Source organism: Aythya marila, assembly GCF_965140915.1.
Source record: "Aythya marila genome assembly, chromosome: 2".
Lineage (NCBI taxonomy): Eukaryota > Metazoa > Chordata > Aves > Anseriformes > Anatidae > Aythya > Aythya marila.
Genome location: NC_139043.1, coordinates 28,568,849 through 28,812,641, shown reverse-complemented (window position 1 = coordinate 28,812,641; position 243,793 = coordinate 28,568,849). Strand labels below are relative to the sequence as shown.

General features: G+C 35.4%; 2 protein-coding genes across 8 annotated transcripts; one reads left to right on the top strand and one right to left on the bottom strand.

Annotated features, from left to right (window-relative positions):
* Nucleotides 1-3,169: 3,169 nt before the first annotated feature.
* Nucleotides 3,170-167,717, bottom strand: PHF14 (PHD finger protein 14). Of its 7 annotated transcripts, XM_082752177.1 has the most exons (20): nt 167,625-167,717; nt 167,276-167,386; nt 156,782-157,431; nt 151,956-152,100; nt 143,679-143,838; nt 138,117-138,228; nt 135,655-135,792; nt 133,841-133,987; nt 130,259-130,529; nt 129,570-129,676; nt 128,252-128,347; nt 126,609-126,712; nt 125,080-125,211; nt 115,347-115,515; nt 101,203-101,253; nt 100,910-101,031; nt 61,591-61,708; nt 39,752-39,865; nt 38,146-38,228; nt 3,170-3,989 (listed from the first exon to the last, which is right to left on the bottom strand). In XM_082752177.1, coding segments are annotated over exons 1-19 (2,820 nt in total). In that variant the 5' UTR covers nt 167,626-167,717; the 3' UTR covers nt 3,170-3,989; nt 38,146-38,156. The 7 variants fall into 7 exon arrangements, with proteins under 7 accessions (XP_082608303.1, XP_082608302.1, XP_082608304.1 ...); XM_082752176.1 differs by lacking the exon at nt 38,146-38,228; XM_082752180.1 differs by lacking the exons at nt 3,170-3,989; nt 38,146-38,228; nt 39,752-39,865 and adding exons at nt 55,861-55,877; nt 57,006-57,066.
* A 26,312-nt stretch (nt 167,718-194,029) lies between these two features.
* NDUFA4 (NDUFA4 mitochondrial complex associated) lies at nt 194,030-197,560 on the top strand. The gene is made up of 4 exons (XM_082754785.1): nt 194,030-194,188; nt 194,820-194,908; nt 195,248-195,308; nt 197,345-197,560. The coding sequence occupies exons 1-4, from the start codon at nt 194,147-194,149 to the stop codon at nt 197,399-197,401; spliced, it is 249 nt and encodes an 82-aa protein (XP_082610911.1). The 5' UTR covers nt 194,030-194,146; the 3' UTR covers nt 197,402-197,560.
* The last annotated feature ends 46,233 nt before the right edge of the window (nt 197,561-243,793 follow it).

Genomic DNA, 243,793 nt, shown 5'->3' with positions numbered 1-243,793 from the left:
ATTTTCTATGAACAAAAATTACATTGATAGAGAAATTTGCTCTTATCTGAGGATGAAGTGATTGTGTGTAACAGGAAATCAAAAGAAAAACAAAACAAAAACAAACAAACAAAAAAACAACAAACAATCAGTGTTGGAGTCCACAAAATCCTGGATAGACCACTGTTCCACAGAGGAGAATGAGCAAACATGGAGCACTGAACAAAAACCAACAGCAATCCATCACGAACTGTACAAAAACTGGTAAATTTGCTTTAATATGAGGAAAAGGACAGTTTCTTTTCAAGCATGGAAAACATGATTATGCTCTAAGCCACCCTAAAATACCTATTACTGGAGTAAATGAGGAAACTGCTGTTCCCAACTGGAGACCACCATCACTGTCATACTTGACAGGGATGGAGTGGGAAACAAATAGCTCTTGATCTAGACTTTCAGCATGTGACTTTCATTATTCAAGGACTGCATGGGAGAGGGTGAATAAAATAAAAAGGACATTAAAATTGGCTGGTCTGGCACACATATATATATGTCTGTGTACATTTACATTCAAGGAACATGTTGCTCCATAAATATGGCTTTAGCCAGCTGAATTAAAGCTGTGTAAACTTTTGCTCATCCCATCTCTCTAAGCCTTTGAACATATTCAGATATTATTTAAGCTTCACCCTACAGGAGCTAGACTGCTTTTGGTACCCAAGCTGGCTTCTGTTTGAGTACAGCATAGACATACCTTTGATAAAAGCCACAGTATTCTGTATCAGGTTTTCAACTTAATTCTGCTGAGGCATAGCACTGAGCAACATCACGTGAAAGCTTTGTAGGCCATTTGCACCCATCTGCTTTTCGCAGTGCATTGTGTCCAAAACATTTTTAGACACTGAGAAAAAAATATATGATGAAATTCACATCGTTAGTCTGAACACTCAAGAATAATAATTAAAAAAAAAAAAAGTCTGTTCAGCAGCAAATTTTAATTTGATCAGAATCAAGATAATGGAAATGAAGTCACCTATTTTGTATAGTCTTTATGTGACCTTTATAAGAAAAAAAAAAAAAAAATCTTTCTTTAGTACAATTAGCTATACTCAAGGCAACAAACAGGTTTCCTTCATTTTTGTGAAAGGGATGAATTTAGATTGGTATTTTTGATTCAGTAAAATTTGTTTCACTTCATTCTCAGATTCAGCTGGTTATGATAACAGTGATCATTTTTATTATTTTGCAGATGAAAACTCTAATTTCTGTCATGCTACAACTTTTTGAATTAAATAAATTAACCTAGGGACAGATTTATATTTATCAGCTCTGACTGTGGACTTCTGGTGACATATGTTATGTGGCTGTTCTTTCTTTATGAAGTTGATATTTTAAGAATTTAAGATACAGGTGTAGTCATTTTAAGCTCATAGGCATTATGAATCAAATGGAACCTTCTGCATCTTTCAACATCTGTACTGTCTTTCTAACTGAGGTGTTTGAATGCCAAGTAATATATTTTCATACAAATACCGAACACCAAATATCTACCCTTCTCATCTTATGCACCTTTACAGTCCCAGTCTGCCACAGAGTTTAGACTCATGGCAAAAGAACAAACTTGGTGCCATGAACTGAAAAGCAATAGATCATTCGGTATGACAGGAAACATATCTGCTAATTTTGGAAAGATAGTTTGGGTGGAGAACCCCAAACATTGACTGCCTTATAGGTGGGGACAGGCAGAGAGTCCAGGACACAGTCATAATCCATCCCAGTCAATAACTTGCCCCCATGCTATGCTACCTTTGTCTAAGCCTTTTGCCATAATTTCTACATAAACCCCACCCTCTCACCTTTTCTTAGAAGTTACTTGTTACATCCTTTAAAATCTTGAAGCCTTGCAGCTCCTTCCAGTGGCAATGTTTCCCATTTTTTAAATCGTGATGATTACTAAGCTCTGAGAACCAACTTTGGTTTTCTGGGTTAGCCTAAAAGAAACAGAAACTACATTCACTGTACTCTCTCCTCACTTGTGATCTTCCACAGTATTGTGCAGAATACATATATATATAAAATATATATATAATAAAATTATATAATATATAAAATATATTATAATGATCTAATATGCTATATACTATGTAATATATATAGTATAGTATATATATATATACTACATATGTATATATATATGTATATATGTATATATATATGTACTATATGTATATATATAGCAGTATATATATACTACTATATGTATATATACTATATATATATACTGCTATATATATATATATAGTATATATATAGTATTATAGTATATTATAGTATATATATAGTATATTATAGTACATATATATAATATATATATAGTATATTACAGTATATATAATACTGTATTATATATATAATATATATTGTGCAGGCCCATAAGGTCCTGTGGGGTAAATCCCTGTTTCTGTCTTTTCTAATTCTTTCTCTTCCACTACGATGAAATAAAAATTATATTCCCCCCTTTTATTCTGAGATGGCTACAATGGTTGATCTACACTAAAAGGACCAATGCTGAATTTATTTTCTATTCTAATTTACATGATAACTGCATTTGTTAAAATGAGGTCTAGTGTTATTAAACTGCTGTAGAGTAATTGTGATTGAAATTTGTTGAAGAGCCACGCATATTTGAACCTCGTGAACCAGAAAATTCATAAGATACTACTTAATCATAGGTGTTTTGTTTTTGAAATACCTGAAACTATAATTTATACTGATGGGATAAATTGAGGATGGATATTATTTACAATCTGATTTAACAGTTTATATTTTAATATACACTGTATATTTTAATATGCAGAATAACAGAAAAAATATGGAACAGTAGGAAAAGAGGTCAATTTTTTCAATCGGAGAAAACACATTTCTCCTACTGCAAAGGAAAACTCTCCTCAAGGGACTTCAGCAAGTATTGCTCTAATTATGAAACAGAATTAGTAAGATTATTTTTTTCTTTATTGCATGTGAACAATTATCAGGCTACAAAGCTACATCTGAATTTCTTGTACTAACTTTCCCACATACTGACCTGCACAGACTTAAAAGCAGAGGTAATGAGAAAGGTTTTTCTGTCAGGATGAAGGTGTTTTTTATTTTTATTTTTATTTTTATTTTTAAGATTTCCATACTCACTTAAGGACTGATGACACAGGGAGAAGTCATTTTATGATTTTACTATGCAAAGAATTTTATGAAGGAATTAGAGCTGGGTGGGATGGCCTAATCAAGAACATCATTTGGCAATTTTTGTGACATTCATTACAAGATGATCACATAAAGACAAATAAGGCTTGCATGGAAGAAAATGATAATACATCATGAAATAAACTAGAAATCACAAGGTATACACATGAAAAATTAATTATTTATGAAAACACACTGAAAACACCACAAAATCTTTGCCTTCACCCAGTCTCCAGCAACATTTATTTTAATCAGAAGAAATTCCAGAACTTCTTTAAGAGAACATACATTTATCTAGAACACACATTTATCTAATTTTTAAGTATCAAAGCTCTTACTCAGAAATACAAAAATGTGTCTGAGCTATAACTATCCTTTAAGGATAACATCACTCATCAGGAAAAGAAAAAAAAAAGTCCTGTTTGCTTAGTAAGTGTTTTTAGTTATGAATAACTCATCAGCTTTCCACCCATGTTCAAGAAGCATTTATACATTTATTGGTATGGTGCTCAGTTCTGATAACTCAGCTTGCAATATAATCACAGATATCACCAGGAGCTACGTAATTAATTCCCCAGTGCAGAATGAATTTAATTTTCAATGACTTTATTGAGAATTTTGTTGTTATTTTTACAATGAGAAACTATAATCACTGTTACACAACTTCCAAATATTTCAAACAAGACAGCAATCTCCTATTTTGGGGATTTTTTCTGTTCCATGTTCAGCTCCCGAGATAGACTTCCTGCCTCAGTTTCATTTTCATCTTCCTGTAAAAGAAAATAAAAACATGAGCATTAACCAATCTATTGAAGAAGTACACTTTTTGTACTTAAACATATGCACAGAATTCTGTTCATACTTTTGTCATCTTTTGATAAGCATAAAAATAAGCAAAAAAATAATCATTAATAGATGAAATAAAAATAAAATTTAATCAAGTCTCATCATCGGCATTCATAGTAGAAGAATAATTTAATAAGTAAATGTTTCAGTTGTAGCCCTGACCAATCTACTTGTTTGTTATATAAAAAAAAAAAAAAAAAAAAAAAAAATTCTAAACCATACGCAGATGGCAAGATATTCAAACATTTTCAGCAGACAGTATGTCACACTTTTCTTTTGTTCTTGACCAGAGGTTTCCACTAAATTATTTTCAAATGCAAGAACTTTCATCATTGTTCTAAAAATTACTTTTGAAAAGCATCTGCCATTGAAAAATGTTTCATTTTTTTTTTGAGACCAGATATGTTTACTTCACCATTTGATACAAGACAATAAATTTAAGTTCAGAGACACTTTATGTGCTGCAGCATCGTATTTTTGTCCCATCTAGCATATTTTCTTGACAGGTCTGCCAATTTTCCAATTACTTGTACCACCATATGTTATCTGAAGATCAGTCAGGTCTAAAATAGGAAACATGAGCATGTCAGGCAGCGGCATGCTTACAATATTCTACAGCTTCAACTCCAAGAGTTGGGCTCATAATTCAAGATGAATTTTGCTGGATCACACTGAAAACAATGAAGTGACATCATAATGCCGGTCTTCATAGGAATGGATACTATTTTGTGTCCAGTACAAAATCATGACCTCTAAAGTATAAATTGCAGAAGTCTGAGAAAACTGTTTCATAAGGCAACTTGCAAGCTATCACATCACCAACAGGCCTTATCACGCGTTCAAAGTACAGCCAGTTTTCCTGCCTGCATTTTAATTCACAATACAGAGAATCTTCCTTGCTCTAGAAACAAAAAGGAGAGCAAATGAATAGACATTTGGGAGCAAAGAAGCATTCTGGCTGCTGTAACATCACTCATCAACATCTAAGAGAGAGAAATGTCAAGGACATTAGGTGGGACCCAGAAAATCACAATGTGGCTTCCCACTTTAACACAGCACCTTCATTCTTCTAGGCAAATGAGTTTATCTTTTTGCATCCTAGTCTTCCCTTTTCTACACAAAATACACAAAATAGAACAGCAACAGAAAATCTCATTAAAAACTTATAGTCTCAGATTATGTCACAAAACATTGAAAAAAATGAAAAGCTAGTTGCTCTACTAAATAAGTGTATACTCCAAAGCATCCTGTTTCCAAATTCTCTCACCTTCTGGAAGTAAGGTAGACATGAGAAATACGAGTTTCATAACTGGCCACTCAAGACTAAATGCATTTTTCTAACTTCCTGGATAGTCATCTCTTCAATTATGTTTTAAACATGTAGTGAGTACTGTGATTCTTCTAGTTCAGGTGAGGAAACACATCTATGCATGTGTGCTAAACCAAAGATTATTGATTTGTTTAAATTACAAGTGTAGTACATATTGAAGAGTGTATTGTATAGTACACACATAAAGGTCAAACTTCTAATGCAAATAAAGGCTAGGCAGACTGGGAAACAACAAAGGAGCAGTGTGTAACTGAGCTTATATGTACTGCTTACAGGAGACAAAGAATATCGCTGAATAAAAAAGCTATCCACAGAAACTGTTGTCTCGTATAGAAAAGCAGCAAGGTTCTTTCAGGATGGGCTTGAAGAAAGCAAATCTGCATGTTTCTGTAGATCCTTACCTTCATAAGTCATATTTTGGTGACCTCAATGCCAGATTTCCCATCTTTCCGGTATATAACCTGCTGTTATTCCAATGTCCTTTGTCGTCCTCCTTCCCAAGGGGAATGTAAACCCTACACAGCCATTCTTTCCCAACACACTTGACTTAGGCTTTCCTCTTTTAGCAGAAGAAGCATGCAGAAATTTCAGAGACTACAGGAAAAGGACCTGGGTCTTACCTTCAGTGAGGACTATAGGAGGGTGAAGAAATATTAGGCTGAACATTAGCTTTCTGAGCCTGTTTTTTAGGACAAAAGGCTTTATCCAGTGAAAGACAATTCAGAAAAGAATCTTCTGTTTTTTTTGTAGACTTGACATGTTTTAATTTTGTGCTCATAAGGTTATGCTTGCTGTCTGGCAGATTTCCTAGTTTACAGCAGCAGCTGCAGTGCTCAGTGTTTTCTGAGAAGCAGAAATGATGGCTGACTGGTTAAGAGAAGTCTAGGATTTGCTCTGCGTGAATACTAAAGATGGAAGCACCTGTTTTGGGATATTTTGCAGTATCAATGGTCTTTCTTTTGTTCATCTGCTGCTGCTTCAATGCAGTAAAACATATCCAAACTGGTAAAATCTACTAGGTGAGTATAAATTGGATTTATGCGGCTGACTTCCACATGCAAGTCATCCAAGTTCCTGGTTGTTATTTTGTTATTTTTTGTTATTTTGATATTTTCAAGCACAAAAGCTTTCTAAATTGTGTTGTATTAAATCATACTCCACATGGGACATCTTAGTTTTGCAGAGGCACTTTTATTTCATTTCCATTTTCCAAGAACAGAAAGTGTCACATATCATTTTGAAATGAAAATCTAATAGGTGACTTGTTGGAAAGGCATGATGGTTCATCTTTCTTAGGATATGGATTAACAAGAGGAGAAAATGTTTTCTTTGTTACATATATTATCAGCCAGATCAGTTCACTGAGCTGTGCATTACCACATGAACAACAGTGCCAGGGCAAGAGATGCCAGAAATAACTGGCAGGGGACACTGGAAAGTATGAACTAACTATTCTGACAACCATGCAGCTTTCCAAAAGGGAAAAAAAAAAAAAAAAAAAAAAAAAAAGTGACAGCAGTGTCCTGAAAATGACAAATTTGCTAATTACTGAAAATTATCATAAAATTTTGACACAAACTCCTATTATAAAAAGGGTAATGTCACTGCAAGTATAATTGGGAAGGATTTTAAATGCCAATTTAGAGTGCAATTTTTGACCATACGCTAAGGTGTGAAGGCTTGCTATTCCTTCAGTTTGTTGACAATGCAAAATTTCTATAAAATTTTAAATATTTTCTCTAATAACACAAGAGGAATCCCAATGATTGCATATACAGTACTGAATTTGTTGGAGTTTCTAATGCCATTAATAATGTTTGAATGTTCAGTTAAATACCCTGTGTAACCTAATTATGAAGTAATGATGCCAGACTGAAAATTAAACATATTTAATATATTTGTTTTACTAATTACCACCTACCATTATAAAGCTTTTAATTCTGAAGGGTAGCAAAGGAAAACCTTTTATTTGTTTTCATTATCAGTTAAAAACAGTCTATGATAGCAACGTGTAAAGTTGCTATTACTGGTTTACATATTTCTGGTTATAAATACTGGATGAAATATGGAATTCTAGTTTCTGCTTTGCAAAATTCAGTTTGCATTATTTCTATTAGTACCTCACATCTCTATTTTTCATTATTATTTATTTTGCCTGGTGCATTCTGCCCTAAGAATTCTGAAACAGAACAGTCCTTTCAGTGTTAAAATGTTAAACCATCAAAGTAGGTCTTCCTAGTAGATGTCACAAATCAAACTCGTTTCAGTATCTTTTCTAACTACAGCCAACTGTAGACTCAAACATTAAGTGAATTTTGAATGCAGTCACATAAAATATGCCCTAACACAGATCTGATGACTTGTAGGAGTAGCAAAGGGAAGTGAATCCCTCAAGACCGTATTTACTGAGACTATTACTACTCTTACTGAAAAGTTGCATTTAGCAGCCCAAAGGTTATTTTCATGTTGAAATTAATTAAGTTTACTAGTCTGGAATTGTTCTTATAGATTTACAAAAACAAAACAAAACAAAACAAACAAAAAAAAACAGTGGTGAGGAAAACAACAAAGGGCTTTAAAAATTGCCATTAAACCTAATACTTTACATGAAACATGAGCTTCTTAAGCCACAGAACAGCTGGACATCCCAAGGGGGAAGACCTTCTACACCATCCTGTTTCTTACACCCTTTCCCCAGGCATTCTTCCACTTCCTGATGGAATCAAGGAACTGGATTAAAGGGTCCTTTGGCTGATCTACACATGACTTAAAAAACCCTGAGGACATTTGAACCTCTTGGTTCAAGCTACTTAGTCTACACCTGGTAGTTGAGCATTAGTGGGTGACAGTAACAGAGTAGGGCCCAGAAGTTAAAACCAAGAGACTTCAGTCTGCCTCCTAATTAAGCATTGTGAATTATTATGAAAGTATTGAGCATTTAGTAGCTCTGCTAAAGTGAACAGGAATACTTTGAAATTTAGATGCCTTTAGGTGGCAAAAACTAGATGTAAGAGGTTGACGTATAAGTTCCTATTTCTGAAAATTTTGATCTGACAGTTGAGAGACGGTGTGAGTTTCTGTCATATAACTTCATCTCCTTTGAAAGCATGTTTAAGGTTAACTGCAAATGTTACTCTGAGCATAGAATAAGCGGCCCCATGTGGAAAATTTATTTTGTAGTAATTATTGCAGAATACTCCCCTATAGATAAATTCTGACATGAGAAAAAAAAAATATATATATATATATATATTTATATATATAAAAGTATATATGTATATATATCTTAGAACTAGGGTTCTGAATGTCCCTTTCTCTTTTTCCCCCTTCAACAACCTTCATTTGAAATGTCTGAGAATTTCTTTTTATTCAATTATATGAAATCTCAAAGATAACAGTGGATTAGACAATTCTTAACTATGCATGGAAATTGACACTGCACTGTACATAGAACAGATCACACATCAGTTAACTGCATTTCACAGATTTGTGCATTACACGACACCTGTAATTTCTAAAGTTTTATTACAAAAATATTTTTAATAAAGTTAAATTTCTGGTTTTGACCTATATGAAGTTCAAGATGTGTTATATGAACTTAATAAAAATATATATATCATAGTATGATGAACATCTGAATAAATGAGCTAAAATAAAATTTGTACTACTAAGAAATGACTGAAGGGTTTTCCATGCTATCACATAATCTAGAAATACCACCTCAAAAACACTCAGGACCAAATTCCAATATTATTACTTTTTGTACTTCCTTAACGCAAAAGAGGTGTAATATGACTAATATACTAGGCTTCATTGAGGGTGTCCAGCTGGTCATACGAAACACCAAGTGTTCCAAACTATAAAAAATAAAAGTCTTTAAACCTCTATAAGGAAATAAAGACAAAACAAGAGAAAGATTATGTTTTGTATTCAAGTATAATGAATGTAACTATGATGTAGACTCCAGAACAAGGATTGTTCTTCCATGGAAGCACATGGTAAAAGAACCTGTGAGACTCTCTATATGGATGTTTCCTCCAAACTGCAGAATCTGAACTTCTCATTTGGTTGAACCACAAACCTCACACAACTACTAAATGGCCTCAGTGCTGGAGGTGCGGCCAGGCAGGTCACTGCTGCCAGCAGGAAGAACACAACCGGACTCTTCTGACGGCAGCAGTTTTACACAGTCAAGTAGATGGAAAGCAATATTTGCTAACTCGGTGTGGTACTTATAAATACAAGTCACTACATACAATCAAGATGTTATAGTTCATGGACATTGCAGTTTATATCTCATTGGGAGGATGTTTGCATACTAGCATTTTTAAAACCCCAACCTAGACAGCAGGTTCAGGACAGCAGACATCATCTATCTCACAGATTCTAGACTACAAAACATCAGCTGGAAGCAGGTAAAAATACTAACTATATAAACTATAACTATAACTATATAAAATATAACTATATAACTATAACTATATAAAAATACAAGAGGACAAAGGGACTTTAGAAACTATGAGAGCTAAATTCTTCCTTTCCAATTGAATATGCCAAATTTGGAGGAAAAGGAGTTTGCAGGGTTATAAATTGAGAATTAAGCCAGTCTTTCTGTTAAATCAGCAAAAGGTGAGCATCCAACACTAAAATTCAGAAGTTATTTTTCTTCCAAAGCCCATGCTATCTGCTTCAAATGTATTGCTGACAACCCTTATAACGAAGAGTGGTGCAAAAATACAGAGTACAACTGGAACAGTTCTTTACCAATGGATATTAGAAGCAAATATAAATTTCTCATGATAGATGACAGTTTTCTGTCACTGCAGCACTTCAGTGATAAGGCAGCTGTTTGTTTCCCAGGAAAAGGAGACCCTTGCTACATGGATCATTTTCATAGTGACAGCCTTGACAAGTTTGACATTTGCTTCATGAAGTATTCTGAAGCAGACATCAAGAAAATGCACCCTCTGGGACCACTGGCAAGCTGACAGTCGTACCTTTTAACGTGCATCTCCATTAATTCTTACTGTCAGACCCCACCGAATTCCTACAACAAAATCTCAGCTGATCTGGTAACATTCAAAAAATGGGGGCTATGAATGAGCTAAGCATTGTGATGTAAATAAACATGCCATCGATTAGTTGGAAGCAGCTCCCCGCCCCGTTTTTTTCAGTGCAGAGCGACGTTGAACTGCTCGGTGGTTCCACGGGAGCCCTTCACCGCTGCAGTGCAGGGCATGGTACTCTAGGTGGCAATGCAAGACTGGGAGAAATGTTTTGACACTCCCGCGCCTCTTAAGAAGCTACAGACAGCTGCTTGTTTATCACAAACTCTTTCCTTTAACTTGTACTGGTACAAGAACTTGAAGGCTTTTTGAAATGGTTGTCGGTGTTTTGTATTTTCTATTTCCTTTTTTTCTAATTCTGATCGTATAGAAAAATGTACAATTGCAAGAGTCCTTACAGCCAAATTTCATGTCACGCTTAGTACAGAAGTGGAATTTTATGCCAGATTTCCAATCCTCCATCTGTTTATCTCATTTTTAGAAGGCAACCATTCCACTGAGTGGTCCTTTTGGCTGACTGCCACTACAGTTGGGATGCTCTTCAGGGCAGGTGGTGCTTGAAACCAAACCATTGTTTTAAAAGTTCAGCTGGTTCTCCTTGAAGAAAGTACAGGAAAATGTTTCCTCTTTAACAACTCAAGTCTTTAAAGGTTTATGAACTTTACACAGTATCTATGAATGCTTAACTATTAAAAGCCTGAAATATCAAATATGAAATAGATGAAAAGCCACTTCAAAAGAATTTTACCGTGTCTGTACCTATAGGGACAAGCTTTCTTAATCTCCTCTTCAGACTCAGAATGCAAGCTTGTCTTTCATTCATGTCTTTCAAGTCTGACCCTATCCCTAAGAACCTTTCTAAAGCAAATTTGTCACTCAGTTATACCACTTATATCTGTGTATATGTAAATATATATATATATGGAAACCACAATAATATTTTCTACTTATATGACAGTATAATCATTATTGTTATGAATTATAAATTAAAGTTAAAAGTTCCACTATATATATACTCACAATACTACTAAAGAATAGTATTTTGTACCCTAGAAATGCATACTCTAATCAAAAAACAATGATTTTAAATATCTATGCCTATACTCCTTCCAAATTTACAGTACACATTTACCAAATTATAAGAATGAAAACTTCTTGATTCTAAGAAATAAAATGTCATTTTCTTACAACAGCTACATGAAAACAAAAGGTTCTCAGGCCAACAATGAGGAATTAAAGGCTCTTTTAAACATTTGTATTTCTTAGTAGGTTACATAATAAATATACAAATAAAAGGCTGTTCTTTTGACTGATCAGTTGTTGGGGCTCTATGTGTATCTTGGGAGCTACTAAATTATATTTGAGGAGTTTTTTTCATACTTAACTATTTTCACAAATAAGTTCATTTATTCACACTTCTATCAAAAGGCCTGAATGTTGTTTGTTCCCAAAGTGACCAACATTAATAAACAAAGTATGCACAAATGAGTTACAGAGAAATGCTCCTGCGAACTACGGTTTAGAAATGCTAAACTGTATTTAGAAATACAGTTGAAAGCAGCTGAAAGATACTGCACTAAACATCAATGAAGTACACTTTTTTAACAGAAAGAGATAGTAGTATTGTATGAAAGGAATAAATTTCTCTCTATAACAGAGAAAATCTAGACCCTAATGAAAATGTTTTAGGAAAAATGAGTACATTGCATGCTTCTGATCAAAATTAATTAGAGTTTTAATATTTTACATTTTCTCCATAATTCTTTAAATGGTGCATTTATTTCATAGTAATAAACATTCGGTTCATTAAGTAAAGTTCAAAATCTGTGTTACTCGCTACATTTAACAACCTTTGGCCTTCTTCTTCAGTATTTCTTGATTTAGGTTTCCAAAGCATTGAATAAGCAATTGACGAACACAATTAAATTTCATGACTCGGCATATTTAGGATTCTTATTTCATCTAAGACAAAGGGCAATTAATCTACCATTCTATACTGAATCTAACTTTAGTGAGCCATGATAGATACTGAAATGAACTTGGAGGCAATGCTTAATTAAATTACTGTAAAAAGCACAACCAAAGTTTTTTTTCTTTATGACAAAAGAAAATTAATATTCAATTTTTAAAAACTCTACTGCAATTTAATAACTTGGGAATTAATGAAAACATTGCTATAATATGACAGCTAACAATTCAGAAACCTTTCTTTCTCCATTTTTTATATTTCATCAGAGCATTTCACCTGAATAAAGCCATGAAATTTTGTTCAGGCTCAAGGCAGAAAAGATGGAGTACTCAATGGATTTAATATGATAACATAGCAGTCTGAACAACAATGGAAATGCCTTTATTTTAGTAATCTAATTTCCAAAAAGTGATATAAGCAAATGCTGTGAAAATGCCTTCATATTTGTTATAATTATCACTTTCAATGATAATCCATGAAGTTGCAAATGATAAATCAAGGAAATGAAAAAAAGTTGGGGAAGTAGATGGAGGGATTAGCTTCAATAACAAATAAAACCTGTGCTACAGACAAAGAAATCAGAGATGGAAAAGGCTTTTACTTTACATTTTTAAACACAATTCCTTTTTTTAGGTCTCCCAAAACACGAAGTGACATTCAAACTTCTAGTTACATGAACACATTATTCCAGTTATTTTCTTTATTTGCAGTGTTATGAAACACTCAGTGGATTTCTAATATTATTATATTATTTTTGAAAGCACCGTCTTTACACAACAGTATTTAGATTTATAAAACAATTACTTGATAGGACCAATTCTGCATGGCAAAAGCAGAAAAATTGTTTCCTATTACTGTTCTTTTGGCTCCTATACATACGGTGTGTACTAACAAGGAACTGCACAGTTTAGCACAGTATCAAGCAAAAGGATTAAAATCAGAATTCAACAAAAACAACTTGACTGACTTCGCAATGACTTCAACATGCATTAAGTAAAATCCCCAAAAGAGCATCCTAGTCCAGAAATAGATCCACATCTTTACACTATCAACCCAGGTACAATCCTTTGTGGAAGACCTACACCTTCCCTATCATTCATTTAATCTAAATAAACACTAGCACTGCAGACCTACCCTAAAGTCAAAATCATTCCCTTATGAGATGTACAAGCATACCTCTATTTACACAGCGAGACCCAGACTTTAAGGCTATTGACCTTAACTTGGTTTTAACTTTGAGGCTATGGACCTTACATCAAGTTGGACAAGAAGTTTATGGCTTTGGAAATCAGGATTCAGTTGATTTGAAGGCAAAGGCAGACTTATAGATTTGTTTGTTGCTACATTTTTAACTTTATTTCTTTACTTAAGGGAGCACTTACTGTTCTTATCCTGTAAGAATGCCTGTACAGTCGTGTTTCATACAGTGGAGCATTTCAACTCCATGAAGCATCAAGGGTATGTTGGTAACAAAAACACACTAAATTTTGAGCCATAACTGTAACACATAATATACTGATGTTTTAATAGTTTTAAGTTGATTGGCTTCTAAGTGAAAAAAAAAAAATGTGAAATAAATTCTCTTCAAATTCCTCTCTAAACTTTGAATTTCCAAGCAAGGTTCTGTACTGAGTCTGGATGGAATGGAGTTAGTTTTCCCCACAGCAACCCATTTAGTGCTGTGCTCTCCACCTTTAGGTAGAACAGGATTGGTATTGCATCAGTGTTTTGGCTATAGATGAGCAGTGCTGTCACAGCATCAAGGCTGTTTCTCCAACCCCTCCCTCAAAGGCCAGTAGACTGGATGTGAGCAAGAGTTAGGGATGGAACATCACCAGGGTATCTGACCTAAACCAACCAGAACCAACCAGAAGGATACTGTATGAAGTCATGCTCAGCAATAAAAGCTGAAGTAAGGGAAGGAGAAAGGGAGGCTCTCATTGTGAAAATATTGGTCTAGAGAATATTTGTTGTCCCCTTTCACTTTCATCAGCCTTTTTTTTTTTTTTTTTTTTTTTTTTTTTACTTAAACTGCCTTTATTTCAACCCATGAGGTTTTCTTTTTTCATTGTATTTTCTTCCTTCTTTCTTCTGAGTAGGGAGAATGAGAAAGTGGCATGGTGGGGTTGAACTGCCCTTCAGCTATTAAACCATGCAGGTTCTAAAAACAAATGTTATATAATTCACTGGATATACTGAGAGATTTTTTGGTGATTTGTCAGAAGAGTGATGATGTTTCACTGCAGTTTTGTGAAGTCATAATCTGATGAAACTCTTTCAACTGGAAGTAATGCAATGACCAACCACTTAAGGTAATACCATAATCTGGAAGTCACCATCCCTGGAAGTCTTCAAAAGACGCTTAGATGTAGAGCTTAGGGATATGGTTTAGTGGAGGGCTGTTAGCGTTAGGTTGGAGGTTGGACTCGATGACCTTGAGGTCTCTTCCAACCTAGAAAATTCTGTGAAAATTCTGTGATTCTGTAATCGAAATGAACCTTGAAAAATCTGCTCTGTGAGAGAACCTACCTCCAAACATGCTCTGAAATCGTTACAAAAGTTTTTCGCTAGTGGTGTTTATATATACACATAGATATATATATATATATATATATATATATATATATATATACACATATATATATTTATATAAGTTTATATATATATGTTTATATATTTATATATGTTTATATATACATATAGATATAGATATATAGATATAGATATATACATATACATATAGATATAGATATATAAGTTTAATTGCTTTTCTGAAATTTAGAATCAAGTTAATTGACAAAGCTTACCTTGATCTAGGCAGTCACCATAAACAGGATCCCTTACAGGTTCATGGTGCATTTCCTTCTGATAAATCTTGAAGTTATTATTTTAGTATACGACATCAAAGCCAACTTGAGGCTTGACAACAGCTTGCTTCCTATCTCTCCCTGCCCTCCATCACATCACACATAACTTTGTCAGAAGACTGGGAGGAAAAAATACTTTGATGTGATTCAATTACTGAAAAACTATATTCTAAAAGATTCCCAAAGATAGAGAAATTTGCCTATAAATAATTAGTGTTCTGAATATTTATGGTAGAAGAGCTCATTACAGAGCTTACATTATAAATCATTATCTATCTCCTTTTCCTTAAAATGTTGAAGTCACAATATCATTTGTTGAACCCCCTGAAATATATTAAACTTCATTCCTCAGAAGACTATTCACTCAGTTGTTTTTTTGTTTGTTTGTTTCCCATTCTGCCATTAGGTTATATCACGGTGCTTCCAAGACATAATATGCTTCACAACCATTAAGGTCCACAACATGCAAACACGTATACACACATCATTACATTCAACTCATCTGATCACTGAAATGAACAATACTATTTACTGTAGTTATGTATGAAATATACTGTAGAACAAGGCCCCTCTGGAATGGAATACTGAATTTAAATAGACCAAGCATGGCATTTAAATTATGGGTATTTAAGAAGAAGTTGAGGCGATTTTCAGAAGGCTATTTTTTCCTAAAATGCTCTTGCTTCCAGTCAGCTGCAACTGAAGGGTTCCAGCCAACACTTTACTTAAGGTCAGCAATATTCAGCAGTTACTGATCTATTCTTTATCTGTGTTAATTGTTCATATTACTTAGTTGTAACCTCAAAATAGGTTGTAAAAAATAAAAAAAAATGAAAACTCCAAAAGTGTGTAGCACTGCCATTCAAAGGAACATTTAAATTTAGAAACAAACATGCAACCATAGTACCTCAAATTCCAATGCAATTTAAAGATATGATTATAAAGAATATGACGACTATGAAGAAAATAAGCAAATGTTGTCTATTTTGATAGACAACAAATCAAGGACCTTGTTCTTCCTCTATGAATTGAAGTTTCCCTTTGTCTTTCAGTAATCTCCTTAACATAACATTAATTAATTGCAGCTGAAACTGCACCAAAGTATTTTTAATTCATTTAATTTCAGTGAAGCTTTCAAGATGTAAGTTCTCTAAAAACAAAGCTTGAAAAATTTTATTAGCTGTTGTTTCCCCTGTCATTCAAAACACTTAAATTGATGCCATTTAAGACGTGGATGTAGAAAGCTCCCTAGCTCCTCCCAAGATTTTGCTGTTCAATTTGATAAACTGTATTACCTTGATTTAATAATTATTTAACCATAACATCCATTAATAATCCAAATCTTGTCTAAGTCATGCCACATATTGTACAAACACATCTGGAGAGTCTGATCTTGTAGAGTCTAAAATCAGCTATGAAATAAATGAAAGAAGGGAAGGATAAGAAGTAAAACATCATAAAAGCCAAGTTAATCAGGATAATGGGCATGTATCTCATGTTTTTTGTGCCAAGAACAGCTGATATATTAAGATTTATTAAAAAGTATATAATGTATACAAAATTTATATAAGCTATTACATATAGAAATATTTTATTTTTTTATAAAATAAATATACTGACTACAAGTAACATACACACAAAATCTGTCAATTATTGCACGTATTTTAGCAAAACAGTACTGAGCCTAGAGGAATCAGTCTGTAAAGTGCTTTTCTGGGGGAAACAGTTCAGACCAAGGCAAGACCAACTCCCTGTATGAAGCATGGTGTGTGGAAAAAAAGCTGAGATAACTTCTGTACTCTGTGGTGGAAAATGCCAAAGGAGGAGAGAAAGAAATGGAGGAATGCTTTGTAATAGGATTTATAATTTAAAGGAGGATCACTAACAGAAACCAGGATAAAGTTAATGCATGTGTCTATACTAAAGCAAGGTCCAAGATTCAGTAGAAGATCTCCTCAGCAAAAAACTCAACTCTGATGTTTGTCCCCCTGATATAAAATCTATTTGGCCTGGCAGAAAAAGGGTCGTGGAAACTGAACTCGCTGCTATGTTAGAGAACTTATTGGTAAAATATGAATACTAATTCTTGCAATGGCAGGATGGAGGTCTATGCATGAAAAGATTTATATAAGTGCTAAGTGCTGTTATTGTTATTACATTCAGAAAGTACAGAAGGCTTTAAAAGCACTAACTTTTCTAGTACAGAACATCACCTGTTCTTTCTGCAGCCAGCAAAGAAGACATAAAATGAATGTAGTTATTACAAGAAACTGTCTGGTTCTAAATTCTGATGCATATTTTTTGTCTCTAGGAAAAGTAAACAACCGTTAATAGCAGGAATTTTATGATACAAAACACAGTAAAATATGCAGCAAGCTATAAAGTATGTGAAAAGCTGTTCTACTTTACATAAACTTGTTTTTCATAAGGAAGTTATTTAATTGGAAAGATGCTTTGAGAGCAATCAGAAGGCAATGCATTAAAAAGGTGTCCAGTTTGGAATGATGAAAAGAGAATGGAGCCAATTTTTAAAACATAATGAATAAGGAAGTAAGTACATAGTGGGTGCTAGAAAATCAGCCAATGAGATTGATATGTCTATTCCTCTTTTTTCAGAAGGACAAGTACCTGCTCTCCAAGGAGGACCATATTCTAGTATCATTTAAGTGGCAGTCAGTATCCTCCCTGTGAAAGATGCAGTGGTCAGCTTGAGTTATGTCATTTGACAATGACGTAACTCAATATCCTTTGACAATACCCTTTTATGTTTAGGTTGTCTTGTATAGGGTGATAATTTTTAAGGCTGTAGCCCAGGATTGCATCTTTGGGTACACCAAATTTTGGATATTTAGTTTCTGATTTAGGATTTTTAAAATACATCATTTATTTTCTGTCTTCTGCTTACATTTCAAACTGTGCTGTTTACTCAATGGGCAGCAGAATTTTCACATTCAACGCTCCCTTCATCCAAGACCAGCAGTAATTCATTTGCCCTCTCAACATATCATTTTCATAAAATGTGAGTATTGCCTCTGTATATAACCAATTTTTCCTTTCTCCTTATTTCACTGAGAAAAATAAAAAGGAAAATTTTTCTTTCATATACTTAAAACATTAATTACAGGAAGAGAGTAATTGGTACTGCCTAAGAGGTTAAAGTACTTGCTCTGAACAGAGCTGTCACTAGTACAGTATTTATATTTATAAAGTGATTTCTGCATGAATAGGATTGTTCCAGGATGAAACAACATTTTTAATACTGTAAACAAACAAGAGATGAATGCATAAAATGAACTGTTTAACAGGGCTTTAGGTACCCCTTGTGCATTGTATTTGGAAATGAAGTCCTTAAACTCAGAAGCAGAGTGATTCTCTGTGGATTAGAAGGGAGCCTCACAGCCCTTTCAGTAACATCTTTTCATACAAAATTTGGCACTAACCCTCCATTTGCCTCAGCAAATGACTTCATGCTTTGTCCTTTTAATCCAATTTCCACCTTAATATAGTTTACAATGTAGTGAAAATACTGAAAGAAGATGCCTGAAAATGTATTGTGTTGGAAATCTAACCGAGGCAGTAATCCGATCAGTCAGTTCTTCATTAACTGAGAAGTTTAACCCACAGATAATCCACACAAACTACATTTCAAAACTAGCTATGACCAGATACAGTTATCACACAGAAATGACTCAAAAAGGCAGGTAATAGACTAAGTCTGACAAAAAGAAAAGGAACAGGTACAACTGAAAGCCACAATAAGGACTGTAATCCTTATCACAGCTTGAACAGCTCAGGTCTGTACATTATTACAGCATTAGTTACTTCGCTGGTGCAGCCATTAAGTGTATAGGCTACCCTATTTAGGAATAACTTCCTTATTAACAGGTATTATCTCCTTTTTTTTTTTTTTTTTTTTTTTTTTTTTTTTGTAGGCCAAAACATCCATGCATGTCTTAAGCAGACACCCCACAGCATCCAGAATCCCATTCAGGAAAGCCTTATTCATACTTTACTGTTGTGGAAAACAGTAATTTTCTTGTAAGTAAACATTGCTACTTTTGCTTCATCTTTCTTAGACCAATTAACCATACGATATCCTGAAAATGACAGACAGATGTGGACTCCAACAGCTTACCACCTATCTGTGCTGGCAAAGAAGGGCTCCAAACCAGTATCACAGTGTCTCTCTTGCAGAAGCTCCATAGATCCACTGATGAATTAAAGGCAATATATCATCACTGTCAACACAGTGAGATTCAACACAGGTTAAATTAAAAATAAAACGCCAACAATCTTCAAGCAACTTAAATATGATGAAAACATACCACTAAGATATTACCATCCAAATATTCAGTTTCATGTATCTTTTAATCCTATTCAAACTAGTATCTCTTCATACATGTCTTTAATTCATGCTTTCAGTAGAAGCAGGAGACTGAAAACTGTACCTACCCAAAGCAAAAGCATATTCAATAGTTTAATGGATTACAGTCCTGCAAATCAGAATCTGCAGAAAGCACAAAGCAAGTGAATTGAGTGCTGGAGCTTACCAGAGTTCATTGCAACAATCTTAACTGTAGCACTCCTACTTCCCTTCACAGTGGGAAAACATGACAAATAAAAGCCAAGAGTAGATAATTCATATTAATTCTAGCGTATGGGGGTGCATGCTAAATTCTCAATGGCTATGACTGGCAAAAAAGAATTGTGGAGTATTTTGTACCATTTGTGAAGTGTTTTCTGAGTGTATCTTCTTTTGCATAGCCAAACTTGTCAGTTTTACACACTTCTCCATAGAAAGCTAAATTGTTTCTTAATAATTTACACAATTTCTCACAAGATATAAGGGTTTTGTTTATATAGAATATTTCAAAGTTAAGGTGTGAGAAGCACAAAGTGTGCAGGAAGGAGGAGGAAAGAAAATGGAAAATACATTTCCTGGCATTATTTGCCCACACTGGCTCTCAACAATAAACTATCACTGTTGCTTAGTGAAAAGGATTTGCATTCTCGGTCTATGTAAAAATACAGGATATGTCTGTGGTTCTCATTTTCTTCTTGTTTCTCTGAGTGATTGAAGTAAGGGCTAAGACTTTTTCTTTCTTTTTTTTTTTTTTCTTTTTTTTTTTCTGTACAGTTTAATTAAATGCAACACAGCCCTCTCCTACGCCTTGGTTAAAGTCCCAAATATATATATATATATATATATATATATATATAATTTTCAAGGTCTTATCCATTCATTCAAAGAGTAAAAGAGAGTTCTCTCCATGCTTGTTTGGTTGTTTTGAGCTGATAGCTTTAGACAAAAGCAGGTGACTATAATATGTCTGAAGGCTTCAGTACCACCCCCTCACAAGCCATTTTTTTACTGCCTTTGCAACATGTGCAGAGCTTTGGAAAATGCTGCACCATTTTCAGGCTTGTTTCCTTCCAGCTTTCACAGTTTACTTCAAAAAAATCTAATCTTTTTAAATAGAAAAGTTTCTGAAGATCCTTAAGATAACTCTGAAAATCTTGACCTTTCCTGTAGGCACAGTTCTTCTTTCTTTGCTGCTGTCCCGCTTCCTTTCTTAAAAGAACGTCTCTTGGTACAAGGACAAGGTAGAACTAATGGCTTACCATGTATAGATAAATCCAGGTGGACAACTAAGGAGATTTTTCCAGAGAGGAAATATCTGGCAGATGGTTTTCTTTTTAAAAAACAAACAAGTTTTTTTGTTTGTTTGTTTGTTTTCTTCATTGAATCTGATATTTAAGAGATTTGGAAAGCAAAATAGCACTGAAATCAGGGAGCAAAACTGAAGTAGGTATCATTCACATTCTCTGAAGAAATGAAAAATATGTTTGGGGACTATTGCAATGTGTTCTAACGAGAAAAAGAGCACCTTTGGTGTCCAAATGTAATGGTTGACATAGGCATTGAATATTTCAATGATTAATGCTATTTTAAACTGATTCATCCACTATAAAAGCCTTTTAAACCAGGAGTCTTCTTTTTTGTTAGGGAATGTATGAAGTGATATTTATCCTCAGATTTATTTTGTTCAGCAACGTACTTTATCCACCTCACCGGGAATGAATGAGAGTCTGAAAATTAAACATTTCAGATGAAAGGATACAACACAGAAATTAATTTTCCAACTATGCTTTCAGCTTTTTTGTTTGCTTTAAAACACAGTCCACCTCTCTATTCTGTAGCCTATAACAGCAGTTGCCAGCTTTCAGTCCTTATTCTCTCCTTTGGGAAGAAAATTTATCCATGACTAAATCACTAATCCTTGCTTAGCAGCATCTAATCACTGCTCATCTTAGTTGTTTTGTTTTTATTCTTATTTTTATTCTGTACCTTGAAAATTAAGCTTCAAGTCTTTTCACGCAAAAGGGATTGCTGAAAACTGAAAAATTTTAGTGGGGTTGGGATGAGGTGGAGCAGAGAACTCAAGTTTCATTGTACTGGTCCACTTGCTGGTAAGCTGTTATGCCAACTGTTGCCCCTAAATCCCTTTTGGACACAGAGAGAGATTCTTAACATCACTTTCATAAGACAAATTTCTCATTATTTTAGAACTCCCATAATAATATTTCATCACTCTGAAAAAAAAAAAAAAAAAGAAAAAAAAAAAGTTTAGATTCTAACCTGTGGCAACAGAAGCCTTTGTTCAACTGTTACAGATTTTCTGAGGCATACAGCAGGTTTTGATCATACTTAAAACAACTGAGATAACTTTCGTAACTAACTTCTACAGATAAACCCACCCTGCTTTCACCACACTAGCTATGTATCCCCCACTATTCCAAAAATGTTAAATGCATAACTGAATTTCCTTTTTTCGAGGTGTATGATTTCATAACCCATGGCAGGAAAGGATAAGAAGAGTCAATTGACAACAATATGTTACGCCTGTCCAAACATTTGAAATGCCATATCTCTTCAGTAGCTTGGCTTATACATCATTCTTTTGCTTTCTACATTAGTGTTTATGAACCAGTCATCTATCAAACCCTGCAAAATCAAAGAGTAGGTATTCTGGAGGCAACACTTTTTTTTTCATACTTTCAGAAAGGCACACTCAAACATATGTGGTCTAACAGCAATTAACACTTCAGAGAGCACATTGTTTCTTTGGGCTTGAAATACCACTTTCAAACACAAGATTGGCGGACTTGCTGAAATTGCTAAGCCACACATTTCAGCTTTCTAGAACACATGAAAAGACTGCATTTCTTTCCAATGGTAGGCTTTCTTAATGAAGTTTTTTGGTGTGAGAAGATGTGAAGCAAGCTCCTTACAGAGCATTGTAAGATGTGAATTCTAATATAAAAACTATCATTAATTCTCTAATGCTAAACTAGCATCAATTTTCTAATAAATAAGCTACCATTAATGCAGTAAATATAAATCAGGAACTTCTAAAGTTACAATACTCTGGAAAAAAATGGCTACGCCATCTTGTCAATGTGCTACATTTGTATTAAAAAGTGAACTATAACCACAATTCATATATGTTAACTGCAGAAACAGAAAAGAAGAAAAAAGAAAAGAAAAAAAAAAAAAAACAGAGACCACACTGTGTATGGAATAGTGCATCTGAAAAGCATTTGTTTTTGACACTATTGCTTGGCTTCACCTCTCCTTGGCTTCACCTCTCCATCCTAACATTAGCAGGTTAAATTTTGCCATAAAGGAATAAGGGAACTGCATGGAGGAACAATTATTTTCTTTTGCCTCCAATGAAATTTTTTAGTGCTGGATGATGTGAAGCAAGCTCCTCAGAGGTCAGCACCAGTCATTCAGAATCTACAGGATTATACGATCCTAGAGTTTTCTCGCTTCAGAAGTGTAATGGTTTGTTTGAAAAGTATTAAGAGAGCAGCAGTCAGTGTGCCTGATTAACCTGCCATGAAGGCATCATACTTGTTGTACAACATAAGTTGGGCCCCATGGTTCAGAAGGGGATGAAGACAAACAAGTATTTCTTCATACCTCCATTTGAAAGCTCAAATAATTGACATGTAATGAAATCAATTCATCTAATGTACCCATATTCTTGGAACAGAGCATACCGACTCTTTACCAGAGCAAGAAAAGCCTCTGCTATATGAATCCATACACACTGGTAGGCCAATACTATTTTTTGTCTGATAAACTTGCCTCACATTATAACAGCAGACAATCCTTTGTAAAGATGAATTGTGGATAATAATACATTAGAATGCATCTTCATAGTGAAATACACATAGTAGCCTAAAGTGAAGAGACACAAGTGCCTGACTTCCAGCAGGTATGAGCTCATGGTTCAGTTTAGACATCCTCATATAGTATCTTCCTAATACTAAACCAGAAATTGATATTTTAAAGGAAAGAATGATGAGCTAATGTGAAAAAAAGGTGTTAGAATGCATTTAATTGTATGCAAGTGACTAAAAGCTCTAAGTAGTTCTTCAGAAGCATAACCATATAGATGCAGACAGATTTATTTTTTATTTTTTGGTAATTAAAGGCTGAGTTTTATTATTCTGAAGTGTTTGTAGTGTATCTAGTTAAGATGTATTTTCAACATCTGATTTCTTCTTTTAGACTAGAGCAAAACTGAGAGGGAAAAAAAAAATTACTCTAAAAAAAAGTTTACATTCTCACTTAGAATAGTTGGTGGAAAACAGACCAATTCATCTGACTTCCTGCCTTTATTACTATTAATTTACTCAGATTCTTCAAAAGAAAAGAGGACCTGGTGAATTTGCAAGACAACGCCAAGTATCAGTGGTTGTGTGCTGTCCAGACAATGGCAATCTCTCCATTGTTATGCTATTTATAAATGAAATGTGTAGAATCTATAGAGACAAATGCTGTTGATACTATTACTTTTCTCTGATAACCAGTAAAAGCTACGAGTTATAGAAGGTTCTCAGCCTGCCTGTAGGTAGCTTTTTGGGTTGAACTATGGCATTATTTAGGAGGCTGCTTGAGAAGACTGACAAAAATCCAGTGTACATAAACAACATGATCTTGAAAAAAGATGCCTAAAAATCTGAATGAAATGTGAAAAGTGCTAACCAATTCATTTCTTTGTTTAACACAGAAAAGCCATCAATTTAAACTGCCATGACTTGGAATCATCTTACCTGTTTGAGCTCTCATAGTGAGATGATTTACTTACACAAGGTGCACTCAGTGGACAGCCCTATCTTGCATGTTGATTTTAGGGTGGGATGGTGCAACATTAAAACAAGGACAAGACGGTAAACAAATGGAGTCACCCATAGCACTTTGTTACTACAGAGTGGCCACCTAAGAGTAAATTCCACTTGGTCTGTAAATAATCACAAATTCAGAGCTGGTAGGAACTGAAAATATTTACAGAAGGACTTAAAATTGAAATTACAAGTATCTTTCAAGCTACTGATCATGCACTATTAAACAAGTTTTATTGCTTTATCATAGCAATTAATTTTTGTTTCACATTAATGACATTCTTATCATGCCTAAGTTGCTAATGGAATTTGACAACAGCAAATACCGTAAGATCATTTAGCTTATTCATGTCACTGGCAGGGATGAATACATATCTTTACATTATTGATTTTCCTAATATACTAATCGCTTCTAAAATGAATGACTGTCTCTATGTGTTTTAGTCATTGCAAAGAAGGGTTCATTTGCACATTGTCTTTTTAATATCTGATTTTTTTAAAGAAGCCAATAATCAAATTTCTAAACAGCAGTTCTAAACATAAACTTTAGGTATACACCATACATCTTAATATATGCTTCTTTATAAATATATGACCTTACTAAACCTTCTAGCTTGTTTCATCACCAGTCTGATCTGATATTAATGAGTGATTAAATTTATTGTAGGGAAAAAGGTACAGTTCAAAGTAAAATTCTCATGTTCATCAGAAACACCAAGACTTCATTTTGGCTTTCCACTTATTTGAGAAAAGCTGTTCCAGCCTGTTGCCTTAGGTCTTCTGAGTACTTTTTCTGGACTGTCTTCAGAAAAAGAAGTGTTTCTTCTGTCCAACTGCCTATGAGAGCAGCTCTCTCAGCAGACCTGCACTCTCCAGCTGCAGCTGCAACTACCAAGCATGTGGAAGCTGCAGGGCTGGCTGTAAATGTGGGAGGTGCTGGTGCTGCAGCCCAGGGCTTCAGGAAGGAGAACTGACACAGAAAGTAAGAGACTTAAGGACACTGCATCGCCCATGGAAATGGGTACATTTCTCCCTTTGTCAAAGAAAGGCTGTATATGGCCCTTAAACTACTTCAGATCATATATATATACACACATATATATATATTTAATAATAAAAGGACAATTATGAATTCTACAAAACAAATGTAAAGTTTCATCACCTACACCTTTTCTCTTGTGTTATTACTTCATTACAAGCAGTACTAACACTTCCTTCTATTTTTCTCATTAAAGAAACTGGATGCAGAGCTGAAAAAGTTGAAAGATACTGAACAATAGTATTTGTGTAATTACAAACATATTTTCAGTTCTAATTATGTTTTTATTATCCTAATTACTTTGCTACTTACATATTTAAGCACAATTATATCCTGTGATATGCACCTCTATTACATTTACTATTAAGGCCAATTTTATTCAAATATACTAATTGCAGGGTGTTTTTTTTTTTTTCAAATTGTATTATTATTGTACAAAATGACTAAGTGCTACTAATCACATAGAATGTGTACCTTTAGACTGATACTAAATAAGCATCAATTTTATTGTTATTCCAAGTAAAGTATTTGCGCAATTAGTATGAAGTTCAGTGCAAGATTGTTTTAAGTTTCACTTGACCTTCACTTTTTAAAAAAAAAAAAAAATTTTTGTATTCATACAAACATTCCTGCTGAAGATGGGGTTAAAACTGTCACAAGCATTTTAATAAAATACCGAAGACCTTCTTTAATTTATGGCAGATATATTTTCAAGAAGGAAAATGCTGATATTATCTTGGTTATAAGCTTACTGCTGAAATGATTTAGATATTCTTTTCCTTTCACACAGTATCAGTATAAAGTCTTTCTTTGCAGGCAATGAATTATAGTTGACACTTCAAACCTATTCTATCAGTATCTCCTAGTTCAGAAAAATGAGAAAACATAAATATTTATTCTATATATACGGAAGAGACACAAGACTCTGATAAAAATGATCCATTATGGAATGATGAATAATTGTTACATGTGTCACACTTAGAACAGGAAAAGGCAAAAAAAAAATTGCCACTTTTTAATATGAGGATTTGAGGTTATTGTGTAAATAAAAACGCAGTCCTTTTATCACATTGAGCTGATAAGCCCTGTGATTTCTGATGGAATGCACTTCATAACTACATGGAAGATGAAGCTTCCTGTTGCAGACTCTTGGTCCAATTTGTCTATTAATAACATGCTTTAACAGTGTAAAAATATTTATGCAAACAGCTTTCCATTTCCCCAGCTTATATGTGCAATACTTCCCTAGCTTAAGTTCAGCAATTAATATGACTAGGAATTCATTTGTTCCATGAAACTATCTGTTCAGTGTCTTTAATCTTGTTCCTATTACTAATATAAGCTGTTATATTATGCAAAGAAGTAAAGACTATTATAAACTGCTAAATAGCAGTATATTTAGTCATAGATAGTCTATGAAAACTATCCAAGTGTTACTATAAATTTTCCTGTTGGATGGGATGGGGTCAGTATGGAAAAAAATATAATATTTCCAAATTTTTGAAATAATATTATCAGTCTTACTATCAGTCTTTCCTTCTGAAAAGGCAGCAAACAAGCAAGCAAACAAAAACATTATGCGCAAGCCAGTAATCAGAATTAAAACAACTTGTTTTTGTTTTGTTTTGTTTTTTAATTATTATTCACAAAGTCTGTTTTTACGCTAGAAATTGAAGATCTCTGAGACAAAGAACATTCTTTTTTGATTGAGTGTTTTTAACTGTACAGCCTTTAATATAAAACCTAAATACATTCATAATATAAATCATGAAGTTAAAAAAAAATAAAAATAAAAATGACCAGCTTAAGGTATCATATGTAAATGCACAGAATTATTTACTAATTAGTGTTATGGGAGCATCACAGAATGCAATGTGATTTCTTGATGGCTTTCTCTTTATTAAATTAAAATTAAAATACATATAGATTAAGTGAAAATAAGGTAGAGTTAGTTCAGTAAATAAAAATCAGGAACTTCTAAATTTACAATACTCTGGAAAAAATGGCTAAGCCATCTTGTGAATGTGCTACACTTATATTGAAAGCCACAATTCATATATGCTAACTTAGCAGAAAAGAAAAAGACAGAGAACACACCAGATATGCAATAGTACATGTGAAAAGTATTAATTTTTGACATTATTGCTTGGCTTCATTTCTCCATCATTGACAGGTTAACTTTTGGCATAAAGAAATAAGGAGCTACACTGAAAAAAACAACCGTTTTCTAGCCCAGTTTCTTGTCTCGTTCAGTGGCCACAGGCAGACATAGAGAAAACTGCAAGATGAAGGCAAGAACAAATTAAATCTATCCCTACTAATTTCCTAAATTAAATGTTATTTCTAACTACAATAATCTTTATCTCAATAATTTTGAGATAAAGCAATTTCACTCAACTTACTTAGTATTATAGAAGGAATTTAGAAAATGTAGACTTTAGGAATAATTCTATTATTTTAACACTACAGATTCTTCCACTTTTCCATCACAGATGAAATAAATCAAATAAAAGTTTGTTTTAAAATTTTGTCTTTGTGTTCAGTGTTTCTACATGACATTTTGAAGGAGGAATGGAGGGATAAAACGAATTTCTCTCTATGGTATACAGAGAGATTTTTCAGCACTTCATATTAGTGGTGAAGAAAAGTTCCCTCTACTCAACCTTTCTTATAGAAACTAGGATTGGGTTTGTTTTTTGCAGTTTTGCATGCTTCCTCTTTTCGAATAACTTGGTGCCTCTGCAGATACTGAAAGGTTTCTCAAATAATATGAGTTTAAAATTGGGTTATTTTTACTCTGCTGCTTATCTGGCTAAAATATGAACAATAGTGACTTCTGGATTATCTACAGGTTCTGAATGACACTGCATCTTTTTTTCCTCTATTGCCACTTCAAATGCCACTCTTTCAAACTGAAAGAAACTGCTAAAAAAAAAAAAAAAAAAAAAAAAAAAAAAACCAACATTTTGCAGAAACCAACATCTAAAATTCTGCACAACATTCAAACACAAAAAATTATATTTTATGTGTGACTCCATTTTTAAATTCTGACTTACTGAGATCTTTTTTCCAGAGCTACTTAAAAAAATAAAGACTGTCAGGAAATGACAGTAAAAATAAATATCTAAAATGCAGAAAAAAATCTCTGCTCCTTTTTTTACACTTCTTACTTTTTCATATCTTGTTGCTTTATTTGGGTATCATACCTCCCAGACTTAAAGCTACATTAGAACAAAGAAGCTCTTATTCTTGACGTTATGTTTAATTTTCTACACTTCTCTAAGAAGTTACTTTCTAAAGGCCTATCTTTATCCTCCTAAATTATGGATATTTATCTTCATAATGTCTACCCCGTGTGAGCAATATCAGATTAATTGAGTTTACCTACATGCAAAAAGTCTACTGAAAATTTAGAGAAAACCGAAGTACAGTTGAAGGTTTGGAAAACATACATTAAGGTAGAAGACAACTAAGTCACAGTCTGTAAATACTTCTACAGGAAAATGAAAATCCCAAACAAATGAGCCTTTGATTTAGCTGACAAAGGTTTACAACTGATAGAGGCTTAATTTAGACTAGAAATCAAACTAATATTTATCACTGCAAGTCTCTCTGTTTCATTTGAAATATTTTAAATTAATATGATTTTTTTTTTCCCCCAAAATCTGTTCTTATTCACACCAAATTTAGAAAAGAAGCATTCTGGCACATGCTACATAATAAATTAGACTGGCTGGTGGTAATGACCTCTCCTGGCCTTCTATTCTATGAATCTTAGAAGACAAACCCTGGCTACTGACTAACAAAATTGACATTACTATTAAACACATTTAAGATGACAACAACAACTAAACAATACAGGAAACATTTCTATTATCATTCACATGTACAAATTAAATTAACACTGATTGCTCAATTTGGAATTTCTGATGTAAACCACTCTCAGGGGTGAATCATTAATTAGAACACACTACTTAAATTGACTCTTTTCAGAGGTGATGCTCCATTTAAGGTCCTAGAACACAGTATCTTACACCTTGTTGAGCTCAACCCAACAGTGAAAATGTGAAAATCTTACAAGCAGCAATTGATCCTGACTTACAGAAATAAGAGAAAGTCTTTCTCACTAAATACATCATGAAGCAGTAACTCTTAATTTTATTCAGTCTCCCAAACAACCCATATATGAAAAGCCTACTGTTGTGGGGTAAACTGAAAGAAAAGCTCTAAAACAGCCTTTGAATGGATAAATACAAAAGAACTATAAATAAAATAAAGCCAGAAACAGTAACTGATACTTCGTGTTATTTCATTAGTTCTTCTAGAGTACATAAACTACAACCCAACTTCCCTTTCAGCGCCAGTGTGGGTTTGCACTGGTGTACATGGATGGAAGACTTGCTCTGCTGGCCACTGAACTGGAGATCATCTCCAGACCCCCATCTTAGCCCTCAACAAAATGCATTTCCTGGGTAAAAACCCAATTTGGGTGCTCTGAAATCCCTTCTGCCAGCATTTTTCTCAGTGGACACTGGCATGCTCTACAGAGTTTTAGGAAAGTAATTTTAGCCAACTGAGTTGTGCAGTAGGCATACCTCCAATTCTTTTGTGTATATGGAGATTGCAGAATATTACAAAAACAATGCCCTATGGGAGTAAACAGAGGTATCTTTATTGGAAGAATTTTTGTGCTGACTTCTGCTGCCCACTATCTTCTTTTCTGTGCTGACTACAATCAATTTAAACAACAATCTTACCAGAGTTAAAAAAAAAATAATAATAATCAGGACTGGATAATGGAAAACTAATTTCTCAAAGATACTACTCATATTCAAAGTCTCTCTGAATTTAACTGTATTTTCACTAACATTTTCACTGTTTTTAAATAAAACAAAGACCATAAGTACAGCATAGAATATGTAGTTCTGTGTATTCCAGGTGATCCAGAGGTTTATGGAAACTAAGATGGCTGAGTATTCACTTAAAAAATATAAAAGATTAACTGTAGGAAAACTGTTCAAATAAGAAGGATTCAGTAGGTCAATGAGGGCCATGAAAGATAATGGCGTGTGCTAATCCACTTCAGAATCTTCAGAAAATAGTCATGTGTTGTTAAAATAACATACATTTAGCTTTAATTTGCTGTTAATTAGGGTAGATAAATTAAAGTATATATGGGTATCACAAAAATACATATTAATAGCAAAAAGAACTATTCTAATAGATAACACACATCACTGATTCTGGTGTCCTAAAATATGTAGGTAATATGAACTCTTAAGTGTCTGCTAAAAATTCTTCTTAACAGTGAGAGTAATTTAAAGAAACAACACTTTGATGAAGCACCATTGCAACACAATTGGGACTGTACTGCAGTTCAGAGATAACCCTGAAACAACTGGGTAGGGAAAAATCTATATAACGTACGTTATTAATGACTTCTGAGTGACCTCTGCTTATCTTCACTACCATAAAGAAGACATTGAAATTTTCAACTGTGCTCAAGCTTCATTATTCAAAATCTCGACTATAATAACTTGAGTATTCTAATGATATTTTCAACCTGTCATATTAAAATAAAGAAGAAAATTTCTGAGATTATATATGATCTAGAAAAATGATCACTGCTTTGTTTATATAGCGCTATGTGAAATCTTATGTTTACACTGCATACAATGATCAGAGAATGTATTTGTTTAATTTTTCATTCAAATATTACAGATAAGAGAGAAGATAGCAAATCATTCAGAAAAGAAAGAAAGAAAAAGAGAGAGAGAGAAAGAAAAACGAAAAAGGGAAGAAAGAAGGGAAGGAGGGAGGGAGGGAGGGCAGGCTAAGGATGTGTACACTAGATATTGAAAAAGGAGTTATAAATTTACTTCCCTCCAGGAAGGAATTTCAATTGTACATCACACATACCACTCAGCAAATGACAACAGTAACTTACGTGACCAGGTATCATGCCATTCCATGAACATCTCAAAACATCCAGTCACAGCTGGACAGATAGCACACATAGGTACACTCAAGCCCACTGACACCAGTACAGCTAGCAAAATATACAGCCTCTGGGTACAGACCTTCATCTTGTACAACTTGCTGCTATTTTCTAGTTAAAATTTCTTAGTTGAACATTTCTTAGTTAAAATCTTACTTGGAGTTTGCTTAATTTTAATTTTTCATTACATTTCCCACTATCTTCCCCTAGCCAAAAATATATATTTTATGATTTATGCAGTTTAAGCTGAAATTAAAACTGTTCTTCCTTCCTTCCTTTCTTCCTTCTTTCCTTCCTTTTCCTTTCTTTTTTTTTTTTTTTTTTTTTTTTATTTCTTCTTAAAATATAGCCGATTGATTAACATAATACAACACTTTTACAGTGACAAAATATAACATGTAAACTTCAAACTTAATTTACAAAAAATGAAACAATTTTTTGTGGACAATGTGTTAAGTAAAAACAATGTTTTAAATATACAATGGCTGTAATTTGTTTGTTTGTTTCCTATCCATTTTAAAGAGTATTTCAGGTAGTTTCTCAAATAAAAAAGAAGCTAGTATAATTCAATGAAAGTTAGTGGGTGTTTTTTTTGTTTGTTTGTTTGTTTTGTCTTTTTTTTTTTTCTCTCTTTGAAGGAATCTACTTCCAACTCATCTGTATTCAGAATATGAATATAAATTTGTACACAAGTAATTCTAAATGCCATTGGCTTTCCACTTTTAATGCTGTTATTTTTCCAAAGAATGTATCCACAGATCAATGACCCTTTCATACTATCTGAAAATGCCAAAGAATAACACTTCAGGGATAATACTGTTTTCACTTGACTTAAATAGTCATTTTTAAAACAGAAAGTAAGCATGACATCCTAAAATTACTAAGGATGCCATCCAGAGTATTTATATATCAGGGGAAACGATGACATGGAAATAGAATTAGATAACTAATAATTATTCACACACTAATTTCAAACTAAAGACATGTTAAAATGAATGAATCTCACAGATTATCGAACTGCTTATTTAGCAGTATATATTGTTACATTTTTTGCATATTTCATCATTTTTCTGTTACTTTTTATTAATTACGGCTACTCTGAATTGATGATCTCCAATGTACACATCAGTATGTATCAAGACTGATGAATGCATCCTGGATGTTCAAGTCACGTGGAGGGTCTGCCCATATGCAAGACTCTTGCTGTACCCCTGCATGTTTTCCTGAAGCAAACTTGCAGACACACTTTACAAAACAAGTAGAGCTGACAGAAAATTCCAGGAGTCTTTCTCCTTTACCTCATCACCATCAGAAAGACTTTCTTATGGTGACCTGCAGATATGCACTTTTGCCTAGGTACTGCTTGCTGCTATGTGGTTTCTTTCAGTCCTTCCCCCTTTTCCCTCCCCCAGAGGAAAGTCTGATAGCGGATTATCTAATTTATCTAACTTCTATAGTGCGCTTTTCTCTATAGCCCATATGTAGAGAGTGCTGTAAGTTTCTGAATTCAATTATTTTGGTACTGGAAAAAAAAAAAAAAGTTATTTTTTAAATTTCTAGCATGGATTCTTTATTGCTTTTAGAAATATGTCTGACTGTCAGGCAATAAAAGAGAATACTGCAGGGATTCTTAGCTTTTGACATTTTTAATTGCTTCTGCTTTGGTTATTACACAATAGATAGTTTCATCATATAAATATAATGTATCTTTGCAAAATCCTTTAAAATATTATTTTAAACCAATGAATGCCATTTTCTATTTGCCTTTAATTTCCTCTCAATAGTAAGTTCATCAGAGTGTAACAATTAATTAACTTAATTAAGCTAACTTAATTATGTTCTTTCATAGGTCAATATGTAGAGCTACTCAGATTAACAGCAGAGCTTGTAAAGTTAATCTTCTTGTATAATGCAAATGATGCCAAGTCATGTATTAAATACCTTCCTGAGTAACAGATGATACAGGACTAAATGTACTTTAAAGAAGGGCAGAGACTGTGAAAAGGTTAAATAAAGAAAAATATCTTGGATTTGTGGAAATTTTAAACAGACCTAATTCATTTTTTAAGTTAATAATCTTTTTTCCAAGAGGAGGCCTCATTCTATAAAGACATTTACAGCTTAAATATACATACATAAAAAATTGACTTCAAAAGCAGAACTGTGTGACAACATTTTCCAGCCATCTTGCAACCTTTATGTTTCCTTATTAAGAAGATTACATAAAACAGTCCTGTGAAAAGATTGGATGGAAAATGTGAATTCTTAACTTCAGAGCATTTGCATGCCTACTGTATTTCCCAGTTTATTTTACAGAGGAATCACTTCAGTAGCCAAAGGTATTATGCTCTCATATCTGCTTATTATTAATTCACTTTTAACACAGTTAGACTCTAAGGCTTTCTTAGTCATGTGGCTTAGCAATTTTGCTATAAAATATTAATGAGAACTACAGTAATAATAATAATTACTTGTAGAAGCATAAAAAGTAAAATCAAACAAACCAAATGATCTGAACAGGTGACTGATCTCTTCTGTTAAACAAATGAGTCTGATGGTTGAAAACCATTGTCTGACATCAGGACCATATGTCAAATAGCCAAATTTCAGCCAACTAATCAAATTTCAGTCTTCTCTGTAATTAACCTGATTTAGGTCCAGAAAATATTCTAAATGCATAGGAATTCTAGGTCTGTAATCCATTGCAACTCTTTGTTGCAACACAAAGAAAACAAAGAAGGTGGGGGCACTTCTGTAAGATGATTTGAACACAAGTGTAAAGGAAAAGGCTCTGCAAGTGTGGAAACTACTCAGAACTTTTAAAACCAGAATAAAGTACTAAGAAATACACCAACAGGACCAATCCTATGTCTGCTAGGGGATTACACAGATGCTATGTGTTCTTCTCTTTCTTAAACTATGCCATGTAGAATTTATGAAGTTGCACAAAATGATGTTGCATGTCCTGACCTCAGGATGATGAAAAGGCCCAGAGCATAAATCAGCTTGTGTTCCAAAATCACAGGCCTATGACTTCTAATATAATGGAGAATAGTCTATGATATAGAATAATTAGTATATTAGCATGTGTGATTTTTCTTCAGAAAGCATCTGCTAGGTCCATACAGCATGGAAGTTTCCAATTACTTTTCTGAGCACTTTAAAAGTTAAACAAAAAAATTAGGGTTCAAGAGTAAATCTGTAGTCCAACCCATTCTGTGTGTGTAACTTTTTTTTTTTTTTTTTCCAATTAACAGTGTGTCAAGAACAACATATTTATAGCAAAAACTGTCTGACAATTCTTTTGTTGAATAAGTTCAAGTTATCAGCTACTTGGAACAGAGGGAAATTATGGTTATATCTATGAAGTTTAGAAAAGCATTTTTTTTTTTTTCATAAGTGCAAGCATAACAGATTTGTATTTACACAGATAGATAATATATAAATATATTTCTCTAATATTTTCTTGTGTTCTCTACAAATCATCTTCCAGGTTCTTGCCAATGTGTATTCTACAAGATGATTGAGTTATTTCCTCAAAGGAGAAATGAAAGATGGAAATCCAGTTATTTAACAGTCTTCTAGTAACTTCAGATAGAGAAAATATCACATGAGCACTACTACAGTCTTTACCATGTAAAGACTTTACCTGTCTTTACACTTTTATTCAGTTCTTTCAGAATATGTCACATCTTACTTTGCTTAAAAAGAAAACACCTTAGTATATATATATTAAAAAAAAAAAAAAAAAAAGCATAAAGATGGACTGGATGCTTTGCTGAATAAGTTTATGGTTTGGGGTTATTAAAAAATAATCTGTTTTAGTACTAACTTGAAGTGTCAATAGGACTTGTTGGACAAATGTTTTATCCAGACATCAAGGAAAGAATTAAAAAAAAAAAAAAAAAAAAAACAGATGCAAATTGTGTTCATAAAAATTAAGAAATGCTCCCTTTGCATCTGGTTCACCCAGAATTTCTGAGAATAATGTAATGATTTCACGTTGAACTTGTAAACTGCTTGAACTATCGTTACAACTAATGTCAGATGTCCTAAGTGTGGCACACATCTTTTCCTGTAGAACAAAACACAGCTGTTCACTAGTAATAGAAAAAAAAGTCTGTGCACTCTCCAGATATAGGGCAAGCACTAAAAGCTTAATAATAGTACCTATCTATTAGGTACTTAGTAATATATAGTACTATAAGATAGTACCTGTCTTAATCCTTCTTTAATTCAGACTCCCAAAATATTGCACTATTGTAGCACTTACTGTACTGTAAGTACTGTAGTACAGCACTTAGATAGCAACACAGATACATGGGCTATTCATGTTCATACAATACAGTGATGTCATTCATATTTTACCCTAAAGTGTTCCATATGATTTGGGGAGGAAGGGGAGAGGGTGGAGAAAAGAAGGTTGGCTGGTTGTTTTATTCTTATTTATTTATTTTCTAACAGAACTAAATCTCTTACAAAGAATCACACAGCATTTCATCTGTATCCATACTGCTCTAGTAACACAGCCATTCCAAAAGACTAGCTCTGTTAGCCTCTAGGCTTACACAATTAAAACATGATTAATTGATTTGCCAGTGGATCAGCAAAGGAAATTAATACACATAACTCACGCATTTCTATTTTACCTCTAATTAAAGATGAAGATATGCCTTTTATGAGACTCAGGTTTAAGGGAACTGTCAAAACTAGTCTCTTCTTAGTTAGATAACCAACTCCTGATTCTCACTCCCAGTAGAATAAAGTGTTGCTTATAAGAAATGGTATCAAAATACTAGAGTAATACCCATCAGTCTTGCTCTTTAACCACTATAAAACTATATATATATACATATATATATAAATAAAAAAAAAGTAAAATTACTTTAACAACAAACCTTCACTTTTTTTCAGTGTGATTGCATATTCATCTAAAAAATGTATATATTTACTAAATATACTGCAACTGCTAGATGAACAATGCAAGTGACCCCACCAAATGGGGGGGGTGTAAGGGTCATGAAATGTAATTTCTTCGCCTTTGAATTTTATTGAACAATTACATTGTTATTTAAGCAAGTGCATTTGTGTATTTTAAAAACTCTGAATCTTAACATTTGCAGAGATATTTCTTTCATTAGTTAATGGTAAAGAATGTGTGGTATCAGAGATATAATTCAATGTATTGACTCAGGGTATACTAACAATAGTGAGGTACTGAATATTGAAATGGTTGTGGAGACAAAATTCCTATGTAATTTAAAAATTATAAATTTGAAAACTATGTAGTTGAGTATAACATTTTATGAAAAGCAGAGTTTTTCTACAGTTCCCTAAGAAACTGGAAAGAAGGTCTAATTAAGTGACACTGAAATTCAGATAGCACACATCTGTCCCCTTTCAAATGCGCTGAATTTTTCTTTCAATTTCACTGTTGGATGCTAGTTATTAAAAATTACAATAAAAACATACAACATTGACTCATCAATCACACAGGTAACTTTCTTACTTTAGTATGGATAGTAATTCAAATCATCCAAGCATTCAAATCTATAAAAATTAAATTCTGATTATGGGGGATTGCACAGGTTTTGAAAACACAGGGTAAGGTATCTTTCTAACTTTAAATATGGTTTGGTTATTTTATAAGCCAAAGTGTTACCACATCTGAAGGACACTAATGAATACACTCACTTTCCTGAATCCTTCACAGGTACAAAACTTTCACAGGTGTAAAACGTAAACACCCAACATGCTAATTATTGATGCACTGACTTTTGTTATATGCCACGTTGTATGTCCATCTGGACACTGTCCCTTTCTCCCCCAGTTACACGTGATTTCAGAGCATGAGAAGAGGCTGGGAAGAAGGGGAGCAGTAACAGGAGCAGGATCCATCCTGCCCTCCTGCTGAGTAACAGCAGCTGTGGAGAAACAGCTCAAAATTCAACCTTTCAACCACTAGCAGAGACAACTGGAGAAGCAAAGCAAAGCCTCATCTGAGTGACCACAAGGCATCACACAAAGTTAAAACTGATGACACAAGTAACTGTGTGTAAGATTCGGACTGCGAATCTTAAGAAAAAGAAACTGTAAGCAAGAAAATGGCATGGATTATACAAACGAATGCAGCGACTTATGGGATTTTCCTGATTTCCTGCTACTATAAATTGTTCTCATGTTTGCAAATCTGAAATACTTTTTTGAATGTCACTTTACATATCCTTCTTTCAAAATTCCCATCCACTCCACTTTCCTGAAATCCTTAGTCTGATAGCTATTTTACTTTTAAACTTCTTTCCTGCTTCCCTTTTCCATGTCTGTACTTGAACATTCCCTTAACTGCCTTCTCACCAGTACTGATGGGTCAAATTCAGATGAGAAAAAAATTATTACACTAATAATGCATCAGCTAACAGCTACAGTTAATTCTGAATATTAAGTAATTAAGCAAACACTAAAAGAATACAAGGGACTGGTGTACCAAGAGACTTCAGATAAAAAGAAGATTTAAAAAGGAATTTGTTGAGTAAAGCTCTGCAAACACTTTTGTTGTTGTTAGAGGCAGGTTTTTTAAAGTGTAATTCACACGCATTTGTTTACCATGCTGACTTACCCCCATGTAACTTAGGCGGGCTGTTTCCTGGTGGATTCTGAATTTGGAAATTCAACATACTGGTGCTCCCCTCTCAAGGTTCCCTGCAAATCCAACCACAAAACTCTTTCTAACTCACCTCTGTTTTGATATAAACTGCGGTAACTTTTTTTTTTTTTTTTTTTTTTTTTTTTTTGATAAAGTCTCATTCTGTTATAAAACACATATAATAAATACTTTATGACCCCATGTTCAGCTAAACAGCTTCACCATAAACTGAGATATCTACTCAAATTCAAGAGCTGCATTCCCATCTTTCAGTTCTCCGATATTTCCTCAGGATCTCTCCCCCACAGTTTAGTTGTTTGTATTCCACACAGGCCAAAATTGAGGTAAGTTGGAAAAGCTGAAAACTAGGAGCCAGAACCCATGGACTAAGCTCCCTTTGCAACTCAGGAAAATATACAAAGGCATTACTAAAAATTTATATCACTCTATCATCAGGACTGCTTACATGTGATAACTTGAGTATGCGGTGATACTCCAAAATAACGTGAAACACCTTAAGTGAAGTACCAGAATATACTCTTAAGAATTCTCCCAGCCTTGTACTAAGAATTTGTCTCTTCTTCAAACAAAGTGACAAGACTCAGAGGAAAGGAGAAATTCATAAAAGAATTTGATAATTATCTTAAGGCTGCACTAGAGAAACAATGAATGGCACTGTAAGAGAGTTGTGTTTCCTATTGGTAATATTTCATTTTCTCCTTTATTGGGAAAAATATAGTGAAAGAAAATCTGAGAAAAACAACAGTATTTACATTACCTGGTACTTGGCATGTCTTTAAAAACAACAGTAACCGAGGAAGCCAAGACCAAGAATATTAAGGCTACTCCATGTGAAAGACTTCTCTCAGAAAGGGTTGATTTAAAGATAACAATGGTTCCCTGAAAGGATGATTCTCATCATAAAGTGAAGCTGGAAGTCTGCTGACAACCTCTTCTCCAGCTATGGTGTACTCTGACAAGTATGAATTGCAAGGACCAAAAAAGTCAGTCATTAGCTGTGTTGTAGAACTACCTTACAAGTCAGCACCTTTTCTTATAACAACAGGGAATATGGCCTTATGCCACACTACATCATTAGCATCTAGTATAATTTTTTTCAGAAAAAAAGGTCACAATGATAGGCACAATAATATTACCAAGGGCCTTTCATTTGTCCAACCCAGCAGTTAGCTGCATTTAATTTAGGATGACAAAAGCTTTATATCTACTTATAATTAATTACAGATTCTGTTTCTTTAGTCTTGTAAAGCTTAATTTGCTCAAATCAACAGAATTCCCCTCAATGTTATGGATGTGTGAAAGATTGGAACAAAAAAGATATAGTTTTCCAATCACTGATAATAAGAAACATCATTTAAAATGCAGTAGATGGAATATACTTGGCTTATATAATCAAGGTCCTAAAATTTACCTTGGCCTGATGTGTCAGTGGTGTGAGAGGATAAGATTGAGCTTTAGCTTTAGAAAGTTGCTAGTATGAAGAAAGCATGAAAAACAGAGGCAAATGAGTATCCCCAAACAGTTAATCTTGGAATAGAATAGACACAGATGGTCCTACCTCTTCTGGATGTTTCTGTGCCACCGATACCAGCTCTTCAGAGCTACTTCTTGAGGTAGAGGGTACCACATTACCTGGGGCCTCTGAGACCACCTCATTTGACGGCTCGGAGTCCTGAGGGCAACAGAGACAAATAGACCCCTCAGCAGCGTGTTGATGTGGTACTCCAGGATAGAGAGAGTTCTCAGAGGAGCTGTGCTCTGAGCACAGGAAAACAGAGAATACTTGAAGTCTAAAAACTCATTTTTACACTGGGCAACTAGTTTAACCCCAGAGGCAAAAACATCTGCCATATGCTTTCTCTTAAAATTGTAATACTTTCTTCATAAGAACATTTTAAGCCTTAGTAAATAGCTATATAGCATTTCAGAATTGTAAAGTTCTGAATAAGCATGCTTGTTTTGCCCATACCTACCCCTGCTCCTAAACTGCATGGAAGGGAAACCTACATTTCATCCCCTTATTGAAGATAAGAGATTTCTGCAAAACAACCTTGACCATGCTAGAACAACCCCACACAAATGTATTTTATCGATTGCTGTAAACTGATATAGCAGAGAAAACTGGTAAAGCTAGAGAAGGTAGTAGATGACTGTCAACTTCAACACTACAGTCAAATAAGTAAAATAAAACCACTTAACCACATTCTTCTTTCTAAATTACCTTTACATTGAATTTACAATGTAATGTGACTAGAATAGATTAGTCAAAATAAAAATCACTTTAATACCTCCACTGCTTCACACAGTGGTTTTGATAACTGCATAGATTGAGATATTTTACTATGGAGAAAAAAAATCCATTAATCGGTACTATCTCTACTATGCTTGTAATGCTCATTACAGAAGATATTTTAGTTGTCATTGCTTAGCAAGCAGAATATGTGCTTTTGATGTATCACTTTCTCTCTACAGTCATTAATTGCAAGGAAATCGAGATTATACTTTCGGAAACTGCAAGCTGCAAAGCTCATTATTAAGTTTTTGACATGACAACTTCTATAATGTAAATTCAAATTTTGTACTAATAATATTCAGCACTTGCATTTTAGCCCAATGTCTATGTTTGGACTATTGGAAGGGACAAAGCTGTGGCCCAACACCCACTACTGAGAATCACAGGACAGACCAGACATTGCAAAAGAATACATGGAGGGGGTTGCTAGAGGCTAGAAAGTTGGAAAAAAGTCTATGGGTCTCGGGGGTATTCTCTAGTATCTCTATTTCATATAACTTTTCAGGTGAATTCCTGTAAAATAAAAACAACAACAGCAACCACAACACAAACCTACTAAGCTTAACTATTTCAAATAAAGCTCTTTATGACTTTCTTTTAGCACCACCTCTCTGTGACTTAGATTATTCTGGCCCATCCTGTGGCCCATCACTTTAAGTTTAAAGTTCAGTGTCACGATAACTACAAGGAAAAGACTCTCTCTTCATGTTGGCCCAATTAGCCACAAACTGACTCAAAGTACTGAACCGTGCTATTTTGTTTTCTCCTTGAGGACTAGAAAGTTAAATCATTGCCACGCAATTTATCAGCTCAGTATGTTTCCAGAAGCTCTCCTGTGCTGCTTGCAAAAACAAAAGTAACAACCACATCTGCTGGAAGAAAATGATGTACTTGTCTAAATTCTTTGGTTCAGTGATTTCTCTCCTTGAATTCTGCCTGTCTTTTGTGCCTAAGAAAACTTTTATTATGTTGCTATCACCCGTTGCCAGATAATGGTGGCAACGTTGTTTTTTGTTACTTATGTTTTTTTGAAACAATGGGTTTCAAAAATGGTCAGAGCAGCAGTAATTTGGTAAACATATATTCTTGTTTCATTTATTTTGTTTCAACAAGAGCAGCACATCACAGATGCTCTCCTCCTCCCTCCTCCTCCTCCCCCCCCCCCCCATAATCAAGTCCTGAATATCTTCTTCCCGACCAGCTTGTCCATCCTTCTCAATAGTTCTCTTAAGAAACTAATATAGGGCTAATACAATACATCAATTTTTAAGGAGATGGATGGAAACCTGATTTACTTTGTTATTCAAAAACAGATCAAATAAATCACTTCTGTTCCAGTTACAATGGTTTCACTATCTCTTTTCACACTGCTGTGTCACTTAGGAAAACTGTGCAGAGCCTGAGCATTTGTATGAAAAGCAATCTATGTTCTAGACTAGTTCAGCAACACGTGAAGTACAGCTTTTGGAAATAAACATTTCAGTAAGTGGAATGTGACCCATTCATGTAAGGTACAATGACAAAAATGTTGCAAGGTGCAAGTGAGAACTTTCATAAAGCTTCTTCTTGGTGTCTTCTGAGTGCATGGTCAAATGAACTAGTATGAATTATGTTCATACTAGTTCAAAATGAACTAGTAATGAATTATGGTAACTTGCACTCAGACAAATAAAATCACCTTAAAAGTTATTAGCATTGTTTACTTCTGTAAATGGAAGGCATACAATCTGTATCACTGACACAAAACAGCTATTTTACTGAAGAAGTGGTACATGAAAAAAAAATGTACTTCAATTTTTATTTTTTTTGTCTTCCCCCCTTATTATTTATATCATAATACACTGGGTCAACTTTGCAAAAATATTTGCACTTGTTGATCTGTAAGCCTCAACTGTAGCAGTGAAAGACTGTTCATGGATGTGTAAATGACACAATAAATGATTTGGTACACAACCTTTCTGGTGCCTAAGCCCTTCCCATTTCATTAAAATATTATAATATTTCCACCCTATATAACTTAACTGCATTTTCAAGTCAGGTCAACACGTAGCTTTCTAACAAATCACAATGTTTAACTATATTAATCAATAACTAATGGGGAAAAACACTATTAAGTGGTACTTCCAGTTTCCTGAAAATATAGACATTCTTTATGAAAATGTAAGTACACCATAAACAAATAAACTCAGAATGCTAATGTAGTAATTATATTTTTTCCTGCAAAATTCTGATTTTGAACAAAGCTCCTCAGAACATAATTTTCTTGAATTTATGAAACTTTAAAGAGGAAACATGAAATGTGTCGACATTCTTCTACGTTTATGCAAGAAAGACAGCTCTGCTTTGAACTATGTCTATTTTCATATCACCTAAATATTCATGCAATTTAAGATACCACAGCAGCATTAGCTTGATTCAAAGAGATCTAGAAAAAAAAAAAAAAAAAAAAAGCATTTGAATTACATGTTCATACAAACACATAACAAATTGGATCTTCTGGTCCTGGGATGGAACATGCATGCTAGAGTCATGACATTAGAGTAAACCCTCCTTAGCAGCAGACACAAAATGGTGGTGGCTTCAGTGGAATGGCTGGTGGCTGGCTCAATTTGGAGTCTTGGACCTTCAGCATTTATCATTATTATTATTATTATATTAATTTAATTAAGGCTATAAGAGATCAAAAGTGATAATGAATGGTGAGAGGTGAGAAATCAAAAATGTATCCAAGTGTAATGCAATTCCTTCAAAATACCCAGTCTTTTTCTCCCTTTCAAGCTGTTAGGCACACTTGTTATTTGCATCTACTGTAATAGAAGTAAACATTCTTCTTTTAGTTTTTGTCCTTTGCTGTGCAGAAGTATCACTGAAACAACACAATGAAAAATCAATAGTGTATACAGACCAGATGGGGATTTCATGTGTGAGCTACAAAAAAGTGATAGATTTCAGAGGAAAATATTTACATTTTATGCTATGCTTAATTTTATTTGTTTTTGAAGTCCTAATATGAGGACTTCAGTATTTTTACTTCATTATTATTATTTATTTTTAGAACAGAGCATTACATTTCACTTTAAATATATATATACATATATATTTTTTATATATATACATACATATACATATATATACATATACATATACACACACATATATATACATAAAGATATGTGTTTTATATGTATATTGCAGATAATATATTCAAACATGTACACTGCCAGTGTGTGTTGGGTCTGTCTTAGCTGGAGTCACCTTTTCCCTACAGCAGCCTACACAGTGCTGTACTCTGCACTCGTAGCTGGAACAGCACTGATATCACTCCAGTGTTGTGTCTATTGCTGCATAGTGCTGGCACAGCATCAGGACTCCTTCCAAGCCCCCAAGAGCCAGCAGGCTGGGGGTGGGCAAGTGATGGGGAGGGGACATTGCTGGGGCAGCTGACCTAAACCAACCAAAGGGATATTCCATAACACCTGATGTCACACTCAGCAATAAAAGGGGGGGCTCTCGTGGGGGAGGGGGCTGTTCCTCCTGAACAACCACTACGCGTTTGGGGCCCTGCTTCCCAGGACGTGGCCGAACACCGCTCGCTGATGGGAAGTAGAGAATAATTTTTCCTCTCTCTGTGCTTCCGCGCGGACTGATTGCTTCTTTTGTCTCTGTTTTTTTTTCCTCCCATTCCCTTTCCCTTTAATTAAACCTTTCTTATCTCAAACCTCGAGTTCTCTGTGTTGTATTTTCTCCCCCTTCCTCTTTGAGGAGAGGGGGAGTGAGAGAGCGGTTGTGGTGGAGCTCGGCTGCCCACCTGAGTAAAACCACCACATATAACACTGTTATATTCAAAATGAATACTACAGAAACAAAATAATGTCATAGTGTTTACCCATATATGTTAAAGTCACAACAGATGTAACTCATAAAATGGAAGCTCTACACAGCCTTTGATTTCAAAGAAAATTGAAAACTATATAAACTTCATAAAAAAAAATACTTAAAATACTTTGCTAGAAAATGTAAGAAGATCCATTTGAAACAAGATGGAAAAACAGTGTCATACAATGGTATTCATATCAGCTGAGCATCAGTTACTTTGTCTGCCATTGTTACTTTAAAACAAAACAAAACAAAACAAAAGAACCCAAACACATCAACTCACATCACCCAAACCCTTTATAGATAATTTCAAGCTGTCAGGTTTGAATATATTATGTTAACTCTGCATCAGTTTTCATGTCATCCTGTACCTTGGTCCAGTTGAAAATTACACAAGCCATAAATTAGCTTTAAACAAGCTTTGAATCACCCTGGAACTAGTTTTCAAATTAAAGAGCCGTCAGTATATTACATGGTACTGTCATTTTATTACTCCAATCAATTCTGTGTGGCCTGAGGTAGAAAGAAAATGGATGCTGTCTTCATTTGCAAAGGGTTTATCTCTTAAACCAGGCTCTGAAAACATGACTGCAGTAATGAATTGGAAGCCAAAGTTACTAACAAAGACTTTTAACAGTAGCAAAGTAGAAATATTTGTCCCTCTTTAGACTTACAAAAGGAAAGGAGAAAGAAGAAAAAAAAAAAAAAAAAAGCCTCTTCTAAAACATGAAGGCAGCTTCTTAAGGCTGAAGGACTATGGGAAGAAATTAGTCTATTTTTGTTGAAGTGCCAAAGTGCTTTTAGCCTCTGCAAACATCACTTTAGTACTGCACTTAGTAGCCTTCCTGGCCTTCCTGGGTCAGAGCAAGGTCCCTCTGCAGCCCAGGAGGCAGAAGATGCCCTCCTAGCAGCCAGCTGCACTTGCCCTCCCTTGTTCTCCCAGGTGCTTACTTGGGAAGTCTTAGTCAGAATATGGTAAAATCTAGTAAATACAAGGTATCTGTAGTTCTTCACAGTTCCCAGGAAGACAAAGTAAAGCCCCAGGAGGAATGTACTCTTTATCTCAATCTACTTACTTTGTCTTTCATAGGATTTTACTCTGCGCTGGTTAATGAGGAAAGAATACAGGCTTTAAAAGCCCCTTTCCATATTTGTAAAATTTCATTTCCCTTTTCTGTTCCTATTTTGATACTTTCCTCATGTTAATTTTCTTTCATATTTTACAATCTCCTCTCTTCCTCTGTCCTCTCCAAAGACACAAAATTACAAACATAGCCTTTAAGGTGCTAACCTCCTGCACTGCCAGTCACAGAAGCAACACTCTTGTGTTATCCTTGGCTATGTTTTATTTCTCTTGGGAAGGGATGAAGATTTCTGTGTGCATACACTGTCAACACAACAGCCTCTCCTTCTCAGCTGACTCTGAAACTCATTCAGTTCATGCAACACACCTGAACCTGGATCTAAACCCTCTGCCCTCTTTTAAAGGCAGAAACCAAAGGAAAACCTTTTATAATTCTCTATTTTCCAAGTACAGAATCTTAATTACATTCTTTAGCCTCACACCTTTTCTTTGTTTGTTTTAATTAAACTCTGTGCAATACAGAGGAACCAGTAAAGTTACACAAAGTTTCCAATAAATACCAATCTGTTTCAATTTCTTATCCTTCTAAACTTTCTAAAAACTACAGCCCTGATAAAGCAAGCTTGCATCTTTGAAATCTGCCTACATTTCCACGTGTAAAAGCACAATTTCCCTTTACAACTGTATAAAAATAAAGATGCTACTATTGCTTAGCTTTCATTAAAACTGTTTGAACAAAGTATTAAAAGAAATAAGGTCATATGTTTGGAAAAAAAACCAACCCCCAAACCAAACATTAATCTACACATTCTTAAAGCTAGAAAGAGCACTCCCAAAATAATGTTTTTCATGTTTATTCTTCCAACTTTATCATATGCAAATAGAAACAGCAAACAGCAGAACATTTTACTATTTCAAAATGTCATCACTCACCAACCTCTGGAATCTGAATTAGTTTCCCCTTTCTAATTTTCCACATTTCCATTAGCCAGTATACTATTCCTACCTCTCTGTGTACTGAAACCTCTACTTATAAAATCAAACTCTCCTAGATTATTACTTTCCTTTTACTCTCCCATCATTCAAAAGCTCTCTTTCAGTACCCACTTTTATGACCTCAAAAGTCTCTGAATTCAATAACCGAATGTTAAAGCACTGTAATTAATAAAAATACATAAAAATAAACAACTAGAATTAACCGTGAAAATATAGGTTGTTGACAGTACTCTCATCTCCTATACATAATGCAAAGGAGTACCCCTTTCCTGTTACTGTCACAAACTACGACCATTGATCACAGATACACTGTGGTGCAAACTATTGGCAAAAAAGAAAAAAAAAAAAAAAGAAAAAAAGTATAATGATATAAGCATCTATTTGTATCACCAGAAATTTTTAGACTTTCTTCAATAAAGGGAAAAAGCCAATATCTATTTTTCTTGTGCTATATCTCCCATGTTTCGGATAACTTTGTAATTATGTGGTGTACCAGAGCAAAAGATTTTACTTGACTATCCTTTTGCAGGATATTAATATACTGGCAATACTGCTATACTACACTATTATCATTGCATATAACAGTAACTCAATACCTTTTCCTTTTTTGCTGATACCACTTTCTTCCTAAGTATTGTTCTGATATATATTATTTATTATGATTTAGGATAGAAGTATATACTATAGCCCCCAAAATTATTTTTATCCTAATTTTAAAAGAGTTTTAAAAGCTCTTTAAGACAATACACAATTTATTACTGTTAGATCAGGATATTTAATCTTCCCCATGTCCATTCAGTACGGCTCACATGTCTCCCATCCTTTTTTTTTTTTTCTCTAAAAGAGATAAGACCAAAAGTTGCATAATAAATTCTCAAACATATCACAAGCACCTACAGTATGCGTGCCTCTCATTGTGCTACACGTGTCATACAACTTGCAACAGCAGACTTCAGTGTACTCACAGAAAGACACTTGTATTTTGCACCTAAGCTTTAAAATACATTTTCAGATCAACAAATGTCCAGAGACACCTGCTATTAGCTGTGGAAGGAGCTGCTGCAACTACAATTGCTCCATGTGTAAGACAACATTCGGGTTTGCAGTCCTCTGTTTCCATGAGTGGTATTTCTTTCCTTCAGAATGGTCTTCCCAATGGTCTGGGACTGACCACAGCAGTATATTTATACAGTGTCTCCAAAAGATAGCTTTACTCCACTTGTATTTGTTTTCAAGTCATGTTTAAGCCACCCCAAACTTTTCAAGCTCTTGGAGCACAAATTGACCACATTCAGGAATCCAGCACCATTCATTTTGCAGTATGGCACAGCAGCAAACTTACTTCCACCCTTCAGGCCAAGCTGCCCATTCACACAATTTCTGGTCCAAGCAGTTTGCTTCTCCCTTCTTCCACCGCTTGAAAGAAAGCGTACACAACATTTGCTCACAATACTTCGCTAACACTTTGCCTGAAAAGATTGGGCACTTGAGAAGATCTTTGCTCAAAAACCAGCTGCTTTATTCTAACAAAAATAGAACGTAGCTTTTTTTCAAGCACACAATCTTCAGATATTATGCATCAGCATGCAGAGTGCGTCTGTCAGATGTTGGAACAAAGCTTTAAATTGTATCATCTAACTTAATTCTCAAGACAGGGTCAGCACATTCACTGAGCTTTTTTTTCTTTTTCCTTTGAGATGTCCTTTAAGTAATATTTATTTAGCTTCTTACATCTTCATCAGTACTGATTCTTGCTTTTCAGCTCCTTTAAGTTCAGATTTTCCCAACATAACGCAAAACAGAGATGTTAAAATGTGTGATCACCAAAAGCATCACAAAATTTTCAGACTACTTATTAAATCAAAATTAGTTTTCATCTCTCCCCACTTCCAGATTTTTTCTCCAGTAACAAGAGAAAATAAAGGGATTACACAATACATCATTCTTGCAGTCTGAGTTTATTACACAAGTTTTATAGCTCCCTAAACTTCCCTCTTATGGCATCCTTATCTGCCTGCGCTTCAGAGGTTTTCCATAACCACTGTGTCCTGCTCTGGGGAAAGGCTCTCTGTGTGCCCTCCGCATCCTTCTTTCAACCTTACCACAGCCCTAAGCTTAAATTCATTCTATTCTCTCCTGAGTCAGTTTTTGTGTATTCCTCCGTGTAGAATTTTCTCATTCATAACAATGTATGTGTGCTCACATTTTCCCTTCTGTGCCAAGGGCTTCTCTTGCAGTCCCATTAATTTTCCCCATCCTGTTTCTCTCTCTCTAGGTCCTCATCCCCAAAAGGTACTGTATTTTACTTTCAACTGGTAAAGCATGGAAATAAAACATTAATTCAATACTATGAAATATTTTAAACAAAATCAATCCATCTATATAAGAGCATTCATATAAAAATATTTCTTATATCCTCTTTTTCAGATCTCGTTGTAACATCTTAATGTGCCAAATTAAAAGATAAAACCTCACAGATATCCTTTAACAATCCTCAAACAAGTATGTTAGGAACTCTATTTTGTGGGTGCCCCTGATTTATTCATTCACACTGGTCAGCAGACTGCAGTAATTAAAGAAAATTTCCATGTAAGTTTAAACTACTCATAGAGAGGCATACTCTTATTAATGCAAAGTAGCCAGCTAAAACAAGGATGTTTTGTTCTGTCAGACTGAGCCACACTGACAAGGGACTATTTGCTAAAAAGGGAAGGAGCAGCCCAGTTGATGTGACATTAATCAGCCATCTTTTGCTGAGCCTGCAGGAACTAAAAGGTCAAACCCAGTGCTGCTGCTTTAAAGCATCCTCAAAAAGGCCTAGAAATTCCTCATTCTTACCTAATTAAAAACACTGAAAATGATATATAGAATGATGAGGGTACATTAACTCAAAATGTTGACCTTAGTCCTTTGTTCTAGGAGGCATACATTTTTATTTATTTATTTATTCATTCATTTTTTAAGACAGAAATCCTTTTTGTTTCTCATCTATATTTAAAAACAAAACAAAACACCAAGCCCCTTAGTTTTCAGTATAATTGCTTAAATAACATTGTGGCCCAGATTCTTTCAGTTAAAAACATTTTGCATGAAGTGCTTATACAAATACACAAATTACTAAAATTAATAATCTAATAGCATATATCTGTGTATTAAATTTTAGGCTTTCTACCTTGAGACTCTACTGATACATAATTCCACAAAATCTGTTATTGAAAAGGGAATGAAATAGCTTTTGTAGTCAATAAAACTAAAGCAGAAATCCCTTTGATACAGCAAACGTAAGAGTGATTTTAATAGTCACTTCGTGCCTAAGCAACTCTCTTTTGATGTTGCTTCTTCATACCTCCATTAAACGTATATATCAACCTTAAAAGTATTTCTCCTTTCTCCAATGTGTGGAATACCAGATAGATCCTTGTGTTGGGTCTGTCTGGGATGGAGTCACCTTTCCCTGCAGCAGCCCACACCACCACAATCCCAAGCATTGTGTGAGAGAGCAGAGAACATTTTCCAAAATGCAAAGAGCTTCCGAAGCACTGGCAAGGCCTCTCCTGAAACAACCAGGACTACCATGACTGGCTCTAGAAAGATCTGTGGAAGGTAGCACGCACCTTCCATGTGAATAGCACATGTGAACAAGACTCCAGAAAGCACATGTTGGAAGAAATTAAATAGTCCAGATTTAGAACATTATGGGCAGGATGAGTTAAAGTATTTTGAAGTTTAGATATTTACGAGCCTCATCAAAAGACCAAAAAAGAGCAAAGGTCAATAATCAACTACAAGTCCCAGCAGAACACACAGGGAGAGTCAGGACATACCAGCACCAGCACTACTGTGGTGCAACAGAAGAGTTGTGGTGTTGGGGATCAGTCAGACAAGCTACTGCATAGAGACTGCATGTCCACCTCCAGCTCTGGTGTCTGCTGAAAGAACCCCAGAGCTTGCATTCTCTTGAGACCTCTCCATAACACGAACCAAAGCCCAGTCAGTAATTGGTAGCAACTGGGTGGTTTGCTTCAAAAATGAATGCCTGACCTTAACCAAAACGCTAAGATAAATACACACTAAAATACCTCAGATTAAGATCCATGAAAATGAGCACACTAGCATGCAGAACCATTTCAGTTAGTCAATAAGTTAATAAATGTTCAGAGTAATAGAGTGTCTTAATGCCACCTTTAGTCAGAGTTCAGCAACATTACACTGGACTATCAAGAGTTTCAACTTAAGATTCACTGCACTGAAAGCTCTCTGGGGTCTAAATGCCCCACTGTGGTTGTTTTGCTTTGTGTTTTGTTGTTGTTTGCTTTTCCCTCCAAATAATAAAAAGAAAGACATAAACACATTTAAACCTTTCCTACCGTACTTCTAGCAGATGGTTTGGTTGCTGCCCTAAATTCACTGGTCAGTCATTCAACCATCATAATGCAAATCCTGGTTGACTTCCTTCTTCTGCTTAAGAGGGTTAAAAATTGTATTTTTCAAGAGATTGCCTAACCCATCTCACTGTTCTTTAGCTGAAGCAGGTAGCTTTGCATGTAAGAACAGTTCACTGGGTAAAATGCTCCACTGTAGATTAACCAGGATACTTCAGAAAGGATTTATATTCCAAATACTTTACTATTTTGTACCAAGGAGCTTGTTACAGGATCTGTCTATGCTGTACCCAGGAAGAACATAAAGAACTACAGCTCTATAAGTCATTCCAGTGAGATATTAATGACAGATTAGTAAATCACATCTCCCACATTTCAGACTTTTTTTTTTTTTTTCATAATTAGCTTTTAAATGTGGGTGATAGTGACGACTCTTGAAGCTGTCCTTACATGAATATAGACATAATAACCTTGAAAAAGTTCTTTACCACGACAATAAATGTATTTAGAATCATTTCAAATTCATTTTGCTCTGAAGTTGCTTTGCCTTTTGCAAAACTTTCATCCTAAACAAGCAGTGGAGATACTGATATGATGTCCTAGAAGAAAACAGTAGGGCAAATTGAATATTCACTCAAAACATAATATACTTGCAAATATGAGTATCTGATATGTATCCTTATTTATTGCAAAGGATTGGTTACATATTTAATATTCATTATGTCAATGACTGTATCAATCTGCTGACGCCCTTCTACTTCCAAAATTAAACATATAATGTGATTAACCCACTCTAAGTACACTTCTGTGTCTTCCATAAATACTTGAGTTATGTTGCTATTTCCTTTTTGACACTTCTTTTCTTTGGATATTTATATCGCATGTGAAAGGATACCATCTGCCCTTCAGTATTCACGAGATTAGTAGCTAGAAGAAATCTTGCTATCTACAGATTTCCATATAAATACATATATATAGAGAGAGAAAAGGTACTGTTTGATGCTGTTGAAATACAATTAAGACTTTCTAAACATGCTCAAAGGTGTTTCAAACCACTGAACCAGATAATCATTTTCAACCATTACCAAAGACACATTTACTAAAAATCTGAGATAAACTTAATTGCTACCAGAATTTAACAATGCAATATGCATTTTAAAGGTTTTGTGAAAATCTTTTGAAAAGCCACTTTAAAATTCCACACAATATTTGTGCACTTTCTTGGTAGAGCTAATTATAATGCTCTTACAGTTATATTCCCACACAAGCTATTTGCTGAGCCAATTTTAAGGAGAGGGAACTTTTCTGCTACAGAATGCTAAAATTCAAGTGGTGAGGCACTCCTTTGCTCAGAAAGTGGCTGACACAGCACAAATCAGCAATGCCCAGCTGTCTTCTGCAAAATGTCATTAAATGTGGCTGGCACTAAGAGAATCTCTGTTTGAGAATGGCGACTAAACCTCACGACCACTATCTAACACTACCACAAAAAGCAAGCCTCGACTATGAAAAATTCATTACTTGCTTAGCACATCATAAAATGGCAATTTCCCTCCCCCACTTCCTCATCTCCTTTCTCTCTCCCAGTTCAGTATGAATGGATTTTGTCTACTTAGCATTAGTAATTTATACTGATGAGTGACACAATACTTTAAATGGCATAGATGGCAACATTTCTTTGAAAGCCTTTAAAATAAAATCAGCCTTGAGAGTAAACATGCGGAGGTAATTAGGCAACTACGATTATGTGTTCAGATCCTATCCAGAGACTAACAATTAAAGATCTACCTCTTCCTTTATTATACAAAATATGATTATAGGTGATGTGCTAAGATAATTTGCAAGGTAATAAAGTTGGACTAGTTGTGAGGAATTAAGATATATAATTATTCTTTAATTACATATATTCTAGTTCTATATAAGACATAATGCAAGAAATATATATAACAGGTGAAGAAATTTATTTCAGGCTTTCAGTAGCAACCGTAAACTACTATGCAAAATTAGAGTGGATAGGGATGTCACCAGAATCCAGACATACCCCTGCACTTTTCAGGATTCCTTTTGCTTGTAATTGCAAAGTATACACCTCTTGCTACTTTCTGTTGACAGTCTTCAATTCTTTCTGAATATTCAAATAAGAAAAGAGTGCACTTTTTACTACTGCCCTCCTGGCAGCTTGTATCATGAAAACCAAAAATTTAATCAAGACTCAACCAGGTGAAAAAAAAAAGGTCACTCACAAAACTTTTCATTCACATTTTTTGTAGATGCTTTCAGAATCAATATGTGTTCTACTAATTAAGTAAATAACAACCAACATTTGCAACTAGCTTGTTAATAGAAAGTAGCAATGGTCAATTACAATTTATTGGCAAATTTGTTTATGATTCTACTGCCAGCATGATGCCCCTAATTATCAATACTCTAGGTTAAAGGCTCATTATTTTAGGAACTCTACAGCAGGGAGATGACTGGATTGATGAAGTGAATGAATCTGTGATGTTTTGGCAGCTACAATTTGGTGACCTTCAAATGCTAATATTTTCCTTTTGTGACTTCATTTAGAAAGGAATGTAAAACTGATAGAACCTGGGTTAAAACTGTTATCTATGCATCTTTTATATTTCTATTCATCATCTTCAAAATGTAAAATACATTGTCACAATGTTACTCTACAGCTGTAAATATCTAGAGATTAATTTTGAAAAGCAAGAAAGAGAACACATCCAGATAGATCTTTTATAAGGCATTCCTCTTGTCCTTCCCAGACACTACTCTTCCATTGGTCTTCTCACATACTTTCTAAGTATGCACACCAAAGAGGAGTTATAAAATGATCTTCCTGTTGTGGGGTGCTGAAAATGTGCTGTCATTTTTTATTCTCTCATGCTGTTTTAGCATAAAACTAGGTTTAGCGACTTTATAGACATGATGCTTGCTGCTTTTTGGATTTTTTTCCAATTGCAGACAGGTCCCAGCAGAGACTCCTCAGCACTGCACTAGTGGGCAACTAAGACTGTAAATTCATTTTGTCATGGCTTAGGAAGCATAAGTCATAATTCAGTAGAAGGGCAATTTCTCAGATACAGCGTAATTGCAAGCAGACTTTGTTAGAAGCATAACCTAAAGAAGGTAAGAGGGAGCAGTGGCATTTCTAACAGCTGCCCAGTGAAGAGATTTTGCTTCCTTAATCATTACTTTAGGAGAGGTAATAGTTAGTCTATCAAAACTAAGCCGCATCTAAACTAGAGCTTTAGATACTTAAACATTAGATTTTTATTCAGATCAGATGCATTAAAAATGTGAAGCCACTATGCTGTGTAATTTAAATTATTTTTAAGTCTGGCACTTTACTAGCACCAGCTGCCTCTTAAATGTTCCATTGGAAATTGGACATAGGTGGGTGTATTAACAAGAGTGAAAATTAATGACCGAGCTTGTTTCTAATTTCAGCCATCCTTGCTTGTTTTTACTTCATTAACTATTTTTAGTTGCAATAAAGCAAACTGTCAAGACAACTTAGGAAAAGCAGGACTACCTCAGTAATAATTTGATTCATGAGACATTCACAAAGCCTCTTGAAAAAATAATCTGCTTCATTTTAAAGATAGTATGAGGTGTGTGTATAGTAACACTGAAATGAATCACCCTCTTCAGTAGTATTTGATATATGTGTTCTTCCTGCTTGAAACATTCAGCATTATAGAAGGCATTGGATGACACCACTCATCTCCCACTAAGGAAAAGAACTTAAAACAGTGTGCAAAGTTTCAGCTTTGGAAAAAATGTTGAATTGTTAGGTTATGAAAGAGAATGAATGAAGTTAAGTAGCAAGGGATTTCTTCAGTCTACTAGATAAGAAAACAGGAAAAAAGAAAATGAATCTTGGAAATAAAATAAATTTGGGATCAAGTACCATTAAAGTGGGATTTTACTGACAAAAATACCTATTTAAAACTGCTGTGCACACAGTTTCTAGTATAACAGGATCTGATCAGATTTCTTATAGCTTTTTCTTTTTTTTGGGGGGGGAGAAGGCAAAGTTTAATAAAGAACAAGTTATGTATTTCACTTTGCATTCCTAATCAGTACTTTAATCTATCCCATTGTTATGCTTCAAAATAAGAAACCTGTTTTTGCATTTGGTACAACTATAAATCATGAGGAGTAAGATCCCTGTATTTCAATTTCTTTAAACTTCTGGTTGGCATTAGATCTATTGTCCTCTGTGGAATCAATCAAACAAAGACTTGTTCAGAAAAGGTTGTGGAAAAGAGAATGTTGTAGTGTATTGCCCATTTTTCACTATACTTTTTGATACAGTTAAACTGCACGTAGTAAGAAGTAACAGGCACTAGAAGTCTAAGGCTTTGGCTGTCAGTAACATGGTGTGTTTGGAATAGGTAGAATTGATTTTGATGCAAAGAAGAATTCAAATATTTAAAATAAACATCCATTCAAAAATATTTTTCAGTGCTTAGCTTCTCTTTCATTAAAACCTAAGCTTCCTACTTACACTACGGGAATCTTCTTCTGGCAACTGAGTGTATCTGATTATTTGGATTAATTTGTGGATGTAATACCAACTAACTTTATGCTGAGCTTATCCTCTACACATAAATCAAGTCCCATCTTAACTTAATTTCAAGGCTGATTATTTTTGGAGTATTTTATGATATAAATTATTTTCATTACATGGATTTTTTTTTATACCTGTTTGCCAGAAAATAACACAGGCCGTGCCAACTCATTTTTCTAAATACGATACCTGGGGAGCAAATACTAGAACACACTTGGCAATATTTCAGCCAACTGATAAGAACTACCCCACACGACAATTTCACCCTTTTATTTATTTATTTTTCACTATCTTGATAGTCAAACTCCTTCCTATGCCAAGGTCTGGCATTACTGAAGTTCTTAAAACAGCATGTAAGTGGTAAAGAACTTCTTTTAAGTTTTGTCACAGCCTTACACATTTGGATTCTTTTATCTTGTCCGATTTCAAAGAAATCATTTCAGGGCCAAGGTTTGACAGTTCGTCACAAACCTAGGAAGACAACAATGACTTCAATGTAACCACATATTTTCTAGTTGCTATATATAAAAAAATCTTTTATTACATGGCACAAAACATGTCCCACTGATAGCATTATTCAACTCTAATAGCTTTAAATAAAGGAACAAATACGATAAAGTTTAACTGTATTGTTCACAATTACCATATAATAAAATAGGTCAAAATATCCATGCCTAGTAAAAGTGAAAACAGATTCTACCTTTACAAATGTAGTCACTTACACTATGCAATTTGTTATTCGGTAAACCACTTTGAAATACTAACTTAAACCTGAAGACAGTAGCATAAACATTGAGTTTTTTCCATTATATTCTGTTCTGCATGTATCAGTCAGCAGATCTGTTAGCAGTATTCATGCGTCATTTTTCAGGTGCAATGCTGTTCACCATGGTGGCAGAACATTTGCTTGTATGTTGTGTCCTCGAATGTGCACTGACTAAATTAGGCTCACAGCATCTTTATAAGCATTGCAGTCACTCTGTCAGAATATGTAACTGAAACAAGTTTGAATTAATACAAAGGAACTTTAAGAATAAATGTTTTTTGATTTATTTTTGTAAAGATGTATTTTAAATATAACTTCTTAAAATCACATTGCACTGAATGATATCTACAGAAGTGCTATAAAACATATTTACAACACGATTAAGCATGCATATAATGGTATCAGCCTGTGCCAAACTCATATATTATATTCAAATAGGGTTTTCTTGTATATATAAAATGTTAAAGACTTTGGCTTTATCAGAAATGTTTTGTTCTGAACGCTAGTAAATACCCAAATAAAGTCTGTCCATGCAGCGCTCATTCAATCATCTTCTACATGTACTCAAGCAAGCAGAATCCCTAAACTGTAACCCTTGCTAACCAGAACTGTCTAGCCTCCTTTCTAGTCCCTGGACAGTAAAAAGCAGCTCCAAGGACAATTCATCCAAATTTAAAGAAAATGTCTAAAATAAAGGTGCAGTATCAGCATTTTACAAACAGGAAGCCAAGACCTAGGGAGAGTAACAATTAAAAGTTTTATTAAATTTGTTACTCAGTTTTCAATAGTCTAGACCATGTTATTGTGGAGACTACTTTCAAAACACAACTTACATTATCACCTCTGCAGCTCTGAGAATTCAGCACTTTTGCATGTCAGGCCAAAGGATCCAAGCTGGGCAGCACCAAATGAGAAAAAGATCCACACTAAACGTCTGAAAATTGTAACTTGTCTAGCATTCACAGGAGCTTAGGGGTGAGACAAGAATAAAATTCAATCTTCCAGTCACAACTCAACTACTTCAAACAGAAGGGTAATCCTTTTTTTCTCTTCCTGAAACTAACGCCTTTTTTTTTTTCAGATCTTGTAAAACCTAAAGACAGTGTTTTCTTCTAATACTCAACCCAAATTCATCTCTTTCAATGACCCCTAACAGCTAAATCAGAGAAGGCAGGGGTCCTATAGAAAATTAATAAATAAATAAAAATCACAGCATGAACTAATTAAAGGCTATAAATTCGTGCATAGTCACAAAAAGAATAAAGTGCTGCATGCAACCTTAATTTTGATATTTCCTACATTCTGAGAGCATGACATCGTGATTTTTTGGTTATCCTGTTACATATACATATATTTTTTTAAACACAGTTGTATGAAAGCATGCAAGTGTGCAAAAATACTCTCCAAATTTGAGATAAAGGAATAATGAAAAAAAAAAACTAAATTCCATAACCCATGAGATTCACATATGTACAACTCAAGAACAGACAAGGATCTTCTACACTCCTCATAGACCTTCTTAACCACCCACTTCATGTTAGCATAAAATTCCACAGACTAAAGTAATTAAATTGAATTCCTTTTCTTTTGACGAAATCAAGAGATTTGCAATAAATTTTACATGGTGATGTTTCAATTATTCATTTTAATGATTTTTAATTTAAAAAAACTATTTTGAATATTATATTCAATGTTTTAATACAATAGCATCCAATTATATTTGCTTATTCACTATGTGGAAGCAAGATATACCAAAAGAAATGCTGCTGCTTTGCTAATAAGCAAAATTATCCATGATTGCTTTCCAACAAAAAAAGGCGTACAAAAAATACTATTTGCCAGGGCTGGTGTGTTATGGCTTTGTCATTCCAGGAAATATTTCCTGAGGGGTTTAGATGAGAATTCTACACGTATACACTGACAATTTATTTCCACTGAAAAAATGCAATATAGTAAAAGGATGAAATAAAAGCAAACTAAACAGAAGTCTACAGGCAAGGCAGCTGATCTTGCAGCATTCAAATAATGACCTGACATGTACACTCTGCAGCTTTTTGCAAAATAGATTGTATACAAAGATGAACAGATCGAAACTAAAGTAGCACGGTCACTGTAACTAGCATGATATATGTTTAAAGTCTTTGCTGCCTTGGTACTTTGGAAAAATTTGAAATTGGAAGAGATACTTCAAACAGTACTTTTTAAAAGGAAGGCAATAGAAAGGAATCCTGTACAGCCATATCTTATGACAATGGAACTTGACAATGAGGCCCTTATTGCACATAATGAACACATGGTCAGGCCACATTTGCTCCTACTAAATATTACCACATCATAATAGTAAATAATTTGGTTTATTTTATTTATTTTTATTAATATCAACTTAAATAAGGTCCTATATTCCTTCTGAATATCATTACTTGAAAGTATCGGGAAATTTATGATTTATAGTGCTGTTTGGCAATACTGAAAACACACCATAGCCCTTTCACTGGGTGGATGGATAATGTTACAGAAATGGAGAGCTTATAGCTTCACTTCAGCTTTCATGTGGCGTAACAAAATCTACAATGTTTTTTAGATGAGAGAGCTTGTCAGACCTTAGTAGTGAGCATCACCCATTCCATGAAAGTGACAGCAAGAATTACCAGCAGAGAAGCTGTTGCCCTCATGCCCTACAGCAAAGTCTCTCCCTGTCTGTTATTTGACAGGCAGGGTAATATGGGAATATGCTATGTTGGTGGAAAAACTGACACAATTGCTAGTCTCGTGACTAGTGTGAGCAAAATGGAAGCAGCATGTCCAACACTTGTGGTAGATAGCTATTTAAAGCATATGTTTCTTATTGCTACATTAAATCTCTTATACCACTGATACCTGCAAGTGTTTAGTAAAATCTGAAAATAAAAACACATTATTCACTGTTGGCAGTATGCAACTCTTCCCAAACATGTCAAATTTAAAGTCATAATTAGAAATTAAAAAGCAACTAAACCATTACATGCTATGCACTATAATCTCCTCATTGAAATAGTGTAATTTACTTACCGACTGTTTTTAAGGGCCAACACTGCTACAGAAGATATTGTTGCATAATTTTAAAATGTAAACTCTAGCAGTGATTTAAATTGGATCATAACAGATGAAAAATGTTGAAGGAAAGAAAACTAAACAATGGTCTCCTTGGCAAAAGCTGGAAATTCAATCCTATTTTGCTGCTATAATCTGTACTAGAAACTTCACAGTGACATACCAAAAATTGGATTTAGTGAGTGACTGAGAGATTGAAATTGCTGGGAGCTCAGGCTTGCAATTCATCCATAGGTCAGGCAGAGTGCAGCAAACCAGGCAACCTTCTCTACAGTTTTCCTCTTCCTAGCTTTAAGTACACATTTGAGGGAGTAGGCCCTCTAGCGAGGGGCAGAAAAAGCCTTATCACATCAGTTCCTGCTGTCTGTGAAAGGCTGTGCAAAATCATAGATATAGAATATACAATTCTAAAGCCAAAGAAAATTGAATGTGAAAATGATTAAGAACATACACAGAGCCCTACAACTTTTACAACCATGTTCACATTAAGGAAAGTTCACAAGGAGTGTAACTCAATGCTAAGTTGTTTGAATTTGTTTGAATTTGTAATGAGTAAAACAATAACAAATGCTACATTAAAAAAAAAAAAGACTTTAAAACATACAGAGCAATACAGCTTTTCAGAGAAATTTTTCTGCTTAGTTTTGTGAAAAAGCTATGTGAACACGACTACACAAAACCACAAGGAGTCCCCACAAGACAATTTTTCAGTATCTTTCATATACATTTTCACTCAAATACAATTCAAACTTCCTGAATTTGAAAGTGCAAATGACTTTATTAAATATACTCATTTAGACGTCTCTGTGAATGAAAAAGAAAATCAGACACAATAACAAGCTTTTTTTTTTTTTAATTTGCAATAATCACTAACATAATACAAAATACATCATCATTCTAACAATAAACTTTGTTTACTCTTCAGAACACTGTGGTTTTCAACTTTAAACTAACAGACACCCTGCACTAAATGAAGTTAATCATACTTAATTTACACAGTAAAGTATTCTAAAATTTTTATCTGGTACATAGTGTGCTAATCTCCTGGAAAACACATTTAGAAAAACAAACCCTGCTTTTTTGATCTTGTTTACTCAGAAGAAGCCAAGAAAAATGGAGATGGAAATTTTAACTAACATTATCAAGAACACCTTTTAGTTTAAGCAGGTGACAGAAATTCAATAACAATTTTAATTCACTCTTGGAATGTCCATTGCATGTAAGTGGTATTCAAGAAAGATTGCTTGATGTCCAAACTGTAGTGGACAGCTAATTTCCGATGTCTGTCTTCATATCTCCTTACAGAAGAATTTGATTAACCCCCCTGCCACGTGAAACTGAGTACCATATCTTCCCAGTCGGAAAGGGACACTATCAAGTCAAAAAAATTATATCACTGTATGGACTTTTTGTACCTACTGTTCTTTATAGTAACATCCAAGTAGGAAAACACACAACTTATAGCAGCACCTCTGCAGAGCTGTGTCCCTGTGTATCCAAATAGTGATTCACTTCCTTCTTACTTAAAATATTCTGCCAAATACCAAGAAAGTAGCAGCATAGCCGGTCAAATTCTAGAGAATTTTAGAATGCTCTGATGTATGTTTTTTGTTTGTTGACTTTGATGTACAAGATGAATTTGTAAATCCAATTATAAAAATCAAGTGGAAAGTGTCTCTTCAGAGGTTATGGTAATGACAGAAAAGAATGGCAGTACTAAGAAAACTGCAGAAAAGCAAAGAATCAAATCTTTATTTTTTTCATAAGTCAGAACTACAGAAGCATACTATTTCTGTCTGTATTATGTGAGTTAATCTAGATCAGAAATTTTGTTCTGATTAAGTCTGTTAAAATGTACTTGATCAAGGCATACCAATCAACATAAAGTATTAACAATTTTCACAATTTTTACCAATGGGGAAAAGAAATACTGATTTATTCATGCAAATAATTTTCATTCTTTTTGAAAAAGATATATTTTTCATCTCTCTTAGAGGTTTTGTTCTGTACTAATCCAGAAATACTTCCACTTGTCAATAACATTATCAATCTCGATATAGTATCCTTACTCCTTTCTTACATAACACTATAATGTGAAGAGAAAACATTTAACTCAGATAATAAAATTCTCTTTATTGATTATTTTCATTTTGCATACATTCTGTTTTTTAACCTGTTTTACAGAGAATCTGAAATCATTACTTTAAGACCTTCTACTGTTTCTCAGTGCAGATCAACTTATGGCATTTCAACACAAACTTCAGATGCTCAGTAAGACTGCTAAACCAGCATACTCCAACTATTTTTTCACAGGATGAATTAACTTACTTTGGAAGATGTAGAGTCACATTCCTGACAAATCCATCCATAGCCAGTCTGCTTGGGAGACTTTTTCAAGGGAGGGTCTAGACAGCCAAAATGGTAGCAGAGCCTACATTCATCACACCTACAAAAGAAAAAAATAGATGTATGTATATATAAATTGTGTTTCTATTTTATTTAGAATTGTGCATCTTTGCAACTCTCAGCACAAGATTTCTTGATCTATTATCATGGTAGAGAAAATACATTTTCTATAAGTGGTATTTTCAAACACCAACATTTCAAGTAGGTTCTGCCTAAATTGGAATATTCCAATGCAGACGCTCATGCACCACCTTCGTCATTATCTTATGTAAAAGACATTATTTAGGAGACTTGCAAATTAAAGAAAAAATATATAACCAGCTCAATTTTTTAGGTACAATGACATTTTTTCAGAAGTTCCTTGTATTTTTTAAACAGCAACAACATTGACTTTTAGTAGTTTTAAAAGATTTATTTAACACATATTTTACTCATCCATTTTTTCAAAGCCAACTGTCATGTGCTCACGTATTCAATAACTCAAAGTGTAATTTACAGCTATAAATTTTATAGTTCTATCTGTGCAGGTGATAAGTAAAAGCACAAAATGTTTTCTGATTCTCTTTGAATACACGGGAAATGGATGCTCATTTAAAAGGATTTCACTGTGATCTTTCACTTAAAAGGGTCCTATGCATACAGAACAATGTTATATTTTTATTAATAAAGTTTTCATTAGTGTTTAGTAGTGAGTATAGTCCACACATGAAACTCAAAACATTTATCATAACTATTCCTTGCTCACCCATTCCTAATGTACCAAGAAGAAATGCTACAGTATGAGTCCTTTACAAAAGGATCTTTAAATTAGACAGTACAATAATATGCTCAAATGAAGAAAAACATTTTAAAAACAAGTATTTTCATACATCTTAAAGAACTTCACTTTATTTGCATATTCTCCTGTAAATCAAATATTACAGAGTGGCTCAAATTGGAAGGGACCTCAAAGATCACCTAGTGCCAACCCCCCATGGGGGTTGCCATAGGGGTGGCCACCCACTAGATCAGTTTGCCCAGGGCCTCATCTAACCTGGCCTTGAACACCTCCAGGGATGAGACATGCACAACCTCTCTGGGCAACCTGTTCCAGTGCCTCACCACCCTCTGAGTGATGAGTTTCCTCCTAATATCTAACCCAAATCTCCCCTCTTTTAGTTTAAAATCATTCCCCTTCGTCCTGTGAGTGTCTGAAATAATCTATATCCTATATTCTGTTGTATGAAAAATAAAGCTTTTTAAAAAATTACTTCACAATATTCTCTTCAAGAAATATCCCTGAACTCTGAACTAAACCAATACAAATGATCCAAAAATAAGAAGTAAAATTAAAAAAATAAAAATTTCTAAGAATTCTCCTACAACTTTCTCTGCTTCCCTTGATGCTCATTTTCTCCATTACAAAGCACGCAAACATCACCAGAACACACAGGGTACCACAGAAGGAAGAAGCAAATAACAGAACATCTTACTGTAATGACAGAAGAAAATATTCAGGTGGCTTTTCTCCAGGAATGAGTCTCCAAATAAAATGCAAGCATTTTAAGATTATGCTCACTTAACCTAATTAAACACTTCTGTCCTTGCTATCAAGGCCACACTTAACTAGGGAAGCTGCCTGTGTTTAGCAGGTATGTGTAAGACATGAGCACTGGTAAGGGCTCTGCTCAGATAAGGGCACTGCTGGTACATCTTCTGCTAGTAGGAATTCAAAACAATAATCTACCTGTCAACAGAGTGCAAGATTGGACTGATATCGTGGCATTTTCCTATTAAAAAAAAAAAAAAAAAAAAAAAGTACAGGACAAAGAACACACTGAAAAGTGGGAAAAATAATAATAATAATAATAATTCTGTTCAGTTTTTAAAGACACAAGAGTTCTGTTGTAGAAATATATTACTTAGAAATATAGGCAGTTTTATTTCTTGTGAAAGGCATATTAAAGTAACAAAAAGGTTGAGAGTGGGAGATGAGATAGGTTACACTCCTGCTTTTCAACAGTGTATGTGACCTTCAGCAAAAGATGAAACCTCCTTTGAGCCTCAATGTTCTCATCTGCAAAGAAATACATTTTTCCTAACCTATCTCTGTATCTAGAATCTTGTTCATGTAAGCGCTTGCATTTCAGCAGTGCTTACCAGAGCTCTGAAGTCTCCCTTCTTGTAAACTGGGACCCTCTAAGTAACACAAAATAAAGGATCACACTGTTGCATTTCAGAGCTTAATCCTAAAAATCTACATCTGACTTCTAACAGCATTAATTCAGGTTGCATTTTTTTCTGAAGCAACTGCCTATATATAGAAGTGTTTATATGTTATGTTCAACAGAAACTGTTTCCCCTTTGTTCCACTTTGCCATCTCTTACGTCTTTTTCATTTTATATCTACAACATAGTATTTCCTGAATTCACCTTCAGCCACGTTTCAGATATATGCTGAGGAAGTCACCAAAAGCTGAGCTGAAATAAACAGAACACTGTGAAAATAAATACAGAATCCCCATTCTAAAGCTGACTGGTTTTAATATACATTGTTATTATTTCAGAGCTGGTTTGGAACAATCAAAATTGCTTTTTCTTAAAATGAGTTAACATACCTGAAAATTTTCAGATACTAACAGCTTCTATCTGCATCTGAGCAGCTGAGAAAATAAAAAGTACAAAAGCATATTCTCACGTATCAACATTCAAAGAGCTGAATGACTAATAATGAGGTTAAACCAAGTATTTTTAAACAGTTCTTCATATTGTTTTATAATGGAATACAGATTTTGTATTGTGGAACACAACTCCACAGAATGTGAAGTTCCCAGCATGACACTGGGAAATTGGGATAAATACAGACTGGACCTTGGTTAAAGGCAATGCACTAGCTGACTGGCAATTCTGTTGTCTGCTGACACTGAATTGGGGCAAAAAGTAAAGCTTACACACATCTTCATACTGAAAACAGAATGCGTATTGATAATTCCTAACTGCAAAAGAAAACCTTATACCTAGGTTAAAATGGTAGTGGTAAAGTAAGAAGAAAATACATACTAGTACCTGTGTTCTTTTGTCTAGCAATTTAAAATGACACAAAATCCCCTGTCAGACTCAGAAAGTAAGAAACAGACACAAAATAAGGAGTACTATCAAACTAAATTAGAGAATGAAATTGTTGGGTCACAAAAGGTGTCACGCTGGCAGCCTCCCAGTCTTTCAGTAAATGCCCTCACAGAGCAATCACAACATGGACACTTACAGAGCAAAGGAGCTACACTACATTGTCGGTTACAAATACCATCCACTTCCATCTTAAGGATGGTTTAATAGTAAAAGTTAAGCTAGTGGGCTAGGAAAAAAAAAAAAAAAAAAAAGAAAAAGGAGAGAGAACACAAAACAAACCCTTTTGCTTCTTCCATTTTAAGTCAGTTAAGTCAGTTAAAATTGTTAGCCTTGCAGATTCAAGGTCATATTTTCAAAACTGTTCTAAAACTAGCAAATGTTTTAACTTACTATTATTTGTGGATAACCTTTGTCATGTTTAAGTACACGACCTATAACTGCAATTAAGTGCACAGCCATCTTCAGTGGTCTGGCTAGCAGTTGTACCTAAAACTTTGTGAAAATCAGAGGTCCATGCAAAGATAAGCTAAACTAACCTCCTAAATTACTTTTAATGGACAGGTCATTGCTTACTATCAACGTTTTAACAAGCTTGAAATCACTTTATGCATCAAAATTAGAAATTGCTGTGTTCCTCATCCCAGCAATTAATGAAGATAGATATATGAGCACTACATACTGAGAAATTGGGTGTGAAGAAGAAAGGTGAATTTGAAGATAATAAATTGAATAAAATAAAATAAAATAAAATAAAATAAAATAAAATAAATATTTTTCACTTAAAAGGATACAGAATGCAAGTCATCTACAACTTCACAGCAAGAAAGCTTCATTAGGCATTTCCATACCTGAAATATGTCTGCTTTGCTATTTAATAAAGCGATCTCCATCTGCTCGTGCCCTTGGATTTCTTATTATTATTTTTAGCAGTACATCTGGCTGTGCTCAAGCCCTACATAACTCTGCATTTTCCTGTTCATAATTAACTAATTATCCTCTAATCAATAGTGTAGATACTGATTTTACAATGTAAATGAGATAAATGAGATAATGGCTGGGGTCAATCTCATTTTATTTACAAAGCCCAGCACACACATCCAATTTCATCACATTGCATCTACCTGCATAGGAGGGAGGCTTATCAGTTGGCCTGCAGAAGTCTCCATGTGAGCACTGTGCATTTACAGATGAACAGAGAATGCAAAACCCGCCCATCACTGGCACATTTCTAAGTCACTGGTTAATACCATATAAAACCACAAACAGCTGACTCAGCCAAAGTAAAGGAACCTATTTCGTATTCACAAAACAGCACTGCTCATCTATAGCCGCAAAAAGTAATTACCTACATGTCCCTGAAACACAACATTAATAAGCTAATCTTTAAATGCAACTAATCTTTAAATACAACTTTACAAACATGCTTCAGAGACCACAGAAAATCTCTCACTTATGTACACATCATTGCACATCGTCTGCAGTGTCATGCCGAAAGGTACCAACCTGAACGGAATACAAAGCTGCACAATACATATACTAGTCCCTGTTCATCACAACAGCTTAGAAAGATTTCATGAAGAAAGGACATAAAACTTTGATACACTACCAACAAACCATCGTTGACACTAAAATGAAAAAAAAACGTTGCAGATTAGCCTTTCTCTGGCACGCTTAGAAATAATTAGACCAAAATTAGAAGTAATCTAATCCAGAATTTTTAAACTCTCGGAACTACAGTGGGACAGGTGACGCACCACTAGCTGGGGGATGCAACGTGATGGCTAACCCAGCATCTCTGTGGATTTGACTTAACTATTACTACTCATCTTTCCTTGTTGGCTTGTGCTGGACCCTATTTCTGACTGCAGGCTCTTAACACCTGAAGAACAGATGTTCCTTCTCAGGCAGTTGTCTTTTTTCCCCTCTAATCCCTCAGTGCCCATGTGCTGAGCCACTGGAACTGCAAACAGCTGGAGACACAAACAAGGAGTTCATTTCAGATGACAGCACATTCTTGTGTTCAGATAAACACCTTAACAACAGCTGTGACAGTTTAAGGCACTGTTATCATGTTGCTTTCTTGTTACTGGTTCTATGACAAACCCAGTGAAAGGAGCTCCCTTCCAAACTAAACCACTCTGTGACTGTGAGCATGTAAGTAAGCATCCCCCCCAGAAAACAAAGTAAGCTGACACAGCTCAAGTGAATTCAAACAGAGCCCAAGATGGGTGACTTTGGGCTGAAGCAGGTAAACAGAGCTTCTGTGACACCTTAAGTGTAACTGGACCACAGAAGTGACAAATTCTGGGTGATAGGAATGAGTATTAAGGGGTAGGCTATAACAGCACCTCCTACATGTGATGTCAAAGAAGTCACTTTCCTGTGCGCCCTGATTTAAAGAAGAAAATTAATCAAAGAGGTAATGGTGACAGAACTGTACAACTGTATATTTACTGCAGCTGCTTATGCTGTCTGGAAAGTACATTTCTTCTACTTACTGAGGGAAGGCCCCCAAAACAATAAAACATTTTCATTATGGAATATATGGAAAGCATTCTTCTTTTTAGCTTTCTATTTGGACATCTCTTGAAACTTGGTGAAGCTATTTCAAATCTTCATATCTTACCCTGCCATTCTACCCCCAAACTCTTCAACTCAGCCTCATGGATTCCATCAGAAATTGCTTGCATTTTGCTGTGATGTGTCATAGACCAAGTAGTCAATAAAAATGATGCTGTGCTGTATTCACATTCTCATTGCAGAGTTGCTAAGGGTCTTAGCAACTCTTGTTTTCAGACTGATGAGGCAGAATACTGTCAGGATTAGCAAGAGAGAAAAACAAGAAGAAAAATCCCTTCTCTATAAGAGGCATATGAGCTAAGAAAGGATGGTCAAGTCTTCTTGCTATTTCAGGCCTACAAAAGAGTTGTAAGAAATAATTAGGAGCAGGGTAATTTAAAACAGTCCTCTCACATAGACCAATAAAGCTTGATATGATTTTAGCATCTGGCATGTGACATATTCCAGTGCTGAAATTCTTCCATGAAAGCACATGTATTCAATGCTGAATATAAAGCGGGATACAGCCAAATGATAAGACCTCTTCAGACAAAGCAGCTCCAAAGATACTCAAAATTCAGCTGGATATAACTCTATGGATTGACCTTTGTAGTCAGTTCTGCTTTGCGTGGGCTCAGCACAGATGCCCTCCAACCTAACTTTTGCTGGGATTCCAGTATTTTCATAATTTTGATTTAAATTAAGCGAAATGCTCTTTCTGGGAAGGATAATGGTTATGGTATTATGCAAAGTAATTAAAAGCCACATTCAAATTTCTATTATGCTAGGTACAATGCAAGCATACAAAAGGAAGTCCCTGACTTCCATGGATGATGATGATCACAGCAGCTTTATTCTCTTCTGTTACACCTGGAAGTGAGAGGGCTTAGCTACTGCAAGCAGGTGAGAGAATATACCAGAAGATGTTTATTATTATTATTTATTATTAAGAGAGTATTTGGGCAAGGTGCCTCATAGAGCAGGACAAATTTTCAGATCCTCTCTCTGCTAATAGTAGTTTCAGAATAAAGTACCTAGATGGCTTTGGATGTGAGAAACTGCATACTAATCTCTAATTACTCAAATTTCTGTCCCAACTCAAGGGGATTAAAAAAATGGCCATTTTTTCTCTTTAATGTACAATAACCTTGAGAAAAACCTGCACACACTTAATGGATCTGTACTATACTTTTTACCATCTGCTACATGAAATGAGGTTTTAAGCAAATCCTGTATTCAGTGCTAGCTACAATACATTAAAATGTGGATTATTATGGCTCTGACATTTACGAAAAAGTTCTACTTTAAAGGAAAAAGCAAAACAAAACATCCTCCCTATAAATTCAGAAGGAAAAAAATACTTTATATTACTTCTACTCCCCCCTAATACTTATCATTACGAAACTAAACGTGAAATACTTCATTTTAACAGAACTAACAAAGACTGTCAATAACTTATACCACAAACGAGTGAAAGAAAATAAGCATTATCTGGCAGACATTTGCATAGCTAAGTTTGTTATGCTGAACCCAAAACTGCCGTCTCTCCTACTTGCTTTTTGTGCTTTTTAATACTAAAACAAAACAAAAAATCCCAATTCCAAAAATTTAACACTGTTTATAGGTAAGGAGAGATTCTGAACTGGCTATATTTATGAGATACTTCTATGTAATCCAGATTTTTTCTGAATGATCAGCAATTGATCTGTTTCATGAAACTTAGTTGGCATGTACGCAATGATTTATGTGAATGCTATAAATAAACTTTATTTGCTATATCTGTAAGTGCACAGCTTCCTTTCAGCATGAAGTGTTCACTTTTTTTTTTTTTTTGTCTCTCATTGTATATCAATGCTACAAAACACGTGGCTTTGTTAATTTTTCAAAATTCATTAAGGGCCCATATACAAGGGGAATATACTGATGTAAACACTACATCAAGTGTTTATTTTTGTTAATATTGTACAGCTCCTATATAGAACTTACATTTACAGTATTTTTTTTAAGTTCAAATTAAGTATTTCTTTGAGGATAATGCTTCCAATACACATAGATAATGCTATGCAAATTACAGCCCCCCAAAAGTGCAGTATATTATTTTTTTTCTTGGGAAGAACAAGAAATTCTAAAAGGACCAGGATGACTTCCACTAACAAACTGGAAAGTGCAAAATTCAAGAAAGCTATACTAGCAAATGCTGCATTAGACTTTCTAAAGTATACTCTAGTCATAATATATGATTGCATCTGTGGTGCCATTCTCAGGTGTTCAGATTAATACACTTAGCTACACTGAATGGTGTATTGTTTGTGAACTACTACACAAGTCCCATCACAGATTTGAAGATTGCCATCAAACTCTTTCAGAAGGTGAAATATTGAATGCTAACATCTGGCTTTCCAGAAAAAGAGGCAAATGACATAATGAATCATTTGAAAGTGAGAGAAAGATTGAAAACTAACTTAGTACTAATGTCAAAAGAAAGTTCCAAGAAAAGGAGAAAACCCTACAAAGACACTCTAATGTACAAATATACAAAATACAGAAGGAAATCCCAAGGATAATCTTTGGGGTATCAAGCATGCTAAAGGGAGTGTCAACAATACTCAGGCCAATTTTTAATACTCATTAGTCTGCCCTTAAAAGCTTCCAACAGCAAAGATTATTCAACTTCCCTCACTTCTCTAGTGCAATTATTGTTAGAAAAAAAATCTTTCTATTGCCTAGCCTAAATCATCTTGTTACAACTGAAGACTTATTTCTGGTCTGACCAGAGCTGAAGAACATTTTTCCCCTTTTCTTTGCAACAACTTATTTGTTGCATTTCTATTAATTAAGACCGTTTGAAAAAAAAAAAAAAAGAAAGAAAAAAAAAAAAAAAAAGGATTCTCCAGTCTTCTCTAAATTAAAGAAATCCAACCATTTTAAGCTTTTTAAGCTTTCTTCTTCATTTTGTTCTCCTGTAGTCTTCTCATCATTCATTCTGTTTTCTTTAGACTTTCTGTACATGCCTCTTGCCAAAGTAGACAGTTGAGGCTTCTCCAATGCTAAGATAGCAGTCTTCTGAATAATCAGGAGTATTTTCATGTGTTAAATGTGTTAAAAACACCTCTTTGCACAATTCAGGTATAATCAGATTGATTCATAATCAGTTTGTGACCCAGAATTCCCCATATCTTCTTTTTTGGAGACCCATCTCATAACTAGTCACCCTTCAAAGCGTAATTATGCACTATACAGTGATTTGTCCTTTTCTTTACTCCACTATGTAATTTTCTAGATGCTTTCTTAAAGTTTCATTTTCAATTCTATCCCTGTAGTGCCTTACATCATACTGGCATCACTAGCAAAAATAATCAAACTCTATTCCAATACCTAAAAGCGAAGCAAAGCAAATTAAAAATACAACACTAAATTCAGGACAGGCCTGAGTGGAACCCAGTGAGCAGAATATTGTTCCAATTTGACGGTGAATCCACAGTAACTACTGTGGTTTTCTGATAAGCTAGGTATTCTACTGCAGCTTAATTAACAGAATATTTCCCTAACTTACATAGGAGAAGATCACACACAAAGTATTTTTAAAATCTTACTAAAGCCAAGCTATACTGCAATTATCATTCTCTCCTACCCACAGTACCTATATTTAGTTTAATAACTGACCATAAGTCACACTACATTTTTTTTCCCCAAAAAACAGCATGACATACAAGTAATCACCCTTTCTCCCCCCATTTTTAGCACATTGTTGGGATGTAACTTTCTACTGTACTTCAGAATTCTGGACAAGCAAATCACTAAACTTTGTCTTTCTTCTTCCTGAAAAGTATTCAAAGATTCTCAGAGATGAATGAACCTCTACTTCCTAGTGAAAATATCTTTACTCAAAAGGTGTCGTTGTGTATCTTGCCAATACAGAACAGTAAGCATTTATTAGAAAGAAGTCTTACTCTGATATCATCCCTCCCCCTTTTAAAACAAAACGACGTGTTAGACATCAGGTTAATTTTATTTAATATAATATCCAAACATGAAATGCCCTAATAAGATATGACTTATAGGTAAGTATACACAAGTTTGTATATTTCTCCTATTACTTATTACAGCATTTAATTTCTTTCTTAAGTTTAAAAAATATTTTCAGATGGAAATGTGCCTTGATAGATAACAAAAACCACCATATCTCAAGAGATTCAAAGATTATATGTCATAAAGTTACAAGTGTGATTGCATTTGAGCAGAATTGTTCCAAGCCAGTTCAAGATGAAAACGATGAAGCTGCCAATACACTGCTACTGTAGATTTTAGAACGGGATCAGTAACATTTGTAGATGAAAAGACTATGTCTGCATCTACCAGGATATATATAGACGAAGACGAGGATCTCAGCTGTCACGCTGCGTGATCAGTTCTTCATTCCTTCCCCAACTTACACAACAATTTCATATTTGGCTTTTGAGGAAGTAAGCTCGTCCTGAACACTGCCAGGGAAGTAAGCCAAACAAAACAAATGTTCCAGAAAACAATATAGGTAAAGTTCTATTCACTCAAGTGTCTGAAGTCAGAAACAATTAGTTCATACTAATAAGCACAAAATCAATTTTTCTGTGGCAAATCTATTCCTTAAGAATAGTAAGTCTCACATGTTTTACAGGTCTTGTTACCACTGAACATATTCTTTTTTTTTTCTTTTAAGGAAACAATCCTTTTTACAGTAGGGTCTATGTACAATATGATGTTCTATATAGAAATGTTCTTTTCAAACTATATAATTAAAGTGCCACACTGATGGCAAACCATTGCTTATTTCATTCAGTATCACCATAGAGGAACACACAATATTTAAGTCCCACAGGCTTCTGTCACTCTTCAGTGAATCCAAGCATTGTATAACATCATTTACCAAGGAAGCACAGGGGAAAAAGACATTACTTAAATAGGACAATTCTGACAAGACATTTATCCGGGATCTTTCAACAATGCACATACGAAATGTTCCTGATTAGTGGAGAAAAAAAAAGCAGGCAAATTAAGTACCTTGTCAGTCCAAATAACAAACCAATCAATTACATTCTATCCAAGCCTGACAAGCAAACTCAACTTTTTGTCATAATAAGCTTATAGTAGAGACAAGATAGCTGTTCTCCTTTACTTAGGTACTCTATTGACTGCTTTATCCACATTTAAAAATCTTTTTTATAAAAGAGGTTTCCAGGATTGCCTCCGAGGATGAGTTGTGGCAGAGTTGTGTCTCATGAAGGGTATCTACACAGTAAAGTGATAAGAAAAAAATATTAACATTGAAAGATCATAGCAGCTCTGCTCTGTCTTATGAACATTTTAACATCACAGTAGTTTCAAGCAATGCTTATGCTCAAATCCAAATAGTAAAAAGACTTTCATACCAAACCTCCATCTGTAAGTGTCAGAACTTTAAACTGAGTTACATATAACATCCTTTTATTTTTTGCTCAGTACAGCTCAAGGAACAAAGGCAATCCACCACAACACAGACGGAAGAGAAATTTTTATATTATTATTTTTTACATTATAATAGCAACAACTCAAAAACAGTTTTCATTGTGCAAGCTAGCATTTTTTCATATTTAAAACCCACAGAAAAGTAGGTTTGGGAATGACTATGTGACAAGCACTAACAGCACCGGTACTGTGCTGACTTAAAAGAAAAATGTTTCTTTGATAGAAAAGCATTTGAAAGAAAGTTAAGACTAAAGATGTATGAACTTTCTTTCAAAATTCTACTTATTAATTCAGTACACAGGACACTTTTATCATTTCTGAAACAATGTTTTTGAGGCAATCACTCAAAAATCTCCAAAACCTTTTTTTCCTCCTCATACTTCTTGCCTCATTATGTATGTTTTTTCAAGGATGCTATTTTTATTCTTTTTTAAATAAGTACAATTCTAAAAGGGTACTTTACATTTATACTCTTTAAAACTACTTGCAATACAAGAAATTAATATAACTGATATTGTGAGACTTTCACTATAAAAAAAGTCCACGTTGTCTTTGAGCTGTGCTGGCATATCAAATACATATCAGTTTTCAAAGACAGATCTATATAAAGTCTCCACCACATTTTTCCTTTTGTTTTCTACTTTGAAATATATTAAAGTAGAATTGTAAATAAAAGTTCTTTGTAAAATATGTTTAATTTTGAGTGCAAGGATTTTGAGTGTAAATATTAAAGGGATAGTAAAGAACTAGTATATGTAAATCCATTCAATTCTCACTTCATTTCTGACTTGGGACATGAACAGATTTTTAAATCTGGTGCTACAGCAGGTACACTGCTATATACGTTACAATTTTGAACATTTTAAGAAAACTGAAAAGCTGAGTGTTAAACATTAATATTTTTAACAGTCATCTTATTATAATCCCCTTCCCTTAGCTAGTGCAAGCACCTTTGTTCTGAATCACCTCAGAATAAATGAGGTTGACAGGGGTGCACATACAAGGGCAGAAAAATGAAGAGTAGCATCAGTACACAATTTGAGATAAACTCAAGGCGTTTGTGCCTTAGGAAGCCTGCACCCACACTAGTGACTCCTACAGTGTTTCTTTATATTGAGTTTTTATTAACAGCAACATGCTGACATATTTTGAAAGACATTATTTATTTATTAATATATTAAAAGGAATTTACTTTTTAACTGCTTGGATATTGTTATCATTTCTACTGTTTTTAAAATTTCACTTGATATTTATTTTGCATGTTTTAGGGTTATCTTCACCCATCTCACGTTCAAAGTATTCTTCAGTTAAGACAAAACTACCAACTCTTTTTACACAACTTTCCAGCTAGCAACAGATTAGTAAGAGACAAAAGAATATAAATGGATAAATAAAGTAGCTTTGCTTAGCTTATAGCCCACAAGCTCAGCTAATAAATTGACTGCTGATTTGGAAAACTACTTACTAAAACTTTTTCCTGGGACTTCTCATACTGTGATTTCTTTCTTTCTGTTCTGTTCTCAAATTTTGCTTTCTTCTTGCCCCTGTGTTCCACCTCCTAACCCTCTCTGATGCAAAGAACTGGGCCCATTCCTACATATGCTTAACAACTTCCTGGCACTTACTCAATTATGATCAAATGCATTATAAAGGCTTTGAATCACAGAATGGTTTGGGTTGGAAGGGGCTTTAAAGATCATCTAACTCCAACCCCCTGTCGTAGACAGGGATGCCACCCACTAGATCAGGTTGGCCAACGTCCCATCTTGAGCACCTCCAGGGATGGGGTGTCCCACATTGCAGTGAACTGAGACCCTTATACGTTCTCATTTCTACTAGTAGCAGTACCCAAATCTGCCTGGAGTATCTGAACTTGCATTTTCACACTTAGTTGAAAAAAGGATTTATGAACACAAAAATCTGAAGTCTGACAGAAAAACTGAACAGCCTTCCTATCTTTCTCACTAGCCGATGCAACAAATATCATATAGAAAGAAGCACCCTGGGTAACAGGAATAGCTGATTTCGAGACAGAGGTTCTCAATTGCATTATTTTGTCCTTTAGAAGAGTTGTTTTCTACCAGCTCTCCTTCACCCCAGAACAAAAAGAATTATGAAAGCACTTTCCTTGAAGTTCTAATACAAAGGGAGAGAAAAACACAGGCCCCTCTCAGTCTCCCCCTAATGTACATGTGGCCATATCTGCTCCCTTCTCCTCAGTTAAGTAAATATTATATAGTAGAGGGGTCCGTGTGTATGTGCAGATTTCCATTTTGCAGGAATTTACAGCACAAGAAACACTACAAATTATTTCATTACTTTCTAATGGATTTTACACAAACAGAGTGCCTTTGGCAAAGCTATCAAAAAGTATAAATTGCAACCAAATGTCCAAATCTTATGCTTAGTATTAATGATTTTGAGAATACTTGTTTTTTTTTTTGTTTGGTTTTTGTTTGTTTGTTTGTTTGTTTTGCCATTTTTATGTTTGATTTCATCGGTTTATATGTCTATTCAGAGAACGTTTTTCACTGTTAACTGGGCAAAAGTAAAACACATTTTCAGCCACAATACAGATTCAGTTTATCTTCAAAGGTCTGAAGGTAGGAAAGTGTTTCAGCATAGAATATGAATTCTGAACCATTAGGACGTTCCCACCTTGAAATTCTAGCAAGCTTAAAGAGGTATTAAAGGGTGCTGACAAAGACCAATTTTAGAAGGCAAAAATCTGTGTCTGCAGTTAGCACCAAACCACCTGAAGGTGACACAAGTAATAAGCATTTAAAGATTTGATCTGCTCAAGGTACACCTCTTGATCTCAAGAATTAATGTGTGGAATACACAACTTTATTAAGTGCATGAGAGTTACAGAGCTCTTTACTGGGGGCAGAGGGAAAAGGGAGAGGATAAGGACCCCCAAAATAATAATGTGCTATGTGTCTTCTAGACAATGGTAACTGCTTAGATCCTCTTCAGAATTGATCAAGCTATAAATATTAATGGATGTTTCCTGAATGGTTACTTACATCTATTTGTTAATATACAAACTCACTAGCCTGCCAAGAAGTTTTCTGCAGGACAAACCACTACATCATCAGTAATAGGAAAATTTTGCTTCATTCACGTAGCCTACACACTGGAGCATAAGTAGTGACATTTAGAGGTGGTCACTGTATAAACATGCTTACTGAGGTAAACAAGTGTATAGCATTAGTCACTATGTCCAATTTAAAACAAGTGAAGCACATATTTTCAATCTATTTCAAAGCACAAAAGAAACCATATATCCTATACAAAAGATTAAGTATCAGTATCACATACATGAAATGATTTCATTCAGTTATAAAAGTGTCATTTTCCTTCGTTCTGCAATGTCTTTGTGAATACAAGCTTTGAGAACCCATGGAAAAAAATTCAGTCAATACACTCAATACTCTACATGAAACCCAGCTTTCTCTTGTAAGTGACTGCATTTACAGACCTTGTCACAACAAGGTCCTTGATGTTATCGAAGCAATTTCAAGATACTTTAATCACCGGCAAAACTCAGTAACCTGACAAGAGAAATTTGGGCCAAGAAGATTTCAGTAACTTGAAAGGAAGGTTATTGACTGATGTAATTTCATTTGGATGTGACTGAATCCAATTGATCTGCTTTTTGCAATGCATATCTTCCCTCTGCAGCTGTTGCTATCTGATTCAGCGTGGAAGTGCAAGGAGTGACTATCCCTTTCCACTTCAAGCAAAACTCTTCCTTCCTCCTGCTATTATTTCAAAAGAGCACACAAGGAAAGCATTTTCAAGTTTAAACTCTGTACATGCTGTAAGGAAAAATATTCATCTAAATGCTACGCCATGAATTTGAGTCTTGGGACTGCAAGCATATTCATTAACTGGTTAGAAAAAGAGGTTGTAAAACAAACATTTTTTATTGTTTACCAAAATACTGAGTTAGGGCTTGTAAAACATGAGGTCGTAACACAGTACAAAATTTATTCTCAATCCCAACTGCACTATATCATGTAATCCACGTTGTAGCAGATTGTACATATTTTCAGATGAGTACTTTTGTATGCAATAATAATTTATAAACACAGATATGTTGCACTTATGAAATCAAATCTTCCAACATAAGTTTGGTTTACAACAGTTCTAATAGAAAATACGTATTAGCAGAAACTTCACATGTGATATTAAGTTTAAATAGCATACATCTTAGGTAGAAAAAAATATGGTATAGATGGGAGTTAACAAAGCCTTTAGGATAAATGCGTGGGCCACCATAAATCCTATTTGTGTAGCCTGGTGTGCTGCTGAACACCAGATACATTACATTTAATGTAACAGTAACGTTTTTTCAGAATTAAGGGGAATACAAATTGAGACACACGCACCTCAAACTCAGAGTGGTTTGCATGTATGCTTATTCTCTAACGAAGATATATTCTCCAAAATTCAGTGCAGCTCTTACAACTCTTTTTTTTTTTTTTTCCTTGAGGTAATTTTAACATGTTCACTTTCTTATACATTGTAAAAATTTAATAAAGCTGGTAAGGAAAATACATCACATCTAGATGACAGAACACTTACTTTAAAACTATATCCAAATATGTATCTTAAAATATTCTGAAAGAACCTGTGACTAAACTCTTTTCACACACTGGTTACTGTTTTCTGCTTATTTCCAAACATGCATTGAGTGAGATAACATCTCCACTACAGTTTCCATAGTAATCATATATTTATAAGCTTGCATCATAACTCAATTCTTCAGCATTACATTACAGCACCAAACTGCTTTCTTCTAACACTACAACTTTTATCAAATCAGGATTTAACTTCAGTCATTTTATCCCTCATTCAAGAAGTGATCTTTTTCAAAATAACTTGAGTAACTGAATATTGCTGAATAACATACTTGTTATATGATAATGAAACTGTATCTGAATCAGGATGTGGCAATAGATGTTGCCAGCAATATGCAACTGGTAGGCCAACTTCTTAAAGAGTACAAAACAGAATTCATCAAAGGTGTCTCATTTTAACGAATGACTAAAAACCAAAACAAAATTCTAAACGTTAGTCATAAACACTGCTGTTTAAATATAAAATTCTGTTTTATGTTAAAGAATATACTAAAATGCCTTTCAATCTCTGTTTAAATGACTAATAGTAATCTCCCTTATAATACTGTGATACAGGACAAATTTATCGATGAATAGGGGTATAAATAACCCAAAAGTAACAACATGATAAAGTCAGTGAGATGCAACTAAAATTCTCCTGAAACAGCACCTTCTCCAAAGCAATGCCTTTACCAAACGTAAAACCAAAACTGTTTTCACAGTTTGCATGCTGTCTTGGTTTTGAAAGTGAACAGATTGGAAGTCTTATTAAATGCATATCTACTCTGACAGCAAAGTTACATAGTATGTTTAATTATTTCACCCAACAAGATGGATTTAACATGCAAAGATGTCAAACCAACAAACGAAAAGGCAAAGGCAATGTAAGCACAGCCATTCAAAAAGCTATTTCAACTATGGAAATACATGCCAATTTGGTTTAAGGACAGAATATTTTAATTTTGACTGTGTGAAAATTAGTCTTTTATAACAAAACGTTTTCCTTCTTAAATAATTGAAATGCCTTTTCTCAAAAGCTTTAAGAATATAAAGCCATCTATAGTGACAGGAACATTCAGTGTGCTGTGACACAGCATGCTCCCAACACATATTCCCAGAGGACCCACAACACAACCCTCAGCATCAACCACTTCATCTGCATGATCCCAAAGCAGGCTAAAAGCCTTTGGATTCTGTTAATTATAATAATTAAAGGTCATCTTCCACACAAAATTACGTATTGCATAAACAATGTGCAATTAAGACTTAATCTATCAGTAAAATAAGTTAAAAGTATAGCCTCAAAAAAAGTTTACATTTTATATATTACACAATTTTTTATTTTTATTTTTTTTTATGAGTACTGCCACTTGCAGTTTCTGTTACTGTGAGATCTGTGTACTTTCAGTACTATATAAATATACTAACATACTATTAATCTTACTGATCAAAACACTTATTGGAAATAAAAAACTTCTTTCAAATATAAAACTGGCTTTTGCTTATTATTGTTACTGTCAAGATACACCGTGAGAAATATTTTAATTAGGAGAGTTATAATACTGTGAATTAGATTATTAGATTCACAGCTATTAAAAAGAAAAAATGAATAGTCTTCTACAACCAAAAAATGGACCAAAAGACAAAAGGTGGAAAGTATCCAGCTTCCAGTTCAGTATATTAAATAACATCTAAATAATTTCGCTGTTTGTTTTTATGGAGAAGTAGACAAAGTCATTTTTGTGGGTTGATTTTATCATGGGGGAGAGATGACTTCTGACATGAAAATCTAAATTTCATTCCAATGTCTAAGTTTTAACAATCAACAGTCACCGCCATGGTCTAAAGGAGCTGCAGAGCCACCGGACTCTATGGTGTCACACCACTGTTAGTGAAAATGCAGGCTTAAGCTACTAAGGCAGACATCAGTTATCGATGGTTTATTGGTACCAGTGAAGCATTTAGAACCTCCTGTGTGACTTTAATGTGTTAAGATCCAAGCATGACTATCAGAGTGCCACAAGACAAGCCAAAGCAGGAATTTTGGTTTCCAGCTCAGCCACTCTATCAAGCATGTATCTAAAAAGCAAGCTGCTCCACTATAGGTAACAGCTATCATGATAGCCATTCATCTCAGACTAAAACACAGATTCAGTTTGAAGAGATAAGCAATGTATTTTTCCTTCATTTTTAAAGTAACTGCTTCTCTGAGACACATTTATAGGCTTTCTTCCTCCCCAAACTCCCACTACTAAAACCCTTAAAATTGCCTAACAGTTCTGCTGTGAACCATTCTAGTCTCTAAAGCATCACCTCTTTACCAAGCTGCTGTACAGCACAGTTTAAAATCTGTACTACACTTACTGGAGTGACTGTGAAATGCAGAAATCAATTAAGACCAGGTTCTATTTATAGTTCAGCCTGGGAAGATTAATGACACTACTGGAATTTTATTGGAACATTGTGCCCAGAGAACAAAAGGAAGTGTAAGTACAGTCTCTTATCACTGCTACAGTTTAAAAATTACAGAAGAATTTACTGCTTCATCATGAACACTACTAAGGGCTGCATCGCAGCTTTGGAAAAGAAAACCTTGTTAAAGGAACCGTGAGGCAGAATCTTGCAGGTAACTCTGACCAGGTGACAGTACTGATACTTACATGGAAATCTACCCACAGATCAGGAATATACATTCCACTGTGCAGATCAGGAAATCCAGCAGGTCTGACTGCTTAAGCAAGAAGCTTCTTATCGAATTAAACATGCAAAATAAGTGGTGGTAACACATAAGAAATGAAAGCTAGTACAGGTTACACAAGGGAAGTATTAAGTCGTTTGAGCACTTAAAAAGACAAAATCCAGAAGCAAAATCCTAGATGAATACAACAAGAAACAAACAAACAAACAAAGGAGTTCTACAAGAACATCAGCAGTGAAAAGAAGTTCAGAGAAAATATGGACTGGTTTTCAAGTGACACCACAGAAGGGACTGATTTACTAAACATCTTTGTGCACAATGCCTCAGCCTGCTCAGTAAAAACTCGCTTCCAGACTTCCACACATACCAGTGTGACACAGGGAAGAGAAGGACAGCTGATAGCTGGAAGGTAACAAGTCAGCATCTATTCAGGCTGAATATATTCGTATCCATGGGGATTATCCAACAGTTGTAAAAGGGACGCCTGCTACCTCTGTCAGTCTCTTGTGTAAGATCTAAGAAACATCATGGCAATCAATACAAAAAATGCTAAGACATTACCATCTTAAAGAGCTAAGGCGTGCTCTTTAAAAAAGGGCAGTAAGTAGGACCTAGAAAGCCATAGGCTGGTCAGCCTCACTTCTGCCTCAGTAAAAGATCAAGGAGCATGTCCTCTTCGGATATGTTTTCAAATACATGAAGAACAAGAAACTAACCCAGAAAAGTTATTTAAGATTAACTAGAGTAGGTTAGTCATGCTTGATCAACTTTCCTTACTTTTCATTGATGAAATGATTGGCAATGTGAATGAGGGATGAGCAGTGGTGGTAACATACCAAGTGTGCACAGCATAAGGCTTTTCAGCCTCCTAAGCATTTGCATTACTAAGTTAAATACAAGGTTGGATGCATTGGTTGAAAAACAGCTGGACTGCTGGGGTCAAAGAGCAGCAGACAATGAATAGCTTGAGATCTGGATAATGTCCATTAACAGACAAGCTACCACGGGTTGATTTGGGGGCTAACAGACTGCTATCTTTAATAAAGATCACCATAATGAGACAAAATTCACCTTCTGCAAATTTGTGAAAGGCAATAATTTAAGAGTGGTTGGAACATTGAACAGTAAAGCTTCAATTTACAATTTGCTCGAGAAACTTGAGGACCAGATCAGTAGAAAACTGTGAAGTTCACCAAGAACTGTGAAATTTTGCATTGCAAGAGAATAGCCCCATTATTCGGACCAGACCGAGAACCAACTGTCACAGTCACAGGCCTGCTAAAATAAATCGGGGGTAAATATCAAACTCTGTATGATTCAGCAAAAGTGGAGTCAGCAAATCAAGGGAGGTTATTATTTCTTTATACACAGTGCTAATGAGACCAAGCTTAAAATACTGTAACCAGTTTCAGGCCACCGAAATCAAGAGTTGGTAAGAAAACAAGAGTTCACTTAATACCTACCAAGATGGCAGCAGGGACTACAGCATACAACCGGCAAGGAGAGGCTAGGGGGATCAGACACCATTTAGTCCTGAAGAGAAGACACCAAGGGGTGAGGCAGGGGGATCAAAGTGCAGTCCACAACCCCTCCAAGAGCAGTTACAATGGCAGTGCAGCCAAACTCCCCTCAGTCTGACTGGTGTCACATGGGTTGACTGACACAAGCTTGGGAGGCTCAAAGGGGACATTAGGAGAAGCTTCTTTGTTACAAACAGTGAGGTACTGGGAGAGCTTATGCAGTGAGGAGACTTAAGACTCAGCTTATCACAAACACAGATTACCTGCCCTGCTATTCGTAGTGCTCCCTGAAAGGAAGACAAAGCTATAGGGCCACTACAGGTCCTTCCTACATTTAGGAAGAACCCTTCCCACATTTAATGGTCCTTCCAAACCATTACACAACTGCCTTTCTCTCCTTCTAAAGTTTAGTTCTGAATAACCTAACAGAATAATGATTAGGCAAAACAGTTTTAGCTCTGCTGTGCAGTTTGAGATACTAGGTCAACATTTTTTCATAGGAAATTTGTCATCAGTGCCCCTAATTACCAAACCCAGGAGCTGGCCAGCAGTGTGGTGACCTCGGTTCCTCAACAACAGCATGGGGTCAGAAAGAGCCTGCAGACCTACAAGCTAGATGGGAAACAGTCAAGCAAGAAATTATGATAATTTGTTCTCAATATTCTAAGCACTTTCATTTCAGGTGCTGGAAGAGTAATCTCTACATCTGCCATCACTTCTAAGTATTGCTGACTCCTATGATCAGAACAGCAAGCAGCTATGTTGAAAAAAATTGTAATGCTCAGATTCTGGGTCAATAGTGGATTTCTGTCAGTTACAATGAATAGCAAGATTTTATTTTTTTTTCCACAGCCCTCTTGAAGACAGCATCTGACCATCCACATGCCAATACTTGATTTCTAAGAGGTGTCCAAGACTGATTTATAATCAGTCGCATTTTGCAAAAGTAGCAAAATACTGTGCCCCTGATGCCATCCTAAGCTAAGACTCAAAGGTACTTGTACAATAAAGGCCTTTTTCTTTGATGAAAAGCAATTTTATATTCTACTGAAACCTACGAAGTATAAACATTTCACCAAGTAAAAGCTGAGAAAAGATTGCGTTAAAACCTTAGAAGTTTTAGTTGCGTAACTGTGAGCATACCTAAAGCATATTTGTAGCCATCAAAAAAAAAAATGGTATTACTTGTGTATATTTATATTTACAAACCTGCAATAAAAAAAAACTTACACATGAAATGGCCTAACTAAAAAAGTTCCTACATGCATTTACAAACAAAATACAAAGTCAGAAAACTATGGAAAAAACAATGTATTTGTTTGCTCACTTGCACAACACACACATATACACTCTTCTGTATTTTAAAATACATATCTTAATACTGGGAGGCTTTTTGTTTGTTTGGTTGGTTGGTTGGGTTTTGTCCTCAAAAGGCCAGAAAGTTTTTTCAAAATGCCCAGATCAATACAAAATTGGCTGACTGACATAGAAAGACAAGATTGATATGGAAAAGCTGAGATGTGTTTTGAAGTACATTTGCTTTACTTACAATGTACATTTTTCACAGATTTCCTATTATAATTTCTCAAATAATTATTTTTAAATATTTGTTTTTAAAACTTTCTAAAAACAAGTCTCTGAATGAATAAGAACTAAGAATAGAATAAGAAATACACAAAACCCTTAGGAATTACTGTTCCTTTTCAAACTATTTCTGCAGCATGCAATAATTAGTGATAGTTTTTCCAAATTAAGCCATAAGTTAACAAATATGTATAAACAGATACATTTACATTTATGTAAGAATCCAGTTATATACAAAAGAATCATACATTGCTTCTGAAAAGAACTATTTACAACAAAAAGTGTTAAGTGTCACATAATATTCTGTGCCACGGCTGAAGATTCAGATGTCATCCATAAACCTTAAAAGCAATGACAAAGACTACTTAATTGTTTTAAATGCTAATAACTAACAGATTAATGCTAATAATTAACAGATTCTCTATGTAATGCACATATATTCTCTACGCACAATATATCTCTATGCGCACAAGTAATGCACAATAATTCTCTATGTAACACTCTATGAAAGCATACTAAGAAGCAGAGAGTTGCAGAGCATCTAAATATTACATAATAATTTCTAAGAAAATGAAAAAAAAATCAGTGAAATAATACCATGACATACAATATAACACATATACCTGTTTTCCCTCAAACAAGATAGAAGGGAACCTCTGACAACATTATTTTATTATGACAAACAGGGAAGTCAAAGACTTTTTTTCAGATTTTTTAGCAATGTTATTTGCATTGCAGTCTTGAATATTACTTTCAGTAGGTTCATCAACAACATTGTGTAGAGAAAGCATGAAGTGTGGTTTGTTTCAACTGAATCAAAAGTTGCAGTAACTTTTTTAGATAAAAAACTTTATTAAATATTAAATTTAGATCTATTTTAATATATACTCTCATTGTATTATTTCTTGCCAGTGAGGTCTCTAAAAAGAAATATAAAGCAAAACAAGTCAGTAGGGTGAACTGATGGCTCACTCAATGCCATGCTGGGTACAAAACAAATCAAATTATTTTTCCATTTTACCACTCCCCTAAGCTTTTATTACTACTGTGATTGGGCACTTTCAACCAGATCTCTTCCACAGTACTGTTCCCTCTGAAACATGCCAACAAAATCTAATATTCAGTGGAGGCAGAAATTGAACTGCTTTTTAATTAGTAACAGGCTTGAGTGCCTTTCTAATAGTGAACCAATACATTTCTGTCTTCAAAATATGAATTTGGGGACAAAATATGAAATAAGATCAGGTGTCATTCTGCACAACTTAGGACAGTGCAAATCTGGCCTTTTGCCTTAGCAATGGTCCTGGTCAGTCTGTAATGCCTCTGTACCCCACTTTTCCTTTTCACTGTTTTTGTTTCCTCTCAAGAAGCAAACACAGACTGTGAATGACCAGTTGGAATGATGGATATGTGAAAGGTAAAAATAATGGATACAAAGAAGTTAAAGAATTTGACCTGAAGAACTATCAAGTGCTTGAATCTGTGACTGTGATAAACTGATTTCTGAAGTCTCTTCTTTCTCACTTATTTTTTTGGGAACAGAGGAAAATGAAAACACCCCAAATGAGGCCTAGACTAGTCTACCTATTTTTGAATTCATTGGTCAAGATAGACAAAAGGTACCATGTAACATCACAGAAAGTATATGAAAACCTGGAGACATAGAAACTCAGCCCAAAGGTTGTTCATGGAGGACAATTAATCGATATATATTTGATTAGTTAAATCATATAACTAACATTTTTCTGGATTCAGAAGGTAGTGTTTCTAAGTATGCAAACTGAATACATTATAAGTAATTACATAAGCTATGCTAATTATGGTTTAGCACTGGCTTTTCATTAATGCTTCCTGTGAGGTGTGTTTTTTCTTGTTCTTTCTTTTAAAACACAAGCATTTTCTTGTCCAATTAAGAGTTTTACTAATATTTTGATCAATCAGGAAAACACAAAAATAAAAAAACAACAAAGCAGCAGAATCAATCTTTTTCTATTTGGTGTACTTTAGTACATAGCGAATTTTTCGAATCATAGAGCGATATATATGAACATAAAAAACACCATAGAGGCCACCAAGTCTAGCTTATATTCTACGCCTCTCAACTTTTAAACAATTTTGGTAGAAATTGTTTTAAAACAACAACACTGCACATGCTGATATTCAAATGCTACCACTAGGAAGCCAACAGGAAGGGAAAAAAACACCTTGAAGGAGGCTTGGGGGTGAACATGTTCTTCTATCAAAGAGAACTTTTATAAGTAGAATATTTATCCTCTGCCATATAGACCAGTAAAGCAGCTGAAAATATACCATTTTTTCAGTCATCCACTGCCCATCTCTGCTCTGACAACTCTACCATAGCAAACCTCTCTCTCAACATAAGCTTCTTATGCATGACTCCCTCTCCCAAGGTCTTTCAACAGTTTCAGGACCTCAGTACCTCTCCTTCTTCTGACCATGATCCACGTAGTTTTCTTTCTCTAAGCAGCCCAACCTTTTTCTTTCAAGCCGTGGAACCTAAACATTTTGTATTTTGCTCCCACCATGATCCATCTCTGCATCCGGCAGTGGGTATCACTCTTTTTGCCCAGATAACCACAGCTCAAGGATTCATCTGTCTATGACCCAAGGCCATGTTTTCTATAGCATATCTGCATGAGCATTTGGCTTTACCAAGAAAACAAGTTAAAGATGTAAGAGTATAGAAGTCAAACTGCTAGGTAAGTAAAACATTTCATTGCATCTGTTGATTTAAAATGGTATACAGTAAGTGACTCAATAAAACATAAATAAAAACATGAAAACCATGAGAATGCAATGGAGAAACTGAAGACACCAATTCAGCAAGATCAGAATCAACCTGTTCCAAGGAACAACAGCAGCTGGAACATCTCCACCTTACCAATGGCTGCCTGACCATTCATCGGATGTCTGCAGTGGGTCTGATACTCACACCAAAACTCGGCCCAGCAACATGCTAGTCCTCACCATATGTAATCACACAACTGCAATCACATATGTTATGTATATCTATGCAAACGCACAACTGCAATCATCTATGTGACATATACCCTGGCTGCATCTGCATATGACAAAAGGCGACCGAAGTGACACAGCAGGGGGCTAGCTACACACTGCCCAAATTCACTGTCTCCTCTTATTCTTCTTGTGTACCACCTATCCACTCTGCATCTGAATCAAGCAGACTTCATGTACCAGTCACTGGCACCACAGTTAGGCCATCTCACATAATGCTGCTCAAAGCACCACTGACAAAAAATCTAAAAAAGAGCTGTAGCAAGGCTCTACTAGTTCTGAGGAAACTGTTCCTCTCACAATATTCCTAAAGGCTTCCAACTTTCCAGACTGCATCAAATTGACACGGATGTATTTCTTTTCTATCCTTGGGAAAGAAAGGGAGGTCTCTGATTAAAAACTTCACAATTCACTTTTCTCCTTAAAGACCTACATGCATATTTGTTGTGCAAATATGGCACAACATATTAGGAACAACAATAACAACCTGGGAAATCCAATGCACTTGCCCAAAATATCAAAAACATTATCATTAACATTTTTCCTGAAAAGAGGCAGCGTACCAAGGGTACATGAGAAATATGGAGAATTTTGAGTTGGAATTATTAAAGTATTACAAGCAGTAAGAAACAGAAAATGGGGTCTGGTACTGCAATTGCCACCACTGCCCAGCATATCTAACTTTCATATGTACCAGTGCCAGCTGCAGACCTTCAGAGTAAGCTTTGATGTGGTTCAGTCATGAACATTTCATTTGAGCATTTCAGCATTCTTTTTTTGCTGCCTGTAAGCAAACTCTTTATAATTCAATCATTGTATAGAAGTATCCTGTGCATTATTCATGATTCTTGGCGAAAGCGAGTGGTTAGCTTCCACTGTTTTAGAAACAAAAATAGTAATGCGACATTAAGTTGACAATAATACCATTTTGAACAGTATCCCTAACATATAAAGCCCAGCAGCTTCACGTAAACATTTTTGCATATAGTAGGCTGAGAAAGAGTACTTCAAATACTTTTAATATGAATGGAAATACATTGAAAATACTGTGCTGCTTAATTTCAGAATTTTATCAATCTTCATTACTAAAAAAGTAATTAATATTTCATATACATTTGTTATATATGAAATTTAAGACATAAAAATGAAAGGAAATGAATTTTTCCTAAAGCATCTCATTAAACAGTGAAACTAGTTTTGTATGAAAATGAAGATAATATTTTCATTAGAATGAGACAGAACAGGTATAACAACTTCCCCAATCATTAATTGAAGTTTCAAAATAAAGAACTGGCCTTTAAAAAAAATCAAATCTTTTGTGATTTCTGTGGGAAGTAGTACCAACTGAAAAAAGAGAGAATGATAAGTAACAATTACTATAAACTTTATCCACATTTCCTTTCCCACAAGATGCAAAACACATTGTTATGAACTCCCAGCAATCAAACAAACCGACACAGGCTGATGTGCCATCTTCTCCATCTTCTTTCAGAGAAGAATTGGGATGAAATGATGGTACACAGAACACAGGAATGCCTAGCAAACAGTTTATAATCAACTATGCTGACCATTCCACACACGTGCACACACCCAGATATGCTTATCAACAGCCTACACACAGATACATGCTGCTACATACAGGGTGAAAATGAGGCCAGAATAGTTTTGACACACCTTAGGAATGAATGGCTAATGAGCACACACTATTCAGATCAAGTCTTCAAGAAACTATGATTTGTATCAGCAAAAAACCCTCACAGTTTGGGGTCTTCTGACGCACCACAGAAAGCCAGTTCGCCCAATCCCACCTTTGTTTGCAATAAATGGGGGAATCCTATCTCTGAGCAAGGATGACAGGGGCACGGTTTACCTTTATGGACAATTGATAGATGTTTTTTCCCTCTACACCTGAAGCACCAGTTCTGGGCTCCCCTGTACTAGAAAGGCAATGGGCTTACTAGGTTAAGCCAGCAAAGGGGCGATGAACATCAAAGGGACTGGAGCATCTGTCATATGATGAAAGGCTGAGAGGGCTGGAAGTGTTTGGTCTCAAGAAGAGAAGGTTCAGTAGGGAACTCCCTCTAGTATTAGAAACATTTTTGTTTGTTTGTTGGTATTTGGTGTTGTTTGTTTTGTTTTACTGTGAGAAAGGTCAAACAGAACAGGCTGCCCAGAGAGGCTGCAGAGGCCCCAGCCTTGGAGGTATTCAAAACCCAGCGAGCCCCTGCTTGGGGAAAGCCGCTCCAGCTGACCTTGCTTTGAGCAAGGGGACTGGGAACCAGCTTTAGAGGCCTCTGCCAATAGCAGCTATTCTGTGATTCTGCCTTGAATAAAAGCAAAAGTGGTTCAGATGAGCCTTTCAGAGCTAAAGAAAATTAGAGTCCTACAGTTTACTTATTGTTCTTTAATGTGAAAAACTAAGATTACCACAGGAGTTTTAAAAGCCCGTAGGTTTTCTTATCTCCTTTTCACAGCTAGAGCTATTAAAAGAACTGTCAGTAGGTACCAGCAGACGACAGGCTGTTTTTATGTAAATTTAAACAATTTTACTAAGACTGGTTGCAAAGTAACACTTTTTTTCCCATTTCATTTGCTTTGTATATTAAGATATTAAACCGCTGCTTTCCCACTTTTTACATACCAGTAATGGCACAATCTTTCCAAAATGCAGAATGTCAGTTATCACTGGATTGATTCACAACACACAACTGGACTACTAAAACTGGCACTATTGATTTTACCCATGCAAAACCTAAAACCTTACCAGATACAGCATTTCCTTTAAAGTAGACATTAAATACTTTTTTCCTCGGATGCTTAACATCCCTCCACAGACTTCCACATTTAACAGTTACAAATTAGTCCTCATCAAGCCAGAAAAATCTAGAAGTTGCTCTCTTTTTCTGTCATTTAATGTTAGATAGTCTTCAAAACTTAAGCTAATGGATTTATAAATAAGGTTATTCCTGATGCAATTTCTCATCCTGTCACTGAACCCAGTTTGTTATTCTTTTTGAACATCTTCAAAATTTATCTATTCTTTTTCAGCATTACTTTCTTGGTCACACTGTGTATCATCCTCAAATACCTTCATCCTTCCTGCTCTGAGTCTCAGCATAGTCAAATAGTACTGCAAAAATACACCCCATTAGAAAGTCATGACCAAAACAGTCTCTAGACTGGAAATGAGAAGTCCACTGAAATTCTAAATTTGACTTTCAAGTTCATAGAGTTTAAACTTTTTTTATTATTATTATTATTTTAACTGCCTTTTACCAGGCATAAGCCACAAGCCAGTGCTCCCATGTGGTTCTGCTGATCTGCATGCTCTGCACTAGATGGAAAAATGCAGACAGGAGTCTCATCCATTCTCTTTTATGTTTTATTTGCCTTAATTGCCGCGCAGAGATGGGATATTAAATAAGTGGTCCATATCACAAGGTCCAAAGAGACTTCCATTTTGAGGCCTAGAAAGGCATAATATAGGTATACCTATGAAACAGAAGATTTAACTCCTCTCCTATATTTCCCTAGGTGGCAACATCAGGACCAGGCATAATTTGTCTCTGAATTTTAGTAACAAGAACACTTTAGAAAGCTCTTCAAATTCATGAGATTTTTAAATCTAAGGATAAACCTCGGCTGCCTTTTACACTGAAGCATGCACTTTTATTCATACAGTATTTTCTTACCAAATTATAATCAAGCTTCTGCTATGCAATTTTGGTGCTGCTATTGCCAGCTTTTATTGCTGTATTAAATTGTTAGCAAACAGCTAAAGGCTGCCAAAACAATTTAATCATACCTATTTCATTTTTAATAGTCTTTTGTAAGGAACAGCTCTGAAATTATTGTTTAGATATTATGGTCAAATAAATGGCAACAAATTTTATCAATTATGTTACAGCTTTGGGATTTTTGCAATTAATTTAGGAAATTCTATAAAATGAAGGCTGTTAGCTATCAGTCCACTGGTGTCACTGAATTATATTTGTATTTACTTCTCTCTATTCCAGCTAAAACTGAGCAATACTTCAAACTTTTAAGTACCAGTACTGCATTCCCCTTTGACTATCACTACCATTTCAACTGCCTCTTAAAACCAGAAACGCCTCATCAAATGTGTTTTACCATATGTGGGATGCTGAAGGTTTCATAAAGTCCTGAAAGTGCTATCAGATGCTACAGGGTTTTTGTAAGACACACCCCACTATTAAAACCAAACTGTACATAATAACTTATAAATAATAAAACTTAAAAATAATAAACTTAAAATAATAAAAAGTTCAGGGTTAGTTGTCCCTGTTCACTTTTCACTACAAATCTTTAAAATACATACATTATTTCAGTTTTAGATTTTAACTTAATGTTTCAGATTTCAAGGGTGTTTTTTTTTTTATTTCAAATGAAAAACTGAAGTTTCAGCCCAGAAATGACTGAAGATTATTTTGACTTCCTGTCAACTGCAGCATGTCTTCTTGACCAACCAATAAATGATGTGACAGCAAACATGTTCCAACTTCTCTCTCAAGTGAATCTCTAAATTCATTTCTAGTGCCCCCTAAGGGAAACATGCAATGATACCAGTAATTACCCAACACATTAAAACTGGATGGGAGAAGGATAAAAAGAAATGAAATACCAAGCTGTGTTTTAGGAGGATAAAATTGTACACAATGCTAGATATAAGCAAGGCTTTTCATCAGTTCTGAAACAGGAAATCAAAAGTTGCCAAATGATGCAAGAACCGTAGCTTCAAACAAGTAATTTTTTCCTGTCCAACCACTCTTACATGTATTACTTCAGATGCAGACAAGCTCTTGTACAATACCAATGTTTTCCCAATCCATAAAAATGTAGCCTTTTCCAAGCGACAAATGCTGACCTTTCAGTGTGTTACGGTTGTTCATACTTTGCTCTCTTCTACAGCAATTTCTAATAATATAAATCAAAAATGACATACAGAAATAAGTGTACTATGCTCTATAGCTGATGTGTAAGGCCTCTGTGATAGCTAATTAGAAAGGATGCTTTGCTGAATTATCATACTTCAAATGCAATTACTGCAGAGCACCAACATAAATTAACCTTACAGAACAAGGCGTTCAATACTGTTACTGAAGATACATACATTTCCCTTCCCCCATAATCAGTAAAATTCAATATGAGAAACAATGAACATCTAGAATGGCTTTGTTTTTATCTTCAGAAGAGAATAGTGATTTCTGTAATAGAATTCAAATGCTTGGCCACCCTTCTTCTACTTTCCTAACCTAACTTTTGTTTCCTTTTAATGAGAAAAGGGAAAGTCAGCAAAACAAAATGTCACCATTAAATCATTTCACAGCATTTTGTGTCAGAAATGTAATGGAAAATGCGCACATCACAGGAAAGGTTACTGTTCTTCCAGAACATCTTTTCACTTGGTTCAAGGCACATCCCTCTACATAACTGTGCAGACACTACTGATGGTTGTTCTCCCTGGGCTTAATTTGGCAGTTGAAGGATTGTGGCATTTTCATGGAACCACTGTGCTTTTAGTGGTTATCTGGCTGAAAGTGATGCTATGATTTAGAATAATTTCTCTATTTACGTGCAATGGTAAAAGTCAGTTACGACACCATACTCCAGTGTTAGCTTATACTTTACTGCACATTTCCTTAATATGGCATCACATCGGAACTCAGAGTCAGGAGGAGAGCAATTTATTGTTTGTGTTCCTCAACAGTAAACTACGTATGGGATAAAAAAGCATTGTTATACTTAGTTTAACTGACAATTCTGAGAAAAGGAATAAGAAAATTGTTCAGCCAGTTAATCAAAGAACTGAAAATTAATTTACGCTTGACCTTTACATTGTTACAACCAGTGATATGAAAAAGAGAACATACCCGTATTAGTTTCTGCTAAAAGCCTTTAGATATTCTTGAAGCAAACATAAGTGTTTTGTTTTTTTCTTCCATATCCTTTCTATAGCCTTTCTTTTCAATGCTAAGTGAACCTATTAGGTGTTCCTCAATATGAAGCCAAAGAGAAGCTTGAAAATTTAGCTGCAACCGTATTCAAGACAGAATGGCAAAATTCTTGAATTGTATTTTTCTCATCTTCTTATGACAGCAATATGCAAAGAACATTTGTTCAAATTACATGACTTCTAGACAAAGAGCAAGTATAAAAAAACCCATTTGAAGGTAGACATTTAGAAAAAAATCTGAACAAGAATGAGATTGTTATAAAGTAATGACGTGCTACCTGAAACACTCAGTGATACTGAATTCCTATTTTAGTACGGAATTTTGTCAATGGCATTTTGAATGGCCTTAAACAATTCAGACATAAAAACATTTTTTACTGATATGAGAATATAAAGGAAACACACAAAGTGATGTCAGTAATAGTGATGATCTCAGTCACTCCAAAGAAGTTAGTTTTATTAATTGTAAGGCAAAACAAAAACCTGAATCTAGCCTTGGATACAGTACATGACAGATGTTTTAAAAGAAAAAATAATCACAAAAGTTATGTAAAAGAAAAACAACAAAATGAATAATTACTTTAGTCTAGATTATTCAATCTGTAACTTCAATGGCTACAACAATATGGAACCAAAGTTAGACCATCAACTGCAGACAAAATTAAAAATGTAACTGATACAAAAACTATGCTGAAATACAGGAACAATGCAGACACCTAGCACTCTGCTCCTTTTCACAAAAAGCAAAAGACGTTCTATAAAAAGATTAATATACTTGTAATATTCTCAAGTTCGTCTTTAACAGATCTTATATGCAATTATTTCAGCTATCGTAAAGTTTTATTACAAAAATTAATTTCCCCTGTAGCATATGCTACAGAACAGCCATCTTTACCAAGTACATCATGATGCTAAAGAGGCATTGCAGGAAGAACTTTTTTCTTTTTCTTGTCTATGTTTTTAAAAGTACATTCTCCAGTATGCAGCTCTGAAATATAATTCTGAGGCTACAGAATTATTATGCTAAAAAGAACAATATTACATATACAAGTAGATTACTATCTACAGGTATCCGAAGATTATCTCAGTTAATAACACCATATGGAAACTCTCAATTTAGTCCCAAATTAACAACTGCATGCATTTTTGCTCCATTGATTTATTAATGAAAATTTGCACTATATGATACTTTAATCATGTGAATACTAACTATGGCTGATTTTTAGAAAAGTGACTCAAAACCTTTAAGCTCCCTGCACTTTTAATGCCTTTTCACATGTGAGCTTTTTCAGTAAAGCTTTTTCACAAATGAGCTTTTTTTCTCATTTTACATCAAATTTTGAATACTGTAGACAAAGTTTTTGCACCAGTAGTTCAGGCCTCCTACTATCGAATCCCACACAGATTAATTAACTACAGATCAAAGACCAGTAAAAGTAATGGACAGCAGTAACAAAAGTGAGAAACAAAATGAAGTACATACCAGTAAGAATTATTATTCTGCATATTAAGATTTCTTACTCAAATAGTTCATAATTAACGTTACAGTTCGGTGAATAGATACATAGAAAACTGACTCTCTAAATGCTCACTTCACACTAATTGTGACAAATCAAAAACAGTATTGCAACACAGTGTTTAAATGGTTATTGTTTCCTGCCATTGTCTTCTACCACATTATTTTAATACCTGAACACAAACGTTTTCAAGCTATAAATTACTGAAGTGTTTTAGTTTCATGGCTTCTGTAGCAATGATTCAGTTTAACACTGCAAAACAACTGAACTGATAAAGAATTTGATAGTTGTTTTCTGAGCATCTTGTACTATGATGTGCTCTGATATGAGAACCTTGCTGCACTCAAAGCTACTGAAGCCGCTTGGACAGAATGATGGAACAGCTGACACGCTCAAATACCAACTGAATTGGATGACTTGATAAAAGTTGGATGTTGTAAGAAAAAAATCTTAAGAATACCCGCAAAAATAAGGAGCTACTGACCCTATCAATATACATTTAGATCTTTTCCAGCCATCATATATTACTGATAAAACTAGTAATTACTAATACTATCTGGTAACCAAATTGGGAAATCGTTTGCTAGGTCATCTGTCTCCCCTTTGCTGTTACAGATAATGAAATTCCACTTTAAGGAAACAAGATGCAGAGAATGTAATTTTAATCTTCTGAAAAAAAAAAAAAAAAAACCACACCTCATTCAGGGACCTTCTTTTCTAGAGAACAATCTTTGCTGTATGCAATGAGTGAATCCAGAGAGCCTCGCTATTACATTTTTTTATTTTTATAAATTCTTCTGAATTTTAGGAGTTTGAAAAGAAAAAAAGGTATGGGAGGGGTGCACATATTTCCTAAGGCAACAAGAAAAATAATATATAAACCCCAAAATACCTAGCTGTTCTGGGAACAGATGACAACTGCCAAATACAGTGTAAAGCTCTGAAGTACAAATACATGATTGCAGCATAGACTTCAGGAAGCAGCTGTAATTGAGAGAAGGAAAAATATTTATGAAAAGTCAGTGACCAAAAAAGGTAAAATATTGTTAGTAGAACAGAGACCATACCTAACTTTTAGAGCACCACAATGCCCCAGGACTTTTTTTTCTTTTAATTAAAGTGTTTGCCCTAGAACATTAGCTTACTGAAAAACAAAAACTGTACAAAAATCTGTGGTATTTCAGTTCGAATAATGTCTTTTGTGGAAAAAAAAAAATAAATGCACACTTCTCGTTATACATATTTTCTTGCTATCTAGCATAAAAAGAACCACTTTTTAGAAGGCACTAGAATGACGTGACAGGAAAAATGATGCAACAGGTAACTTAAGCAATTAGAAAAGTTAATATGCAGAATGAATCCCTGAAAATTATATAGTGGAAATAAACTACAGTATTGAATACTGAACTTCCTTTCATTTAAGTGGTTCATTCCAGTAAAACAATGCATTTATAACCCTCCTTAAAACCTAAGACTGTTGAAAATTGTGGCTGAATTAACTAATATTTTCCTTCTAATTAATCTCTACATTAACAGCCTTAAACTATCGTAAATCACATGCTTTCATTACTGTGATAGATTGTTAATCTTGTTCCAGTGCAGTTAAAGTAATTAATAATGTGCTTGTTCTGAAATAAACTTCAGCTAATACAGAGCTTCAGAGCCGGCAGCTAACAGCTAAGGAACAAAACCTTAACTCGGAGGCTGATGTGTACCTCAACATGGAAAGGAGAGAAATAAAGAGGTAAAGATGCACCTATGCAGGACAAATGCGATTAAGAAAATGCGGAGAGAAACAGTTTCAGAGTAAAAATGTTCTGATTCAGATGAACCTTTCTAGAATATACTTCCTGTCAAATACAGAACTAAACTAAAGGAAACCACTTTGTGGAGCTAAGGACTCATTTATTGTGTGACTTGGTGACTCTCCCGTATTTGACAAACCTCCTAGTCAATCTTACCAAAGAGATATTTTTTTTTCCTTCAGTAAACATGCCAATGCATATGTCTTCATCTGTCTTCCTACTACTCACCTTCCTCATTCCAACCTGCCTTGATAGGTCTGCATGTGCAGAACATCCTACCTAGTTACATTCCCCAAAATACTAAGTCTTGTAGTTTACATACTTTCAGATTTCCTTTCTTCCAAACAAGCATCTACATTAAGAACAAATACTATATCTATGCTTAACAGTTTGCCTGACAGTTTTACACTTCTTTGAATACAATAACCAGCATTTAAATGTGTGTGTGGTTTTTTTTAAATCTATTCCATATTCATTCAAACACAACCTTAGACTGTATTACCTTCCCTGTAAAACTATAGTTATAACTTTGCCTCAGTTCTTGCAAATCAAAGCAAATGATAAAACCTAACTACTGACAAAAAAAAAAAAAAAACTAGACTCTACTGACAGTAAATTATAAGAAGTCAAAACCACAAAACTATAAAAACATATATTATACACTTGCTCTAAATTGTGGGATAAAGGTATCTAACACTTTTTCAGATTATTTCTTTAAACTAGCCAATGCAACTTCATGATTTTACCTCATACATAAATGTTCTAATGTTATTCTACTTTTCTCAACTACATTCTCAAATATTACCCAAAGCATATCTAAAACCAACAATTGAAGCTATGGTATTTTTTTCTTAAATAGTAGCAGTTAAATGCTGCATTATTTTTTGAGAGGAGGTCACTTCTTTAGAAGTGAAGTCATTTAAAAGTCTTCCCTTGAAAGATTTAAACATAGATTGTTTTGTGGACTCTTTTACATTCTATGCATTGAAGTAATTTTATATTCTATGTATTAAAATAAAATACACAAATCATCTTAATGTTATTCTTTTACAGAAACAAAATAGACAGCAATACTATGCTAGAAGCACTTTGTGCATACTGTGGTACAATTACATTTCTCACTCTGGAGAATGGTGAAAAATGGAAGGCAAGCATACTCAACCATTTTAAACATACTTCACCTTATCCCTGTTTCTACCAAATATGGTTAAATTCTCAAGGGAGCTCTTGGACAGTATGATAATGTTTTTTTACATTACTGAGTTATTAACTTCATTAATAAAAAAAAAAAAAAAAAAAAAAAAGAGATACTTAAGAATTAAACAACTCCTTTGCAAGATCTATCATTCAGTGACTGTAATAAAGCATTCAGGAAATTGAGCAGTATACTGTTACAACTAGTCTCTGATTTCTCAGTGCTTTAGTTTTAAGTGACCCCTGTAACTTCTTTTACCGAATTCTTACCTCCTTGTAAAAGTGCCATGTCTCCATGCCTTGCAACAAATCTAACTGTATCACATATGAAGTATTTTTAAGCCCCTGTATCTTACTACTCTTCTCAAAATTAATTTCATTTGAGTAAAAGGTTATTCAAAATTCACACATCTAATCAATAACATGGTTTCTGTACTGTCATTTATTATGTTACAGATTAGACTTCCTCTTACTGGAGTGAATGTTTTTAAACAACTTTTCACTGTCCAGCTAACCTTGTAAACCTTGACTGTTCCACTGATCTTGTAAAAGGTAAAAATTACGCAAGTATCTTATTCAATAAAAATTACATGTTTTTGTTAAATAAATTATACAATCAATATATTCTAAATTAAAAAAAAAATGTTACAGAAGGAGTACAAAGCTCATCCACTTGCTTTGCGGACAAAGCCATGATATCTTTATAATCAGGTATAGTGCATACTCCTGTAGCGAAGCCATCTATATATAAAAACTGACATCAGCGATTAAAGAACAGTCTTGGTATTTCTATAAAATATATGGCAGCTATTAACAGACATAGAAGTACTGACACATTGACATGTATCAATACAGTTTCAAAAAGCTAATAAATATGGATAGTCTAACATTAATTGCTTTTTTCCACACAAAACTATAACTTAGGCAAACTTCAGCTAATTAATGCACTATTATAGTTTATCAGAATGAAACTTGCCTTTTTAGGAGTAATTTTAAAGCACTTTGTAGGCAATTATTTAAAGATTTGCATGCATACGAAAAACAGGTTAAATAAAGACACAGATAAGAAACAATCCTTCAGCTATTCACTGCTGCAAATAAAATGGGAAATTGGGATCAAAAAATTGAATTTCCATTAGTCAAACAGTAATAACTGGTTGAACAATTTAATACTTTGTATTCCAGATTACTAAATACTCATCTTTGTTCAAGAAATTTATTCAGTAATTTACCAGAAAACCTCACTGAACTGTAGCTGATGAAAGACTGTGCGAGCATATTAGTAGCCAGTAAGTGTCTTATTGTTCAGACACCACTTAATTTTAAACAGGTTCTTCTTTTATAAAGTCTTGAACACAAAGTGCAAAAGGCTTAATAGTAAGAGGCTGCAGTTTTGAATTACCTCACAAACCTCCATGTGTGACAAACAAAGCAATTTGCGTTTTGGACAGTGGGAAGATGGGGAGTGTGCAGTACTGCAATCTTTGAAATAAGAGAGGTAATTGCTTATTTTCCTCTAGTACTTGCTCAGTTAGCAACCCAAGTGAGACATGCATGTAAATTTTTAGAAAACCACATTTCTGAAAAACTGATTTTTCAAGAGTCATACAACCAGCCCCACCTCAGGTAACACACATCAAGAAAAGCTGGAAGGGCCCACCATCAAGATTATTCCTCAAATCTGCAGCTTCAGCAGTGGTACATTTTCAGCAGTGGTACATTAGTGATCAATTTTCACATTGAAAAAAAATAACTTCTATAACATCCCCCCAAACCTCTCTTAGTGGCAGGAACATGGGAAAATAAAAAATAAAATCCAGGAATTGCAAAATATACGTTGAATGAAGTATAAAGACAATGAAAAATTATTGTTAATTAATTGTTTTCTGAGAAACATTTGGCTTTAATAACAAACGGATCAATGCCAAACAAAACTGATCTGGAAAAAAAAAAAAAGAAAAAAAGTTTCTTTCCCCTCCTAAATATCTCTTCCCTTTAAACTTCCATTTAAAATAACACACTGTTTGTACTATTACTGAGGAGTTCTGTATGATGGTATGGGTGTGAGAAAGGTGGTTTCTCTTCCTTTGTGACAGTGTAAGAGAAAACTGGATTCTGTAAACTTTCCCTGACATACTAACAACATGGATCACACTCCTCCACAATTTTGGCTACAAAGCCTACATAGCTAGCACATTATTACAGTCAGCAAATTTACTTTCATCAAAAGAAATAGTTACACCCCCCACAACATCCTAAATAGTTTAGAATCATAAATGTACACATAAAATATGCTTCCATAAGACTTTAAACACTGTGGTCACCTAGCTTGGATAAAGCTGTTGCTTTGTATATGAATTATGTGAAGAAAAACAATTTTTTAATTGATAATCTTGTTTTAAAACTAAAAAAAATAATAAAAGATCTAGGAAAATATTTTTCACAGAATCAAAAGCAAAGGATTAGAGCATATGAATCCTTTTTTTCCTCCCATGCAGGATGACTAATTTGCTTCCAAGCCAGCCTAATTATGAGAATGGTTTAAGATAGAATTTGTTGGGTCCTGGCATGCAATATGCTTCTTTTTTGTCTGTCTGAATTACACGTATTACTAAAATCTCTTCATGTAGCCAACAAGACGTACCACTTATGTTCTGTCATACTTTTAATTTCAACCTAAATATCCAGTTGTGAAAACCATTTCCCCATCTTCTTTATATACTCAAATCTGGTTCTCAGCACTTACAGAAAAAGCCTGAAGAAGAAAACTAATTCACAGCTCTTTTTACATTAAGGCACAGTACGTGTTCCCAGGATTCCTTCCCACAACAAAATAGCCTTCTTTCACCTTTTATTTCTTGCCAACTGTTCTGAGAGTAAGGCTGAAGAAAGCCCTTTTTCTTGTCATGGGCAGTTAAAAACTGTTGTCATCAATTGCCATCAGGGTTACTGTGTCAATAATCACTTAATACTTGGCAACTCTATTTCAGTCTGGTCCTGGCCAGGGACTAGGAGTCCTACTGAGCAATAGTAGCTTGTCCATGTATGAGTTACTGATGAGGTCCTAGCAGTACTCTGCCTCCAATTGGGGGAAAAAAAAAAAAAAAAAAAAATCTGGCACACAACCTGTGAAATTGTATCAGCTTCTATGGTACATGATACGCTGTAATTGAGATATAAAATAAGCTGCTCTGAGCACAAAATACCCGTATCTGGGGTACATCCTAATTCTAAAGCTACATTTAGCCTGCATATATCATTGATTCTGACTTTTGCCATAACTGATTCCTTGGAAGGAATGAAACATGCATTTTGGATAACCCTTCTAGTTAAAACAACAATTATATCTGTACTAAAGAGATCTTTTCCATAAAAATCTAACTGAAGCATACAGGGCCTAAATACAAATGCTATTTTTAATCTAAATTTATTATGAAATCATTTTAATGGATATTCAGTAGATTCAATTAGAATCAGCTTTCTGGTTGCTAAGCTCCATTATTCTTCTTTCTAGAACTCTGAGCAGTTTCTACAGCTTCACAAAGAGGCCAGAATGCCAGATATAAAGTAAAAAACAGCAAAAGTTGTGGTCAACGGTAGCTATTCAATAGCAGCTATTCTACGCTTTAATTAGATTTCTACACCTACTAAGACACCATTCAAAGTTTTTTTTCCACCTCTGTTTCAGATAAGAAATATGATTAGCAAATCCTTTTATGATCTGTATTAATAGAGGTAGCATTAACACATTTTTAAAAGCATAAATTACTCATAATCCACACTTCAGCTCATAAAATTGTTGATGATACTAATTTAATTACTTTTAGGATGGTCCTGTAGTTTTAATGTCATTAAATTGCTGGTTTATCTTTCTGACCTACTATAAAACATTGACAATTCACCCTGACAAGAGAAAATTAATTCTTTTGTGTTAGAAAAACAGATTACCTTGGTTATTTACATCTTAATCCACAGTGTAAATGTGTTTGGCAGGTCAATAAGTGAATTGAGTTAATGTTTCTGAACTAATGTTTCCCTAAATACTTTTTTTTATAAACATATTTGCTTCGTTATAAATATGATGACAAACTGATGAAGATGGAACTTTAATCCCTCATAGGGTCAGATCATCAAACCTACCTGACTAGATTTTCATTGTCTCCAGTCCCTTTGCACGTAGCACATTCAGTCCTTAAATCCTCTGACTTGGGCTTCTTTTGCAGAACAGACTGCCGTTGTCGTCTTTCTCTGGGAATCCGTTCCTGCCACAGCAGAAGGCAAAAGAAAGGAATGGGGGGAAAGGAGGGAAGGAAAGCAAATATTTTCAATTATAGTACTGAAAGTAACACTTCTACCCAAAGTTTAATTTTTTTTTTTTGTGAAAGTGTTTAAACAAAAAAACAAAACAAAACAAAAAAACACTATATTCCAACCTCAGGTTTTTCTTCCTCGGGCACAAAGCTTCGTTTTCGTCCTCTAGTTCTCTGGAAGAAAATACATTTAGAATTCAATACAAAGTAACATGGAATGCTTCTGCTATTTATTAATTACTCAGAACTTCAACAAAAACAGGGTATCATTTAAAGCATTAACTACAACAACTACAATAACAGATGTTAGAGAAACACCTTTAGATTCTGGATATAAATATACAAAACTAGCCAAAAGGTAAATATAAATACTTTCGTTATTATTTGAAATCCACAGCACTGTCTAGCTTATGATTTCTTAAACCTTTTTTTTTTTTTTTTTTTTTTTTTTTTTTTTTAATACATAGCAATTTAATGCATCTCAAAATATGAAAAAAAATAGCAGACAAAAAATCTTAAAACAGCTATAATCAGTTCGACTATAAATGAAACTCTGAAGAAAGTAATGGTATCATGATTCTCTCAGGGTCTTCTTTGAAGGAGATTTCCTAGTTTCATAGTAAGACTGTCTGGTATTTTTATATACAGTTAAAAGTATTTATACTGAAAATAGAGCTGCCACTTCAACAGATATGTATCTCTTTACATAAGATTTTGATCTGCTCAAGTTAAAAAAAAAAAAAAAAAAACTGTTTCCAAAAAAAAAAAATCTGCTTTAAAGCAAGAGTCAATTCTGTACTAGAATGGAACTTCGAGGCTAAATGAATGGAAAATACTCATCTATTTTGTGCCTTCTTAGAGCAACATTTCAATTATCATTGAGATTCTCTTTCACATTTCCTTAGGACAATGCCTGAAAAATTGTAAGACAGTAGGAGCCTTAAATACCTGCAAAAATTACTCCCAGTAAATGGACAACTGAAGATCTACAAACTGGAGTATTCTCATATTCCGAGTCCAAGTTTGCAGCTGTGTGTAGTGTGTTTAAGACAAACTTCATAACAAAATCATGAGAACACTACAACCACATGAAACCATATTCCAAGTCATTGTCCAGATACTTCACAGTAATACTTTGCCCATTTAATATATAAACATACATTTAATACATTTTTAGTAATACAGTCATAATTGAGGTGTACTACCTTCCACAACTTGATTTCATGACACATTTTTTCTTTCCCTTCTAATATGTGTTAAAATTAGACGTTGAGATTAAAGATGAAATCTAAGTGTGAGAAGACAGAAGAGTTCAAAATCTACTATTAAGTATAAATTGTTTTTCTAGATCACTATTACTGGATTATGCACATCTACACCATCTTTTCCTAGCACGCTGACATATATCCTCCCTATACAAAGGAGCACAAACAATGCAAATCTCCTTAACTCCCCAAACAACGTCTTTTTCACTAGATTACACATACTTCTGGGTTCAGTCAAGGGGAGAGGAAAACAATGAGAACTTATGGAGAAAAGTATCAGCGAACACTCTTGCAACTCAACTTGCAGTTGTTTTAACAAGGCACTCAACAGATACGCAAGAGTTCCAATCTGGAAGAACCAATTAGAAGTATCTGAACCATTAAAAGTACCTGAACTTATTAATGTAGTATGAGAGGTGTTAACTAATATCACATATAAAAACAATAATTGCAAGAAAAATATTTTCCATCTTGAGTGTCTATTAATGGCCTACACATCATCCACATGCTATAAATATCTCAGAGTCACTGTAAATTAAAACTAGTTAAAAAAAAAAAAGTTTGATCAGACATCAGTACACTGTCAGCTTTACTACTTCCAACCTCTGGTATTAGCTTACAATGCCATAACACTTACTAACTCCAGTAATTTTAAGCCATGTAGACACCACTGAATGCAAGATTTAATCGTGAAAGGTTAAAAATAAGTAGGTGTAGAAGTGCATGCCAGTAGATGCATTGTCATAGTCCCATGTTTAGGCAGGACAATAATGTATGCTTTTTACAGTCATAGTAATACCATCTTGAAAACTGATACATAATCTAGAAATACAAATAACAATGAAATTATTTTTTTACACTAAGTGGAAAAGATTGCAAGTTAATAACTATGTTTTAAGAAATGACGAATCATATTTGAACTTCATCAAAATGGAGAGACAAGATTAATAAATAATTGTTACCTTTGCCAAAAAAAAAACTGTTTATCTGTCTGCTATATAATATGCTATATAATTACAAGGTATGTCACATTAAATTCTACTTGCATTATGCTTCCATTAGGTTTCTAAACCTTCATACATACATTGTTTGACAATCACTAGAAAACAAACATTAAAATCATTATCTTTGATGTACACGTTTGTAAGGTATTTTGTGTTTTTAAAGTAACAAATTTTTACATTTATGTTATCCCAAAATATTTTTCATGCTTATACAAATTTGCAATGCTGAGTCCTGCTGAGAATCATTATACGATTGTCAGCATTCACAATGAAAAATAACATCAAATCCACAACTGAGAATGAAATCTTCTGTGATTTCCAATAGTTGCCTTCCAATAATAAGGCATTTTACATTTTACATTTGTACAAATGTAATTTTACATTTATTTTCACTAAAGCTACCTTACAGGTTCACAGAAAAGAATTAGATAAACATGGATTACTTTGCCTAGTATTTTTCATTATTGTTTTTGCCATGAAATTTCTATATTTGTCTTTTGAAATACTTTGAATAATTTCTATTACTAATGGGCAGTATCAGATATTATACGTATCTGCATATACTTGCCACAGACAACTTAAAATTTAACATTTCTTAGAAAAGAAAAGCTTAAAGGAACACTGTTACAGATGTCTAATGCTAAATATTACAGCTATGATAAACTTGCTCATATTCAGAATTTATTTGGAGACAGAAATGTTAAGCCACTATAAGGTGCCTACAAATGCAGTGATTTATTTTTTTTTAAATCAAAACACCAGATAGCTTAATACTCTACAGATTCCTTCAATTTAGGACTTCTCTATATCTTAAAATGGAGTAGACTATGTTTGTGAAATTCGTCCCTCCAGTTCCAAAGAGGTGAAAAAATAGGCCAGAAAAGCAAAAAGTCAATGTTATTAGTACCCAAGCAAAATCCTCACCACTGCCAATGCTATCCTAGCAGTGTTTTTGTTTCACCGCAAAGGATAGATACCCTCTAGCATACCTACCTACCTTTGGGAACACACAACTCAGTCCAGAAAAAAAGACAGCTTGATTGTATTAGAATGAAGTGACTCATACGTGGCAACTGCCACAAAACAACACTTTTGGACAGGAATCAAAAAGTACTGACTGATAAATTCTGGTTCAAAATATGCAATAAAAACAATGCAATAATTTAAACAATGTAACAATTTAAATTCCTATACATAGACTTATATGGTTTGTTTAAAAACTTATTTCAAATGGTGGCATATTTGTTGGCATTTCATGACAGCTGATTAGCTGTCACTAGTTGTCCCTCTCAGCCTAGTTTCTGTTCTTGAAAAGTTCTGGAATTCACTAACAATGGACCTGAACAGGAGAGATGCTATGTACACTTGACACTTCCCTGCTATTTACAGGGAGATTCCAGCCACTGAGCTTTAGATCTCACCGCATCAACGAAATCACCACCCAGGCACCTCCATTCTCATACTACACAAGCAGCTTAAGATTTCTGTTGGCACCCAAGTTAAATGCCTACAGCTAAAGCACTAACTAGGCACTAATCCTATGTTACCTTAACCACCTTGGAAATCAGACAACCTTATTCCAAAAACTTAATTGTGACACAGAAGGAAGACCTCTTTCCTTTCACTTCTAGGACCCTTAAATAAATATAATGATAATAATAATAAAGCTGTCAAACTAGTCAAATCTGACTTCTAACGCTATGACATGTTGTTCCTCTACCTCCCCCTTCCCTAGGGATTCCTTAACTTCTTTCTTACCACATCCACACCATGTCTCCCACAATAGCCCCAGCTTCTCCCTACATTGCCAAGGGAAGGTAAAGACGCACTACAAGTCCTACCCTACACACATTCTGAATGGAGAGAGACCAAATGAAAGGATAACCAAGCTCTTAACTAAAACCTCTTCCTTACTATGGGATAGTACTGATCTATCTCAGGAACATCCGTTAACTTCATTGCCTTAGGCACAAACACCTCTCTTATCAAATCTTGCCTTAACTGGCAACATGTTCCTACAGGCAAAATTATTACAAAGGCAGGTAACCGTTTAACTTAATTTCCTTAGAAAACCAAAAATCTGTTTTCTTTTGAAATTCAGGAACAGTCAAATGATCTAGTTACTGTGTCACAAAGAATATACGTTGAACAAAAATGAAAGAGAAATAAAGTGTCTCATTTCATTAGCAATACACCCCAGAATATTCTGAGCAAGGATCAAGGAATTATGATGCAAGCATAAAAATCAGTTGTTTTTGTTTTTTTTTCCAAGTAGGAAAAAGTCAGATGAAAAAATTTTAAATAAGTTAAAAAGAGATGAAATTCTTCCTGTTAGTCATTTTTAGTGTAAGACTTTGAGAACGCAAAAACCCAAACAACCAAACAATTTTACCTCAGCAAAACAACTTCTAATTAAAATCTTAAATTCCAATCAAATGATGTTTCTCAGGTAAAGAGGCTGAGCTATTTGGTTCAATGGAATCATCTAGTGGAAAGCAAGCTATCCTTCTTTTATCCTTCTTTACCAGTATTTAGCCTTCACAGCAGTCTTAACACTCTCCCTCAGAAACAACAGTCTGGGGGAGATGAAGCTCAAACATCAACAACATCTCTTTTAGTCTTTTACTTCAAAGCCTGTCATATACAGAAGTCTGAGAAACATCTCACAGCAAGGCACAGACCACTCTTCTGAGTTATTTCATTAATTTCTGATTTTGCATTCTAAATTTGGGGGAGACAAAAAAGAACAATTGCCTCTTGCCTCTCTAATTTCTTAAAAATTCACACAAAACATTATAAGACTACCTACAAGGAAACAGTGATTGACGCCACATACAAATAGCTATCACGCTAGAAAAGAAAGAAAAGTAAAACAAACAACATTTATTTGCCCCCCTCTGATCTAATCTGTAATTATCTAAACTGACAGTTATTAAAACATGCAGAAAAATATATAGGATCTTAATAATATAAGTAATAAAACACAGATGCAGAATGTTAGGGAGTGCCTCTAAAAAAAGGATGAAATTAGGAGAACTAGGGCATATAGCACCATAGGCAAAGGAAAGAAGGATACAAAATGGGTTTTGTTCAGCCACCGTGTTTTGTGTCACAAACACATCCATCTGTTGTATGCAGCAGCCTACTGTTGTGGTTTGGAACTCACACATCAGCTTAGGAAATTCAGAAAAGGACATAAATGGCTATACATATAAAAACAGAATACTGCCATATTAAATGAATGATGAAGGAAGGAATGATCCAACATGATGTGGATCAGCTGTGTGAGTGATTCAGAACTAGGGGGACATGTTTGGAAGGTATTACATTGGACAAGAAATCAGTAGAGGAGCAGGAATAACATGATTTCAATCCATGGAAGAAAGTATTGTACTGAAAACATAAAATCAGACAGTTTAAAAAAAATGTCCATAATAGAATTATAAATGTTATGGGAAAATGTGATCAACAACAGGATCAGATTTTCACGCCAAAAGAACACAAAGTTTCAGGGAACACTTAACTGGGCATCTCCATTCAGGACTTGCAAAAGCTAGAAATGAATGGCTAAATTTCACATTCAGATAAGGCCCTTAGTTTATAAGCAACTCAGTAGCAAAGTGACAATGACACAGAACATATAAAACAAGAAGATTAAGTAATGCATTGACTGCACAATTTTGAATATTCTCAGAAAAATAAATTCAATACATGAAACAGATGAAAGACATTCATAAGGTTCTAGGATGCAGGTTTCTATTCTGGATTCAGGATTCTAGGATTCTATTCTGTGGTGCACACATGACCCAAAACCACCATGGCTGTCAGCAAACTGCATCATTATCCCTCATTCCTTTGTAAGAGGCATGCTTTAAGCCAGCTTATCCAAGACCAGCAGCAGAAGGGAAAATGTTCTCCTGGAGCAGGTCTGCTTTGTCAGCTCTCCCTCGAAGAGAAGGAAAACCAACAGTAATCAGAACTGTCCAAAAGGGGGGAGGCAATCCCCAAAGATCACAAACACATCCTCTTGTTAAATATTGAAATTCACTGAAATGCACATGGAGGACAAAAATTTATACCACCACTTCTTCCTCTACACAAGGAGATAAATATTAGAATGCTATGGAATCATTCCAAAAGAAAAGTCCATGGCAAGGAGTCACTTCATTACCATAAAACAGAAGATTACTGATATGTAACATAAACTGAGTAGAACACTAAAACAAAACATTTTGAACTCTACATTGACTAATAACACTCTATAAACTCTATATTGGCTAATAAAAAAGCATGGTAATACTGGGTCTCTTTATATTCGAGGTTTTTATTTGGAAATCATATATACAAGCCTCCAAAGATTACTTAAAACAAACTTACTGAAATATATCTACAGGGCTGTTAGTAAGCATAGTATATTTGGATGTATCACTGATCATTGATGATGCTTCAATGAGTAGTAGCACTGTATCAAATACACTGCACTACACCGATTAGAAAACAGTGCTGAGTTTTATAAACTCCGTGACTAGGTTTTCAGAACAAAGAACTGGGAAAACTTCCAATACTTCCCAAAAGAAGTATCTTGATGAAATTACAGTGTTAACTATCAAGAATGTGAATAAATCAAACTAAAGGTTTTCAAAAGCCTGAGGAAAAATCAGGTTGGAACTGCACAGCTATGTCATGTCTCTCCTGCTAAACACAAATCATGACCATGTTTGCCAAGATAATTTTTAATCCATAAAGTCACCCAATCTTCTTGAAGAGTTCAATGTTAAAAATATCCTTTGCCAATGGAAAAGTTACAATCAGACAGTTACAGAAAAATCCATTTATTTGTCTTGTTTAAAGGAAAAAAAATAAATCTATTGATGGCATCACACAGGCATGAAATTATTTTAAATAAAGGTACGGACAGCTGATGTAGACACCAGATGGCACACTCGCTCAACACAGATCAAAGTGAATACCTTAAATGGTACATTTCAGTACTCATCAAAATATATCTCTGGAATAATTATTTAATTTTCCAGAAAGCTGGCAGTAGCAAAAAGGGAGCTGCCAGACAAAAAGAAATGGCAGTAAATCAAAATATGATTAAAAAGAGAAACAAGTCGACCATGAAGATTAATTACAGAGACTTATACCCTCCACCCCCTTTTTTTTTTTCTCCAATTTTCATTCTTGTGGGAAAGCAAAAATTTTGCAACATTCCTTACTTTATGCTGTCAAGCTACACTATCAATGTGAAACTAGTAATTAACTTCAAAACTATGGTTTCTAAGAATTAAATATAAACACAGAATTTGAGATTGATTTATATCCCTTTTTATTTGAAGAACTTAAGGAGAGGGGGGAGGACAAAAAATCATGCCAAAAAAAAGCAAATTTGCAGATGTTGCTAAAATAAGTGATGCTCTTCTGGGAAAATGAACTTAAATGCACTTATCTGCAAAATTGATAGAATGCTACTTATCTTTACTTACAGAGATTATCAATGTTTATATCATTAAAACGTCATTGGGAATACATTCATTTCTTCAAGTCTTTGCTATAATAAAAAGAAGTGACCTGTGGATTTTTTTGTTGTGTTTTCTTAAAAATATAAAATAAAAACAAAAAACTCACCACCAATTCTTCCCCCACCCCAACTCTGACTATTTCAAATTCACTTCAAGCATTGTGGAAGAGCTGCATTTATCTTAGTTTCTTCCTTTCTAAATGTGACCTCAAACTCAAATAAATAGCCCAATACTATCGAAGTAACAGTCAAGTATCCATGTATTTGGCAGGCTAATAGACATAGTTTCTATGCGCTGGTATAGATTCACCTGAACTTTTACATTTAGCATTGAGGGGAAAAAGGGTAATTTACAACATTTTTTATTATAAATACTTTAAGTTTCAGGAAGCTGAGGAAGTCCTGATTATTTTTCTAGACTGCTAATGTTCAGCTGACAGCAATTTTATTTTTTAAGTTGAATATGTCAAAAATAATGTTATCAGAGTTGTTTTAAAAGGTCTTACAGGCGCTCATTTAGAATTCTAATCAAATTTAAATAAGTTGACCAATCACTGACAATGTTAATTAATATGATGACTGATAAATATAGATAAATGTTTTAAAATTATTTGCTGTCGTGGAGCCCTGAACAATCAAACTGGAACTGATTTTCTGGTTTTCCTTCAGTAGCCATCCCTTATTCAAAACCTGTATCTATGACATCACATAATTAAGTTACACAATAGGTGTTTGGAAACCACTTGCATGGAAATACTTCAATTAAATAGAAGATAACAATCCTCTTTATCTTTTAATATACATGGTAAGAAAAAGAAAATAATCACTTCCTTTTTCTATTTCAAACAAAAGGAAGAAATATTAATTTATTTTAAATAATAGTATTTATTTGTAAAACAAAAGCAAAATACACAACAATTCCCTTTGCTGAATACAGTTAGTAGGTGCTTTGTCAGTGTTCTTTTTTCTTCTTTAAACTAATCTACTTAGACCATAGCCCGTCAGGCACAGATTTGTTTTCTTCCATGTTCTAAAGAACAAACAGCACACTGTTGGCAAATAAACTACTTTTTTCCCCACAAACACAGACTTCTTTTTCTGCTTAACAGAAAAATCACTGTCTGTTGGTCTGGATTTTATACAATATCATTATAGGAAAAAAAAAAAATCAGATTTTCAGTTTTTACGAAAATAAGTTTGGTATCAGAAGAAGGTTTTATTTAAATCCCTCAACTATTTGGTGCCCAAAATCCCTTTTTTTTTTTTAAAAAAAAAAAAAAAAGGAAAAAAAAAAGAAAAAGAAAAAAAAGACCTCTTCCCTCTTATAACAATGGGCAGACATTTCCTTTCCAATAAAAAGGAACCGAAGATGGAATTTTACACACACACACAACTATATGAAGTAAGAGTACCCCAGAATTACAAGAAAAATCATCCCCTATCACCTCACAGCATCCAGCTGCCCCAGCCACACAATCTCACTTTAGAAGACATATGCTTGCGACCTTTCTTACAGAAACTCCTTCACACCACCGGAGGACACTATATAAAGTAGGTAAAGCATACTTCATGAACCTTTGAAGTAAAGGGAGAAATGGTAGGTTCTGAGAGCTAATGTTAAAACATGTCTTCAGACTTTTAACCAGTATTTTTAAAAAGCATTTAGACAGCTACTGATTTATGCAAATTAGATATTGCTTCTCTGAAATTAACTAGCACCAGCAATAATGATTTGTGAAGCTTACACAAGTATGAAATTGAAATTACAAAGACTATAGATTTTAAACACAGCTAGTGTGAGAAGTTATACACTGAAATCCAGAAAGTCATTCAAAAGATTACCAAGGTTACTAAATATGGCTTGAATTGCATAAGCATAAACAATGCATTCAATTCTGTCCACAAATACAGCTCTTATACAATAAATTAAAGACCTAACATCTAATCTATTTACATTCATCATTCGTTTAGACTTTGATTCCGAGTAGAATTCTGAAACATTTAACTTTGTGCATTTAGGCATAATCTTAAACAATCTTTTTAGCAAGGTTAAAGTCAGAAACATGTTCTTGTAAACTTCAGTTGTGCTTTCACATACTATATGCTAGGCACCCTCTCCAAAACAATGCAGTCCAAATAGCTGCATTTTGATAGAATCACAGAATCACTAAGGTTGGAAAAGCCCTCCAAGATGATCTGGTCCAACCATCCCCCTACTACCAATGTCACCCACTAAACCACGTCCCTAAATACCATGTCCAACCTTTCCTTAAACACCCCCAGGGACAGTGACTCCACCACCTCCCTGGGCAACACTTTCCAAGGCTTGATGACTTTCTGAGAAAGACTTTCTCACTGTTGCCTTGTTTTTGTTGAAACTGTTTCTCTTCTTGATATAAATATCCTTTGACATAAATACCCCAAAACATTTGAAAGCTAAGAAAGTAAAATATTAGAGAGCATTCATGGGGTTGTTTTAAAAAACATATACAGCATTTTGGCACAAAATACTGCCCTGACATAGAGACCTGTACAAGGGAGAAGCACAGTCCTCACTCTGAATAGCTTGCTTCAGTCATACTTCTCTCTCACTTCCAAATTCTACGGGGAAATTTAGTCTCCAATATCACTTAGAAGCTGTACACTCTCCAATTGCCACTGGTTTCTGGCCATCACTGTTCAGGTATGACTGTTCACATTAGCCTGAATCAAGATTTGAACAATGTAGTCCTAGCAGAAAACCTGAATTTTCATTGGAGTCTCTACTTCCCCCTCAGTTGGTTCGAAAAGGAGTTTTACTCACAGCTCTTCCCAACCCAGCAATAAGTTATAAGCCAAGTTTATGCACAAGCAGACTGAAGATATGAAGAAAAGGAATCTAATTCAAAACAACGCACAGCAATCCATTCTAAAACTCTGCAAAAAGTATCTTGAAGCAGATGTAAGACTCGGTAATTAAGAGATTTAAAATGAGCAAGCCCTGAAAAAAAACACTGCTAAGTTCACAAACAAAAATGAAGGAAAAGAAGTTGTTTGAGTTACAGAAGTTAAAACTAGATAGCTTATTAAAATGTTTACAATAACACAAAAGAAAATGAAACTAGTAGGTAGAAAAAAAGTGGAAAAACACATTTCTGCTTTTCTCTTAAAAATAATTTACCGCTGGAAAAGAAAATCCACAACATGACTGAATGCAGGAGCTTTGATGAATTACAAAAATAGAGAAAATATCTTTGCAGGATTCAAGTACACAGTCATAATTAGATTGGATGAGAAATAAAGGTATAATTATTAATATTTTTAAAATGGTATCTTCACAGTCTGATGGAAAGGAGGGAAAAAACACTATGAATAAGGTAAAAAAAATTACATGAAAAAGTGTATCTTGTATCATGTTTGAAATCAATGTTAACAAATATGAGCTGCAAGACAAACTAATAGCAAACTATTAATTCTGAAAGTAGAAGTTAACATAGTGTTTCCGCACAGATAGCATACAGGCTTAGTTAACCATTTGCATTTGTATTAATTATGTAAAATTCTTACATACCAGCTATTGTTGTCATCAGTAACACCTAATCCAACTTTATCAAGTTAACGGCTTACCCACAGTTTCTGTCTACAAAGACAGAGTTAACTACGATGAACCACTACAGTGAGATCCAAACAAGTAAAATGCATTCTGTTCTCTTAGGTACATGGGAAAAAAAAAAAAATAATTCTCAGTTGCATTTGTATCTGTAACTGAAGATAAATCTATGCAAAACAAATGGAAATTTACTTAAGAGCAACAAATACACAATTCAACAGTCTTATAATTGCACTTGTTGATTGTAACTGTAAGCAAGGCTGATTACGCTGTTAGGTAAGTGGGTTTGCCAATTTCTTGCAAAACAAGACTGAATTGAATAAAACATGTTCACAGGCCCAAAGCACATAGTTAGGAGAGCACTGAAGTAACTGTTTTTAAATGATTTGTTTTTTTCTTCCTTATTTTAAATTATTTTGAATTATCTGCACAGTGAGTGCAGAAAGGACAGACCAAATTGATCATCACTATTGAAATGCACCACTGAGATGTTTTTTCCATAACTGGATACAACTAAACTTTATATGACAAGTTGTCTGAAGGTCAGGCTTTTTTTTCCCCTCAAACACACAGTCAGCCCCAGAGCTAATGAATTATAAAAAGTCTTTCATTTGTTCAGAACAAATAAGGTGTTAAGGAATCCCACACAGCTACCAAGTGTCTAACAAGTCTTCAGAGGTTGGTACTTTTCGTTTTGTTATACAACCTAGGTGTACCAAAACCAAGAGGTAATAAAGCCTAGTTTAGAAAAAGAAACCAGCATGGTGTCACAGGTGTGAACCTCCTCTTCCATAGTTAAGCTGAAGACAGAGGGGAGTGGAGAAAAAAAAGAACCACCACCAATCATAGTCAGTGCTATAGGAAAGCTAAATGATCCGAGATAAAGAGGTTATCAGAGATAACTTTATAACCTGCTAACAGGACACCACAGACATTCTCTTGCAAATTTGGTTTTGTAGAAAAGCCAAGACCTGAAGAGAACTTGAAAGACATCCTAAAAATTCAAGCAGAAGAACAAAGTCTTTATTAGACTAGTAGCCATAAATCTTCCACTGTGTAATGCTGCATTTGCCAACGTATCAGTCCACTGAAAGTAAATTTAATCTCTACGTGAGACATACCACCGTATGTGTAGATAGGTGCTCTACCAGGGGAGATGCCAGCTCACCAGTGCAGCAGCTATGACACAACACAGTGTAGCAGTGAGTGGATTGCTTCAGAACAACCAGACAGCCTTCTCTCCATTTAGCGCAAAAGAAAACTGGCAGGTATCGCAGGAGCAGCATAAGAAATAAACCTTGCCTTCCTATGGATTTCTGTACTATGCCTTACATCGCCTATTTATTCTTACTATGTCTTTTCTTCAATGCTTTTGGTTCTATTTCCCATAATCATGGATCCCTATCCCCTACTAGCTGTATACTAGCTGTAGAAAGGTGTAGATGTAGAAAGGGGAAAGAGAAAGAAGGAAAAAAAAAAAAAAAGAGATGAAGAGAGTTAAACAGTAACACCAGGTAAGTCTCTTTTCTGCATGAACAATGACGTATCCACAGTCAGTTTAACCTACCCAGACAGCTTTAGGAACCTGTGCTTCCCCTCAATGAGAAAAAAAGGTGAAAGCGGGAGTTTCTCTCCTATAGGCTCTCAGTTATTCACAAAAATTAATTTTGAATTACTCACGCTCCTAATGTTTTGAGCTAAACTAATTGTTTTGGCTTGAACCATTCTTAAAGCTCTTTTCAGTTACAAACCAGGACAAGGAAGCTGACATAAATCAGCACTGCAGCCCAAATACTGCAAATATATTGAAATTTATTTAAACTAAACATTTAAGGAAAATACCTGTTTAATTCCATCAGTGTATATGCAGAAGAGGCAAGTATGGTCTATCTGCTAGTACAAGCGTAAGAAGTTGAAAAAGGCTTCAGGGGAAAATGTAGTTCTCACCCATCTAATTAACTACATGAGAGATGAACTATGTCTAACCCTAACATGAGTGGGTTTAGGCATTTTCTAATACTGGGTAGTATTTTGGAAGACAAACCACAGTTTACATATAATTACTACAAATGATCAAAGGGTCATGGGAACATTTTTCATTTCCTAAATTGTACTGAAACATCCATTGATACATTCATGTATATTTTGTAGGTGAAATACATGAACACATGAAAAATCTTGTTTTGTGAGTAAGAGAACAAAGTTTTTAAGCATTATTGCATCAGAAAAACAATGAAACACAGATTAATACAAAATTTTACTCTCAATTAATAAATAAATAAATAAATAGTTAGTACAAGAAGCAAGAGCTCTTCTAAAAAAACCACCACCACTACCCAAAAAAAAAGAAAAAAGAAGAGGGCAAAAACCCCACACCACGAGAAAAATTGGAAAAATATACAACTAGTAAAACTAGGAGGTAAAACAGAAGGGTGTTATATCTGAAATCCTGAAATAACTCCTATATCCTGAAATAACAAGACTCACAAAACGTGCGGTCATTCAGTAGGTTGTTTGTACATAAGGAAATAAATTGTCACCTTAGAATTGCAATTGGCAATTCAATATATTTAAATCTGAATGTACCAGAACAATGTCCCCATGCCATTATGGTGAAGAATAGCTGTAAATTATTAGTTTAATTACAAAGTGAACTTTCATTTTTTTCCTGCCATTAACAGAGGACTTAGTGACCTAGGTGAAAGGAAAAGCTTGCACAGCTCTTCCGTACAGAACTATGTATCCCAGATTATTATTTACTTTAGCAAAATTGCATATGTAATACAAGTAATAAAACACTAAACAATTCAAAATGTCCAAAATTAAGTCATTTTAAACAAAACCACTATGAATACAAACTGCGTAACAACAACTCAACCATCATTTACCGTGTTTCTGATTGGAATTTTCTTCGGTTCTGGTGGCACATCCTGAGGAACAAATTTCACTGGCTCCTTAATCTGTCTCCGTGATCTTTTGGTCCCATCTGGTAAGGTTTCCATAGCAATATCAGCTTCCATGTCACTGCTACCTGCCTGGTCACACTCTGAGCACTGCCTGCAAAGTGAAAGATTTCCTATTTAAAACTGCAGTCACAAAAGCACAAAAAGAAATGTTTCTGAAGCAGCAAAAAAAAGCGTTTGGGTTGGAAATAAATCAATTAAAGTCAGTAAACACAACAGTATCTAAAGGAATCTCCGAAATGATTAAACAACTACGCAGGAAAACAGCAAGACTTTTTCTGTTGCTGTGGGTTGTTTTTTTTTGCTGACAGTATTTAAACTTTGAAAACCAAGATTTTGAAAGCAGGATTTAATCTTCAAGAAAGATGCTTCCTATTTCACTATTCATATCCTACCACATCCCCTTTTTTTTTTTTTTTTTTAATGGTGTCCACTGATCTGTAATCTATTCATTATTGAAACTGCTGCTGCAGTTTAATCTTTACAATGACACACTACTGAATTCACTCTGATGAGAGCGGTCTTTAGTAGCAGGGATTTGGAAGAAATGTCTATTATGAAAATCAATTTTAAAATCTATTTCCTAAGGGAGACGGTTTTGAAACAAAAAAATAGCTGAGACAAAGATGTAGAACTTGTAGGTGTATATTACCAATCATTGAACATTTAGTTGAAAAAAATGCCTGTTGAGTTTCTGAAAAAGCACAAATCGCAATCAAGCTTCCAAAGTATACAGACTCTAAGGAAAGGCTACTAACAACGTCCATGATACAATTAACAAGATGGGAAATCATCAAGTTGTGTTCTCATTTGCAGAAAATACTCATCTTGTGCAAAGTCATAAATGCAGATGTTAACTAAAAACTTCAAATATAAAAGCTTAAAAATGATACCCACTGATAAAGACTGCATTTTTTCCTCACATAAAATTTTCAGTTCAGCAAACTATAAATCCTTTCGAACAAATTCCAATTCATCACTATTTTCATGTTTTTTAAATGTTCTTTTTTATAATATCAACTAAAAAATAAAAATGCATATTCTGCTATTAATTGGCATTAAAACAGACACATACATTAACCATTACCTAAATGAAGTTGCAAATTCGCTTTGGAAGGAGACATAAAATATATATATTTGGTTATTTGTAGTTAATACATCCTTGAGACAAGACAGTGTGTGCCTCCCAGATCTAACCAAAAGCACAGTCATGTGCTTTGTGTATGAGCTGATTTCTTTTTTATATGTTTACATATAAATATGTATAAATATTTTTATATGTTTACATATAAAATATATGTATGTATATGTATATTATATGTATATATGTATATATGTACATATGTATATTATATATATAATGTTCACCAGAAACACTTTTGCTCCTATGAGCTTCAGTAAGGGCTAATATAATATTAACTCATTTGATTTTAAAAACCTAATAGTCATGGTTTTATTTTTGAAAAGGCATCGCTGAGCAGACATATATTGCCCTTAATCCAAATTCCAACTCCTCTTCAACTCAAGAGAAGAGAACCACAAATACAACAGAAAACATCTTTTAATCCTGTTTCTAACAAAGGCTTGTTCTGATGTATGATTCCATAAGTTCTTTTGTTTCTGTTGGTATTTTAAGAAGTGAAATAATGGTTATATTGCCTATTCCAATAGGAAACAAAATTTATGCTGTGTTTTTTGTTTGGTTGTTGTTGTTATTCTTTATTAAAAACAAAACAAAAAAAACACAACCACAGAGCTTTCCATGCTTTTCCAGTTTTTCTAATTTTTCCAAATTCATCCAAGCAGTATAGTCTCAGATCTCCTCTGGCTCTACCTGCAGATAATGGCAGTTTTCAGAGCCCACTAGACAATCCGGTGGCTGACAACAAAAATACAGGGGGATCCAATTCCAGATTGAGTAACTGTTATCAGTGTGACCTTGGCTAAGTCAACACCTTTCTGCTTTAATTTCTCCATATGTAAAAGTAAGATAATTGTTGGTGTGTTATAATGTTATAAAGATTAATCACTTCTTATCTCTAAAGCACTTGAGCCCACTGCAAATAGGACACAGAGCAGTGCTGGTGGTATTTGCTGATCTAGAAAAGCAGAAGTACTACAAGGCAGACTGCAGGGAAGATAACACTGTATGGAGACTTCATCAGTAGCCAGAACACAAGGAAGTCAGTTTATACAGCTTTTATGCTTTGCAAACAGTAGGCCAGCATTCAAGAATATAACATGCAATTAATATTCTTCTTCCTCTCTACAGACCTCTGTTCTCTACACACACCGTGCTGTTAACATTTCTAGGCCTCTTTGGTATGCTAATAATAAGTCCAGTAAAAATACTGAGAAAAAGCTAGTAAAAATAAAACCAATAATAAATTATAAAGTAGAATAACTTTTCCAAAACGCTACTTTGAGTTATATATTTACAGAAATTTGTGTGGATAAACATACACAAATAGACAAACTTAAACAACTAAACAGAAGCTCACAAACCTAAGTAGTATTACCTTCTATTACTCTAAGTTTATAGAAAAAAGCTCTCTAGTGATCTAAGGGGAGAAGAAAACTTTAGAGATAACAGCATTCCCTCAATTATTATTTTTTTTTTTTTTTTACTTAGCTAAAGGTTACTTCTTGTAGTTTTGTTCAGCTGCATATGTCCCATTGCCTTTAAGTAGTCCAAGTCAAAACTCCAAGAAGTGTTTCTGCTTAAGTGTCACAGACCTTTGCCCTTCATAACACTGCAGCATTGGTCACATCATTAACTTCTCCAGTGGAAAGGAGACGAAGTATTTATTATGATATGCTTATGCAGGTGTAAAAAATAGCTGCAAACGTGTTCCCAGAATACTGTGATGAGCAATTTGGACGAAGTTTCTTCCTTTCTATTATTATGGTAAAAACTTGCACTATACATAAAAATTAAAAATAAGCATTCTACAATTAAAGTGCTGCATAAAACTGAAGTTTTTGTAAGACAAAAAACAGTGGCATGAACTTACAAAAAATGTTTGGAGTTGGGAACGCCATCTCTTGGATGTGCCACCCTGCACCTAGGATTCCCACTCTTTAGTTCTGGGCTAGTGAAAGAGAAAGATGCATTTTTCCCCTACATAAACTCAGGCAATTTTACAGAAAGCTATGGAGACCTGTAAAGTACTTCAGTTTCACTAGGGCACCATTTAAACATAAATAAATAAATTATTGTAATTTTTATGTTAGAAAGGAAGAGAAACACTTCATCCAGGAGAAAAGATGCTGCCTGCAAGTTTCTGAAATTCTATTTCTATGCCCAAGCTTGCTCTGCAAACAGGTCATGTAACTGTCACAGCAATCAAATTCAGAAAATAGTAATATCTACAAAAAACAAAGCTGCAAAACCACAATACATTGGGGGACAGGGGAGTAAACACAGAGAATAAAACCTTACAAATATACCGAAGATGAGGTTAAAAAAAAAAAAAAAAAAAAGCTACAAACATGAATTTACAAGGAACCTCTTGATTTACTGGAATAGTCTCTACTATCACAGGCAACCACATCTTATCAACCCTTTATAGAGCAGTCAAGCTTCAGCTATAGAGTTGTTTGGTTGTTAGCTCCCATGGGACCCACAGAAAACCTATTACAGAAATACACTCCTCTGACTTGGAAACAATCTCCTAACTTTCAGCTCCTATTATGGTTTATTTCAACATGGTTCTTGAATTTAAAGTACCCTTTTTCCCATTCTGCTGTTTAATTCCAATATATTTATAGAGAGCAGACACAGGACTTCTATTCCTTCTCTGGCAGTGCTGAAGTCATGTTCATTTTAGTTCATCTCTTCAGGGACAGGCAATGAATAGAGAAACCTATCACAACAGGTCATTTTTCCATCTGTTCAGACAATCTACAACTACATCTTAATCAGAAAGCATTGCCATGCAGCACCAGTAAATTAATAGGAAAAACAGTGCTGAAGATTCAATTTCTGTACGCAAATTTTGGTTTGCTTTTACTCTGGATTTGCATAATCCAGCTTCGGAGAAATCAATAATTGAATGTGATCTTCTGGACTCATCTGAAAGGAATGCTGTTACCATGCTCCATGATCCACAACGTGAACCAAAAAGCAGCAAGTGTGAAAAGGATTTACTCCAAACACACACTCCTGATACAGATTAAAATGTTAAAATAGATTTGCCCCTTGCGTAAAATGGGAGACCATAACTGAATATGATGTTTTGGACATATTACCAATTTCTTGCTATTAAGTCATGCTCTTGTGCATTTTCCTATGTTTCAGATGTAGGTTAAAAAACAAACACACAAAAAGAAGCATGAAAAAGGTAAAATTCTTTGCATTACTGGATATCAAGTAAACATGATAAAATAGACCTGACAGCCAAAAGAAACATTTTCAACAAGAAAAGTCTACTCAACAGAAGCACGACCCTAGACTTTACTTAGATGATCATTGTTGAGGGAGCTTTCATGTTGATCATAATGCTTCTTTCTTGCTTCCATTTATTTGAAAATAACTAAAGAAAGAAGTCTTCTACTTTTGAAAGACAAGAACAAAAACCAGATTGAAACGAAAGCACTGCAACACCTCTTTGGTTCAATGAGAAATGGTATTACCGAAATCTTCAGACCTATCCATCTATCTAGTTGTGTATTTGTCATACAAAAAAATAAATCCCTTCATCAAGAAGGATAATGCTACCATGGTACTATTGCAACAATCATAACAATCATAACTCTGTGCTACACAATTCAGATAATGAATGTTACTTTTTACACCACAAAGCATTCTGAGACTCACACTCAAACTTGGTTTCTCTAACATGAACCCTTTCTGAAGAAAAAAATCAGTGGAAAAGAGGCCTAACAACTACCAGAAGCAGGTAAAGATCCATGTCTGATAACCGATGATGTGTCTGCTAAAAATTAGTGGAAACATTTGATCCATGAAGAAGTCTCAGTAATGATTAAAAACTTTTTAATTGTAGAAAAGGCCTTTGATCAAGCACTAACAATAAACTGCAGAAGATAAGTAGCAGCATGTTTTTGTCATCACATTTTCAATCTGACACCTGCCTACTACTTAGTATAAAGACCTGTGGTACAAGAAACACCTCCCCATCTCACAGTAAATGGATCTTCCGAACTCACTAGCAAAAGACAGGAGAAGCAAATGAACAGGAGCACACATTATTAAATTTTCATAAATGATTAATGGTCCAGACTAACACTGAAACACCACTTTTTGTGTACCTGCATGATGCAAATGTTTCTTCATTGTCTAAATAACCAGTAGTGAATTTATTTTTGAGCAGGGGCAGCTTCAAGAAATGTGTGAACCTAAAATGGGGCTTTTCTTTGGTAGGCACTCAAAGACCAAAGAGTGTTTTCTACTTAAGAAGTTTTATAAAACAGTTGCACAAAAATATATTTTAACCCAGAAATTTAGGAATTTATAAAGACCTACACTGATAATACAAAAAGGAGAGGGACGATTTGGATTTATTAATTTATTATTTAGGTGATGTAGAAATGAAACCAGAAGAGAGAGAACCCTGTTACTTCTCCAAAAGAATTAGTGCAAACAATGACATTACGATGTTTCTTTGTGCTACAGCTTTATATACATCAAAGAATCTAATGTGCTTTACCTAATGACAGGTCTGGCACATAGCAATTTGTGAAATGATGAGAAAACTGAAGAAAATTGAACACCATCCCTTTATAAATGTCACAAAGTTGAAGATCTCACAAACAGACCTCAAATCCAACACACTGGTAAGCTTTATACAAACCTTGTTTTAATACTGAAGCAAAAAAAATCTTTGCTATATTAGACAGAAAAGCAGACAAAACATATGAAAGTATTTTAAACATTTAATAGATAACATTACTATAAATATTATGAAAAAGTGAGGTCTTGTTCTAATATCACATTATAGAACAATCAGACTGCCAATTAGACTGCCTTAACTGCCCTATGCTACATACTTTCAGAGTGGCTTATAAGATGACAATACAGAAGTCAAAAATACAATACTCAGTCCGAACAAGACAGCCATTCTTATAGTCAAAACTGGCCAACAGACAGAGGATTTGGAAGAAATTAGTATCTTCAGCACCCAGTGTTTAATGTGAAAAAGGTAAATTTCAATTCTCTGTGCTTGAGGAACAGCACTCAGTATGCTTTAAGAAAACAGTTCTGCCCTCACTTTGAAAGGGAAAACTGTTCAGTTATTAGATATCAGTCTAATTAGGAGAAAATATCTCTAGTAGACATATGCTGTGATAAATCACCTCATCAAATTTCAGCAAAGAATTAAACCACTCTGAACTTGAGAAACATGGACCATAGTTTTCAGATGACAGCTATGCTCTGGAAATTTGAACAAATAACGTGTGTTGACTGGTATACTGGAAGAGGAGAAAAAAAGAGGAAATAAAAAGACAGTATGTACGCACCAAAAACAATTTTTCAAAGAGCTTCAAAGAATATTTGCCAGGGAATAACGCTACTGAAAATTTGCTATTTGCAACTACCCAAACATCCTTTACTGTGAAAAAATCCAAAATTTTATATATGAAATACACAATATTGTATTGCACATGTGCTTATATTTAAGAGACTAATTTTATACCATCATCTAATGACTCCAGATGAAAAAAACTGTCTGGCTCAGTACTGAGTAAGTGGTCTCAGGAGTATAATGAACGGCCAGATACGGAATGAGTGTTTATAGGGCTGTTGGTCAGGGACTCCAGAGGATTCATTTTGTCCTCTGGCCAAAACAAATCCCCACAACGGTACCACCAAAATAATTTGGCCTTCAGGAACAACAATAAAAAAACATCAAGACTAACATGATTATTAGTCCTTTTTTTTTGGTCAATCTCAGTCCCTGGCATTTCATATGCTACCTCAGGTTATCACCGTTTTTCAAAGATGTGATTTCAATAGGAAGTACTGGTCTCTGTTGGTAGTTGACAAGTATTTCCTTAATAAAAATGCCAGTATTTCATAATCCGATTTTTTTTTTTTTTTTTTTTTGTATTCTGTTTTAGCAGCTGTATTGTCTTTGTATTGGTTCAGGTTATTCGGTTATTCTCTACCACGAAAATACTCTCACTCTACCTAGAATGGAAGGGAGCATAAAAACACACACACTCTCAGAGAGAATGACAAGGCTTACGATAATGCAAGATTCAGATGAATATTCTAGTATTTAATCTTACACTTAATCTTAAAAACAAATCATTTCTAAAATGTTCAAGATGTTACCCTGCAGAAAACTATCAGGCCTCTGAACAGGGGGAAATTCTTAGTGTTAAGCACTTGGAACCTATTTCTTATAAATTCTGAGGCACTGTTACTCACCAGGTAAATTCTTACTATGACTTTGCTATCATCACCACCTACTTTTGATGTTTAGAAATACTCTGATTAATACTTATAATGTGCACTTTCTTTAATAAATTAGCATTAAATGTGACAAATATTTTAATGACTTTGTTACCAACATTTAATAGTGGATTTATTTCAACAGTTTCAAAATCCACTTTTGTAAAATCCACTTTTGCACTGTAAATTTCTATTTAGCAATGAGCATGGACAAAAAGAAAAAACGATTAGCTAATCCACATAGCACCACACACAGAAGCTGAATCATTTAGCATCCTAAAAATAGTATGAAACTCCAAGCATATGGCATAAACTCATGCTAAACTAACCAAAGTTTAAATGAATATGTAGCAATAAAGCGTATGACAGCTGATTAGTTGTCAAACTTCCTGTAAATGCTTAAGTTAGTAATTATGAGTAAATGATTACCAGTGATGATGTAATGACAAACAAAATGCAGTATGATGTAATGATAACATAATGTAATGTAAAACAAAAATCAAGAAACAACATTTTTAACCACTTTAAATATTTCAACCTGCCTAATGTTTCAAGGAGTTTCCCACAACACCCTTTTTCTTACTTCATCTTTTTGCTTAAGTGCCCATTATATGCTATACAAATATATGAAAAGTACATGCCCCCTGTATAAAAAAAAATCACTTTTCTTCATGGCTTAATCAAAAGATTAGAAATACATTCACAACAGCAGGAGGGAAAAACCTGCTGAACTCAAACTTAATTTAAGGGTCCATTAGATATGCTCTCTACTGATCCTGAAAAAGAATGCATGAAGGCATGTAAATGATGAAAAGAATGCAATCAATACAGATCAATTTGACTGCTATAACCTCAGACTCCAAAATATGCCTTAGCTAATTAGATGTAAAAGCTAAGTTTGTGATCTAAGATATAACAGAAGCATAAAATTCACAACAAAGATATGTCAGAACTTTGAAATAAAAGCATTTACCACCTGTACTATTCTGCCTTTAACACCTACTGAGAACTGTAGTTTTACATCTTTTGGACTGATGGCTTTAGTGAGCCTTTTCAGCTGGGTTAAAAAGCAGAAAAAAAATCAAGAACAGCCTGTGCAAATGTAGAGGTTACATTAAGAAAAAAAGAAGAAGCTTCCACGTAACAAACCCGCTTGGTAAATTTGACCAAAGGGATAAGAATGTCCTTGAAATAATTAGAAGTCCAGAATCACAGACTACATTAAATAATCTAAGGAAAATAGGAAAATTACATTCAGAAGTATATTAGTGATGGTGAAAATCTTTTCAATTTTTAAAGGAAATCTCAATTTACTGGGATAAATTCAGGTTTTCTCAAGTTACAATAAAAAAAAAAAAAAATCAATCATCACATTTATCCAAAAAGACTACTTAAGTAGTCTTTTTATGTTTATGGAAAGTTTTATGGAAAAAATTAAGTGATATATGGAAAAAAATAGAAGCACAGTTTTCTTGATTAAAACACTTTTAATGTATTTTTAGACCAGGTGGTAACAACTCTTGGAGATGCTGTATACTAACTTCTTGCCAGATAAGAACTGCTTCTAAGGAACTAGTTCTAGCACATTTCAGAGGAGTTTAGAAACCTACAGAACACAGCAACACACTAATTTTATGACAGTTTAGAAATCAGCACCTCTATGCATCATTTCTCCATTGTATCGCTTAGCTTTTTACACTCCACTGCCAGGAAAAGAATTTTAATTCACGGAATTAAGTTGTATTAAGTACAATTACACATACGCTTTTGCAGAAGACTGAAGTAAACCAGAGTGATTTCCTATATTGCAATATAATAATCTAGTAACTAACAAATATGCTTTTAATTATGTACAAGTATTTTCTTAAAGACCCAGACAGAAAAGTTGTGTATCTGGGCCCTAAGATAAACAGAAGACCATGCCTTTCATTTCCAGAAGCACAATTAAACCTATGGTTTCCTGCCATTACTACACAGCCTTGTTAATAATTGCAGATAAACTCAAAAGCTAAGTGAATTAAAGCTATAATCTATTTGTATAAAGTGGCTAATGAGAAATCTTTACTACACAACTTTTCACCTTCAAGCATCAGTACTGAAAATAAAATAACTCACTTCAGAGTGAGTATCGCTTCAGTATCAGCGATGTCTAAAATTCTTAGAATTTGCAAGTCCACTCATGCTTATTTCCTACTTTAAGTACAGAGATAGTACAAGATAAAACATAAATTGCATTCTTACCAATAACTGTTCTTAGTCTTCCTTGGCATCCTTGTAAGAGGTGGATCCAGACAACCAAGATGATAATGTAGTTTGCAAGTGTCACACAGTAACAGTAGATGTTGGTCATGGTTCTTCTTGCAAATTCCACAACTTTTAATGTAGGCAGTGGAAAAGCATTATAATTACATTTGAAGTTACAAAAAATAAACGATACATCCCAGCACATGCCCCAGCTTCAATATAAATATGTAGCAACTAATTTCACATAAGCACATAATTACTTTTTAAGGAGTTTGTATGTATACACATTAAAACATAGAAGGCACTTAATATAGCTAAAGACACCTTCAAACTAATTTTTAAAGATTTCTGACCAATACTTTTTGATACTTTTAGAAAACATATCCGTGACAAATGGAAAAAAAATTACCTTTACCATTCAAACACTTAAATAGAAAAATTATATTGCTACTATCAGTCTTCGCAATCATAATTATTTCAATAAAGCAAATGCCTTGAAACAGGTCTGTACTGTTACTACACTGGGCAATATATCAACTCATAAAAAATTACTTTTTTTTAATTATTATTTTACTGGAATTAACATTTTAGTTCAGTTATTTCAAAAAGATCAGATGTTCATTGATCCTATTATAAAAAGGGAGGAGCTAAATGACTGGATTTAAATACAAAAGAATTAGTAAAGTATGTCTCCTGTTATTTGTCCATATGTATAAATTGCCAAATCCTCAGCTCACTCTCGTATTTTCAGCTTGCACCACTCAGAGCACTAGAATCAACTTCTGTTTATGTAATCCATCTCCTCCTTTTTTTTTAATCCTGCTAGCTGGGCAAGATACTGCCTATTTGCTGTGGCTAGAGGCCTGGCTGCTGACCTATCAATAAGCCAAAGACTGCCACTTCTAAGATGGCGGCAAGAGAAACAGATTCAAGAGCACAGTCATGCTCTGGGACCCTGATATGGGGTCCACTATTATGCTTAGTTAAAATCCAGTCAGTAGCTTCATAACATACAGAAAGGAGAAGCAATAACAAAGTGAATACATTTTATTTTCTTGGGGAAAAAAATAGAAGTAGGGAAACTTAAAGCACAAGATTTCCCAAAGCATTTGACAACCTGTGAACAAAAAGTAAATATTCTTATCTGACAGGTGCTTTATGCACTCAGCCACTGTGACTAAACAGCAGCAGCACTGTTTGCAAAATCAACACAGATGATTACATTCAAAAACACAAGGCGACCAGTTAAAATTTTTCATATCAAAGTGACAAAAGACTTCTATTTCAGATGTAAAGAGGTACCTTTGTTCTTATAAAGCACTGCTATCAAGATAGAAAAAAAAAAAACCTCAGTGATGTGTACTAATGTGAATAACTATTTCTTAAATTAGCCTTTAGAAGTAAAACATGACAACTCTGAAGCATTTTGTTAATCAGAATTGAAACAAACAATTTTCTCTTAATACTTTTTTGAAATTGCAACTTAATAAATATTTTATCTATTTTGTCAAGACTTCATTACTTGCCTATAAAGTACAGCTGGAAGCGTAGATGTCTTTTGTGTTCCTCCTTCCTTTTTACTTGGTTTTCTTTCCTTAGGAGCACGTAAAATTGCAGGTATGTTCAATTTCTATTGGATTTGAACAAATGCAGTACACATGAGTCTTGGGACTTTTAGAGAATACCATTCTAATCTCAATGTAGGGAGGACAGGACTCAATTTGAGTGGGAAATGGCTTAGCCAGCTATTTTACAGACAAAAGCAACTACATATATTTATATTATAAGATCATATTAGGGTAATATTATAATTTCTCAATTAAATAAATAACACATTGAAATACTAGCATTTACAAATCATTTTCAAGCTTTAAAATAGAAGGATGGACAAATTTACATTTGTCTAGAAGGTGGAAATAAGAAAAGCAGAATTCACAAAACTGACAGAAGAATGCTGAGGCAGTTTGTTTTTCCCCCAACATCCCTACTACATTGGTGCTCGATAGGTTAATTAGAAAAATTATCTTATTGGACCAAGCCTTCCACAAAGCAGACGAGATTCTCTTTGGATTTCTACTAATCTGCAGCATGCTAGCTTCCCAGACAGCTACCATCTATCAAAGTCATTTCTCAGCAGCCCCGTGGGCCTGCATCTGTTCAACCAACTGGAAAAAAAAAGCCACGCAAGCTGTGCAAATGAATTCTATTCAATTTTTTTATTTTTTTTTGTTGTTGTTTTGGTAGTATTTGTACCAGGAAATATATTTGTGAATACTTTTTTCAAAGCCATGTTAAAAAGGATAAAAAAAAAATTGATCTAGGAGATGTAATGTACTATGTGAATAATTTTTCCTTCACAAGTAGAAAAGATAGGTTGACAAAAATCTAACCAGCACAACCAGAAAAACTAACATAGCATAGAAAAACTGTTACTGCATAAAAAGGTAAGCTTCATTTCCTGAACAGCAGTACAAACTCAGCAGTACGAAAAGGCATCACTAAATTATGATGCAATTGTATGACTGCATTTTCACGATAAACAGTTTCTTCCATCTTCTTTAAAATTCTAAGAGGAAATCATTTCAATCTCTCTCTGAAAGCTAAAATGTCCATTGCCATTTAATACCTTTGATATAAAACATAAGAACACTGCAAGAATCTCATCTTTTCTCCATCAATGGGAACAAAGAGATAACCACTGGCAACAGGAGATAATCCAAATCTTCTCTTCTCTGAGATACTTATATTCATTTGACCAAAATACTCCGCTCTATCCAGTTAAAAAAATATATCATAGTGCCTCTTATATAAACCTCTAAGTTACCATACCATTTGAAGCCTGCAGTAACTAAAGACAACATGGAGAGAAAAATGGTAGGATTAACTTGTGCTTCACATTCGGCTTCATTACAAATGACAAGACAATCAGTTATAGCGAATGAACGAATTTTGCAAACAAGATCACTATTACAACAAAATTAAACTTCAGATTTCCAGTAGCTGGTTTGCAGAAGTCTATATATTTCAATCAGGAAACATTATCCCCAGAGTGAAGCCTGGGTCTGATCACATCAATTCATTTGGCCACAAAAGTGGCAGATAGAAATAAAAAAGCCCATTCTTGGAAAACAAGGTTCGCCTATAACTATAAAAATAAAATAAAACCAACCTGTCCAATGATTCTACCCAGCAGAGCCCAAATGCCCTGCCCTTCATTTCGCAGTTTTCCATTCATATTTTGTAGCTCTTCCAAGGACTCACAAAGCTAAGCAGTTAAAGAAAAAAATCAACAGAAAAAAATATATTAAGGTTTATTTAATAAAATTTATTCAACCTCTTACCTATCAAGGGTGCATTACTTTATTGTGGGATTGAAAAACAATGGAACTCATGTCAATATAGCTGAGATCAGTGCAATCAATCATTCAGCAATTTAAGATGAAATCCTGGGCTGCTACCCATTTTGTAAAAATGATCTGAAGCATTTCAGCATTAAAAATACAGTTCCATAGAAAATTAGAAAGCAAAACTAAAATACTGCAACGTCTCATGTGTTGTTCATGCCACTTAGGCAGCAAGACTGTAACAAGTAACATATAGATGAATTAAAGACCTATATTGCCATATCAAAAAACTTTCAGCCATTATCACAGAGTTATAACTTAGTAAAGGATGCAAGCAGAAACAAAGTTGTTTTTTTTTTTTCTTCTGGAAGCAATTGTTACTTACTGCACAGCATATACAACCTATTGATCCGGTTACAAGCTCCCACTCCCCAATCTCCTTTGCCTTTAATCTCTTTGGGCACAAGGACCTGCTATGTCATTTATGTATGTTCTCATTTAAAGCACATACCTGACAGTTTAAGTGTGAATAGCAATACTATTTTTTGTTATCACTAATCACCTACATTGGATAGGTTACTGAATTCAGCAAGAATTGCAACGTGTCACCTGTCACAAAATATAAAGTATTTCTATGTTCCCTTTAAAGTATTTAAATGTTAAAAAAAATAATAATAATAATTAAAATTAAATTAAGACATTAAATGCTCTTTTATGTACAATCATGAATTGGATTTTTGGGTTGGGGTACAGAGGTGGGGGGGTGTGGGTACCACACTGTTTTCTCAATGTTTCAAATGAAATGCACATGTAGAATGAGAACATGAAGGGCCTTAAGGCTCAGTTCACTCATTAGAGGGCTCTGTCTGCAATCTGTCACTCGAGCTCTCTGTGGGGTCAGTCCAAGAACCAGTGTCCAGCCAATGTAGGACTTTTTAGAAGATGACTCTGCTTGTATAATGGGGAGGGGGACAGATAGCCACATTTTAAGAAGAAATAAATTTTTAACTATTATTTTCTTTAAAAACAGAAAATTATGTATCTTTGTTTGTAAATCATTTTGTTTGGAAAGTGGAATGCTATCAAAGTTAACAGCAGCAATATTAAAACAGTACAATGGTTTATCATCCTTTTTTTCTTCACCTTATTATACTCCACATGAAGCTTTTCTTGCTCATTTTCTAATTTATCCTTGATATTCCTCTGCTCAGCCATATTCTCCTGGATTTGAATCATGCGCATATTTCTCTCTATTTAAAAGAAAATCTTATTATTTCCTAGGCTTGGCTATATTTCCAAGTTTTAAGCACTAAAAAAAAAGTAAAGCAATGAAAAGCATAAAACCATAACAGAAAAGCACACAAAACTGTAACTTACAGGTTTATTACACAGCCTCAGTAGAATGAACACTCCTAACGTTTACTTTTTGCTGCACACGACAACCTAGTATAGTTACTTAAATGGTGAGCTTTGATTAGCTATCTACTTGACAGCCCCAAAGTCAAAAACACACCGTTCCACACAGTAAGGAAAATACGAGGGGAAAAAAATACCAAAGCTCCTTAAGCTTCTACTCCCTTCTCAGAAAAGATACGGCTGCCTGTGTATATTTGAATGATTTTTTATTTTCTGAAGCTTCTTTAAAAAGAAAATTCACTAGTTTTCTATATAAATAGAGATTGTGCAGTAATATTCCTGACCTAAAATGAAAACGTAATTTGTGTTTGGCTAGTAAAAAAGAAATACAAGAAAAAAGCCAGTAAACTTGGACAATACGAATACAGTAAAATGATTATCTTTCATTGGGAAAAACATGCAATTTTGATCCTTACCAAGGTAATAATTGACAAAATCAGCAGTGAGAGCTGGTTGTTTATGTTTTCTTCTTCCATCAACACTGGAACTAGTATCTGAAGTATCCACTGGAAAAATGTCTGTGCTTATCCCCATTAACTCAGCTTTGCGCATAAGCTTGCGTATGGCTGAAGCACTACTAGTAAGCGGTCGTGGCAGCTTCTCCCTCGGTACCCAGGCCTGTGGCCTGGTGGTACGAGCCAGCTCTGCCTTGGCACGGTACTGCTGTAGTCTGGCATTGATTCGAGCCTACAATAAAGAGTTCCGTGAATTAAGAACATAAGGGAACAATTCAAAACCATTTTTGAGTTCTACATTTTGGAACACATCTGCATTTTATTTTCAGTATAAAAGCCACACGGTTTAATAAATACTGTTTTCACTCTGGAACATTTTGACTCAAGAAAGACACTAACAGACATTTGATTTTATTTCAAAATGCATTACCCTTTCACTAGGTTTTGGAAATACTCAGATTCCTTGATGAGGTTACCTCATTAACATGAATGATTGCTGGCTTTCAGACAATCCTTTCTGATAATAATTTGATGGAACCATGAAAACTCACTATTCAGAAAAACCTTGGCTGACCTATCAAAAGTATACCAAGCTATACTTTAAATTGGTATTTATGAGAGCAACAAAATTTGGTGACTGGTATTTTTTCCATATTTGACATGCTTTTGTAGGATCTCCTTTTCTCAATTCTGTATCTCTTTATAAATGTTAAACTGGTTGATTACAATGTGCCAAAAGCACAACTCCAAAGAGAAGTGAAATCAGCAGGAGAAGCTCACTATCCGTCTTGTTGGTGACATCTGTATATTTGTGACCATCTGGGACATCAACCCCAGCCGATCAAGTTGTTGCTGACAGTTGAAAAAAAAATTGTCTTGTGGGAACTCTGCAGCAACAAGCCTGGCAGAAAATGACATCAACACACAAACCTTCAGAGGCAAAACTCCAGCTGACTATCAGTTAGAAGTTGTTTATTTGTCTGCATAAAGAAGCAGCTAAACTAATCTGACTGCCCTACCATATGGTGTGAGATACTCTTGAGACAAAAGCAAAAAAAGTCTGCATATACACGCGCCATGTTTCAGGATTACCTCTGATTACAAATAGCATTGCTGAAGGTAGTATTACAGGCACTGTTTAACATATAACCTTACTAGGTCTTGAACATTAATGACCAAGAAACATGACAAATGTGGTTTGTGGCTACCAAAATGTGACATTTTTTCCTTGAACTCAGAGCAGCAAGGGAGAGATCATCCACCTGCAGTTGCTACCTTAGTTTGTTCCAGCAGAGAATAAAACATTTTATAACTTCCTCAGCCTAGATGCTTCTTTACTGGTTACATTCTCAGTTTGGAAACTCCAGGGGTCATTTAAGATGTCATACAACTATACCCAGAGCCTTATTCCTGAAATAGATTACATATCAGACTGACTAGTCCAAATGAAAACCTGAACTCTCAACATGTATTTAAGCAATTTTCAAGTATGTATTTTATCCAAGGAATGTACGTTTCCTTTATTGATATAAAGAAAGTATTTCAACATAGAATATTTTCCAACAATCCATAATAGTCCTAGACAGTTTTATATTTTATATTCTTTAGAATTATTTTCTTTTTTGAGCCACAGGACTTGCCAGACTGTTAGCTCAAGTATTCCTGCCAGGGCTATATAGCACCAAATATCAGCTTTTCATCCTTTGAAAGCATCCCTCAAAAATCCAGTCGCAACACCATACAGCGTTATTTGCACAATTACATTATTATTTACATTAGCTCAATACTTGTCAGTCTTAAACTTAAAAACTCCTGTGGAAATGAGCTTTTGTAATATGTGTATGTACACACCTACTACCGATTCTTACTTCTCACACAAAAATCCTCCAGTAAATTCAATTGTCTGTTAAAATAGGACTTTATCTTATTGCACACTATATGCACGAGAAAGTTCAAGTATGAATTTGTATGTACTACTTTGTGTCAACTCCCCAGTCAGGCATTTCTGTCTGTACTAAGAACCCATTACAGTCATGAATTTCTAGAAATGCACAGAAACCACTCAAAGACAAAATTATTTCATAAAACACATACCCATGGGGTCTTGCTTCAGGTTAAAGTGAAGGAAGAAAGGGAAATGCTGGGAACATACCAGCATTAGCAGCACTTCATAGGAAATACAGGTCTCTAAAAAAAGACCTGAAAACAGAGCTTGTAAGAGCCACACTAGACCCAAATGGATTTTGCACAACCAGCACTTACCGTTATGTTGGAGAGTGTTCATATCATTGTGATTTCTCCACTACATAGTGGTAATTCACATAAGTGAGAGTAGAGTGTATTACACAATTATGTAACTTGCTTTAAATCAAGCCATGCCAAGCTTTATACCCCACAGAAAAATTTTATTCAAAATTCTTCAATGTTAGAGTTTGCTCATGCTCATTCTCAAATCCACAGGTCACTTTAAATTAGAGGTTATTTTTCCTATTCAAGTATCTTTGAAGATCTAAAAAGGTATGATTTAATCAAAATTTTTGATGACACGAAGATTTATTTTCTGATCATTACACTACAGCTCTCCCTTCAGAACAAGGGAGAACTTTTTCCTCTTCCTTCTCTCCATAATTTCTCTCTTCCATTATTTACTAAGCAACTGCCAATTTCTATTGCAATTTAGGCAGAATTCCTTCAAGTAACAAGCTGTTTTTCTGCACGGGCATGACTTTTCTGCAGAATTCAGTGCGGCCTCAGAAGTAGAAGCAAAGCAGGCCACAGATTTGTCAAGACTCAGAAAAAAATAAGTACACACACTCTAATATACTGAAGTATACAGATTACCTCAGAAGGACTGAAATCTTGTTATCAACAAGACACTTATCAGCTGACCTCATGCAATAACTAACAGTTTCACATGGTTCAGCCACTTCGCAGGGATATAGACTTTGCCTAAGATTTTCAGGCATCTCCTACTCAGCAGCACAGACTCAGTATTTGATACCATTTTTTTTCTTCTAGGAAATCTTTACTTTAAAAAAAAATGCGCATAAAATTCTACTTATTTCTACAGCAGGTGAAGAAGTGATCTAGCAAGAAAAAAATTCAGGCAAGCTAGAGTCTTCTGCCAATGCTAAAATATTACTACAGTGGAAAAAAAGGAAGATTTTCACTGAACATCTATGTACAAAAACACCTTATTCTTGTCTACCTGTGTGGTTTTTGTTAAGAATCTTGAAAAAAAAAAATGTATAAAAAAAATCTATGGATTGCAATGAAAATTTAATTACCAACTTTCTGCAAACAAACTAGGTCTGCAACTCTGGAAAGGATAGATGTTCCTTTTTGACATTAAGTTTATTGAGAATTGCTCTTAAGAAAATTGAGAATTGTCTTAGCAAAACTCACTGCTACAAGAAATGAAATATATTGATGGCACACGTTCAAATTTCATTCACTATATATAACAATTACCAATCTTCTAAATTTCTTTCTTGTTTAAAATGGATGATTAATGCAGATGCATTTGTGTCAGGAATATAGTACCTGAGCTTCCGGCGAAAGCTGTTTTTCTCTTTCCTGTAAGGACATTTTACAGTAAGATTGTAATGCCAAGTAGTTTTTCCGCTTCCATTTTCTGTCTAACCTGTCCGCATGCTGTTTACAATAAGCAAAAAAAGGGTCAGCTATATCCTGTTTCAAAGAAAACAAAGGAAAAGGAACAAAAATAAAGTTAAGACATACAAGGCCAAAAGGCTCTGAACAGCACAAACATTGTGCCAACAGTTTCTGTATTCAAATAGACGTTTTTAAAAACAATATATATATTTCTAAATCAACTTTGTCACATTGATTTATCTTAGAAAGCTTTTTTCCATCTTTTTCATTTTATGACCTGAAACATTTTAAAATGCATTAATAATTAACGCAGTAGTTTGATCTCTGAACTATTTTCTCATTTCCAGAAAAAAAATGCATAAGAAATTCCTACGTGCAAATTCATTTAGCATATAATATGTATTGTTAACCTCCTATTGCTTTATTGTGTCTTCTTTTGCATAATATCCTAAAAGGAATTAACAATCTGAAAAATATGTAACGCAATGTATCTGTTTTTCTCAAATGATTTTTCAGATGTATTGGTGTGATTAATCATCTCTCAGATGACTTTTTTCTCATTTTTCATTCAGATTAGCACAGATTAGCACACATTTCCAACAGATCAGCACATTATCATGCTGCAAAGCTATAGTAATTTTTACTACATACAAACACTGCAAGCAGTTTACGAACATACAAAAATACAAAGGGCTGGAGCACCTCTCCTGTGAAAACAGGCTGAGGGAGTTGGGGTTGTTCAACCTGGAGAAGGTTCTGGGAAGACCTTCCAGTACCTAAAGGGGGCCTACAGGAAAGCTGGGGAGGGACTCTTTGCCAGGGGGTGTAGTGACAGGACAAGGAGTAATAGCTTTAAACTAAACAGGGCAGCTTTAGATTGCATATAAGGAAGAAATTATTTACTCTGAGGGTGGTCAGGCATAGCCCAGAGAAGTTGTAGCAGTTCCATCCCTGGAAGTGTTCAAGGCCAGGCTGAATGGGGCTTAGAGCAACCTGATCTAGTGGTTTCATCATTATATGAAATATCTGAGCCATGATGAGATTCAGTCTGAGAACTATGTTTCATCAGTATATTGTCAAAGCTGCAGAAACATCATCATAAATAAACAGACTAAGAAAATCTTGAGGCAGTCTTCCTCCACAAGGTAATAAAAATATTATGAAATAATTAGCCTATCCAACTTTTCCTTCACTCACATACAAAACAGAATTAATAAAAATCTGTACAGGCTTTCCTTATTTTTATTTTGATTTAGACTTTCAGAATGTGTGGCAACTTACTGCCAAAAATTAGCAGCTCCCTATAATTAGGTTCTACGAGGGAGGCCTTGATTAAAAATACTTAGCTACAGAAAATATGTAAGAACATTTTCAAGTAAAAAGATAAGGCATGTGCCTAGAAGAAATTCACACAATTTTTGAAGATTCAACATTACACATAATTTAGTAGGGAAAACAACATAAAGGCAACTGCACTTTTCTTCAGTCTCACAGAAGTACACAAATTTGTGATCCCTTTAAAAGGGATCACTTAGTGGTCTGCTTTTTCACAAACAAGTTGGACTATTTCATCAACAAAGAGCCCTCCCTGGACAGTCCTTTTATTTGGCCTATGACTTCCTAGTAATTTACAAAACTTGGCTCAGGAATAGTGAATAAAAAAGGCAGAATTTCAGGTCTTCCCCACAAACTTTTGATACAACCCTTTTATTCTATCCTTTCCAAAGCTACATCATACTTACCTCTTCTGCTGCTGCTTCTGAAAGAAGGCCTTCCTTCTGGGCGCAGGTCACGTGGAAATAAGCTCTGCACATCCCAGCATCACAGCTAATACATACGCCAGTTCTGGCAAAACGAGGATCTTCGCAAAAACTGCACTCCTTTATAAGGAAGGGTAGAAAATGACAGAGTATTTCAGGTGCATTTTGCCTAATATTTAATAATTTACATCTTTCATATAAGAACTAGATGGCTGGGTTTGCTCCTGTGTGGTACGGAAACCAAGTATGCTGATAACATTTGGCAATATTTAAAGCTTCACCACTTCCCAAACCCCACGATTGACTTCATTTTCAATAAGCAATGGAAAAAAGCTTAAACATCCTAAATAGCATATTGGATGAACTCTTATAAGAAGTTCCATGCCTTCTATTTCCCTTCAGAGCAACAACTAAATAGCATCTAAGCAACACACACATACTTAACTATATAGGTGGAATATCATAAAACCACAATACTGCACAGCAAATGTTCAGTTGTTCAATAAGTTCAGAGCACACACACACACAAAAAAAAAAGCATGGTCCTCTAGGTGACTTGAAAACCATTGAAAACCAAACCATTGAAAAACCAAAAACATTGAAAAACAAACAGTACATAATGTCCTTTAATAAGCTCTGATTGAGAAGCTAATTTGTGACAACAGAAGAAAAAAATAATCAAAAAACGTAAATATCAGTAAGTAAGTTTGTGATTCACATAAAATACTACATTAAGGCTTCAGCTACATTCATTCCCGGCATAGCTGTTTGCAACACAGCAAACTAACATCCACTAATGTAACCTGGAAAAAATACAAACATTTTTCAGCTGGATCAGTTCCTCAGTCTGGTTCACCACAAATTCATACTGAACAGCTGTTCCAGCAAACTAGAGTGGTAAGTGTATAAGCAAGAATAAGCAAATAGGAACACAGGCTGGTAAAGCGGTGCCGCTATCCAGTGCGTAAAGTGACCTAAAATTACATAGTTGTGCATTTCTGAATGTCTCACAAGATGAGTGATTCAGTCCTCAGTTCAGAAAATGTAATGTCTCAGTGTTTTAAATGCTCTGGATGCAATGCTGTGCATCACCTACAGAAATTATTTCCATGCAGAAAGTTAAACAACAATAGAAAGGATTCACAAATGAAATTCAGTGACAGAAAAATCTCAAAAATATTGCATACACTACCCTAAAAGGGCACCCTTTAACTGTGTCACAGCACCACGTAACAGAAAAGAAATGAAGCGAATCATAGATTATTACTTGAAACTGGTATTCCAGGGAGGTGTTTAGCTAATCTGTAACTTCCACACTTGATACAGCAAACAAGGATGCTTTAAAGCTCTGTGAGAGTAATGAGTCCTCATCTGTGCAGTTCACCCATCTTACTCACAGTAAACCTTACTCCTATACACCATTCATGCTAAAAATAAAAAATTACAAATTAAAAAGCATGATTCATTGCAACAATAGGCTGCAGGGTTTTGGTAGTTTGCTCATGCTTTTTTATACAAACATTTCTAAACAATGCTAAATACTCCTGCGGGTCTACGCTGAACATGCTCCTAATATAGGTAAGTTGCACATGGGCCACCCAAAGTGTTTTAATTTATTTTAATATTTCTACAAAGTTATTACGAATTTTAATTTAGCATTCTATTTGCCAAATTAAATCCCAGGAAATTTACTATGTATAAATTAAGCATCAGAGAAGCAGTACTACAGCCACTTTTCCTCATGTTAGCCAGATAGATAGGGATTCTCCACTCTGTTCCCGTAACTACAGCAATAGTTAGTAAATCAGTGTTGGCCTCTGCCCTTTGTGATGTTTTCCTGTATGTTTTGTACATGATCACTTTTGACCTGGATTGAAAACATTTACATGTAAAAAGACTATTTTAATGTTAGACCCACTTTTTCTGTTCAAGTTTAGGACTCCATACTGTTACGTTCTGTTTTGGTTTTTAATATTGCTTTGCAGCAATCTTTTTGTATGCATTCCAGCTTATGATTACAAAGAACCAAAAGTAGTTCTTAACTGAATTTACATCTGTCTCTTAATCCACCTCACTTTCCTTTTCTCCATTTCAAATCCCATAAATCCTCTTCTCTTTCCAACCACATTCTGGCAATCTGCCACTAACTGACTTTTAAAGAAAGTAATTGGCACCTGCATAAGAGAAAGGAAGGAAACAGAAAAATAGTGACAGAAACTATAGAGAATAGCGGTAACAAAAAATAGAAAAAAGAGAGAAGGAAGAGCAAAAGTATAACAAACAGAACAAATTTCATCACATTTGCAGTCTGAAACCTGTTTGTGGAAAAAAAAACAAAAAATAAACAAAAAAACAACATAAATAAGACTGGGAAGTCATATGTTATTCTACATTAAAAAGTGAAATAAAGCTAATGGTAGGTAGTACATCTCTTCTAGACTTACCTTGGCACCATACTTTGAATAATTCATTTCTGTAAGTGTTACTGGCCGCAATTTGTCAATATCTCCAAACGCCACTCCTGGAACATAGAGGGCACAAACAATATGGACCCACCTAAAACAACACATAAAATTAGGTTAGTATTACAACATTTTGTTCCCATATTACACTTGCTAATTTCAGGTTTCAAAGTGCCATGTGAATGTTACAGATGCCAGAAAAAGCATACATAAACAAAAAATATATTAGAAGCAGGTAAGGAATACATATTGGGAAGTCAGCACACTGAACCACAGCAAGGGTTTTCAGTGCAACTGGGATTGCTTCGCTTGTCTAGGTCAAGGGCAAGGCAACCAACACCCTCTGTTCTGATGGTTCTTAAGCAGAGTTCTCCATCACTGTTTATGCAACATGAAACATACATTAAGGTTTTGATACTACTCACGAAACTAAAGCAGACTGATGGGGTGGGACAGTGGAAGCAGAAGAAACAAAATTACTACCTGGTTAACAGAAAAATCCCAGTAACAAGATACCTACAAGCCATTAACTCACTTCACTCTAAAGGAATTGGATAGTAAATCTAACAAAAGCCGTAACACCGACCAATTCATAGTGTTGTATCTGACAAGACTCTTTTCACCTGCATATTTGAAAACATAAGTTTTTATACTATTGTTAAATCACTTGTGTTTGAGATGCAAAGTCATAAATTCACTGTAAAACATGAAAAATTAAAAGTGAGAAAAATGTACATTTGAAATATAAATTTACATGCAGTAATTTTCACAGATTTTACTGGGGCTCTCGGAATCCACAGCAGAGTCATAGCACTTTAACTACAGGTAGAATCAAAAGAAGATCTGAAGATTAGTTACAATTTTGTCTTTAAATAACACGACTCAAATACAACAGCATGCTAGCTGCCAGAGAACAAACTGGGATACTCAAGTGTTCTGCCAAACTTCTTCATGTACAGACAAAGTAAAGCCAACCATTGTTTTTAATATGATATAAACACTCCAACATGCCAGCAGAATCTCTTAATTTAATACAAAATTATGCAAAAACTAAGACTCTCCTCATTACCGTATGAAAATTCAGTAATTCAGAAAATTCTGCCTGCCTCTCCATAATGTATTCATCTCCGGTAGCAATGGAGCACCTAATACCATCCTTCAAGGTATTAGTACCTTCAAGGTATTATCCTCTGGTGACTAGCCGTGCATGGCCTGAGGGCTGGTCAAGGGAATTGTGATTGGGACAATCTACTCGGAGCTGCTGCAGCCTCATTTCAAGTCCCATATGCAGCTTTGGGCACCACAGTGTTAAGAATGACATAAAATTTTAGAGGGTGTCCATTAGACAGCATCCAAAGGAGGACAATAAAGATGGTGAAGGGTCTAGAGGAGAAGACAGATGAGGATATGCTGAACTCCCTTGATTTGTTCAGCCAGAGAAGAGGAGACTGAGGGGAGGCCTCATGGTGGCCTACAGCTTCCTCATAAGGGGGGGGAAGATGGGCAGGTGCTGCGCACAGCTCTGAGGACCAACAATAGGACCCAAAGGAACAGCATGGAACTGGGACAGGGGTGGGTCAAGCTGGGAAGTAGGAAAAGGTTCTTGACTGAGAGGGTGGTTGGGCACTGCGACAGGCCCCCAGGGGAGGTCACAGCACTGAGCCTGCTGGCATTCAAGCAGCATTTGGACAACACTCTCAGATACACTGAATGATTTTTGGGTGGTCCTGTGCAGAGCCAGAGGTCAGACTCAATGATCCTTGTCGGTCCCTTCCAACTTGGGATATTCTCTGATTCTCTCTCTGCCCTCCCAGAACTGGTTACAGTTTGGCCTAAAACACTACCATAATTTTATGAAATACTTTTCTACCAAAAAGAATTGGTGTGCACAAGTATGTATTTCAGCAAATACTGTACATTTACTAGAAGAAATATCTCATTTCCACAAACACACAAACTATTCTTTTCCAAAAGGAATAAAGACATTATTTTTTATCCTTTCGAGCAAAATGCTACACAGAGTAAGACATGTAACTTTGATAAAGATACTGCTTCGCCATTAATAACTGCACTAGGGCTTTTCTATATCCTTTCATTGATTTAAGATGCACTACAGAGAACAAATTTGTATAAGTTGAAGTTACACTTCCTCACTGTTACTATTCTTAAAAAAAAAAAAAAATCCAAGGCTCTGGTTGGAGATTTTTCATAGTACATTTAGAAGACTGAATTAAAATTTACCCTCCAAAGTTCAATATAAAGATACACATCTTCTACAAGCAGCTGCTTCTCAATTTAATTTGCACAGTTTTTCCATGCTCCACTGGTGTATTAAATGCTGCTGCACTCTGTAGGAGTTTATCTATGATAAACCCAACAGCTGGCTGCCTGCTTCATACTGACCTTCTCAAAATGTTTTAGTACATGTCACCGAAGTATTACAGTATTACAGATTTAAAGTGCCATTTCAGTGTGATTGGCACACAAGTGCCTCATTTCCTTAGCCACTTTTATGTGAACTCGGACCTGAATCTTTATTAAAAAACATATAGAAGTCAGTCAAGTTCACAGCTGAAGCAATTTCAGCTGCTTTTAATACCAGTTCTAAATATTTTCCTGCTCATTTGTTTAGCCGCACATGTTTTAGAAGCTTGTAATTAAGACAAATTGGGTAATCAAAGAAGAATAATCTTCCCTGTTACTTTACCATCCATTTAGCTTGGAGCAATGATGACAGATGTTGATTAGGGAAGAAGAAAAACTCCATACCATAACAAGGACAGAATTCATATTCTTGGATAATATGAGATTTTATTTCTCATAATGATAAATTCAGGTTTATGCTCATGAAGCTGAGAGGTTAATGTGAAAAGAATTCTGCTGAGAAATTAAGCACCTCATTATTATAATGATTCACATAGAAACAGAGAAATAATTCCAACTTGATTGTGAAAAGAAACTGAAGAGGCTTGGTCTCACTTTTGTGTGATTTCCAGCATTGATGCATATAAAGAATTTCTTTTTTAAAAAGTGGTAAGGGGATGGAGAGTTACAGGATTCTGTTATTCAGTGGTCTATGATAGTATTCCAAGAAATGAAATGACGTATGTTGCAGTTTACTCAGTACTGTGGTAACATAATAATGGACATTGCCGACCCCATCCTATCTTACTGTGCATTGCCCCATTTCCCTATTGAGTTCAAATTGATAAATTAACAGAACGAGAGCACAGGATTATTCACACGTTGGATAGTTGTTGTTTTTTTTTTTTGTTTTCTAGTACATAAATCTATTCACCTGGGAGAGTAAACTTATACTTATTCATGACAGCCATATCACATCATCTAGCAGATAAAAATGCAATAACAGAGATAATAAATTGTCATGTTAATCTCCACAGTCAACAAAGCAGGCATATGCTTTTGCACAAATAATCAGTATTGCAGAGAAAACACTTCCATATTAATCAAAAACATACTGCTACTTTATAAGAAATTTCAAGCAAGCAGTTTTTAAAATGTTGACTGTACTTTTTATTATCATTATAAGGGAAATTACATATATAGTGCTTAAACTGCTTTAAAAACCACAAGAATAAAAAGACTGAAATACAGCTAGAAAATACAAAGCTGATCTTAATGTATATTCAATGAAGAAAGGTAGCTGTCCTCCAAAGCCAATTCCTAGCACTTACATCTAATGGAGAAGTTCAGTGGTATGAATACCCTCCTTATCTGTTTATTACCACTGCAAACTTAAAATGTTTCTGATATTAGAAAAAATTACAAGCTAAGGCAGAAATGCAAAGGCACATGCATTTTAATCCACAAAATCTCAACCAACTTATAATACTTTAATATTGTATTTACTTTCCTTAAAAGCAGTATGTCAAAAAAAGATTTCCTAAAATATCATCTAGAGCTCTGCTGACCTTTTAATGATGGCAGAATCAGTCTGTTACAGTATTAGCAACAGTACTGGAACAGAAAACAGGAATGAAAAAAAAAACACAGCTAATACCAAAAAAACTGAATATGCTTTTGCACTCATTACAAGACAGTCACAGTCATCTAAATGATGTCATCATTTAGAGAAAACCACTACAAGCCAATGGATGAAAGAAAACTGAAAGAAAACATTGCTATATTTTGTGATTTGCTAGTACAAAATATGTTGCTCTCTAATATATAGCTCAGTGTAAATGGTTTAAACATTAAACAACATGAACTCATCTATCGTCATCAGTAAAATATGACTGCATATTTTTATAATCCTACTTATCAAACAGATATGGTCAAACAGGATTAAGAAAGCTTTGCTTTCCTCTGAACAGCCTTATCAACTAATTAGATTGCCTTCCCTTGTTAACACAATCAATGAAAAACTTATGACAGGCCCATTATCTGAAAATGTTGTGTATTACCGTGCACCTGCAACTTATATAACTGTAAAACTTACATAAAATCCATATGTATAATATTTATGTTGCCATATATTATATATAAATAGTACAAACATTATATTGTGTATATTATATACATTTTATATAAAATTAAAAAGCAGTAAAAAAGGGGAGGTAACAAAGCTGGTGAAGGGTCTAGAAAACATGTCTTGTGAGGAGCAGCTGAGAGGGCTGGGTCTGTTGACCCAGAACTTTGAGAAGGCTCAGTGGAAACCTTATTCTACTTCACAATTACCTTAATGGAGGCTGTAGCAAGGTGGGGATCTGGCTCTTCTGCCAAGCACCAAGTGAAATGGCCTCAAGTGGTGTCACAGGAGGTTTACGTTGAATATTAGGAGAAATTTCTTTACTGAAAGTGTTGTGCAGCATTGTAATAGGCTGCCCAGGGAACTGGCTGAGTAACCATCCCTGGAGGTCTTCAAGAAAAGTGCAGATTTAGAACTTAATAACATGGTTTACAGGTGGACTTTAGTACTAGGCTAATGATCGGACTAGATCATTACAGATGTCTTCCAACCTGAATGGTTCTATGATTCTGTCATTCTATGATAAAAATTTATGGAAAAAGAACCTAATTACATTAATTGTTGTTCTCAAAAAAAAAAAAAAAAAAGGTGTCATCTTTATGGTCGATGTTACTACGAACCATTTTGCTCTCTCCTTTATTGTAGAAAATTAGTTGCCATTAATAACAGTATCAATTTTTTTTTTAATACGACAGGAATGGAAGACATCACATAAGAAAGGTCTTCTAGCATATCCAGTAAGACATTTGTGTATATACAACAATACATGGGTCACTTCACACTGGAGAACAGATTTTATCATTCCCTTAATTAAACAGTGATTTTTTTTTTTCTCACTTAGGGTACATCTTTTGCTCATCAGTCCATAAACCTATAATATTATAATGGAAGTGAAGAATATTAGTAGTGAAAAAAAAAAGATTAGGTGATTGACTATCCAAAGAGCACCCACTGTTTATACCAATTTATAACAGTCTCCCTACAGGAATAGACAAGGGCAAAACCCAACCTTTTAAGAATAAGCAGAATTTGAAACACCACTTCTTCAGCCTTACCTGCCCGCATCTGTCTCCTTGAAGATCCCATCTTGGTTTGGACATAGTTCACAACTAGGTGTGACACCACATTTGCATGCATCACAAAACCAAGGTTCAGTGGAATTTTCTGAAGCTGAGCTCATGATGGAATCACTCTCTCCATCAACACCATAGCAACCTACATACACATAAATGAAAGACAAAACATAAGGAAAAACAAATAAACAGGTACTTCTCAGTTATGATTTTCAGCAGGAAATATACACAAGCACACTCAGCTGCATGATGATGAACATCCCAAGAAAGCTTCCAATATTTATGCAAGGATAACTTTTAGTGCAAAATTTGTATTCTAAATAAAGCCTATTTCTAAAGAATGATCTCACATCACAACCAAAAGATGTAAAGGTCTGTTTTACTTTGTTCTTTTAGCAATGCTTGGTGTCCTAGACATTAAAAAAAAAAAAAAAAAAAAAAAAAAAAAAAAAAACAAGACAAAGCAACCCACAAAGACTAAGAGAATCACAGCATTTTTTTCAATTAAAGAAATGTATTTCAAGTTAAATGCAACAGCTAATGAAAGTGTAATAAAATACTGACCAAATATTTTGTTTTGTAGAGATGATTTTTAGTGCCTTTAAACATTTGTTATCCTCAATTAAGGATATGTTATCATTCCCTTATATGTTATCCTAAATTAAGAAGATCCTTCATACCTCTCTTCTCCACTGTTGTAGTAGTGCTTACGTAGAGCTACCTGTCTTCCCATTCAACCTCTAAAGTCTGCTTTGAGCTGGATTAGCAGTCTAATACAAATTATAACATGGTTTCTTAAATACTAGCACCAAATGAGAAATCCATGGGTATCATGGGTCAGGATTTAGATTTGAGAGCATATACAGCTTTCTCTTGGATATTCTGATCTTTTGGCTTCTTGCTACCCTGAAACGAAGGTGTGGTGTTTTTTTTTTCCCTCTAAGAAGTCAATCATGCTAGCAGTACCCGTTCAACAAACAGCCAGCCCACTTTTCCACTTTGCATTCAGCATCCAATTCAGGTAAAAGAGAATATACATACTAAAAATAAAAATAAGAATTTGCATCCCCCAAGGTTTGTAAGACTGAACTTAAAAAGACCTTCTGTAACTTTAAAACTGAAGTATCATCTGATGAGCACAGACTAACAGTTTTGAGACACCATTTTGGTGATTGATGAAGTATATTTTAAATTTTTAGCATTCTCATTTTACTTGATTTTAAACTATGATTAAACTTATTCAATTTCTCAATTCTTCTTTGGTATGCCCAGTGCTTTTATGATTTTAACACATCTCTGGCTTAATCGCTGTAAATTTAGTATTTTAAAGTGATTTAGAAGCTCGTTATATAAATTTTGAAAAAGAGTAAGAGTAGTATTCCTACTACTGTAAATGACAAAAAGGAAGACGTTAATGCTTATCACCACAAAAACATACTTCTGTACATGACACACTTTGAATATTTACCTTTTCCTCAATAAGAGAAAAATAATATTTCATTGTCTACATTAAAACAAAGTAGAGACACTGCTGAAAGATTAAACTCAGCTATTTGTCGACAACAGTGATCAAGTCAACATTTTTGCTTGCAGAGCAGTTAAATTATTGAATTTTGCAATTAAATAGCAACATCATTTGTTAGTTTGGTTCATTACCCACTGACTATAATAAAATAGTAACAGTGCTCTAACTCCTCTTGTGACAGAAACAGAGATAATAGACTAAAACTACATTCAGAATATAAGCAATAACACTCACTGTAGGTACCATTTAAGAAATATAGTCTTCCATTACAGCACAAGATTCATCAATAAGTATTAAATTAAGTCACCAGAATGTTTCTTTTTTATTATAGAAGTATTCCAGAATCAAAGGACAAATAATACCCAGAAGTGCCAGACAAGATTCATTAGGTATATAAAATATGGTATAGCTCATACATAAACTAACTCAATTTTCTTTATAATGTCATACCAGCTTTAAGTGGTGTCCCAGAAAGTCCTTTTTAAGTTGTAACAACACAATCTTGAATACATGCCAGCAAGGCTACTTTTAAGCAATTACATTAATGTACAAACACATAACACATTGATATTATATGGTTGATGAATAATTAAGCTTTTTATAATTCTGACAGACCGTTCTTATCAAACTAATATTTTCCTAAATGTGCTTATTAAAATTACCTAGCACTATAGGAGCAGTAATACTGTCATCAATCCATATGGCAAAATAAAATTGGTTTCTTCCAAACACTGATAATTCTTCAACAATCAAATGTAATTAGATTTGTTTTTCTCAACTAAGTGCTGTCAGGCTGCTAAAATTAGCACAGTGACTTCCCACAACTGTCTTACCTTCATTCTGAAATATTTGCCTAGTTACACTTATCAGTCATTTTTTCTCCTTCTTCCTAGAAAACTACATGCGTTTGCTGCAATTATTTCCATCTGTCTCACATGTGTTGACAACAGACTTGGTTTCCATGAAAACGCAAATATAAGTAATTTTCTCATGTGGATAAAAATACATGTCAAGAGTTATAACCCAAGTGTTTTTTTCTTCTAATTATATTTAAAAATAATTATATAAATAATTATATATTTACATAAAATATATAATTATATTTAATATATATGTATATATATTATAAAATTTAAATATGATTGTATTTATAATTATATAAATATTAATATTGTGTATTATATTAATTTATATAAAAATAAAAATTAATTTTTCTAGCTTCTGTCTAAATATGACAGCCTTAAAGACTTCAAGATCTCTAACAGACACAAGCAGGCATCCACTCTTTTTCCCTGTCATTTAGCAAAAGCTAAACACGCTACTGCTACATGCAGCAAAAGGGATGGCCATTAGCTGGAAAAAATACACTACATTACCATTAATCACAGCTGATAAATACACCAAAACAATGTTGTGCACTCCAGTTGGAGCAAAGTTAATCCAGCCCATAAGTCACTAACTGGCAAATAAAGCTAGAGAAACCAAGATACAAAACAGAGTTCCAGAGATTGTATGATTTTGTACCAGAAACCTCAGTTGCTGTGAAGGAGCATAAGTAGGAGTAAAAAGGCTGCCTTCAGGAGTAGTTTTTTTCCACTACACACATCAGGTCATTATCCTCAACCATTAGGAAAAGAACTTCACTTGAGTAGTGGCATAATCTGTTTGAGCATGCTCCAACATAATTCTGAGCTTTACACAACAAATCTGTAGAGTTTATTTTCTAGCACAAGTTAACACTAATGCAAATAGATTAGTGAAACACATAGTATTTAAATGCAACTTCACAGCTAAAATCTAAATTTGATCTAACGATACTTAAAAAAAAAAAAAAAAAAAATGAGCCCCCAAATTAATTAGAAACCACCTGTTAAGGTGTGTTGTCTTTTAAGGATATGCAAGTACTTTAACACAGAATTTTTCTCATGTTTGCTATGAAGGGTGCCTGCTGCTTTTGGGTTGTTAAGTGGTAACAGAAACCAGAGAAGAGATCAAATTTCATCAATTTAATAACCATCTGGATAATGCAGATCTTTTGAGCAGGTGTATACATGAAATGTCTGTAAAGCTACAATGTAAAAGCGAGACCATAAATCTTTCACATGGATTCCACACCCAAAAATCAATACGCTTATGAAGATAATTAAATTCCTTTGACAAACTAGCAGTGAAAAAATAACATGCCAAAAATATACAGAATAATAAAGAATTTAAAAACAAAAAGTAATTGATGACACAATATTTGTCCCAATTTAAAGGGTCACATAATAAAATACTGACGTCATTTAGGATGCCAAATATGTACAGGGACAGCTCTAACTTTTTTTTTTTTTTAATATGCAAGAAAAAAAATCACTTCGATTGAGTTATGAAGGTAAAAGCAGTTTAAGAATGAAACCTTTTTGAAGAAATGTATTGATTGGGCTAAAACTTGAATTTCAGTCCAAGTAAGAGTACTTAGAACAATCAACCGCTAAGATCATTATAGCATTCACCTCTTCTGTCCATTCACAATATCCTAGTCATTGGTGGTAGCTATTCTGGAACACACACCTGAGCCTCCTCTGTGAGTTGCTTCACATAAGCATTACTTCTTGAATACCTTACAGTTTTTCAAGATACGGCAACATGCTTTCTGTTTATAAACTTGCAATCATAACAAAAACCCTGGCAAAGGTGAAGAACACTGCTAAGCAGTGTCAGAATTCAAAACATTTTTCAAAATGAAATACTGAATTTATTTTTTTTCCTCTTGCCATCATTAGCTGTAACACTAACTGCCAACTGAAAGCTTAAATGGATCAGATTAATATTCTGTCTTAAAATGAGTTAATTGAATGCTACGCATTCTTACAGTACACTTAATGCTACACTTAGAATTGTGGATCAACTGTTTATCAAACACATTCAGGCAAGCAGATATACTAAATATGACTCAACAATTAACACTGATGGAGAAGATGAATTTGCAGTTCTAAACCATGCTTTCAGTGGCTTCCACTTAATTTCAAGTAACGTGACAGCCATGCTAAGGGATTCACATTTCTCTTTTAAGCTGAAGATTAAAAAGAAGCGTTTTGCACTGCAGTGCTATAACTTAGCTTGTGTATTAAATCAGACAGTACAGAAGGCACTTGATAAACAAGTCTAAATGTATTTTATTCCACATCTCTCTGAATAATTACAATACAGAGATCAAGAGTTCAGTCTTTAAAACATAGGTATTATTTTACCGAAGTAGTATTCTTTAATCTGTGCTAACTATCTCATTTTTGGATCCTTAAAACTTTGATGAGTATAAAGGTTCAACAGATTTTGTGCCTTCTTCTCCCATGTTTGAAAAAAAAAAAAAAAAGTCCTAGTAACAATGATTTATAGAGTGTTATTTCTATGACTCTTTAAAATGCATAGTCATGCCAATATGTTGCTTAATAAATCTTTCCAACCTTGTATTTACCAACTAAGCTGATCAGCAAGACAAAGTTGTTCTGTCTGACCATCCTGTTTGGGAATTGTGGGGTTTGGAACAAAAAGCAATGTAACAGCTTGCTACAAGTGTATCTCCCAAGCAACATTGGGAGGTAATCTTCCAAATTCTTTCTCAAGGCAGCACAGTTGTTTAGGTGGTAGTGTTGGTTGTAGTTGTTTAGGTTTCAACCTGAGGACAACCTGAAAGGACAACAAAAAAGATGCATGTCTTCTAACTAACACGTTCGGTTTCAGTTGTTAGACTTAATGCTGAATAGGTCCCAGGTGCAGTAAGTCAATCACCTGCCTCTTTGATTTGAAAACATGTCAAAGGAAACTTAAAAAAAAAAAAAAAAAAAACCACAACACTTCACTGAACATGCATGATGTGTTTCCTTAATGAGCATAAAATTCTGAATTTTGGAATTTTGTATCTTTAGACTACCTGAGAGCCCCTTCTCAATTACTGTTTGTGAATACATGCTATGTATTCCTTATTGCTGTATCACAACTCCATGTCTGCCCCCTCCTTGAATTTACCACTAAGTGATAAAACTATATGAGTAATGCCCATGAATTTAAACACATGAAAGTCAAGAAGTTAAAATTCTCATAACATTTATTCTTCCACAAACTGCATCTCCGTATTATGATTACAGCTAAATTGTCTATTGCGTGTCATTTTATACAGGAAACTAACTTTATTTTAAACCTACTGCACTCTGTCGTTAGCTTATTTTTATGCATTGTCATTACAATGAAATTACAAACACTAAAATGCTAGCATTGGAACAATTGTACCGAAATTTATGCCACAGAAGGAAAAGGGATGAGACCTAATTCTTGTCTTGCCTTCATGTGTTCCTCTGTCTTATCCAATTATCCAAGAGGATAATTTTTTGTCAGTCAAACAGAACATCTACATATGCTAACACCACCTATGAATCAAGAAAGCATTAACAGTATACATGAGTATAGTGTAGGTTTGCAAAAATAAACGCTGTATTTAAAATATGTTACATTCAACCCTTAATTCAGCCAAGAATTTAGAAAAAAGATATTAACCACTTCAGGCATCAAAAATCCAGAAGAATATTTTTATTTAGTAAACGGACAGTACTGGAGTACATGATATTAGAGAATGAATGCTTAAACCAGAAAGAAGCAGACCATAGTAAGCAGCAATATTAAAGCATATGGAGACTACACTATAACTTTTAGCAAGGGAAGTTTTATTCTCCGCCATACACATCCCAGTAAAGCAAAAAAATAAAAATAAAAATAGAGCCGATGGAAAAGACACAGATGGAAAAACGTAAAACTTCTCTTATTGAATTCATAGCAACTAACCCAAGAGCAATAGCTAGCAAGTATACTACCTACAGTTATGTCATATCCTGTGATATGCACCAGACATTTTGTTCAGACATGCTGCAATCAATGTGTCAGGAAAACTGACACCACAGTTGGGGGTGTCCGGCTATTACACGATCTTACCACAAAAGCATTTATCCAAAGTGACAGATTACTGCCTAAAGACTTTTTTATAAAAAGAAATGAGAGTTCTGTCTATGCAGAAGTAAACACACAAGCAATTGTACAATTACAAATTTAAAAGATTTTTTTCTCTAGCAATCTAAGGTTTCTTTTTTTTTTTTTTAAAGGAAAAAAATAGATCAGTATGTGAAATGAGAACAAATTTAATCGATGGATTTAATTTCCAGGCTGAACTTGAATTTTTTAGAAATAAAAGTAAGCAAAGTATAAGTATGCAAACATATGCGTAAGTATATATGCATATATATGCAAAGTATAGTATTACATATATGTAGTATATAAAAGTACATTATTATATATAAAGTATAAAGTATAGTATTACATATATGCTGCTTATGTAGTTTTAGGGGTAGTTACAGATTCTTGACTTTGGACCAGTTATTTGCTCTTTAAATTGTATAGAGTTTTGGCTAGGTGTCTGAAGAGGAGAAATAGCTTTTGGACAAGTGATGCAGGCCAGGCATATGATAAAACAAAGCAAAGGGTTGCACTAAAATGAAATTGACTTTTTAGCAATCTCAAAATGTAAGGCAAGTAGAAGAGTTTCTTAAGCATCCACCATTCTAGGTCCAAATCAGAATCCCCCTATACCGCTTAGCCATGTTATGTTCCATGTGAGCTCTATCAGAGTTGCTCCCAGATGAGTTATCACCCCTCATTCCTTTGGAAAACCTCATGCAGTCATTACTGAACAGGCACCAGGTACTTAAGGTGTTACTATCAAGAGCAAAAATATAATATAGCCTCACCTTTCTTGTAAGGCTGTTAAAATCCCACATGCTCATCTCAGAATTATTGTGGAAATCCTCCTTTAAAGCCAGTGAGAAGTTGACTATAGAAAGAGGAACATACATTTCCCTCCTCTTTTCAAATCACCCTTTAAATTAGTTTAACAACTGGCATATTCATAAGGCATACAGAAGTTGTAGCAAACAAGTTAGTATTTCAGAACAGTATTCACAGAAAAATAAAATTATGAAGTTCAAAAGTCTTACACAGAAACCCACAAAGCAATCAAGTATTGTATTCTATCTACTTAAGGCTCTGCTTACCTCTCAGACCTCTTGCCTCCTTCTCTCCCCTATACACTGTAGAAAAGACTCCTACATTTAAATCCAAACATACTCTAGATTTCAAAGCAATTAGCAAACCAACACTTCAAATACGTTTTAACTTTAAAGTTTCTGCTTTTCAAATTATGAGTGAAGATTATGAGAAAGTTCAAGGCTAGCTGTACAGTACTGTTGCCAATTCCGTCCTCTCATCCTCACCATCTCTCTGCCTTTTTGGTACAGTAAAAATATGTGACCCCCTCCCCCACCCCACTTTTTTTTTTTTTTTTGGTACAAGATCTTTTATTCTTATGATCTTCTACCCCCATTATGTAGTCACATTTACGTACTGAAATAGATATGACAAAAATACATTTGATGTGATAGCCTAAAGCCCTGAAAACGCAATCTTTAGTTGGAATATTTGCAAAATGCGATTCATTCTGTAGGTCTGTGTAGACCATGACCTGCCCTGTACTTGCTTGCACGTGCTATCCTAAAGTAGGTGAATGTTTCACCACTGAAAGGATCCATGCAGTACTATAAAAATTACCCACCAGAGTTCAACGATTTAATTTTTTGTTTGAAGCCAGTCAAAATTTTATTAAATAAAGTATAAGCTTTCCTCACACATTAAGAATGAAGGAATTGTATTACCTTCATGCACTGTTATTCCACAGTTGTCACACTGGATTATTTCATCAGCATCCTCACTGTTATCTCCAAGACAAACGCAACAAATCAGAATATGGTCCATTTTCTGGGAACTCCAATTTTGGGACTTCTCAAGGATCAATGAATCCTAATTTTGAAAAATGAAGACAGATTATGACAGGAATTTCAATTTTAAATAAAACAAACAAAAGATGTGCTATTTGCTCAGTTTTTATTAAAAAAGAAAAAAAAGAATTGAAGAATAAAAGTTTCATATACTTTTTTTTGTTGCCATCAAAACATTTAAACATTTAATCTGTAAAACTAAGAGCTTGGAGAAAGGATGGATACAATCTGATCTTGATATACCTGGAGTTCTGTTTAGATCTAAAGCCCAGCGACGGGTCTTATTTTTTTGAATAAAATCATATATTTCACTTTAAGCTATCTTCTATAAACAGGAGCACACATAGACCCCTATGAAGCCATTTAAAAAGGAAAACAAAACAAAACAAACAAAAACACAGAACCACCAGGACAAAAAGTGACCTTCCATGTCCCAGTATTCAGAAAAGATGTTTCATTTTGTCAAAAATCAACAGATACAAAAATAAACTTCACACATATGTGATAAAATTTGAAAACAAACAGCTAAGCCTGCCAAGTCTTCATATATGTAAAATATAAATTACTGACTCTGTTGTTTTATTTTGTTATACAGATGTGTATGTCTCTATTCAAATCCTTATAACAACTTATTTTCTTCTGATTTTAAACAGGAGTAAGGATTTGCAGAGCGAGTCCATTGCTCTGGCTTGGCAGCCTTCAGTGTGTACTACACCACATAAAAAGACTGACTATAAAACTATAAAATAGTTTATTTTTAGTGTAAGGTACACAGACTTCTGCAGTTTCCTGACTTCTATACATTTTCTTCTTTTCTATACTAAAAGCAACATTGAGCTTCGACTGTCTTCATTGGTGATATGAAGGCATACAGGGAAGTGTGAAACTAGGCATACTGGTGAAGCTAATCGCAACAGGATAAAGAAAACCAGTTTCTGAGCAGAGATTTCTGACCAGTTTCTGAGCATCCATTTGAGACCTGAGAATATTCCGAAACCTCTGTGGTACCTTAAATAGGAAAAGAAAAAAAAAAAGCTGGAAAGTTCCTTATCAAGCATATTTCTTTCTCCTCTCTCCTTATTTATGACTGAAAATATAGCACCAATATGCTTGCATACCCTAAGCAGTTAAAAATTACCATGAATGTTAACTGAGGTACACATTCTTCCTCAAGGATCTTAAATTTACACTGATCTACATAATTATTTTATGATAGTCTCTCAATCTTATACAGTAAGCCTCCAAACAAAATTTTCAATGAATCATTGATGATGTCTCCTTGGTCTCTGTACTTTGGGTTTATCTAGGCACGTATTTGTGGAGGGTGAGAGACATCTTTGCTTGATTTTAAAGCAAGATAAAGAGGTAAAATATCCTCACGACCTAAAGCTAGTCTCAAACAGTTCACCTTAAATAAAAGAGGTGGCTTGTTGTAATGTTTTTGATGTAGGAAAGCTCAAACACATACTTCTAGCAGTTAAGAAAGGCTTTTGGCCACTTATTTGTTCGAAAAAAAAAGTAAGAAAAGATGACCTATTAAAAAAAAAATCACATTCATCTAGAGGTAAAAATGAAAGATTACACAACCATTCATAAGGTCGCACTTGTTTACAGGAAGGCCGGAATGGTGAAGACAAGGTTTTCCCTTATAGAGTTCAGGCTTAACAAGCATTTCTTTCAACATCCTCCTTTTAGGACAAAGCTGTGACACACCTGGAGGCAAGCAAGAAACTTGCACATTTTTTTTAAAAAAAAAAAAAAAAAAAAAACATAAAACACAGTGGCCCACCATTACTTATAACGTGCACACCTTGAGGATAGTCAACAATAAAAGGTGCTCCCTCACTCTAGCAGATAACTGTTCAGTAGCACAGGCTTGTTGGAAGCATACAGAAACCAGCTTTTTCTGACAATACCTTCAACTTAAACTGGTATTTGGCTTCGCTAACTTAAGTTTAAAAAAATTTGCAACCTCTGCTGTCGTAGAAGCCCAAGGTATGGTAATTACTAAAGCAAAACAAGTATTACTTTAAATGGAATTGCACTGTAAAAACAACACATCTGCAAACCTGGGCAAAAGAAAAGAAACAACCAGTGATGGATGGGCATCAAATGTAGAGCTAGGGTTAGGATCCACATTCATAATGCTTTACGTTACGTGAAGACAGCCAACAGGTCAAACACAGAACAACTGAATAGCTTAATTTTCTACACAGACCTGTAGGGAGCAATCTGGAAGGCATGCTGTTCTGCCCTGTCCTGCCTTGCCCTATAGGTGACCCTACTTGCCTGAAGAACAGGAACCTTGAGGTCGAGGCAGGAACTCGAACCACCTGAACAGCACCTGCACCCTACCCAAGTGAGAGAATGGATTTCATCTGAATCACTGTGTAACCCTCATTTCTGTGGTGGTAATGAAGAAAGCAAGTTTTTCAAGCTATATGCCTACCTACATATAAATTTCATGGAATCTTTACAATAAATAACCTCACTGGGAACAATTAAAAAAAAAAAAAAAAAATCAGAAAAGCATCGTTTATCTACTAATGATGCTTAATTCTAGAAAAGCAAGCTCAGTTTGTCTGCCTGTGCTTCACAGAGTAGAAAAGCGCCTAGTTAGGTGCACATTAGGGAACTGGAAAAAATACCATATACCCACACCTCAAAATATTTTTGCAACATGCAAGAAAATAAAATGAAAATCGCAAACAAAAAATAAAGGGAGTTGGTCAGTAAAAAATGGAAATACACATACTAAGGCCACTACTACAATGTTCAGAGTTAATTACCTGAACATTCCTTCATGCAGTAATTATGCATTAAGACATCTATTTTTCTAAGTACTTAGCTTCTGCAGCATAATGAGATTTCGCTTCTCTGCAAAACAGGACTTTTTTTTTCCACAAACCTTTTATTAGAAAATATAGTAGTGGAAAGTGCACTGTTAAAAATACAGTTGAATATTAATCTAAAAATTACAGTGCAGAGTCCAGTCTACAGACGCTATTACAAGACTTCTTGCTAGAAGGCCTTTTCACAAACAGTGCTCTGCTTTACATACACAGATTATCAATTATAAAATTATTATTTGAACTTCAAGTTTTCAAATTTTTATTTTTATCTTTTGATTAATATCCTAAATCCAAGGCAACAATGAATTCTGAGGGCTATACATATTAAGAAGCTTCCCAAAAAACGCAGCCTAACAGCTCTCTGTTTGTATAACAGGCCTAATTTTCCAAGTCAATGGAAATTAAGGACATATTCATATATCCTTAAGAATCTATTTTTGTATCTCCATTCTGATATGGGAAACAACACTGTAAGGAAACAGAACGATGACTTGAAGGTCTTGTCGTTGGTATCCATAAAGCACGATCAGCTCCTGAGCTAGGGTATGAAAGACTTTTCCTCCTGCCAAAACCAGCTGTGAAGATGAAACCATTTCACAGGCCAAGTTAGCTGTTAACAATAGAGAAACATTTAGCTTCTACAGACTGCAAATGACAAATTAAGTGAAAATAGATACATAAATAAATAAAAAGTACTTCATACACACCAAGGTGGCATCTAAAATACATAATAAGCTAAATTTGCAAACATCCCCATCCATACTAATTTAAAAACAATAGATGCCTATATACAACGTAAAAAAAAACACCTAGAATTATGGATTTTTTTAAATCAGTTATTACTAGTAATTAAAATTGCACAGCTTGCTTGCAATCATATATTAATAAATATTATTTATAACATAACAAGGTATCTGGAACAGAGACTACTCATTCTTCAAAATATTCTTTTTAGTTCTCATTAAAATAAATATGAAATAAAACAGGCAGAACTTTAAATAGTGTCATATCATTATCATTTATCAAATGTTTCATTAACACTGCAATTATTTCCTGAAAATGAAATGTTGATTTTACAGTAATTCTTTTTACTCTGTTCAGGATTTTGCTATCGTAGGATATGAAATCAACCATCCTGACAAGCTAATATCTTAGTTTTTCCACAGGCACAACCTCTAAGGCAACTGTAATTGTGCATGGAAAAAAAGAAGTGTCATTATTAGACACAACATATAATTTTCAGATTCTACAGTTAGACATGTAATAATAATAGTCCCCAAATGCTTCTTAGCACTGTAAGAATTTACTTCACCTCTGTGCATTATAAACAAAACCAGCATAGATTATCATGATTATCTTATTTGATTTTAAAACCAACTGTGCGTATTTCTTTGGTTAGAATTCTTCTATCAGTGAACTTATCACTCAGTCTTTGACATCTGTCACAAAGAAGGGCTAGGATAAAATAAATAACCTATTATTTAGCTATTTTAAGAACATGCAAGATGCTTTTAACTTTTATAATATTACAGATGTGGAACATTTAGGCGAACTATCTCACTGATACGTGCTGATTTGCATACCAGACCTCCTAAAGCTTATTTACTTTAGAAGTAGCCCACCCATCCCCAAAGCCAAGAGAAGTCTGTCTATTGACTTTAGAGGCAATAGATTGGCCAAATGGTCCAAGGAAGTTTATTTAATAAGCAGTGAGTGCCTATTTAGCACAGTTTTGCTGCTTCATTAAACATAATTCAAGCCAATCAATTCAACTTTTCAAACTAACAGAATAGCACTGTGGAGTAGTTTCCATTTCTCAACAGGTATATTATAGAAAGTTGGTTGCACTACCTCATTACTCTTGCTTTGTGAAAGAGCCAGGCTATCATTTGTCAGTTCCTCATCATCTGCATTATTTCTGTTAAGAACTTTACTCTTCTTCTTCTTGGATCCTCCATCGCTAGCTGTGCTGCTGTTATCTTCTTCATTACCTTCCTCATCATTGTCATCCTCATCACTCCCACTCCCATCATCTTCATCATCCTCATTATCTCCATCGCTCCCTTCTTTTCGCAGTGCATTTTTTCCTTTTTTTTTCTCAGGAGTAGGCCGCCAGTCATTGTCATCTTCACTGTCATAATCGTCCATATCATTTAGTTCTTCCATTGATACAAAATCCAGTAAAGGCCGGTTCCTGCGCAAATTCCATTTTTTGGGTTCACTTGTTTGCTCATCAGCCACAGCATCAGGTTCAGCTGCTTTCTCTTTTTCTTTCTTCTTTTTGGGCTTTTCTTCTTCATCTTCTTGCTCTTTCTTTTCAGTTTTAATTACCTCTTTGTCTGCTGTCGGCACCTCTTCTTCAGTGGAGCTCTTTGGCTGTTGCTCTTCTACTTTCTCTTCTGTTGGTTCCTCCTCCAAGATATTTTCTTCTGATTCAGTACAGGAACCTTCTCCACTGTCCTTTGATGCATCTTCACTCCCATGACCACTTCCTTCAGAATCTGTTGAGCATATGAAAATTTAAAAAATGTTCCAACACAAATGTACCCCCAAAAATAAAATGTGCTGAAGTTGTTAAACAAAAAAACGATGCATATTCCTCCCTCATAAGGTAGTCCACCTATTTTTTCAGTTGGAGTCCAAATACTGCTATTTCAAGTGGCATGTTGAGAATCTGTTAAACATGAGTGCATCTTAAGATGGAAAAAAAAGATAGAATTTATTAAATGAATGTTTAATGTTCCTCTGAACTGCAGCTCATACTAACAGTAAGAAGTAGCACAGAATAATTTCCATATGAATTCACATCTCAATGAAAGAATGTTCAGATTTTAATTTTTGAGGTGTTTCCTAAATCTTAAAAATATTTGAAATAGCTATCCAACAGGAGAGACTTAAATTTAAAAAAAAAAAAAAAATTAAGAAGTTTATATAACAAGTACTGCTTAATAATGTGGATAATCGTATCCCTTCATTTCTGGTACAGGTTTATTTTCTGGTTTGGGGGATTCTTTTAACTACAAATATTATTTCACTTATTAATCCCACATAAACTATGACTCATTCAGCACTGAAGCTGCACAACAATGCTTAAATTCTAACCTTATACAATTCAGATGATATTGTTCTGTGTTCAATCACTATCTCCATTAATTAATACTGGCCAATCTGTGCAACAGAAAGGAAGAGGATTCATACGCAGAACCCACAAAAATAAGGCAACCATCTGTACTGTAAAGAACATGTAAAAATTACTGGAAAGTATGCCAAGTCTTAAACTTGTTAAATTTTATCAAGATCATCCATCTTCCATCTTATATGCTACTACTTTTCATTCACAGCATTAGTTGCAGCATTACACAAAGAAAAAGTCAGAGAAGATTTTTAAAAAATTAAGTAAAAAATTAAGTTAAAAAATTAAAAAATTAAAAATAAAATTTAAAAAAGTTGCTTGATCCAATGGATCAAATGGGCAATGGCTACTGCTTTCAGTTTAAATTTTCAGAGCTATCATCAGCTTCCTGAGGTACTGTCAGATGTTATAAAATAGATGCAGAGAAGAAACATGTTGGTACTCAAACATTTTTTAAAAGTCCTTATTTACTTTACTTACCCCCCACACACACAAAGTTACACCAAGTATCAACAAGAGAGAATTTCTGTGCACATCCATCTCTTTATAAAGCCAAATAAAGAAACGGGGACAACGCACTAAGTTAAGTAAATTTTGTAAACATACTGCACACTTGAAACGTGCCCTTTATTTCCATCCCACGGTGCTCTTGTCTACAACTGAGCAGTAACTCAGTTGTTACATAGGTATGTTGGTTAATTTGGGGTTTTATGGGTATACCTGTATGTAGAAGTGTTAAGTATATGATGAAATTATATAATTTTCAACAGCAACAACAGAAAACACATCAGTGCTGCTACTACTGCTGCTCAGATTATTGTTATCAGGTGAATGATAGTCCCCTTGCAAGTTGCTAAAAGAATTTTCCTGTAAGTGTTTTACCTTTTCGAGAGCCAGGAAAAGAAATGAACACAGTAACAGAAATTATTGTAGTCTTTTGCTCAAAGACTAATTCAGTGATTCCCCTGCACCTATAAGCCTTAATGGCAGTAATGGAAGCACAAGCATAATAACATAAGTTTCAAAACAGTAGAATACTCTTTAGGCATGCCTAAGAACTAAAACCAGTATTAACCAGATATGCAATCTAATATATGAGTTTTATATTACAATAGCTTTCTTTGGATCAGGAAAGTGTTCATGAGACCTAACAAATACAAGTATGTCAAAGTTAGACTGACTCTAGACATTTGATAAATGCTAAATGTAAGTTTGATGACAAAATTTATTTTTGTCTCTCATTTCACAGGATCTACTGTCAGTGTGCCAATACTTACCTCACTGTACGACTGGATAGAGCTTTGTCACGTTAAAATTAATTTCACCAGATTTTTATACTACTTTATTTCATATATATACATAAATACTAGACATTGCATACTTAAATATACTCCCCCAGTATAGTTCCAAGACAAATAATATAAGATTTTTTGATGCTTTACTTGTGCAGTTGCATTTCTAAATATGCTTGGATTTCTTGTGAATTTAAGCTTCTACTTCATTTTGGGGCATAATCTCGGTCTGGGGATCATTTCCTTCCAAAGAGCACTCCAAATTATCAACAGTGATTTTTTACATCAACACTATGGCACTAAGAACACTCCCTAGCTGCCATATGCCATGCAAACAATATAAAAACAGAACAAATAAACCCTGGTTTCATTCACTTCTCACCTCAAATTCTCATTGCCTTCGACTGCACATTATGGTTTGTATTTTTCTATCTGTAAGCATGTACATACCAGAGATACTTATACTAAGGGATATCCTTCTTCCATTTAAATGCATCCACTGTGATAGGTACTTCTCTAGAAAGCGCTGTTCTGCGATAACAGCTATTTTTGCAGCAGTTCTTCTGTCAGATGCACTTTCAGTTAGGAAGAAGCTGTAGTATACAATTTTCTCCTTGAAAGAAATTCTTAAAGAATGGCTCTTTCAAATTGGCAACCATATCATGTCATTCCCTGTGGGACAGAAGTCAAGCTATTCTCAGCAAAAGATGGGGCCAGATACACTGTCAAACAGTGAAGAATATAGAGTTCCACTGAGAACAAAAATGAGAGATAGCAGTTGGGAAAGAGGCATCACTTACTTCTGTACAACTTGTAGCTGTAGCTGTGTAGCTACTGCTGAGCACAGCAGCGGGTGGCAGTCATATCCAGAAGGGGTAACTGTGAGGAATTCTCCTGTACACAACATTTTGCTCCAGAATTAATGTTAGGAAAAGTATGATGAAGGTAAACAAAGGTGACACTAAACACCACTTCGCTGCTTTCAAATACATACTAAGCACAAGACTGAGGAAAGCTACTACATTACTGAAATCACTACAGCAGTTAAAAAAAAAAAATCCATCAGAGTTTTTGTAGGGCCATTTAAAAAGCAACTAAACGCTCTACCCTATAATTTTTTTTTAAACATTCTAAGAAAATTCATGTACATGGAGAGCAGGGGCTAAATTATTACAGCACGTGACTACTCACAGAAGACTGATTCTTCAATGCAGTATTTAGTTTAACAAGCAGCTCTGTAAAAAGCCATTTTATTGATCGTTTAAGTGAAGTTTGAAGGATAAGCTAGTTCCAAGACATCAATCACTGACTCAATTTTGGTCTTCCCTCTTATGCTGGCAAAGCCTAACCAAATCCAGATAGCAGAAGAGAAGCAGCTGGCACTATGTGGAGGTATGGCAGGATGCTTCACAGTACCTTCTTTTGGAGGGCAGTAACAACAACAAATATAGGCTATAGAAGAGGTTAATTCTTTGGGAGGTGAAAGCAGCTCAGTTACAATCACCCTGTTCAGCAGCCCCTTACCCTCTTTCTCCCAATCAGAAGACAGACAGCGAATCTTTTGATTATGTGAAATTCCCTGTTTATCTCTGCTAGAAGCCCATGTTACACATCACACAAACCCCCCTCACCCATGTTGCTTGCATCCTGACAGACAGGAAAAGTGCTGGATAAACTGCCTGGCCACAACAGCCTCTGCCCATAAAACTTTCTTTCTTAGAAGAACAGCTCCAAACTCACAGAATCTCCTTTGCACACGGGTAAGAGAAGCTGCATTTCCAACGTATTTGAACTAGAAATTGCAATTAATTTTAAATACCTTAAGGAAATGTTCAAACCAACTAGAAAGCTCTGATTTTAATAAGTAGATGTTAAAAGAAAAAAAAGGCAGGGAAACTTCAATGATACATGAAAAATACGAATTTTTAAATTGCCAAAGGCAATGTTATGTAAGTGGCAAATTTCTGATCACATTTGTCTATTAGACTAAAGCCATCAAGCTCCACTATGCTACGACTGATTAGCACACAGCTGCATGGAAAGCAAGAATGGAAACGGCTTAACACTTCTCTTTGAACATAACTTCAAATAACAGAACCTAACGTCAGTTAGGTTTATGACACTGGCTTTCTGTACTATTTTGCAGAGTGAGATGATATGGTTACTGAAGTATTTAAACCTTGGTAGGCTATTGGCAATTCAATATTGTAATGCTGGCAATTAAAAAATCAGAACTGTTTGAAGGAGCATAGTTATCATACAGAATAAAATCAAAGCTGATTAAGGTATTTCTGTTCTAAGGAGAGAATTTCACTTCTAAAACAAGACTTGAGAAAAAAAAAAAAAAATTGAACTGAACACAAATACTGGGCAGGCCAGGAAATGAAACTGATTACTCTTCTTTCAGAAAGTATTCAGTTTAATAGAAGAAAAAAGACAGAAAGACATAAATTAAAGTTATTTAGTAAGCAGTTTCCTCACTTCTACTCCTCAATTACATCACACTTCAGCAGACACCTACTCAAATTCTAAGTTTTCAAAACTTTATGTTCTCAAATGTGCATTGAGTCACTAAGAATTGCCTCAATTTACAATGCTGTAACACGGGTGGAATGGGTTACCCTACCTCCTGAACTCAATTGACATTTCCCAGTTTCAGAGCCTTCAACTGTTTTTACTGTTATAAAACTTCTCTCATTTGGATGAAGTATTACATGTCCCATGCCTTCCCTCAGCAAACTCGCAGTCCTGAAGTAATCCACACAACTGGATTCCAGTACAGCTTATTATGTAGTGAGCTTGGACATGTATTTTTCCCAGAAACGTCCACGAGCTCATGAGCTGTGCATCTTTTAAGAGGGATGTGACAGGTAGGAGACTAAGTCTCTGAGCTACTGTAACAAGTCTCCATTCAAGAGACACTTGAAACACCCCATCCTCAATAAGCAGAGGTCACTGGATTGCTAGTGGACCATCCCACCAAGTTGGAGTTAATAAAGCTCAGAATGTTCTCCATGCACCATAAAAATGCACAAGAGATGGACACATACATGCACAATAAGAGGAGATGCAAGACAAAAGTAGAAATAGTGTAGCTAAGTAGAAGACCATGAGTCCAAGTAGGCATCCTGTCTCAGCACAGACTGAACAAGCAGAACACCACTGAACAGGTGAACAATGGCTCTCTAAGGGACATGCTGTAAAAGTAAGACACAAAATGTCACAGCATGGGAAAACAAAGAAAAACAATGTTATCCCATCATAAAACCCATCCAGCCCTGGCACTGAAACAAAACCCTGGATGGCTCTTAAATTACTCCTCTGCTGTCAGGAAACATATGGAAGAACAGAAATCTCAGCATTTCCAAAGAAAACGCGTGTTCAAAATGCCAGTCAGCCACCCCAAAGCACCTTCAAGTGGTAGACACCTGTACAGTAACAGATCTCACTTGGGATGAAGATAACCCAAAAGAACATAATGCCCATATTTTTCACCTCCTCAGAGACAAAAAAGACATTGGTAATTCCATTCAGAACCACGCACTAAGGTTGCAATGTCAAGTCTTCAAAAGACTTTAATTATTAAGTAAATTATCAAGTAATTGCACAATGATTAGCTCTTCAGTATTTCCTCTTACCTTCACTGTCTAGTGAAACATCCCACAAGTTCATTCTCAAAAACAAAACTGTTAGTTTCTTTATCAATATTTCACTAGTGTTTATCACTACTGCCTTTTGGTGCTCTGTAAACGCACCTTTACATCAGAATATCCTTTACAGAAAAGCAGCAGTGGAACTTTTATTGTACTAATAGGAAACGAATTACAGAAAGATATTTGCAATATATTTCCAGATCAAGTCACTGCTTTTTCAAAATACCTAGTGTATTCATTTACATAGATTGTTACATGCTTTAAACAGAGCTCCTACTGGCCTCAATTACAGTAACAGTATGTGGCATTTGTGTAGGTCAGGTTCCATGATCAACATTAAAAAAAAAAAAAAAAAAAAAGATATTTACACGCGCCTCTAAAATTTCAGTGTAGGAGATGTGTAGCAGAAATAGTGACAGAATTCAGCTCTTAGAGGCAGAATTTAACTATACTCTTCTTAGTTACACTAAGGAAGAGGCTCGGTCCTTACATTTACACATCATTCTTGACCAGGGACCAAGATATATAAATTTCTCTGCATCATTTCAGTTTTAGTGTATGAGCTGCTTGAAGTGACTGATTTCAGTGATGAAAGAAGGGGGAAATCCCTGCTTTGGAATCCTACTGGGAATTACCCTACAACTATACACCGGTTTCTGACATCGCTGCGGCACTCAGTAAATTTAAAAACAAGACCAAACAAAACCAACAACAACAAAAATCACAAAGGATGTTCTAATTAATTCAAAAGCATAACTTCAAATAACTAGTCTTTATTGTGAATCATATTATTAAAAAACTTCAGTTGAGTACATTAGAGCACCATCATTTCAAGTCACACAGCGATATTCTCTGACTCCAATTGGACGTTGTTTTTCATTGATCTCACTTTAAGACTACATACAGCACTCCTATTAAGAAACAAAATTTTGAAGATGTTTATAAGGAAAGAAAATATACAGTACCTTAAAATAATGGCACTATTACTTTACTATGTAGAAACAGTGACAGAGAAGTTTTAAGAATTACTTAATTCAGTAATGCAAAGCCAACAGACCTGAAAACTATTTTCATTAAGTAAATTTGCAATAATATAACTGTTCTAAAATCAGTTTCCTTAAACAGATGTTACAATTTTTCTTTAGAGTAGAAAAGTCAATAATCACCTGTTGGCGTAACCTAAACCCAAAAGAAAATAAATTAACTACACTGTAAGTAAAGGGCATATCCCCTTCAGAATGTTTGTGGTGAAAATGGATGTTGGGTGATTAGAAATATTTTCTGTAATGAAAGAAAACTTTATGAAGGCATCAGGACTCTGAATACAGAAATTCAGAAATGATTATTCCTTCCTGTACTAAACACCAATCAAAATCGGTGTTCTCAAACCCTTACTGCATCACATATTCCCAGAAATATGAAAGAACAATAAACACACATAAAACTTTAAATGTTCAGGATTTAGCCCTCCTAGACTTGCACATTATCATCTACTACCACATATCACTTAACATCCTAAACCTCATACATATGGATGCAACATAATCAGCAGGGAGTAAACAACTTCAGAACTATTTAAATTCAGTATTTAAATAGTCTTTGAACCTATAGGTGTCTTTTTTTTTTTAAATTTAAAAATTGCTACATATATCTGCATTTGTGAACCAAATAAAGATACATTGCAGAGCTGTGGAATTACCATACTTACAAAATCTTTCCAAGTCATGAGTAGACTTTATAGTCATTTTCAATGTAGAAAAACTTTCTTCTTTCTGTCACAGTTGTTTGTTTTTTTATTGATTTCCCTTAATAAACAAATTGCGCAATGAAATTCTGAATTCAAACAAATACTAAATATTGTACATATACAAACTCTGATTTGCAACAGGCTGTACAAGGAGAGATCTCTATCATCACTGAAAGAAGAAACCCTGAATGTAATGGAGAATTGCACATTATTCTTTGAAGGCTAAATTCCCCAGTGAGCAAAAGGAAAATCTGTTTTCTATCAGCAACAATCCAGAATATGTCTAGTACGGGTGCTTGCGTACGTACACACAAAATTTTTTTAAACATACATACATATTTTTAAGTGATTGATTTTATTTTTCATATAAAGGGACTTGTGTTTATATTTATATATGCAAATACATATATACATAAATACGCATACATATAAATAAAGTCCCTTTATGTCAGTACCTCTACCATCCAAATCTGAATGGATTAAATACAACCAAATTTAAGGTTTTTTATATGAACCTCATTTAAAATCAGCACAGGCATCCTATTTCAAACATACTGCAGCTATCCAAATAAATTGTATGACACAAAAGAACAACTTTTCATCCACTTTAAGAGTTTATACATTTAATAACTTCATATTAATACCTTCTCCAAACCCTCACAACTTCTTCCTTTCACAATGAAGAAAATCTTTGAATAAAGTATAAAACTCTTCTGTTTCAAAAATCTTTTCACTTAATCTTATATTTTATTAAACAGAACATTAGTTTTTCCTGCGAGTATATCTAGGACCTGACGTGTCAAAACAAAGCTGTATGAGACATAAAACCACAAAAGAGTAACCAAAAAAAAACATTTTCTAATTAAAACTTGTTTTTTTCTCATTATATAGTTGTTTCCATGAAGTGTTACTCTATAAAGAGAACTCCCATTCAACTTCCTCAAAACGCAACTGAAGTTGAAACGCTCTCGAGGCTAGACAACTGTTCCCACATGTACATATGCATCCTAAAAGTCAAAGAGGTTATCAACTAAAAAAGTGTCCTCCGCATCCAGACAAAGTTGAGTCAGGAAGCTCTATTCATTACTTTTAGATAATGATTGATTATCTTTAATCACATAACATATTGTTCTGGATTACATGTTCATGTCCCATACTCCATTTCCAATTCTCCTTTCCCCTTTAAACCAGCCTATGCTACAACTCCAAAACAAGGATGTTTTCTTCAGTAAATAAAGGCCACTTCCTTTTATGGCAACTTTTCATTACAGTGTAACTACTTAATAAGAAAAAAATAAAAATACTTAAAGCAAAATTTAAAAGGTAAATTAACCCACAAAACTTTACATAGAATTAAGATAACATCTTTCCCTTAAGCCACTGCAGCCTGCTTCTGCCAAACCAGCCAAGGAGAGTATGCCTAAGTTGGGGGGGGAAGGTGGGGAAGCATTAGTCTACACCGTAAAACTGATACAGGTGAAATGATCATTACGCTTTTCTTATGTTCATTAATAAGGAAGACCTTGCCAGATGATAAAATGTCTTTACGTGGAGATGGGGAATATCTTTGCAAGACAAATTCACATGAAAACATAAATCTGTGTATCCAGTGCAGAAATGAAAAACTGAAGGTATTTGACAAGCTGTCATAATGCTCCCTTACATCTTTTATATATATATATATATATATATATATATATATATACACACACACTATATGTCTTTGCTCATTTCCCTGAGCACATGCCAAAAAGCATCCTGTGTACAACTTATTCACAAGCATGGTCCTGCTCCTTCCCCCTTATTCCACTATCCCCCCCCCCCAACATACCTGAGTTTTATTCATTTAATTTTGGTATCTTTTTTATATTTTCAGTTTCTGTGGGAATTCACTGCAGATACAGGAATCTGCATACACAGAAAAGACTGCAGAACAAAAACACTCAGAGGCAAGCATTTCCTTCTGGTATGAAATGTTTCTGTAGAGCAGACACCCAAAGTTTGTCTATTATAATAGACACTTGAACAGATCATCGTTCTACCTAAGATGTTCACTTGCTGAGTGGAGTTAACCTTAAGAAATTAGGCGGGTTCTTCAGTCCAGAAGAAATTATTGCCCAGGCTAAATCAACGCAAAATGGCTTTAGGGCAGTTACTCCAATACTAAAAGAAGTGAACGGTTTAAAGTTATCATTAGGCTGAAGAAACGAAAAGCAATACACTTCGCTAAGAGAGTCAACACAGAAGATGCTCAAATGCTTCTGCCAAAACGTGTTTGTTAATGTTGTTTTCTGTTGAGAAAAAAACTATTTGCAACTGAAGTAGTGTACAGATCCCTCGTTTAATCAGTTGTTTCATATCTGCAGCATGAAAATTTCCTGTTATGCACCTGAATCAGTTCAAGCGAGTCCAAGCCCCAATAGTTCACTAGCCCCATCCCATCTCCCATATGTTAAATGAGCAACCACACACCAAAAGCCAAGAAAATTCTGAAGCGAGCAGACAAACAAACATATTTACCTGAAGCATCTCCAACTTTAAAGTCACTGTCATCAGAGCTATCATAATCTAAAGCCTCCAGCAGCGAAGCCGCCAAAGGCTTCACCTGCCTCCTCTTCGAGCTGCGGTCCACTGCGGGGAAAAAAAAAGCAGAGTGTTGCTGTTAGCTGGCACAACGCACGGCACCGGGCTCACACGGGACGAGCCGGGGGCAGCCCCCCGGCACCCCACACCGCACCACGGGCAGCCGAGGGCGACCCCCAGCCCCCCGCCCGCTCGGCTGCCGGCACCAGGCTCCAAGGGGAGGTCTCCGGCCCCGCGGCCCGGCACCCCCGGGAAGGGGCGGCCAGAGCCGCCGGGCCCCACTTACTGAAGGCGGCGCCGCTGCCTCGACCCCTCGGGCACGGAGCCGCCGAGCCCGGCCCGGCCGCAGACAATGGCCCGGCGCCGACCCGGATGCGCACCCGCGCCCGCCCGCCCGCCTCTCTGCCTGCCGCCGGCACGGCGCATGCGCGGCCTCGCCGCGGTTGCGCGCAGCGAGGTGAAGCCGAGAGGGGCGGTGGTGCCCGCAGTCTGCCCGGCGGGCGGCCACAGCCTGTGGGGGTACGGGGAGACCCCGCAGTCAGGCCGTGATGCCGGGTGCCATGTTGTTATGGGCATTCACCCTCAGAGCCTCGTGGAGTGGGAAAACGAGTTCAAAAAATAAACATAATTCCCCCCAAAACACCTTGCTCGGTTCCCCCGTGTGGAGATAAGGCAGTGTAAGGCTGCTTTTGTTACAGAGCTGTGCTCGGAGCTGGGTTCCCTCTGGGATGGATGCACGCGTTGTGTTCGCACCCTCACTCTTGCACTCCTGGCAACTGAAGTAGGGTTTTTAAAGTGCACAGCCCGAGCTGAGAGCCTGTGCTGCATCCGCAACGGCTCTGCCCGAATCCCCCACGGATGTTTCTCCAGGCCAACAGTCTTCTCGCTATTGCAAAGTACAAATAAGCACATGCATAGTGTGTTGTTATAAATGAAGTCTCATCTCAATCTGAATTTAGTAATATTTATAAAAAATATTTATAAAAGGTATAAAAGGCAAGTGAACAGCGCTGGGTGTGCAGGGTGTCTATGCGCCACCAACACACACACATGAACATCAAATATTCTAAATATACAGAACATTGCTTTTACATACTAAACCCGAGTATGCCTATACAATCAGAAAAGGTAACAAACAATCCTGTAAATTCCATGACTTACTAAACTCGAGTACACCTATACATGTGTACAATCACAAAAGGTAACAAACAATCCTTTAAGGTCCATGACTTAACAGCCTCCATTTTCCATTCCTTTTCTTGATTACAAACAAGTCTCCATTTTCCATTCCTTTTGAGCAATATGTCGTGCTTTAAGTTGTCAAGCAACTCGGCCTTCGAGCTTTATGTATCCCGTTCTTCCCGGATTGAAGAAAAGCATATCCATCTCCTTTTCAAGGCCAATAGGCCTGGGTCAAAAGGCACATCCAGGTCACTAGGGCGCGAAACAGCAAAGGCCTTCGACAGTAGTAGCAGTGGAGGGGCCGATGGCGTAGCAATCGGATCAGTAAACAAGCCCGCAGCTCCCTTGCTATCTGGCAAACCACACGTTTCTGACGGTGGTCCCACATGGCTCTTTAAGGCCTCAGAGACTTCTCGCCAGATGCCGAGCAATCCCACTGCAACCTTGTCGTTTTTAGTTGCAGAGTCCCACACCTTGTCCTCAATTTGGTCCCATATTTCAGGCTCATAAACTGATTGTTAATAAGGAGAATAAGCTGTAAGGTTACCAGGACAGTCTTTTGTTTCCAAGGACGTATGATTCCCCATAATGCGCAGCTGCTTACCAGCGAGGGGCAGTTGTGTGCGCGGGTCCGCTTCTCTCAGTTTGAGCTTCTCTCCAGCTCCGGTGTGCCCATTTCCAACAACTTTCTGCACGACCTTCTCCGAGCGGTTTGCTGAGTTTGACGAACCTATCTTCAAGAGGCAATCAATGTGCCTGTTCCCGTCATGGTCTCCGTTCTGCTAGCCCGTTCCTTTTCATTCCTTCTTTTTGCTTCTTTATTGATGACATAACTTCATTATATCATGTTGCTTTTTTTTTATCTTGAGGACAGGCTCCACTTTTATACCCTTCTCCCCACAGCAATTCTTTTCAAAACAACTTTTCATTGGTCAAACAACTTTGCATATAACAGCAGCAAACACCCAGAAACTTCCATGCCGTAAGGGCTGGAGAACAAGCAACCCGAGACTGCATGGAGTCTCCTAAATCACCCTTTTTTGTTCCCTCTAAACTCTTTTACATTCCTGATGGCCTCATCGTTAAGAGTCTAATGTTATCATTAACCACGGGGCTTTCCGAACCCCATGGCCACACTCCATCTCCCCATCTTTATTAACCCCATCTCCCCTTTCTTTATTAATATCAACCATTTTGTCGACACGAATTACCACTCCACAGGTGTATTAGTCTTTTTTTACTTACGTACACCATACTGATGACTGGTTAGTCTATGATGTCTTTTTCTGCTTTCAGAAATTTGAAATACTTTAAATATGTATATTTTTTTTGATTTTGAGTACAGTGGAAGGAAAAAAAAAATCCAAAGGAAAATGTTTTCTCTGTGTCCTTTCTGTAACTGAGTTTCCTACTTTTTTTAAACACATTACCACATCATTACTTGATGTGTTCACACCTGTTTCCTCCACTGGTACTTTGGCTACATAGCCTGAGTGCACCATGAACACCTTTCCTGTTCATGTTCTGCCAGCCCTACCTAAATTAACTATCTACCCATGCAGTCTAGTGTTTCCTGCTTCCCTGTTCCCTTAGGACCTGTGTCTTAGATTTGCATGCCCAGAGTGTTGTTTGTTTGTTTGTTTGTTTTTCCTTTAACTGGCATCCCCATCCTACTTCAGACAAAATTCCACTCTTAACATGACACATGGGGGGCTCAGCTCCCTTCATTCACACTCTGCAGCTCCATGCTCAAACACGCAGCAGCAAGTTCTGCACAATCTCCTGCTTGCCAAGGTGACAAGCCCCTGATCCTGTCATGTACATGGTAGCTGGTGGGACAACTCAGAAGGACTGCAGGTGGAGAAATTTTAGATTCTTTTACATGCAAAAGTAGAATTGACAAGATTCTTTTACATGCAAAAGATGATTGACCTGAGTGATCAGTTAAAGTCAAAGGTGAGTGTGAGCAGCTGCCAAAAGGAAAACGGGAAGCGGTCAGTCCAAAATTTTTCCCTTCCTCCCCCCTTGGATGCATCCTTAAAAATCGGTCTAAATTTGGTGGTGACTTTATGACAAAGGGTAAAATGAGGAAATATTGTAATCAGGTGTGGCCTCAATATAAACTGAACAATTGGGAAAAATGGCTAAAAAATAGATCTTTGAATTATAATACCATGTTGCAATAGATGTTATTTTGCCAGCAGGAAAAAAAAAAATGTCACAAGTTGATGTATGTTAAAGCTTTAATGTCATTCTATCAGGATCTGAAAAGTCACGCTGAGTGCATATTGTGGGAAGATATTATGCTATGCCCTGAAAAGAAATGAGGGAAAGGGAAAAATAAACCCCCTAAAATTTATGCAGATCTAGAACAAGAAGAGGTTCAGTTATTGGTACCCTTGGCACCACCACCATATAATCCAGGGGAGAATTCAAATGTTTCTCCTGCTTCCAAAGCTTCTGAAGGGACATCAGAGGCCTCTCCTGAGGCATGGATTTCTGAGGCTCCTGTGGGGACATCACAGGCCTCTCCTGAGGCTCAGGCTTCCACTACCTCTGTGCGGACATCAGAAGCCTCTCCTGAGGCACAGAGTGATTCCAATTTTAGCCCCATAGCACATCACACACAACAGAAGACGAGGCCTGTTATCCAGGCTCCACTAATTAAGGCGGTGGGACCACAGGGAAAACCTGGTTTTGTTCATGTTCCGTTTACATCAGATTTGTTAAATTGGAAACAATGCACTGGATTTTATAGGGATAATCCAGCAGCAGTGAACCAGTTGTTAGAGACTATTATGATTACTCACAACCCCAACTGGGGGGGATATGCAAGCTTTATTAAGCATCTTTTTTACTGCAGAGGAAAAGACAATGGTTTTAGAAAAAGCTCAGGAAGAGATGAGGCAGAGGCACCCACGAGGAGAGGCAGAAGAATTAGTACTGATTAAGAAAGATTCTTAGTGGGACCCAAATACCAGCAGGGGTCAGCAATTGATAGAACAATATCGACAATTAATCCTGTATGGGATTCAACATGGGATACCAAAACCAAAAAAACTCTCTAAATTATATGAGGTCCGTCAGGGCCTGGATGCAAGCCTGTATGCTTTTTTTTTGAACACCTCTGTCAAGCAGCCAGAAGGTGGATGGATCTAGACCTGGAGGACAAAAAAAAATAAAATAGGAAAATGCTTCTTGTCCTGTTTATACAGCAGTCGACCCCAGACATTAGGAAGAAGCTGCAGAAGGTAGAGGGGCGTGCAGGAATGTCAGTCTCACAGATGACTGAAATAGCCTATAAGGTTTACAAGAACTGAAAAGCAAAGAGAGAGAGGAAAAAGATGGAATTAGAGGTATTGCTTTTTGCAGCAGCTATAGTAGGCAGACAGGGAGGTTATGGGAGAGAAAGAGGTAGAAGTAGAGGTGAAAGAGGAGAATTTGCAGGAAGGCGAGGGCAAGAGCAGGCAACAGAAGCACAGAAGACCTCTCACTTGAGCCCCAATCAGTGTGCGCTCTGCAGGAAGGAGGGGCACTGGAAGAGGGAATGTCCACTGCGAGGGAAAATGCAAGCAGACAGTGAGGAAAGAGAGTGTGCTTTGGTTATGCTGGAGGACTCGAACTGATGAGAACCAGGGGATGAATCTCCAGTTTCCCCAGCAAATCTCCTGGTTCCACTGAAGCTGGGGGGAGAAATAATTAATTTCCTTCTGGATACCAGAGCAACTCGTTTTGTAGTAATAAACTGCAAAGGACCTTTAAGTAAAGTAAAAATCCTGATCATCAGGGTGACTGGTAAGCAGACTTTGAGACCCTTTTTACAACCCATGGACTGTGAGATTGAAGGGAAGGTTTCAACGCACCAATTTTTATATATGCTTGCATGTCCCTTCCCTTTGTTGGGAAGAGATTTACTGTGCAAAATACATATGCAGGTAACCTTCTCTACAATCAGAATAAAGGTTAAAATCCCTCCTGAAAACAAACGGAAGGCCCAAATTTTTTTTTATTGACAAAAACAAAGACAGAGGAAAGCCAGCAAGTCCCTCAAGAGGTGTTAAACACAGTATCTTCTTTCGTATGGGCAGGAAAACAGCCTGGGAGAGCGAAAAATGCACTCCCAGTTCAGACTAGGTTAAAAGCAGGAGCTGTACCCATACGAGTATCACAATTTCCAGTTAGCCTTACAGCAAGGAGGAGGCTGGAGCTGCTAACAGACAGTTTCCTATTTTACAGGCTAATCCATGAATGCCAATCTAGTTTCAACACCCTAATACTACCACTAAAGAAACCAAATAGCAGTGAGCATAGGTTTCTGCAAGATTTGTGAGCCATAAACAAAACAACTGAAGACATCCAGCCAGCGATGACAAACCCTTATACCCTCCTAACAACACTATCCAAAAGAGACTCTTTACAGTATTGGATCTTAAAGATGCCTTCTTTTATATACCACTGGAGCCAGACAGTCAGACTATATTAATAAGTAATTAATAAGAAGTAATCCCTTGTTTTGGAATACCCTTGTTTTGAACTCTCCTCAGACAATGAACATCACGCTACATCAAAAGTGGCTCAAGGAATACTGAGAGCATTACATATTAGGTGGGATTTATATACTGCTTGGAGACCACAGTCAAGCAGACAAGTAGAAAGAATGAATCAAATGCTGAAAAGGCAGTTAACTGAAATTTGCCAGAAAGCTCAACTGAAATGGCCAGAGGCAATACCAATAACTTTGTTGAGAGTCAGGATAGCCCCCAGAGACAGGGAAAAAGTCCATTTGAGACGTTATATGGCAAATCATACCCTGTAAATTAATTGGTAACATAAGGGAGTCAAATGCATGTAAGGGGGAAGCTTGGGTAAGAATGTTTGCTGTCTTTGTCTGCCATGTTGTACTCTCCTCACAGATTTGTACAGGAATGACTACCGGTTCCATTGGATGTTCTGGTGTATGGACATGAGGTGCTGATCAGAACATGGAAAGACGAGCCTCTAAAGGAAAAGTGGAAAGGACCTTACACTGTTTTGCTCCACAACCACACTGCAATCAAAGTGGAAGGGGTCAAATCATGGATTCATTACATCCACATAAAAGCAGAACCACCAGAAGAAAAGGGAGACACACCACCAGAAGAAGGAGCACAAAAAAAATCGTGGCAAGCTAAACCAACTGAGGACTTGAACCTGCCATTTAATAAGACAAAATTATCTTTATTATAGTTATATTTTCCTCAACAGGACTGAGCTACAGTTCCAATCCTTGGACACGGAATTCAGTTATCTTTGAATTTAACCTGTTCTGCAAATATATCATCTTGTTGTTTGTCTACCCACTTACCTGTCTTAGCAAATGAGGGAACTCCCCTCTGTGCTATACCACTCACAGTGAACTAGACAGACATGTAGCAGTTAGCAAACTGCAGCAATGCTAATATCTCCTCTCTATCAGTTTCCCTCTGTCCCTGTGTATCCTATTGAATGGGAAAGTCTGTCATGTATAGTCTCAATTAATAGGACAAATAGGAAGAGTGCTACCCAGGGATTGTATGCAAGTTCCTGGAATCTGACCAAACAACGTAGAACTATTATTACAGATGAAGCTATCAATTACACTGTCATAAAAAATATGGAAATAGAATCATAGAATCATTGAATCATAGAATGGCCTTGGTTGGAAGTGATCTCAAAGATCACCTAGTTCCAACCTCCCTGCCATGGGCAGGGATGCTACCCACTAGATGCTCAGGGCTTCATCTAACCCATCTAAATAGAAGCAGGCCTATTGGCCTCCATTGGTGGATAGCCCCAGGAAGAGTATATGGGCTATGTGGCCATTGGCACATAAAGCACTTCCCCCTGGATGGTATGGGACCTGTGTCCTGGAATCCTTAGTTCCAGATGTTAGACTACATAAACATTCAGATATAAGGGGATGGCTAAGATCAGAGGGTAGCTTTATGTTGCCTTGGGAAAAACAATACATTTATAATCTCCTTTCAGACAGATATACCTGGTTTCATGCTTTGTAGAGGGCTTTAATCTCCTCATTGGGAATAACAAAAATTGAGAGGGCAATAGCAAATATTTCTGCAACACTAGAAATTATAAGCAATGCAATCACTGATGCTCTCAGTCAAATACAAGCAGAAATAAAACAGGTATCTCAAATAGCCTTGGAAAATCATCTTGCCTTAGACACACTACTGGCAGCTCAAGGAGGCATCTGTGCTGTGATAAACCGCAGCTGCTGTGTCTATGTAAATGAGAAGAAGCAAATTCAAACAGATATTAACCGAATCTGGCAAGCATCCCATTTGTTTCAACAAGTGTCTCAGGATGCAGCCTTTAACAGTGGACTAGATTTCTCCTGGTTTGTGTCATGGTTGCCAAACATAGGGTGGTTAAAACAACTGTTTGTCATATTAAATGTAGTTATTGTAGTCATATGTAGCTGTGCCTTGCAATGCATGCCTGGATGTCTGTGTAGTGCCTCGTTTAACTGACCTAAGCAGGTGATGTTAGCAAGACAAGATATAGATAATATAAGAGTGCTTCTTAAAATTGGCAGAAATGGACAAGAGTGATGTGGTGAGAACTATGAAGCCTTAAAATGAGTTTCAGAGTCTCAAAGGGAGGAAACCATAGTCCAGAGCTGAAGAAACCAAGGAGGCAGGCAGCCTTGAGCTAGCAAAAGCAAAGGAGATAAGGGATGAAAGCAAGAAAGCAAGGAGGAGAACAGCTGAAGAAAGATTCCGGGCTGACCCATAGTACCCTTTTGTTCATTAAAGGTCATTAGCATATTAAAAATCACACCCATGAAAAGGGAACTGTAGGGAAATGAGGGATTTGGTCACCCCCCTGCTTCTGGCCCCATGCTCAACAGGAGATAAGCTGGGCAAGAGAGGATATGAACTAGAACAACCTATCAGAAGGAGCCAGAAGGAGAGTTTCACAAGTTAACTGGGTATAAATAATGGTGCTGCAAGTCAGAGGTGTGCTTGCTTTGCAAAAGATTGCCAAGCACTCTATTCTGCAGAATTAATTAATTAATTAATAGACCTTCATGTGGATTCCAACTCTGTGTGCTTACTGACAAGGTGCACTGGGCGCGAAGCTACGCTAACACTGGGTTTATTCCAGTTGCTACCTACACAAGTCTAGGTGATGAAGAAGTTGATGGCTGCTTGCCCCTGCTCTTCATCAGCCTCTCACTGTGTCAGACCTTGCCTTCCTCCTTCCTTCCTCATCCCTCCTTCTAACCTACGACTTGAGCCCTCCCTTCTGCCTTTCCTCAACAACCATCCCCATTTACTCTTTCCTATCCCAAATCTTTCTTTCTGTTCTTCCTTCTCTCTTTTTTTTTCCTCCATAGGAATATTCACACTTATTTTTATTTCTGGAAATTGAATTTTGAACATGCACATGTTCTTTGTTGTCTTCTGTAGTCAGTTTTAATAATTCAACCTCATTCCTCGACAGAAAAAAAAAATAAAATAAAATAATAATAGAAGTACAAGAACTGTAAAGTATTTAAAATTAATTTACTGTTTCCCTAAACTCCTAAGACTACTTAAATAGGAATTAGCAACATATTCTCCTAATTCGATAATTAGAAGTAAATAAAACATATAGCACAGGAAAAAAAATAGAAAAAAGTTTATTTGTGATACCATTCTTTGGAAATTTCTGGCTGTTAAATCATCTATTAAAAGATGAGTCCTCCTTAGTAGGTTTTAACCTCCTTTAGTAGATTCAGAATATTTCAAATAACAGAGAAAGAAGGAAGAGCTCATGCTCCAAATGAAAGAAGCCTTCAGAGAGAATGTCTGATCCTTGTATTCCTGCAAGGCAGGAATCTCAGCCTCAGGAATCTTTGTCAATCTCAGCAGATAATCAAGGATATTGAAATGTGCAGCTGCCTTCCTGGTTCAAGAAATGAGGTGTTAATGGCACACTGCTGGGAGCCGGGCACTATACTTCCATTGCTATACCCATTAAGTAGATGGTAAGTGTTGTCAGTTTAGCACCTTGTGCTCATACACACACACACAAAATATCTTAACAGGTAATTTTAGAGTAAAATTATGACAAGCTGAAGTAATACATCTACTATGAAAATGTCATGGCAGCTTCATCATTACCATAATATATAAAAATGTGTAGAAATACTTCGGTATATCAGGTCTATCAAACACATCAGGTCTTTCAATTATCTCCATGTTCCAATAGTTCTCTCCAGCTCTGTACTTCAGTGCACAGCCTGTTGCAAGTGTAGGTTTCTGAATCTCTATTTCAGTGCCACTCTTCAGCTGCTGGAGGAGCGAAAATATCTTCTAACTGTACTTTTGTCCTAAGGAAAAAGAATCTTTGTTGTGGTTCTGTAAAGACAATTTTTAGAGGGAGTTATACAATAGCAAGTCAGCAGAGAACACAGTCAAACTCACATAAATTCCTTAAAAATATCATCCTTAGTTTAATGAAAGTGTTGAGTTTTCAAAGAAAGAAATACAATAATACAACATTTCCTCACCTAGGGAATAAACTCAAGAAAAGTATGTTTTTAACTCATCCATCAACTGTGAATGGTGAAATAATAATATGAAATCCTGTATCTATTTTTTTTTTCCTGTCAGTGAGCAGACAGTTAAAGCCATGACCTACCTGTCTGAATCCAAACAGCAAACTCTTTTTTTATTCATCAAAACATCACCATCTGTAGTAGGGAGAATGACCTTTTCAAGTATCTTCCCAAAGCGAATTGTTCCAGCTTTCACTCTTTAACTGCACCATTACAGCAAGCACCTCTCTCAGTGATCTCTGCTCTTTTGTCTAGCATTTTATGGTAAAATATAAAGGGAAAAAAACTGAATTGGGTATCTTTGCTTTTTAAAATCACTAAGACAGGAAATCCAACATCAATGGTTTTTAAACAATAAGACTATGAGATAATAAACTGCAGATTGTTACAAGGTTTACTGCAAATGTTGCCAAGGAATATTCCCTTTATGTACACTGATATTTCATGCACTCCTTAGGCCAGGCTCAGCCTCCTAAAATCCATTAATTATGGATTTTGTTGATTATGTAGAACTGTTAAAGACTCCAGGAAAAGTGAAAAACAGTAATATATATATATATTCTATATATTCAATATACTCTATCTTCACTAGAAAAGCTTTCTGAATTAAAAATACCTTAAGATTGAAAAGGTTAAGAAATATTAGAATTAGGGCTACCTATACCATTATTTCTGTGGAAATCATCATGCTGAGTAATGTGTCATTTTTTCAGGTTTAGGTAGAGATGCACACTATTCCCTTTGTTACTTGCTGATATGGGATGCAGGTGTTAAATCCAAGGATTAGGAAAGATGGATCTAATCTTTTTCTATTGCAGTCAGGTCACAGTAAGGTGCCTGTGCTCAGATGGACACTCACAAACAGCTGGCTCCTGCCTTCCATACCTTCTGCTCCCAGTGCAGAAACGCAGACATCGACATGCCTCTGTGTGAAGTTCTAGTCCTGCAAATCCGTCATCAAACAGCTATTGTAACATAAGAAAAAAAAGTGTCATTTTGTACATCTTTGTTAGCTCGAGTTTGACAGAACAAAAGCAGAGACCTTCCCCCCTTCCCCAGGGTCGCTTACCTTCCTTTGCAGTCACTGTGGCACCAACCACTGTCACTCGTGCACACAGAGGACATTATTCTCAGCTCAGACATTGCTGCAAATCCTGCCACTAAAGTTCTATCCTAAAGATTCAGTGGAAAACTATCTAACATGCAGCTTTCCTATCTCTTTGTTTAGCTAAAATTTGTGTCTAGGCTCATCTCCCTTCTCATTTACATCAATATTCCTTTCTCTGGTTTTCAGAAATTCAATTCTGATGTTACCATATCTATTGTAATGATTTTTCTCAGCTACTACCATTGTTCCTTTTTCATTTTATCCCTCCAGTGATTTTCCCTCCTCTGCTGCATCAGTCATAAATTACTTAGGTTTGATTTCATTACACTTCACAGATTACTCTTTCTTTTGTCTGCCATTTATCTATGGCAGATGACATTTGCCATACGAATTTGTTTTGCACAACGTATTGGCTTCCTGTTCTCTGTCAAATTTTCAGACAACCCTTTTTTTCCAGGCACCCTTCATACTTAAAATGTGTTCCACATAAATATCTGCAAACTCAGTTCATTTTGCCTCTCAAAATACCTTTCTACCACTATGCTTCTCTTGTATGTTGTAAGGTTCAATGGATACTGTCTCTCATATTGTCTCACAGTTTACCTGTACTTTCCTGTATTAGGTGTCCCTTTCTGTTTTTTTTTTTTTTTTTTTTTTTTTTATTACTATATATTTATTTTGTCATATACTTATATTTCCAATCTGTTTGGGACAGACTCAGTATTTCCAGGAGCATCAACTTCTTTACATTTATCTACACTGCATTTCACTTTTTTGCATTTATCTAAATTGAATTTCATCTACTGTTTTACTTACTGCCCAGTCTCATATGAGAGCATTTCAACTGTTTAATGCCTGAGTTATTTTAGAATTCTTGCAATAGTGGTGGTTTCTTAGTGCCTTTTCATAGTATTTTATCTTTTTTTTCGTAATGTTTTATCGGTGGCTGCTTCCACAATAAATTCAACTTCAGACAGATTGTTTGCTGAGCCCTCTCCCACCCGAGAACAGCACTCTAGCATGGAAGTCTCTTAATTTATTTTCCACAGGGAGCACTGATGGGAAGAATTCATTTCCCTGTCAGAGCACACTTCATACCAATCACCAGCTGACCAATGGACACAGGTATATTTCTAGCTGTGTTTGAAGCATAATCATATTTCCCAATGCTAGCTTGGATTATTTTATCTAGCGGATCCTCAAATTGTTTTCCCATTCCACCTAATTAATCATATTTTTACGTGTAATCTACTAGAACTTCTGATAATCTGTATTTTCTTGCTTTAAATACAATTCCAGTCACTTGAAGGATTCATTCTTCTTTATGACAGTCTCTTTTACTTTGCTGGAGAGTGATTTCAGCTTCCTTCTGTACTTTCTCTGTCACTTCCATGTGTGTTAAGCACTAATGCCATGATTCCAGTATTTTGATCTCCAGCAACTTACATGCCTATGAGAATTTACTTCCTCAGACTATCCCTCTCAGATATGTTGTTATGAATGTCCTTTTTGAATCCACACAACCAGTGTGGATTTTTGAGTTCTGCTGCCTTTGTAGCAGTGCTAAGCAAGTGCATGGTACTGCTAGAGAGCAGCAATTCAGCTGCGAGATTTTGATTAGATCCTGCTAGTTACTCAGTGCAAAGTCAAGGTTTATATTTTTTTGGATGTGGGCTCAGTAGCCACTCATTCCATGAAAGAGTCATTCATAATGTCTAACACTCTCGTCTCAGCGTGCATCTCAGTATGATGGTCACTCATACTGAGACTGACTGGAGGTAATTGAAGTCCCCCACTACAACTGCTACTTGCTTAATTTTTCTCAAAATCTTGCAGTAAGTGTTGCTATCCTTTGTGATGGTCACTAACAGAGACCCAATACATTTGTCCAATACAGGCCTGGAATTTAAGTCCATGTAAGTTCTAAATTACTCACTGAAGTGGTTAATTTGTCCATTTGACTTGATTTTGATCGCTTGAATGTACACTGTGACTTTGCCCTAGGTACATTTATTCTATTTCATGTATATTTTCTTGTCTTAATATTATAGTGTGCCACTGATTGTCTTCTTCCCATCAAGTTTAAAAAATCTTGTATGTTAATACTTTATGTAAGGGAGGACATTCCTGTTCCTCTATCTTATTTCTTAAATTTCAGGCATTTATCTGCAAGTATGTGTCTGTTGTTCCCATCGTGGGAAGTCATGTAATACTCATTTTTTTTTTCCCATGTCTGAATCTTTATATCCTTTGATGTATCCTACATGTATACTGAAAAACACAGAACTTCCTTTTCAGAAGCAGAATTGTTTCAGAACTATGTGTTCTTGTGCATTTGTGGGCTTTTTCATAGGGTCCATTTTAAACAGTCAATTATAACTTTCTAGACTTAAAGTGTCTAACAAAAAATCATGCACTGTTCCACATGTTGTTAGTGCTGCATGGACAGGCTCTTCAGCCTCCTGGGGAGAGTTCAGCCACCAGTGCTCAAGCAGTGATGTGTCACAGGCCTGCAACCATGAAGAAAGAGCTGCATGACAAAGAGCCAGGAGAAGCCTTTCTGGAGGGCTTGCCCCTTGGCTCTGGGGCTGGATTTAAGCTCAGGCCTTATCTGTGGTCCCTGCCTGAACAATGCTGGACTGATTGTACCTGATCATGCTCCTCATTGATCCTAACCCACTTGGCTATAGGCCCACCTCACCACTAAGTGCTTGGCTGGCAATCTTCAGGCCGCTGGCTGACCGTGGCTGCCATCACATGCTCTGCTCTTCTCTTGGTGCTGTAGAACTGCATCATCCATGCCTTGCTGTCATCCTTAGCTCCTGGTCACTTTTCCTTATGAAGAAATTCCCTTTCACAGCTCACTGACACCTTATTCAGGTGAATTTCAAAGTACTCCCTTTATTCTGAAACTGTCCTCAATTCATAATGAACCTGCTTTTCTTCCTCTTTATACCACCCAGTCAAGACAGTAAAAGGCTGCCTTTCTCCCTCTTCCTGTAGCACCACGAGGGGCAGGAATCACTTTACAGAATATTGTGACACAAACCATATCAAGTCTCCAACTTCCTTCTCGTTTGTCTAATTGTACTACTAATTGTACTCTACTCGTACTTGTGCACCACAACTCGTACTTGTGCACACTCGTACACACTCTTACTTGTGCACCACAACTAGTTACCCATCTAGCATTTCTTACTATTCCCTAGGGGATTTTGTCACCTGGTAGTCTCTGCATAAGCCTCCAAGCCTCTTGAGGTCACAGACCCAACCATCGATATGTGTGATAACAGATTTTTCCATCAATACAACCTTTATCTTCCTCGCTGTGAGGAAAAAAAATGTGAAAAACCAGTGCAGGATGTCATTCCATTCTGTTTTAATAGCTAAGATTCACTCCCTCTTAACAAGATGTGACAAATGTGAACATAAGCTAGTGATTTCCACTGACTTCAGTGGACTCTGGCTCAGACTTTTAATAACGCTGCCTGATCCACTTTTTCCAGACCCAGCCTTTCATCCACCAGACTCAGTCTTTCATTGTGTTGTTGTTCTGAAAAAATCTGGGATGTAAAGAACATCTGCTACAACAAACATAAAAACCACGGACCTGCTGTTACTAACGGAAAGTATTCTAAGGGCTTGGGTTTAGAAAAAAAAAATTAATTAATTTCTGAAGAATAATTACTGCGATTGCGAGTGTCAATGACCCTTCTCACATAAAGCTTTCTCAATACAATCTTGTTTTGGTCTCACTGAGGACAAAAGATGCTTCAGCTGTACTGACAAAAATCTTTGTGAATTGTTATAAATTCTGCTGAGGGGGTTTCTATATCTTCCTTTTAAATTCTATTTAGTTATTATCTATAAACAAAAGAAGCTGAGCTAGCCTGGTTTGGATTTGTATGAAAAATTATAATGAAATAATAAAACCAGTAAGCAATAAAGAAAGGAAATAACTGCTTTTAATGTTCTCTGTTAAGTGTAATTGTGACATTTAGAAATCCATTTGCTTCTTTGTCTAAAATTCATTATTTCACTGATAAGCACAGTATGTACCAAAAATACACAAGACATCTTTTAGCATCACAGATGTTATAGAAACTAAGTTTATTTTAATTTGGTTTTGCAAAATTATGCAGGTTTTTATTGAAAATTATGTTTTTGAGAATTTGAGCTGATTTAAGATCCAATTTATTGCAAAAGAAAGGCCATTCAGTTATGCTAGAGTGTCACTTCATCATGACATCTATACAGTTTCTTTGCTTTTTAAAAAAGAAGATCAGTCACCAAGCCATGTCTTTGTTAAGGCGCCCTGCTGGCAGCATATGGCAAAAATACTGGCACCTTGCCTGGAAAGTGCAGCAACAACTGATGGATCTCATCTCATTCTGTGGCTGCAGAGAAAGCAGACCACGCGGAAGGCCAGTCTTATGGCCTGTGACCATCAATTGCTTGGCAAGAAGGACAAGTTCCTGAAAACAGATGCAGGAAGGTGAACTGATTTTGCAAGTTTGGGAAGAAGATTTCAACTTCCCAGGTGATGGTAGAGCCCCCTAGACCAGTCCCTCTTACAGCTGGACCTTCAGAAGTTGTGGTGTAATTGTGTTTTATATACTACTGTGAAATCAATATTTCAATGTATTGAGAAACAATGTATTGAGAAATAATAGTGGTAATTTAATATTAATGGATCAATTTCAACTTAAAGTATTTCTTGAGGACCGGAGTGAAATCCTGCAGATGCAGTTCTGCAAAAGAAGCAGATTTTCTAACATAATGCTATATTAAGCCAGCCCTTTAGCATTGACCTGTTCCATCAGAAAAAGAGAAACACAGACCTTTTTTTTTGACATTATTCAAAACATAGCTTGGCTTTAGGTAAGTGCACAGCTTTGGAGGTTTAAGTGGTAGCAAGTGGAGAGGGACTCTACTATCATAAGTAGATCCTCAAGAGACTTGACATCTCCACTTTGAAATGTGGCTCTAGTTAGAAAATACCATTTCATCTTCCATCAATAAATTTGTGTGCTAAATATCATCCTATAGCAATGTTCATTTCTATGCTTACACAAAGCATTATACTGTGAGAATTACAGAGAGAAATAGGAGCAACCCCATACCTAAATTATGTGATAAAATACCCTTGGAACTTTAGAAGATAACAGAAGAGACTTTGTTACAAACTGAAACATAGCAGAAACAACATTCTGATGTTGAAGATGTACCTTTCTTTGTCCTTTTAAATGCTTCAAACTTTTTTTTTTTATTATTATTTTTATTAGTTTTAACAGGATTCTTATTTCCTTCCCCTTCCTCATACCATTCCCAGATGAGAAGGGGATAAATGAGAGACCCTGAATCAAACTCTCTCCCTTCAATACTTCCACTGGAAAAGGAGAAAAAGCACAAACAAACATGAGGCTATTGGGCTTTTCCTCATATTTGTCAAACTCAGAAAATCCTGGAAAAAAATAAAATAGAAAAATAATTCTCAATTACACTGATATGATTATAATGTGGTTTTTGGTTGGTTGGTTGATTTTTAATGAGAACATTATGTTCAACCATAATGATGTCTCTCTGGTCCTCCTAGATGGTAGGGTGCAATTTCACACTAAATCTGCTATCTTCCAGTCTCAATACCTGTATCAAATTTTTAATTATCCAACCGTACAATGAGTCAGATTAAATTTTTGATCTGCCAGAAAGCCACCGTATCCCTATGGCTTCCAAGACCAGTATATAGAGTGCAAGCCAGGGGCAGGGACACAGGGACTGGAACACGTGGAGAGAGAAGAAAGCAGGCACTAGTGGCCTTCTCAGTAGCTGTTCATGTTAGATCAGGTGGGACGTACACAGGTGGAACATACATTGACCTGGTCAGTTCAGTCTGGCCTCTAATGAGAAGGCAGAGTCCCATCTCCCCTCTCCCATTTGCTTCTCCTGGATGCTTTTTCCAGTCATATCCTGTATGTCTGCATTATTGCATATTGTGTACTAGTAACATCAACAATGAGCTGGAATTGATCCAGATAAAAACTTTTTGTTTCGTCTCTTTTGTACAGCCTAATGTAAACTGGCACTGACATATGTATATCCAAAGGATGGATGAAACTGTCTCTCTGGGTAGCTTGCTGAGGATTAAAATGACTGTGTAACCTTGGCCTTAGTGATTCCATACATCTTTTGCTGTTGCATGTAATAAAACCAAATCTGAATGAATTCTTACTACTATTTATTTGTATTCTGTGACTTAAGGTGACTCTAAAGAAAAAAAAAACAGATTCTGGGAAACCACAGTACGCACAGTCTTTTCTGTTGTCCTTCAAATGACTTTTATCTCTCTTCTGAAGTCCACAGTCATGAAACAGTGTACTAGTAAGCAGATTTAAAAGAGCTAGCACTTTCAAAATCATGCTTCCTCCCCTCCCAAATCCAAGTCAAGAGGAAGAGACAAGGAACAAGAATTCCCACTGTCCTAATTTGTTTCTTCAGATGATGCATCAACTAGATGATACGAGTAGATAAAAGATACTGCTTTTAAAACTCATTGAACTGGAATTTTCTGAATTTAAATCACATGAATCATTTCAGTTTGGCCACGTTTTAATCTAAGTTCATTTTACCCTAGAAACAAATATCTGAAATAAAAACTGAATCTGAATTTGAGAAGACAGATTGTTCTTTTAAATTATTTATTTATTTATTCTACTTTATTATTCTACTTTAAAAAACAAACAGTTCATCCCTAGACTGGCTTCCTTAGGTGATTATTTTAATATTATTTTCTATGATTCTGCTGTGGAGACGGTTGTGCAAAACGTATCTCATATGAGACTTATTTTTGTCATGAGTATTGTTTTTCAGAGCATCAGCATTTTGAATTATGCTTGCAGAAGATGCCAACTTTAAAATTTGTTACTTTCATCTACATCTGTTCTGCATTCCATGGAGAAAAGACAGGACTGTTGGGTGCCTGAACACTTCAGGAATACTATATGTGCTTGTTAAACAACTCTTTCACACAAGTATTGGTGTTTCGATTATGTCTTAGCAAATAGGGATGTCAGCCTGACAGAAGTGTTTCTTAAGGGGCAAGTCCCAAAGAGGAAAAACAGATGGGGAGAGACAACATCAACGAAGTAACATCACAAAGTATACAAGCTTGTAAGTTAGTCAGATAAACAGGTTAGTGAAAGACAGGAGCAAACTTGTTTGGACCGAGGATGTTCTGTACCAGCAAGTAAACAAACAGAACACTGTTGTCTTTAATCTGATTTCTTGTGCAATATAAGATAAAAACATCCTTTCATAGAAAAAAAAAAAGGGGGGGGGGGGGAGGGGGAGGAATAGCTTATGAAACTCTTTTAATTACATTTGCTAACTCTTATGTTATGCCTGTTTTCAAGAAAGAAAATTTCTGATGTCTTAATACATGTAAAGAATAGTATCAAAATATTCTGCGGCTTTCTCTTCACATCATTTTCACTTCAGTCTAGGCTCTGTTGTTAAAATAAAATAAGAAATTCCTGCTTAGAAGTCTTATTACAATTACACATTTCATGCAATCACACAATGTGAATCTTAGAGATATACTGTATGTATCCTCAAAGGAGGATGGACTCAGTCACACATTCAAATATGTTATCATCCTTCTTTCATAAACACAGCAATACAATTTCCTACATATAAAATGAAACTGTATTTTGAGAAAAAAATAATACGGGAATGTTGCATTTTGAGAAGTGGTAGTTCACTTTTTTAACAGAGCAGAATTTTCCAAAACAAACAAACACACAAACCAAAAACAGTAGAAACAAGTAAAACTCAAGAGTAGCCAGAGCAATTACTTTCACCTTTTCATCAGTTATTTTTTAACTGTTCTAGATAAATGTTTATAAAGACAAAATGTTACTTATCAAAATTTCTGGCAGATGAGCTAGAGTACAATGCAACACTTAAATCTGCATCTGGGCAGGAACATGTTCCATCCCCTATTTTACAAATGGAATGAATGCAGTATATTCATTCCTTTAGTGGCCAAATTCCAGAAAGGAAGCAAGCTGGGACTGGATTTCACATTCTGCTATGTTAGAAATTATCTGCAGAAAGTACTAATGATTCAAGGGAATGTGATAATTGGAGACTGTATAAGTGAAAAAGGGCAATGCCTTGGAGATCAACTACATGCTTCTTTACAAGAACTTGGCACTCTGTCCTTCCATAGAGATTTTGCTTATGTCTAAATTGTAGTTCAGCTGGCAAAGACAGAAACAGGTTTAAACCACTGCCAACATATCAATAGTTTATCCTAATTTATAAATACAGCTGCCTGCAAAATTAGGCTGCTTACAAAAATGATCAGCCCTTGCAATGTCTGACAGCATTGCCCTTGCAGGAGGAACCCCAAGACCAATGTTTTTGCACAGTGAGAATATCAAGAAAAAGATACTATTCTACTAAGTAGAATAATAATATAGAATAACTATAATACTAAGATATTCTGCACAAGCTGGCCAGGTCTAACCAGGTTCATACCAGGATGCTGCAGGTATATTGGTTTCACTCTGAGGGGTAATGAAAGCCTGAGCTTTATCCATTAACATTTTCTGAAACACAAGTGAAGTCCATCTCTGTGTATCAGCTTGTATCTCCAGTGATTTTGGCAAGGGCTACCGATGACATCCTAAAAGCATGATTTATTGTAGCTTTACTTTACATTGCCTCTGGGAGCTGCCTTTATCTTTCTCCTGATTTCAGAGGGTATGCTTGCTTAAACTAACCCCCTAAGTTTGGATGTCAAAGTTCTGTGAAATGTATTTCTCCTAGAGTACTCTCCTTCACTGACACAAGTAAACCACACTCCACTTTCATCCTTTTTAGACAGCTCTGTGTTACCCAGCTGTGCCAGGACCTGCAACATAACTCAAAGGCTCCTTGAGTAATCAATGATACTTCTGGCATCTGGTATTAGCAGCTGGATTTAAGTACCTGTTCTGGCTGTGATGCACAAAAATAATGGATTTATAAACTACCTGAAAAACATCCTTTTGCAATTTGTACTCAGAAAAAAACATTTCTACCTTGCAAACATCAACTTTCCTCTAAAAGCTACAACAGAAAACAGAGACGAATAACATTTTCTCTGGAAACTACATGAACGACAGTTACTTCCAAAATAGCAGTATCTGCCTTCCTGTTCATAAATACGAAGAATCCTTCTTTACCCTCTCCATAAAGAAAACAAAAGCATATGACTCATGTTAGTGGAAGACAGATAATATTTCCTCCAGCCTAGGGTTTGTGGAAAATAGCTTGCTCAGAGTGATGTCTAATCCTGTCCTCTCCGGGTTCTATCACTGTCTTAAACGAGAACAAGTTTTGGCTTACTGAAACTGTTAGACTGGGGAGACTTATTCTTTCTATAAATTGTATTTCCACTAACATACTGACATCCTGCATTAAAGAAAAAGATACAGAAAAATAAATTAGAATAGAAAATCTATTTATATTTTTCTAACTGTGCAATACTTTGTTGACACAGCTTGTGCAGATAATGCCACAGCAATGAGACTATACTTTGTAAACATGCTGTTTTCATGTTTTTTTGTTAACATTTAATTGTCCTTCTTAATGTTTGGAATACATAGTGAATGTGAGGTCTCACATATCATTCCGTACAGCTGTTGCACAGTCAATTACACATGTTCTTTGTATTGTCACATTTCAGAAGCTGCTTATAAGCAGCTTTTTCTGCTCCCAGACTGTCTGCTTAACTCACTCTTATGGCAGCTGCATCAGTATCTCCTAAGCAGCAATGTGTCCTGGAAAGGGCTGTCAATACCAAATTATTGCCTTTCCACCCAAGAACAGATTTTTTTTTCAGAGGACAAACTCTGACCAGGTTTCTATAAGCAGCCAACAGCAGATAACATTCAATAGTTTTTGGTAGACTGAACCTGACCATCATGCCAGCCCTGGAAATCTGTGACTTGTCTCAGCCATTGTGGATTCCCAGCATAAAAAACAGCCAAGATTTGAGTAAACATCAATAAAACTATAAGGAAACAAAAGATTAATCTAAGGCTAATTTAAATTTGGAACAAAAGAGCAGAGGATTTATATGGACTATTTATTTCTTCTCAAGCACATGGAGAAGAAACAGCATGGAATGGTTCAGGAAGAACTGTTCAAGTATGCTCTTCCTCACTCAAAAGGAGAAACTAAAACTAAAAGTTTAACCTCTTGTATTAAGATGAAGAATCACAAGTGCAACTAGACAACTATAGGCACTAGAAACACTTTATATTTGGCTAACAAGTCATTAAATAGTTGAAGCAGCACCTCTTTAACAGTTCCAGGTACCAGTCCTGTTTACATTTTTTTTAGTGAAGATTTTGTCTTGCTATTGAGACATTAAACTTTTATTTATAGAGTTCAGGTAGCTTTTTCAAATCAAACATGAGCAGCTTACAGGGTGATACTATCTATGGACACAATCACAGGAAAGAGATTATCTGTAAAAGGGCACTGAATTGGTGTAGTTTCAGTGGAATTGTTCCAGTGACTTCTTGGGGTCTTCATGTCAGGTTAAGTCTTCCAGTAGGGTGCAAGCTGTGTGGGGCTGGTGCTTCTGCATATTACTTTTTGGTGGATTGTGTAATTTAAAATAGAATATATTGGAAATATAAAGACCTGCTGTTTCACCTGCTCTCTTGAACCCAGAGAGTAAGCAGGGACCATGATTTAGTTCCTTTGAAGTGTTTGATTCTCAGATGTTCTGCTTTTGGTATGTCATTCTCTTTCTTTGTGTTTGTTTTCAATAGTCACAGAATGATATAACATTAAAACAAACAAAGAAACAAAACACAAAACAACAACAAAAACCAACCAAACACAAAAACCCATCCACCCACCAACCAAAAAAACATAAATGTTATAAACATTGATATTTAAAACATGAATATTTTCATCTATTCTGGAATGTCCATCCTGGAATGTATATGTCCCTACTTCTGTTTTTCTCTCATATCACAAATATTGAAGTCTCTTAACTTTTTTTTTCCTAATCTCAGTAGGCTAAGCGAAACCTTTGCTTGTGTCAGGTGCTTTAACTCAGTTGCTTCTATGGGTTCTGTTACCTGTTATCTGTTTCAGCCCATGTTGCTCAAAATATCTATACAGAGAAGGAAATTACTTCCATTTATTATTGAATTGAGCCAGATTTGAATCTGTTAGCTGACAGGTAAAACAGCTCAATATTCCATTATGAGCAGCCTAGGCAGCCCTGTGATTCCCTGTGAAATACACACTTTAATAGGTTTTCTATGCAAGGAACAGATAGGAGCATGCTAAGAAGTTGTGCACAATGACTCTTTTTATATTTCGCATGGATAAACAAAGAACTTCCCTTCAGGTTTTTAATGCAGTTTCACCGATAGCAATTTATGACAGCTGTGAAACTGGGATTTTATAAAAAATCTGTTCCAGGGCAAAATTCAGAATTTTACTGAAGACTTGTAAATTCAAAAAAATTAGTCTTGTAAATACATCCACATTTTGCCAGAAAATGCTTCACTTCAGAAAATAAGTTAGATCTTCAGGAAAGAAAGATTAAGGAAATTCCCACTTCATTACATTACTGATAATTTCACTTTTGCTCAACAGCACTTATTCACATATTCTCTCTTTGTAGAAAAATATTATTTGTTTTCATTTTAAATTAAAAGCCTTTATTTTAAAGTAAGGATTTACTTACTTTAAAGTAATTATAATTACTTTAATGCTAAAGCAGTCTATAAAACTGTACACTCAGTAATAAAAGAGGAGCAATATGAAAGCTCTGTAAACTAGGGCTAATATATTTCAGTTTACAAATAGCACTGTAAAAATCCAGGAGACAATTTGTATTTATAATATAATGATCATAAGTTATATACATAAATGGAAGTGAACTAAAAAGTTTTCTGTTCTCACTTCGTATTTATAGAATATTATTCTTTGACTTACTGATCAAATTCTAAATTATTTCAAACTATTCTTCCCTTAGTAATAGTACATACAAACATTGTCATTTTTTTTTTCTTTCCCAGATCACTAGCACCCCTATTTAATAGACATTTTGCTTATATGGTTGCTAGCGGGTTATGCTACGTAACATATACAAACTTGTTCTAACTGTTATGTTTTAGATAAAACAATTGAACTATTATAATGCTAGGATTATTGTGTACTTTTAATGATTATACAGAGATGATAAACTTTATCATTCCCATACTTTTGGCAGGCATAAATGAAATAAGTAACAGAACATTTCTTTACCATATATTTCAGTACAATTCATCATTTATTTGTTATAGCTGGTTTTTTTTGTTTGTTTGTTTGTTTTTTTGTTGTTGTTGTTAGTATTCAAGATTTATAGCAGCTGTTTTCCTTTCACCATAGTTTCTTCTTAAATGCTACATATATTTTTGTTGAAGTTTTAAAAGGTTTTATGGTTTATACCCATATTATTATTATTTTTTGTTGCTGTTGTTGTAAATATAGCATTTGGCTTAACTACCTGTAACATACTGCAATTCTTACATAGTTTTGAAGAACTGATAGAATATTTACAAGGTTACACTTTGCTTTGCTGTAATTCTTTTTCTCTTAGAATTCTTTTTGAAAGCTTTTGCTTTTTCAGCAAATCTCCTACAGAAAATCCTCAGTTTATACCCATTTCTAATTAACAGAGAACTGTCATGGATGATATAGGACACAAAGAATGACATATTTACAATAAATTGATCTGTGACCAAATGGAACACCTCCAAATCTAATAGTCTTTCCTTCCTGTTTTCCTCCAATTAAAATACGTCACTACAAACAGGACTATAATTATGTCTTTTTTGATTTTTTTTTCAACTGAGTGATTGGAATCAGCACACCTTAAGAGTGCAATTCTTCGGATTTTATAGAAAATCTACTAATAGATTTTATTATGACTCCATATTTCTATTCCTTAGGAGATCAGAAATGATTATACCTGTGGCTAAAATTAATTGCTTTAAACGTATATATATATGTGTGTGTATATATATATGTGTGTGTATATATATGTGTGTGTGTGTATATATATATACATATATACATATATATAAAATAATTATATATATATACACACACATATATAATTATATTATATAAATATATATTATATAAATATATATACAATGAAGCCATAACTCATGTTAAATACAGTAGAAATCTGTGTATATATGATTCATAATAACAGGTAAAGTTTAGGAAACAAGGTCTTTAGAAACAGGAAGGCCTCAGAATACAAAAGCATCTGGAAAAGAAGAAAAGCTTCTGAAACCGAAAGCTTAAATGAGCCTAAGCCTGAGGATAAGAACAAGATACAATAGCAATCTGAGGCGGACAAGTGATAGACAGAAAGCATGAGTAAGGCTGTACAGGAGAACAAAAGAAAAGGGGGAAAAACAAATGATAAAGAACCAGAATAACCCGAGGACTCGATTTTCAGCAGTGCTGAGCACTACTGCAAATCTAGCCCCTTAGCTCTTAATGGACCAGTTCATCACAAAACCTTGCCGAAATACCTGAAGGATTTATGGATTCACTTATTTAGACAGAGGAAACGTACACAAAAATAACTTTACTCAGAATAAAAGAAGTGACTAGTCTAACTAAAACATCATAAATTTAATTGGCAGCTGTGAACACACAGACACCAAACCTTAAGAGGAAATAAATGTGTTTACGTTTCATATCGAGTAGATAAGCGACAGATAAGAGCGTGCTAAATAAAGTTAGAGAATTTTACCATTTACTTCCTCTTTAAGGGAGTGAATGGGTTCTTGATGTGTAACAGAAAATTGTTAGACTTTAACTAAGACAAATATAACGGCATCTTTACTATAAATTAGCACATGCCTATACACACACACATACATATAACTGCTTACAGTGCAGTTTTAGCACCTAAATGTGGCAACTACGTAGGTATTTACAGGAACCATGGATCATCAAGACACCTTTGAGGTTGCTTGTGTTTATACTCAGAATTTCACCAAGACAAGCAATTGTGAAACTTCATTTTTACCAAGGCTTATCCTGGCTGTACTATTAGAACATTAACTCACAGTTGCTAAAATTACAACGAAAAATTATGTTTTCTGCTTGTTTTCATGCTTTACTTCTTTTTGTCTGCAAAATTATTAATTGAATGCAATAATCCAAGTAAATAAATATAATACAAATGTAACATAAATGACAAGACATCTATATGAACAATGAACCAGCTGAGCTGTACTGGCCCAGGTAATGAAAGCTATGGACACAATGCTTAAAATTTATGAAAGCCCATAAAATGCATGACAAATTTTGCAATTTGATCAGGTACTATGTATCTGTTTAAAATTGTAAAAGCAAGAAAACCCAGTAAAGGTATAAATCATAGAAAAAAAATATCTTGAGAAGCATGTAAAAAACCTTGCATATTTCCTAAAAATAGGTGCCTGAGATGTGCCTAGTGGAAACAGTGTACCCCCAATGGTCTTCCCTACTCAAAGTTTCTGGATTTCTGTCCCTCAGCCTTAGAGCAGCTGCACAGAATACAGCAGGTTTGTAATCTGAGGCAAGTTTGCTCAGCAGCCCCATATAGCTAGTGGCTATCTACCTGGCCTCTGGTCTCTTCCAGTTATTCTGCAGCTGCTTAGGCACAACTGGTATTTTCTGTGGAGAGCTCAACTACCATACTAAGGGGTGAGCAGCATAACCTTGCAGGTTCCAGGGATTCCTTTGATGTACAAGAAACAGAAGTGGCACTATTATTTTCATTACTTTTAACCGCACGGAGAAGTCCATCTTTTCATTTGGAAAACCTAGAAAAATACCCTCCTCCTTACAGTATAGATTGAAATGGTTAACGAAATCTTGGAGCACTGTACATATAGGCCTTTCTATTTACCAGCTCAGAAACAAATCAGGGAGACAAGTGATGGGATGCACTGCACCAAATAGAAGAGTTAACTTTATCTGGTAGCACAACGCAGCTGCAATCTGCAGCCATGCAATGACTTGTCAAGTGTATCTGCACAAGTTGCTGGCCGTGGCCGGCTGCCAGCATTTTGTCTAGTGCAGTTATCTGTTAACTAGATTAAATGGGCTCTGGCAAATTGAAAAAGGTTGGATAATTGGATGACAAGCAAGGCACCAGGGGATTTTCAGAACTTGTCGTGACTGGAACGATCCAAAACAGTTCTTGAGGAGATGCAGAAGCCAGCCTGTGGAAGTAGGAAGTGAAATAAAGCACGTCTGCTTACATATATTTATTCTCTGCCATTTTATTTTTTCTTACTTCAGAATTGTACTTTAATGCTCATTCACCCCAGCTACTGGCATTTGTGTTAGGTTACTGTGCTCCTAGGCTAGGAAAGGAACTGTTTTCCTCAGGTCTGAGGAACACTGATATTCCCTCCGCCTAGCAAACAACCCTTAACGCCTGGGCGCCAAGAATCTCATTCCTCGGATAACTTTTCGCGAAAGAAATCGCACATCAGGGGCACTGCTGAGCTCGCACCCTCGCAGGCGCAGGCGCCGCTCGCACCTCGGGCCGAGCCCAGCGGGGGCGGGTGGTCCGCGGGGTGCCCGGGCAGGTGCCTGCAGCCCCCTGGGGACGGCGCTGCCCGGCGGGCCGGGGGCCGCGCTGAGGCTCGGGGCGCGGGGCGGGCTCAGGGCTCGGGGCGGCGCGGCGGGGCCGGCGGCGGCGGGCTGCGAGCAGGCGAACAGCGGAGCCGCTACATCCGGGCTGCGGCGGCGGGCACCTGCCGCCCGGGGGCCTCGGTGACATTGGGCCTCGGCGGCGGGGCGGGGAGGGCGAGCTGCGGAGCCGGGCAGGGAGAGGGGACTCGCGCCAGCTGCCGCCATGTTCCGCCTTATGGTCACCCACGCCAAGAAGCACCCCAGCGTGAGTACCGGGCGGGCGGGGACCCCTGCTGACCTCCGCCGCTGCCCGCCTCGCCTCTCCTTCCCCCCCTCCATGTTCTCTCCTTTCTCCCTCCATGTCCTCTCTTCTCCTTGCCGCCTCAGCGCCCTGGGCTGTGCCCGGGTTGCCGGCCTCTGCGCGCTCCGCTGCTGCTCGGTGAGCGGCGGCCGCGCCGCTTTTTTTCTCGGCTGTGCAGGGACCCGGAGCTGCAAATCTCGAGGTGTCGCTGCCAATCCTCTCGGGTGTCCTTCTCCTTAACCCTCGGCCCCCTTTTCTTATGTTATCACCGGGGGTGCAAATGGCGGGGCTGTTGTGGAGGAGCGGGTAGTGGATTCTGAGAAATGTGCTGCTGCATTGTACTGGTGGCTGCGGATGTAGCAGCATTTTCTCTGTGTATTTGTCACTGTAGGTAATTGTTGTTCTCAAACCGCAGCGACGTCAAACCCCAGCGACGCTTCTCTCAAGCCCCAGCACACAGGGAGCTTGTGTCAAGGTTTTAGAGGGCCACAAAACATGGGAGCTCGTTCTTTCATTTGTCATTGCTGTAACCAGAAATGTAATAACACTATTTTGTTGCATTGCAGTATGTCATTTGAAGCATTTCTTGTTGCAGTTGATCCCTCTGTTTTTGATCATTGGATCGGGAGGCGTTGGCGCAGCCCTGTATGTCATGCGTTTGGCGATATTCAACCCAGACGTCTGGTATGTATAAAACAATCCATGGTGTTAGTTTTCTTAATGCTTATATTAAAGTAAGCTTCACTGCCTTTGTTTTTATGCTTCTGGAGCCCTTAATATATAGCTCCATTATTATTGGCGACAAATTTGTAGGGTTCTCTCGGATTTAGAGATTTGATTGTATGATTACCCTACCATGTTTACAGACTCCTGACAAAGGACTGTATCTTTCTCTGGAGAAACTTATTAAGATAGATGACCACTTATGGTCTAATAACCCTAATATATGTACAAATCTTATTTGTTCTGAAAGTACTGTGATTTTTCTCAACTTGGTCTAATATCTTGTATGTTTCTCAATAGCTGGGACAAGAAAAATAATCCAGAACCATGGAATAAACTGGCTCCCAATGACCAGTACAAGGTAAAACAAAAACCACAGATTTTTAGGAAACATCATACCAAAAGCATAGCTTACTGCTTTAGGACATTTGGATATATTAGAAAGTAGCGGTCTAAGTGACATATGTCATGCAGCAGAGGAAATACATTTATCTTCAGAAGTCAGAGCAGAGGGAGCTGTTTGAGATTCAAAACTTTCTTAGAATTGGTTGTTAATGGGCCAGAAGGAGTCTCTGTACAGAAGCTGTTAGATATCTATTACTCTCTAAGAAAGGTATTATATGCCAGTGGAAGACTGTACTAGCACATAATGCTCAGAGAAATAAAATACAGGGAGAAGAATAAAGCCTTTTAAGTTTTGAACTAAAACTTTCTAAATTCTAGACTACTGACCTCTAACTGTGGGAAGCAAAGCGGGATAATGTCAGTGTTTAACATAAATGCTAAATCAGTTCTACAGCCAGTTGCTTGAAAACAATTGTCTGTAAGTAATAGATGCAGGAGAATGGTTCTTTAAGTAATATTCAAGATATTTCATTGAACTAATGAGAAAGCATGGAAAGATGCGTAAAGCAGATGGTAGTTTAGTAAAATGGGATTCTTCTACTAAAGATTTCTGTTGAGGATGGTTTTAAGACTATCCACAAACTACTAAAAAAGCAAACAAACAGTTTCAGTGTCAAGTGTCTTAGTATGCCAATCATTTAAATAAGCAAAAAAAACACACCCCAGAATAAAATGTTGCAGTTCCCTTAAGAGGAGGCCAAGAAGAACATAGTGCTTCATTTTCATTGCTGTTTCTGGAATATTGCCTTTCTTAAATATCTAAGAAAGGCAAATTCAATGTTGTGCGCAGCATGAATTCTTTTAAAGAGTGCATGCCTTCTGTGGCATTCTCAGTCTGTCCTAGCATACAAACACAACCTCAGGGTTTACCATATTTGGGTTTGTGTATCACTGTGGATTTTTTTTTTCCAAGACTGTACTGTGGGAAATGAAAAGGCAAAAGCTCTAAATTGTTGGTGACTGTTATGTAAAAAGCTCTGATAAAACAGCAAGTTGCAGCTTTTGATGAAATTGCATTTGTTTTGTAAACTTTCTTCTCTTTGGAAAGGCTGAGGAAGTCAATATTTCAAAAGAGAAGAGTTGAAGGAGTGATGATTGCTGTGTGAGTTGCACAGAAAGCTGTAATTTGAATGTGTTAAAGTAATCTTAATTCCACTCTCAGCTCTGGGCTTTTTTTTTTCTTCATATGCAGAAGTTAAATAAAATTGAGTTTGGCCTTGACTAAAAGTAGTCAAACTAATACATACTTTCTAGTTTCCTTTCCTTTTTTTTTTTTTTTTTCTAAGGAATAACTATAGCATCATGTGCTTGACATCAAATCAGGCTGGATGCCAAATATACCTTTAGTCTATTCATTGTCCTCAGTGACTATCTGGACTGTTCTGAATGGCTTGCAGTGGAATGCAACTTTGTTAATACAAATTGAGTGTGCAGAAGGATCTGTTCTTAGATTCCTTCTTTGTTGTTACATCTTGAAGTTGTAGATGCATTTACCTAAACCAAATTTGACTTTAGCAGTGCTATTGTAAATGTTCACATTTACTATCCTTTGTGCTACTTATTTATTACAAATTAGATGTTGTCTTCATTATATAGGAACACAGATTTGGGGCAAAAAGGATAAACCAGCAGTACTGTCAGGACTTCTTGTGTATAGACTTTAAAGTCTGGGGATCAAAGAAGAGATTCTTCATGTTTTTCTTCAGTTGTAGACACCAGCACTGCCTCATCTCAAAGTTTATAATAGTGTATGCAGAATGAAGATAACATAAAAAGTTACTGCTCTTGAAAGTTTTTTTTTTCTTTTTTTTACTTATTATTCTCGAATTCTCTATTGCACAGACTCAAACTATGATTTCAGTTTCCTGATGTGAGTTCAAATGATGCATGTTTTATAATAAATATGATGGCAAATGATACTTTCTGTGGAAACGTTATCATATCAAGCTTCTAATTCTAATCAAGATTCATTTCTTTTCCTCTCTTCCGTAGTTCTACTCGGTCAACGTAGACTACAGTAAGTTCAAAAAGGACCGCCCTGACTTCTAAGGAGCACGATCATCTCCACAAGCCGCACAGAAAGGTCTTCCGGAAGCCGTCCGCACAGTTATGCTTTATCATCCAGGAAACATTCAAATTTGCCTCATACTGCACTTGATCACCTGTTCGGAAGTGTTTTGATGGGGTTTAATAAATGTCTGAAACTTGGAGTGTCTTCTGTTTGCTTTAATTTCTCAAAATTAGGACATCCAGACATTAACAGTTGTACAGTCAGTCCAATAGTAAGCAAAAGCTGATTCACATTTGCTCTATAAGAAAGTGAAGTCTTGACACGCTTTATACGCAGTCTGTTGACTTGAAATAAGTGATCGCATGTTCATGCAGCATAGCAAACTGCAAGAACTTAAGAGTATAAACACTATATTTATAATTGCACCTACTTTTTTAAGTTACTGCTATAAGAAGTTTTGGTAGCAGACAAGTTAATGCTAGGAAGTCATTGTTGAATGGGGAATCAACAGATGTTGCCTTATGTTCATGAAAACAAAAGCCAAGTTCTTCTGGGGACTGGTGTTTTGTTTTGACATAGTTTGTTAATAAACAAGAAGCCAAATTTGAATAGTAAAGAAAATTCTAGGAACATAATCAAGATGTCCTGTGGATCACGCCTTTCGAGGTTGTAAAGTGTACAGTCAGCAGAACAGGGCACCAAATTCAAGAAGTAATTACAATTTACATAGAAGAACAAAAATTATCTTTCAGAAAGGGCATGTCCTCATATTTTAGCTGACCCTTGATTTGGAAAGGCAGGAAGAAAGAATCTTTGCATGTCTTGTTTATAGTAGGTTATTTGCTTTTCTGTAGACAGCTGGTATTTCCCTGAATCAAGGATGTAATTTTTGACTACTGAATGTAAAACAGCTGTTCCTATCTTGTTAAATTTCAAGTTCTCTTAAAGTGAACTCTACTGAGAATGGAGATAACCAGATAACCATAGCCATTAGTATAAATATTAAGTGCAGATTCAACGAAACTAAGCAGTGAAAAATTTTTCTGAATTTTAAAATTTCAGATTTTATATGGAAAATCTTAGCAATCAGTTGGATGTGGTTTATCTGATACTGATTTAGACTTTTCTTTTTTGTTATATACCTTTTTGTTACATGTTGGTTTCAGTTTCAGTTTTCGTTTGCTTATTTGAGATGCTCTCATAGTGTTACGAAAGAGTATAAGTGTTACGTTTGCAGTGGTGAGCAAGATGTAAGTGACTAAGATTGTTATATAACCTTAAATATTGTTAAAAGATAGAACATTCTGTTGCAACAGTTGTTCTTCATTTTTAAAAGTATGTTGCATTTAAAAATAGGAAGTGCTTTAACAACTTCCTAGTTGGCAATCCTGTTGGATTTTAATACTGTAGTGTCGAAATGTAGATAGTTTATGTAAAGGTTTGGGAAAACTAATATCCAGGAAATAAACCTGGTACCTATTAAGGAGAGGCTTTTTTGGTCACAGCTGAAGAGAATATAAGCTTCAGGTTTTTCCTAATAAATCCACTTAAGAAAAAGTAAATTGTCCTTAAATCTATTTAACAGAAGTATTTAAGCTGTTAAAAGCTTTAAATATGGATTGACTAGAGAACAAAGAGGCAATTAATTCAATTCTACATCCTCTATTTCCTCATATTGGTGCTATGACAACATGCATTGTTCATCTAAAAAAAGTTCCATAGTTTTTTTATATATATTTTCTGATTTATTTATACATTGATAGATCTGTCAGAGTAATTGAATTCTGTAATGTTACTATTACCTCAAATGATTTTAAAATCATCCCTCTCTCTCTTTTTTTTTTTTTTTTAATATATATATTTTGTATGTATTGTTTTTATTAAAATTCCAGTCAGGCAAGGGCTTAAACTTGTGCTTACCTTTAGCCATCATGAGTTTCTCCTGTGGACAGATGAAATACTTATTCCATGTAAAACCAGACTTCATGCTTAGGCTTAGTTTGTAACTGCTTGGTTGTGGTTGTGGCCTATCAGTAGCAAGTGTTTTTTGTTTGTTTGTTTGTTTGTTTGTTTTGTGTGTGTGTGTGTTTTTATTGTGTGGAGTGAGAATGGAAGAGAACCGTTTTCACAATTTGGCAATACTCTGTCTGCATTAGAATGCTCAGCCATCTTATTTAAAGCTGCCTTTTTCTCCTTCATGAAGGCGAAGATTGTATTCCCTGAAGAAAGCATGAAGAAACAATTCCAGTTTGGGTTTCAGTACTCTTTTCTTTTTCCCCTGTACTCTATTAGCTACTAATGTTCATCGTTGGCTATTAACTTTTAAGAAATCACTACATCCCATCATTAGCAAGAAAATTGGGTTCCTTCATTAACACAGTGGCATGTAATTTTGCTTGGGCAAATGTCACATTATCTGAAAGAGACTGATATTCTGCCGTCCTACATTTCAACAGAGATTGATACATCTGCTACGCTGCTGTTTGTGGTCAATTTTTTCACAGTGATCAGTGTAGACCTGGCCTGTGTGTCTTGTTAATGAGCCACGCGCAGAAGATGTGTCCATTATTCTCGCCATACAGCAGGTTGCCTGTCACTGTCAGATTTCTGTTAACACAGTAATTCTGCAGCTCCTCATCGGTGATCCTGATAAGCAGCTGGGTGATCAAATCTGAAATAAATTCTGCCCACCTAGGACAGAAAGAATTACAGTTTTCCATATTTTTTGCACATGAACACATATTCCATACAGCATGTCATAATGTATTTCCTTTTATTATATTTTTAGTACAGCCAATAAGTACAATTTACATTACTCATGAGCATAAAATAACCAATGGCCTGAAAGAAATTAGAATAGTGTACTTGATATTAAAAGATTCATTTAAATTTTGCATAGGATTTCTAGCCAAATGTCATCCAATGAAATACATTTCAGATCTGCTTTACCTTTAAAGTTAGTTTGGTGCATGACTATTGAATGACCTTTAAAACTAAGCAAATGTGTGTTTAATTTTGATTGGACTGTAATACTGTGTCAGAAAGGAAGGCTGAAAGCATATTACAGAAATTTTAAAAAGATATTTAGAACAGAGAAAGATTTATTGAAAAAAAAGTTACAGATATTTGCATGTGCATACAGATATTTTTTCTACTTATTAATGATAAAACCAGCCTTACAATGGAAGTTACTGTATAAGCTAGAAAACTCTTCCTGCAGGGCAAAGGAAGCACAGATCTGTGAGAACTCAAACAAACAAAAACAACATTTTTTTGTATCTTTGTCACAGGTGATAGGTTTTTGTTGTTGTTGTTGTTTGTTTGTTTGTTTGTTTTTTAATACTATTTAATGGAAAGCTTACTCTTTGGTCCCCTCTTTTGAAATCCTGGAGTTGGTTAATTTCATGCTTTCACTTATGAGACAAGATCCATCCACTTCATTGTAGAAGTGGTCTTGGCATCAGCATTTAGTCACAAGAAGTTCCTATGAAGCCCGAAGCATCTAATCTTTTCCTCTGATCTTTAAGCTTCTTAAGAGTTTGTCTCTGGATACCACTATGACAGCACGTTTCCCAAATGTGTGTTAATCTAGTGCCATCCAGCTTGGATGGACTTTGTTTTTGCTGTTGTTTTTTAAGCATTTCAAAATATTGTTATTCGTGATTGGTAAGTCTTATTACTTTCTTAGTAAGTACGACATCAGGCTTTTGCTTACATTTTTGAAGTCATTTAGAAGGTACTTGTGAATGAACTGTAAGTCAAGGAAATGAAGAGCTTTTCTTTCTACTACACCAGTGTGAATAATAATAATAAAAAAAATAAATCCAGTAATCTGTGCTACAAACTGCACAGGTACTAGCAGAAGAACCTGAGATCACATTTTACTTGCTCTATTTTTTCTTCCTACTTGCTTTTGAGTTCAGTTAAAATCAGTATCACTTAGATAATGTGAAATGAGAACTTAAGTATGCAAGTCAAAGCATTCAAACTTTTGATAGTTTGCTATCAGCATTTACCTGAAATTCATAAGCTACTGGAACTGATATAAGACTGGCACATGCTGCAAGAGATAGCAAGTTCTGAAAATGATCAGAAAATAGTTTATTAACATATAGCAATGCATACATTACAAAGGATAATAAAAATTCTACTGGTAATATTCATGACTATTGGCAATGCTTTATAATTTAGGCACCTCAAATAATATTTCTAGGGTCATTAATTTGAATTACTTTGGACAAAATAATGCAATATGCCATTTACAGTTCATCACTCTAATGTAAAGACAACTGTTTTAGTAGAACTGCAGAAGGCATAACCCAATAGACAAATTTATAGACTTTTTTTTTTTTTTTTTTTCCCACATTGGAAGTAAAATAACTATGAACATGAAATGTTTTCTAATTTTAGTTTCCTTACTGCAGGCAAATGAAACAAACTGCTGAGAAGGTAATGAAAACAGATTACTTAATGGTGAAAAATCTGAATGCCATTCTTTCTCTACCACTGGTGCCACTGCTGGAATTTAATGGGGTGGCACCAGTGTGTCTGAATGAATAGTTTGGTCATAGACATCTAAAAACGGCATTGAATTTAATAAGATTTCCTCAATACCCTTCCCTTCCCTTCCTTTCCCTTCCCTTCCCTTCCCTTCCCTTCCCTTCCCTTCCCTTCCCTTCCCTTCCCTTCCCTTCCCTTCCCTTCCCTTCCCTTCCCTTCCCTTCCCTTCCCTTCCCTTCCCTTCCCTTCCCTTCCCTTCCCTTCCCTTCCCTTCCCTTCCCTTCCCTTCCCTTCCCTTCCCTTCCCTTCCCTTCCCTTCCCTTCCCTTCCCTTCCCTTCCCTTCCCTTCCCTTCCCTTCCCTTCCCTTCCCTTCCCTTCCCTTCCTTTCCCAACAGCAAAACTCAGTATCAATAGAAAAAGACAGAATTTCATCCCAATTTCAGACTTCTTACTCCAGTACCACTTACATCTCGTGATAGTCTACAGGATTTTGATGGAGTGTTAAGGGGATAATTGGCTTCAGATGTTGTTCTTTATGATCTCTCTAACATTTAACTAACTAGAATTTTGGAAGCTTGTGGGAAGAAAATTAATCTCTGCAGTTGAGATGCTGCTCTTAAAATGACCATGGCTCACTGAAAGTTTTCTGCATGTGCAAATCACACCTTTCTCTCTGCTTTATAAAAGCCCAGATAAATTCAGGAATTATGCCGGGAAAAAATAAAAATAATAATAATAAAAAAAAATGTGACAATAGGCAGAAGGAATTGCATCAGTACTTAGAACAGTTTCATGAAGTTCATGATTTTATTGCAGGAGCTGTCTCTGCTTATGCCCAACCATTTGCACATGAATTTGACAAAATGAATTTGACATTACACATACCATGACTAGATACAGATGATGTTCATTTGCTTGGCATGTTAGGATACAGTGAGAATTAAGTTAAGGGAGAGTAAAAACAAGAACATTCTAATGGGTTTAAGTTATTACTCAAAATAAACAAAAATAATGACAAACAAAAAAAAAGCAACATAACTAGAGAAGAATGTCTGGTGCACTGTAGTCTTAATTAGACTGCTAATGCCAAAATTATATTACTTCAGTAGTTTGAAATAAAAATAAAAGTTAATTTATGATTAATTTTGAAAATAGCATTCTTTCTACTTAGCCTCATAATGGTATGTTTTAAAGATTAATGTATATCTAAAAAATTTAAACAATATAAAATCTTTACACCAATCATGGGTCAGCCATATGTATGTTAATTTGATATGGTTTCTCTAAATTATTTGTGTCAGCAACTGTTTATTACCAGTTTAAAATCTTAAGATTTTAAACCTTACCCTGCATCTTTGTACCTGAACACAAATAGTCTTAAACCTTCAAACAAAAAAAGGATTTCACAAGATCTTCAATCTTAAATTATTATTATTTTTTTTTTTCATTTATGAAAATTAGGTGCTGGCATAATTGGAAAGAGTTTTTCAGCAAAATGTTACTCAGCATTGGAGAAGGGACCTCGTTCCTTCTTCTGCAAAGAAGTGTAAGGAAATAACCTGTTGAATATGTCTGCCTCCAAAGCAAGGAAAGCCAGGGGCAGTTCCATGCTGGTGGCACAATGTCGAAATATGGAAGAGTTGTTTTCCATGGATGGATGGACTGGGAGTGAAGAGCCACTACCCCACCTGCTTCTAACTCAGGCCCTGTCAATTGTCTGCACTGTCAGCCACTGGCAGAGAGGAGGAAAGTCAGGAGATGACGAATGGCCCAGGTAACAGCATCTGTGTTTAAAGGTGATGCAGACTGCTGTGCAGTATTTATATGGGGAAGCTAAAAAATATATATATATAAAAAAAATCAAATATTTCACTGCTGCTCTGGAGTAAAGATTAGTCAAGTTTTTACAAGTTCTATAATTTAATAGCCTGAGTTTGAACTGATAATGAACAGAGGAAAATGGCCATAATTAAAATGTGATCCTCAAATTCAGAGTATCTTGCAAAATAAATACCACCACCAAGGAGCATGCTGTGGTCAGGCAGGCAGATCCGATTTGCGTAGTACACAGCAATAGACTTTCTAATTCTGAATCCTGGTTGCTTGCCCCAGCAGTCAAATGAGTCATGTAGTTGTATTCACAGACTCATGGAGCTTACACAGCCTACCTCAGAAACAATGGAGCTTAATGTATGAAGTTTAGTATTCCATTATCTACCTATGTGTACATGAAATGCAAAATAAACAGTCTCATAGTACATCTGAAATTCTACTTGGATGTGTTTTGGTGAATTTTTCAGTCATTAAAGACAGCTTTTATGGGAAAGAAGAATGAGGTCTTTGAGACCCTGGAAAAAGGCATTTGTTACATCGGAAGCAAGGAGAATGGAGAGACAGAAATAAGTGTCCTGCTCGCTCAGGCACAGGAAAGTAGAGCTTGTAAAATATACAGTGGAAGAGTAATGAATTCCTCCATTACAAATTATTGTCACAGGAAAATGTTTTTGTACATGAATTTTGACATAGAAAATTGGATGGATTTTTGTTTGTTTGTACGATGCATTTATTGAAAATGAAAAAAGCTCAGTGACAGCAGTATATAGATGTGTACAGATACGTTGTATAAGGTCTCCATTTGTCTTGTCGTCAGTCTTTATTCTCTCATCCTTTCCTCAGCTAGATAGCCAAGGTTTCTGCTTACTAGCCTGAGAAATCCTCTTCACTCATATATCTTCTGCTTGTCAGGAGCTTTCCTTCTGCTAGGCTGTGCTATTTCCTGACACGCTAGAGTCACCATCTACTTTTGTGTTAAAAAGAAACAGTACCTTTTCCCATCAACATCTTGTTACAGCTGTGACATCAGCTTTCCAAGTAAGCAGGAAAGTTAAGTGATCCAAGTAAAATTTTGTACATTTAGCAATAGAAAACTGCCTTGATACAAAAATACTTTCCAACAGACTGAAGATCATTGTTGTAGTAAGCCTGGCTATCACATTAACTAAAAATGTGAATTCACTCTGCATTAAATATCTAAAAGATTATCAGTTGTTTGAAGTTTGTATGAGGATGTGATTCAGTAACTTAAAATCAAAAAATGTTAGCACAACATATGCAAAAACTGTAATAAAAATACATTTAAAGCGTGTCTTTAAGCTGTATCTTAAGTCAAATAAATGTTGCCCTTTACACGCAATTTTGGATGTATTTATTTTCCTAGGATTAATTAGTGCATGCAACTTCCAGCAGAGAAGAAAAATTAACTGCTGATTTCTGGTGAGAGGTGTGCTTGAATGTTCTGGTTCATGGCATCGGTTAAAGGAACATACGGTTTGTTTTCATGTCCTCAGCCTTAAGAAAAACTATTCAACAAAATGCTGTGCTCTGCAGCAGTACAACTTAGGGCAAGCAAGCCTATTTTTTCACACTCGTAGCAGTCTAGCCGCATGAGCAGAGCGTACTGCATGTGCCCAGTCCAGCAGAGCTGCCTCGCTGCCAAAAGGACGCAGCTGCCCATCCCTAGGCCAGCTTCGCTGGGTTATTTCTGTGCAGCACTGCCCTCTGCCTTGTCACTGCATGCAGACTTGAATATGCTTAAAGATTTTAAAGGATGGGATTGAAGGATTTAGACTGTTTGATGGTTTTTTTGATTGGAGGGAAAAAAAGCCAGAGGATTTCTTTTGTTGTGTGCACACTACAAAGTACAAACATGACAAAGTATATGCGTTATAAAAAAGAAGTGAATTTTGTATATCACTGAGTATAAAATACTTTCTACTAAAATATGCTCATATGTGTACACATAATATATGCCCTATATACAGGTATAGTATGAACTTTTGAACACTTTTGAACATTTGCATTTCAGGTGGTATGTTAGGTATTGATGTGGTGACATGCAGCCACTGCTTGTGTCCCGTGGCACTTAATGGCCCTTGCTCTTCTCTCTGTTGTAAGTATGGTGCACCCCACAGCTGAACCCATATGGGGATGCCAGTTGTAAAGGTGAGGCAGCGAGCAGGACATCCAGGGCTGAGCCCTGTGTCACCAGCCAGGCTGCAGGCCCAGGAGCCTTATGCCAGCCCAGGCCCCAAGGTCGTCCCTGCTGCATGGGCACCCACACACCATGAGGGCTGTGGCTGCCTCTGCAGCCACCCAGGGCTGGCTGTGAGCAGCTCCCATACTGCTTTACTGTCTGGGAAGGACAGCTTCTCGTTACCTTCTTTCTACTGGGTTCCCAGGCGTGCAAAGTACTGCTCATAATGCACATCAGGCAATGTGCTCCCTTGTTAGTGTGTTTTAATAATCTATATTGGTATCCCAGCATGCTTGAAAAGCAAGCATGGCTGGTGTTTATATTTATTTCACTGTTCTTGCATAAAGTTTACATTTTTCAAAGAAAAGGAGTACTGTTTATCAACACTTGTAAATATAACATTGTTAACTTGTTGAAATGTCTTTCGTCTTGTATTGAAGGATGCTTCTTTGAGAACTGAGAACTTTGAGAACTGTATTTCACACAAAATTTTGGTGTATAAGGATATTATGTTATAAATTGTAAATCTTAATTATGAAATAGTAGTTTCTCTCAGTTCATATTTACAACGAACACAATGCAGGCATAAGCTTGATTTAATCTACCTATGCACATTTTAAGAAGGTTTCATTAAATAGTAAAAAGGCAAAAAGAAGTTTAACAAGTGTAATAAAAATAGCTACATCATATTCAGTGTGACTCATTATTACTCTCATTTGAAATTGAAAGGGTTTGCATTGAGGCTAAAACTTAGAGGTAAAATCTTGGACATACTGAAAACAATGAGAATTTCCTGTTGATTTAAATAGAGCTAAGATTTCTTTTGGAGTTACTTAAAAATCATTAGTAGAAGCTTTTGCAGACTGAACTAGTGTTTGCTTAATCCTTGTGTTTTCAGTAGAGAAAAATACTTATGAAACATGCATGAGATGTCTGCTTCTTGGCAGGAAACATCCTGGCTGCTTTTTGCTGCAAAGAATCTCAGACTTGGCAAAATAAAAGTAACAAGCTTTAAACAGATTAATAGTTTATCTGATTCAGTGATCATCTTGCTTTAGGACAGAGTTAAAACCATCAGAATCCTTCTCTTGATCTTACTCAGAAAGCATTCACTGCAAAGTGAGAAAGCTGCATTTAGTGAAGATGTGCTATCACTGAAATTGAAGTTTTGGGGTTATAGAGTGGTCTACTTTTTGGGTGTTATCCTAGGGTAGGTAGATAGCCCTATTTTTATATATATACTACATATGTATTTAAATATATATAGAATGATTATTTGTCTTGCTTGAATACTTGAATACTATAAAATATTATAAAAGAAAATTTTGAAATCCTCCATATTTTTATCATTATCTCTTCATTTTTTTATTGTTTGTTTGTTTTATATTCAGGGATATGGCCTGTTTAACAAAACTAAAACATACAGTCTACAGGAGAATGATAAGTTGTGAGAATCTCAATTTTTTATATATATATATATATATATATATATATATATATATATAAAAATATATATATATTGGTTTGGTAAGTATTCTCTGAATACTCTTATGGTTTTTGAGATCAAAAAGTTAGAGGATACATCTCCTTGTCAGCAGCTAAATTCTGCTGAGTTTCAGTTCTTATTATGTAGCATACTATCCAGTTTTAGAAATTCCATACTCCACCAGCAACTATAAATCTTTGTCCCTGTGTTTACTCTAATCTGATAATTCAAAAACTCAATTTTAAACATTTACACTATGATAGCTCCAGGTTTCAATACATACTGCTAATCTAATGATTGGTCTTTTTGAAAGAATATGCAGTCTGAGTAAATAAGATAGGCAGGAGTTGGAGAATGGGTATATCTGTAAATACAAAAATAAAAGTCAATGTTGTACAGCTTTACATAACCATACTTTCATTGAATGGATTGCTTCACTTTCAGTTACTTTTATTGGGCTTGCCATATGGCCACACTTTTTCTTCACAGTCAGTGATACTATCTGCTTTGCTGTGGCAGTGTCCTAGCCCTTGAGGTTGTTTATCCCTAAAAAAAAGAAGATCAAACTTGTAATCCACTGCAGCAATAGTCTTCCAGACTCAATCAGATTTCTCGTTAATCTCCTTGACAAGCATGAGTGTAGCTTCCCCTGCCCGAAGAAAAGCTTAGAGTTCACTGAATCTCTGGTTCCCAGCAGAGCTGGTTATAATTCTCACTTTTGAACTCTGGGAGCTGAAAACACCAAGTTAGTTCAATTTATTTTTAAGACTGGAACTGATAAACATTTGTAAAATTACCTCAACCCTAAACTCAGCAATATGGTTGCACTAGGGATAAAAAGGGTAGGAAAGATACATTAAGATGATTTATATACGGACCAATTTGGTTAAGAAAAGTAAAAAAAAAAAAAAAAAGAAACCAGTAAGGACTATTTGTACTTGATTTTGAGAAGTTACAGAATCACCAGACAACCAAAATTCAGCAAGCGATGTAGATATTGAACGAGGTTTGTAGACCAGTGAAGGAATAAAGGGATTCTATTTAAGATATGGGACAAATGCTTCGGTATGAAGGCTAGATGCCACACAAACCCTACCCAGAGCTAAATGTTGTTTGAAGCATGTAATACATCATGCTCTGTACACACAGGTCTCCAAAAGACCCACATGTTCTATGGGTTAGTACCTAATGCAAAGTAAATCCAGATGTGCTCTTAGAAAAATCCATGTGACCCATATTACTTTTTTTTTTTTTTTTTTCCCCTTCTGATTTTATGAAGCATAATAAATAGCATAATAAATTTTCAGGCAAGAATGTTTAATGTTGTTTCTTTATCAATCCACTAACATTGTAAAAGGACTTTCCTCTGTAACTACTGGAGCCAACAGAAGAAAACACAGATATCTCACTCCGTCATTATCCCTCAAGCTTAACACAATTCAGGAAAAAGGTTTGCATGTAATCAGAATTCTTGTCTCCCTGCCTCATTAAGTGAAATTAACTACTGGCAGTGATATTAATGAGGAAACCCAAAGCAGAGTACTTTGTAAAAATAAAATAAAATAAAATAAAATAAAATAAAATAAAATAAAATAAAATAAAATAAAATAAAATAAAATAAATATTAATTGACCTAATAAATGGAAGGTCAAATGCGAACAAACATTTTGTTAACCAGAGATATCTGAGCATACAGCCATAATTCCATATCAAGGATTCTTCAAATATCTACCCCAAATATTCATATAGACTTGATTTTTCTTTGTTGTTTTATTTCCCATCCAGAGCAAGTCTTCCTGTGAGGAAAATGAAAACAATTACGTGCAGTTAAGCACAAAATATTCAGGTACTAACATAAACTTTGCCTTCTATGCCTTATTACACGGTAGAGCAATGTGGTTACCAGTGCAGAAAATTTTGAAGAATATGGCGTTTGAACATGATGAAGTATAAAAGTCTTGCAGCTAAGAAAAAGATTCAAAATATTTTTTTGTAACATCTGTGCCATCTGCTGGGTATGAACTGGTAGCTAATAAATTGAGGGAAAAGCTGAGAGTGATTTGTCAGGGTTCCAATAGAACTATGAAGTTGATTATCTTTCCATTAACCTTATGTACTTTAACCAGGGTACACAAAACTAAAGTCACTCTTAGAAATCCCCAAACTTGCTAAATGAATGCAGATAATTTTTGCACTTATCTGCTGCTAGAAGGGGGGAACCAAGAAGAAAACTGCAGGGTAAGGAGTGCCATTGGATACCAAACCAGGCTCAAGGGCTTGCTTTCCATCCCCTGTGACCAAGGTCCAGAAGAAAAAAGAAAAAAAAGATAAATTGTATTTCAATGACTCTTTCTTTTTGTGAGAGAAATGGAAAAACTGTTAGCTGCTTGGTGACTTTTTACTCCTTTGAGAGATACCCCAAGGAATCATGTACTGAATTTTAATTAAGTAATGCTTTGAGGTATACTTCTTCCTGATAAACTTAAGAATAGTGGTTTGAAGGAACATAAAACTTAAACTTTTAGTAATTTATTTTGGTATTTTAAAGCACTCCTTTTTCTACCATCCATAAGACCATACAAGATCTATATTCCTAAGCACATTCCTAAGCACATTCCTAAGCACATTCCTTAGCACAGGAGCTTACAAAATTATCTGAAGCATGTTAATGTTTTAAATGTGATTCAACACAAAATAATTAGATACTAAAATTAATCATTTTATATTTTGTTTTTAAATAACATTTGGACTATAACAGAGCTGATCTTTATAAGTCAGCTTATAAAGAAAGTCAATAATTTTGGTTCTTTTTAATTTTTCAGCACTTACTGATATTTATTACTTGACTTCTTATCTACCTGGGTTTTGCATATATGCATCAATTCACCACATGCTTATGTAGTTCTGTGTGACCCAATAAAACATTACTTGGCTTAAAATAGTAAAACTTGCTGATCTACCTAATACCTCCAAAGTCAGTGTAATCAGTGAAAGGAGTTATCTTTATTGATGCCTATTCTGATATTAGGAACAACTTTTATGAAAATAGTAAATATATTTTGTTAACTTTCAATTTAAAATTCTACCATAATAGAAAATGTACAAGATTGTATTAACAAATACAGTGTGTATTAAACAAGTTATTACCTGTTTAATAAAAAATGCTATTTTCCTTCTTTGTCTCAGGTATTTGGATTAACATTGGAGAACACAGGAAGCTGTATGGCAGAACAAGACAAATATGCAACACCTTTACCACTGTATGTTGCCTTTTTCCCATACACAGCTCATTCCAGACCCACAGCTCTCCATCCTTGTGCATCTTGATTCTGTCTCAGTGCACTTTCTGTTCCCTGCCAACTGCAGCAAATATTTATGCTGCCCAGATGCACTCTGTATGTCTTTTTTTTTTTTTTTTTTTTTTTTTTTGAGCCTGACAAGGATACAGAGAAAACAGCGTGCCATTATGGCTCAGCATAAAAGGCTCAGGGACACTGCAAAGCCCCCAGAGCTGCTGTCTCATCACGTATGAGCAGGCAGAGGCAGGCGTGTCCTGGCACAAAGGGTGGCTCCACAGCTGTGAATTAGCAGCTGGAGAATGGGCTGGCAGGTAGCCAGAGGAGCCAGGGGTCTCTGGCAACTTGTCTGGGGTGCGCTTACACGACAAAAGGGACTGTAATCTTTACTCATTTTAAATTGCTTTGCTTGACTCAAATTAGCTAATGTGAGCTGAAATATTGGGAGTTTTACTTGGAGATCAGACCTTGCATTACAATCTATATGGAAACTGCTGTTTCACTTCAGTTTCTAACCAAATTAAAGCACAGCTGCTTTGTCTTCAGTGTAATTTCAGCAGTGCTATTAGCGTAGATTTGACTTGTCCTTAGATTATTTTGAATAACCACCTAATCAGGCTAAGATTGCCCTACTTTGGATTTAGGGATTTTCATATAAACTTATTTTTTTCTAAAATTAAACATTTATCCTGCTGTTAGCTAAATGCTTAGAAATTGCTTTAAAAACTGACCAGGGAAGACTAGAAATAGAGAAAATATATCTGCCTAGCAAGAAACAAAATGAAACGTATTTCACAGTTGTTGAACCCACTTTAACACAGAAAATTACATGTTTTCAGGTTGTCACATTCAGAGGCATGTACTTCTTCTGAGATAACACATTTTACTGCATTTCGTATGTAAATTGAGCAAAAAGAACTTGGTAGTGGTGCTTAACTATAAGGAAGGATGGAAAAAAGGTTATTTGGGAAATAATTTAATCTCATCATATCAAAGGGACTTTAAAGATCATCTAGCTCTAACCTTCCTGCCATGGGCAGGGATGCCATCTCCTGAGTAAAGAATTTCCTTTTAACATCTAATCTAAATCTCCCTTCTATTAGTTTTAAAACATTCCCCCTTGTCCTATCACTATCTGCCTGTGTGAAAATAAGCCCCCTTTAAGTACTGAAAGGCAGCTATAAGATCTCCCTGGACTCCTTCAGGCTGAACATCCCCAGCTCTCTCAACCTGTCTTCAAAGGAGAGGTGCTCCAACCCTCTGATCATCCTCTGGACCCACTCTAACATCTTTCTTGTACTGGAGTCCCCAGACCTGGACACAGCACGCCAAGTGGGGCCTCACAAGGGCAGAGCAGAGGGGGACAATCACCTCCGTCGACCTGCAGGCCACTCCTCTGTTGATGCAGAACAGTATGCAGTTGGCCTTCTGGGCTACAAGCACGCATTGCTGGCCCATGTAGAGCTTTTCATCCACTGGAACCCCCAAGTCCTCCTCCACAGAGCTGCTCCCAACAGGTTTTTCTCCCAGTCTGTACTCATGTCTGGGATTGCCCTGACCCAGGTGCAGCACCTTGACTTGTTGAACCTCATTATATTCACATGGACCTACTTTTCTAGCTTGTCCAGGTCCCTTTGAATGGCATCCCTTCCTTCTGCTGTATCAACAGCACCACTCACCTTGGTGTCGTCTGCAAACTTGCATTTAATCCCACTGTCTATGGCATTCATAAAAATATTAAATGGCACTGGTCCAAAATGGACCCCCTGAGGGACACCATTCGTCGTTGACTTCACCTGGACATTGAACCATTGACCACAACTCTCTGGCTGTTGCCATCAAGCCAATTCCTTCTCAATCAAATATTCCATCCTTCAAATCATTCTTTCTCCAATTTGGAGATCAGGATGTCATGTAGGAGTGTGTAAAAGTCCTTTGTGTAAAAAGAATTCCAGATAGATGAGATTGTTTGGTCTTATCTTGTTGACTGATGCAGTTATTCCATCATAGAAAGCTACCAGATTGGTCAGGCATGATTTGCCCTTGGCGAAGCCATGCTGGCTGTCTTGGATCACCTCCTTGTCTTACATATGACTTGACATTGCTTCCAGGAGGATCTGTTCCATGATCTTTCCAGGAACACCGGTCTCTAGTTCCCTGGGTCTTCCATTCTACTCGTTTTTATAAATGGGAGTGATATTTCCCCTTTTCTAGCCACCAGGGACTTCACCTGACTGACAGGACTTTTCAGATAGGATGGAGGGTGGTTTGGCCACATCAGCCAGTTCCCTGAAAACCCTGGGAGCATGTCATTTGGCCCCGCAGTCTATTTCAGTTTCATAAGGTGGCCTCAAACCTCTGCTTTGTGGCAGGGACTTTCAAACGCCTTTTGCTTGTTTTCCATGCTGTGTGCATCGGTGTAGAGGCACTTCAGATGGGCTATCTGTCACATCACCATTTTTGAGGAACCTTCCTGGTGTTCCCTGTTTTTTTCTCTGTCACTCAGAAGTACATAGAATCATAGAATGGTTTCAGTTTGGGTTTGAAGGGACCTTAAATATCATCTAATTCCAGCCCCTCCCCCCCCCCCCCCCATGGGCTGGGACACCTTCCACCAGACCAGGTTGCTCAAAGATCCATCCAGCCTGGCCTTGAACACTTCCAAGATTGGGGCACCCACAACTTCTCTGTTTCACTGCCTCACCACTCTCATAGTAAAGAATTTCTTCTTTATGTCTAATCTAAATTTACCCTCTTTTAGTTTAAAGCCATTACTCCTTGTTCTCTTCCCCTGTTTAATCTAGTTTAAAGCTCTTCTCATAAGTCCATCAAGCTTGCTGCCCAGAACATTCCTGCCCCATCTGGTCACATGTGCCCCATCTGGTGTCAATACGGCCAGTCTCTTGAAAGTGCATCTGAGATTGTAGAACCCTTTGTGACAACAGCCACACATCCAGTCATTCACTTGATCCATTCATCTCCTTCTTCTTAGGTCCCAATTTCCAACTGGGAGGATAGAGGAGAACACTACCTGTGCTCCTGATCCTTTCTGAGGGATTGTCCTGGTTTCAGTTAGAACAGAATTAATTTTCTTCCTAGTAGCTGGTGGAATGCTGTGTTTTGGCTTAGGATGAGAAGAGTGCTGATAACACCCCGATGTTTTAATTGTTGCAGAGCAGTGCTTATACCAAGCCAAGGACATCTCAGCCTTTTGCTCTGTCCTGCCAACAGGCAGGCTGGGGGTGCAGTAAGAGCTGGGAGGGGACAGACCCAGGACAGGTGACCCAAACTAGCCAAAGGGGTATTCCATACCATCTGACGTCATGCTAAACAATATATAGGGGTGGCTAGCCGGGGGGAGGGGGCCGGACTGCTCGGGGTTAAGCTGGGCATCGGTCAGCGGGTGGTGAGCAATTGCATTGTGCATCACTTGTTTGTACATATTATTATTACTTTCCTATTATCACCATTGTAACATTATTGTTATTATTGTTATTATTATTTTGTTATTATTATTTTCCTGTCTTATTAAACTGTCTTTATCTCAACTCACGGGCTTCACTTTCCATTTCTCTCCCCCGTCCCAGAGAGGGAGGGGGGAGGGTGAGCGAACGGCTGCGTGGTGTTTAGCTGCCAGCCGGGTTAAACCACGACAGGGATATAAGGTCTCTTGATTCTCAGGTTTCCTCTGAGCAGCCTCATTTGATCCTACATAAAATAGTAGGGCATTGGTGGTAGTCTTATGGCTTTACCAGGTTTGGTAGCCTCTTAGCGATATCATGAATGTGGGCCCCCAGCAGGCAGCAAACCTCTCTAGAGAGATTGTGCAGATGGCAACACCCTTTGTGCTTTTTTTGGTGGCACTGGTTCTAATACAGTTGGTCAGCTGGACCGACTTTGTACAGTTGCCCATCTTGGATTCCCTCCCAAACTAGAACTGCACAAACTGCCACACCATGCCCTGACTGACACACCTCAACCTGCTTGGTCACCCCTGGCACTGAGCTTCCAAGGGGTGCTTTTTGTCATCAATGAGAAACAAAATGAGTACAAATGGAAATATCAGAGTGCAACTAACTCAGGAAGAAATCCCATAGTTTACATAAAAACTCATTTGCTTAGTGCATGCCATGGAGCTAAACTAACAGTTCTGTAGCTGTCCATCTGCAGAACTAGAGCATCTCCTTACCAAAGCTGCTATAGTTACAGCTACATCAGCACATTTCTTAGAAGACCTTTGAGGAGCTTTTAATTCATTTATAAAATTTTGTCTCAAGATGAGAAATGACAGAAAATTCCAGTCCAGAATATGCTTTTTGTTAGTTAATTTATTTAAATGAGAAATGTAGAAGAGAAGGAGGGAAGTTACCAACTTTAAAGTTAGGTGAATTTTGAGTATTTTTTTTAAAGTCTGTTTTTACTTGAAACATCATGAATCCCATCAGTCTCTCTGTAGATCCCAGGGGCGAGTCAGCAGTGTTGGAAGTATTTGTAGAGATTTGTGGTGAATTATAGGCTAGGGACATGATTATTTTGTATGGAAGCATGGAAATGATGTGGAATTCATGCTTCCTACTCACCCCAAATTGTCTTCTCTACCTGCTCACCACTGTGCTCTCCAGAAGACATGGACTGCAAGCACTTTATCTGTGTAATACGCAATGGCTATTTTAAAAGCTGGTGTTAAAATGCCTTTCTAGGAAAGCTCTGAAAACAAAGGTTATAGGATTGGTTTGGGTAATAATGGAGCGTGCAGTTTTTCCTGCTAGAAGCCAGTTCCAGATGTTTGGGCAGTTCACATAAAAATTTACTTCACTGGTCTTTTTCCTCCCTTGTAATTCACAGTCCCATCATTCAGCTGCACATGAAACTGTGCTTGCCCAGTCTTGCCTGGGACAACAGGATATCAGGATAGTCCTGTTGTGTAGAAAGCTTTCTGGAGGAGCAACACTTTGGAGCTTGTGATACTTGCAGCAGAGAACAGAGACCTGAGCAAACACCAGCACAGCAGTCATGGTTTCCTGTTTACTTGAACCCCATTTACAAGGGTGTACTCAACACATGTTCTTCTTCCACAACAGAAATCACAAGAGACTTCCTATTCTCCACTGCTGCCAGCAGACAGCTGCAGGTTTTTCATGAAATATCCCCTGATGGGCTGTTAGAGAGATGCTAGGTAAAAGAGTATATAGAGATGAGCAGAAAAGAGAATGAACACTTTTTAGAATGAACACTATGTTCACACCTCTAGCTCTACGTGTTGGGGTCCATGTTACGCTCTTTCATGATGCAGGCATGTGCATCTCAACAGAACTCACATTACCTTGCATAAGAAATCTCTGATTCCAGACTTTCAAGCAGGTAAGGTCTTTCTTTCCTCAGCTATGATACTGAAGGCTGCTGCTCAGTTGTTATTATATTATGACTTTTCAACCATAGTTTGTTCTGTTATTATTTCCTTTTTTTCTAGCTACACTGAAAGTTAGTACCTTCCTTCACCAGTTTTCCCGTTCCCATCATTAAAATGCATTGCAACATTAGGACAAATATTGTATTATCAGAACCAGTACAATAATTTCCATTTTTCTTTCTTTTTTTTTTTTTTTTTTTTTTTTTTTTTCCCCTAGCATCTCTTCAGAGTTCAAAACGTATGTATGTATGTATATATGAATATGTATTTATATATTCTGGAACTGACTATAATACAACAATGGCAACTAGCTTATAAGAGTTGTAAAAGACTTGTAACTATCTCAAAACAACAGAAAACAAAAAACTGCTTACCCAGCCCTACAGCACCAATACAGTAAGCAGCACTACTGTGGGAATCATTTGTCATGGCTGACAGGAAACATCAAAAAGGAAGATTTGATGGAAGGACAAAAAAAAATCCATGATGAATTATGCTTTTTTTTTTTTTAATGAAAAAAATATCATAAAATTCCAGAGATGCATTATGGTGTTATTAATTCAATTGATTTAATTTATTTGAGTAAAATCATTTTAGTCATTAATGTTTAACTGCTCCATCTAAATTTTCAAAGCTTTGCATGCAGTAGAGTCTCACAAATCTTTTTAAAGTCAATGAAATCAGTGTTTCTAAATCCCAAGCAGCTCTTTGAAAGTTTAGTTTTAGTTTATTTATGTTAGAAATCCCCATTTTTTTGTTAATGAGTGTACTGGAACACATTAGGAAGACGGGAGTGGTTTCATAAATAATCTCATCATTTTGGAAGGAAGAAAGGAAATAAGACAGAATTGCAACATACAGAGGAATTTCAGGTTTCTATACAAGTAGACAGACATTCAGTATGTATTGACATTAAAGCCATATAAGAAATAGTATAATCGTTTGAAAAACAAATAATGCTGAATATTTTCCCAGTTCTCCTCCAGCAATTTCATATTCCTAGATACCTATTTTAGTATTTATTTACCTCTTACATAACATGAAACAGCCATAATAGTAAAAATAATACCCAAACTTCCTAAGCAGATTTATTTATTATTATTATTGTTGTTATTATTATTATTATTATTATTATTATTATTAATTCTCACAAATGTAGCATTTCTCTCAAAAGATTTGCATGTGGAACAGCAGGATTAACCACAGTTTCTCTGTGTTAAGATCTCTGTGCATGAATCCAGGGAGAAGGAGGTGTGGGAAAGGTTACAGTGAGAACCTTGGCAGTGAGGCAAGGAGACAGAGAATTAGTTTCTGGGAAAATAACGTCTTCCCTTTCATGCAATTCACTATTCACTGTTAGAAATGAGTTTTTCTGTGATTCTGAAAATACTCCATTAAGGCCCACTTATTGCAGGAGCAATTTGTTTGTGTGCTATATGCTAGTAATAAATATTCATATTTAAATAAATTACTCTGTATCATTTTTGAACTATCAAGGACATAAATAAACACAACAAAAACAAGTTATTTTGTGAGCAGTAGAATTATTAAACTCCATTGCCTGCAGATTTTGTTTCTCTCACTCCTCCAAGATAAACAAGCCCAAGTTTTCCATCTTTTCATGACACCTACCAGAAGCCTGTCCTGTAGCTACCCTGCGTGCTAGATACATGCTTCATGGCCATGCGGCTGATTCCAAACACAGTCCATAAATTCTGCATTTCTGTCTCCCTTCATATCAGAGGTGCTTATTTGGGTCTTCTTCCAGTTGCCAGTTTTCATAAAGCTTGTAGTAATCTAGTTGTCATAGAAACTTGAACCACTCTTTTCTATCCTGTAAAAGTGAGTCAACAGATAAATATGTTGATAGGAAAGTAGAGGTGGACAAATAAGGAAACAAACCCTTAATTTATTTCCCATAAGAAACTTAAATTTCCTTTCAAAAGCTGTTTTGAAAAGAAAACACAGTCAATTTACAGATAGATTTTATTTATTTTGGTGCAGTTTAAATTTAATCAATCAAGGTGGTACTTCTCAAGCACTGTAAACATATCAAAATTCTTCTCAGCAGTGATGAGAGACTACTGGCTCTGGATTGTAAAATGGGAAAAGTATTAAGAGCCTATTGTTGTGTGAAATTTGCTTTACTGAAGGATAACTCAATGTTTCACTGAGTTCTTTGCCCCAGTGAACCTTTTCATGGAACTCCATGTGTCATTCAACCAACTTTTTGGATTAGTTGTTGCATTATACTACTCATAAACTATGGGCTGTTTCCCTGGAGAGCCCTATTTATAATTGCTGCCATATATATATAGATGAGGCATCAAACCAGTAAATTTGGAAGAGTTGTGTTAGAGAAAAATAGTTTTGATGTGAGAAAAAGCTCTTTCTTGGCTAAAGCTACTCTATGCTTTATTCTGTGTTAAAGCAGTACTGAAAAATTATTCTTTTGATTATTTTAATTCCTTTACCAAAATCACATTTGTTTACTGTGTGTTTACACTACAAATAGAGTTTTTTTTTTTTTTTTATGTTCATGTTATATATATATATATATATATTTTTTTTTTTTTTTATTAGGGTTCTTCTCTTTCAGTCCAACGTTAAAAATATCCACTGTGGAGTCTTGCAGAACTGCAAAATCACATTCTTGTGGCAGCACAGAGCTTTTGATCCTCCTAACCTCCTCCTTCTTTCAAGAAATACTGAAAAGAAATTCTACAAAAGTGTAGTTTAGGACTGTAGTATTTTAGATTTATTATATGTACCACAAGAAACTTTCTTGCTAGCCACTAAATTAGGATAAAATAAAATAAGGTGACTTTACCAGTACTCCTGCTATAGTTAGACTTACAGAAGAGAGCACTGTGAACTCAGTACACAGATAAGAGAAAAATACTTCAGACTCAGGAAACTTGACAAAAATAGGTGAAAGAACTTGATAGGGGTATGTTCTGAGTAGACTAATTAATCTAGATTAATTGATTAGCTTTCACTGTCCCAGTTCTTTAGACCTGATCTAGTGGGTGGCATCCCTGCCTATGGCCGAGGGGGTGGAGTTAGATGATCTTTAAGGCTCCTTCCAACCTGAACCATTCTATGATTCTATGATTATGATTTTCTGCTTTGCTAGGATCCAGTGTATTACAGCCTTTGCTGTCCTTGGCCTCTATGTCTTTAAAACAACTGATCCTTACTCTTCTCTATAAAATAATATTGACAAAAACTGGCCAAAGATGAACCAAAAGCCTGAAGACATCTTTTAATTTAATTATTATCTGTCTAAATAATGTACCCTTTTACCGAGGGTAGGGGCTCCATAAGGAACATCTAAAGAAATAAGCTGTGAAAAAGCTTTGGTTGGCAGACTTGCTCTGAGTTGCAAATGTCAAGCCTCAAGTATTGCTGTTTGTCAGTCAAGTCAGACACTGTTTGCTTTTTCTGTAGCAATTATTGTCAAGTGTGAAAATAATAAGATATATGGAAATGACAGAAACAAAAGCATTAAATGCTAAATGAAAGAAATATTTTGCATCAAGCCTGAAAGTATGTATCTAAACATCTGACAGGCTTCTAGTATTCAGAGGTAAGAGCCCTTGGCTAAAGGAGTAGCCAAGTCAGCCAAGGAACGCTAAAATCTGCTGTATAAATCAACACCAGATGTTATCCATACCAAGTCAAGCTTTCTGCTGTTCTTTACAAAAGAAGTATAAGAGATATTCTTTGTTGAAGCTTTGGGGTTTTAAAGAGCATAGCCAGATACATAAAAGAAAGAATAAACAGGAAATGCATTTTCAAAATTCTCTGATCATTCCAATGATACGTTTCTGGGTGACAGATATGTAGGTGATCACTGAAAGGTGTTCATTAGACAGACATCATCTCCATACCATGTAAGCTAGTGCTAGTATGAATCCAGGTTTTGCAATAAGTCTGATAGATTTGAACTACAATCATTATGATATCCTCAGGGTATGATATGTATTTTTTCTATTAACTTATATTTCTGTGTGTTAAAATTCCATACCCATTTTTTATCCAGCTCATTCTCTTTGTAAGGCAGTTGGGAAGGTTTCTATCAAAAGCTAAATAGAGGACTTGCCTTTGTACTAAAGGAGGAGATGGACTTGTACAGGGTGCAGCACATACAGGACCAGATGAAGAAAAGCATTTCCTCAGTATTAACCTCAGAGCCCTTTGGAGAGTGATGAATTAACTCATTAATGAGCCTTTCTATTTACTTCTGTCAGGTCTTGCAGTGGATTGATTATGGTCAACAGTACAGCTAGCATAGATTTCCTTAGATATCTCTTATTCATGACTAATAAGAAATTATTAGTCATAAATACCTTTAATCACGAGTCTTTTATGAAGTTACAAACTGACATTAAGAGAAACAACATAAATATATAATAATATTTATGTAATAAAAGTATAGCTGAAGGTGGACTCTGTGACTGATTTTCTATGACCTTGTCAAATTCAGGAAGGAATAACAGCTGGTGTGATTGTTAATACACAAAGAAGACTTATTTAGCAGAAATTTCTGCTTGCTTAAGTGAGGCTGGCAGCTTATCTTCTTGAGAAAAAAATAGTATCTATCTCATCAACAAGAAGCCCATATTTCTCCATTAGCTTTAGTCTTTCATGAAGGATAGGGCTTCACAAACACATCATGGTATCACAATCACATTGGTTTCAACTTTCTAAGCACACTCATAAATGTAGTAAGTGATATTGGGTGAAATCCAAAGGCAAATTGAAATCCAAATGGTGTATTTCTTACCTTCTGTCCTTCTGTTCCAACACTGTAAGCCAGAATCTCTGATACAATTAATCATCACGGATCTGTTAAATTCACCAGGTGAAGTGTTCTTCCCCCCCTCCCCCTTTTTTTTTTTTTTTTTTTTTTTTTTTGAGCACAGTTCATCAATTTCTTTGCACTTCATTTTCTAGGGATGTAAAGTTGTATCAACAGCCATTTGAAACATGGTACTACTTTATGATTTCGGCAGAGATACTAATACCAGTGCAATACAATTGTGTAGTCTACTTAACAAAAATGAATAATATGGAAACACCTGTTTGTACTGAAGCTTTTATGAAGAAAAAGTATATTTTTATGACCGTAATAAGTTGAAAAGGAACAGACATATTTTCATGCAAGAACCAACTTTAATAGCAGCTAAATATGCTGAAATACCCTGAGGTCATCATCTTTCTATATACAATATTCAACACAGAGACTGGCAACCTACATTGGTAACCCTGTATGTGCATAAGGCCTCCAGACTAACATACACATCATCACAAAAACAGCAGCCATCAAATTATGCTCAAAACCTGTCATGTGCAGGCCACACCCATGACTTTATCTGCTCTTTTATCCTTGCCTTACATTTATCCAAAGCATAAAGCTAAAACAGTGCTTACAGCACTACTTATCTTTTTTTCAGACAGAGAAAAGGTTCTTGCCCAGATGGTTTATAATCTATATAAAGTACATATAGAATTACAGAATCATGGAATGGCTTGGGTTGGAAGGGACCTTACAGTTCACCTAGTTCCAGCCCCTCTGCCATGGGCAGGGACACCTCCCACTAGATCAGGTTGCTCAAAGCCCCATCTAGCCTGGTCTTGAACACTTTCAGGGATGAGGGATATGATTTAACAATGACATCAGTTCAACCAAGCTCACTGCTTTTTGGTACTCAGAGGATAGGTACACTGGCAGTTTTGCTGTTCTAGAAGAAATAGGTGGCAAGGAAGATATTTCATAGACTTAGAGAAACATGAGTCAGCTGTGACACATTACCTTGGGAAACGTGTAAGCATTAAAGGCAGAAAAACTTCATACAAAACAAAGGTGAAAGTAGGAATGAAAAGTTTTATACAAAGACAAAAACTCTCACAGATCTTTTAAGTGTTAATTAGTGTGAATAAGAATACGAATAGTTTCCCTTCTGAGTTCATCTCATATAGTATTACATTTTTAGGCTTTAATGGCTTGAACTGTAAATCACATCAAAAGTGATTTTACAGGGGCAAGCCTTTTGGGGTTGCCTTTAGCCTGTGTCTGGAGTAGCTAAGGAGTAAATATCTTCATTTTTTATGGTCCTTTCACAAAACTTTTATACCCAATCACTAGGCTATGGTTTGACCTGATACAACTCCCTTACTTTGGCAGACTCAGTGCAACATCATTATGTTATTTATTTATTTATTTTTTCTTTTAACACTCAAAAGTCTTCCATGCTGACTCAGAAGTCTTAAATATGTCAGAAAAGAAATACTAAATGACTGTAGCATAGTCAAAACTTTCTGTTTGTAGTGTATGTTTTTCTCCTTCATCAAGCTTTTTATAGTAAGACAAATTCTGTAACCCATAAAAGTATTCAAGGTAAGTCCCACATGGGACAAAAAAGGCATGACCTGGCCTTGCCTTTGACAGAGGGTTTAAATTTGACAAAACTAACCTAGACACATGGACACAGCCATTATTTATTTCAAGTACATCTCCTGAAAGCTCTACAGGGGACCGCTGGCTAAAGCTGTTCTTTTCTGGCAAAGTCTTTGAAACAAGACAAGAGTGCAATTACTCTTTTAAAGGTAGTGAAAGGTGCAGCCAGAATGAAGTTCACTGAAACTTGCTGTTGTGCAGATACAAACCCAGAGACTTCATTTAAACATTATGATTGAGTTTATTCTGCACTACTGAATACCATCACTGTAAGTATGCTTCCAAAATCCTGTTTATAGGTGAAATCATGGGGTGTTTTCAACTGAAAAGCTCTAACTGAGGAAAAGGAGCTGCAGCATTCAAAAAATGGAAAAAAGCAAACAAATTGATATCTTGTTTATTCTTGTTATAATTAGTCCCCTGTAGTGTTGCTAATAAAATAAATGACAGCCAGAAAGCAAGTGAAAAAGAAAAAAAAAGAACATCTACTGCTTTCTTTGCAACTGCTTTCAGGAGGCCTTAGGCTTGGATGATGAATTACTGCTAAGTAAGAAAAGAGTTTTCCTTTAAAGCACCAAGCCTTCCTTTAAGCTTTTATCTGATGTACAGGCAGAAACATTATGTGCAACTTGTAAAGCAAAAGATTCAAATAAAGCACTAATATGTTTGTAGATCAGTGGAAAAATTGGACAAATATGTAAATACCCTACATCTTACAATAAGGAGCAATTTACTTCCCTGTCATGTTTCAGGGCTGCTACTATGTGACTAGACTTACTAATTTACACAATGAATCAAATAATGGGACTACCAGTAGAATTTCCTTCTACTTGAGAAATAAAATGTGCTTTTAACCAAGCCTTCTTATATATATTTACATAAAGCTATTGAATAATGGAATAAATAGAAAAAGAATTTAATTAGGCCCAGATTTTACACGTTATAGTCCTGGAAGCAACAAAAGAAAAGTTAGGAATCTTGGATTAATTCTTATATCTTAGACTTATTACCTTCTATAAAGGAGCTACCAAAAAGAAAAAGACAAAAAAAAAAAGAAAAAGAAAAAAAAAAAGAAAAAGAAAAAAAAAGCCTCATGCAAAAAAGGGTGTGTTTTAGAAAACTTATTACAAGCTTAAAGAATTGTTTGGTAAAATGAAAAATGAGTTGCTCAGGCCATATATCCACCAGACATTGACAAGTTTAATCTTTCTGATTATCTCTTCAATAAATCTTAATTTTAGAAGAAAACTGCCATTTCAAAGTCTTGTTTTTAGCTACCAGAACAATAAAGAGGATGATGGAATTCCTATTTCATAAATCACATTGCAGAAAATATAGCCAGCTCAAAAAGAATGTCTTGAGTAATATTTTTCCTATCCTGTTTCAGATGGATGAACCCTTTAAAGACATTTTGTTTCTTGTAACAATCTAATGGTTTGCCTATTCGTTCAATAATTCCTATCAATAATAATACCTTTCAGGATGACCCTTTTTCACTTGAACCTTTAAGAAAATTCTGTTTTTATTGTTCATAAAAGAAAACAGTACTCTCAACAGTCTGATACATAACTATAATTCATGCCCAGAAACCCGTAGGTGAGACTATTGCAGTGCCATAAATGCCTTTCTTTGTTACTGCTTTCCTGAAACTTTCAGCTTAAGATCCAAGTCCAGTGTAACCACAATGCTAAAGTGATACAACCCTTATTTGCCTCACTTTGAGGGCAGATGCCAGCAGTATTTCTTCATCTTCTCACATACTACAATAATTGGATAGCCTCTTTTTTCTTTATTTTTATTTTTTGTCCCTATGTTGAAAGTTACTGAAAACAAAAGAACATAAAAAGTAAATTCATGGAATATTTTACACAAAAGTGCATGCCTTGCAGGACTAGGATTTTTTTTTGGGAATAGTTTCTGATGGTTACCCCAGTTTGAGGCCTATCTCAGCTGCATCATATATTTGAGCATTAGCAGATAGAAATGTATGACTTGAATGTCTTTGAAGGAGCATTTGTTGAATAAGAACTGAGGAGAATCAAAGCATCTTCAAAGTGCTTAAAGTCCCATTACTAGAGCTAAAAGAGGGAAGATTTAGGAGAAGATTTAGGTTAGGAGAAAATTCTTCACTCATAGGGTTGTGAGGTACGGGAAGAGGTTGTCCGGAGACGTTGCGGATGCCCCATCCCTGGAGATGTTCAAGACCAGGTTAGATGAGTCCCTGAGCAACCTGATCTAGTAGGTGGCATCCCTGCCTATGGTGGGGGTTTGGAACTGCATGATCTATGAGGTCCCTTCCAGCCCAAGCCATTCTATAATTCCATGACCTAATTACACAAATGCCATCCAAAATAATGTTTTTTTATTTCTTCGGTGATTATTTTTACACTAATATTCTGTTCTAGATTATATTAACTTGCTGATAAATATTGTCTTGATTTTGAGGTTGCTTAGAGTCTATCCTTGGTTTCATAATTTCTAACAGACATTAACCTTAGATGGAAATTTTGAATACATAGAGGGAACTGAGCCTTTGAAATGACATTGATGATGTAAGAAGTATGGTTGTAGCTACACTGTGCTTTTAGATTACTCCTATTGTCTGAAACTGCTATCAAGTATTTCATTATAAGGTTTGACTAGAAAGGAAAATTTCTTAGTCGTTAATAGAAATGTGGAAATGAGCCTTGGCTTGCATCCAAGTTGACAGCTTAATAAATATTAAAAGTGAAACAAACAAACAGAAAGAGTTATTTACTCAGTTAATTCTAAATGATAATTATTTTTTTTCTCACCCTGACTTTATATTGTGCCTTGAAAAATATTATGCACAATTATTTTGTGCTGTCATCTTTAAAATACAGTGGTTTATGGCATTTTATGTCTATGGAAAACTATAATAGCCACCAACAAGAGAATCATTTAGGTATGCAGTTCATTTCTGATAGCACACAATTTCTGCTTTACTATTTCGGATGTGAAATTATTTTTGGATTTTAAATTAGGCATATGCTTTTTGTAACAAGTAAATGCAAGAAGAATTTATATTTTGGTTTAATTGTAAAGTGAATAGTCAAAGCTAATATTTTTTATAAACAATAAGCAATAAGCAACATTCATGTCAGTAGCTGAGAATAAGCTAAGAAACCCTTAAAAAATTGAAATGAAAATAAATAAATGCTCATCTTGCTCCCTTAGAATAAAAAGTTGATAAATCTCAGTGCAAATGCATTGGACTAAATACAGAGACTTTGGAGACCATAGAGATCATTGAAAAGGTATATGCAACATTTCCTAGTGCTTGTATTACAATTGTTCAAGAATGCAAATCAGAAGGGAAGTCTGTTCTGATAGTTTGAAAGTTCTTCAATTTCTTTTAAATGAGCTTATCTGCATTTTCACATTAGAGTTTTTTGAATATTTGTACTCTGTAACATTTGATTATATGATGTTTATTTAATCTATTTATTTACTTTATAAACCTAAGAAAGGAAGATCTTCTCATTCCCTCTTTTTATCTTCTCTAATTCTCAGCTCTCTGTGTTGCTCTGCAGTATGCTACCTATGCATAATATTTGCAACTGGCTTTTCTCTATACAAACAACTCATGATTAATATAAACGAGCTCAGATTGATTCAGATACAATAGAGGCTGAAGAGTGATGGCTGATGCAAACAGGGTGATTAGTATTGCTCTTGCTGCATGATGAATTACACTACATCATGCATTAAAGCAATGAATTGTCCTTCAGGATATCAAAGACATTAGCAAACAACATGATGGCAAATATATAGTCTTTTATCTGATGGAAAAAGCTTGAAATCCAGAAACAATTTCAAGACACTTTTCTATGTTTCAAGGAGCATGAATGACAGGATACCGTAGTGCAGTAATAAAGTTGTAGTTATTAGACTTCTTGCTCACTATATGCCCCATGGGTCCAGTACTAGTATTCTTCTTATGACAAAGTCCTCATTGAAGTTTTTTCGAGTCTTTTGCCTGGAAAAGAAATGTACAGCTGGATCTCCACACAGAGATACAGGTAGGTTCCACAGGTAGACAAGGCTAGAAGTAACATTGCATGGTTTTATTTGGTACATCATTTCATATAGACGTGAGGTAATCTGGGAGAAACAATCCTTTGTCTACAGCTAAAATTCACATTTAATATTCTGGTAGAGTATACTTGCTAATAAGTTTGTTGATTGCTGTTGTGATCATATATCAGGGAAGACACAGAAGCCTAAGTACATCACACCAGGACAGGATTTCCCTTCAAGCTTGAAGAGAGGGCTCTGTCAATTCTTTGAATGCCAGTTCACTGATCTTCAGTCTTTCTCAAGCCCCTCATTTGCCTTGAGAGCCACAGACAAAACTAACCAAGGGTAGGTCTTGAGTGTATCTATCTTGTGTTGCCTACTATGTCAACCAGTACCATCTCCTCTACTACAGCTTTGCAAATACTGACCTACCCATTGGATGTTGCTCCTCTATCTGTTTGAGAGTTCGTCATTGCTAATTTAATGTCCTGTTCTCCTGACTGTCCCAGACATGCAGAAGTACCATCTGTTTGATAATAGAAATGTAGTTTTCCCCCTAAGTATTAATGTAATACAAGGCTGAAGACGCATGCAAGTACATACTAAATATTCAGTTTAAACATGTAGGGACAGTATGCCTCACATAAAGAGGACAAAAAGGATGAGGGAATGTTAGCAGGATTGTTGATGGACTTGTTGGAAGCAGGCTGTGTGTAGCAGAGCAATTGTTTAGTCTGTGAAACAGTCTGCTTGATGTAAAGCAGACTTTTTACAGCATGTTCTCTTGCTACCTCTTTTTGAATGATTGCATTTTAATTATCATTATTGTCACCTTCAAGTCGATCAAAGGTGTAGGCTGGAAAAAGAGGGTAATTGTCTGGTGCCAGTCCCATGGATGAAGCAGAAGAAATCTTTCAGAGCAGTGACCCACTTAAAGTTAGCCTCTAAAAAGCCAGGATCTCTTCTGACACTCCTGATGCTCTTGTTCTCCATCCTTCATGCCTGATGTACTTCAGTGACAAAATGTTTCTGAAGTCATATTACAGCATGCACCTTTCCTCTTACCTAAATTCTTATGTGAGAATTTGTTTGGGAGGCCACTGTATCATTAACTTGATTTTTTTAAGGAATGCATTCATGACAGATAGTAAAACAGAAATAAATAAAATATTAAAATAAAATAAAACAGACCACAGACAACTCTCTGACGTCAAGCCAGCTGTCAGGTTGTGGATCACATTCTTGCAGCTAAATGAACATTTCAGAGCAGGTTGGCTGTATTTACCCTACCTGTTGGGACTGTTTTCTGGCCTAAATTTGGCCCTTACCATGTCTAGACATGACCTGGGACGTGACATGACTGAACCAAGGCTTCACTTTGGACCTCACTGGCAATGTGAGAGCACAAATACATGGTAGTCCATGAATCCTGGCTCAGCTTGGCTTACTGGTATGGATGTAGCCACAGAATCACAGAATCATTTAGGTTGGAAGAGACCTCCAAGATCACCTAGTCCAACCTATGAGCTAGACTAAGAAGTCCTCCACCAAACCACATCACTAAGCTCTACATCAAAATCTCTTTTAAATACCTCCAGGGATGGTGACTCAGCCACAGTTTTCTTCTCTTTTGCCTGTTATTGTGTCTTGAATAATACTTTTTTCATATGCAGGACTGCCTTTTTTTTTTTTTTCTTTTTTTTTTTTTTTCAGCATTTTGCAAACTGGGTTATGCTACTACAGTAGTTAATCATTATTTTTATATTAGCCTCTAATGGAAATATTTATTTGACAATATTTTAGTAAATTTCCTTTATATGAATATATCACACTGCTTAAATATTGCAAATTAAATTTGTATTTATGGATAGCTTGTAGACCTTCTTGGCAAATGCCACTGCCAGGGCAAATACAGGATAAGAACAGAATAATCAAAGTCTTTCTCCTTTAACTACTGTTTCCAGTGATCTAGTTGTTTGCTGACAGGAAAAATACTTGTTCTGTAACCTCACAATCAATCAGACACCTTTGGGGTGTTAGCCAGCAACTCTAATTGTATCTTTCTTAGCTTTATGAATAGTTCAAGCACCCCCATTTTTTATTTGTACAGGCTATGATTGACCTGTATGCCAGTAGATGTTCAGAGATATGCCAGAAATTTAAGTTCACATGCAAATACAGGGAAGTAAGATTTCAGATAATGAGGAACATAAAGCACACTTACAAGTGCAGTTTTCACTTTGTATAAAAATAACACCCAACACCCTACAACAATTTCAAAGCTCTCTCCATTATTCCATTTGAACATATAATCTATTTTGGTGTTAGGCTATTTTTTGCCCAGTCAAAACTAATCATCCTGATCAACTCTAATGACATAATGTTTGAAATAGGATTATTTTGCTTGATCTGCTGCAGGGCATTAAAAATTATATTTTCTTCCAGAGTAGACTACATTAGTTCTTGTTCAGTTGCTTAATTTCAAGGGAAACTTTAAGGAAACAAGCAATGCTTCTCATTTAATTGGAATGACAATATTTTCAACTCAGAAGTACTTTAACTTTACAGATTTCAGCAGTACTTTTCAACTTTTTATAATGAATTTTGACATTTAAAAGAGATATTTTTTTCCATATTGTTGTTCTATACGTTCTATAATTAACGAAGTCTCTATTCTTATTTATTTATTTATTTATTTTTGAAAAAAATGATTTCAGAAATCATTGGGTGGTGCTTTCAAAACATCTAAATCTTGTCTAAAAATCTATTTTGTCTTATGCATGCCAAGAACACAAACAATGACAAAAATGGCCATCCTGAACCCAGCAATGCAACACCTACTCCAATAGTCTTTCAGCAGCTGCCAGATGGGGAGAAGTTTTTTAAATCTTATGTTCAGAATTCAAGCACTTTTCTTTGTTACGAACATCCCTCAAGTCAGGGTTGGACCTGACTTTCCTTCTCTGCTTTGAAGTCATTTACTTTTTATCTGCCTTGCCTCAGACAGCTGTTTCATTTTACTGATAGATGTTATGTCACCTTACAGCTATCTTGGGCTCTTTCACTTTATGAGAACAGTTTTCCTCTACACATTTTCATTTCAACTCTTGTCTTTTTATATAAATGATGCGCTCTTTAAAAATACACTACTGTAATCTATTGGCACAGATCAAGGAGTGTCTACAATCCACAAATGAAACTGGTGTGTGGGTTGTGGTTATCTCAACTCTATTCCATTCTAGACATCAGAATCATAAACTTTGACATTTCATGGAGGAAATGAAATGGTCTTATATTTTATCTGGCATAACTATTCCCTCATTTATTTCAATTGCCTCAAATTACACTGGCAATATATACCGTTAGTAGCAAGACCAGTTATATCAAAGATAATAATAAAAATATGTTTGTTTCAGACTGAACTGAATTTTCAATTTGGTTGCTTTCCAAAATAGAGCAGTAGCAGAGGAAGTATATTAATCTGCACAATTTAAGCTTTAATGGGCTAGGAAACATGCTTTTACATTAATATGATTTAAACCTAAAGTACTGCAGTTCTATTAAAAATAAATCAGCTTCTGTATGCACGTCTGAATAACCAAGGTTTTTACAACTTGCACTGCTTCTTCTTCTTTTCTAAAAGGAGGAGACAAGCCTGAAGGGATTTACGGGGGCTGCAGGCTGCAGTGAATAATGGAAGACATACCAAAGAGCTGCAGTGTAATGCAAGTGATCTGAGTATTTTTATCATGCTTCTGCTCTCAAATAATATGTAAGCCAACTACATTAATTTGTAGGATTTTGTTGTGTTTTTCCACCCATTGTTCTTCAATGTGTGGTTCAATCCAGGGTCAGAGCTGGAGTCAGCACACTCTGGCCATGCTCAGTGTACGTAGACATCTCCTCTGGTGCTTCTCTTCAAGCTCTGTGATGCACAACTTTACTCTCTTCGTATGTGGCACTGTCCTTGCCCAAGATCCAGCAGTAACCAGCTGTTTTGTCTCTGTCTGCTCTAGTTAGTGGTTTCATGCAGGATGATGAAAGCTTTTCCCAGAGATGTGGCAGAAAATGGGAGAATGGGATCACATGGATTGGGTTGCCAAAACCTTTGGTGAGAGGGAAGAGAGTAAAGGAGAAACAGCAGAAGGGAAGAGAGCAGCTATGAACTTGGGCACTGGAGACTCATTTTGGAAATGATGTACATTTCCAGGATCTTTTAAAAATTATTATTATTTATTTATTTATCTATTTATGATATGGCTTTTGTGAACATACAAATGGGAAAATTGCTAACATAGTGGGTAGTGCAAAGCAGTAAAAATGATCAGTCTGATACTAAATAAATAAATAAAATAAAACAATAAGATCCTTTCTAGAGGAAAGATATTTTGACTTCCTGAAATCAAGGCTTGGAAATGAAGGCTTGGAAGTTTATTTTAATATGGCACTGATTGTTAATTGCATGCAGCAAAGAAAGCAAAGAAACCTTGAACTTTTCTACATGAACATAAATCTAGTCTTTGTTAACTTCACTATGTGGGGAATTGGATCCATGGTTTCTGTGGCAGTAACATGCTGCTGGTCATGGTATAGTAGTATATTTTTGACTTCTTATTTAAGGGTTATTTTTCAACAAGTACTGTGTAGTTTTATGATATAATTTATTTTATGTATTAATATGCAGCCAATATAAGAATATATATTTTTTATTAAAACAGCTTTTATTAAGTTATAAATTATGTTATTTTTTAAATTATTATTTCATATGCACTTCATAAAAGTTGCAGTTTTATAATATTTTGCCTTTAGTGAATATTTAGTACTTGTCTTCCACTTTTAGAATGTGATGAATATAGCTGTAGTGTGACCTGAAGTATACTTCAGTACACTCAGTGGATATGACAAACTCTAAATATTCAGTAAGTATTTTCATTACAGAACACACATAAACAAACAAACAAGCAAGCAAACAAATGAACAAGAAAAGTTGTTAAGACAACGATGAAAAAGCCAAGTGTTTGAAAGTAAAGACATTCTGGTAGAATTTAGCACCCTTTCTGTTGTTAGTCTTTTATTAACAGATTGAGTAATCCCCTTCCCTAACTGGATGTGTGCTTCTGTGAGTAGTGACATTGTGACCTATTGCTTCAGCAGTCTCTGGTAATAAAAATAATTGGTCATAAACTGAACACAGTTTTATTTGAGTCATGTCCACTGTTAATATTAATTCTTGAAGTTTAGCTGATCTCTCAGGTTATGTGAGAGTGCTTTTGCTCCTGAATTAGGAAAAGGAGAAGAAAGAAAACATGTTCGAGTCATAAGCAATAAGTAATTAAGAAACCAACCTAGATCATGAATGACATTTGGACATTTGAATGTAGATGTAAGGCTTTGTACTATGAGCAAACAAACACTCCGGGAGAAGAAACTGTTCACAAAATGTTCACCATGAATGACTAATAAAAGATAAATACATTCAGGACATTTAAAAGCTTCAAAGACACTTAGGAATATTGTTTTTGTAACATATAATCCCCAAATCTGTTAGACAACCTTTTCATCCTGAGAAGAACTAAATCAGTAGACGCTCCCTTGCTGAGAACCTGGTACTAAAATTGTTCAAAACCAGTAAATGCTGCAGTAATTGTAACTATGACTACATGAATAAAAGGCCTTAGGTGCATGAAGAGATAGGAATTCTGAGTTACCTTCTGGTCACTCAAATGCTATGAGCATCTTGAGGAGATAAAAGCAGACATAAACCCAATTGTTCAGTCTCTCGAACAGCTGGGCTAAGCACTGGGGAAGGAGTCCAGCTGGGCATATTTCTGACTAGGTCATTTCATAGGAAATGGCCTAAAGTTGTGCTTATTATCCTTCAAGTCCTATTTCTTTACACCTTACATGCATTAGAGCTGGACCATAGTGGAAGAGCTGAGACTCATTCTTTCTGCTGTTTTGCCAAGAAGTTTATCCTGTTTTATTTACATGACTTCTGTCCTCAGGTTGGAAACTCCTGCATCACTAAGATGGAGAAGATACAGTACAAAATTTCTTCTCAACTCTTTGTGGAAATACCATAAGCAACTGTTTTAACTATTATATGTAGGTTAATGTGGAGAGATAAGTAAGCAGAGATAGAACTGTAGGAAAAAAATCTGAAAAGTACTTACAAAACCAAACATGTTTTATTTTGTAATAAATGTGAATTCAGAAATTATGTAGACCAATAGGATGTTTTTTAATTTGGGCCTCACTAGCAGTATGTTACATAGACATATTGAGGATCCAATCCTACGGTAGACTGAGCACTTTCAGTGATAATTATTCTGCATTTTCTCTGGCTCAGGACAATTGTTTTCTTAGGCTGTACTTCATTAAAAAGTATCACGAGTTTTTAATATAACAATGAGTAAGTATTCCACCTTAGGGTGTAACACAGATGCCTTAAACTAATTTGCTTTGACATGCAGGTCCTAGTCTAACTCAGGATGTTTAAAAAGGAGTTGCATGTCAGCTGGTGCCTGTGGAGTAATAGTTACTATTAAAAGACCGACAAATACTTACAATATATCCTACTGACATCATGAGTTTTGTATTAGGACTATTTGATTAGCAGTTATTTAGTTTGTCTGGGTTTGGAGCATGAAATGGTGGTTCAGCATAGCACAGCAATTCAATTGCTTAAAAGCTCAGCACATACTTAGTATTAGTCTTGTAAAATTTTCATGGAGAGATTTTTCTATTTGTTTGTGGAAGGATAATTTCCTGCAGCCTAGCTTTCTTTGTCTCTTGGAATATACTAATGCTATCCAGTTAATTTTTGTCATTAAGCCCTGAAGCATTCACTAAAAGGAAAAAATTATAATTTTATCCCTTGCAAAGAATTGAAAATTTGCTAACCTAAGATTAGGTAGAACACATTAGCATGTTCACAAGTACTTAATTACATTAGTGATGCAAATGTTTTACAACATTATGTTTTTGTATACAAAATGATCTTGTTATTACAGAGAATTTGTGATAACTGCAATGTGAAGGAGCCTCAGAGGCTATGAGAAATGAGGCGCACTAAATTCAGTGCCTAAAACAAGGGTTTCTTAAAAATCCATTGAATCCCTAGAGGAGTTTTAAAAATCACAACTTAATTTTACACAGTAAATTCTGTAAAAAATCTATTCTGATTTTGTTGTTGCTCTATATGGATTGCCTTTACTTTAGTGTAATAGAATGTGAGCAATTATGTCCCTGCTAAGCTTCTGTTTTTCACAATCCCCAACAACTGAAAACACATATGAGTACAGAACTAATTTCACACCCTCAACACTAAAACTTGGCATATCTTTTTATACAGTTAATTTGCAAAATATTTTAAAATTTATTATGTGACATGAAATATGCTGTAGCGAATAGCTAGGATTCTCAGGAAATAGAGGATCATTTCACATTTACACCTGGTAGATGATAATCTGCATCTTGAAAATTGATCCTTATGTGTCTAAAATATTAATATTATTTCTTATTTATTTGAAGCTACTTGCTAATTTTCTTACTTTTGTATTTTTGTTTGTGCTATCATTTGCTATTTATCACACTTTTTTTTTTTGCCACATTTCTTGAACATCCACATATTTTTGCTGAATTCTGTGGGAATCTTCATAGAACAAAGGTAATAAGTTTGACTGTAAAATAAGTTTCTTGCTTAAAATGCAAGATATTTCTTGCTTGATTAGCAAATAGGAAAGTCTGTACATAATTCTTTTTTGATGACCTTCATAACTCAGTGTGTTTTTTGACAGGGGCAGTCATCCTAGTCTTGTAGCTATCAATACTCTTCTGTTGGGGTGCAGCAAGGGCTGGCTGCTCCCTCAGGGATGGGAGCCAGCAGCAAGTCATGACTTGATAGACATTTATGTTGTGGGACATATAAAAGTACAGAGGGAAAGAACATTATTTAGATGGCAAAACTCTGTTCACAGAAACTAGGATGCACTAGATGTGTAGCAGCTTTCTGGTGGTGAGTGCAGAAGAAAACCAGAGTATTATGTGAAAATAGTATGTGATCTGTTACATCACCATAGTATTTTTACATAAAGAAGCAGAAAGTCCTTTCTTAGACACGAAACTGTGATTTTGACACCACCCCCCCTCTGCCCCCCATCCCCGTCAATAGCAGATCTTAAAGTGTTATTTCTTACTTTTCTTAAAGGAAAAAAAATCATAGAACTCCACAATCCTGTATCTCTTCATTTGGCTGTGAGTTTTAAACTTGTGATTCTTATGTGCTGTTTCAGCATTTTAACCATGAGCTGAGGGAAAGTTAGTATTTCACTGTATTTTGTAAGGAATATGTTAGGATAGCCAGAATCTTAATAGAGGATTTTAAGCCTAAATAAAATTATTGTTATTGTTATTGTTGTCATTGTTGTTGTTGTTGTTGTTGTTATTATTATTATTATTATTATTATTATTATTATTATTATTATTATTATTTGGAAGGATAACAAGCCTTGGTTTGTGTCCAGAAACATTATACAGCCTCCAGCATTAATGACATCTCTGGTATAGCATATCATATTGTTGGGATAGAAGGGGACCAGTTTTGGAACATTCCGGGAGCAGATAGTCAAAACTTTCCTAAGGAATCCAGACATTGTAGGACAAACCATGATTTGAACTTTTTAATAAATGAATAAATAAAACCAACCAAACTTGAATGGAATTTCAAAGCCACTTCTTTTTGCCATGGATATTCTTGCTTTCTTGACTTTTGCCTGTTACATCAAAGAAGGTAGAAGGCATAAAAAGGACATTAAGCTGCTCTCACTACAACTTTGTCTATGATATATGTTGGTACATCCATTTAGCTATTTACCTATCTACATACATATATACATATACATAGACACATGCTGTGCTAGATTCTGAGCTCATGGAAACAACAATTATTACTTAAATCAGCTCGAGTTGTCACAGGATGCTTACTAGGCTGATATGGGCATACACAATGTCACATGTATAAATAAGAAAAGTTTAACAATATTGTCCTAATTTTGCATTAAAACCTATATATAAATACACATATGTACACATGCATATTCAGACATGTAAAAATATACATGTACACATATGCAAAAGACTGGCTTGCAGCTATCTGTCTGTCTATCCATTTATCTATTTAATTTCAAACAATTTCTGTATTACCATGATGTTTTACTGCCATGAAACTCATTTCATATTCCATCAGTCCCTTTGAAAATGATGAAGTGAGATCATTTACCCTGGTTTTGTTAATGGGCTGGGCTTTTTATTCTTACTACAACAAAATGAGAGAATAGCTTAGCAAATTCATATCCATTATTACAACAGATGTACTGCAGTGATACTAGTCAGATCATGTTTAATATTTGTGCTAATAAAGAAAAATATTCTGTCATTTGACAAAGTCTGAAATGAGAAAAGTTGGTATGTTTTCTTCTGTTCTGCAATGTTTAGTGTTCTGCCCAACCTACAAATTTCACACCTTTTTGTGAAAACTCCTGTGAAGTTCAAGAACTATTAGGCACATATGACTTTGTTTTGCACTTGTGTAAGTCTGAAGGTATCTACTTTTAGCATGAGGTTGTAATTAATAATACTTTGCAGGCATCCAAATGACTCTAAGCCTTCTGCAAAATTTAATTAATACTTATAACAACCTGGAGAGGTAGTCATGGGAGATAAAGGAATTCTTTCACATGAATTGAAATGCAGCTGTCCTTGGACTGGCATGTGGCAGCTGTTTAACAGGAGGTGGAAGCACAGCTTAAGACTGAAGATGAACTAATAGCAAGAGGAAATTTCGGTAGTTAAATTGTCCAAGGTTGGTTGAAGGGTGGACATTATGGCTAATGCTCTGTTGATTACATCATGATCCCATATGTCTGGCTTATAATAGCTGTAGTTTGTAGTAGGTTGATTAGAGAAATAGATACTTTACTAATGGATGCCTTCTATGCACTTAGATGGAAAGATAATTAATTAAACAAATCAGATGCAAACAAAATTATATTTTGATAAAAATGATGGGAGAAATAGAGAACCTTTGATTTCCCCAGCGTGACAAAAGCATTATGTATCAGAGCAAATCTATGCTATTAGTTTTGGAACAGTCTCTGGAGGACGTGTGGAGGAACAGTAGTAATATTTATTTAAAATGAAGCTGTCATTTCAATTCTCAAATAATCAGATGCCAATATAAAATCAAATGAGCTAATTTTCTACTCCAAGATTGCTCCTAGTAATGGTTTCCTGAGGATTTTGGAGGCCCTGGTTTCAGTGGTGACTGGAGGTCTTTGGGCAAGTAAATGTGCTCACGAGCAGTTCTCCACCATATGCATGTTTGAAGTGATGAATGGCTATGTCAGGGTTTCAAGAGTCATCTCTGTATATACAATGTTTCTTTTCCAGAGTTTCTGGCAGTAAGGCTACAAGAGTTCAAGAAAAATGACTTATCATTGTGGGTAACAGCCAGACAGTTTTATTGGGACTGGAGAAACCGCCCATATGATACGGGGGACTCTGCTCCCATAGGACTTGCTGGGTGGGGAACCTTTAGAGATTTCCAAAAAACCCAGGCCCGTAGGTTGCCTCTTCAGGTGACTCTGGCTATTGATGTGGCTTTATTAAAATTACATATTGTCGTTTCTTTCATTAGCACAACATTAAAGGTTTAGAAAATAGTACAACTCCCCATTTTCTGCTGTTGTAGTTCATACAATATTAATATATTAAATATCATTACTTTCAAATGACTTGAGATAAAGGGAATCAGCAATATTCCCCTGGGTCAGTTCCTCCATTTAAAGAGACATGCTTGTACTGCAGAATGGTAGTGGCAATAGTATTTTGACAAACAGCTATAAAACAAGAAAAAGTCCTACTTTCCAGTATTAATCCATCAGGAAGCTTTCAGGGATTCATCTTGTCTAAAATATTCATAGGCAGCAAAATGTCCTGAATGCCCTACAGAATTTGTGCAGAGTCAGGCAGATGATTGATAGTAAAGTTCTGTTCTGAGTCACTCACAGTATGTAATTCTATTTGTCTTGCCAAACACTAAAGAGCAAGCAACTCATAAAATGTAAAGGTAACAGGGCTCATATTTTCCCACATTTAAAAAAGGACCTGGTGTCTCTACCTCACTGTACATTGCAGAATGTAACAAATTTCCATTAAATCAAAAGAGAAAGGCACAGTGTTCCTAGTGGAGCACTTGGAAGCTGTGTTAGGCAGGTGTCATTTATTGTATCACATATATTTGTGTATATGATTTCAGAAAACTTCTCCACAGTTTTACATCATAAATATCTGAGAGAAATTAATAACTAGCTCTCTCACTTTATTTATAATGACATTGAAAATATATTGAAGATCTTATCACTCATTGCTTAAGTATCCTCCCCCCTTCCCCCCCCCCCCCCCCCCCCGCCCCAGCAATCCCAATACTTCACTAACAAACATTTAATTCAGTAAGTATTGTCTTATTTGTATAACAACAATAAAATACACACATGAGGTTTGGTTACTTATTTCTGCTAAAATGCTACATTTTTTTTTTTGCCAAGAAAATGTGTTCATAGCTGTATGCGACATCATTAGTTTATTTCTGTTGCTTTACTAGTCTGCAAACTTCTAGGGAAAGACACCCAAACTGGTACAAAATAATAAATTCAAGATGAAGGGGCAGCTTAAATTCTGTCTTTCATTGTTTTTCTCATTTTAAGCTTGGCTATCAAAATGGTTGGACATTTTATATAGCATTTATTTTTTGTCCTGGCTGGAGTCCATGTGGTCACTTTCCCAGTAGACCTCAGATGACAACATGCAAACATCTTTCTTTCTGCTGAGTCCTTCTGCATCTCTGTGAAAGCCTGTTTTGACAGTGCTTGTACAATGTCACACTGCCAGGACACTGCTCAGAATAAAACCCAGCTATACTGGAGGGTGATGCACATGATCTTTAATTTTGGGGTTGGACATGCTTAGCACTACATTGGTTGGGAAGAACACAATAATGTAAGTGTCCCATACGGCATCCTTTGCAGTCATCAACGGTATTACAGGTGACTTTTCTGCCTCTTGCCACATTTCATCAAACTGGGAAACTAATAAGATACCACTGGTAGAGATACTCACTGACTTACCCAAGAATTCATGGCATTCCCCAACAAAGTGTTCATGAATGGAGTAGCTAAACTTAGGGAAAGTAGCTTTCCCTACCACTTTTACACTAACAAGGTGCTTAGAGACAAACAGACAGTTTGTCTGTTAATATAAGCCACTTGGACACAAAATGAGGAAAACTGAAAGCCCTACTCCAGTCTTCAGTAGGAAACTCAGGGCTCAAACCGGAGGAAACTGCTCACAACTGCTGAATAAACTTCTGCTGGAGAACACCACTGGGTTTCTGTGTGAAATAAATCACCCCAAGAGTCCATCACAAAGCCATAGTGTCTGAAAAATAAATAAATAAAAATAATAATAAAAAAAACCCACAATATATCAACAATGTATTTGTAAATAGAAGGCGATAACGATTTTAAGGGAAAAGTGTCGCACTGTATGGGCTAGAGTGGGAGCTTTTTCTTTGAACTCTGTGGAAACCAACAGTCGTGGAAACCAATAGACTGGAAACCAATCCTATGTCTCACCAAGTTCAGGAAAGGCTCAGCCTGGAGATGAGAGGAAACATACATATCACTGCATTAAAAACCTGCCCCATGTTTTCTGAGCATAGATGCTATAGGATGTGGGAAGGGAAAGATGCCTGCTCAGAGACCTCGTTTTAGACCAACTCAGTAAATTCAGCTATTTCACCTCTTCTGAAAGCAACTGCCTTTGTGAAAGACTGCTGGTTTTCTTAGCTTACCCTTAGGACTTATCAAGCTTGGTTTCCTTCTACTTGGTTTCCTTCACACAATTGCCATGCAATGCATCGAAGACCATATTTGTTCAAGACTGAAAAAACCTCTAGACTGAAACAAAGCAAGCATTTAAAAATGTGCTTGTAGTTGAAATCTGAGCATGTAATACAGATAAGTACAGCTTTAGTTGGAAGAAAAGGAAAATGGGAGACAAAAAGAAATGAAAAAATAAATTAGTGATGGGGTTTAGCCAACCTGTACTGAAAGAAGAAGGGGAAAATCAGGAACAGAGGAGTGCAAAACGAATAAAAAACTCTGTCCCTGTAAAACAATGACTTCTGATTCAGCAGTATCTTTCTACTGCTGTACAATATTTGTGCTTGGACAATATTGATTTGTTAGTTTGTTTATTGAGTAATGCACTTTTTTTTTTTCTTTTTCTTTCTTTTTCTTTCTTCTTTTTTTTTTTTTTTTCAAAAACACCATTCCACTTGTATTTTTTCCACTGTTTTCCTATTTTGCCCGTTAAACAGACCAGTGGAGTGGAGTGTGAGGCTTTCAACTTTATATAGAACAATCTGCTGGTAAAATTATGCATGGCACAAAGCAGCTTACAGATTGCCACAAATTACACACCAATTCACCCTCCCAAGTGTAGTCTAGATGAAGCAACAAATATGCTATAAATTCAAAAGTGTATCCACATGCAAGCCTGTTTTTTTTTCTTTTTTTTTTTTTTTTTTCATTCCTCTAAGCTTCATTGAAATCAGTAATGCAAGCATTCTCTTTCAGTCATCAGCAAAGACAATCGAAAAAATTACAAAAAACAATAAGCTGTAAAAGAAGGATTAGTGCATACTGGCAAGATATTAATGGTACTGATTATACACATGTCTCAATAAAGAATCAATGAGCCAGATCCTCAGCTGATAAGAAGTGATGTCAGTAGAGCTGTGCTGCTATAATATACCAGGTGAAAATCACCTGGTATATTAAAGCCATGTCTCATCTTCTGTTCCAGAATCTAAGTACCTGGAAGTGCTGGGGAAGAACAGGAAAGTGTTCTTCTTAATAGCTCTCTGTCTGAGCAGATGAAGAGCTTATTGCCTGTGATTAGCGCTCTCGAGTGCACTGTAGTTAAACAGAAGGATACCTGTAAAAGTTGGCCAAAAATTATCCAGCTGATTCTCTGCTTTAAATATGAAAGTAGAGAGGGCCAAAATTCACTCTTTGTATTGCCTGGATCCTAGGTTTCATCATTAAAGCCTTGCAGCATCTACTCTCTGATCAGGCTGATGGTTGAAACTCTTTAATTCCAGTGTGGCTGATGCCACTGTGCAGTGAGGTCAACAGGAAGGCTTAGTTCATGATTTCCGTGCTCTGGGCAAGTGTAGAGAAACTGCCTCTTAAAGCAGTTTTTGTAGGCAAAACTGGATGGTAAAGAGGTTAATTATTTGCACTGTCTGCCAGCAGTATAAGAACAGCATGTGTTCAGAATGGGAGTCAGACTCCTGCTGAGGAATATGATCAAGATAAAACAAATGCCAGGAGACTGATAAAGTAATGCAAATGACAATACTTGCCTAGCTTGCTAGAACAGATGGAAAAAGAAAGAAATACTAATAAGGTGAGGTCATTCTACAAGGATGTCAACATATGGATGCACAAATATTAGCAACAACAAAAGCTTCATAAAGGACAAAAATAGAAATATCACATGGGTAGAATACAGAATTATACAAAAAGTAATTACTGCTAGGTGGTTAGATATCTTGATGAATGCTTTAATGAACATCTCAGTAGAGATGAACAACCACTGGCCAAATTCACTGTTGAAGAAACAAATTTTGACAAGTTCTAGGAGGCATCAGCAATGTTCAAAGAACAAATTTTCTGGTATCAACCCATTGATTCCATTGAAGTGGAATACGAAAGGAGCAGCCAAACATGCTACACATTCATTTCATTTGTTTGCAGGTTTGAAAGGAACCCAGAGGACTTTAAAAAAAAAAGCTGGCCATATTTCCAGTTCTGGAAAAGGACAAGTATGAAGGCATTATATTCCTTTTTATACCTGATAATATAACATTTCTGACATCCTTTTTCATTGGCTGATTCATCCTACAAAGGAAATATACATTAGATTGTACAAGAATCAATATGAATTCCAGTAGAAGATATTCAAATTAGCTATTACGTGAGAAAAGTCAGAAATGTAACCAGAATACCTACACATGATGTCATTTTCAGAAATAGGTAATAAGGTCCCATTCAATGACATGTGAGGTACAAAAAGTAATTTTGAATCTTGGTAAAATGATTACATTGTGTTGATTGTGTATCTCTGGCTCAAAAAAAAAAAATAAATAATCTTGTAAAATCAAGGAATGGCATTTCTTTTTCATTTGACAGCTAGGTGTCAGATTTTGGACAAGCCTAAATAGACAGTTATAAACACAGATTTCAATTGAGAGATCTTTTACTATCTGGGACTAATAATCACTAATAAAAATTGGTGAGCAAGGAAATTTAGTCATGGATTTCAGGAGCTTGAATTCTTGACTTCTCTCTCTGTGGAGAATTTTAGCTACACAGTTTTACCAGTCCAGGTGTTTCAAATGAATGTGAACTTGGTCATTCAGCTAAGGAAGAAGTACATGAAAAAAGGATTTGATGTTTTAGTCCACTAAGACAATATGGGGAGACAAAGTTCTAATATGAAATGATAAGAAGTCTATGCAAATACAAATATAGTAAAAAAAATACAGAGCCTAGATGAGATGGAATACTGAAGAGAGGTTAGATAAGTCCCCTTAAGAAGGCTGTTATGATGTTTTTTGATCCTATGTCCATCAAAGGGCAGAACGGTATCTAACAGCAGTGATTATCAATGATTGGCAATATAAACAATATCTCAATATATTCCAGAAGAAGATAGGGCCTATCTGAGAGACAGGTTATGCCTACAGAGAGCCAAGTTCCAAAACAGAAGTGAATTTCAGCAGGTCCCAGGAATGGTAAATAATTTTTCTCTTTGCTTGCCTCCTTCACTAGGAACTGGAGGATCTGCAACAAATGTCCTGAGTCATATGAGTAGTTTCCTTACATATATGCTGAGGGAACTTCCTTGAAACAGCAAGTAAGAGTGAGTGTAGTAGCTAAAACCAGAAGAGCTGATCTTAGCAAAAATCTATCCATCGACTATTTCGCTAATTGCTTAGTGAAATATCCGTGTTTTTCTGTCTCCAGGTATTGTTTATATATATTTTTGGTACTACCTAATCAACTGACGCTCTTATGCGTATCCTTGTGTAATATTTCTTCATTTGTTCAATTGCTATAATCATCATCGCTCTTATTCCATACCTCTACTATGATACATTTTCAGTGTAAATCTACATATCACATATACTTTTGTTGGATTTATTATCCCTTGTATTTAAAAAGAAAACATACCCTCTCATTTTTTGAACAGCTACGTTTTTGTTCTGACAATGGCTGATATGGAACAAAGATTCCCTTCTCACACAACCTTTTTTTTGCTTACTGCATTATCCACAGCTTCCCTGTTTTTCACCTTTGGTATTTTAAAAGGCAAAAACTGAACAGGGTTTGATTCATTTCATTTCATGTGAGAATAAAAGAAATACAGGGTTGAAAGCTTGGAGATGGACAAAGGGTTATTGGACTCTATGACTCCTCTTGCAGCTTTGTCTTCTGTACAGCTCTCCTCTTAATATTAAAAGGTGATCATTCACTACAAAGTACAGCATAGAAAGAATACTCAAAAGTAACTTTGGGTATATTCAATAAATACTATAGCTCTAGGATGTACTATTGTATTATAAACCTATGTGGAGGACTATTTTGACTACTCCATTGCACACAATTTGTTAAACAGATATGTTTACATCTCCCCATATACAGATGCATTACAGAGCATACATCTGTGAAAAAGACACAGGGGCTTTTTTTTTTTTTTTTTTTTTTTTTTTTTTTAAATCTCATGCAGCTATTTACTTTGAAATTGTAACAGATAGAAAAAACCCTTTCTCTGATCCTGATAACTTGCACTTTGTGTTTGGTATCTGACAGCTCCTTTTCCCAGGTTTTCTTGATGTTATTCTGCCTCCAAATACAGAGAATGTTACAGTTTTGGTCTGACTTACAAAAGTTTAAAAATGTGTTTTCACTTCCTTCCCAGAGGGCATTGTTATCCTTTAGCAATTCTGTTGTCTGATGTAGCAGAAGGAAGATTACCACTTTGATGTGGATTCCATTTAAAGCAGAGCAGA

Bases quoted from the DNA above. Each gene is read 5' to 3' on its own strand.
- PHF14 (XM_082752176.1), bottom strand. The intron at 101,032-101,202 runs GTTGGAATATAG...CTGCTGTGGCAG, and splicing joins CCGAGGAAGAAAAACCTGAG to GAACGGATTCCCAGAGAAAG. The intron at 3,990-39,751 runs GTAGGACCATCT...TTTCTTTTACAG, and splicing joins CACAGAAACATCCAGAAGAG to GAAGATGAAAATGAAACTGA.
- NDUFA4 (XM_082754785.1), top strand. From the start codon at position 194,147: ATGTTCCGCCTTATGGTCACCCACGCCAAGAAGCACCCCAGC. The intron at 194,189-194,819 runs GTGAGTACCGGG...TTCTTGTTGCAG, and splicing joins ACGCCAAGAAGCACCCCAGC to TTGATCCCTCTGTTTTTGAT. The intron at 195,309-197,344 runs GTAAAACAAAAA...TCTCTTCCGTAG, and splicing joins CTCCCAATGACCAGTACAAG to TTCTACTCGGTCAACGTAGA.